At 35.3% G+C, this 288358-nt stretch overlaps 2 protein-coding genes and 1 non-coding gene across 3 annotated transcripts; all 3 read left to right on the top strand.

Annotated features, from left to right (window-relative positions):
* The first annotated feature begins 24139 nt into the window (after positions 1-24139).
* Positions 24140-24221, top strand: trnas-uga (transfer RNA serine (anticodon UGA)). Its single transcript has one exon. It is a non-coding gene; the product is annotated as a tRNA-Ser (tRNA).
* Positions 24222-32568: 8347 nt separating this feature from the next.
* sorcs3a (sortilin related VPS10 domain containing receptor 3a) lies at positions 32569-172903 on the top strand. Its single transcript, XM_088915789.1, has 25 exons — positions 32569-32580; positions 32687-32754; positions 69521-69620; positions 83008-83166; positions 112841-112914; positions 123532-123596; positions 127770-127888; positions 130228-130317; positions 132127-132306; positions 135291-135437; positions 137953-138025; positions 139648-139724; positions 141212-141303; positions 143171-143278; positions 144171-144288; positions 145142-145275; positions 151068-151181; positions 152860-153031; positions 157619-157805; positions 159440-159573; positions 159825-159948; positions 161594-161706; positions 170959-171090; positions 171353-171452; positions 172866-172903. The coding sequence occupies exons 1-25, from the start codon at positions 32569-32571 to the stop codon at positions 172901-172903; spliced, it is 2730 nt and encodes a 909-aa protein (XP_088771915.1).
* Positions 172904-178268: 5365 nt separating this feature from the next.
* On the top strand, positions 178269-190864 carry LOC148835023 (VPS10 domain-containing receptor SorCS3-like). The gene is made up of 3 exons (XM_088916106.1): positions 178269-178368; positions 183057-183217; positions 185303-190864. Exons 1-3 carry the CDS (start codon positions 178304-178306, stop codon positions 185365-185367), a joined length of 291 nt encoding a protein of 96 aa, XP_088772232.1. The 5' UTR covers positions 178269-178303; the 3' UTR covers positions 185368-190864.
* Positions 190865-288358: the final 97494 nt, after the last annotated feature.

Below are 288358 nucleotides of genomic sequence, written 5' to 3' on the forward strand. Positions count from 1 at the left end.
CACTCTCTGTGGTCATTAAAAATTCCAGGGTGTTTCTCAAAAAGAGTAGTGTTGTAACCCCGGCATCCTTCTCACCTCTAATAGCTGATATGGGAGTATTCTGGGAGTATTTCAGGTGGATGCTGCACATTGGTGGTGGTAGAGGGGAGTGAGTCTCCATTATCTGTAAAGGTCTTTGAGTGGAGTGTCCAGAAAAACAACTCTAGTAAAGGCAAATTTATTTTGTTTGGTTTCAATAAAGAAGAAAATTAAAAGTGACTCCCTCTTTAAGACGCACCAAAAGCTTTTGTTTTTGTTGTGTTTTAAAAGGGACAATGTTGTAAAAAAACAGACAATTTGAAAAGAGAAATCAAAGAGCCTGGGATAAAGAAAAGTCTTTATAGCAAAGACCATTTGATTTTTCAGTAAAGCTATCCTGATTACAGCATTTCAAAGACCACTTAAAGTAACAAGGTGCTTATGAGTTATGACTTGTTCATCTCATCCCAAGAATCGCTGCCAAGGATGTACAGTAATAGCTTGTTTTAGAGCTAACATACCTTCTAATTAATATGCATTCTCTAATGGTTTTAATTTGTCAACTATGCACATTTGTTTTTGCTTTACAGTCAGCAGGAACAACAAGCGCTAGGTATTTGTCATGGGCTATTCCAAGCTGTGTGTACTAATTAATATATGATGCTAAAACTAACAGTTACAGTACATAACACCTTTCATGTAATCATTTTAAAATATTCTCTAGAAGGTGCTTAAGGATAAAACAAATCGCTGAAAATGTTTCTTTGAAAAAACATTTTTCCTTATTTTTTCGCTGATATTTACTGTAACTTATCTTACCCTTAAAATTCCGCGGTTTAAGCATTCCAGTTTTGTTTAAAATACCTACGTTTCAGAACATGTAACATTGTTACATGTTTTGAAACATGTAACATGCATCATTTTGTAATTTCACAAAGCAGGACACCATAGGATAAGTCTGCATAATTTTGTAGTAGATGCACAACCATTTTATTGAGCAGAAGGTAAATTCATTATGCTGATACCACTTGCCATCAACAGGGTTTATTATCTACAGGGATTCTACTGTGGAAGTATGTAGCATCTGAACAGCATTTCAAGAAGTACAAACTACACATGTACAATGCATGCCTTGCACCAAGTTGCAGAGGCTGCTTTGTGAGATTTTCCCTTTCATCTCATAGAACCTGGGCCAGCACATCTCTGAGCCCTAGATGCCACATGTCACCCCAGCTCATCCCACAGTTGCTTAAATCTAGGAAGTAGGTAATTATGATTACAAGAGTAGCATGAGGATGTGCACTGTCCTCTTGAATGTTGCTTCATTATGAAGAGCCCACAGGAAGGGCAGCAAGTGAAGGACTTGATCAGTATAGTGCCATGCTGTCAGATTGCCATCATGCATCTATTTAGGCATTTTAATATCTAAGTGCAGGACACTGCATGGTTTTATATTCTGAGGAATCAAAATGTGACATTAACAAGTAACAGCAAAATGATTGGTCATATGAACAGTTACGCAGACTGCGGGATGTGATGGATTGTCATGCTTAATGTGGGATTATTTCTTAGAATTTTTTAACTTAATGGTTTCCAAACATTTCTCTGGGTTTTAGAGGAGAAAAATTAAGGAAAATGTGTGGGAAAAAAAATGAAAATCTGTTTTTTTAAAATGAATTTCATGGAGTGTCACCTAGTGCTGAAGTTTTTATTGTCGCTTATTGTTTCCCTTAAAAAGGCAGATGTTTACATAGTTTTATTTCATCATAGCAAATTTCACAAGCTTCTACAATAGTGGTAAACAGTGACTGTGTTCTATTGTCTTGTTCACAATACATAGCTCTGTAAGGTAAATCTGCATCTTCATATATTGTACTTTGCCTCTCTGGCTATGACTAAACAAAGCTGACTGTCTAAACCCTTGAGGTTTAAAAAAAGGCTCAGTACAAACATTTGTAACAGTGATGCATGACATATTAATAATGCATATAGGTGCTCAGGTAATTCCAAAGAACCGCCTGCCTGTGTATATGGAGCTACCTTCAATCTTTTACCAATAGAAGGATTTATCTGCTTCATGCAGAAATTTGCACCTTCAAGCTTAGGAACTAGCAGGAGAGCAAGCCCTCTAGGTGGATTCCAGTGTCACCACAATTAATATGAAAAAAGGCAGTTTCCAAACTAAAGATTAATGCAGAAAAGAAAATCCCATGCTTTAAGTACCCATAGGGCTTCTGTTATAGGGTCTATCGGTAGGACCAATGAATGCAGCAAGATGAGTATTGCTTTGAGCTGAGTTTCGAGCAGGGAGTAAAGGAACGAAAGACTAAAACTGCAGGATTGAGCTCATTTTCTAAAAACCTATCATGCTTGTAATATTATCATGATTCGAGCTCTCGTAAAACCCTGTGCTTTGCTTACAGCATTTTTTTTCCATTTAAATTTTTTTTACTTTCCATTCTGTTCTTCAAATTCTGCCTGTTAACGTTCACCCAGTAAACTCGCTAGGTCAAGGTTAGCGCCCCGATTTTGTTTCCATAACCTGGCTAAGAGGCATGAGGCTTTGCAGGCTCTATGCCAGCTTGATATACTGTACTCTGAATCCTGTGTTCAGCTTGCATCAGGATGATTTCACAATGAAATAAATGACCAGAACACTGCTGTTGCCATGGAGCCTGCTCATCTAAGCATAATGACATCTCAGTAGAATAAAAATTGCCACAGAATCATAGGACTGCAGGATTTCTGAGATTAATATGTGTTTTAAAGGGAGAGAGGGGCTAAAGAACAATATAATTCATTGGAAGAAGTGGGGTAGTGGTTCTTCTATTACTTATGTATTTTTTTCTTTACAGACATCTTATCTAGGCATTATCCAGATGTATAACTTTTCAATGCTTTCATGTTTTTTCTTTGTAGAAATTTCAAATTGTGAGCATTTATTCGCACCTGAATAGGTGTTAGTCTGTGGGAGTAATAAACTGAAGAGGCTGGGAGGCAGAGGTGGTTTATTATGATGCTGTGCAATGAAATGGAAGGTGAGCTGAACAGTATGTTTTTTAGTTATGAAGTGTCTGATCAGTAAAGAATGCTTTGACAGATTGTACAGTTACTGGTGATCATTTCCTATCCAATTTAAAGACTGAATAGGAGCGAAAATGCAACATTCCCAAGCACAAGAACATTTTCTGTGCCAATACCATTTTTTCTTTTCTTCTTCGCATTACAAAAACAGTATTGGTGGCGGTTCTGCTTCATTTAGAGTCTTTATGAAACTTGTACATGTTTTATTCTTTTCAAAAGCCCCTCTCACCAGGCTCCTTTGATAGACAAGGATAAAATCCTACAAGGTGTGAGTAACAATAGCTCAATTTTCCTTAATTATAAAAAGGGAGAAGAGTTGATTTCAGAAACACTGCATAATAAGATTAAGTGGTGAACAGATTAGTAGAGTGGACATAATTAGAAGACATAATGATTAAGATATTAATATACTTTGTGGGTATCCTCTTAGCTTATTACAGCTCTGGAATTGGGCCCACTTGCTGTGCAGTACCAGCACTGAGAAACAATTTCTTTCAGTGTTAATACAACACCATTAGCTTGTGAGAAAGATTGATACCCTACAGAGGAAGGACAAAGCTAAAATGATTTCTACAGATTCCCTTGAGGCAAAACTCTGCATTAATAAAACATTAGCATGAATAAATACACTGCTTTCAGAACCCTGTAATTTATTTTTATAGAATGCATTCCATGTTATTTGAATGCTGCATCTTTAGGATTTTATTTATGCTGAAGATGGGTGATATATGAATAATACCTTAAACTTTTAATGCTAGTCTAAAATAAAGTATTTGTAAAGCTGATTAATGTTTTATAGTCTGGTGGATGGCATACAGCAATCACAGCTTAGACTCATTAAATGTGGCTGCACTCATCAATGTAGCACAATGTGCTTACACAGAGAAACCAAACTTTACTCTCCAAGGAATGAAAGTTCTCTTTTCTTGCAACCTATTACTATTTTGTGAATCAGCTGCAATGTAAAAAGAGTCCTGTTGTGCTTTTATAACATTTTTCTTACGGGTAAAACCAAAACCTTTAATTTTAGGGAAGATTACATCTCATTCTGAGGATTCTGTGCAATTGAACACTGATGCTGTGATAACACTCTTTTTGTCTTTATAAAAGAAGAAGCAAGAAGATTGTTTTTTTTCCTAGGCTTTGTTTTTTTTTTCTTTGCAATGCCTAGTTTTTACCCCACTTATTGCAGTGAGAGTTTTACAGAAAGGGAATTAGTTTAACCCTTTTCTTAGGTTACCTCTCCAAACTTAGACAGGAAAAACATTTTTTTTATAATTTAAGTTGCTTCTGTTTAAATTCCATCTCTTAGTTACAGCACTTTAATGCTCCATGTGAAACAAACAAATCAAAGCTTTCTACCATTTTTTAAATGGGGAAAAATGTTTGAAATGGCTTCCTTCAATTAACCTTCAAGCTTTTGAAACCCTTAATCAATTACATAAGAACACTTAGAAATCAGAGTAGGCTGTTTGGCCCATTAATTAGTAACTAATTGATCTGAAGATCTCATCCTGCCATTTCTAGAAGACAGGCTTCAATAACATTAGCTGTATAACTTGATCCATACTTCCAGATACTTTGAGATAATTCCTGTTTCGGGAAAGGTGCAAATTATGTTACTTTTTTGTATTACTTAAGTGACATGCTTGAAAATTGTGTCTTGCTTCACTGAAAAAGAAATGATCATAGTTCTGAACAATGTAAAAAAAAAGATTTGATTCTGTGTCCACAGGTTAAATTCCTTAGAAATAAAAACAAAAAAAGACAAATGCACTTTATGTTCGCTGCTCTCGTTGTATATTTCAGTCACTCATTTAGAGAGGGTATCCCATGCTTTCTTATTAATGCCCTGACACAAGATCTGAGTTTCCTGTCAAAGGAGCTGTCTCCCAGCAGTGCACAGCCTGTGTTGAGAATGTAATGCTAAAGTTTACAGTTCGAAACTGAAACCTGTTTGACTTGTATTAGATCTTCATAGGGGTTGATATTGGTTATCGGTATGTGTAGGCATATTACACAAATTGGTTTGTGTACCAATGCGTATTTATATGTGCATTTGGTTTTATATCTGTATTGGTCCTTATTACATGCACACTGTCTGGTTTTAGATATTGGATGATATGCAAAATAAGGGAAAAAATATGGGCCAAGTTTGAAAAACCCCCAACAAATGCCAGTTTTGTAATTACGGTGAAAACTAACACAAAAGTCAGGAATGTCTTATTATTCAAACCTAATTTGCATTAGAAGCGTTATTTTATGTTGTGGAGATCCTGCGGTCATTCTGTGCTATCACATGAACTACTATTATTAATGGACAGGAGTCAAGTCACAACCTTTAACTGACAGGCCCTATCCTTCTTTTGAAGGCATTTTAGAAGAAAGAGGGAAAACATGTCTTTTATCAGGGCACCATGGGATATATGCAACACACAAATGCTCTCAACAGAAATATGAACCAGCCACAAACCTGTCAGGAATAGTTAAAATGTACTAAATGGGGGGATTTAAAATATTACAAACTAAATCATTTAGTATGATGACTGTAAGCAATAAAACTAAATCTCTATTTTTACAGTAGATTGGGGAATTAAAAGAGAACATTGTGCTATAACAAGTATAATGTACAAACCTTACAATATATAGTATGAAAAGGGTTAAAAAAATTTGGAGAAAAAACAGGTAAATTAAGAGAAACTCGAGTTAACCAGTACCAATCTGTAAATGTTTAAACAGATTTTTTCATATTAATACACACATCTTTGAAAAGCTTTAAGGTGTCATTTGTCATCTTGGTAACTGTCTGCTCTGAAAGTTTCCCCCAGCAATGTTTGTCTAATTGCATAGTTGGTGGGCTGGAGCAATTAGGATAAAATACCTTGCTCAAGGGTATAACAGCAGGATGCCCAAAGGGACTCAAACCTGCATCCTTCATCCTAGAAGTCTCGAGTCCTAAACATCACAATATACTGTAATATTGCAAGATACAAAAGGCTGTAAACTGTCCAGTGTTGATAAATCAGGATTTGTCATTTCCTATTTAAATGGAGGCTCTTCCTTTTCAAACTATTGATTTATATTTCTAAACTGCACCACATACAGAGAATAAGGTGAAAATCAGGTGAATCCAATTTACTCTCTTGGGTGAATGCAAGTATTACGGTGGATTATAAAATTTCAATATTAAATTGTGTTGTGGAAGTTCATTAAGCAAGTGGGAGGCATAAGTTTCCACTAAGCAAATCAACAGCTTGTAGGGAAATATATGACCAGCTGGAACATTTACACAATGGAGCAGATATTCCCAGTGGAAGCTTCTTCAACAATTATTTGGTAGGAATAGCATGTAAGTATGGAGACTTGTCACTCACTCAGGGATTTATTACTACTTGTAGTGATTACACCAAAGTATCAAAAGTACCTAACTGGAGATAAATTGCATTGGTGGAAGTGGTTTTCAAGAAATATCTGCCACTGATCCCACCTAAAGATTTTTTTAATAAACCATAGAAAAACGAGTGAACTTAACTCAAAATAAATCTCTTCGGCTTTTAAAAATGGTGCATCTCATTTTAACAAGCATTGAATTCTTGCTTGGTGTTTATTATGATAATGAATGAAAGTTTTCCATTCAATAGGAAAAATAAAGAAAGCATATGCAACTAAAAAAACTTCCTAAATTTAACATTTAGTATTCATGTGTGGAGTATATTCCTAAAAATACTAAATACGCAACAAAACTACTTAAACTAAAGTATGATTAACAAAACTTTTTATTCTCTGTCCCAGCATCAGGTATTTAGTAATTTGTTTGAGTGACTTGTTTGCCCTTTTATACAATAGAGCTTTTTAGCTGAGCAATCTAAGTGAAATAGTTTCCTCAAGGTTATAATGGCAGTGGGTCCATTCAAGATTTTTCACTTTAAGAGTTTAAAGCCCTAACTACTCACTTCTGCCTTGTCTGTTGAACCCGTCACTGGGAAAATCTAAAAACTATGGCTTGTTCCAAGCGATTCTCCAGTGACAAATGGTACTCTGTCTTTACAAAGACCTATTACTGCCCTTTTTCCTCATTATTTCTAAAAATATTATTCAAGAATGATATTCCATCCATCGTCTAAATCACATTTTCCCAATATGGAATCATGGGGGAGTTGGAGTCTATCCTGGCAAGCAACAGGCACAAAGCAGGATACACCCTGGAGAAGATGCCAGTCCTTCATAGAGAATTCACAGACACAGTCACACTAAGGCCTGTTTTTTACAGAAGCCAATTAACCTGCCAGCATGTCTTTGGATTGCGAACTGGAGCACCTGAAGGAAACCCACACAAATGCAGAAAACATACAAACTCCACACAGATAGCCACCTAGAAAATGAACCCAGGACCCTGGTGCTGAGAGACACCAATGCTACTGTAACTACTAGGGCACAACTAGAATGAAATTGTTAATGTGTATTATGGATTTAGCTAACATTTAAAATAAATGCCAGTGTTGTAAAAGTGGAAAAAAATGTCATTATGACATGCTGTATAGTGCAATGTAGAGGACATTAAATAATAAGCAACAAGGCATCAATTATGGTAAATGAGTTGAAGGGTTACAAAACAATATATTTCAATAGCAAAGCCCTCAGAATTAAAACAAATATTGAATGTATTATATTTTTAAATGCAAATTATTATTTTGCACTTGATGTCATTACATTAGTAAGCTAACTAGAAAAAAGAAAGGAAAAGCAAAAACATACCATTAGTAAGGACTGACCTCTAGGTTATTGTAACAGATGGTTTCTTTGGCACCAGACCGAAGCAGGAAAAAATGATAAAACCAATCGGATCTCAGCTCTTTTCACAGAGACCAATTCCAACAGTACACCCCCATTCAAATGACAAGTCGGTTAAATGTGTAAATATTGTGTATAGACCCAGACTTTTCGATAAACACCACACAACGTTATAACTGCATGCTTAATCCTTTACAATAATTTCTGAAAAAAATACTGATTATGAAAATGTTTTTAGCCTCATGCAAATAAAATGTTTATGTTTTGAGTTTAGCTTGAACCTAGCGCTGTGACAGTGACATGACTGGTTCAGAGTGAAAGGTGCAGTACTGAGTAAAACAATGATGTACCGTAAAAGTCTTCCGCTGCCACCTTTGGTTTATGCTGTCAAATGTCAGTCTTGATTTAACAGACATTCAGCAATAACAGACTCCCATTCACCTGTATTAGTTCATTAAACCTAGAGTTTACTGTACCATAATTTTGAACAAGTCTCATGTCCTAAGTTCAACATTTTTGTTTGGAAGAAATTGTCTGGCCTCCAAGGTTTGTGATTCTTTTGTAATTCACAAACCTACAGTAGCAAGCCTTCTTCTCTCGTACAACCAGTATCTTTCTGAAAACTAACCTCAGAATGTGATGGCCTTTTGCTGGTACTGAAGTGAACATTCTCTAGCTGCAGAAATACATCTTGCCTAGTCTTTTTTTCCCATTCCAGGAAAATTGCCCACATGAGCTTCCCAACATCAGTTATGAAATGGGCAATTTGCCCATATGTTGCCTAAAGCATAACATGGAAAGTCACTGCTAAAGACAATGCTTAAAATAAATTTACTTTAGAAAAATGTTCTACTTTTATTGAATGTGTTAGTTGTGCACAACTGAGGCTTTATTGCTTCATACTGCATGTAAGCACATAAATCGCTAAGAAAAAATGTAACTGCCTTTTCTTTGTGGTCTTTAAAAGAAAGAAACCATGGTTAAAAGAATTTTGGAGTGACAATTCAGATCATTATACATGACAGATTGGTGGATCAGCCAGAAAACACTCGTACAGTCACCCAAGGTATTTCAGCTCCTGACTCAGCAGAACTCAGAAAGCTGAAGAATTGATCTACTAAGCCTGAGAGACCCAAAGTTCCTGAGTATTTGCTGGGGTAATGGTAGAAAGGTCACTAATAAGAACTTGTTTTCAATAGATGTATTGTTTTTATTAAGACACAAGAGAAGAAGAATTTAAACCTCCATGCTCATTTAAAGATACCTTTATTTAAAGATTATTAACACCGAACTTTTATATTTACTGTATTTTAGGAAATTCTATTGAATTAATAGTTCAGTGCTTCTGATCTCTGGAACAATTCAATACCACATGAACTCTCATGCTCCCCTGTGACAATGCATGAGCCCAGCAGTTTTGTTCACAAGAGAAGAATGTGCCTCATCTTTATGTGGGTGGCAAAAGACAGGTGAAGGATGATAACTGCCATTTATTTGCAGATTTAAACATTTACCTATATTTTAAAAGCTGTAATGTCCATCCCATTAATTCTAAAAACTAAGTGCGCTTAAGGGTGCCACCAAGTGCAATTAAAATATATTTTTTTAATCGTTAGAGCTGGGTTTGAATATCTCATACTGCAATGTTTTTTTTACTAGTAAGTGCGTGGGTAAACGGAAGGGAATAATTGTAACTAGTGAGCATCTGAAAACTGAACTGAGTGGGAGGGTATGTGAACTAACCTGAACCCTGAAACCTCACAGGGAAATAAAGTGATAAGATTATTTGTAAAGATTTATATTCAGGATGCATATAAATCTCCATGGATGTATAACCTCCAAAACCTTTTATGGCAATGTCTTTGCTGCAAGCTAGTCTGAAGAAACGCATGGAAAAATCTCAAAGAATAGGCGCAGCGTCTTAATTTGAAGTGAATTCTGTACAGAACCATACTCATACAATTTTTTTTTCTGGATTGAAAATCACTTAAGTGAACTTAAAAATCACTTACAGACAACCTGTGTTGTCTTCTGAACTTATATTGTTATACTTGACAAAGGGAAATAAATTGTATTTACTGCTCACCAGAGCCCCTAGGAGACAAAATCCATATACAGCAGTCAAATGGGTACAACCATAAAGAAATAATATGAAACATTTTTTAAAGCCCACTAAGTGAGGAAAGATTAATGAAAATATCCGAGTCATGTGATAAATCAGCCATATTGCAAATACAAGCAATTTTTATCTTGGGGTCCATTAGATGCAATACAACCGTAGCATAAAGCAGAGTTACATGTCTAATTGAAATGTACTGCAATTGCACAGAGTTAATGCTTTGCGACATTTCCCATTCTGTGATGCTTCTAATAATGATATATACATTACTTAGAAATAAGAGGTGAGTGGATATCTAAAGAAACTAGTACTTGCTGTGGAAAATTACCAAATCCAATTTAGAATTTGCTTTTGTAACCTTTTTGGTTTATTTAGGCGCAGATATGTCTACTTACAATGTAAACTCTAAAAATGATTTTTCCAGTTTCTCCTGATAAAATCGTTATCACCCAATTCAGACCACAATTAATCGAGAATCATTGTGAGCACGGGTAGCACTGCAAAATACAAATCAAACACTTTTCGCCGACCACTTTCTAGCTAGTTCCTGAGAGTGCACACTCAGGGTTTCGCTGGTGACTGCTGTTATTAGTCAGCTGTTAACTGGAGGCACAGATGCATAAATGGTAATTGTCTGTTCGTCTGTGTTACTATTGTGTGAATGGAGAGCGCTCTCAGTTTGAATGATACTGCACTTACCGTTTGTCTGTTGTTCGAGACTTCCGGGTTCTGCCAGCCTATGGTGGCTTCGAAGGGCCAAACCTATCCCCTACTTTTTTTTAAATTTTTATTTATGCTTAACAAAAGAACAAACATTACAATACAAACAAGAGTACATATAACAATTCCAAACAAAAATATCGTCAGGGGTACATACTACTACATCAACTCAAGTTATGAAAAAAGATTAAACAAATTAAATAAAAATAATGTCCGCACCGCTTTCATATTTTTGCATTTCGAAATAGTCTGCAAATACCCCTTTACTTCCATTTTAAAATGCTCAAACACAGGGTACCTCCCAGACCACTTCATTTTATGTATGTGATAACGTGCCAATATAATAATTAAATTTATTACAAAATAAATTTTTATATTTTTTTTCACTGGGGCTGAAACTTAACATAATATCTTTTTCAACAAAACAAAACTTCTAGAGGTGTATTTATAGTGTAAATGGGAAATTCCATTTTTGTTTTCTGTTTGAAAAGGGTAAAAAAGAAGTGGTAAAATGTTGTTTTGGATATATCTGTTTTTTCTCTTTCCTTTGTGAATAAAATGAACAAATTGCGGAATTGTGAACTATTTTGTATGTAAAAAGATAATGTAACAAGATAATGGTTCATTCCAGGGGGGAGGGGCTTACACAATATAAATTGAACCTCAGAGTAGACAGGGGCTGGATGGATGGATGGAGATAGGGGAATGGTCTGGAGTGTAAGAGTACAGTATATATACAGAGTTCTAACTGGTTTTGTGGTGATTTGTTTTTTGGTAAACTATTTTTTCCCCATTTTTCATTTTTTTTTGTTGGGAAGAGGAGCACTGTAAATAAATTGCACGTAAGATAACTGAGTGCTTTGTGGTGGTGCCATAATTTCAGAAGATGGACATACTTTGACCATTGCTCAGGCCATTTTGTGACAATCATTTATAATGCATTGTAAAGGATCTACTGTATAAAATTTAATGAGTTCAGTCAATTTTTGTATAAACTTCTTTTCTAACATTTTGAAGGATCTGGGTGCAGAACCTTGTGGAATGCTGATAATTAAAGCTGGCATCTTGTTTACAGTATGATGTGAATTTTTAACTTGCCTTTGCTCATTGTTCATGTCCAGGACTTCACTGACTTCCATACAGCCACCTTCCATTCCCTCCTACTCATTATTCCAAATCTGTTAAACATTATTAAGTCTCACAGCCTATGCAGAAATAAAGGAGAATTGGCTGTGAAAAGCAAATGCATCCATTTGGCCTTGCTAAGCAATTTCATTCTTTGACTCCACCCAATGTGAACTGTTTTGAAAAAATAAAATAGAAACAATACAACACCTGTCAAATGGAATGTATTTACTGGATCCCCTCTAAACTTTTGAGTGCTCTAAACTTTTGTAATATTGCTGCATACTAATTATTTTATGATGTTGCTACAAAGTAGCCCCAGCCTATCACCAGAGGTATTTTTTTACCCTTCTGTAGAAATAAACATCTGAGAAATGCTTCTGAATATGGCATAACTGATCCTCTACCCTCCTAGGTAAATTGTATTTAAAATTTACCTAGGAGGGTAGAGGAATTAAAGAATTAAAATCTGATCTAAATCAGACTGAAGTCATGTCTCCAATTAAAAAGAAGGATCAGATTTTCTGATTGAGACTAACTAGATTGAGAGATTTTTGACTGACTGTATATCTGCAATGGGATTCCCACAACCCTTTATTAAGTACTACATACTGTATATCTGTTACTCACATTGCAGGGGTGTGTGTTTTCAATGTTAATAATGTACATTCTTCTTTCAAAAGTTCAAGATGGATCATTTTAAGATGGATCGAGTTTAAGATGGATCATTTTGTCTTGGATCATAAGTAAGAGTCATTTGCCATTTAGTGTAACATTATTCCAATATCAATAACACTTACCAGTACACTATACAGTAGAAATAAAACTTCATCACCCTCTTTCTTAAATGGAGGCTGAAAATCTATAACATGATACTGACCTGATACTTGTATTTTTTGTAATAAAAAGTGAATCTGTTTTCACTTAATTTTCAGTTACATTTATGTTTTCTTTTAGCTCAATTTGAAATATGTGATAGAGCTTCTGGACTATGAAAAATCTGACCTCTTCTACAGAAGGTTACTTCTACAGAAGGTTACATACTGTATAATTAACCTTGCTGAACATTACATTTGCTTCTGATTTTCTCTTTTTCGACATACAGAACAGCAACACTTTTTAAAAGGTTTATTTATTTTTGTGCAATTAAATTTGTGACTCAATTTGGGCTACAAGATAATTTTAATCACCAGTGCTTTGGAATAGCACATGATTCTTGTTTGTCAACTGTCCCTGTGAACACAAGCAGTATGACAATCATAACGATTGTGTGGTGTGCCATGTTTAATTGAGTGGAGCCATCAGTGGTTTCTTGCCTTTGTTTTAGAAGACAAGCATTGAATTCTCAGGGAACGGTTTTCTCCTAATTGGGCAGACACTGCACTCTCGCAAGCTCGCTTTACACCTGACCTAAAGGTATTTCCAGCATGAGTGCAGGCAATGTAATCTCCCCATGATAATGAGCCCTCAACTGGAATGATGAATTATTTAAATGGATACACACATTATTATAACTGTCATTCTTCATTGTAAAGTCTGACAGCTTTATTAACCCCTGTCTGGTCCCTATTTATAGAAAGGTGATGTTTGACTTTAGGGAAAAGAGCAACAGCAGCTACTTAAGAGAAGTGTGGGCTTTGCATTTCCTTTAGTGTAACTGGTGAATACAGGTCCTGCCCCTTAATTAGACAGGTAATACTGTTGCCTAAAAAAAGTTAGAGTTATATTAAACATCATTGATTCCCTTTTGCATTTATTTCAAAGATACGGTAATCTCAAATGCTGTAGCATTTATGAATCTGATGGAATGAAGGTTTAGACAAGTACTGTATACCAGGAATGTTCTCCAGCATACAAAGTTCAGAATTCAGTTGACATGGTGGGGCTTTGGATATTTTATAATCTATGCCTTTAACTACATCTGTAGTATAACTATGGCTATATTTTTACACTAGTGTGAGGGAGTATCTATTGATAGATTTTAATAGATAATAGATGTAGTTTATTAAAAGAAAAAAAATGTCATTTACAATGTCTAAAAAGAATATAAGGGAACATATGGAATTTCCAATTTAAGATTACCTTATTCTCTTTAATACTTTTATTGAGTTGTTACAAACCTACAAGGGATTACATGGAATATTGCAATATGAGGGCTATAAATCTGAAATACCTGCGTTGTATTGATTGCGTCTAGGTAGTTTAGCAGATAAATACACTCTACTCTGTAATGTACTGCCATGCTTCATCTCTTAATGCTGTCTGTCCATCCATCCATTATCAGAAAGCTGCTTATTCCTGATAGGAATTAAAGTAATCTGGAATCTGTCCCAGAAGTGCTAGGTGGGGACAAGAGGGCACAACCGTTCATTATGTGCACGACTACAGAAAAACATCCACACTCCACACAGAATGTACCCTAATCCAGAACTGAGCCTAGGATTCAAGAACTCTCATGTAATAGCACTCTAACCATTATGTCATGCCACAATACCATACTTTGGTACTTTCTTTTATTCTGCATCTTTACCTGTAATCTTATGTTATGGAGCATGAGGAAAACATTTAAAACGCAGTTAACAAAACCAAAGGAGAACCAAACCAAAGGAGAAATGTTCTAATGAAATGCTGGTGTATCTTTAGCTGGCATTTTTTTCATTTAATTACTGTTACTGAGAGTACATTGTCTGTTGTCCGTGATTATATTACTGGTATTACATAGTAGCAGTTTGTGTTCTTCCAATTAAATAAATAATCAGTTGATTCATACTGAAAATTATCACCTCAGTTAAAAAAGCCATCTGTGACTACAATGGATTCCGATTAGAAATTAAATGAAGCAATGAGACCGACTATGGTGTCTGGTAACACATCCACAATTATGATTATATATTAGAAATCAAGCACTAGGTATTGGCTTTTTGTTTCTCAGAGGTTTGACTGGTTTGTAATTTTCAGTTGCCTTGTGGATCTTTTTTATAATTATGAAGAGCACGTTGTCTTCTCTTATTAATGATACCAATACATTTATTAATGCTCTAAAATAATGCAATTAATGTGTGTTTTATACTCACAATATACAAAGTATAAAAGGTTGACACAGACCTAATTACTTGAATTCCCCTCACCATCAACAAAGTTATTAATTAGGTTTAACAACTGTATACAAATACATTTTAATACATCAGTTTGTTAAACTGTACTTATCTGATTTTGTTGTCTTTTCTGCATTTAAATATTCTCATTAATTCTAGCAAATGGTAGTTAAAGATTCCTGGTGAATTCATTGGTGTGGATATTTATTTTTATAGAGACGGATATCAATTGCCTAATTAATACACTTTACATATTTTACAGCTAATACATTTGTGAATAGAGATGGTGATGGAGAATGATACATGTAGGTCTGTGTGCAACTCAAATTCCAATTTGAAAGAAAAATATCTGGTTAATAATCAGGATGCTTTCGTTTGAATTGTGAATGAATTTTCTTGATCTACTCTATTCCCTCCATATTACTGTGCAGTAAACCTTCTTGCCTGAGATTGCTACTATATGTATCATACACTATAAAAGCAACACACTAGATACCCTTTCAATTTGCTTATAATGAACATAGGGGAACTATAGATGGAGCTTTAACTTTAGTAAATTTAGCAGCTATTCATCTGCACCAGGGAAAGTCATATGCGCATATTTTATTTATTGATTTTAGTTTAAACATTTAATACAGTCCGGATCAACATATTGTTGGGACGGCTGCTGGATTTGGATGTTGATGGGAGGCTTATAAAATGGATTAAGGATTTTCTAAGAGATTGACCACAGTGGGTTGTTATTAACAATACATTTTCAAATGAAAATGTTTTAAATACTGGTGTTCCACAGGGCTGGGGAATGTGGCTCTAGTAGGATTGTTTACTGGAGATGACAGAAAAGGAGTTGAGAATTACTTTGAACATTTCAAAGTAAATTGGAATGGTGGTGTCAGTCAAGCATGTTTCATATTAATGTTGATAAAACCAAAGAACAGTGATAGTACTACGTTAGATTTTCAACCTCCCTCCCTTATTAATCAGCCCGTGGAGGTTGTTCTGGGTTTCAAGTACCTAAGAAGAATATTAGAAAAACATTTAAACTTTGCAGAGAATACCAATAACATTCTTAAGAAAGCTAGCTAACATATATTTGTTTATCAGGGTGTTAAAAGGGTGTGAGGGGAGTTAAAACTAATTTGGGGTGAGTTTGCTAGTAAAATAATTGGTCAAGCACACAGAAACAGCTTAAAGAGCTGTATTATATAGCAGTTCAAAGGAAAGTTCAGCTTATCATTGATGACCCCTTCCACCCTCTTCATTCCCATTTTCAACTGCTATTGTACCTTCAGGGAGACGTTTTAGAATGCTTTGTGCAAGAAAAATGTATATGACAGTGTAATATACGCAGAGCGAGATGTGTGTATTGTACAGTATGTGTGTCGTTGTACAGCTAGGACAATTGTTTGTTTTTAATGTGTATTTATTTTATGTTGAGTGTTCTATAATAAATACTGTATATACTGTAGGAGGTTTCAGCTAAACACTGATACTAATTTTGTGAAAAAAAGTTTTTAAAAACTTTCCCTTTAATTTCACTAATGTGTGGAATAAAAAATGCAGGTCATATACGCTGAAGGATTAGGGCTTTAAATCCTTGAGCAAACAGCCCAAATATAAACTGTCCCTTTTGTATGCTTTTCTCTGCAATGATAAGGATTTTTTTAACAGTGCTGATAAGGATTTTTTAACAGTGCGTATAAAGACAATATGTCCTTATTAAGATCTTCATTTGAAATGAACTCTGATAGCTTTATGTAGAAGAGAACCATGGAACAGTCTACTTTGATCGTTTCCCTGAAAAAAAAACTCATTTTCTTATAATTGGTTTATAGCAAATAACAAATTGCAAAATGGCTAATTATGAATCAAAGTTTGATCAATATCCATTAATTTAACTTTTTAAATTGGATTGTGTTATTGTTTTTTTGGCAGTGATCTTTTTATTTTTCTTTCATACTGTATACATCTTAATTAATATGCAGGACAACCTATTTGATCAAACGAAATTGATAAAAGGTTACCCAGTTACTGTATGTAAGCCCCCCAGTCCCTAAAAAACTATTTTATTTCCTATTTCACTGATACTAACATCCTGAACAAAAGGTGAGCTGTCATTTTTAAAGAGACATTATATTTGACTGAACTACACCTTGGCTGCAGTTTCTGCTCTAGCAGTGCATAGATGTGCACAGCCGGAAAATAACTTACCATACAGTAAAATACTGTACCATACAGTAATAGCTCAAGATGTCCTTTATACTGTACCTACCGAATCGCTGTTTTGGAGAACTAGGTTTGATATTTTTATTTGATATTTGGTGAAACACTGTAAACAGCAACAAAATTAATTGGAAATTAGCATTTGGAGTTATTAATGGTTTACTTTTGTATAGGTACTCTCATTGATAATAAAAGAAGAACATATTGTAGCATACTCAGATTATTTGTTTCTGCAAAACCAAAAATAAAATGTCACAAGAGACAAGATACTTTCTGTTGCACACTCATGTTCATTTCTCTTTTAGAGATGATTGTTATTACTAGCTTTCAGACCTTACGTTCACAACAGCACCCAGCATTTAGAGATGAGATTTAAAATCTTCGTTAGTCATTGCTTTATTGAAAATTTGAAAATGTCTCCAGTCTTTAGGACTTCAGGAGGATTTTGTAGCTAATTTAAAAATGCAAGTTTTGGCTGTTACTGTTTAAAAGTCACATGTGGTATGGATAATTTGGAATGTTCAAGTATCCTCGTTAGCTGAATAATGGGCATACAATTGTGTTGGTGAACAGATTGCACATAAACCACAGATCTTTACCATGTAATCTGCATAATAATTACCAGATCAGTAACAACAGTTTGGGGTTTGAGGTTTGCCTTGATGAGCACATCTACTCATCTGCCCAACTACAGGTAAGTAGAATCAGACAAAACTGAAAAGTGACCCCATATGGGGACAATCAGCATTGTGTTGAAAGGCTAATTTATTACTTCAGCATTTGTTTTGCCTTCTGAGCGAGTGGAGCAAAAGGCCTCAAAAGGTCAACACAGTACTGTTCATTAAGACTGCTGTCAAAAAGCTGACTCCTGTCGCTCCATTATACTAATGCAACCAAAACATTTTTGGTCCCATTTGCAGACTCCAGATATCCTTTTGTGGTTTCTTTTGTATAGCTGTGAAACACAGAATTGGGATTCTTCAGAAAATACCACCTTTCTCTAACCTCCTTGGGACTGTTCTCCATTTTGACTAGAGTGATACATCCTCCCACCAGTTAACTATAACATTACCATTGTAGGCCAAACTAAATTAATTCTTGGCAGCACTGAAATGATTTCTGATGATTCTAATAATTTTTGAGTCTTTTATATAATGCCCGGGTTTGTTATAAATGTATTTGTTGTTGTGCAGAAGCAGTTCCTTGGGAAACATGGGCTGTTCAACACAGTTGAAAGGGACCAGTCGATCATAGGTACTTCCTTGTGATCAGTAGCAATAGCTGGTGTCTGGCAATGATAAATAGAAGGACTCTAAATTCCCTAATATTTCACTGCTATCAGGTTTCTCAGAGTGTGATCCATCTTTCACTGAGTTGTAGAATCACTTTAGTTTGTTTGATATCAGTGAACCTGTGTGCTTTTTATGCAAGCAGACCTACAAACATACATTTCTCACCACAAATGTGCCACTTTACCTCTAACATTTTCTGCGTGTGCATGATAGACTCTCATAATGTCATACTCATGTAAATTATGTACTGTTGCATATTTAATAAACAGGGGTGAAAATATAGTTTGCATTTGACATTATTTACCTTCCTTGGTTATCTTTAGAGCAGAAGAAGCATTCCTTTATTGTTTTTGCTGAAGGATATTAATTGCCAAATTAAGAAAACAAAGCATGTATTGTAAATTCCTCAGGAGTTTTTTTTAAATGCCTGCAATTAATCAGGTAGCTATAAAATAAAAATACACATGGGACCAAAACTGCTCTGATGACACTATCTTCTCAAGTGTTAATGGGAATCACCTAAGAGTCATACATAACTGCTGGGCTGCATCGTTTAGAACACATGGATCATCTCTCTGATGCTTGACTGCACATTCTCCCTTGGTGTTTTCTGCTGTGGGAGAGCTAGATCTCTTCACAAAAAAAGACAATGTATTTTTAATTATATCTAGTTGAGGAATAAACTGTGTGGCACACTCTCTACAACCCAGAAGTGAGTTTCAAAGGTTGTTTTCGTAGATATTCTCGATAGATTTCAACCCTTGACGGGAGGCAGCTCAAACTTAATTAAGAGTTTCAGACTCTTGCTCCATGTTAATCAGCTGCCCTTCTGTTTCTGTGTCACATTACACCAGAAGGTATGGTCAGTGACATGTGGGTCTGTGAATAGTAAATGTTACTTCAGCCTCAGGGAAATGTACAAATAACACTTGTAATCAACCCCTGTGCCAAAGATGAAGGAGAATGAAAAAAGACATGATACAAACAGAACATAGTATGTGGAAAGTGGGGATGGATATAGAAAACTTTATAGCTTATCTTCTCTGGCTTAGCAATGACCCATGTGGAGTTTAGGAAAGGCTGGATGCTGTAAATATTGGGTAGACATGCCAGTTTCTAATATGGTTGTATATTTACTTATTTCCTTTTAGAAATACCATTTATTCCTTACTGGTGGTACACATAAATATGTTTGAGGCGTGCAGCTGCAAAAGGATTTTTGGAGTTTACCTCTTCTGTGCACTTTGGACTGGCTTGATGAGCATTTGGTTCTTTCTTCTTCCAGGCCAGAGCCCCATTAGTGCTCCTGGTAATCCACTTTTGTCACTGGATTCACCAGAGGTCTGTGACCTAGTGCACAGATTGAGTTGGCTTGGTTCATCTCTACAGTATATCTAGGCTCATAAGAATCAAAAACTGGTCAACGTTTTTGTTGACTTCATAAAAGTTTATTTCAAATAAATCTATAGCATTTCTAACTCCATTCGGAGTGGTTTATGATAAACCAGAACACTTTTGGCACCTGTACTTTGTGCCAAAAATGTATTTAAAGGATAAATAAGACCTTTTTTTCTGCTGCAGAACACAGTGGATATATTTATTTCTATATGGTTGAGAAATAAGACCTTTTATGTTATAACGAAAGTGAATTCATATACTCAAGTTCTCTAATCTTCTTCCTAAAATTCTGTTTAGACCCTGTGTGTTTAATTCTGCCCAACTAACAAAAACTGGCCTGAGGGCATCATGAAAAAAATGATCAAACTTTCTCTTCTACTATTCCAACACATGTTCAGCATGCACAATGACAGATGTCAGAAATGGTATTGTAAATGAAGAGCAGTCTTTAATTCAGATTTTTAAACTACATCCTTGTATTAGTTTTGTGAAGCTTCTGGGAGATCCCTGAGAATACAGGGTGTGTTCTTTCTTATATACTGTCAGAATGAAAAACAATGTGATTCCAAAGCAAGCACTGATGTTGCTATAGTAACATGTCAGTGTTACTATAGTCCATTTTCTGGGCTGGACTTGAGAGTATCCCTTCCAGAATAGCAAGATGCTGTTGACAGGAGAGACATTCTCTGATTTACATGCCATTGTCTTTGGGTATATAAGAGGATTAGTCCCACAAGGAAGCCAAAGACAAACAGCTGTAGAGTTTCAAAGGCAGTGTCACACAAAACAATTACGTTCCAACAATTAGAAATTATTTTAATCAAAATATTAACATGTGTGTCAGACTTCTTTCACATCAGTTAAACATTTTAGTCATTATGCAGTTTTGTTGTTTGTGAGATATGTGTTGTAGAAATTTTCCCCCTTCTTTAATGGAGTGCATCCCGGCAAGCAACGAGAGATGGGCATTGCTTTTTTAGTCCCTGAATAGGACTCCAGTCTGTCACAGGGTTTGTTTTTCCCAGAAGACAATTAACCTATCAGTGTGTCTTTTGATTGTGGGAGGGAACCGGAGCATCAGGAGGAACCCCACACGAACACGAGGAGACATGCAAACTCCACACAGATAGCTCCCCAGGTCTGGGGTTGAACCCAAGGCCCCAGCAATGTGAGAGCAATGCTAACCACCGTGCCACCCTCAGCTACTGTATACCATTGTTTAACCTTAGAAACATCAAAGCAAAACATTTAAGAGTTACAAGATGAGGCATGTCCATAATGCAATTTGTAAGAGCAATTCCACTATGTTAAGAACTCATAAAAGAAATGATCTAAGCCAAGTACATCACATAATATTTCAAATATTTACATCATTTAGAAAACAATATGTGCCAGATATGAAGTCATGAGAACTTAATGCATCATAAAATTCAAATCTATTAAGTTTAAAACTCTTATCGTAAATCCTGATATCAGCAACCTGAAGGTCTCAAAATAGCTTTGAGTTACAGAATATACCTACTGCTTTGTTTTAAAACAGCAGCAAGAACGTTCCTTATATAACCTGTGAAGGACATGGTTCATTTCTGTAGTTCTGAGGAAACAGCATCCTTTTTCATTTTGTGTGTCAGATTAACTTTAAAGCTGTTTATGGAACATCATTACAGGGAAATCTGTAGGTGTGAATGATAAATACCATTGTTGCCAATTGTTTCAGTTTAGCACACTCTGCAGTTTGTTGATAGGCTGTTAATGACAAAAGGCGACTATGTGTAATTTTTCTCCTGTGAGATTTATTAATCTGCCACAAACACAAAATAAATTAAAAGAAACCACGACAGAAAACCACTCTCAGTATAGTGCTTATTTATAACAATAAAGTGTTTGCTGTTCTTTCTCTCAGCTTAAATCACAGTACTTGTGCTAAGTTGTTCTGAAACAATTATTCATCAGAAACCAACTTCAAAGTCACACAATCAATGGCTCATGACTATCAAACATTATTTAATTTCAGCTTGATAAATATTAAACAAGAAGATGCTTCACATGTCTGATTTCTGAAGGTGAAGCACATCTGAAGGTAATGAAGTCAATTGGTATCTTTTACAGTAATAAAGAAATCAAGATTTTCCTTCATGGACATTACAAGGATATATTTCACTGACATCTGAACTGTAATGAATAATCACTGTTTGCATTGATTTAAATTAGGGGCCACTGCAGGCACACTGTATCATTTTTATACTCATCTGTTAAAATATGGCTTTTGGAGGTTAGAAAAGAGCATAAGCAACACGATGTCTGTGAAGAAAGTCTTGAACCTTCCTCCTCTGTTGACTCAGATTTGAAAGGGAAGTAATGAAGAATACAGTAATCTGTCTGCCAACTTGCCATTTTGTGTGGTTCTAAGGTGGCCTCAGTGGCATATTGTTACATATTTTTTTGAGGCTGGTCTTGATTAACACCAGTTATTTCTCATGGTTCAGCAAGGAGAGAAAATGACACCTGACATTATATAGCTGGAGATTGCTTTTACTGATTACACCTTTCCCTATTGGTGATTGAACCTTTTGTTGCAGTTAATAGTTACATTTAGCATATGTCTTTTGCAATTTAAAAAAGATAAGCTAGACATTTACAGTAGATACATAGCTAAGAGTATGAAATTCATGTCTGGAGATGTCATCAAGAAATTGTACAGTGTTGTGGTTAATCCACATATAGTATACTGTACTCTGCACGCGTCAGGATCACAAAAGGACACAGATAGAAGGACAGCCAAACTTTCAATAAGGCGGATGCATAAGGGTTAGTGCCAAAATGGCTGAACTGTCTGAGATTTGAAAAAAATTGAAGATGAGCTTTGTATTTATTTAAATCTTTTATGTCCTGAAGAACGTTAGGACAATTACAATGGATCTAAAAGTACATATACTGTATCATACTAATAATGACAATGTGATTTTTATTTTTACCAGATATGACAGAAACCATCCATAATTCAACAGTTATACTGTATGCCATTACTAAGGAGTTGTTGTCATAGATTTCTTATTCTGTTTTTACACTAGTAAACCACAGTAAAGGTCTATAAGAAATAATGCATATTCCAAGTCCAGAGACTCATCAATGTGTAATGTCTGCCTAGATCATGGCTGAGTCCTCTTTAGGTTTCTAGGAAGCTGGTCAATGATCAGGTGTAACATGAGTCAACTTGTCTGTCGTTAGAAGAAACATGCTTTCTCAAATTATAACACCTTGGTTTGAAGTTCTTCTTGCCAAATGTATAAAATACATGTTACACACCAGCCTACGAAAAGACTATAAATGCAGCCTATCTGACAGAAATTAGGATCTCAAAGTCTTGTAATATAGTATACTTGGGTGTGATCACAGTTATACAATTGTGCAATTATATTACACATTCTCACATGGAGTTTGATTAGTTTTGAGTTTGTATCAGAATCTGAGTATGTCAATCTTTAATTTTTTGTAATAAGTTGATTGTTATTATTGTGAAAACTTCGTTTTATTTCTGTTTTATTTTCAAATTAAGAGCTAGGAAGCCTATTGAGCAGTTTTTTTTTATGTGTGAAGGTCCCCTAAGTTGCACTACCAGACAAACAAGTCCTACATAGGCAAGCTACACCAGATTATATGTTCTCCCCCTGCATGCAGAACGTTAATGTATGAAGTCACCAGAAACTGTTGTATAACAGGAACGGGAATTCTTTATGCCCAAATGCAGAAATACATGTTCTACATGTCGCAAGATTTCCATTGATTTTCCTATAGTCTTGTTGAAGAATCAATGATAACCAACATTCTGATAGCCCAATGGATACAAGTTTAATTGTTTTAGGTATGAAATACGCGGGCTTTTTTTGTTCAATAGAATTCAATAAACACAACAGAAGAATTATCTGTATCACAATGTAATTGCCTTTTTTTCTCCAGTTCTGTTAATAAATGTCAGTCTACAATTTAATTTTATTATCTTGCACCTATACAGTTCTCAGGTTCTTATTCCTATCTCTCCTCCCTCTCTATATACAGTATGTATCTTCATTATATCTTGCTACTGTACATCAGTTTCTAATGTTGGTTTTAAGTTTGCTTTTGTCTCATACTGGGAAAGGCCTGAATTTATAATAAAGGCTTTAGAAGTACTCCAAAAACTTTTTTAGGATGTAAATAAATACATTCGATTTATTCATCGTCATCCTGTTTTTAGAAATGCATCAGGATTTAGAATATATTATATATACGTGTGTGTAGTCGTGGCCGAGTGGTTAAGGCGATGGACTTGAAATCCACTGGGGTCTTCCCGCGCAGATTTGAATCCTGCTGACTATGACTGTCTGGTTGTATTCACTGGAAATCCAAATAACATATTATATATACATATTTTATTAAATACATATAGTACTTTATATAGAATATGTATAAGGAACAGCTTTTAGGTTTTAAGCACTTTGCAAGGAAAACCTTTCAGGTTTATGGTGTGTGGTGTCGCCGGGGGAAAATAGGCGTAAAAGAGTTTTAACTCACACCACACTGTTCTTCTGTGCTCTTCGTCCGTGTGTCTCCCCAAATCCGTTCTGCAATCCGTTGTCAGTATCCTTAAACAATCCAAGTTCCCAAATCCGTATGTCCACACTCCTCTGCGTTGCATCCAAGCCGTAATCCATAATCCTAGTCAAAATCCGTATCCAATAGTCCGTTATTCTAAATTCTCTTCTAGCACACTCCTAATATCTCTCCTTCCTCCGAAACGCTTTCACCTTATTGGCTTCCGCGCCGGCTCATCGCTTCTGGGGCATTTATATCCTGTTTCCTGATGTAGTTCAGCTGTGTCTCCTTGTTTCGCTGCAGAGGCTTTTTCCCATAGCGGGTCAGCTGGTTATCCTGGGTGGCCATCTTGCCCAGGTCTATATCGAGTATTTTCAGTGTTTCGTTCCAGAAATACCAGTTATAAATGACCCTTCCCCGGGTCCTCTTACATTCCCTCCCCCTGAGATCAGCCCCGACCTCGGGCGATCTAGAAAAAAATAAACAGTGCATTCGGGAGAGGGCGTCTACATTTCCTTGTTTCCTTCCGGGTCTATATACCGTTTGGAATTGAAATCTTTGCAGACTAAGACCCCATCGTGTAATTCTATCATTTTTATCCATATTTTGTAACATCCATGTTAATGGCGCATGATCTGTGTATAATATAAATCGTCTTCCCAATAAATAATACCTCAAATAGTCTGGGGCCCATTTGATTGCTAGACATTCTTTCTCTATCGTAGAATAGTGCTTTTCGGCCGGATTCAACTTACGGCTGATATACAGAATAGGATGCTCCAGTCCTTCAATTTCTTGCGAGAGTATGGCTCCAATTCCAGTGTCCGAAGCATCAGTTTGTACCATGAAAGGCTTATTGAAGTCTGGTACCTGTAAGACGGGTTGAGAAGAGAGAGTTGCTTTTAAGTCTCGGAAGGCCCTCTCTTCCAAGTCGGTCCATTTTATTTTCTCCGGACAGCTCATCTTCGTCAGGTCGTGTAGAGGGGCGGCCATGGAGGCAAACCCTGGAATGAAACGTCGATAGTAACTTGCCAGTCCCAAAAACGTTCGAATTTCCTTCTTGGTAGCTGGTTTGGGCCAGTTCTTAATTAACTGTACCTTCTGATCTTGGGGCATGATCAATCCTCTCCCGATTGTATAACCCAGATAATTGGCTTCCCTAGCCCCCAGACAACATTTATTTGGGTTGGCCGTTAATCCTGCTGCTCGCAATGCTCCAGACACTGCTTCCAGGTGTTGTAGATGTTGTTCCCAGGTTGTGCTGTGGATTACGTCATCCAAGTAGGTGACTGCAAAATCCCGATACGGTCTCAGAATTCGGTCCATCAATCTTTGAAATGTTGCGGGAGCGCCATGCAAACCGAAGGGTAGGACCCTATACTGATATAGTCCCTCCGGTGTGGCAAAAGCGGTTTTGGCTTTATCTTCTTCGGCCAGCGGCACTTGCCAATATCCCTTCGTAAGATCAAGGGTGCTGATGTATCGAGCGTTACCTAATCGCTCGATTAGTTCATCTATACGGGGCATGGGGTATGCATCAAACAGTGAGATCTCATTTAACCTTTTGAAATTGTTGCAAAATCGAATAGTTCAATCCGGCTTGGGGATCAGAACTATCGGGCTAGCCCACTCACTATGGGATTCCTCGATTATTCCCATCTCCAGCATTTTTCCCACCTCTTCTTTAATCAATTTCCTTTTGGCTTCTGGTACTCGATACGGGGGTAGCCTTACCTTTTTCCCTGATTCCGTGATAATCTTATGTCGTATAAGATGGGTTCGACCAGGTGTCTGGGAAAAAACATCTTTGTTTTGGGTTAGGAATTCTTGTAGTTCCTGTTTCTGTGCCGGAGCCAGGTCTCCCACGGCTACTGCACCCGTTTCTTCTTCCAGAGGGTCTGGGGAAAAGTGGGTGAGCAGAACTTCGGAACCATGCCATTTCTTCAGCAAATTGACATGGTAGATTTGATGCTGCCATCTTCTGTCATGTTGCTTGACCTTATAGTTGACTGGCCCCACCTTTTCCACCACTTCATAAGGCCCCTGCCAGGATGCCAAGAATTTACACTCTGGGGTTGGAACTAGAACCAGTACTCTGTCCCCAGTCTGAAATTCCCTCGCAACTGCTCCCCTATTATAAATTTGTTGTTGTTGAGCCTTGGCTTTCTCCAGGTTTTCTTTCACTATGGGAACAATAACATTTATTCTTTCTCTCATCTGTTCCACATGCTCAATGATAGTTTGTAAAGGGGAAGGTTGATGTTCCCACGATTCTTTGACCACGTCCAATAGGCCCCGTGGTTTCAGAGAGTATAATAATTCAAATGGGGAAAATCCGGTCGAGGCCTGCGGTACTTCTCGAACCGCGAACATGAGATACGGGAGCAGCTGATCCCAATTTTTCCCATCCTTTTGCATAGTCTTCCTAAGCATGCTTTTCAGGGTCTTATTAAAATGTTCTACTAGACCATCGGTTTGAAGGTGATAGACTGAGGTTCGGATCTGCTGTATACCCAGTAGCTTACATAAGTCTCGCATGACTTTAGACATAAAAGGTGTTCCTTGATCAGTTAGGATCTCTTTAGGAATTCCAACTTGAGTGAACAGTTGTACTAGCTCTCTAGCTATGTTTTTGGCGGTGGCAGCTCTCAACGGAATGGCTTCGGGGTACCTGGTAGCATAGTCCACTATTACTAAAATATACTGGTGACCTTTGGTGGTTCTGATCAGGGGCCCCACCAAATCCATCCCAATCCGTTCAAAGGGGGTTTCAATAATTGGGAGGGGAATCAAAGGGTTTCTATAGTAGGGTTGTGGCGTACTTTTCTGACACTCGGGGCATTCCTGACAGTACTTCTCGATGGCCTTATAGATCCCTGGCCAAAAGAACCTAGAGAGGAGTCTCTCGGACGTCTTCTTTACCCCCAGGTGTCCGCCCAGGAGGTGGCTATGGGCCAAGTTGAGGAGTTTCATCTGGTAGGCCGGGGGAATAAGGAGTTGTTCCACTTCTTCCTGTCCCTTCTGCTGCACCTGATAGAGGAGATTATTCTTTGTCATAAAATATGGGTAACTCACTATATTAGGATCAGTACACCACTTCCCATCAATTTTCCTGACATGCCCCCACGCATGTCTCAAGTTTCCATCTTCTAATTGGGCCGACCCAAACTTACCACGACGTTCTGGGGGTTCCCAGTCCGGTAAATCCATATTTTCAAACTCAACTCCAAGTTCAGCTCCGCCTTCTTGTGGGTCCGTCTCATCAGGGTCGTCGGTAGGGGCGCCACCACGGTCTTCCGGGCAGGGGATTGGCCTTAGCCTAGCTGTTTGGACCGTGTTCCAAATCTGGAGGAAATGGGGACAGTCTCGTCCCAGTATGACAGGGTATGGCAACTGCTCAACCACTCCTACCATTGAACGGTAGGTCCCCTGTTCTGTAGAGATGCTCAATTCTACCGTCGGATAGACCTTGGTGTCCCCGTGAATGCAAGTAATAGGTATTCCCTCTGTTCTCGGAATCTCCAGTACTCCCGGAAGTATTGTAGGGGTCACCAGGGTCACAGTACTGCCAGAGTCCAACAAGGCCTCGATGGGTTCTCCCCCTATCTCAACTTTCATAAGATGGGGATCCTCGCAGGTCGGGACCCGTGCTGTAAGGTAGTTACATTTGGCTTCACCTCTGGGGTCTACTTGCATGGGTTCGGACAGGCCGGGGCAATAGCTTGCTAAATGCCCTTCTTCCTGACAATTAAAACATCGCCGGGTTTCTTTCCATGGTCGGGGCCTTGAGTCAGACCTCTCCCGAAGGGGTTTTTTAAATTGTATAGGTTCCCGATAATCACTATACTTTATTGGCCGATACTTTATTTCGGTTTCCAGACTCTTGGGGCTTCTTCTCTCCTCCTTCCGAAAGTCCCCCTTTTCCTCCTTAATCAGGGCCTCTGTGGCATGGTGTCTGTCCACCAAGTCCACGGCCTGATCTAGTGTCTGGGGATCCCCTTCACTTACTTTCCTTTTCAGGTGATCAGGCAGACTCCTCACAAAGTGATCCAACACCACCCTTTCTACCACCTGTCCTGGGTTTAATTCTTCTGGCTGGAGCCATTTCTTTGCCAGATGTACCAGGTCAAACATCTGAGACCTCGTAGGCTTGTTCATCTGGTATCTCCAATTGTGAAACCGGACTGCTCGTATCGCCATAGTTACCCCTAGTCTTGCCAATATTTCCTTTTTCAGAGTCTCATAATTCTCTGCATCTTCCTCTTTTAAATCATAATATGCTTTTTGGGCTTCTCCAATTAAATAAGGGGCTACTCTCCCGGCCCATTGCTCTTTGGGCCATGCATTTCGAGATGCAGTTCTTTCAAAGGTGGTTAAATACGCTTCCACATCATCAAGCTCTGTCATCTTTTGTAGCGCAAGTTGTTCCGCCTGAGCGGTGTCTCTCCCCGCTACCGGGGCCTGCCGGATTTCTTCCCCTAATCTGTGCAATTCTGTGCGTACTAATTTTTGCTCCTCTATAATTCGTTCGTTAGTTTCGCTTTGGATTTGGTTCGCCTCCCGTTGCGCTTCGATAGCTTCTTGCTGTCCTTTTAATGCCTGAAATTGGGCGAGGGTGGCCTGGGACAACTGCTGTATTAATTGTTCCATGGTTTTTCTTCACACACGCAAAGCGAAACCCGCACACACACATAAAAAAAACTTGCTTTCTTTGATTCTCAAACCCGAGCGGGAGCTGCCCGCATCCTCCACCAATTGTGGTGTCGCCGGGGGAAAATAGGCGTAAAAGAGTTTTAACTCACACCACACTGTTCTTCTGTGCTGTTCGTCCGTGTGTCTCCCCAAATCCGTTCCGCAATCCGTTGTCAGTATCCTTAAACAATCCAAGTTCCCAAATCCGTATGTCCACACTCCTCTGCATCGTATCCAAGCCGTAATCCGTAATCCTAGTCAAAATCCGTATCCATTAGTCCGTTATTCTTAATTCTCTTCTAGCACACTCCTAATATCTCTCCTTCCTCCGAAACGCTTTCACCTTATCGGCTTCCGCGCCGGCTCATCGCTTCTGGGGCATTTATATCCTGTTTCCTGATGTAGTTCAGCTGTGTCTCCTTGTTTCGCTGCATAGGCTTTTTCCCATAGCGGGTCAGCTGGTTATCCTGGGTGGCCATCTTGCCAAGGTCTATATCGAGTATTTTCAGTGTTTCGTTCCAGAAATACCGGTTATAAATGACCCTTCCCCGGGTCCTCTTACAGGTGTTTCAAGAGTGTATGGTATACTGAAGCCTGGATCTTAAAGTGAAAATGCTCAACAGAAATGCTCACAGTAAGGCACAGCTGTCTTTTTTTTTCTACGTTTAAAGGTGACATAGACCTACACACAAAAAAAAACTTCAATTTGAAATAAAAATGTGAAGCATTCTCATATGGATGGTGCAGACTAATTAAATCTCATAAGGCAGTTCCTACACTACATATTTGGGTGTACAAGGAATCTTGATATACTGTAATCATACTTGAACTATTCATGTCATATGGCTAATTGCAAGCCTTCTGTCTGTCCTGAGTGCCATCTTTAGAAATAGAGGCTACAATAAGTTTATGATTCTATCAAAAACAAGTACACAAAATAGCCAAGAATGTAGGAGAATATACAATGAAAAACTTCAAAACTGGAATGAATGAATGAACCCAGATGTCATAATAGTACATAAAATACAGAGTGATTATTTAGGAATAAAGCCACTTGCAGTAATCACTACATACTTTTCAAATGTGCAGTCATCCTCATATTATATGAGACATTAAATTTGAAGCTGAGGTAGCAGAAATGCTGAGAAATGAAAAGAAATTACAGTAGATTTGGGTCTTCAGTCTAGAGAAAGTGATAAAACATTTCTCTGTCTAATTAAAATGTCACCCTGATGTGGTATAGTAATTACTTTGCAGTTGACACTTGTATTGGGCCGAAGGCTTTATCACACTTGGATAATGATCAACACCAACCCCCCATCTGGGCTACATGATTTCATTATTTTTAGAGCTCATTATTAAATTAAAACCTGGACAAATCCCCATGAATGAAGTATCATATTGAAATGCAAATTGTTGTTTTGTGATTATTTGCAGCTCTGCAATAGATTTAATTTGGGCAACTTTTCCATCTTATCCTGTGGAGATAGAAGTATTCATAAGTTTGTGTAATGTATTATGTTAAGAATGGACAGACTAATTGCAGTAGTCTGGCATTTTGCATTGCAGGGACTGATGAGTTACTTTTAGAGAAGCATGTAGACTGAGTTCACAGTTCATGTGCAATTTTAATTTACTGTGCTTATTGCCAGGTTAACATTTGGCAATGGATGCCATTGGCCTTTTGTGATAGACATCAGCAATCTGAAGCTAATAAAATTAAATTGCTGACAGCTTGAAGGTGGAACGGAGGTTTGTGGAGATTTTTCAAAAAGTCATTAATGTTAACTTCGGTGTTGATAAACTAAAACAGTATTTGAAATTGATTTTGTCCTTTTCAATTTGTCTTTATGGATATAATGCATTTAGATATGCTAATGGGGTTTTTATTCCAGAGAAAGTTAATTGCCCAGTAACAATGATAACCAAACTAGAGACATAAATACAATTACCTTATATTCATTATCTATATAAAATATCTATAGCACTATGTATAGTATATTCCTAATAAATCATATGTAAATTTAAACCTTAGAATTAAAACCTGCACGCCTTCATCAGCAGCTGTGCTTTATTTTGAAAATATTTCAAAGAAAAAAAAAGTAATAAAATTACAATGTGTTACAGATTTAATATTTTTTCAGAATTTGTTTTTAAATTAATGTGGATTTTCCTAAATAAACTTTATTGCAGTTAATGATCTTTGATATGAATATTGTTAACTGAATATATTAATCTTTTTTGCAATGGCATTAACTTGAATCCTTAATACTCTGTAGTTATGGAAATATAAACAGTATTGAAAGGTAAAATGACTTCCACATCATCCTCGGCTTTTCATTTGCATTCATTTAAAAATAAAATAAGCACACCATGAATTCTAATGATTCTCATTTCCCATATCTTTGAAGTTAAACTGAAATATCACTTTTCACAACTCATACTGGAATGATAGACAGAGGCTGTTGTAACAGCATGTCTGGTTGGAAATAAATAAAGTAAATTATCTAATCAATTTCGGTAATGCCCCAGAAAGTTGTTGACCTTCAATTGCAACATGGATCATTTGATTGTATCAACTTCTGTTAAAATTAACATAGTCGTAATGTGTGAAGTTGAAGATGGAATTTTGTCTGTGTAAGTTTTCTTTTTCATAAAGCTTTTCTTTTGTTTCTCAGTTGCATACTGGATCCTTCAAAGAAGACTTCAAGAAAGTGACGCCAGTGTAGTACTGTTAAGCTAGCCTTCCAGAAGTACTTTGTATATTAACAAATACATGCTTTCACTAGATTTATCTGATGTCTTAAAAACTGCAAAGCTTTTAAAATTTGCATTATTGATGACACATTTTAATTTCAAATCCTGTTTCAGAAGCAATTATTACTGTACCACATTTTACAGAGACTGTGTTGAAGATTGTCCTCAAGTATCAGAAATATGCTGTAGCACTTAAATTCAACTGCTGCAGTACAGCCAACATAACCTATTTAAAAAGATGTGGGTAAAATTCAAGTTTAAATGCTATGCTCCTTCAGCCTGTAAATGCTTCAGAAAATTTCAAAGGGGGCTTGTATCTGTTGACAGTTTGGCCTGAGAATTTCTGTAACTGTTTCTGATTGGTTCTAATAAAGAATAGTTCTTGCTTATAATGGAGGATGTGAAAATTCTTAGCTTAAACTGGTAAACTGAGGAGGTAGCTAGTGTCTTGACCTTGCTCAACCTTTGTAGGCACTTCTGTTGTTGATTACTGGGCAATTGCTCTAGTATTTCCATCAGATTCTGACTGTGCTCTGTCTGAAAGGACTAGTTATTGTCTGTTATATGTTCATGGTTCTGTCAAGAAAGTCTTGCTTTTGCCACAAGACAGGAATGTGCGGCAAACACTTTAAAACTTATTAAGACATGGTTATTTTGTTAAAGCCAAGTAAACAGAGAAAACATGGAGGCTGCAGTGAGTCTGAGTGCAGTGTTCCTGGGAAATCTTTTATATCATGTTTGGGAGTACTGGATAAAAAAAAAATTGGTTTATTAATTAGTATTCCTTATCTGTTTTTCAGGTGATCCTCATCTTGACAAAGCTCTATGACTTTAACCTGGGAAGTGTCACAGAAAGCTCATTATGGAGGTAAGATGAAAGACTAGAAAGTAAACTAGAATGCTTCTTCCACTTCATTATGGAAGCTTAGTGTTCACTGGAGTCAGAACTAGACTGAAACTCAAAGATGTTTTCACAAGCTGTGGAAATGGTAATATAACCAATTGCATGTCTGGTTTTCAGCCCTGATACTGTATTAAAGGAGTGGAGATTATAGAGGTTGTCATTATTTGTTTAATTGAAAGGGAATAAAAATGATAAAATAGCTGAACAACACTTTCTTTTAGAATCTGCTAATTATTTCGTATCTTCAGGCAATATACGTTTGAAAATGTTATAAAAACAATTTTATAACCTGGTACAGGTTTGATTAACAGTTTAACAGCTGTAAATGTAGTATGTTATGATATGCTATACCACATGATTTCATAAGCTGTAGCAGACAAAATGTATATATGTAGAAAATAAAAAACAAGAGAAATGTTCAAAATGTTTGAAAAACATCTTGCTTGCCCTAAGGGTTTCCTTCAGCTGTTGAAATCAATTTCCATGCTTTAAGTACCACATGGAGAACAATTCACAAGAGTAATATTTGCAAGTCTTTGTTTAACTCAGCTGAGATACAGGAAAATGTAATGCAAATTCAATCCAAAATCCTATCATAAGCATTGAAGCTCTCTCTCTACTCACAGACTAGATTCCCTGGCACATGAGTTAACTCACTCACTAACAGTGAGTTTGTGATATTCAATGCCAGTGATCATTGTCTGATGCCAAAATAAAGTCCCCAACAATCTTTTGTTGCAATATGTAAAAAAATCAGGATTCTTGTCTGAATGAATGTGAGTCATGACCAAAAAGCTAACTGTGCTATTCCTCTGTCAGAACATTTTTAAATGACTTCTAAACTTGACATGTTAGACACTTCTAGAACATTTCTCAGGTTGTAAAGTATAAAGCTGCCTTTGAAGAGGCTGTGAATGTTTAAAAGTTTAATGACTTTTCTCAAAATTGAGCTCTCTTACACCCTGTACGGCACTTGTGTCCATTGCAATAAATTATGTGCGAGACTTTGAACCAAAGACAGCCTCGTGCTGTCTTGGTTTGTATTTCACACGATCAGAAGCAGAGATTAATAAAAAAGAATGCAATGAGCCCCACAGTGATGCAAGTTATGCTTCAGGGGGTGGGAGGAGAGCTACAGTATGTAAAACATCAACAGTGGCTACAGGAAGTCTTTTTCTATCACATTTTACAAGTGTACCCTTGAGTAAGATAACATTGCAGTAAATTTATAAAGTAAAAACAAGGTGAATAAGTTAAGCACATAGCTCACCCAATGTTAAATATTCATTGATAAACCCTTTGAGAATGTCAGAGAAATTTTCAAATGTGGCTCTAGTTGTCTTTAATGTGCCTACTCTCTAATGCAAAGCTGAGAACATTGAGAGTTTCATTGCCAAAGAGAACACTGCGGTTAGATTTTAATATACATAGGGCAGCTTCTCATCCACATTACTTAAGGAGTACATTGTAAAAATGCTTACATAATTTATAAAGGGCCAACAGAATAAATGCAAAGGGATTTCAAATTGTAATTTGTATTCTGCATATGTTTTACACAAATGTATCCATCCGTCTGTCTAAATTATACACTTGGCATTATACTAAACAAAAACTTGAAATATAAATAGTATACTGTAATTAATGGAATGATTTAAAATAGAACATTCCATTGTTATACTGTATATAATAAGATTTCTATTTTCCTAAACGTCCACATATTGCTTGAATGGCAACAAGGCCCTCATTTAACTTGCAGTTCTGTCTTTGGAGAACACGCCCCTGTCCTTGTTGTCACGCCTGACATCCCTCCCTAGAGGGCGCTCCACTACTCCTGTTATTGTTCTTGTGATTAAGCTCCCCAGGTGTACCTTTTTAGGTGTATTATTTAAAGACTAGCTCCTCCAGTCCTCGGGGCTCATCATTAGGGTAAGGATGTCGTGAGGCCTGCCTGGCACCAGGAAACCCTACGTCCGTCTCCTGAGGGCATAGGCCTCATCCCCGACACCTCCCGCTTCCTGAGCCTGGGGTCTGGAGGATCTCGCCCCGTCACCCTTGGGGCTCCATGCTTTGTCTGTCCGTGTGTTCCCCCCTCCCGGGCATTTTAATCTTGTCGCGTCCCAGGATGGATTACTCGCTGATGGGCTCTTGGACTGTGCCCTGACCTGCCTTTGGACCTGTTTGGATTTGGATGCCGTTCTTTGTCTCCCCCGTTCACTGTCTCATGGACTGTCACTATTATTTAGTGCACTATTTAACCCCTGTGTGTTTCCTTTTACCACGCCTCCTGTTTTCTCCAGCTCTTACCGCATCGCATAGGATTTACTACAAGACCTGACATGGATCTTAGTCCGAGTTCGTGACACTTGTATTTTTGATAGATGGGGATTAGTATTAGGAGCACGTAATCTGTTTTGCTAAGCGACATACAGTACATTATGGATATTAATAAACTAAGGACAAGATACTTTTTGAGAACATTTGAGCTTGTACTTGTTACTAGTACCCAAAGGTTAATAAACTGGCTGCTGAAGAGTGAGACCATACTGGCAGCCTGCCCAGGGCTCTGTTTTTCTTTGAGTGCTAGTTGGGGTAATAGCAAGACTGAATGAGCACAATCAATGTGCAAAAGTTCTCTCAGAAGGAATCGGTGTTTCAGCATAAAGCTTGTCACAAAGTGATTATTACTCTTTGACACAGCAATTTCATTTCATGCAGAAACAGGACCTGTAAACCTGTAGTGTAGGCAATAGAAACCACAACTTCCTTTTGCTTTTGGGAATCACATCCTGTGGACAACCAATCATTCTCTGTTTACATCTTTAGAATTCAACCTTTAAGTCCAAATACAATACCAAATTTTGCTATATTAAATTTTAGCTAGTTGTATATATCCAGTGTTTACGGAATATTCTTCTTATGTAACTTGGATTGTGGGGTCATTAATCCTTATTCTTTTGATTACTCAGTCTATCCACTTCTGTTTTCTTAACTCAAATGGCAGGCAGATGCTGACTTTTTACAACATACCAGGAGACTGTTGAGATTAATTTTGATTATGAAAACTGGGCTCCTGGTGACCTTTAAAACGTTAAATAAAAAAGAAAACAAGACATCTGCCTTTTCTGAAGTAATATACATATGAATTGTAGGATCCAAGAAATTTCATGTGTCTTTGTGAAACGAACAGTAACTGTTGAAACATTTACATTGAATCTCATTACAATTTACATTGAATAAGTCACCTGCAAAAGAATGTAGACAAAATTAACACAATAGTGTTGAAAATGTCAATGTATGCCAATAAATCAGAAGGCTTCAAAATAACTATTTTGGGGCATTTTTGCACATCTTTAAGCTGAGATCAGAAATCACTCATTTGATATTGATATGTACGATGTGCTATTATATATTTATTTTGCTTTTTCATGGAGTTGTGTTCATTACGGAAATGTGAAAATAATATGAATACAATGTGTTATCATTGTGATACCATGGTTGTTGTAAGATGAGAGGAGTGGAACCCTAAGATTCTTGCATACCTGCTCAGAGCCATTTCTTCACAATGACTTCCAAATTGCTTGGCAAACCTCAGGTTTAATGCAATGTTGTTTAAGGGTATCAGTGTGAAAGAGACTTTTGTGGTGGTTGTCTTGCTTTACAGCCATGTCTTGCTCCCAGACATGGAGCTGAGTGTGGAACTCCTCCAGGATAGATCTGAGTTCTCATGAGATCAATAAAGTGATACAGCATGATCAGTGATGGAAAATCTGGATACACTTCAGTGGAAACATTGGATACACTCTGGCCCAGACACCTGACACTGATTTTTTTGCCTCATTGTCTGGACTAATGTACTAAAACAGTAAGGTCTACATTTAAATTGAAGTGTAAATGAAATACTTGGGTGGCACAGTGGCACAGTGGTTAGTAGTGCTGGGGCCTTGGGTTCAATTTCAGTCTTGGGGAGCTATATGTGTGAAATTTGCATGATCTCTTCATGTTTGCTTGGGTTTGCTCCAGATGCTCTAGTTTCCTCCAATAGTCCAAAGACATAATGGTAAATAATTTGGCTTCTGGGAAAATTGGCCCTGGTGTGCATGTTTTGTGTGTGCCCTTCTATTGACTGGTGTCCCATCCAGTGTACATCCTGCCTTGCTCTTTGGATAGGCTTAGGCTCCCTGGTGACCCTGTACTGGATAAAGTAATTCGAAAATGGATGGATGCAATACTTCTGAATTCTCAAGTCGTACTGCAATTAAAGAATGATAGATCACTGTTGAAAAATAAAACATCAGACTGCATCAACATTAGATGAATGATGTTTGTTGCTCGAGAGAAAGAAAATAAGCAAGAGCAGATTGTGGCTTGTGCAGATAGGGATCCTTAATTGCAGTCTAGATTGCATGTAATTTGTCTAATTTGTTTCTCATTAACAAATCTTTTTTTTTTCACTTCAACCTTTTTTGAGTGTGTATTACTTGGCAAATTAACACCCATCAAAAAATTTGCAAGATGTCACATGAACTTTTATGTTTGTAAACCAAATGTGTTTCTATTTTACAGCCTTGGTAGAACCTTCTCATATTAATTTAAATGTTTTTCAAGATTTAAATGTTAGTTTTTATTAAGGTTGTCAGAAAAATTAATTCAAGAAAGTACTAAGAATGCAAGTAGGTAATTTTACTAGGGTGCCACATTGTCTGCTTTCTTTGGAGTGTTTTTTTGAAAGGCTTCCTTTGATAAGTCAGTCTACAGTATGTATTAGTTTTGCCAGTACAAGATGCCTAAGTCCAAATTTCAGTCTACATGAAGGCAACATAGAATGGGAGCTCTAGAGAATGAGCTACATTAAATACTGTAAATTTTAGTTTTCACATACTGTATACAGTAGAGTTATATGGACCCTGGGATGCCCTTTGCTTGATAGGCACACCAGGACAATAAGGACTAAATAAATAAAATTTTGCATCCTCTTTGCTATACAATTAATATACTTCAAGAGTGACTGCAGGAAAAAATACCATCCAAGTCTTGCTAGTTAGAAAGAATGCAAAAGTAGCCAAGTTTCCACTGTGTATGAATACAATAACTACTGTATTTATCTGCACTCTATGTTTTGTTTCATGTCAGGATTTAATTAATTATACTTTACTTCAAATTGCTGGCATTTTGAATCTATAAAAAGACAAAAGAGCAGAAGTCATTTGAAGGTAATTTTATGTTTCCCAAGTCTCTACAGGAGCACAATTTAATTCTCCTTTTCATTTATTCGCTGGGACATTTTTGCTGCAAGTTTGTGGGGTGGAACACATACAATGGTAACCTTCTGCACACTCTAGATAGTTAATAATATACATTTACAGCGACCTTCTGATTAAAATGGTAAAATGACAAGGTTTTATTTGATCCTAGGAGAGATGTGACCTCTGTGACAGATGATTAGCTTAATAATAGTTCGACATTTTTCTATGTTTCCATCTTTCTTCTGTTTTTTTGTTTTATTACATAGCATAAAGACCAGTTTTCAGTTATTTAATACTCTCATACTCAGTTTTGTCTTATTGAATAAGAAAGACCTTTTCTTTTTCTTTAAAGAATAAAAATGTCTAAAATTGTACATTGTATAAGTGCAAATTTAACACCATAAAATTGGCTGCCTAGTGTTTATTGATTCCCTTTTGCCTTTTAAGATATGGAAGCTATTATTTTACAAAGCTGTTTTTATCTTTTTGGCAAGTGAGGGCATACTTTGATCAGAATATACTGTAAGCCTTTTTGAGAAAAATAAACACAACAATAAACATACTGACTCCTACCCATGGATTCACTGTGTGACAATAGATTTAGAAGTCCTAAAATAACCATTTCAGTATTTAAATGGATGTGAATACCTTAATTGAGCCACCATGTGTATCATGAAGAAGATATAAACATACAGGATTTTATCTGTAAAATTCTGCCCTTTCAGAAACTGTTAAAAAATGGCAATATAGAGTTGAAAACAAAAGAAAGGTTACAAATAAGAATGGGCAATTCCGTCAATTTACCCAAGTTAATTGTACTGAATTGAGCAATGTAGTGTACAGCATCTTATCCAGCCATTTCTTGAAAGGTACCAGGGTATCAACTTCAACATCATGCCTGGGTAACTTCTTCTTATAACTATTACCCTTGTCATGGAGGAGTGTCTCCTGTTCTTAGTTTTAAATGCACTTCAATGAAGAAAGTTTTTAGATGTGTTGAAGGCAAACACAGCATTAAGAATCACATTGTGCCAGTAATAAATAAAGAAGAGAATCTTTTTAAAACAGTATATTGATCCAACGAGGAACTGAAATGACAAATTTAATGGCAATCTAAATAATCTTTAATAGGCTGTTAATTGTTATCTTTTGTCTAATAACAGGCATAGATAAGGGCTATAGAATTATTAAAACCATAGAATAAGAGTTAGAATTGTTAACTTCTATCAAAATCTCTAAATAATTTTAAAAAATTACTAAGAGAACAAAACATTGGAGACTAAATGATGACATTTTGATACGTTGCTAATGGGTGGTGAATGTGTGAGCTAATACTGTCTAAACTTAATGACTTCAGTTTCAAGGAAATTTCTGAGATATTTTTCAGATACTGTTCTTGTTCTCTTGGGTTGAGTAAATTCAGCACCACTTAACCAGGTGCTTTGATTTTGTGAAGTGCCTTGAGGAAAGTTTTGTCCCAAGGGCGCTTTACAAATCTATATTGTATTTTATTGTACTGGGTGAAAAAAAAAGATGCAAAAATGTTTTTTGTAGCCTCTCAAGGGTAAGTAGTACATGGAGCACTTTGATTGAAAACACCTTGTTTGTGACTGAAGTTTGCAAGAGAAGCACAAACACTAAGCTTATACTTCTAAATCAAATCATTCACCGTTCAAGGACAGATGATGGTCATATGGATAAACAGGATCAACAGTTGCAGCCTGAAGTGAAGTGGTGAATCCAAAAACAAATCTCTTTATCAAAGAACCTCTGGGAGATTGCAACTGCCTGCCTTGCTTGAGACATGGAGTGATATTAGAATTGATATATGTACAGTAGGCTTTCCAATTTGAATGGAAAACAAGCACAGACACAGACACTTATGCATACACATGAGTGAACGCAGAGAGAACAGAAACAAAAAGTAATATAATGCATTCTAAAAGTAAATAAACTACTTTGTAGTAATGAGGTGTATTTTATCCAGGGCAGCTGGCTTGTCTATTGAAGATGCTGGCTTTTTTGAATTACTTAGAACTTTTTTAGAAAAATGCAAGCATGTCTAATGAACAAGCTGTTTGACAAGTACATGTAGATAGAGAATTGTTTTGTGACAAGAAGTAAATTTATTGTCCATATAAATGAATCTTCCCACCAACTAAATACAGTACTTTTTACCAGAAACTTTGAGATGCAGACTGACAACAAAAGGCCAATGCATATTATTGCGGATTATCTGTGAACCAACATTTTTACACTTGAGTTCAAGTACGTCTTCCGCAATGTGAAATACTGTTCAAGCCTTTAGAACACATGCAGTACCTCAGGAGAACATGATTAATCTAAATCATGAGAAAGCAGTCTTAGTCCCGTGGAGTTATACAGCTGTTAAAAGTAGCTTGCGAAGCTCTGGAAAACATCTTTAAGAGTTCAGTGGGATTAAGGACCAGATTTGTAAATCATGAGTACAGGAATTTATAGAGCCAAAAATATGCGGTTTGTTAATTGAGTTTGTAATGAAAGTTCAGTAGGAATGATAGCAACTAAATTATCCTTCATATCTGCTGCCCTTACTGTATAATCCTTCATGATATCACTTTCAAGTATACAAAAATCACAGTAAGTCCCTCTTCTCCTCTTATTTGTTTTCTTTTGCCTTCTTCCTCCCTCCGCCTCCATTTGCAACTTTACAGCTATTCCTTTGGTTAATGTCTTTGTGCATGAGGGTCCTAAATTCCTTTTCCTACGGACAGGTACAAGTAGTCGCCGTCAGATAAGTGGGTTGTGCCAAAATTCTTAATGCCTGAAGTTTTTAATAAACATAACACATTTTCTGATTAGGTGTCAATATTCCTCATAAAAATAATGCTCTCTATTTGTTGAGATTAATAATCTAAAGTTTCTTGTCATAAAGGAGTCTCGAAATGAGATAAACAATTTTGGAAATGAAAACTTCACACGTGAGAATTCTATTGAAGGAACTAATATGTTGTTAAACTTTGTCGAATTTTGCATTCTCCACTTTGCAGGTTTGCAAATCTGAGGTCAGTTTTGGATGAAGGGCTTGTGACAGTAATATATTTCCTCAAGGGCCTTTTGTGATCTGTTCATTGTGCTCTATTGCAGAGTAAGGGAGTTTCATTAAATAGCTCCTGCACATGAAAACAAAATAAAAATTTAATAGCCTGTTCTGAATTCAACCTATGAGCACCGTTGTGAAACCTCATTGTCAGTGGGCTTTCTGCAATCTAATCTTTGTCATAAGTGTTCAAGTAATCTTCTCTAACTGCTGTAAACATTGCAGCAGAGGAGCAAAAGTTTCAATGGGATGTTAGAATAAAATTGGTACTCAGAAAGAATTATAACATGTACATTTGATATCATGAGTCTCAATTATATGCAGTCCACTTAATCAATCTCTGTATCATTAAGTCAAGGTGTTTTTGTTTTATTTCAAAGGCTTGTCAAACAAATAACCATTATCATGCTGTATACATTCCTGTTTTGCGTAAATTAAATAATGAACAGCGCAAATAATGAGCCTGTGTGTTATTATAAAATTTTAACGTACAGTACTTTTTAGTTAGGTACAATAGTTTGCTCTATTTAAAACTTTTATGTAGCTTTAATCATTTATGATTCCTAGTCAGGGTATTAGCACAATACCATTCTTGAATTGGTAATGTGATTCCAATGTATATAAAATAATTGTCAAGAACATTTGAATTTACCTTTACCGGTGATTATTTATTTGTACAGATTTTGATTTTGGATTTTGACTTTTGCATACATTTTGGTTTCTGTCATGTTATTGTTGGGGTCCAGTCCAGTATTTCCTGGCCGACTGTAATTTTATCACTATCATTCTTACAGTCACACTCTTCTTACATTTATATTGTTAATTGATTTGCTTCTTTTTGACTCTTCTAGTTATTGTATCTTAACATGCTTCTTTGGACTTTCTGTATTATTTTTGTATTTATAGACTTGGTTTCACAGCCATTTGTCAATAAAATAACACACAGTGGCCAATGACTCTTTTTGAAGTGTGAAAGTAGTTTTCCTGAGGCACACTTAATCTTCAAAAAACACCCAACTGTAATTTCAGATATTCTAGCTTCACTATATTAATAAAAGTCAAACTTGTTTTATTGCCTTACGCCCAGTGCTTCCCAGGATAGGCTCTGGGCCACCGTGACCCTGTATTGTTTAAGCAGTTATTGACAGTGATGATAATGACTTGTTTTATTCTACAAAACAAAAGTGGAGTATTAGAAATAATTGTTGATGCTAAAATAAATATTATAACTGTTGATTGTTTCAACAGTTGATGTCTAAAATGTTTACACAGCATTGTGTATAAACAGAACAAATATGAAATACATACAAGTAATCCATGTATTAAATAACCTTTTTGGTCATTTAAAATATTTATACCTTAAGACAGTGGTCCTGAAAGATTTGAAACACTAATGAATATAATGGTTTGTTTGAATGTGCCGCAGTGCACTATTTTGTATATCAGATAAGATTACCTGAACATATTCATCTTACAATGTTTTAGTTAAATTGCATCTCTGGGCTACAAACTCAATGGCTATTTGCAAGATTATCATGGCTGGAAAACATTATTTCAAGGGACAGGACCTCGTGCCAGAAAAAAGAAAGGTGGTAACAGTTCGTCAGAAAGCATCATTGTTAATGTGAACAGTACCTTTTCTGAATGTGGATGGTTCATTGAGAGTAATGTTTTTTGAGGCATGGTAGAGGGGTATATCCTGAGGGGTAGAATGAGGCAGTCAGAGTAGCATGAAGTAGCTGCCCCCTGCTATTCTTCTCTTACGTGAAACTCACCACAGAGACTCATCATGGAGGTGGGGAGTGACATGCTTTCAGATTGCATCATTTACTGAGCACGCTTACAGCCACTGTGAAATTTTACAGGTCAGTGGGAAGTGTGAGGCTGGTGTGTTGCCTGCTGAAGGAACAGGCTGATGTGAGTGACCTTTATGCAAATGAAGAATCCCCTGCCAGCCAGCTACTCACGCTTACTGAATCGTGGCTGGCTGATTTGTTGTCAAACTTTGGACTTTGGATTTATAAACAAGCAGCAAATGTAGGACACAGGGAGGCCTGGCATTATTGGGGAAGAAATAAGTATACAGTACACTTCATGGGAGTGCAGTTTTGACTTTTTACTAATTAAACAACCTTGTGGGTATAGGCCTTTAAAATACATTTCATAATAAGTAAGTTAATAGACTACAGTGAGGTTTTTGCCTCACTAGAAAAATCCAGTTTATTAGAATGGACATTGTACTGAAATGATGAAATGCCTTTATTGCTTGCTTTATTTCTGTTCTCCATGCAAAGTTTTTTACTGCATATAAATCATTTGTACTGTAACCTTACTTCTAAACATGGCATGAGAAAGCCTCTTTAAAGATCATGTACTGAAAGAGAGCCGTAGGGCCAAATTAAAGAAAGACCAGTCACATTGAGAGCCTACTGCAATTTGCAGTTATAATTTTGCAATGTGCAAAGTAAACATTGAGTCCTATGTACAGTATGAAGGAAAAAAATTGATAATAAGAACCACAATATACTAATTCAAATATCTTTTGCAAAACTTTAGCAAGCAAAGCATGTTGCTTTGCAGTAGAATTCCAAATCAATATGTTAAAGATTCGGCCAATGAAACTGAAACCAAGTAATGAACCCACTTGCGGAAGCTGAACAAATAACCCTGAAGGAGATCTATACTGAGAAACAAAACCAAGTCCAAAGAGGAAGCAAGTAATCCAAAACCAGGGAGAGAGTTACCGAAGCCAAGCCGTAATCCAAAAGCCGTAGATGAAGGAGAAAACCAAGAGTCCAGGGGAAGCCAGTAATACTAAACCAGGGAGAAAGTTACCGAAGCCAAGCCGTAATCCAAAAGCTGTAGTCGGAGGAGAAAACCAAGAGTCCGTAACCAAAAGGCAGCAACGAGGAATAAGGCGAAGCGCAACAAAGTAGCTCAAACTGAAAACCAATACTGAGCGAGGAGGTACTGTAGGGAAAAACTGTGCTTAAGTACAAGATGAGACGGAGGTATGGTGGTGAATACGTGCTCTTATAGGTTGTCTAATTGAACTTGGGCTACGCCTTCTTCTGCCTCTTCCATTGCCAGGAAGCAGGGATCGTAACACAATATTTATAAGTGACTAGTGACTATCTGGACATGCACATCTTACAACAGTACCTTACCAGGCTTTGGTGCCATATACTGATCTGTCTCACCAGTAATATAGCCTACCAAACCCTGTGGCAAAGGCAGGAAAAGGATTTAAAAATTTTCACATCTCTTCCCTCAGCTGGTTTAAATGTACAGTATCTTTTCTAAAGAATAATAGTTTTGAATTGAACTGGATTACTTGACTAAGATTTTTGTCATGTCATATCAGCTGCACATGTATACATTAAGTATGTTTTGTATTTCTATATAACTAAGGGGGTGAATAGGATTCAACAGAGTTTCAAAGAAATTTCATTTCAATGTTTCTATGTCAACCATTCTGCTTTTAGGGTTAAAAGAAATTTGCATGTTCGTCCCAATAAAGCACCAACACAAAAAATTGAAGATGGGCAGATGCCAGCATCTGCTGTCATAGTACCCTGAAAAGAGCCAGAGAAAAAAGCACAAGGTAGATAATAGTATCAACACCTCAGGGGTGGTATGGTTTTTCTGGGCAAAAGGCTCCAGGTCATCTTATAGATCATTTAGAACCCATCCCAAAATTTAGTATTAACATACTTAGAAGAGAGTAGTGAGGATATGAAAAATCCTTTCTATTCTAATCTTATGAGGGTTGCTACTGCTGAAGATTATGTATTTCCAATACTGTTTTGTAAGATATTGTTGAATGCTGATGTGTAAAATTTGCTCTCCAAAGTTCTTAACAAATTGGCTCAATTTTAAGTGTCACTAATGTCGGCAGCCTTCACTACACAACACTCCATATTAATATACTGTATGAGAAAACTCACTTAATCAAACTCCACCCTTTAGTTTTGCACTTTCTGACAGGATCATCCAGCATTAAATATTCATCAAGTACTTGCCGCAAAGATGAATTGCTTCCACACAATATTTCATTATAAATAAATATTAAAACCTTGCAAATATCATTGCAGTGTTTTTTTTTTTGTCTCCTGGCACTACTGACTCATTTGTGAGTTTATGACTTGTAAAGCAGGTACATCTGTTACGGGAAGGAAATATAATCCAAAGGAGAGAAAGTCTTAAGTGAATCTACATTAGTGATTTTAAAAATGATTGTTTGGATTATGTTTTCTCAGAGGGTTTAGAGAGAAGTGATTAATAATTAAAACTGAAGATTATCTGCAAGACTTTTGGCAAGAGCTAAAAGAAATAAAATCACCTTGGAAAAGAGGAAAGGGATTTTTAATTACCTGTGTTTTGATGTTCACTTTGCTAATATTAATCGCAAAAGCTGATTTTACTTTATGTGGAGGTTTAATTGATTGTGTAGTTACAATAACCTGACTACCAAAAAGGGATATAACTGCATTAAAGTGTATTCAGTCTTATCATTTTTAACTCTTTTTAGTAACACATCCATCCATTTTCTAGACACTATTCAATACAGGGTTGCAGGGTTGCCGGAGCCTATCACGGTAAGCAGGAGGTGCAAGGCGGGATACAACCTGGATGGGACACCAGTCCATCGGTGGGTGCACACACAGACGTGCACTCAAGACTTGGCCAATTTTTCACAGAAGCCAGTTAACCTACCTGTCTTTGTACTGTGGGAGGGAACTGGAGCACCCGAAGGAAACCAACATGAGGAGAACATACAACCTGGGAATTGAACCCAAGGCAGCAATGCTAACCACTGTGCCATTGTGCCTCTCTTAGTAACCAAATTTAAATAACAATTATAATTGTTTTGCCTAACTCTAAATGCCTTAGTTAATAAAACTCGCATCATTTATTAATATATACGCTATATATTATTTCTAAAAAAATATAGCTCAAGGTACGAAAGCTGTGTAAGCAGCAGTGATGTAAACCCTTAAACTTATGTTTGAGTGGAGTGTTTTCTGGACACTCCACTCAAAGCACTTTACAAGTAATGGGGACTCCCCCCACCACCACCACCAACTTGAAGCAGCCACTCGGATAATGTAACAGCAGCCAAAGTGTGCCTGTATGCTCACCATACACTACCTATTGTCACGGATGTCGGAAGGGACGAACCGTGGAATGGCAGGAGAGCGGAAAAAGACCCTATGCGTAGCGGCGGAACGGGGGTTAGCCCGGTGCTCAGCTGTTCAGGAAATGCGTTATAGAAACCTATGCTCTCAGGCCATAGACAGGAGGAGCGACCTGGTGCTAGGCGGGTCTCAGGACATCCGAACCTCAATGCTGAGCGAATAGGAAAGAGTGACCCGGAAATATATACATAGCCCTAAGTACAGAGACACTGGAAGGACAACAAAGCACAGGAAACTAGGGACAGGACAGAGTAGGAGTGCCCTCTAGCTGTAGAGAGCATGACAGTACCCCCCCTTCATGGGCAGCTCCTGACAGCCAACAAATAAATGAGCTGGTGGGAGGAAAAACCTCATTTAACTGAAAGAAAACCTCTGGAAGTCCACGGCTGAGAGCTGCCCCCTACTCCAGGGTTGAAACCTTTATTGGTTAGAGGAAGGGGGGGCCGGGTAGAGCTCCGGAGACTAAAACAAAAAAAAAAACACGTACAAAAGCACAAACCACAAAAATAACCCTGGGAGACCAGGGTAACAAACCACACAAAACAGGTAGGAACCAAGAGTTCCACAACACAGGGGATGGGGGGACCAGAGAGAAGGGGAAACCAGGAAGTGAAAAACCAATAAAACAAGAAAAAACTAAGTAACAAAGCAAAACCCGGGAATTAAAAAAATAGAAAAACACCGCAAACTGGGCAAAAAACACCTTCAACATTCTATCACTGAAATCGGAGTAGACAACCTGAGGAAAGCCAGGCACTAGACCCACTCACAGGCACGGATGTCGGGAGTAGCATCCCACGATTAGAATAGAAGAACTGAAAAAAAAGCCTAGAAAAAACTGAGGAAAGACAAAAAGGGGTCAGGAGATGGCTCAGCATTTAGTCATGGATGTCGGAAGGGACGAACCATGGAATGGCAGGAGAGCGAAAAGACCCTATTCGTAGCGGCGGAACGGGGGTTAGCCTGGGCTCAGCTGTTCAGGAAATGCCGTATAGAAACCTATGCCCTCAGACAGCGAACATGGGGCAACCTGGTGCTAGGCGGGTCTCAGGACATCCGAACCTCAATGCTAAGCGAATAGGAAAGAGTGACCCGGAAATATATACGTAGCCCCAAGCACAGAGACACCGGAAGGACAGCAAAGCACAGGAAACTAGGGACAGGACAGAGTAGGAGTGCCCTCTAGCTGTAGAGAGCATGACAGTACCCCCCCTTCATGGGCAGCTCCTGGCAGCCACCAAATAAATGAGCTGCACAGCACTGAGGGGAAGAAAAACAATAAAGTGTCCCCTTCACTATACTAGGGCATTACGGACCAACAGAGTCCGCAGCATGAGTGACCTCTACTGATCCCACAAATATCTCTTCCAGCAGCAAACTTAGCTTTCTCAGGAGGTATCTGATCCAGGTATGGCCAGGCTCACACCTACTGTACTTGGTATCAGTGGGTTGCCAGTTGTGATTTGCAGAATGATATATCTGCTGGCTAAAGTTATGAGACCAGAGACTTACCCACTGCCTATGCTATATACATAATTTTCCATTGCATTACATATGTCATATCCATTAATCCTTCAATAAATTGAAAAGTTTAAGTTAATCCAGCACTTTCATTGACAGTAATTACCACGATCCCTTACTACATGCTGTTAATTTAGATAAGCAAGTCTAAGAATATTGCTTACCGGGGTCTGTAAAACTGTCTCTAGATGTACGATAATAAAATGATTTACCATTAGTGGTTGAAAGTAATTTATTTCTAAAGGGAAACATACCATTACAGAGAATGGTGCCACAGTTACTTCATTAAAACTTGCTATAATTATTTCTTTGTTAGAGCATATTCTACAGGAATTAGGTACTCTTATTCTTGCCAGTTTTAGAGGTACAATAAATTAGAGGTTCAATAATACTTAAAAGAACATTGAAATAATTTATTTGTGATTTTCAATGTTTTCCTACTTGAATAATTATTTTGTTCTAATTTTATTTGTGTGACATAATTGATTAAGGGTCAATATAAAAATATGTATGGTCAATTTGCCTTAACATAATTAGGAGATAAAATAATTCTTATCATCATAATATTTGTGAATTGTTTTATTATAGAGCAGAGATAATTAAGTATGATTGAAACCAGTCATTAGATGCAGATTACCATTTTGCATGTTGTGTAATTAATCTGTAAATTGATCTTGGTTGTAATGTTTATTAGAACAATGGTAAACCAATAAGTGTTTCTTTAATCATGTGTGGGTGGCCATCAGTTTGATAAAAATCCTGAAACCACTTAATAGTAAACCTGCAAGGATTGTATTGAATTTACAATTACTTGAATAGAATTTAGCTTTATCTGAGTCATAAAACCTGTGCTTAAATGGAACTCGGGTTTTTCAAAGAAAATAGAACTGAAATGGACTGTCATTTTTATGTGTGGGACTGTATCCAAGAAAGCATTAGTTCTCCAATGTAGACAAACTATTGATGGCATTTAGACTTACTTTTCAGCCAAATAAAATACCCTTTGGACCTGCTTGTCTGTTTATTAAGTAAAGGCCATTAAGTTACTGAATAAATTCTACATTTTCTATTTCCTTTCTGCTTTTCTTACACAACTACAGCTGGAAGCCTTGAGGTAAAAGCACAGATAGTAGGATTTGAGAATCAGATGCATGATGCAGTATCTAAATGAGGTCATGCTTTGGCCAGATTGTCAGTGGACATTATGAATGCTCTAAGAAGTCTTGTGGTGAGAATATATTTGCACATGACTTAAATATTATGTTTAAGTCTTCCCAGTAGATGTTTTTGCTGGTTATGGTATACTGTAGAATGTCTTCTCAGTTATTTTATCATTTTAAGGAACAAACTGACTGATTGGTTGACAAATATGGACACATTCTCTCTTTCAGTATCAAAATCTCTCTTTCAGTATCAAAATGCAAGTAATGCAGATAGTTTTTGATGTTACTTTAAGTAATGTTGTTTAAAGCACCGCCACTGAATAAGTAAGGACCCACCGAATAAGTAAGGTTTATATTAAAATAGTTTATGTCTTATTTATTACATGCAGTAGCAATTGAGCCGCACAGGTATAGTATGCATATTTATTCATATTCACAAAAAAGATATACTCTGTACAAAAATAATTTGTATTTGTTTTAGATTGTACCTTGTGGTTTAAATAATACATTTCCACACATCAGAATTTAGTGTGCATTAGGGGCATAGTGAATTATTAAAATCACTATAATATTGAATTCATCTGTCCATTACACTGATACCATGTTATGGGTAGAAGAAAGAGGAACATAAAACTTTTGCCATGGCATAGTAATTAGGTGAAGTACTCAGTTTCCTTCCTCATATGACCAGAGATCTGGAGGGAGAATGAGGGAGCGACAATTTAAAGTAAGCAATCAAACCCCTTACTGATGTTGGTTGGAACTGGGCGGACACCCGAGTAAGGAGAACACGCACACGGTGGTGCTGAAGGCTAGAATCAAACTCAGGATCCTGGAACTGTGAATTGGTAATGCTAACCATTATACAGTATCTGTGTGCCACCCACTGAGCCAATGCACCATGCCATGTCACTCTGCTACTACTATTCAGCTACTAAACAAAGGCATTTGCGGCAGGTTCCACCACTGAATTATGGTCACTGTTGGCTTCACAGAGGGATACCTTGAGTATGGGTTGTCTCCTGTAGTGACAAATTAGTGACAGTCACAATATATTTCTTTATTGTCTGCATTGTCTGTGTCATCGAGTGTGATATAGTGCATTCATGCAAGGTAAAAGCCAAATAAGTATGTATTTTGTGTATGGTAAGGTGTTTCTTAATATTCCTCAGCTGCTTAGATAATTTATGAATTAGTCTGACATCTATCACACATAGTGCAGATGCTGTTGAGCAGAGCTGAAAGCGCAGAGTATGTTGTGCAGTAAGACACAAGTGGTTCTTTTTCTTATTATGATGTCTTGGTTTTTCTGAAGCGTACTTTTACCCAGCTCTGTCATGTAATATAAGCATTTAGTCTGCCACCACAACCATATATTGCTATGAACTGAATCTTGACACAAAAAGTAACACAATGAGTAACACCTGGCTAGTGTCAGCATTTGCAGCTTCAAAGCAAGTTTGCTGAGATGTATTTGACTCAGATTCAGCGATCAAAGCAATCGTAAAGTTGATCTTGGTTAATTAAGTTATGGATAAATAACAATCAACAATCCAGAAAGACACACACACAAAAAAAAGGAAGGTGCAGGAGAAGACAGAGGAGAGATACAACAGTGGGTCCAACATGGAAAAGAGGAAGACAAAATACGAGAGCTCCTTGTTCCAGATCACCCAGAAAGACCCGATCAGAGCTAAGTACTGTATTTGAACCTTGTTAAAAGAACTTGCTATTATTAGGGAACTCTGATTTCCTGTGTAAAGAATCCATCAGTTAAAAACAGCCTCTCCTTGTTGTGAGTGTACTTTTAGAATGGTCAGATAGTTACCATTCATTTGGTGGTTTACAGAGAGAGAGATTTAACCACAGGTTGTATTCTATTTAGTTTAAAAGTAATCTTATCTCTTTGCCTTTGTAGGTGTTATTTAAGAGTTAAATACTTGGTATCAATCTGGGGTTTTTCTGGGTGGTTAGGATGTTAGGCCTCTGAGATGCCTTATTTGCAAATTTGTAAGTAGTATAACTTGTATTTTGTATGTTTGTGTGTAGTTTATATTTGTGTGCCTGAATTATTACTCTTTTCACCAAAGCTGTGCCAGAGAACAAATAATTAATATGCCTCTTACTGTACCAACTGCTCTAGTATATTCTTGGAGATATCCTTTACAAGTTGGGGGTTATGATTATTTAATTTACATATTGATTAATCCACTCGGTCATTTCCTGATATTTGCCATTTTCATAACTCCCCATTTGTAACAATATTTTATTCTTAATCCTTTACATTTTAACTTGCTGAGTATAGAATATTATTACCAGCATACTGTAGGCCAGCACTATAAATCATTTTATTCCATTATTAAATGTATTTCTTTTCTGTGATTCATTTTATAGCATTTCAGTCTTCACCTGTTTAATATGCTACTTTTGTGTTTCCCTGTCTCCTGATACTCCTCCTAATTTAGTCTCTGCTGCAGCATTAAATGGCAAATTGTATCCTGACTTTCATATCACTTCAAATTAATTCAAATTCAAAAGCTGTTTTTGAGCTCTTTCATGAAAAGTAAAGTTAATGCACTTGCCAGATAAAGTGTCCTCTAAAAGAATTTACACCCCTCAAGAAATAGGAAACAATAAACATCAAATAAAACAAAGAGTTACAGCTAATATTTATTGTTTAAATAAAATAGTATAGTAATCTTAATAGCATTGCACATAGCAAAGTTATATTTGTCATAAATATTTAATTTAAATGATACACATTATCATGTCTGCAACTCATTCTGCTCTAAGCATGTTTTGTGTTTCCATTTCATCAGAGGTATGAATAAAACTGGAGGGCGCTGTGTAACCCAATATGAAATTCTCTATATCAGTATGCTTTTATCCAGTGTGGTCCAAATGAATTGAGCCGACATTGTCCTTCTTTGCACTTTACAGTCAAATCGTAAAATGTCATATGCATGTTGAAGGAAAATATCAAGTGGAAGGATATTTGTTTCAGAATTGTAGAACAGAATGTGAAAATATTCTGATCCACTGCCTCATCATGACATGTCATATCCCAAATTACTAAGAAACTAGCACTAAAGATCACTGCTTTAAGGCAAACAATGAAACCATTTTCAACTTTGCAAGTGGTAAGGTTACAATCACTGACCAGCTCATGAAACAGTCCTTGAAGCAGAATTTTGTTCATGTGGAATGTGATATATTGCTGAATCATAAATGCTACAATTGGAATCCATTACAGCTTTGTAAACCTAATTATATTACTTTTTTAAAGTTATTTAATTTCAATTGCTATTGTGTTCTCAATCTTATATCAGTGAAAAATAGTTTTTACTTTAAAATATAGTGAAACAGGTGGACTGTAGTATGATCCAAATTCACATTTGAACTACAGTTTATTTTATTCAATGTTTGAGAGTTCACCTTAAACATTACCTCGGATACTGCATACTTGCAACAAGTTTTGAAATTCTCAGTTCTATGGAAAAAATACAAGTCACTTTCAAAATCAAGTCTGTTTCGGAACTTATTTGGAATAATCAAAATTACACAAACATTTTTCGAAGAATTTGCTGGTTGGTAGCAAGTACAAGTCTGAGACTTAAACACAGAATATTGGGAGAAGCTCATTCAGACGGCAAGTCTTATTTTTCTACTGATAAATTGCTATAAAAATGTTGCCTTATAGTTACGAAAATTTGGTACATATTTCAAATTAGCTGTATTTTTGAATGAACAGAGGACGCCTAAATGTGATATCTTCGCAATGGTGGTATACTGAATCTTCCAATTCCAGAAACAGTGGAAATAAGAGGCTTTGTTATATTTTGAACATGTAAAGACTGAAAATAACTTCTGTTTAGATCATACATTTCTAAAGAAGAAAAATCTTAGTTTGTGTAGTGATGAATAATTCTAGAAAATATTAATGGTGAGATAATGCCATGAGTGCACACATGTTGCTTGTGTGACTCACGGCTTATTTTGAAAAGTGACATAAGGCGTGATTCAAGTAGCATTGTTTTCAGGTTGTTTTCAAGTCACCTTCAAATGAAATGTTGAAGTAAATGTCAGTAAAGGAAAACTTTGGGATTCTAATCAATACTTTGAGACCCCATAATAATTTTATGTAGAGGTGGACATTTTCAATTAATCATACTTACAAAAGTGTTTATGTAACAGATTCTTAGCTGCATTACAACCTTTTATGATGGTAGTATTATTCATGTTATACAAACTAAAAGGAACATTTGAAAATATTTTTTGTTTAATTCAGAATTAAGTTCTGCTCTATAATACATAAGAAAGATTATTAAAATTAAGACCTCAAACAAATGTAAAAGAATACCTGACATATAAACAATAATTTAACAGTAATTTAATTACCCGTACAGGACTTTTAACTTTATCAGAAAAACACAATAAAAAAATTAACAAATAGCATCAAATATCATGGGAAAAATAATAAAAAGCAGCAGTAAAAGCAACTGAACTATTTTGTTATCAGTGAGAAACATGGTTAACACACTTAAGATAATAGAACTAAATTAGATGAAGAATAAGGTATACTCTTATAAAACCGGTCTATTCAATATTCAAGTCTGTTCTTAATATCCCTGAGGTGTTGCTATAAATCAACAGGCTCTGTAGACGTATGAATTTCTTCATTCAGTGTTGGCTGGCCTTATGTTTTCTTGAATCATTCAAAATGCCAAGGGCTAATATCTATTGACTCCAAGGGTACAATGTCTTATGTTCTGAGATAGCACATGGGAAGAAAAATGAGTGACAGTGAGATGTCAAGTGTGTTAATAGGACTTGTGGCTCTGCCAGAGGGTATTTCCTCATTGTTGGGCTTTGCTCCTGTTGAAAACTTACTTTGCCATAAAAAAGAGTGGCCCAAAAAAGAGGGTGTTTCAGCAGGACAGCAATGTCATATTTGAGTTTTTGTGACTTGCAAATTTTTTTTTAACTCAGTTCCTCCTTACACTTTAATTAGGGGTAAAGATGATCATCTTTGATGCTGTTTCTTATTGGAAGGAAATCCAAGAATAATGTTGAAATGCAGAGTAATGTAGCAAAACAGGCCCCTCTGGTAAGAGACATTGTAAAGCTTTATGAAGGCAGAACAGTGTAATTATAGCTTAGATGGGGTCCAGATGAGTGGCTACAAGTTGGACCACAGAACCACCAAGCCCCATCTTACCAGTAGGAAGTTTAACTCATCAAAGATGTAAAGCTAACATATTTTTGAGTATAAAACTTCTTTATTCAAATTATACTTCTCAAGAGTTGAACTATTATTCCAAACAGATTTGATATTTAGTTCATTGTCTTACATTAAATGTATATATACTATTTACTTGTACATGAGAATATGAGTGCAATTTAATTATATGAGACTGATAAACCTACAAAGCATACCATAATATGTTATTGTCAATGTGAATTTTAACTCTGAAGTAATTAACTTTGATTATTGTCATCTCTGAGTGAACAATCAGCCATTTGTATCGTATCCCAGCAGATCATCACCAATAACGTCCCATTACATTTGATGCTTGTTATGCATGTATTGATTTTATATGCTTAAAATCTGTGTATAAGACCATCAATTATTCTTAAAATTTGTCAAGTACTCACACAATTTGCTGTCGCAATTTTTTGATTGTTAAGAATATTACATCCCCACATCATCTACAAGAGTATCTGACTTAATATGTTTCCTTCTCTGAAACATGTAGATGCTTCCTGAATTCTTGTCAAATGTGGACTCTCTTTAAAAGATAAATTGAAGTAAAAACCACTGTAACAATGCAATTCTGGGAACATCAGCGAACGCTGGTTTGAGTCTATGTCTTTGTGAGTTAGAGGTACTGGCGTGAGAAGAGCTTAGGAGGCAAAGGAGTGTCTCTTAGATGCTGTTAAGACAGTGAGAGTAAAGAAATGTGCTCTAAGAGCAAAGGAAGAGAAGGAAAAAAATAAAATGTGCTGCGTAAGCATAGGGAAAAACAGTGCTGTTTGCAGCGAAGCTCCTGGGCTGTAAAGGTTTTGACAAGGTTCTGGCTGTGCACCTGTGTAGCTGTGTGAGGAATTCTTATAGCTGAGCCGAAAATTGGACTGCAGCGGTTAATGCATTCTCACGTGGTGGTAGACGGGTAGAAAAAAAACAGTGAGCTAACAGTGGAGCTTTCTATAGAAATGAAATATTTTTGCTCCACTGTGCCACACCACCTGCCACTCATTAATGGACATTCATGATCTTACTTAAATTAACATTGATACGTGTTAATTTTGAAATATTTATTTTGATGTTTGTCTTGTTAATTGTAGTTTCTGTTTTTAACTTTATGATATCCGACTCCGCACTGCCAAACTGCTAAAAAAAGTGCATTCTCTTATCATGACTCTGAAGTGCTACAAGCAGCTGTTAACCACAGCTGTATAACAGTGATTTTACTTTGAATAGAGCCTATTGTGTACTTTGTACATCAATCAAGGGCTGAAAAATGAGGGAAAGCAAATCTTAAATGAGATTTTTAATTTAAGATAAAAAAAATATTGACAATAAGAAATCAGACGAAGCAGTATTTGATTTTCAAGATATCTTTCAGATTTTTAGCAAGATTGTGTGCATAATGGGCAGAAAAACAGAAGTTAAAATGTATGCACATTTTAGGTTCACCATCTTACTCTTATGATTTCAGATTCTTCATTCAGGCATGTTTACAGAGATGTTAGGTGTGGTTTACCTGCAGTGATAGCTGCAAATCACGTTTCTCTCTAAAACTGTGGATAGTGCTACAGTGGCTCTCCCCTCCCCTGGAAAAATCTGTGAACCCCAGAATTTGTTGTACAAATCAAAGTAGAATACAAGTCAAATGATAGAAAGGTAAATTAGCATTATATTTATCTACATATTTATTTTGATTTTTCAGTGAGCTAATTGTGCAAGCAATTAAACCATCGAGGTTAATAAGCTGTGCCAAGCATGCTACAGTCATGCTACATTTGAAGTCGGCAGTTATGCAATTAATATGATTCCATAAGAAATTCAAGAAATACACTGTCACTGGTTTATGTGTTTAATACAGACCTTTATCCTCATGTAAAAAACAGTGACACTTTAAATTACAGGAAAGTTAGTACTTTTGAATAATGGTGAAAGAATTTTAAATGATCTCCAATTTTAGAGTACCAAGATATAAACTTGGTATTCCCGAGATACCAAGTTTATATCTCAAAGCATGCATATTGTGGTAAAATGTTTATTTTACCACAATATGCATGCTTTGAGATATAAACTTGGTATCTCGGGAATCACCTTGTAGGAACTTGTTTTTAGACACTTATTAATGCATTTGCTGTACATAAGGTCTTTCATATTTTATACAGAGGTAGAGGAAATATCATAAAACTGGTACAGAATGGAGTATATACAGTAGGTGTTGCTGATAATTATTATTTAAGCATTTTGGGCGGTTAGGCTAGGGCAACTCAACTTGCGGACTTTTCAATCTTCTCCATTCCAGAATTTTTCTGTAGTCAGTATCTTAATTATTTAATTGATCATTAGCAGGATCAATATAGTAATTAGGGAGCTGTTTCTATCAAAATTCTGGAATGCAACAGATAAGATCTTTAAAGACAGCCTTAAAATGACAAAATAAAAGCATTTATTTGCCTTTTACTTTCAGACAATTTTATTTGCTTTAATTGAACTGTCAGGTGAATGTTAAACAATAATTAACATTGCTTCTTTCAAATTAATTTTGGAAGAATCCCACAAATTTAAATACATGAGGATATCTACTTGTTCCAGATTTGGGACAGTTGCTTGATTGTAAAATGTACAGTACATCTGTAAACACTTCAAAGAAAATAAAAAAGGATAAGAAAAAAATGGGATTCACTGGACAATGATGGTTCCTTGAAAAGATGGAATATCAGTAAAAAAATATTTCTATTTTAATGCTTAAGGTCCAGTTAAAACAACATTTTCTTAATCTTAATTTATATCTTCTTCAATTATATGGAATTCGTTTGCAATTTAACTACAATACTTTGAACTGCAGGTTAGTGCAAGGGAATGTTAGAAATAAATGCCATTCATGTATGTTTATCTTTTCATTACACTTGTGTCTTGTTAATGCATTGGTTCTGTTTAATAGAGATGTTGTTATCTAATATGGCATTCCCTCATGGGCTGCACATGAAAGAACCTATTTGAGCTCACAGTGCATGCCCATAATGATTACAGAAAAAGGAAAAACTGCTTTTGATTTTTACACAGATTTAGAAGTATCATTGATATTCATTGGGGAATGAGTGACAAATAAAGTATTTCCTATGTGAATAAATGCAATGGAATACATTTTGTTTTATGGAATTATAATAATATACTGTACTTTTGGTGCACAAATAACATGGGAATGTCTTGATACATGACCTTACCGTTGTCCAGAAATGGCTATAATGTTTATTTTATTGCTTTTGATTGTAATTTAGAAATTGAGATAGAAGCAGAAGTACTAGTAATAATTATGGAAATAGGTGCTTTTCAACAAAAGTGAAAACTATTGAATATACAACATATACAATAGACAACCTACCTACAGTATGACTGTATGGGAAACTCAACCAGAATGATTCTTGCTTGAAGCTTTTTCTCAGTTAATAACTTTGACCATCAAGTATGTCAGCACTCCTTGTTACTGCTTCTATTAAGCTTAGGCAGCTTAACACTGTTAGGCATTGTATACATTGCCCTCTTCTACCATACACTAATACTTATGTTGTCTGTGATGTGGCCTGCTGCTCTCAATTTGTTATCCCCTTGAGTCCAATGCAATAACTTAAGGAGCCTCAGTTCCTACAAATAAATAAGATGTTTCTCATAATCCAAACAAATCCAGTCTAAAGTGGACTAAAGTATCAAGGGTGATGCAAACAACTGTCAAGTAAAATTTTTGTGACTATAGGGCAGAGATTCATCAATCTACCAGGACAATTCCAAGGAAGTGTTCCCTTGTTACAACTGCTGACTGGAGAGAAGGAGATATGAGAGTCTGGAACTACATCATTAATTTATGCAAAGATATTGCATTTACTTTTGCTTTCTATCCCCATAGACCTTGAGCATCACACATTCAGATGACAGCCCTTTTCAGCTTTACATATTTTGTGTTATTTGGGGGAGTTTCAAAGAAGATATGAATGAAAACCTACATATTCCTTGGCCAAAGTCTTAAGGATGTTGTTTTATGAGTGTACATTAGTGTGGTGCATATTGAACTGTTATAATGGTTTCAGAATAGGGGAAATTAGGGAACTAAACATTGGAAGGCATTTTATGATGATGTGAATTCAAACATTAATAACAGTTTGATACACCATTTTTTAAAATTGGCTTTGATAATGGTCATAACCCTCAAAGATATTAACAGATGAGTACAACACATTGCACAAAATGTACAGTACTGCACAGCAACGATCATAGGAACCTCTACATTTGGGTGCATCACTGTGTATGGTTTTGTATATTTCTTCTGAATTTTTTGCAAATACTCTTTACCAAAAACATCCTTTCATTCTTTATGCTTTAAGAAATTAACTTCAGAGTACATTGAAACCCTCGTATTTGCTGATATTACATAAATAGGAAAACCCCTGCTCAAATTATTTTGTTTTCCTCTTTGTTGTACAATGTAATATCACTGTGTAGGTTGAGTCCAATAGCTCTTGGTCTAGCCTTGTCTCAACTAGCTGCTGCTAATGACTGGGACAAGCTGCAGCAAATGTTAAAATTAGACCAATTCATTTCCGGACTGCATTTAGACATAGGATTGCTTTGATTTGCTGTTTTATTTGCTAAAGCACATTTTCTGCTTATTTTATTTATACATTCTTTAATTTGTTTTTTTTTTTCAGTTGCATCATAATGGATCTCTGGGCCAGGTAGCCATTGTGAATGAGAAACTTCTCAATTCTGGTTCTCTGTTTAGTTAGAAACTTAGGATAGGAATCTGACTGCTCAAGCACAGTGTTCTAATGGGATATTGGTTTGGCTGCAGAGAAGTAATCAGACTCGCTTGTAGTGCCTGAAAGTTTATGTGTATCTTGAAAAGAGGCTTGTTTAGCAGAAGAATGCACTGCTCTGACAGGTGACGGAGGGGATCCAAAAACAAGCATATAGAGCAAAACAACCCCGAATACATAAGGATTTACAGGCGTAATATTCCAGTGGTTCTGAAAAGTGTGCATTTACTAGACAAGTCCTGGCACACAAATTTGAAAGTGCCTTTACAATCTATACATTATTTGTAGGAGCACTTAGTCAACACAGCAAATAAGTAGGACAGAACAGCAACCATGGAACACAGAGTAAGCGTCTGCAACAAGTAAGAGATATGATAAAAATGATGATTTTCAAAAATGATTGAAAACTATTTTCAGTGACAATAATTCAAAGGCTTTTGAATGTAGCTGAGGTAAAATGTATTTCTTCAAACAAAGTCATTAGGTATGACCTATTCTGATGCTGTTGAGTATTGAATTTCTGACAGTTTCATTCAACTTAACTCCACAATGCAAAGGTCTATATTGAAAAAATCCCTGCTGCATAATTCATCCATATCTAGGGGGGTAGTGTCTTCCAAAAATATTTACCCCCTTCCAATGATGTTCCATTTTGCTGAAGTATATATATATAGAAAAGTAATTAAATATTTTTAAACAAAACATCAATTCTCAGTTTAGTTTAAGTATCCAATTCTGATTAAAAATAATCACTTTATAAAAAATGTACATTTTCTATTTTAATCAAAATGGGACATTTTTGGAAGGGGGTGAATACCTTTTCAAGGGACTGTATACTGGATATGATCGGCATGCTTTTAATTTCTCTATTCTTTCATATTCCTTAATGCATTGCTACTGTTCTTATTATCTTAATCATGTCTTGTAGGTTTGTTTAGAAAAAAAGCTCAATACTCAATGTATATATCTTTTTTTTTTAAATAAAAAAGTTTTTCTTTCATGTGCCTGTATTTCTCATCACTTGGCATCCAGGTATCTGTTAAATAAAGCTTTGGTATCTGTTCTTTGCATTAGGCAAACCTACAGTACAAGAAACATTTGACACATATCTCAACACAGCTGAGTAACAGCAGGCCTTTCCCATTAAAATAATAATGCTGTGCAGGATATTATTTGTATTCATATCAATAGAAGCATCTGGAATATCTAGTATACTGTACTTAGGCATTTGTCATTCCACTTTATATTTTACTGAGAAGTTGTCTTTTTTATTAGATTTACTCAGGCCAAACATCCCAGCATATGAAGTCTGCAAAGTGCAATTGCCACTAGCTTTTATCTATCAAAGAACACACATTAGTCATTTCTATTAAATGTAAAAGTACAGAATCTAACAAGAGAGTTTTTTAGACATAATTTTCCTTTCTTTCTCATTTTTCTGCTGTGATTATGATGTTTTCTTCCAGTTTTGTTTCAGAATAGGCAACATTCCCTTTTTTAGTTGCATTTAGTTGGAGACCTTTAATTAATTGAACAACAGGCACATTGAGCAGTTAGAAACAGGGGTACACAGAACAAGTGATTTGATCAATGTCTGACTGTGAACCAATGTAGGGGGCTTATTTTGATTCAGCAGCAGTCAGCAATGCATTTTGCGTCCATAGCAAATGTCGTTTCCCCTATTTGGCTGTAACACAGCAGTCAAATAATCAAAGGTATGGAAATAGCATGATACTCACCCCTCACAGCTCTGCTTTCTGAATGTTCCTGTTCTCCTGTTTTTTTTATGTTAAATCCTTATGATACAGTAAGTGCAGTCATTTGATGGATGTATCCAATTTATTCTATAAAATTATGTGTTAAAAATAAAAAGCCTGTATTACATTGCAAGGTTATACTATATTTTATATAATATACAACATGGAGTAGTTCAATAACCAAGTGTCTGCACAGGCAGTGTACTGTGAGGGGGATTCAAGTTTTAAGCTTTTTTTTTCCCGATTTGTCTGCTCTGGTATATATGGAAGCCCGTTTCCGCCAGGGAGTAAAAAAAAACGCGATATGGTATCTCAGAATCGTGACTTAGTATCTCAGAATTGCGACTTAGTAACTCAGAATTGCGACTTAGTAACTCAGAATTCCGACTTGATATCTCGCAATTGCGACTTTTTATCTCACATTTGTGACTTCGAAATAATCTGTATTTCATTGTCTGTTCTTTTGTTATTGTAGTGGATTCGGGTTCTAGGGCTTGTGCCCCTCGCCGCTCTCACCATAGTTCATGTCTCACTGCATTGGCTCGAAGCCAGGTTTTGCCAGCTGAGCTAAAGAAGACCTTCTTTTTTTAAATAAAAAAGGACATACAATGGAAATATGTAAAAAGTATAAGTTTCAGCTTTTATAATTGTGAATTCCACTGGATGTGAAGTGTCTATTTCTGTATCTTATGTCATATTCTGTCTCCATTTTTGTATTTCTGGTGTTTAAATAAAAACTTTTTTAAAAAGCCCACCATCCACTATTCCATCCGGGTACTATGGAAGCCTCAATGGCAGAAATGGGATTCCATAAAAATTAGTGTAATTAATTTGATTTGTATCAGGGCACTGTACAAGACAAGTCTTCAGGCCTATAGATCCTATGATCCTGTACGATTCATGAATATAGTATAACGGAATGGCCGACATACAGGTTGTACGATCTGGTTGCAGTGTGATGATGGCACCACCCTCCCCTGCGCATAACAGGGATGCTGGCTGCCGAGGCTAAAGAAAGTGTTCTTTAGCTCAGCTGGCAAGACCTGGGTTTGAGTCAATGCAGAGAGGCACGAAGTAGGGTGGGAGCGGCGAGGGCACAAGCCTTAGAACCCGAATCCGTTACATCGGTCTTGCCAGCTGAGCTAAAGAACACTTTCTTTAGCCCCGGCGGGCAGTATCCCTGTTATGCGCGGGGGAGGGCGGTGCCGTCACCACACTACAACCAGATTGTACAACCTGTATGTCGGCCATTCCGTTACACTATATTCAGGAATCGTACAGGATCATAGGATCTATAGGCCTGAAGATTTGTCTTGTACAGTGCCCTGATAAAAATCAAATTAATTACACTAATTTATATGGAATCCCATTTCCGCCATTGAGGCTTCCATAGTACCCGGATGGAATAGTGGACGGTGGGCTTTTTAAAAAAAGTTTTTATTTAAACACCAGAAATACAAAAACGGAGACAGAATATGAAATAAGATACAGAAATAGACACTTCACATCCAGAGGAATTCACAATTATAAAAGCTGAAACTTATACTTTTTACATATTTCCATTGTATGTCCTTTTTTACTTAAAAAAGAAGGTCTTCTTTAGCTCATCTGGCAAGACCTGAGTTCGAGCCAATGCAGTGAGACATGAACAAGGCTGAGAGCGGCGAGGAGCACAAGCCCTAGAACCCGAATCCGTTACAATAACAAAAGGACAGACAATGAAATATGGACTATTTGGAAGTCGCAAATGTGAGATAAAAAGTCGCAATTGCGAGATATCAAGTCGGAATTTTGAGTCACTAAGTCCAAATTCTGAGTTAGTAAGTCACAATGCTGAGATACCATAGCGCCTTTTTTTTTACTCCCTGGCGGAAACGGGTTTCCATAGGTATATGACACAGGTAGCTGCAAGAAAATGTTTTTTTTTGTTTTGTTTTTTTGTATATCTATTTCTTTTCATCTGTAATTAGTTACATTATAAAAGGAAATAAAAATAAATCAGAACTACAAAATAAATAATAAAATGTTCTATATTCTTTATATTTGCTTCCAACCACCTTTATAGAAACTGTCCCCACACTTACGAACTCTGAACATCAGATTGCATAATAGTACAATAGTGCAATTTTCCCCAGATATTTTCAATTATGGTTCAGTGAATTATTTTAGAACAGGGGTTTGTGTGCCCTGGGTGAATGTGTTTGTGTTCCCTTTGTTAAGTAGATAACACACAATTTCTTGTGAAATGCTATTCTAAAGCCCCACTGCAGAGATAAGAAATGCTGATGGCAGGGAAGATTATTAAAAATGGTGTTTGTTGCTCTAGACACCCTCTGCCTCATCACAAATACTTTTTTCATAAACTTTGGAATGGAGTTCTGTGGTAATCATAAAAGTTTTAATAAGCTCCTATTTTATGCTTAAGTCTTTGGGCATTGAATTCTTACAGTATCTCTATATTTGTAAGAAATATTTTTTTAATTTTCTATATATCGCATTTAGTGATGCGCACTGGCATACCGGATTTGCTATAAAAATATTAAAAACCTTTCACCTTTCCAGAAAAATGTATTTCTTATTTTCTGAACATATATTGTGCACAATTTAAATGTGCAAATTTCAAACAAACTTGCGCATATGTGTAACAGGGTCAGAAATTCCCCATTCTGACATTGTGACGTTTCATTTGTTTTAATATTTATAATTTTGTGGTACACAGATTTGCTTATTAAAACTTCTTCACTAAATGTTGCCTGGCAGATGGGCTTTAATGCAGACAATTTCAGCATATTACATGGAGGTAGCATATTCTGTTTATATATACAGTATATTATACTGAAGTTGAAGCAGCCTCTTAGGAAAAGGAGCTGTCTATGTGTCTAACCACATTCTTTGTAATTTCAGAAAGCAAACAGGCAAAGGTAATTTCAGAAAGCAAACAGGCAAAGAGAATACTAGAAGGTATAGTTAACAGTGCATAAAGTAAATAAAGGGATACCATCTTTAAATTGTTCAATGTATCTGTAAGGCTTCATTTAGAATTTTATGTTCTGCTTTGGTCACCACTTTACAGAATTGTACAGTATGTATTTCTGTTCTGGAATCTGTTCAGAGGAGAATGTCCTGGTACATTCTCAGGCTTACACAGATATCTCAAAAGCTAAAAGACCTTAATCATTTCTGTGTTTAACAGAGAAGATGACAAGTTCACATAAAATATTCTAAATTCTCAAATAAATTGACAAAGTCAACATTATATACTTCTATGAAATCAACAGTGATAAATACACTGCTTTCTTTCAAGAGGAGCGTACTTGTATTTCTCAGTCAATACATTTGTACATGTCTCTTTCTCTTGTCCATAGTGGATAACATAACAAATTACATGGAAAACACAAAAGGAGAATGTAAAGAAAACTGTTTTTTTTTTCTTGAGTGTACTGTACACAATTGTACCAGAAAGAAATTTACCAGCACACACCAGTTTCTGGAGGACCAAGTGAGATCTTCAAGCTATGGCCCTGGAACAGGGAATCAAATTGTTTAGAATCTCTAAGGACTCGATAGCCACGGTATTAGGTAACTCGTTCTTTTGTTACTCTCATCTCAACAGCGCAGCAGCAAACTAACAGAAAATCCAGTGGGGAGTTTTTCTTCATTTAGTGCCCCTGTTATCTACCCCGACACGTTTTCACATTGCTTGCCCAGTAGCCAGACAAGTAAACAGCAGGAGCTACCAAGTTTGTGCTCTGCAGACCTTTTTTTGTTTTATCAAACCTGAACAGCACTAGATTGTAGACACATTTCTAAACCTTCTTGCTTCAGATGTATCCTCTGTGACTGTACATGAGAGACCAAGGTGATTTGGTGGGGGATTTTTTTTCTATGTCCTTTGAAGTTCTGCTTTGTCCCCCTTAGGGTGTACTCTACACACATTTTTAATATACCAACTCTAAATTGTGAGCTTTGCTGGCAAGCATCTGCCATTGCCTTCTGGCAGTCCCAAATGAGGCTTCTGGCAGCAGGGTTCCTATTGTTCCTCTGAAGAATAAAGGCTCCATGTAAACACCTGGAGCATGTAAAGGCTTTTTGCTGCTTAAATGGAATAAGGAAAATAGAAGGCAATCTTCTTGTTACATGTGGACAATGTCTGGTTTACATTTTAGTGTCTTGGCTTTAAAATGCAATGGGCCCATAAACACTTTTAGGTATTAGAGTTCTGTTTCCTCCAGTGAAAGAATATAAAAGCATCATGAAAGAAATATAACTCATGCTTAACAGAGGAAACGTGGAAGTAATAATGGCTGCCTGTTTTAGTCCCTCCTAAAACCAAAGGCATAAAGACTGAGATAACATTGATAAAGCAATTTTGAATGTTTGTAGAAGCAACATCAAGCATTTAAACATTGTTACTGACATTAAATATTTGGAGGGTTGTGTGAGCATTCTGTTTTTAGTCTGCATTGTGCCAGGTGAGATAAAAAATAAATTGCCTTATGTACCTGTACAATTGCAGAAAAAATATTTTTGTGATTTTGTTCAGTTTTACTGCTTTGATTACTACGTTCATTTATTCCATTCGCTTCAAAATGTTCATTTGAAATTTTTTGTTAGTGACAGATGTATTTTTGTGATAAAGAATCAAAATTATAGTCAATGTTCTACAAAACAGAAATACCAAGATGTGGAATATACAGTGATGGTCCAGCAGGAAGTGATGGTCCACCTGCTGAACTAAGCTTAATTTTTTTTCTCCATGAGACTGGGAGAATATTGTTTGTAAGGGATAGCAACAGTTATAGAGCTTGTCTATTAACAGTATTGTGCTGTAATTGCGTAATAATCATGGTAATTGATCAGCTTCCTGCTGACTTTGATGAGTTTTTAATGAACCCTTTTAACCAAAAAGGCTCAAGGCACCACATTCTAATGAGTACTGACTTAAAAAAAATCACACCAGCTACTGTATGCACAACCTTATTACTTCAAGTTCATTTTCTTCACTACTCTGAAGTTCTACATGTGCTGCTGCACAGCACAGAAAGAAATAATCTCTGTGGAAATTTCAATAGAAGGTTCCAGAATGCTGTTTGCAGACATGCATAGCTCATTGTCTGCATGCAGTTCAGCGTAGCTATTTTTGTGGTCCCTTTTTTGATGAGAGACCATTCAGTAGCAGAATATGGTCATAGTGTCAATGCTGTTGCCATTAAGGAATTGGAGCAATATAGTCCATTCCCCGGGAGGCTATATTTCTCAGGTTCATATATAACCAGGATTGGTTTGTGCTTCTGCTGTAGCTGTCTTTTTAATATCAGTGGGAAATTATACTCTCATGCAAGTCTCTTGCTTTTGGTTATTATACTTTGTAATCACGCGGCCTTTGTGACCGTTACCGGAAGCAATCAAGACTAAGCTGAGATGAAAAGGTTCTTATTGTAATTTCAGGGAAACCATTACAATACTGCTAGGCATAATGCAAAAGCTATAAAACAGGAATCCTTTCCCGTTGTTCCCATTTTAAATGAGATTGTACTTCAAAATAAGCTGCTGTGGGTGTGCATCTTGACTGTGCAGGAACTTACAGTATATAGAATTCTCTTTTGGAAGGAACTGACTTAAAGTTAACTAGCTTATTGACAGGTACAGTGACTTGGAAACATATTGAGACCCTTGAGCAGTTTTATTTTTTTTCCTTTAAGGCTTCCAATCAATTGGTAGAGACGTATCCAAAAGCATTTGCAACTGTAATTACTGCCAAAGGTGCTTCCACTAAATATGGAGTACTCATATCTAAATATTTATGCAAACAATGTATTTCATTTTCTTTTATTTAGTGTTTATTGATATGTCCTGTAACTTATTTTACCCTTAACAGTCTTCCGTTTTAGCATTCAGGTTGTCAATTAAATAATAAGTTGAAAAAATGTGTATGCATCATTCTGTAATTTCTCAAAATTGGACACTTAGTAATCTGAATGCTTTTATAAGGCACTGTACAGTATATTTGAGAATTGCACCTCTTTCTGACCTTGCTTTACGCAACAGGAGCAGGCTTATGAAACACAGGTCATTTGAAAATGGCTCATGTCCTGTCGAACATTAATTATTTTTTGAAAATGTATTGTGCCTATTTTCTCTTTATATTAGTTTCAGCCTTAAAGTTCACATTTAGCAGGTGTCATAAGATAACTAATTTCTGTGTATTAGATTTGACACTACAAAATTCTTGAAGCAATAAATTGCTTTAGTATTGCCTGTTTCATTGTACAGTATGTGCATGGCAAATAATGATGTTGATTGCTTTTATACAACAAATCTCAAGAGATTCTTTTATGTGACCGAATGTACATAATTGGCCGACCTTTGCCACAATGTAAACACAAAATGTATTTTATCACAACCTTGGGATTGTACTAGTGAGATATGTGTTGATGTTATCAAAGCATAAAATGCAACACTTCAATAACAGATATATTTTTCAGTCCTATGGGAAAAATAAAGGCCAGAGTTCTCAATCCATATTACCCCGCTGTGAATGTAATGGACACTTCATATTCTTTAAATCCATTCAGATTCAGTATGCAGAAGTCTGTTAAGAAGTGCTAGAGAAGCTATACAAATAAGTTATTTTAAAGCTGGGTTATAATGGCACATTTTATGCAAACACAAGTGGCACTGCTTTCAAATAGATAAACAAACCAAACCCAAAACAAAACTGTGATTCACTATCTTCTGAAACCTTTTAGTCATCAAATCATGTCACTTCCAGATGGGAAGATATCAGCGAGTTTCTGAATATAGCATATATAATTATGGAGTTTAACATTCCTTGAATGTGCTGCACAGTCCTCAGCTGTAGGGGTTTTCTTCTTGGAAAAGATGAGCTGCTTAATTCGAAGTGTTGTTTAATTCACTCCTGCTGACCAGAAAATACAGCCAGACATTAAAAGCGATTGGCAGACAGATTTGATCATGCAAACTTGTCATTGCATTTTCTTCCTATGTTTTCTCATTTACAGTATTTTAATTATAATGAGAATGACATTCAATTAAGGAAAAGGATATGCTCACTGACTTGTCCAGGTATACAGCTGTTATTTTTTTGTGCTGCTGTGCTGATCAGTAATTTGCCTTTTAAAGCTCTGTATAAGGCTTGCTTGGTCCATTAGTTCACAATATTATTTCTCCCATTCGGTATTACAGATTTGGTTTTAAGTGTTAATCTTCTAACTCAATAACAGCTAAATAAATTGTTCAAGGAAAATTCTAAGTACATTTTCAGAAACTAAAGTCTATTTCCTGAAAGTGCAAAAGAAAAAAAAATACTGTGAACTTTTAATTGGTACTACTTCTTTTTTTAAAATAATTATTTGAACTGTAAATTAAATGTCAACCCTTGAGATGAAACACAAAACTTAGTTAGAATACCTTCAAATGACTGTCCAAAGAAAGTGAAATAGATGCATAAATACTGTAAGTATATTTTATTTATAACTTCAGTCAGAAATTATAATCTGTGCTGTGTATTTGCATATTTTTTGTCTGGGCTAATAAAGCATTTCTTTAAGCTCTTATCAGATATGCTATGATTCTTCTGTTGGTACCTTACATGTCCATAGCAGTATGGAAATTAAAATTAAATGTTGAATTATTTCACCAGCTAAAAATACAAAAACATTTTGTTCTTTCCTTGTTTTGCATTCCAATTTTCACATCAAATACTTGTATAAATTATGGAAATGATTTTTCTGCTTAGTGTATGGTATCTTTGGTTCTGTAATGTCTTTTGAATTTCCACTACTAAATCTTCCAGACATATACTGTACTGTAGGACCTCCAATTTGTAAAGGGAATGAGAATGCATTCTGTTTGGCAACATTTTCACTACTCCAGCATGCCATTATAGGTGCTTGAGTTTACTTTTCCTAAAAAAATTTTAAACCTTTCTGTGCTGGTGTAAAAACCGTTGTAACAAGCCATTCTGGATGGACAGCCGGAACTCTATACTTTATTCTCTATTCTCTGTGATAAGTCTTAATTTGCTGTTGAGAAAATTGATAGTATGACATTGTTTTTGGTCTAGAGCAGCCCTTCAGTTTGTTCTATTTGTGTTATACCTAAAATGTAAGTTATCCAACTTGCTTCATAATCTGATTGATGTTTGAGGATGGGAATGCATGATATATGGCACCTATATTGGTGTTGAACTGTATTCTAATGTTTAAGAATTGGAACCATGTAATGCATATCAGCACTGTGTTTAAAATGTGGTAAAGATAGTGAGATAAAGGGAATTCCTTTGCTTTAACTTGTTTACAATATATTGCATGAGTCAAATGACTCCTATTGGTACAGTAGAGACTGTGGGAGCTTCAAGAGGCTGGCCAGCTAAACCTTTTGGTTGATTCTCAGCCATAATCTATTGGCACACAGGCCTCAAAATCCACACCCACTGCTATATGCCCAGTGGGTTCAATTTGTAACTGTATCGGCTTTGCATCAGTTTTTACATAATTATATGAATAGAAATATGATGCTCTTTTGAATGCTTATTACACATGATCCTGAGCTTACTGAATATTCGGAGGAGGGAGGTAAAATGAAGACATTCGTAAACAGGATGGGCTTTGACTTAATTCCCTCTAATAATATCCCAGAGTCACAATAAATATCTCTAGGTTAAAAAAATAACCTGGTGTTCCATTTCTATTTTCAGATCAACTGACTATGGAACAACATATGAGAAAATGAATGACAAAGTTGGACTGAAAACGGTGTTGAGTTATCTCTATGTGTGCCCAACAAACAAGAGGAAGGTGAGGTTTTTCACTGCATTAAAGACATTTAATGACTACAAGAGAAGCTCCAGAGATTTTAATCAAATGTACATTGAAACCTCATCCCTTCCCTGTTCCTTACTAAGGAAGGCTGATCTAATTCTGGAGATTTTGATAAGATACAGTATGTTCACTTTTTCCCCATTAAGAAAGAACCAACTTCAATCAAATCCTTAGGTGTATTTTTTTCTTTTCAACCAAGTTCTGCTCAACAGTCAGAAAAAAGTATGCAATTTTAGAAATATGGACCTTTCACAAGTAAACCGGTAAATGGAGACCCTAAATATTATACAGTACAGTAGATTACAATAGAGATTACATCTCTCATCTGCTACCATACAGTATATACTGTAGACCAGGAGGTGTGATATTTATATTTATGATTTATAATTGCTGTTATTGGTTTCTTAAATTACTATTTGCCAGTTTTGAGATTGGTCAATCTCAAAAGTCCAAATGTTCACATATAGTAACAGCATCTTCACCTTCTCACTGAGCCCAGAAAAGCACTATGATATTATGATAAGTGTATGATGCTCTCCCCTCCAAAAAGGAACTAACTCATTTGAGTTAGAAACAAATGTAATCGTGTTTGTAGAGTTTATAGGGAAATAAACAGCCAATTACCAACTGTATTTTTTATCTACTTCTTAGGCGCTGTACTATAATGTATTATAAATTTAATTCAGTTTATCATGTTTCCATGAAAGGTATTTTTTGCACATCTGGAAAGACTATTTTATGAAAGGAGTGCTTTCTTTGTATACCTTTTCTGTCAATTTATTTGGAAGGTGACAAACATATTTTTCTGTAAAAAGATATATGGGTTTTAAAAGTTTTATATTCCCAGTAAGGCTGGTACAGTATTTATTTTTTGTTTATGTTTATTAAGGTAATGTTAAAGGGCAATGGAAACCTAAAAAGAAAAATTGTTCACACTAAAATCTTTTACAAAATTATATTTGCATTGGGCCTTTTGGCTTTGATGTTATTGGCAATTTATAAAAGAAATGGCAAATATCAAGATTCTAACTCTAAAGGAAGCAAAGAAAGGAAGCTGTAGCAAAGTGCATAATAGCAATGAATGAATGTTTCCAGGGTTTTTACTAAATATGAAAGCTTACGGGTTTCTTTTAAAAGCTGTTAATATTTCATTAGAGTAGCAGTCAGAATGCCATTATCTTGCAAATTACCAGCTTCACAAAACACAATTTTTGAACACATCTCAAGTACAAAATGGCCCCCAGCATGCATTAGATCAAGCTGGGATCAGATTTTCCTGGAATCTCACAGTTTAGATACTGTAAGTGTCTCCTTCTCTACCATTCTGTTTCACTTCTGCAAACCACTTTTCCTAAAAGGCACATTGTCTAGGGGTTTGAACAGCATGGGTGAATTGGATCTTGCCTGCTTTCATCCATGCCTTTGAAGTGCCTTTTTAAAGCTGTGTTTATGCATTTCACTAAAATTAAATCAATGCTAACCAAATATTCTAAGAACAGATTTTCTAGATATTATACAGTATATGTAATATTTGTATCTATGAAAATGCTAGTGTTGCATTATGTACTTTATGCTTCAGGTTTAGACTGATCCTGCACTCCCAAGAGCCATCATAGTAAACCTTCTGTGGAAGGCTTAGTTTTACTGTGAATGGCTGTATTACAAGAAACTTTTGATCCAATGTGCTTTTAACATTATCAAGGAGATAAAAATGGTAAGGCACCACATTTCCGTGATGGAAACTGTGCCCGTTTTGTAATAGAGCTACAAAAAAGTTTGTGAGGGGCAAGGGCAAACATGAAAGCTAAAGTTAATCTTGTAGCAAAAAAAAAGAGTAGGAAAGAAATGTGCTTCTAGATTAAGGGAGCGTTCCAGTTACTTCTCAGCCAGCTAGAGTGTTCATGACCCATTAACTGTAGTAATAATGTTTACACCAAAAGATAGAATATTATGTAAAAATCCTGTATTTACATTTATGCTGCATTTAGTTTACATGCAATAAAATAAAATTTAAAAAAAGTTAATGCCCTCCAATATATACATTTTTAACTCACAAGTAAAGTAAAATTCTGCATTAATCTTTTATGAAAAGGGAGAAATAAAAGTGAAAGTTATTTTTCAGGCTTCACAGTAGATCCATCATAAATTCACTCCTCATTTGTCTAACAGAGAAGTTTGTGATAGACATTGTTTTTGTTTCTTAGTAATTATCATCCCTTTTCATTAAACATTTGTCTTTTTGTAATGGCATTATGTGTCAAAATGCTCTGCTGTTAGAAAAATTGCTTTGTACCTGTTTTAGTGACCAACAGAACTGCACTAACTGTTTCCATCTAAAATAAAAAAAAAACTTAAAAAATCCTCTTTTATTTGTGAGATGCTCATTTCATGGCAAGATTTGCAGGACATAGAAGTAATATAGTTTGAATTCAATTATCTGAAAGTCTTCCATTCAAAGCTACAATAGAAGTGATCTCCAAGCTACTTCACCAGAGCTCAGTGAGTGCCTTGCCATCTGTTTGATTTATAGCATTAAATGTGATTTTCTTTCCCATTTTAAGTTTTATTGCAGTCATTTAGGTCATTAAATAATATATTGCTGACTTGACAACTAAAATGTTATATTGAATTTTGGATTTAATTTAATATGCAATTATATTAAAGTGTGAAAAACACACTTCACCCCTGTGTTTTTCCTAGTACCACCAATCATGGTCTCCTCTATATATCGTAATTGTGTTTTTTCTTGTGTATTCTTTTTATTCATTGTTGTTGCGATTTGAGAAGCCACCTTTAAAGGCGCTATATAAAATAAATATTATTATTATAAAGAACAATATTAAAAATACAAAATGAATTCATTTGACTTTTTAAATGTTTTTCTTATTTTAGTACATGGATTGCATCACGTACAGTATATAGCAAATTCAGTTTATAGAAACACACACAGGTAAACACATAAGGTCATATAACAGTCTCTGCACCAGTTTTAATCTGACTCATTAATTGCATGATTTCATTTGAGCTTCATGTTTTAAAATCCAGGATGTAACATCAATAAAGGTAAATATTTTACGTGTCTGTGCTGGAAATGTAAACATTTCATTCCACTGGGAGCCCCTAAGGGTCTTTGCTTTTTTCTTGATGGTAGTTTTGCTGTTGAGAACTCTTATTGAAGTGCCTTTTCCTGTCAAGTACATGACATAGGAAGTGCCCTCATTGCTCTAAATGTTAGAAAGCAATTCCGTAGTGAAATACTACACACCTATTGCACTGCCTTGAGGGAGTGCAGAAGTGTGGTGAATTGGACACAGTTTTTTTGCATGTTAATGGGAAATAAAAAGCTAATTTATTGCTTACCCTTTTAACATGGCTAGAAGAAAACATGCTGGGACCACTGAGGTCAATTGCTGAAGATTTTTGGTTGTGCACTTGTGTGCATATACAGTACATATGTGTATTTGTACTATCTATATATGTTACAAAAAACATTATTCTCGATTTCTTGTGTCTGCCTTTTCTCTGCAAGAGGCCCTGTTAATTTATATTCTGCCTACTTTATGCAAAGCTTCACTGGAGGAGTGGGCTGTATGATTGTTCCATCTGCATCAGCAGTTCTCCTTGTAGGATAAACGGGAAAAGCTTAAAGATGAAGCCCTGCACAACTGTAGTGTGAGCTGCCTCTCTGCTAACAAGGGATAGGCTGACTCGCCTGGTCTCATTAGTGTTGACAGTTTGTGTAAACTCCAAACAGAGAGAACTTCCTGGCATTGCTTTGAATGATGTCAAATTATACTTTAAAGGAAAAGCAAAACTGATCAATGCCTTGTAGTCAGGGCAAAAGAAAAAAGGCGGTTCTTGCTAGAGAATCTAATTGCCCCCACAAGTAAGGTCTTTAGTTCTGGGCTTCAATCTCTCTGCTTTAGAATTTTCTACTTATCAGGGGAAATAAATTGTGATTAGCATGTTAATTGTGTCTTCAGTACAATTATGGGTACTGTTGAGGATACAGTAGCTTGCTTTTCTGTCATTTTCATATGTCCATCCTAATATTTCTTAGAATTAAAAGTAAAGAAATTACATCGATCAAATGTAGTGAAGAGGTTTTTTTTTTGCCTGTGTTTACCAATTTGTTGGTGTACATGGAATTTCTGCTGTTACAGTTTTTCCAAGTTCTTACTGATTCTGCCATTAATTATCCTTTGTACTATGGGCAACAGAGAACTCTTGAGTTACAAAAGGAGAACTGATCATTACCAACTCAATGTTACCGTTTTGTATCCTTAATGAATACATTTTGCATTAAGGAGAACTGTATATCATCTTCATTTTCCTGCTCTTTTGTTTTGCTCATTGAATCACCCATGTTGTGCTTTTCATGTTTCTCTTTTAATTTATTTCTGCTTACACTGTGTGGCTTATTTTTCAAACCAGATAAAAATAGCTGGTCGATGCTGTAGGAGAGCAAATGTTATGGAGAGGTATATTAATAAGATTCTACATAAATCTTTACTATGCTTCATTAGTGGAGTCTTGGAATTGTTTCCCAGTCAGATATAAAAATATTTGTGAAAGCTTTTTTGTAAACAAGATGGCTAGAAAAACATTTGACTGTACAAGTGTAACAGGAGTCATACTGTAAAATGAGATTGTTAATGTTACCCTTCCAGGTTTCTCACGAGACTTCAAAGCTCCTTGCAGCTAGAGGCTGTTCTAGGATGACAGTCATGCTGAATAAAACAACACAACATGTAACAAACAAAAAAACCCAAAGAAATGTGTATTTACATTATATTCATACATTTGAGACTGCTTTTCTTTATAATGCCTCCTTTGTACATGTGTGTCTCCATCGTAAAAAAGCATACTATATACTGTATTATTGTCCTTCAGATGTTTATTGTCAGAGTTCTTTATTGCCATAAAACACTATAAAGTCCAACAAAGTTTTATCTCCCTACTCAAAACCATTCATTGTCACAGCTTTATTTTTGTATTAGAAAGACATGTCAGAGTGAGGCTGTAATCCTGACCTTTTAGGTTTTAGCATATACAGTAACTTTCTCAGATTACAGTTTATTGTCTATGGTTTTGGTCATATACAGTATATACTGTAAGGATAGTCATAAATAATTTGTTTTATCAATAAGCCCTTAGGTATGAATTTTGCTTCATATATTACTTTCAGACTATGAGTTTAAATCTACCTCTTAAAATAACAGAAGATGAAGCAATGATGAAATATTATTAGTTAGAAGGTAAAAGGTTAGTTTATTTTTGAGAAGTTTGTTAAACATTTTTTTGAGTCTCCACCTTCTTAGAAATTCACATCTAGTGTTCCAGATCATTATCTTGAAAAATGTCTTCTTATGTATAATTGTGGAATGAAAATTATTTCAGATTCAGCTAGAACACCTGTATTAATGGGTAAACCAATGTGTGATTGTAAGCATCTCATTGTCAGCCAACATTTTTGTCAAAACATAATAGTTGAGTTTATTGCTATTCATAGGACAGGCCTTTTAGTTCTTTTTTTTACCATACAACCTACACATAATACATTATAGATGTATAATTTACATTCAATCCACTGCACTGGGTATTATTCTTAAGTGCTGAGAATACTATGCTTGGCATACTGCAGAGCTCCAGCTTTGGAAGACTGGAATCCATCTTCTGCATTTTGTGTACCTGTTCAACCATCAGCAGTTTAGGGCTTGGAAAGAAGCATTAAATTGGTTTAATATGAGCAAATAACTGGTGCAATTAAGTAATATTGTACTTGTGTGGAAGGAAGCCAGAAAACCCAGTGGCCTTTGATGATTTGACTTGTTCACCCTTGGTTGACAGTCACCAATTTTTCTTTAAAGGTTCATTTTGCATCTACTGTACAGTAGTAAAATGAAAAGGGATTTAGTGTTTTCTTTTACTGCATTACATCAACAATATATGCATTTGATTTTGTGTAAAGAATAGTGAAGTAGAATTACCCTATCCTCACTAATTTTATGTTAAATCCATTTGAAGACAACTACTGTATGTCTCCTGTTATTATATTAGAATCTGGATGTCAAGGGCTGGGCTTGGATATTAGTTTTTTAACATGTTAAAGATGGGATTACTTGAATTTGTTTGTTTAAAGCTAAATCTGAAATAGTCCCTCTTTGCAGTTGGTTTCCACTATAAAGAAGAAAACAGACACTAGCATCATTTTATGTACATTAGATACAGTAAATGCAAATTCTTCTTTTGTCCGAAATTAGTTCGTTTTTCTGTCCTCTGATTTTGAAATTTAATACATAGTTACTACAGTATTTGTACATACTGTACAGTATAATTTGCCTTGTCTGTAGTTGCCCTCAAATATTAATGCACTGTCTTTAGGAGAGCATGAGTCCAAACTGGCAACTTGCATACAGCTCATAACAAACATTGTGAATGACTGTAGTCAACATGTGATATATTCACACACTATAATTCACACAAGATTTTAGTAAAAATGTCCTTTTGTCTTAATTATGCGCTCTTTTCATTAATCAATTAAGAAAGAAATTGAGTGAAGAAAATCATGTATCATGTATCTAATTAAGCATTATGCACAGCATGGCTATTAACTAAGGCAATTTCTTTACTATTATGCACTTTAGGCTGTGTTTCTTACTCACTGATCATATCAAGACTCATGTTGTGTCAGAGCTATAAGGAATTTTCTGTAAAAAGTTTAGTGATACTTTAGCTTTGCAGATTGCAGTATGTTAACAACAAAAACCAATATGGTACCCAATTTAAAAAGAGAAGAGAGATGGTGACACAAAAGGTGTTGCTTTAAAGCTGGAGACAACAGAATGACCTATTCAACAAAAAGGCCATCAAGAAGCCCTTTGATCTTCATCTTCATATGGACAGTTTTATATGCATTATCTAAAATAACAGATCGATTACTATTTGCATATCACATCTCTTCTCTGTGGAATGGTCTTTTATATCAAAGCTTCCATCAGAGCAACCTCTTAATTCTAAGACAGCAGAACAACCCTTTTCCATTAATGAACCTATTCTATGGCTAAATTCTAATCAGAAAAGAGAAAACAATTTAATGCATTTATATTGTGTTTTTCATCTCAGAGAATCTCAAAGCACTTTTTTATATATGGAAATTCAGATTTGGATCCAGAGGGAAAAATTACACCTAATCATTTTTTTCCTTTCAGATGTTCCATCTCAGTACTGGCCAGTACCAACTTTATGTTCTTATATACATAAGCTTATTTTCTGTGACTAACAATGTCATGCAACAAGGTGTTAGTGTGGCTGCCTACCCAAATATCCTATGTGTTTAAATTAGGGTTATACTGTGTTAAAGACTGTGTACCAGACAGTTTACTCATGTGAAGAAGTCTGAGTTTAAATCAATACCTTAATAACATTTTTTTTGCAGAAATCAGAAATGCTGTGCTCAGTTAAGTTTACTGTAATAAAACAGAAAATATAGAAATGTTTCATTTACTAAAAAGTAGACTATTGTTTTTTTTACTTCTTTCTGTTGAAACCAATTTATAATGTTCTGGTACATGAGCCAAGGTGAAAAATGGTGAAAAAAACATTATAAAGTGACATTTAACAGTTTTTTTCTTTTTTAAAAAGCAACACATTTTAAATTTAGTTATTTTTCATGTTATTGGTATAAGCTTTGTATTTCTTGTGCCTCTTATAGGAGAGTGGAAGTGATCAACTGTGGTGTGATTAGTTTTCAATTAGACTTCCAATACCTTTGTTTATTTCTTGAAACTGCTGTTGCAGTCTATCCAAGTCTACTATCAGTCTTTGATGCTTTGTTTTCAATAGAGATTAGTTCTTTTTAAGCCCTCCACCCTGATCCCAGGAGGTGCTACTGCAGATAACCTCCAAAGGTTATCCCTCAAACCTGTATTGATTTCAGACTGTCACTTACCTCCCTCCCGTATTCCTTAAGGACAAATTTGCTTTGAGCTGTCAGGGATATACAGCAGGAAAACTTAATTAACTGTTGATGCATTGGGTAATGCCTTTTTATATCCTCATGAATGAATTGTGGGTTGATGCAAACATGCCCTCTATTCCAGAGTTCAAACAGTTTGCATATGCATTTGCGTTCTGATTTACATCCGTTTTTAACTTTTATTCACTGTATAGAATTTGCAAACCATTCATAAGCATCACATCAGACTGTGTTTTTTTTATTTTAATAAAGTAGACCTTGTTCTTCTTCTGTCTCCTTCCCAATGTCTTAAGATGATGAATGTATGGTGAAACAAGAGATGCTAACTTAAGCTTATTATAAAGCTTTATTTTAAACATAGCATGAGTAGTAGTAGTAATTGCAGTCATAGTTTGAGTACTCATAGCAACATTAAACCATATTTCTTATTGTTTCTAATACTATATCTATCTCACCCCTGTTTTATTTGTGAAAGGGATAAAATGGCTGTGTTTACAATATTTCCTGGATAAATCTCTGTATACAAATACAAATTCAATTCAAAGAATTATCTTCATAAAATGTGTGGAAAAGAATGATATCAAATGTACCATGGAAAAAAGGATAACTTGTCACTAAGGTATTGAGAACTGAAAAAGTTCTGCCTGTAAACTGGGCAGAAACAGGATTTAACATCTGGGTATAAATTTATATTATTCAACTTCAGAGACGGAGAACAGTTTCCCATAAGCAATATTTTGGGTACTAAATACTACAGTAACAAATAAAAATCATAATAGTTTCTAATGAACCACTTTGGTTTCATTTCCCTTAATCAGTGATGTAAAGCCTAGGAAGCAGGCAGATCCATTGTAATGGCTTGTTAAATTACCCTAACTCTTGAAATGGATTAGTACTGTACTTTAGGTATAGGGTAATACAGTATGAGTTTTAGCAAGCCCCACACAGAATCTTTCTTCTATTCTAAGCAATGAATACAGAGAGTCCCTTTAGTGACTGTAGGCACTCAGAATCTCCAGCTAGGAGTCTTAAGGTTGTATTAATGGTGTTACAGCAATTTCATTTTCCACTGTATAAATACGTCCGCTGATTGACTATATTGCTTGCTTGAAAGCACTGACACCATGGTAATCAAATCACAGTGGCTGGTTGTATTTTCATGGAGCAAATGTGTGAACAAGTTTACAGGTCCCACAAGCATGTCAGAGTGCAGGGTTTATCACATTTTCTGGCCACTGTTGGTGGCATTGTTACTGACATTTGTAGTCTCAGTTACGGGACCCATATTAAACAGTGTATTGAATCATCACTTTAATGTCCAGGAATCAACTTAGAGATCAAATATATGAAGAGGTATCAATTTATATATGTTTTAAATAAGATAGATATTTGGGTATGGCATTATTATTTTTTCTGTATATTCATTGGCACCCTGTATCCATGACTGTTATTCACTAATTTATCAAGTGTAGATATCTTTTAATTTACTAGAATGGGGAAAAGTAACAGTGTGCAAGCTCAAAAGAACAAAAAGAGGTTGATTTCACCATGAAAAGTAAAAAGATAATAGAAAAGGCACAATGTTTCAGCGACAGAGCCTTCACCTGATGGACCACTCTTCAGTATAATATATTATTTATGATGCTTTTAGGATTTCTGTAAAGAGAGACAAGATGAGATGGAAAATCTGGAAAATCAATTTCCAGCAATTAACTAATTAACTTTTGACTCAAAAGAAATGCTAAGGTAAAAAATATAATCCTTATTGATAACGTGGTACAGATAATTTCACATTTTCACTGTTAATTTGGTAAACTCATAATATTCCTCCAGCAATAAATGTAATTGAATTGATCCTTAGCTTGTAAGTCTTGTTGAACATAAAAACAGCCTTGGAGGGAGGATATCTAAATTGTTTTGTGGCAGCTTGTTCAGTACCCTGCCAAAAAAACAGTAAAAACTTGAAGTGTCCTCGAACAAATGGCAATCTAATGTTCTTGCAGCGACTTTTGGAGTGGTGAATTCCAGCATTTAACCCCTTAACATACTGTACAACTGACACAAAGAAAGGAATCTATAATCTTTTTATTTTAAGTGGTTATGTAGTTAAGTGGAGTATGCTGTTGCTCCTGACCATAATACCATCCTGCTTGCTTCTGCTTACAAGCCAGTAGTCAAGTTCATAGAGGCAGTGGCCAAAACAGTTAAAGTATCATCAGAGTTGAGTATTGACAACTTTAAAATCTGCCTTGACAGCACTAATGGGAATGCTTTTATAGATCTTACAAATTGATGAGTTTGAGAAGTCGTCCAACAGGATGGAATCAGCTGATGAGCTGATAAGTTGAATACATTTTTTACCCTTTTTTAAGAAGAATTTCAAAACAATTTCACAATCTGTCCTCCTAACCTACTGATCACCAACAGCCACTTATTCCAGGAAAAACACTGCAAATCTGAACTAGTACAGTTAAACTATTTTACAAAATTCTAGACGAGATTCTACTCTGAAAAAAATTGTATTATTATTATCATTATTATTATCATTAAGCATATTCACTTGGAATACTAAAAGTGGCAGAACACTAAAGTGTTGTTGAAGTGAGTGCAACTGAGTGGAGTCTTTTAACACCTATTCCAGCTCTCTTTAGACAGTTTTATGTTGTGAACCTCAGTTCTAAAATCATACTTTGGTGAACTTTTACATCTTCGTGTCCATCTGATCCTTAGAAAGGCCTATGCCATCATTGAAGATGCAAGTTATATGCTTCAGTGGCCTTTTGAACTTTTGATATCAGGATTATATCAGTCTTCACTGTCTGCTATGCAAGACAAATAGAAGAAAATTTAGCTTTGTTGTAAAGCTCAGAAATAATGAGTGTAAAGAAAGTTTAATCAATATGATCCCTTCTGGAGAGAGTCCCCTCTGCTAATGTACTGTACATGTACTTTAATACGTACTTAAATATGTAATGGATTGATTATTATTTTATTTTGTAGTATAGGGCAGATGACTTACAATGCACAAACACATTGTTACTCTAATAATTATTTTATGGATCTTTTGTTGTTTTTGTTTATTTATTTATTTTTAAATGTGATACTATGTTTTTATTATTTTATGTTGTATGTTGCAGTGTTTGCTGCTTACATGTAAACTGGTGATGAATAAAGTATTTTAAATTGAATTGCATATAAACACATATTCGATAAAATAATCCCTTAGAACAAAATGGGGAAAAATAACTCTTGAAAGCTTTTCCTTAAATTTAATTTTTGTTTCACTTTGAGTCATATTCACTCCTCTGTTTTCAAGGAGGAGCATTATATACTTGTTTAATGTTTAATATTTGAGATAATGCAGAGAGTATGGTTTCCTTATTTCAAAAGAATTAAAATGTTGTGTCATGGAGTTACAGGATTGTTCTTTCTTGCGCCCCCCCCCCCCCCCCTTATTCTCCAGAGATTTTGCAGTGGTCTGAGTGTAATTTTGTATATGTATTGATTTAATATCAGACACAGTTCTTTAACCACTTTCCTTTGAAATAGAGTAAAAAAAAAAAACAAGTGTAAATAAGAAATCCCAAAGGGCCGGTCTTAATTTCTACAGTATATACGCTATACTGTATAAGAAAAAGAAAGGCAGCATATGATATTTTTCTGCTCACATACAGTACAACACAAAAATATTTTTAAAGTAAAATAAATGTGACCTGGTACTAGATGTGATTACTGATCTTAAGATGTTCCACGGATTGTTTTCCACAAGTTCAGTTTTTATATCCAGTGTGCAGGTTGTCCACTTGTAGACAGACCACTTTAAATACAAGTACATTGAAAACTGTGTGTTCCTTGTGGTGCATAACATTACTTTAATTGCCATTCTGACATTTGATTTGCTCAGCAGACTTTCTTTATATTGAAACTCTTGCTCACACATGTGGTTGGTATTGTGCATATTATAATATCAAGACAGTTTTTGTTTTTCTGATAATTGGTCTCTGTTTTTTAGAAAACCTATGGTTTATGTTTGCATTTACAGTATGCTTTTATTTATACTATACCACTTTCTAACTTATGGTAGAATTTGCAAAACAATTAAGTTGAGACCCATTTGGCCATGCTTAGAACCTTAATGTAAATCATTTAATGGAGATGAGCTATTGTATTGCAAAAGGAATATTTATAATTAAGTTTAACTGTTAGATGCTTCAGTTTATTCAATTACATTTTTTGCATTCATAAACTGCATTCATATACTGTATATATTGTAAATTCTAAATTCAATGAGTGATGTGATGATGTGAGCATATAATACAATAAATCTCCACTACAGAAAGTTAAGTGGTCCATTTCCTCTTGAACATCACTTAAGTCCTGTGCAAATCGCTGTCGGTTTGTCATTGGAGGATAATGCTAATTATAACTCTTTTACTTTCACATTTTATTTTTTAGCTTGCTTCACACTCTATCTTAAATCATGGCTCTGTCAAAACAAGAACACACTATGAGACAAGAATTAGATTTCAGATGCAGTCTATTGAAATGTATAACAACAAATGCCAGGAGGGCTAGGCTGACAGGCCAATTTGGTTTTCAAGCTGAGAGAGTGGGAATTCCTTTAGTCCAACCTGCCAAATGATTTTCAAGGACTCAGAGTCACGTTTGTACAAACCTAAGTGGCACATAGGCTGAGGAAGTCAAGAAGGGAAGGTGAAAAGTAATTTCTTTCCTTAATAAATGCTGTCACTTAATCCAATATTATGGAAAATGATTAGGCCTTAAAAAACTATAAATTATACTTGACAAGTCCCAGGACACAGGGAGAAATAGGGGCTATCCTGCCATCACCGTGATGATAATGAGTGATAAAAAAGGAAGGATCTGGCCAAGGAAAACTGGCTCTGAAACTGCAGTCTGTTTATTGGTTCTTAATGAAAAACGATTTATCTGAATCACAGTCTGGGAGGATCCGTTGTAGGAATTGAGGAAAGAGAGGTGACATTTTCGCCTATGACAAATGTGGTGATATTTTTCCCAATTCAAATCTGGTTGCAAAAAGAAAATGTAGCCTTTTGTGTTAGTAACTACAGAAACCCTTCCCATTTTTCTCCAGAGCAAGGGTTTTTGTAATTTAATTATTATTACAGTCAGGAGGTCAATTTGTGCTAGGTTACACCAGATCACTATTCTGATATCATTTTAATGGACTTGATGATGTGAATAATCCTTTTCATGGATGAACTCATGGAAAAATATATTTTTTAAAAAAAGATGGAAGTGGAATAACAAAGTAATTCTATTGACTATACTATTGATTGACACTTAGGCCTTTTAAAATAAAACAATCTGGTGAGCATTGAATTTTATCTTTCTTTCATTCAGATAATGCTTCTAAGTGATCCAGAGATTGAAAGCAGCGTACTGATCAGTTCAGATGAAGGAGCAAGCTATCAGAAATTCCGTCTGAACTTCTATATATTAAGCCTGCTGTTTCATCCTACACATGAAGACTGGATTCTGGCCTACAGCCATGACCAAAAGGTGAGAAATGTCAAGTTGCTTTTGGCTGCTAAATGTAGGAACATAATTTGTTCAAAGAAAATGTTTTGTGACTATGCCCCTGTGAAAAGCATAGATTCTTTGTAGAAAATTCAGAACATTTTGACAACTACTTTAATTACTTCTTTACCTATTTAATTAATTTCATTTACTGGCTTCAATTAATAAAATGGTTCCTTAAAATTTACACCTTGAATGATACATTGTATCTCAACTTCAGAGTATTGCAGTCAGATTCCATTTAGTGAACATCTACTGTATATAGTGGCTTAAACAAATTCCCATCCTCATTACAATTGAAAATGATGATGAGAAAATAGAATAAAACTTTTTAAACTGAACACTTGAATGTATTGTTTTCCAGAACACAAACATACAGTATATTTATTGCAGGAAAACTATCAGTTTCTCAAACACAGTTAAAATAAGCATCATTTGCTCGTTCACTTAATTTTCTTTCACAGATGTTCTGCCTTAGTGCAGTACACTGCAATACAAGGTTATAAACAGCAGTTTTTAGCTAAAAAATAAAATGGTTCCAATATACAGTACATGATGTTTACATGTTTTACATTATGAAATATACACTTTTCCATTTGTCATGATGTCTGACTCCATGAGGCACCATCTTTTTGCAGTATATTCTAGATCAAATACCTACTGAATACAATGCCTCAATTAATACTAAGATTGTCCTATTAAAGTACTTAAAAACAATAACTGTACCTGAAAAGGAAAAAAAATGTTACACTACTCTCTTTATTTTCTTCTAAGAATCCCACACAATGTGCTGTTTAACTTATTTAAGTAAGCCCATATTCTTCTAAAGCAGGCATCTGAAACAGTTTAAATATTTGTGGACCTGGAAAGAAGAGTTACAATCATCCAAAGTGATCAAATAATTAAATCAAGTAATTAAATAACTGAGACTTCAGGTGGAACAAAAGTCAGAAGACACTGCAGCCCAGCAGGAAAAAAAAATGAGACCAAATGAAATAATGACCCTAAAGACAGAGGATAGTTAACAAGAAAATGTTTTTTTGTACATTGCAACACAGTTACAGAAACTGATGAAGTGATCAAGGGTGCAACTGCACAGGAACCAGAGATCCCTACACTTTATGCTGACTGTCCCCCACCAAGTCAACTGAGCTTTAAGGCCATTTTTCACCATTGCACCTCCTAAGCAGATAAATGATGTAATAAGCTGTGGACTTCATTCTTTAATTAGTCATTAATATATAATTTATTCATCAATTTTAGGTTTGTAAGCCTTGCAATTTCAGAAATTCTTTATCATCTCAGTTACACTAGCTTGCTGATATAACTCTGATGGCAGAACATGCAGCTCACAGTGGCATCCACTGCAGGTTCCTGTACATAAGAGTTCTAATTGGTTGGAAAAGTAATGTGCGTCTCACTGCCAACACTGCAGGCTCGCAGATGCTTGGCTGTAGGTTGATTTGCTGTTGCATGGAAAGCTAAGGATACCTTGCTTTACTCAATCCCAGTGTGTGTTTGAACTGTGGTCACTGCTGGCTAATGACATAGTCCCTATTCAAACTGGTTATATTGAGACCATGGAGCTCAGCCAGCTCTCATTCATCTGCAGTGAATGTCTTGCATGGGTGTGACAGCCTGAAATGACACTTATATCCTTATTTTAATAGGAAACGTTGCATAGAAATAATCCTTAGTTAGAACCCTTTAAACATCAATATGAACAGAAATTAGTAAAACTGCTGGTGCTAAGGCAAAGGAACTAACTGTTAAATGAAGGAAACTAAAAATGAAACTGGAATGTCAAAATAAGGATGTTTGGTTAAGCTGTCACCCTGACAAGATGGCAATGCGATTTCAGCTCCAGATGTCTCAATGAAAAAAGCGTGATCTTTTTAGACCATTTGTAAGTCTAGCAAGCTCTTAGGTTTACAGAGTCATAAAGAGAAGCAGCTGGAAATTTTGAGAAACTGGAAAATGTTGGTCCAGAGTTTTGGTCCTCTTCCGTTTTTAACAGAAGAATAACTGTGTCCTGATGAGGAGAAAACACATTATTTTATTACACTGAATTTAGCTAAATATCACAATCTTTTGCTGATATCTCATGTCTTATATCTAGGGGAAAGCTAAGAAAAAGCTTTAAAAGTACTTTAACTAGAATACATTAATACTTTAGAAGGATAAAATATGGCAAGCAAAATGATAATTTAGATATATATTTAAATGCATTTGCAGAAATATTTAAATCACTTTAGTTGAAATGTACATGTCTTTAAATCAATTTGTGATATCTCTTTTACTTGATTTGAAAATATTTAAATTCAGTTTTTCTGAAAAGGAAATAAAGATATCACTAAATTATGCGATGATACCTCAGTATCTTTTTAAGATATCTCAAATTTATTTTAAGTTGCCTTTCCTGTCTGCTTTGAAATAAAGCGTTTAAGATCTTACATGGCAGTGCTAATAAGGGTAGGGTGTTTAAAATTTTGGCCAGGCTTAATTCCACTTGGGTTTGATTGCGCTGGCACAATCTAGCCTACTTACAGTAAATGTACCTCTTAATTGTACTGGTAAAGTAAATTCCGATTTCTCCACCTCCTTAATTGCATGGTGGGTCTGCTGGCGCAGGAGGTGAGGGCTGCACTTCATGCAGGCAGAAAGCTGTCAAATTGTAAAGAGGTGTCTTTATTATGTAAATCGACTCTTTGTTGGTTTTTGTCAATTGACAACTGGTGAGTGAGATGCAGCTACTGTCTCCTGCCTCTCCTGATACTCTTGATCACAGTCACCAACTATGCAAAAGAAATTAAGTGGGGGAATCGCTGCAATATAGTGAGCAATGTATTGATTTTACAGTAAGTTTTGTTACCGTTTTTAAGTAAAACGTACAGACCTGCAAAACAGAAATGTATAAAATACACCTGTTTAAGAACATATTCTCTTAAGGAGCAGAAACCACACAGTCACCACAACACCACAGCATTTACAACAAAATGTTTTTGATTTATAATTTGCTGTTTTTTTGTGCGTTTCTAAGTAATTTATAAAGATTTAAAGACTTAAAATACTTAAAAACTACATGCTGTGAAGGAGACACATCCTATTACATTTTAATAAGACCCTTTTAAAATTAAAAAGACCCTACGATTATTTTAGAACTGTAAAATGAATACCACTCACAAAATCCAGAAATATGGTATTTGTCTTTGTATCCTCATGACAGAGCAAGTAGTGAAAATATATAATCAAAACCTGTATGTGGTGTGGGGGGCTGTAGGACAGAGGAATTGATTTATTTTGTGCATTAGTGAATTTAGTAGAAACAGTGTTTTTGATTTTAAGGTTTAAACAAGAAATGTATAATTGTTCAATAAATGATCTTTCCTGTATTTTAGTATTCCTAGCCTCTCATTCCATATAAAAGAACCATTAATTCTTATAATTTTATTGTCATTTAATTTATTTTCTAGATTGGGGAGTTTACTATTTATTAGAAACAATATTTTTGGTTTTATATTTTGAGTCAAGGATTATAATCTTTTATCAGTTTTTCTTTCTTCTCCATTATAGTCTATGGGCATTCCTTGTTCATCGTATTTCATCGTAGTCTCTGGGCATTCTATTTTGTAGTTTTGCTCATTTTAGTCTGTCCCTCCAAAAAAAGAATGAGCCAAGGCATTAGGGCATTCACGTTCCTATACTGTATGTATGAATATCATCCAAAGTGGTACTGTACAATACCATGTAGTGTATACAGTCATGTTTGGTCCTGTGGTGGCTTTAATGAGGAGTCTGTGCATCATGATGAGTTTGTGTAGTCCAGAGCACCTTTTATATTAGGAACTGCTGTAAGAGATGTTTGGATCATGGCAGGTACAGTAGCTACAGGAAACAGAAGCTACATTTACAGAGGATAAAATTATATAAGAGAACATTACCAGATATATTTGATGGTATTAACTATACATCCGGGAAATGTTATGTCATGCAAAATCTGTTTTAGTGCAAACACCAATTTCCTTATTGCATGGTGCAACATCGCTTCACTGAAACACTTCAAACTGCAAACAGTAAAAAAAAAACAGCACTGGTCACAAAGAATCTCAGCCTTGTGAGTTTTAGTTTCTTTTAACTCTGAGCTATTATGGGCAGTATTAATGCATGGGCTTAACAGATTGCTAAGGTAAAGCATACCCTGCCGGCTGAAGTGGTATCTTCCAAATAAATAATATCAAAGAACTGTAAAGGGTTTTGGCATTCTCTTAAGTTTCATTCTATCCACAAAACTCTAATGTCAACTTGAGCCATGAAGAAAAATAACAACATTTTTTGGCAGAGGGCTGATTAGTCTGTGGTTTGTGGTTTCTTAATCACAAAGTCAGGGTAAGTGTGACTTAACCTGCCCTGGAGCAAGTTAAGAATAGAGGATATGTTGCTTTGTGTTGTTGATCTAAACAGATACAGGATTTATCCCTTCACAGCACATAGTTTTTAATTCAGAAACATAAGCCAAATACATGGAAAAAACATTTTTTTCCAGATGTGCTGCACATTTTAATATCCACACATATCCATACATCAACTACAGTATATAGTAGTATTAGAGTCATTCTTACAGACTGCCTTCATCTACGGTAGATGCCATTAGATCACCAGTGATCTAAATACATTTCAGACCTGTAACCCCTACAGTTCAACTTACAGTATGTGACTGACAAAGTAATTCAAATAACTGCTTAAAACCTATTTTAATCTTTTTTGTTTCTATTTGTAAATTTGCTTTTAAATACAATATATATTTTAAAGCCAGTATATGTAATACAGTATATACTGTAACAGTAAAAAAAGTATGTTTTCCAATTATTATTTATGCACAATTACTAATAATTCTGTGCACTATACTGTATGTAATTAAAAAAATATATATTTTACAGAGGAGTGTGACATTATTAGTGTTATATAGCATTGAGACATACAGTACTGTTTTTCATTTGGAGTTTTGGCAGCAACACTGTAACAACATTCTGTCTCAGCAATGTAATCTTTGGATTTAATGAAAGTGTTGCTACTATAATATATTTACAGTATGATTAGTGCAGGAATGCACTAATGGTTTAATAAGCATTTAATACGGTATTGATTTGTCTGACAACCACTTGCATCTGTTGTGCTTTAAGGATTCACTGTGCCACCTGGCAGTTGGACAGAGTAGTAAGGATTGTTAGAAAAAAAAACACCATGATGCTTTGAAAAATAAGGATTTTTATTTGTGTGAAAGGAACCTCAGTATTCCAAAGGAGGTATACTGAATGACACCTCACACATTCCAGATGGCTGCCGCTGTATAGTTTTCTCTTACTGCCTTACAACAGCAGTAGTCTCAGCTGTTCTGTCAGTATGTGAATGCACCTGTTTTGTATGTTTGAAAGTACATATCTGAGTTTTAAACAGCTTCAAAATCATTTTGACCATGTGGAACAGGAGTGCTAAAACGTAGAAAATACCATCACTGCAAAAAAGCATAAGATTGTGGGAAACCAAGCTATTATTTAAGCAGTGTTTCTGAGCCTTGGTCCTTGGGATTACTCTGTATACGAATATTTCACTCCAACACAGTTCTAAATCATCTGTTTAAATTAATGCTGTTAATTTATTTACTTGTTCAAACTTTTGTTTTGCTTGTTGCTGCAGTCAGTCCTGAGTTTCATCAATGCCCTACATAAAGCATATTGCTTTCAACTTCAGAAGACAGAACTTTGAGTTGGCTTTGAGTTCTTTCCCTTATTTCTGAATTAGCAGCAACGAAGAAGTAATCAATTTTTGATGAGCAGACAAAGATGAGACAAACACTTTAAGTCATATAAAATAAGCCATACATAATTTCTGGTCACACATTAATAGGGTGTCCTTTTCACAAACTAAAGTCATTTTAATCAGTCCATTTATAAGGATTTTTTAAAACTCAGATTAGTTTAGATTTCCATTGTCTCTTGTGTGTTGTTAAAACCAATGGATTTTTAAAATCCTTTGAAATTCTAATCAGTTTTAAAGTACAGGTGCATTACAAACATGCAGTTAAGTTAGACAAAAAATCATATTCTTATAGAAAACTATATTTTTCTCAGAGAAAGAGAAATACTGTATGTCTTTCTTTGTTTTATATTTTTCTAGGACTTCCTTGAACCTTAAAAAAATAACCATGGCTATGTGAATGCTGTAATAAAATAATTTCTTAAATTGAAGATTTGTCTCAATATGAATACTAGTACAATTTAAGCTTCTTAAACTAAAGATGTCATACCTAAAAAAAGTTATTGCACAGATTGTTCTAAAATGTTAATTTCCTTTTAAAATTTAATTAAGCTTTCTTGACTTAGAACTCATGTTCTTCTTTATATGGCAAAAAATGTCAACACAAAGAAAACCTTTTAGTTCTCTGTTGTTCACAGATCAGGTCATATATATTGTACCAAACAGTATTTTCAGTTTTATCATTATGTTGCAATCTGTGGCCTCAGGGCAATGTGATATTCTCCCAGCTGTTTGCTTTGGCCTTTTGTAGCCTCTGCAACAATTGAAGACTGTTTGATGCCTTCTTTCTTTTAACTACATCTGCGTATCAGCAAAAGGGACATCATTTTCTTTTAGTAAAGTGTCTTATAGTTTCACATCTTTTTATGCTTCACTTGGCAGCATCTGGTATGAATTCAGCTCCACACTGAGATAGATCTAGATACTAATGTTATGGCTGATACTGATTCTGTTTTTTAATGCTTCCTGGATTCCTGGATCAGTTTATAATGAGTTAGTATCCCTACAAAACTGTCATTGGATTTACATTTAAAGGCTACAGACACCAACACCATAAGAATGATTTTAAAGGATTTAGTTATCACAAAACTCGATCTTTTGATTTGAATCAGTATTCATACTTTTTAATACTAGCTTTCATTTATTTTTTCAAACAATATATTGTTATGTACAAAACAAACAGCAAGGTCTAAACTCCAGCATCCCCTATCTTTAAGCATTTATGGTGTTATTGCATAGAAGCTCGGGTGGAAGTCAAATGAAAAGCTCCCTGGCTGAACAAAGAGATGCACACATCTTTTCTAGCACTCTTCCCTCCAGCCCAGCTTCACCATTGCAGCATTTTCTCCCTGGCTCATCCTTCATAAGTGAGGGGGGTGTGGAGTGTCTAACAGCACTGATCTCCAACCAATGCCCATTTCCTCAGTCAAGAAAAGTTAAAGCCAGAGTACTAAGCACACTATCTCTTTATATTTGTTGACTTGCTTTCCTCATTATTATAATTTGACCAAGCAACTGAAATGACACTTGGTAATTAATAGTACTCTTTTGACCAGTAGAAAAAATACTTCAGATAATTAAAACTGTTACGTCCCAGTGTGTGTTCTGTGTGTGTTTTTCTGTTATGTCCACACTGCTGACCCTTGATTGTTCTCCCTTCCACATTGGCCAACCATCACACCACTGTTTCAATATGTCATCATCAATCAGCCCTCAGCCAATCAGAACTCATTTTATTCACTATATAACATGGAGGTTTCAGCAAGGAGAGGCCTTTCGTTTGACTTCGGTCCCATTTGGTTTTGGTTATCGCTTCGCTTCTGGTTATTGCTTCGGCTTCGTTTGTTGGTTTGTTTTGCTTTGTGTGTGTGTATTTTCGTATTGCTTCGGCTTTGTTGTTTTGTTGGGTTTTTTTGTTAGTTTCTTTGTACTTTCGTTTGTTTGTGTGTTCATATTTGTTTTGCCATTACCTTGCCCCAGTGTTACATGTTCAACTTTTGTGTTCTTTTGTACCCTGCTCCTGTTGATTACTCTTGTTTTCCCTTATTTGTATTCCTGGTTCACTTGTGTTTTTGTGTGAACTTTTGTATATAATGTTAGTTTAGGTTGTTGGGTACACTTACACACTTAGTTGATTTTGTATTAGTACACTAGTTTAGTACAGGTGAGTGCCGTTTGTCTTGTATGGTTTTGGGTAGTCAGTGCAGGTTAGCTAGGGTGTTGAAGATGCCGAAGACCGTGTGTTTCAGGTTTTCTTTTGTAGTCAGATTAGCTTTCCCTCACTGTCCTAGCCAGCTCCATTTTTGTTTGTTATTTTCTTTCCTTTGGCACCACTCTAGTTCCTTACCCTTGTTATCACGCTTCCTAGTCCTTCACCAAAACCCCCCCTGCTTCCAAAAGAATTATCCTAAATGTTACACCCCTTTACCCCTAGACACTTGGGGTCGTAACAAAAACATATTTTGATTTGCCTCGCATGTTATATAGTTCAATTAATTTTTTATTCTACTATGGATTATACATTAAAATATTAACCACACTGTATATATTGTATATACAATGCCCAATACTTGACTGATCCATATACAGTAAACTAAATCAGTCAACAATACATTTAATGTAAAATTGAATGTACAATTGACAAAGTTCATATTTTGTTGAGACTGATGCTATTATTTTCTAAATAGACACTGTCTGTAGCAATAAATGTTAGTTTTAACCAGAGAAATTGCTTTAATTATTAAAATGGATTGGAACCAGACTTATTCAGTTAGAAAATATATATTTCCATACTGACTTAAAAACATCCAGTGATTAATTGGATAATCTTATTAAAGTTTATATTTTAATGTTTTCATTATTTACCTTTCCAGTATTCTTACTAGTATGAAAAGTCTAAAGTCTAGTGTGTATACATATTTGACTGAGATTTTACTTCATAAAATTGAGGTCAGTCTCCTTCAGGTCAAATGATTAAGACAGAGTTTTAGTAAATTACTGTATATTTCTAAAATCGATATTTCCTGATTGAATTAATTACTTTTTTATATGTGGAGTTTCTCTTTTATGTAGTGTAGGTACAGTAAGCAAGACTTGTTATAGTTGCAACTGAAAATACCCTATTGTCACATTAAATAATATCTTCAGGGTACACAGAAGGTAACCCATATTTTTGTTTACAGACCCAACATAATTGCAAATTATTGAATTAATCAGTATGTGGATATACAGTTCTGTACAGTGGTTAAGCCATTCTAAGTTTGCTTTGTTCTTTTATTTTGCTGACAAGGTCAAATCTTTCACAAGACACTGTGGCATTGTCCATTTTTTAATCAATAAATGAAGCACTCCTGATAAGAGTATAGAAAGCATTCTGTTAACAGGGCATTTTAATCATATCTGGGTATTTTCTGTTGTGGATTTGATGCATGGATCATAGATCTACACCATTACAAAGGAGCTGGAAAGCAAACCTGGTGCTACTTTGTAGTTTAGAGAGAAAAACTTGGCACCACCAGAGCAGAATGCAGCATAAAAGAATGGAACTGAAATCAAAGAGGAATTATGGATGCTGGGAAGTGACTCTGGGCAGGGAGAGAGCAGACAGAAAACAGATGGATTGGATCTGTAATATAATTGTAGGTTTGGTTGCAACATTGAAGTCCAAATGGTAGATGGAGGAATGAATAGATTGACACAGCAATGTGTTTTTTTAACAAAAAAATGAAAATATTGTATAGGAACTGAGCAAAACAGCTCAGTGAAATAACTAAAAATACATTTTCTTTGCATACCCTTTGTATGTAATTTCATTCAGTACATTTGGGTGGTCATCGTCATTATTGTGCATGTTTACTTTGCTATAATGAAATTTGTATTATATCGGGTTATAATTATAGCACTAGCCACTCCATTTAATATCATTTGTATCTTGTGAACATGTATACTGCATTTCTTTTTATTTTCAACATTTAGCACATGTAGCTTGAAATACAATGTTAATATTCACGGTTTGTACTTGACAGCAGTTATAGCTACAGTAGAAGATAGCAAGTATAGATATGGATAGATATAGATTTAAACTCAAATGTTAGTATGGGAGATTTTTCCCCTTTTCTGCTACTGTATGGATCAGCAACTTCCAAACTGGCCTTTAAAAGTAAGTTAAAATTCCTTACTTCTATTTATTTAGATTTGATTGGCATTTGCCCCATTTGCTTTAATACCATCTGTCTGCTGAAACTGTTGAATACTTCAGGATGACCAACAAAGAAATACATCCCAAGGCTTTGGCATTTCGTCTCCAGCATAACCTTTTTGCTTATGTTGGAAAGCAGAAGCCATAAAAAGGTGAGAGATGTCAGTTAGCCTTTGTCCTTCTAGTTGCTGACTGGCATTTCTGTGTGTGGACCAGTCAGTTGCATATTTGTTTTTTTATATTTCACATGAAAGCAGACCTTATTATTTTGGCACCTAACGTATGTGTCCAGTATGTTAAATTGTGAATCTTTTCTTTATTGTGCTGCACAATGTCTGTCAGGGTTATTATTGCCGCATTAAAAAAAGTTAAAAAAATTAAAAAAGGTACATTCTACTCTTATTTCAGACTAAACAGAGAAAATGACATTGGGTATCTAATTTTAAACATCTGGGTTGAAAAACACTCCTTATGAGTTGTATAGTATAGTGTATCCAGGGGTGGTTAATTGGCTTCTAATACTATATAAATACCTTGGTCTGAGAAAATAATACTTCCATTGTTATCAGCCATTAGAGACTTACACATGCCTAGACTTACACTTACACAGTGTCCACACTTGAGCTAGAGGTTCAAATGACCAGAGTTAATTCCAGTTTTCATTGTCAGACAGAGAGTACATGGCTACCATCTGGTTAAGAAGTCAGGCCATCTCAGGGATGTTCCAAACTATTGCTGGTACTCCATTGTATAGTTGGGTGAGTTAAAATGATGGTGGGAAAGTCCTGTTCCCAAGGGTACACCAGGGGATGCCATAGTGGAGACTGGAACCCACAACTTCACAATTAGAAACCCAAACCTAGAGCATTAACCATTATGCCAAACTATTGATACGTAAGCTGCAGCACAATAGCCAATAGGCCTTTTTATTTCTCCACGCACAAATAAATAAACCACAGTCTTTTTTCCTTCAGGTGTATAGTCATAGTATTAAATCATCTCATTGTTTATATCAATTTCATCAGTTTCATTGACCCTAGGGTCTTTGAGACAGGAGCATTTATAACTTGTCAGATTGCCAGTCCCACATATAGCAGTTCAAATTTGTATCTGTATATCATGACTCTTTCGAAATTGTTTCTTTCTCTTGTTTGTTTTTTTTAAGATAATGGATGTGAAAAAAATGGCAAGCCTACTCAATGCTGTTTTCCTGATCTTCATTTTCTTCTGCAAGTGCAAGTGTCTGCAAGTGTCAACTGTGATAAAATATTAAAGAGTTACTTTTGATTGTTACATAAAACTTGTCCATTGTATGAGTTTAAGGTCTTAACGTTCTATCATGTGCTAATTTAGTTAAAAATTCAGATAGCCTATTGTAATGCTAACAACTCCCTTTTTTAATGGGATCCCTTAGGCATGGAAGTCAGCAGGGAAAGGCATTTAAATGAATATAGATTATACTATCAGAAGTAAAAGGAGATTAAAATCTGAAAGGCTATTATTATTTCTGTGTCAATTTGCAGTAATGGGTTATAAATACTTTGCCACGTGAACCTTGGAAAAATCACATAGCATTAATGGGTTTATGAATGACCTTCTCCAAGAAACATTAAAGAGGCTTTTGTCTTATGTTAAAACAGGAAAAACCTAACTGCCTTTCAAACAAAATCCACTTTGTTTATGTGGCATACAAGCTCTTCATAATTACAAGTTAACTTATTTATGTGCAACAAGTGGAATTAAGACTGTTTTCAGCTTTACACCGTCATAACTCTGGACACAAAGATTTAAAAAAGTCCTGGCAAAATGTCACGGTAAGATTTTGGTCTTTGGTCAAGTTAGAATTTTAAAACAATTCAATTTACATTGAGTTTTACAGTAATTTACAGTAAGTGATATGCAAATTATTGGTGCGCTTCAACATTAACATTATTTCTGATACTTAAATTCAGTGGTAGCATTTTGATAGACTGTGAAAACATTTTCAACAAATTCATTTTTATTAGAAAAAAGTAAGTTAATGTATGTGTATTTTTTAACTTAGATCATTAGTTTTGCTGCAAATAAGAATAAAACATGCATAATCTAGAATATAATCATAGTCAGAAAATATAGATTCTTGTGTTTCAGTATTATTCCACAACAGCCACTTTGGTTAGTACTGCTACCACAGTACATACAATAACAGTAGGGGCCACATTGACTTTGTCAAGCCCGTTGCTCGTTGATACATCCATCCATTTTCTAACTGCTTTATCTAGTACAGGGAGCCAGTGCCCATTCTAGCAAGCAACAGACACAAGGCAGGATATAACATGGACACACACACATGCGCAAACATGTACACACTCACACCAGAGCTAGACGCCACCTTTCATGGACTCCAGTTAAGATACTGTATCACTATATCCTTGGACTACGAACCCATGCAAACATGGGGAGAGCATACAAATTCCACACAGACAGCACCTCAGGAATTAAACCCAATGCCCAGTGTTGAGAGGCAGAAAAACTAACCACTGTGCCACCATATCACCAGTTTTAAACCATTAGCCCCTAAAACATTTTGTCCATTTTTTTCTGTGACTTAGATTTATTTGTTTTAGGGATAAATATGTTTTGAACCTTTACGATTGTGTTTTTTGTCATTGGCCATATTGACTCTGTTCCCAGTCCAGAAGCTCAACCTAATTCTTTCATGGGATAGACCATTTGGTAAGTTGCCTTAGTAATCAAAAAACTTGAAAACTGAAGCATTACTTCACGAGAATATTTAACATTATAGAATAAGAGATCAGGAAGACTAATTTGATTCAAAGAATGGATTGGAAAGGTCATACTCCATTGATATGTATCTATTTGAAAGAGTTTCAATAATTTGAAGAATTAAATATGACAGAGGGAAGCTACCTGAATGTAGGATGGAAGTCAGGCAGAAAGGTATAATTCTGATATGCATGCATTAAATCTGATTCACATGTCACTGATGCTATAATAAGATAGTATTTCACAATACATTTTATATGAATTGTTATAAAAATACATTTAAGATAATGAAACTGACTTTTGTATAGAGAAGGAAACATCTGGCCCTATAACCATTTAAAAAAGTAGTAATCAGAGATGGATTACAGTTTGTAATAAACTTCAATGAAGTTTGCATGTAATTTCAGTTAATAGGGTATTATTGTGAACAGGTGTCTATGATACTATAGTTATATTAGTGATCAAAGTGGTAGAAATTTTACATGCTTTGCAAAGTATAAATCATAAAAAGAGCAAAGATTTATTTTACAAACAACTGAGTTATTACCAGACCCTACCTACACCCCCCCTAGTACTTATTTTTTCTCCCCGCACACCACATTCCACGTAAAAACTGAGACCTGTCTGAAGCTACATAAATTTTGCTGGTGAAAGTAAGACCGTAATCATTAAGCAGTCCAATCTATGTACTGGCAGTACAGTACTATTCTATATACCCAGGGGGTGATGGCTTTTATTTTCATTAAGATCTTTATTAACTTTCCTCAGTCATATAATATTAACACCTTGTAAGTTTACTTCTGAACTGTGATCGTCTGTGTGCGCATACTTCCACTGTTTATCTAATCTGGTCCCTCATAGAAGAACTTACGTGAGCGAGCAGTAACATTGGGAACATCATTTAATTTAATAAAAATCTTTTGCCTTTTGTTGCAGTCTTATTTAACAGGGCTCATGCTGTATAGGACGCCTGATGTGGCAACTTTTCTAGTTCGTAGAGAAGCATTCAGATTTCCTGAATTACGTTTCCCATCTTTTAGTTTATTGGGTCTGACATTAATTTGGGACATGCCGATCAGGAGCTCTGAGATGTGCCTTCGACAGAGGCTCAAATGCAGTCAATTTGTGTAAGCATTTTAAAACCTGGAAGTACAGAGCTAAACTTTTTAGTCATTTTCCTCTAACCTGAAGTTTGTAAGCACAATAATAGGCACTATTGTAACTTAGGTTTACACTGACCGATTGCCATCTTTCTGTAATGATGGCATTTCTGGCTCTCATTGGAAGAACTCATCTATCTAATGTCTATTGGTCTTATCTTACCAAGCGGTCTTCATGTTTGTGTTTTACAGAGATTCCATGATAAAATACTTAACATTACATTTCAGTACTTGTGTGTAATTCAAGAGCCCATAACTGCAATGTTTTGAACATACACAGCTTTAGTTATTGTATCCATAGAAGTGAAATTCATTTTACTTGTATTAACATTTTGAATTCCAGTTGTTCTACTCTAGCATTTCAGAGAAATATTATAGATTAAAGGTGGTATTTAATCATGAATACCTGAAATATATTAACAGTGTATCAATAGTGTCATCAATAGTAATTGAGCTCCACTAATCATTCATTTGTTATTTTAATGGGTACATTTATGTAATTAACGAACACTTGCTAATGTTCGATGGTGGTCTGAAGCTGCCTCAACTGACCAAACTGCAGGCTGCCAAGAGCCTGGTCTGTCAAAGAGGTTGCAGTTGTGCCACAAGCTGGGAAAATCCCACCCCGTCTCAGGGCTGTCTGACTAGATTTGTACTAGTAATGACTTTAATCTGAATTTCAAATAAAACGCAAGGATGTTGAAAACAGAAAGACAACAAACATTGAAATGAACAAAGTACTTCATAAGCAACAGACTCTTTTATTACAAAAAATAATATATATATAAATAACTAAGTAAGAGCATTAGAACATTTTAGTCTCAGTCCAGACATTAAGCACCATTGATTCATTTTATGGGGAGAATAATTAATGCCAAATATGTAATTAGAAGCTCATATAATGTGCTGTCCTAACATTTTTTCTGAGCAGTAGAGCAAATACAGTACTGGTGGCAGCAGCACTATTTTAACAAACTCTGAAGTTCTGGTCTTTTTTAAAGAAGGTAATGCGCACTGTTCAGTATAGTTCAGCAATTAAAAATAGCAACATTGCAAAACAGACTTGAAACTATAGAGAAATGGACTTCTACTGAGAACAAGAGGCATGTGTTACATGTTTTACAAAGTGTTGGGAGGCTGTCTAGAATAAGTTATCCAACCATTTTCAAGAAATATCTGGATTAAATTGTCGAGTCACTTAAGCTCTTGTAACCAACAAAGATATTTGGGCTGAGTGGCCTCCTCTTGTCTGGAACCTTTCTTACAGTATGTTCCAATTTGAAATCAAAGTTGAAATCAGAAGGTTGGAAATGTCCTTAACGTCAGCTCCTGTCAACCTAGAGAGGTACTGTACATGTACTAATTTTTAAAAGGAGTGTGGTATGTTTGTCATTTGGTGGTTATTTGTTTACTTCAGTTTGCTCTGAATTTGAACAATGCTTGAAATGTCTCCTGTACCTAAAAATAGAACACTGTGGACAACTTGAATTGTGATACCAGCCTTTAATATCTAATGCACATTTATTAAATCTCTAGATAAATTTAACACCCAACAGCAAAGACTACAGTACTCCAACTGAGAATAATAATTAAAGAGAAAGAATTAAAATGTAAAATGGCACATGGTGTTTGAAAAACAAACAGCCTGTGGTGCTAATGGATTTTCTTTTAAAAGAAAAAAGATTGGGTTCAGTTGATATTTACATATAAATTAAACATGTCTCAGATTTCAGTATTTAAAGAAAGATAGTTTTGCAGCAATTAAAATAATCTGATGGCTCTGTGTGTTGGTATGAGCTATGGATTTCAGTCAACCTGAGAATATTGCCATTACCTATGGATTTCTGTCTACCTGAGAATGGTTAAACTCCCTGTTTAGAGAGAAATAGCTGGGGGGCTTTCTTCTCAAAGTATTGCAAGAAGAAAATCCCAAAGGCAAACTACAGGGTTGAGTTTTCATTGCATCAATTCTCAGACTCCTGATTACAAATTTGTGACATTGCTTTAAGAGGTGAGGGGTTAACATTCATTTAATTCTCCATATCGATAATTTAATCCTCTAACCGATGTGCTCAGAACGCCTAATCTTTGCATTTTATTATTGATCCTTTTAAGAGTTTTGATGAGCTTGTGTGTACTGTGCACTAAGTCTGTAGCCATTCAGCAGAATGCAGTTTTGAGCTGCACTTAGCACAGTTCAGCAATGAATTCCGATGCTCTAGGATCTTCTCCAGGTATTCAGCTTCTGATATTTAGATACAGGTTCCGATCTGGTACATAGGTCCCTGGGTTCTGAGTTGGACGCCAATTAACATGTATTTTGTTAACAGTTCAGGTTATCTTCCCTGCTCGAAAATCAAATACAAGCAGTTTGGAAAATTGTTGTGTGTCCTCATTGACCCTGTTATGGTGGAGAGTGATTATTTTATAATGTAAAAATGTGTATAAGCTAACTGGTACCTAAACCTTTTCTAAACCTACCTGGTACTTTTTGCAGTTAGATGTACCATTCGTTTATATCTGCACTATTCAAAAAGGACATCTCATGTTGGTATGCCAGCTTTCGAACCTTGCACAGCCTTCTAAGTCCACTCATATAGCAATAGAAAAAAAATCTATAATCCTGTTTTTTCTTTTTCATTTTCAACATGGAATTAACCTTAATTTGCTCCTACACAGTTATAACTCCTGTCTCAAACCTCTTCCAATCAATAATTTAATGAGTAGCACATACAGTATGCATAGAAAAGAGAGAATTAATTGTATTCTAAAAATTATAAATTACATAAAGATAGAATACTGTATATAATAAACTAGATTTGTTCCACACTGAAATTCACAAGATATAATTGCAGGAACATTAACTAATTATAACTTAAAATAATCTGTAAGCAATTATATCATTACATAAAATACAATAAATTAACACAGAAATTACAACTGCAACAATCTTAACATTGAATATTGAAGATATAGTATTGTTTCATTATTTTGCTAATTTTTATTAAACAGAATTGTGTTTTATAACTGTTGCCATACAGCTATCGAGAATCCCTAACTACTGTAGATGCATCACGATTGATTAGAAGCTGCCCAACTCATGGTAGCATTTCACATTATTGTGCATGAACATTTGTATTGGGGATACTATATATCCGATATTAAACTGAGAAAAGCGTATTTATTAAAATTCATCACATTTCTACAGGCCACTGAGTTGAAAAAACTGGGGTTAAAAACCCTTCAGTATTTCCCGATTTGTGGAACAGCACACATGCACTCATACCAAGGAGCCAGATGGTTGAGAACTGCTCCAAAGCCATATACAGCAGCTGGCTTTACAGAAGAAAGAGCTTGTGGTTTGTGCTTCTTCTCACATCAAGGATTATGGGGGGTATAAAAAAGTCACCACCCCCAAAAAGAAGACACATAAAATCAGACCTTTCCCATTTTTATTTACAAATTGTACCTTACAACATCCAAGTTGAAAAAGAAAGCAAAATTTCTGAAAAATAATTAAAATAAAAAAGTAGAATAGCTGGGCTGGATAAGAGAACACCTCTCCGAGTTAATACTTGGTGGAAGCAACTTTTGATCAAATTACAGCCTTGAGTTTGTTTGGATACATCTCTACCAACTTTACACACCTAGAGGGAGGAATATTTGCCCATTCCTCTTTACAGAATTGTTCAAGCTCAGTCAAACTGCGTGGTGATCGTTGATGAACTACCCTCTTCAAGTCATTCCATCAATGGGATTTAGGATTTAGGTGACTAGGCCACTCAAGGACATTCACCTTCCTGTCCTGCAGCCACTGTACAGCTGATTTGGGTCATTGCCATGTTGAAAGGTGAACCATCTTCCCATTTTCAACTTCCTGGATGAGGACTGCAGGTTTTCTTCAAGATTTTGCCTGTATTTTACACCATCAATCTTCCCTTCTGTCCTGACAAGTGCCCCAGTCCCAGCTGAAGAGAAACACCCCCACAACAGTATGCTGCCACCACCGTGCTTTGATGTACTGTAGGAATGGTGTTCTTTGAATGGTTAGATGTATTGGGTTTTCACCAGACGTACCATTTTGCATTCTGGCCAAAAAGTTTGATTGTGGTCTCTTCTGACCATAGCACCTTTTACCACTTAGCCACAGAATCTTTAATGTGCTTTTTAGCAAAATATAAATGAGACTTCATGTGGCTTTTTTTAAGGAGTGGCTTTTTTCTTGCCACCCTCCTATACAGGCCAGATTTGTGGAGCGCTTGTGATATTGTTGTCACATGCACACAATGACCAGTCTTTGCTATAAAGGCCTGTAGCTCGTTCAAAGTTGCCATTGGCTCTTGGTAGCCTCTCTGATCAGTCTCCTTCTTGCTCGGTCAACCAGTTAGGAGGGATGGCCTGATCTAGGCAAGGTTTGGGTGGTGCTATACGCCTTCCACTGCTTAATGATGGTCTTGACTGTACGCCATGGGATACTTAAAGCCTTTGAAATCTTTTTATACCCATCTCCTGACTTGTGGCTTTCCACAACTTTATCTCAAAGTTCTTTTGAAAGCACCTTTCCATCCATAGTGGATTTTTCCAAGCAGTGGAATCCTCTAGAAACAGCTGCTTTTATTCTGAACTTATCAAAATCACCACAATTGATCACAGGTGGGAGCCAATTAGTTTGTTGTGTGATATGTAAGGTGATTGGTTATACCTGAGCAAGTTTACAAATGCAATTGTAAGGAGGGTGTTCACTTATCCAAATAAGATATTTTACTGTTGTAATATTAATTTTCAGAATGTTTTAGAATTTTATTTTCAATGTATGCTAATGTGGGTTACCGTGTGTAAATAAAAATGGAACAAAACAAATTTAATTTGTTCCTATTTTCAAAGTGTCATACAACAAAAGGTACAGATTTTGAAAGGGGGTGGTGACTTTCCATACCCACTGTTAAAGGGGTGCGGCCCAACCCCTGTACACCCCACTGAAGACAATGCAACCATCACCTTCTTGCATTTTTTTTAGGGTGGTTTGTGCTTTTTTTCACAGCCTTCACTTTTTCATTTATGTACCTATTTATTTTTTACACGAAATAGTTCAAATATCAATAACTTTGTGAGGAAAATATGCAAAACCCTCAAACCACTGATGGTTAAAAGACCTCTATTTCCCATTTTTTCACAAATTTTATTGAAATAATATCTTTTACCTACAGTAACTGCAATTTTAGATAACTTAGAATCTTGTTTAAGTGCAATTACACGCAGGCTAGAATATAACGGAATTACAATATACATGAGTTCATACTATGAGAATTACTTTTCAACAGGTATTTATGTGAAATACCTCCATATGATCACATAATGTAGAATACTGCAAATTCAAATAGGTTATGCGTCTTGTGGAAGTATTGGATTCAATCATTCATTGATTAAGTCATTTTATGTTTGTGACAGAATAAAAATTGGTTCAGGCACCCTTTCACAAGTTCTCTGTAAGTATTGTATGTGAAAAGTACAAAAGTGTTGAAGAAGAGAATTTTAAGCTACAGTACAGTATATGCATAAGGTTAGATTATTAGCTTAATTGATCACATGGTTTATGATGGTCCTTAACAGTGGAATATTTTCTTGCAGAACAGCAGCTACAGATTGTCTTGTGCCAATAATCAAAATAAAATGTGATCTTTTGGTTCCATACTCATAGCCAGTTGAGAGTCCTATTTTGTTTACATGTCACAGTTGACTAAGGGAACTTTTTGAGCATTGGTGGGAACTTTGTATTGAAAACAGGATATCAAATGTGTATGTATGGATTTTTTCTTGAGCCCTTGTGAACTGACTATGTACAGTGCCTATGTACAACCGTATAAGCTGTATTATGTGGTTTTAAAGTACAAATTGTAGTAACAAACCAGAATATAGTTGCAGATACTCATGGGTGAGACTGTATATCTAGGTACTCTTATTAAAATCATATAAATTTTGTACATATTTTGGCTTTGGTGTTGTACAAGCTAATACACATATGTCACAGATGAGATATGAAAGCTGTTTCTCACATATGGCATTGAGTGCTACCTTTCTGGATCTTTCTTGCCTCTGTGCAGGTTTCACAGTAAGAATATCTTAGAAGTGTGTACTTACAACAGTAAAAATTGTTTAAGGAAGGGAAACCACATTGAGAGGATACAAGTAAAATTCCACTGAACACATGTAGACTCATGTATTATACTTTGCTAGGCTTGATAAAATGAATAGTTCCACTTTTAAAAAATAAATTATACAGCTGTGTAAGCATATACTGTAGAGTAGATTTGTATCTGAAACAGATTTAATGAAAAAAGCAGTTAAAAGATTGAAATGTCATTAACTATCATCCTGTTCACATGAGCCTACAACTATAGGCAGAACATTAAACAGGAAAAAAAAAGTGATATGAAGAGTATTAGATTTGATAAATATTCAGTAGGAATTTTACAAGCCCCTGCTAGTGTTGCATTACACTACCTCTATTACAAGAATATAATATTTACAAGACAATTACAATTACGATTTATTACAAGACAATATTTTCCTGTTCAGTTTTTTTAGGTAAAATAATCTGTTGTTGGACTGCCAAAACACTCCTTTATTTCTTTTATCAAAGGGGTTAAGTAGATGCTATCATTATTTGATTTGAGGTTTTTTGTTCTATGCAAGGTACTGTAGTAGAAGTCACTTTAACTGTGGCATAGGAAAAGCAGTCTTTGAGGAGATAGAATTCTGTGTCTGTATTGAGAGAACTCTTGATTGATTGAAAAGACAACCTTTACACAGGACCCAGTTCAGTTCAGGCAAGTGGTAACAACATGCAAAACATAAGAAATAAATAGATCTTATACAGTAGCTCTATTTCAGGCCAATATGTATGAAATTATTTATATGCAGTTTTTTTTTCTTTGAATTTCTCCCCTGCCTTAACCTGAATGCATCAAAATTCAGGCGTTGTGAGATACAGTATGCACCCTCTGTTTCAGGGCCATGGGTGCACGTACTGTAGCAACCAGTTAATACTTGACCAGGCAGCCAGATTCTTTGGACGAAGAAGCTTGCCTGCAGGGCTGCCAGTCTAGGCCCTTCACCATATATCCATATATATATAAAATGTTGATGACTACTTTAGAAGATAATTCTGCTGGAGCTCAGCCTGGTCTCAATAGAGTAGCATTGCCAATCAACTTCCTTACTGTAATAGTTTGTAATGACCTTTCCTTATTTATTTAGAATGCTAAGGATGATGATACATACACAGAGTCAACCGTGATGCCTGCTTACCCCTTGGATTTATCTCCAGGACTACTCTGAAAAAATAATGCTCACTGGATCTGAGCTTATTTGCTGATAAAGAGCTCCTGTGAGAGACAGCATTGAGCTAATGGCAGAATCTGCATAAATTACTTAAGTATGAGCTAAGGCATTTATTGCATTAATCCTGTGTAATTCCTGTGATGTTCCTGTGCTTGTTTGTCAGCTTTTGTATGTGTTTATGAAAGTACTGTATCTATAAGGTCATTTGATCCAGGAGCATATAAACTTCAGGTCACTTGGAAATAATTCATAGCCATGAGGTTTTTGTTCCCAGTCTTGGACCATGACTGTCTTTATCGTTTGCTTCAGTTGGATTCTTTGCCACAATTTAGGACTGTAATAGGACTAGTTTTAAAGTCTAGTGGTTTCTCTAGGTCCCCTGGTCACCATCTTTTGCTGTTGACCATCCTCATCTCCCAGAGTCTTATTATTGGTTAGGTCCCACTGGATTTTGAATACTTGATACAGGTTCACTTGTCTGTTTAAGGCTAATTTTTTATCAGTACATGGATTTCCTTTAAGCATGGGAATGCATATGATATTCGCTAATATCCCAGAATAGTGATATCTTGTAATGTAATGTGGTGACCACTGAATATACCCATTTCCCTAAAGTCATGGCTTTGCTGCTTATTACCCAGTGACCTTCAAGTAGCACCCCTCTAGTTTTCTGCTAATAGCCCCAGAACACACCTGCACCTCCCTCTCACCTTCAGCTACAGGCTAAAAATAGATCCTGAATTACCATGTTCTATACCAAGGTCTGTATTTGAAGGATTGTGCCATATGTCTTTTTAGATGTATTTTTTCCATACTTGATGCATGGCCTAACTTCAACTCGTGGGCCTTGACTCACCCTTTAAGCACTTTTAGTTTACAAGTGCTAGATACACATAAACTGTTAGACGGTAAGAGTTGTAAAACTATTGTTAAGCAGTCCTGTTTGCCTGTTGCACTGAAAAAAAAATTCTATTGAGTACAATGTGATTTTGAGTGAATAGAAAGACAGCTCTACTCCATATGGGAGGAGGCTGATAAGGCCTACCAGATGGAATTCCTAGCCTTGGCATTTTGTTCGGTTATCACTTACATAATTATAAATTACATGTGCTCCAAATATTCTCTTTAGGATATCTGCTTCAACACTACAGGGGCTGGATATAGTAAGTTAGCATTGAGAAAGATCAAGGTTACAGCAGTTTAATTAAGTAGCAGGGGATAACAAGGTGGCTACTCCAAATAAGTCAATGATGCTGTTTGAATACATTAACCATAATTTGTTTGAAGTCCTTCATATTATAATGAAATTCATTCAAATATAATTCATTAAGGATCAAATAAAATATGGACATAGAAAAGACAAATTATTTTAATATGAACTAGAAATATCTAACAGCTGATAATAGGGAAAACTTCCACTTTATGGACCCTTTCTACCTATATATTGAATGGGTTGTTCAAGCTGTCCAGATGGTGCATTTGCTTAGACATTAGTGTAATGTTTTTCTCTATAGGATTGCTTTTGCCAAAAGTGTGCTCTTTTTATTGCTTCAAACAAATAAATCTCAGAATACACTTTGATGCCATTTGCTTCAGTTAACGCCATCTCAGCAGAATCCATTTGTTATGACTGCATAAACATATCAGCAATTTATTGGTAAATTCATTAGTGGCAATAAAAGGTAAATTACAGTAATGGTTTGGGACACCTAGAAAATCATGCTTAGTTACAAGCGCTGTAGATTTAATGTAATTATAATTTCTTAGTTGTTGTGCAACATGTCCAACTTCATTCATCAGTATTTCAGCATTGGGGATGACAAAAAAGAGGGTTACAGGAAAGGAACACGTCAAATAATGAAATCATGTCAAAGTTGTTTGATGCATTGAAAGTCTCTCAGCTGGTTATATGCAAGTATAATGTGTCATTACCACATTACAATAGCTGATGACTATAAAATGTGTCGTTGGGGAATTTCACTGGAATGTGAGGCACTGAATGTTTGAGTCAATTATGAATTTCCAAAAACACAATTTGAAAGTGAATGGTTTTTTTCCTTTGTCATATCTGTTTGTAAGAATGGCAGATTTCTGTCAGCTTTTGTGTGCAGTGGAGGGTCAGTGACCAGAAATTAAGAGACGAATATTAGTTTCTTTTGAGTACATAAAACAGCTTGACAGATACATCTAGCAATCCAGTATCACAACACCAACAAAATCTGCTTCTGTGTACATCCTCCCTGTACTACTTTATGGTTCAGAGACATGGCCAATGAACCTGTCTGTGTAGGAAACTGGACGTTTTTAATTTTGGGACAAATAATTGATGGCTTCTAAAAAGATGTTGAACTTTAAAACACACTTTTTCACTTCTGATTTCAGAACATCTTGCATCAGCTCTGAAAACAGGAAAAAAAGAGTGGAATCTAACCCAGTAAAATACTGAATGCCTAATTAAAAGCAATCAAAAATAATCAACACCTGTTGGAAAGTGTGCTGCTGAGAAAAATTCTTCGTATTCATGGCTCCAGATGCTAGTGGGATCATGTGTGAGGAAATGTCAAAACTAATAGATTTATCTTATTAGTGAACCATACATTCATCCACTTCAATAAAGCAAGCTTTGGTAGAGATACAGTACATACTGTATTGTAGTTGAGGCTTCAGGCATACTGCATAAATCTCTCAAAATGGTGTAATTTTTTTTAAAATGACTGTAATTCTTGGATATTTGTAAACTCACCAGTTCAGGAGTTTCTTGACCTTTGAAGGTGACAGTTTTAAATTGCATAAGAAGATCATAGATACAGTAGGTGAGCTTAAACTGAATGGATGATGATTGGTTGTGATTGGTATGGCCTTAATGAATGTGGTTGAATGCAATGTTAACCCTATCGTGTTTGCAAATGCATTTCAACCAATGTCTGACTGTCAAGTAATGAAAACAATATTATTTTTGCTTTGGATTTTATGTACTGTCCTTGGATAAACCAGCATTTGAAGAGGTGCTTTTCCATTAAGCACAATCATTACATTATTTGGCACTTTGATTTGGCAAAAGTTATTTTGCAAATTTGTGTTAATATTCTCTCAGATGTATGCATTCAACCTGTAAATCAAAGGAATCAGCAAAAGAGGAATGGAGAGACTGGATTTGAAGAATCCATTGTGTATTCCTTTTTTATTTGGATCTCAGATAACCACTACCTTTTTTAGAAACAGCAGAACTTAATGACAACAGTGTTCTCATACACTTACTGATTTACCCTTTTCTTATTTTTCTGACTGTGTGCTGTCTAATAAAACTTGAAAAAAAAAAAACTCGATACCTAAAACTTTAATATCTAATGTTCTGTGACCAGATTTTGTTAGAAAGGGACTGGGGATATGAAACCAAATCTAAAAAATAATTTGATAGAACTTTTCATTCAGGAAAAAAAAAACATTTATTAAACCAAATTGTTTCTGAGATACAATGTAAGACTGATTTGATAACCTTTAAATCAAACTGTTTTTAAATTGATTCTAAACAAATTGTGCTGTATGAATGGGTTCATGTTTCTGCATCAATTCAGTTATGAGAGTGTCCAGATAAAAAATTCAGAAAAAAAAATACTTTCCCACTGTGCAAAGAAATATAACTAAAGTAGATGGAATCTAAATTGTTGTAAGCAAACTTTATCAACCATCTGCAAAGTAGTCATACACATAATTTGCTGATTTGGAGCCAATTAAATACTGGTATGTTTATTTGAGGAAAATGATTCTTAACTACTTCTGCTTCTCTATATTGTCTCAGCAGGGATTGCCTACATTATTGGAATGCATACCGTGGAATAATTTTCCTATTTTTTTTCTTTCAAAGGATAATAGAAGTGAGCAGGATGTCAGCTTTTCTTCTAACAGAGGCTAAATTAATGTAATTTTCATAATGGACATATTGATTTTCTAAAAGCTTATTAATATTGAATATGACATGCTTTATGCCTAGAAGATTGAAAGCAAATGTTGAGAAGCTTGCACTGTTAGTGACACATAATTAGGATGGCATGAATAAGTCAGTTAATGTGAACCCAAAATTGCTAATACTTCAAAGCTGGTTGGGAACTTCATACAGTATGTCATTCCTCAGAATGCTTTTGTTCTATTTGTCCAAGATTGGCTTGCTTTTACTATATAGCTTGCTTGAGAGGCAGGACCTGTGAATGACCATAAGCATAAGAAGGTTAAGTGCTGGGGTGGCAGTGTGGAATAGTGCTTAGGACATTAGAGTTGTGTGTTCAAATCACAAGGTGCCACACAGCTCCTTACCATTAAGCAAGGCAATTTACCCATATTGCTCTAGTAAACCCAGCTGTATGAATGGATATCAATATTTGAATTTGAAAAAAGATCATTGGAATCGCTAATCACTTTGAGTACAAGCTTGGCCAAAAGAAAGATAATTGTCTTTTAATAGGATCAAACAACTATGTTATGATAGACATATAACGTGAGTTTTGTCTTCAATGAACTTTAGACCTATTCTGTCTATCAATCTGGCTGACTCTAAACACAATTTTAGACGCTGTACATTAAATTATATCCAGCCTTAACTAGACATTATCATTTAAAAATTAACATTTTTGCAGTGACATTTAAAAAAAAAAGTTTATAAATGTGTTACACTGCAATTAGCATGATGTAGTTAATCTTTTTTTAATATAAATTGTTCCATCTTAAAATGAAACTGCTATGTAGCATTAATGTCTACATAAGGCAGCATTTAGGAGCAAAGTGAATGATGAATTTAGCTACATACAGTATTATGCCACTGTACTACAGTTTGTCAGCAGTTTGTAATGGCTCCTGAAAACCTTTTGTAGATTCTCTGCTTTTGCCTTACATTCTGAGTGTCTCATGAGTTCTTCCCTGGATTGTGATTTATTGGTGTCAGGCTGCAAGTAACTATGCTGCTCTCTTTTGTGACAGCAAAGAACTTTAGATTTAAGATGTCACAGTGGTGACAAATAGCTGCAAGTTTAAGGCTCACCCAGTGACACTATCTGTCATGGTTCCCTCTGATGGAGTACATAGATGGTAGTGTAGATAAAGTTATACCAAATTATTTTTACATCACTATTCTTAATGGAGCAGATCCATGTGTAGTTTTTTTTTTAGGATGAGAAAAACAAAGCTCTGTTACACAGATGTACCACCAACTTTTTTCACAACTCAATATCAGGAAATATCAGGAAATCCACACAATTTAGGATTGAACATAACATTTCTCTTTTTGTTCAACTATTAATAGCAAACTAATAAGTAATTGAAAGTAGAGTGTTATGAATGACCAAAAACTAGACCTGAAAAATACCCACTTGTCGATCAATACAATTCTTATAGTGTTAAGGCGCTCAAAGATATTTGAAGTACTGATGCTTTGACCCTGCTTGCAAGACTTTCGTGACAGACATGAGAGACAAGGAAAATTTTAGCTTGTTGCTAAGCAACCTTCAACATCAAGCAAGGGCACAGGCGTTGCAACAATTTTTCTGTCTAACATGTTTTTAAGGAAACAAGACATTCATTTTAAACAGGATTCCCTTGATGGTAAACTGACATTTTATGACTTCACCTGTGAAAATCAATGTATTATATATTTAGATATAATTTGACTAAGCCTGCGTACACTGAGAGTTGGTTATAATGTTTTGAACACACTCTACTGCTGTCTTGTGCTGGGCTGGTGAGCACAAATGAATTTTATTCCCACATCTGATGTTACATGTCTTCAGAGTCCCTCAAAGGGAAATTGTTTTGCAGAATGTATTCCAATTTTTAAAGCATACATAAGCAGATCACTTTCTCTCCTGAGCATAGTGTTGTTGTTTTTTTTACTAATGAAATAGCTGATGTAGCATGAACCATAACCCTAATGAGAAGTGATAATTTAGGTCAAGCTGTGAGCTGGATCAGCTTAAGATCAATTATATACCTACAGTATAACGTCATACAAATTATTTCTTAATACACTGTATAGTACCTCTGATATTTGCAGCCACAGATTTAAACTATATAATACTAAAAAACAAATCTAAAAACATTTAATGCATGTTTATACTATTTCTGACTCATAAAGAACTTCATGTTAAAGGGTTAGTAAGAGTGAGAATAAACAAATTAGAGTTCAAATTTTATTATGAATATTAAATGCAATGTCATGAATTATTTTAAATTAAATTAACCAATCTTGCTTACAATTACAAAAATTGTATGGTGGTATTCACACCACCATACTTGATAGTTGGGATGGGTTCTTTTGTTGAAAGGCTGTGCTTGGCTTTTGCCAAATGTTTAGATACTAAACTGTGCTGAGGAAAAGTCTCCACTGTCGAATATTTTTATTTAAAAAAAAAATGAAAATAAATTATAATTAAAAAAATATTTCATTTCATCTTAAGCCTAAAATGTACAAGAATACAGACCAAACTTGTAGGTTCTCAGTCTTTTTCTCAGAATTATATTAAGCCAGACTAGCTAATGGCTGTGGGGCTTTTATGAACATTGTTGTTAGACCTTTATGTCAGACTTTGCTCCTGAGCTGTTGAAAACACCACTGTAGCAGCCACTTACAACTAGTCTAACAACAATATGTCTTCCAACAAAACTGTCCCATTCATGGCTAATTATCTGGAAATTTAAATTCCAAACAATCTGGAACCTATTTGTGTTGTTAATGCTTTTGTCTCCATTCATTTCCTGTAAGGTGTTTTCCTGACCAAGAAATTAATTTATATATACCTATATAAAATATAAAAAATCTAAAATAAATAATTATATATATTTATATATACCTTCATTTGTATACCAAACTGTTTTTCATTCATCCATGTCCTGTGAAACAACTTTTACTTACATTTTTAGACTTATGCATATGATCTGCCTAATTTTCAGGTTAAACATGCATATAATGTTCATCATACTTCTCTCTTACTGAGGATGAATTGTCCTTTGTGATGTTTGGTAAAATTGGCCAATGGATGAAGCTGAGAGAAAATTAAATTGAGGTTACCACACTGTTTAATCTTACTCCAAAGATTGAAATTCTAATTAATCAACGTTAAAGAGAGGAAACAAGAGTTCGTACAGTGAGTCGCTATTTAGTAGTGTTTCATTGGTTATTAGATTTTATTATGCTCTTAATTGTTATATTTTTAAACTTCTGTTTTGAAACTATCATTATGTATTTCTGCTATTTTGTTTATCTTTGAGATATCGTAAGTATAATCTTATAACTGTATTACACAGATAATCTTATGAAAACTTTAAAATGTAGACCTGTAACATTTGTATTTTGTACCGTATAAGATGCTTAATACTGGTTAACATCCAAAAAACATGAACCAGAGCCAAGAACACAATTTGAAACTGTAGGGGTGTTCATTTATAACTGAGAGCAAGAAACACTTTTTTACACAAATTGTTGTCCGAGTTTGAAACAAGCTTATTGTTGCTGAAGCTGATTCCCTGGCTTCTTTCAAGAAACAGCTGAATGAGATCCTAGCTGTTAGCCACTAGCAACCAAACAAGCTTGATGGGCTGAGTGATCCCCTTCTTATTTGTAATCTCACTGAACTTCTTATGGTTAACAACAGAGACACTGACAGTACCTCATAATGGAGACCTCTTCTTTCCATTCCACATTAAAATGAGTTGGACTGTAGCATTAAGCATTAAGTTCCTTTAAATTAATTTCTTGCTCTTTGTTTTGATTGTGATGTTTAAAAACAGACATAAAATAAGTACAGTAAATTTTAAACAAACTTTAAGGATTAGGTACAAATTTCAAAACCTGTCAGTAGCAAATTTCAACCTGGGTCATTTTCAGGCACTGAGATCGTTAACTTTAGGAAAGAGAAGTTATACATTTGTATGGAAAAAGAGTGACCGGTTTATTTAAAATGCAATGATAATTCATGAGTAAAGACTATTAATATATAGTTTACCCTAGTTTAGCATTAGGTTGTGTGAAAGTATACTTTCAAGTACCTTTCCTCTGTTACTTACAGTATGCTTTTATTCTGACTGCTCAATGAAGCAAAAGTATAGCATATGAGAAAAAGAAGATTTAGAGTAGGGAAACCAAGGCATAACTAGGACCAGCTGGGATCCTTTGTCACAAGATGCACATTATTAATCCAGCACACAGAATACTCAGATAAATAAATCCCAGACCAATTCTGTATATTCTGTAAATCCCAATACATTCTGTATTTTTATGTATTGAAATAAGATATATTTTCCAGTAGACAAAAAATGCATTGTTTGGAAAGGTCAGTATTTAAACTTGAGTTTATCAATAAAAACAATTTTGGCCTATTTTTTTTTTCAACAGTTGTACAGCTCTTTGGACTTTGGACGAAAATGGCAACTGGTTCATGAGCATGTGACTCCAAACAGATTTTACTGGTGAGTCTGAAGCATTGCATTATTGTTGTATTGTATAGAGTTGGTGGTCACATTTTCATTCTTTCCTTATTTTAACAGATCTTTTGAACTGTTTACTTGCTTTTTCAAATTTAAATGTTCTCTGAGTGTTTATACAGGAAATCTAAATACCAACCATTTTCAGTACATTATACCTGTCATGGGGAGTGTCATAGCACGTGGAAACCAAGTATATGATTTGCATAATGTTTTTTTTCTTCACTCACAGGGTTACAAAAGTATTAGTGTCAAGGAAAAAATGTCACTGTAAAAACATCAGAGTTCCAACTTTTACAGTTACACTCTGCAGCATTGCTTAGTACATTACAGAGAATATTTCTGAGAAATACTGCATGCTGGCTTTTTGTTTGCCTTTTAAATTGCTCCCCACATTTTCTAGAAGATGTAAGTGTTGTGTCACCTATTTTTTTTCATGAGTCGCATTTTTAGCTCAGTGTTTTCCGTTTTGTATTTATAGTTAAGGTGTTTATTACAGTACCTGCATGCAAAACCGAGCACTTGTTCACATTAAACACATAGCCAGGTGTTTGCCAAGTCTTGAGATTAATTAAATCCTTCTGAATTGCATTTCTTCCATTCAGTTTGCTAATACTCCTAATTTGGTATCATGTGAAAACATGATGAGTTTATTACCAATTCTACATAATGCTTAGAAATTAAGAAGAGCAATGGTACTACTACAAATTTCTGGTATTCCACTAATTACTGTACATCACTCCAATTTGAGCATTCACCCTTTATTTTGTATTTCATAACCAAATTCTCAATCCACTCGTTTGGAAAAACATTTATAAAAGAACTTTAGCAAAAGCCTTTTGAAAATCTACTGTAACATATGCCCTGTGTATACAGTATACATCCTGTGTGTATGGAAACATACTGAACTTTTAACCCATGGATTTCCACCCAACTCTGCTGTGTAACTGTAGTAAGCATTTGTCAACAGAATGTCTAAACAGAGATTGGTAAATAATCACAATGAACTTTGAAAAGCTTCCGTGATGGAAACCACATTCCTGACTGGACGCTACAGCTGAATGTCCCTGGGAGGCTTCCGCAGGAAGAAGCCATTTTGACTCTTGTGTGAATCAAGAATAGTGAGTCAAATGGAGATTGAGAGCCCAATACCTAGAACAGGTGTAGACTGGGATGATTAGATTCAGTTGGTAAATAAACGAGGTGGAACATAGCAGAATTTCTCATTGGGGAAAAGAGTGGTGGAATTAAAGACAAAGAAAAGGTATGCGACTGAAAGAGTTCTATTTAAACAGTTATTATTGATTAAATATTTTGTGGTTTGGAAATAGTCCATCCTCATTTCTACTTCGGAAAATATTTAGTAAAAGTGTAGCTAGAACTTACTGTAGTTAGAACAATATGGATTTCGATTTTTTTTTTCTGTTTGGGAAGGAAAGGGATTTGTCAGTCTGTTGAAAGGAAACAGATTGACTCCGGGACTAACTAACGAACACTTTATCAATTAGCCATCTGACACTTTATTGTAGTGTAGATGCATTGATGATTTCCTGAGGTGCTTCTGAAATTTTTTGTGTGAGGCTTGAGTGTATGATTTGTATGTGCAGATAATTTAACCAGTCGTTTGAGCATGGCTATCATTAAATAACTAGTTTTTCCAGTATGCCTAGGAAAGAAAGAAATAATCTTCCTCAGTTATTTTAGGTATGACTGTCTTCCATATTCATTAATTACCTCCAGTCTTGTTTAGTTTCTGAAACACTGCACTTCAACAGCATTCTGTAGACATAGCTCTGGTTAGTGTTCTACATTATTCATACAAGAAAGTTATTGAGAAAAAAATTAAAGATTTATGATATGCATTTGTGGTCCAAATGAAAAGAGAGTAGCAGTGTACAAGACAAATCAATAAAAATGGATTAAGCTGTTCGGTGTAACTCAGCTCTGCATAGCAAGTGTGTTTCTAATTGACAATACAATAAATGTGTTTGCCAGTGTACTCTGGTCATATGCTTTTCATATGCTAAAGGAATTCATGGTGCTTTTCCAGGGTCCCCAGGGCCATCGACCCCTCAAGCTTCTATTACAGTTGTTGACAGCTTTCCTGGTGAGAGGTTAAGTCTTTATCAGGCTGTAATGTCAAGCTGTTGTATATGATGTGGCAATATGATTCAGTGCTCCATGTCTGAGTGTATCAATCCCTAGTTTACTTTTGAGTCCCCAGAGCTAGAAAAGCAGAAACTGGATCTGAAACTTCCAACAAATCCAAAGTTATCTTGTTTGTCAGAATCGGATTGAATTTTTAATTGTCCCACCTGTTTCATGGTTTCATGGTTTACATAAAACTATTTTTACTGAGGAAGTCTCTTGATATGATATAGAATATTTCTTACATGAAGGGGATACATATGAGGCATTGGTTATTTTATTTTTAAATTCAAGGAAAGTCTTGTAGTGAACTCTTAAATCACTTTAATCACATAAAAAATCTCAAACTTTACAATGCAAAAGTAAGACATTTAGAATATTGTGTTTAGTTCTGGTAACCATATCACTAAAACACATTATAGTGTGAGAGTTCAAAGATGAGCAATAACATGGTCCATGGTGTAGCTGCAATGCTTATTAATAAGACACAGAATTAAGTGTTGTGGTCCCAGCCTCAGAAGAATGTGCTGGAATGTAGGGGAGATGAGGTTGTCTTTTTAAGCAGCATCTTCCAGGACAATGACACCAACCAGTATTAGCACTTCCCACTATGGATGTTCATCCCAGGCGCTAGGATGTCTGGCAGAGAGCCATAGGCATACTGTATCTATGCATGCTGGTCTTCAGGTCATAGGTTGTGGCCAAGCATCCAAAAGATGACCAACCAACCAGGCAATTTTAGGGCATATAGACCCACTCCATTTGGTGACTTCTTAACAATCACCCACTGTCTTTTCTCCACTTAAAAAGCGGTGCACATGTCTTCTAACTTTGCTTCTCTCTGTTGACTGGCTGGCTGATAACATAACCAAATTACTGCCACAAGTGCTGTCCAAGCTTTGGGGCTTAAACTGTCTTCTGAATTCTGAACTGAAAAGGTCTAGTCTGCAGCCGGGACCTCATGACCAGCTAGCTACCATCACGTATATACTGTACACGATTAGCAGAGCAATATGGTTGGACTTTCATCAACACACCTGACTCAGTGCTAACTAGTGCTTTAATGTACACATTTTATGTATCGATACATTTATTCCATGTATTGTGAATCTGTGTGAAGACTGCTTGTTATCTCTCTCTCATCCTAGCATTAATCCCGCAACAGCAGGGTCCGCTTGTCGGCACGCCTGTCTCCATTTGGTGGTTTGAACCAAATCTTTGAGCTGACGTTGCCATTAAATGTGACCGAGAATACTCCAACCGGAGCGTCACTCCGCCTGCCTGAGAACAAAGTAATGTAGCCAATTCATAGAGGGGGATTATTAGGAGGCATAGGAAATTTGGCCAGGACACCGGGGTTACACCCCTACTCTTTTTGAGAAACACCCTGGGATTTTTAATGACCACAGAGAGTCAGGACCTCAGTTTTACGTCTCATCCGAAAGACCGTGCTTGTTTACAGTATAGTGTCCCCATCACTATACTGGGGCATTAAGACCCACATGGACTGCAGCGTGAGTGCCCCCTGCTGGCCTCACTAACACCTCTTCCAGCAGGAACCTTAGTTTTTCCCAGGAGCTCTCCCATCCAGGTACTGACCAGGCTCACACCTGCTTAGCTTCAGTGGGCTGCCAATTGTAAGTTGCAGGGTGACATGGCTGCTGGCTTGAAGACTGCTTGTTATATGTTGACTAATTCCTTAGAGCTAAGGTAAACTCACACATTATAGAGTAATAATTAAAATCGTGCCAGTAAATTTACACAACTACACTGAGGATTATCATATACAAATGAAGAATTAAATCCTTTCAGTCTAGAACTGTTTGAGAGGAGATTTGGTCCAACAGTTATAGATAGAGGCAATAGGGACTATTTTAGAGTTAGGAGTGAAACAACAACAAGGGGACATAATGGAAAATGTCATGTGACTGGGGCCTTAAGCTTGGGCTCCTTCAAGAAGTGACTGATGAAATTAAATTTTAGATTCATTTAACTACAAACTATGTGGCCTCCTCATTTGCATCCTTAGATTAGATTAAATAAAAGAAAACGACATGAAATTAAATTTTGTTCCATTTAGTATTGCATTTTGAAAAAAAGCAAAGAAAATTTTGTTGTATTTTCTTCACCATTCAAGTGGTTAAGAAACTGTCCAACACAGATTTTGCTAGCCATCTGTTGATTGAACAGTATGAGAAAGCTATAAGCAGTGCTCCGATCTGTGGTCATACAGTATGTAGGACAAGAGTATTTTCCACTTCCAAAATGATGAATAGATGTATGATACAAAATGATTTGCCATGCTGTGGTTTAAACCCATAAATATCTAGTGTACGTATTACATTCAATAAGGATGGATTTACATTGTTTGCTGTATCTGTTGGATCAATCATCAATACAGTTCTAAACTGAAGCAGACCAAACTACATTAAACGGTAATTTTTCTGTGACTTGTACATCTCTCACCTGTATGTTTCCCCTGTGATTGGATGCTTTAGGACAATTTTCAAGCCATTACTTTAAATAGGGACTCTCAATATTCAGTAACTTACCCTCAAAAAATTATAATTTATCTATAATTATAGTAATCTAAAGGTTAATATTAATAATTATGAAAACTGAACAGAAGTGAAATTAATAATTGTTTTAATGATATTTATCAAAAATGAGTTTGCTTGATTTGTTTTTTTTCCAGTAGCTAATTGATCTGAGGATCTCACCAAGCTATTTCTTGTAGAAAGCCAGGGTATCAGCTTCAAAAACATTGTAATTGAGTGTAAAGTGGATTCATATTCTTGGTGTAAATACTCAGAAACCTTTGTGTAAAGAAGTGCCTCTTATTCTCAGTTTTAAATGCACTTCTACTTATTTCCACTTTTGTACTCATCTTTATGTTTCACTGTTTTGAAGCAGTCTATGCTAAAGACAAAACAGTCTTCAAAGAGAGAGTGCAGAACACTCCACTCTTTCAACACTTACTCTGAAAATCCAATTTAGTCTAGAATGAAAGGACATACAGTATTTGCTGTGTATAATGGGTGTATTAAAAACTGCTACAAGCAGACCCTTACACAATACCTACTACTACTGATTCCCAACTAATGATCTTTGTTTATTAGCTTTAGAATGATTAATTCCCTGCAATGATATATATTCCATTTTAGCAAAAACATACTGTTTAGATGTCTTATGGTAGCCCACAAGTTTAATGATTAAGGTAACAGTTTAAACATCTTATCAGAGTATATTTACCATCAACTCATATATCATTCTCTCTCTCCAAATATTACTTATTTACAGACACAAAAAGGCAGAATAAGAAATCTTTAAGTCAGTTCTCTATCTTGAAGAGTTGCAACTAGATGAAACCTGGTTAATATGCATATTGTAATGTACAATATATGCATGCACATTAGAATACATATATATTCAAATTTAAATATCCATTCACTATGAAAATGAATACTGTACAAAAAGTCATTTAAATTAAAATAATTTTACATTACCTAGATATTTGGTAGGTTATTGACGGTTATGTAAGCAGCAGGGAGATTAATATTCCCTTTTACTTTATGAATATGTGTGAATAAGGGTTCAATTAGACTTTGACTTAGAAAAAAATGTCTCTTTCTTTGCAGTACTACAAGTGATATACTCCTATTTAGTTTATTTTTTAATAATGTTGTCCATTTAACTTTTGGTGTCTTTAATAATTACCTAAACATGCTGGTTACATGCTGATTCGATGGGTTTCCTTTATATTATTTGCTTTATTGTAGAGTTCTTCGGGGACAACTGTACAATATCACTATCTTTCAGCACAGATCTTTGCAGGCTCCCCACAGTCCAGCATGGATTTGAAAGTCTGTTGCAAGAGAGACCTTACAGTTTCTTCATTCAATTTATGATGATTATTTTTGTTTTATACTGTTATGATACTGCTATCTACAAGCTCTTGAATCACCATAGGAAAAGAAATCTAATTTGTTTCTCAGCTGTACAGTACTGATAAAAAAAATGTTTCACTGAACTTGCAAATGACAGACAGCCAGTGCAGCAATCCCTTTGACATAACAATAAAATCAGGCTTGTCCTAATAGAATATCATTATTAATAACTATATTGTATTTAATTATTCCTAATAAAAAAGGAAAAAGAAAAACGCCTATTCTACTTTCAATCACTGGGATAGAATGAATCAATTGTTTGGCTGAATCTTATTTCTGCTGGAACAGAGTTTGTTGCTGCACATATAGGAGTACCATCATGGAGCCTGCTTCCACTAGTAAACAGGAGTTAGTGGTGTATCAATTATTAGAGCAGGGTATTAGAGCTCTGTTTTTCATTCCATCGCAAACCTGAATGACTTAGAGTAATTTAACTAATCAAGTTCATTATTACCTCTGAACTTTGCAAGAGCCCAGCACTCAAGAATTAGGGTTGCCTAACTCTCTATTAGAAGTGTACACAGTTGAATGTGAATGAACAATAGGGAGTCTTGAATGTTTGGTGCCCAGGTTCAGAGCACTTGCTGAAGTGGACAGGTCCATGCAATCATACAGTATGTAATGATTTTACTTGCACTTTTAGTGGAAAAATCATTCAAAATTGAAAAATATCAGAAGCAGTCTTCTCAAGAATCCTACTGCGGCAAGATGCAATGGTTTCAAGGAACCATTTAACCAAAAGATAGTTTTATTTCTACATGTTTGGGTACATGCAGTAGCAAATGTAGAATTCAAAGTAATGCTCAAATTTATAGTGTACTAGTAACCCCTCGTTTACTGTGTTCAGTTTATCACTGATATCATAAAAATGATACAGCTTTAGAAAGTTTAAAAATAGGAAGAACAAGGGAGAGGAAAAAATAGTCTCAGAGGATAGTCATATACAGACAGAATAAAGAAGCAATATCTCAGTTTACAACTGATATCTGATCCAAGCATATACATATACAAGTGGGCATCTAAGGTAAACAATCCATGTAGGACAAAAGAGGGAATTTTTCTTACACAAATACACATAAATGTAGCTATCATGAACATGCTTCTTGCCAGCTGATAGAGGCCTAGACTCCTAAAATTGTATCCTGTGTTAATCCTTGAAGATTAAATTAACTACCATACCACTAAATACAATTATTGTATATCTGTCTAATTAACCTAGTATGATACTAATTAACCTGATCTTAGAACAAAACCATTCTGTTCCTGGAAAGATTAATAAAGATCATGGCAACTCCAAGGTTAGTTAGAATGTTAAGACATAGCAAAACATAATAGAAAATGATTTCTGAAATTGTTTCCTTGAAATCTGAGGCCACAATAGTTAAAGATGAGATGACATTTCACTACAGAATTACATTACATAATTACAATTTAATTACATCCAATTACATAATCGGATATGGCACGAAACATTCACCTGCTATGGCCTATTTGGTCTACACCTAAGGTCCAGAGTTCATCCAGTGTAATACTTGGATGCAAAACAAAACCAAGAATCACATGAGAACAATTACAGTACAAATGAGAGGCTATGCACCCCATACTGCCAAATGGGTAGTTAGCAGCTACCACATACTCCCACTTCTTCACATAAAGAGTGTGTCTTGTTCTTAGTTTTACATGTACTTTCAATCAGAAATATGATTCATCGTGTAAATTTTAAAACTCACGATTGAAAGAACTGCAAGTGATTAAAGTTAAAGATGGTGACCACAAAATATGAATCTTTTCCAGCATCTTCCCTGCAATTAACTATATGTTGGAGTGTAAATTAGTACTGTATGTTCTACTGTATGTCATGATAAACAGAACAAAACACCATTGATTGGTTACACGTGATGGATAAAGCCAATTGTGACACTCAGGACTGGGGTGTAATAACGAACAAACCTAAGCGGGTCTCAGGAAGACAAAGCTATACAAAACCAGTGCTTTTGTTTATATTGTACAAGAAAAATAAAGCAACCCACCACAGACAACAAAGGTCTAAGCTACTTTTTAAGCTTCTAACTAAAGTCTTCTGCACATTCCCTACAACACACCAGGTGGGCGGCTATGTTGCTTACTGGCTTCCACTATGAGGTCTGATGTCTCAAAAATATCTTAAAACTAAGTTTGACTCCAAGACTCACATTAAACTCTTCCAAAATGTTTTTCAAAAACTCACAATTTCACCGGCACTTTTCCCACCTGTGATATCATACCAAATAGTTTCAGCTATAGATCTCCATATGGCAGATCAAACAAACCACATACTGTAAACCTCGTGTTCCTGCTTTTTAAATAATCACCTGAGCAATTGTTTTCTCTGATGGTCTGGTGACTAATGGTGACAGTATACTGGGGAATATGGCTCAGACAGAGAGTTGACATCCTGACTAAATCTGTCGTCTCCTCATACAGTACAATAATTTAGAGAGTAATGAATAATACACAAATTATGCACTTCATTGTTAAAAACACCATCCCTTTTTATAAACGTGACATTTTCACAAAAAATAATTTGAACAATTTTACTTTTTGGAAAGTTACTGTTATACACTTCTTTCTCTTTAGAATTTTGTACAAGCTTTCAAAACATTGATCTTTTGGTGTTATTGACTTTTTAAAAAATGTAATGCAATTATTTCTTAAGCTTCTTAAAGGGGTGGAGATTCCCTGTGGAATTCTTCACAGAACTTGTCTTTCACAGAATTGAGCATGTACTTCACAAAATTATTTCTCCCCATTCCATAACTTTAAAAATAACTTAAAGATCTGAACTATGATAAATAATATCTTATTTTCTTTTCCCTATGTTGCCTCTGTTTACTGTTTCAACTAGCAGTTTTTAAAAATTTATCCAGCCATTCATTTTCATATCCGGTTCATATTCCAATACAGGGTGGCAGGGGAACCAGAGCCTGTACCCAAAGGCAATGGGATGCCAGTTTATCACAGGGCACACACAGACCACATACAGTACATGTACATGCACACACACACCAGGGCCAAATTTCCCAGAAGCCCAGAATAATTAATTTACCGTTATGTATTTGGACAGTGGGAGGAAACTGGGGCACCCAGAGGAAATCCACACAAACACGGGCAAAATGTACAGACTCTGTACAGACAGTACACAAGTTCGAGATTTGAACCCAGGGCTCCAGGTCTGTCCACTGTCCCACAGTACCACCCTTAAGGGATTTAAAAATACATATTTAGGATTGTAATCTGGTAAGCCATTACTATAAATCTATGAAGATATAACATCTACATACTCCACGATACCAGTAGGGTTACAAGAATTCTAAATAAATTAGAATGTATGCAGCTGTTTGCATCATAACTATGGTCTACTGTAAATATATGAATGGCCTATATAATTTCTAGTTTGCCACTCTTCTGTCTTGCATGAGTGCTGTAAAATACATAATGTTCTGGCTGTAAATCACGTCTATTTTAAAATGTATATGTTTTCAGTATGAAATGAATCTGTATTTGTTTCTTTTCAACTTATACACTGATATTTTATGTATTTTTACAAATTTCATACATATTTGCAACATATTTGAAGATTAATTAGGTGTCAGTTTTCACATTGCTAAAAAACAGAACTATCTAAACAGATTCCTGCTGTATTAACAGTATGCCTCTTCTTTACAGAATCAAACAGCAGTTTTATGACTACTTGCTCTTGAAACACACCATAACCCTCAAAATTGTGATCATTTGACCCCTGTGATACCCATTTACACAATCTACTGTATATAAGAACATGAAACACAGTGAACTGAATGTGAACTAAATCACAAAATTTTAAATTAAGTTCTATCCATCCCCATCCAACCATATGGGGTGAGGACAAGAAATTGATGTTAACATCCTCTCTCTTTAAAAAAAATGCTTTTAAAATATTATAAAAATATCTTCTGAACGTTGGGCTTCTGAATGAAAGAGCTGCTGTCGTTTTAATACAGGATTTCTTTTGCTGTGTGCTTTGTTGCAGGAATGTCAGATTAATTCTAAATCCACTTCTTTTAAGCAAATAAATCTGCTCAGGAGGCCTGTGGCTAAAAGAGGTGCCTCTGTCGTACTTGCATACATCAGACTTCTATATGATTTAAAAGTGAATAAATAGCAAAAGTTTTGAGAGCTTTGTGTTTTGTTAGAATTTAAGCATGAGTGGAATAGGATCATGTGATGCAAAACTTCTCCGCAGCATCCGAAACTTTTACTTGCTTGTGGTGTGTGTTTACTCCTACCACCCACTTTGTTTTATACAATGAGAAACCATGATAAATTGCTGCCAGATGGGGGATGAAGATTGGATTGAGTTGAGAGCAATGGGAATGTGAAGTGTCTGTGGCGATGATCAAGGGGACACAAATAAAGTTGTCAATTACTGGGGCTGAATTCCCTAAAGGCGCTTTTCCTCATTGTTTGTCCACCTTCTCTTCCACCACAGGTCTGTAATTGGGTTAGACAAGGAGTCAGATCTGGTACACATGGAGGCCCGCACTGATGATGGACGTGAGTAATTCTAATTCATAGACAGTGAAGAAAAGCTCTTCCTCCTCCTACTACAAGGCACAGAGAGCAAAGGAAGCAAACAAAGAATAAATTCCACTTCTAGTTTGAAAATGTGTCCCAAGGGTACAGGAGCTTGGATAAAGTGACTGATAAATGCCTGCTTGATAGTTGATTAATGTGGCCTTTCTCTTCATCTGCCTCATACATTAAATGTCAGCATAATAATTTTGAATGTCAGTACAATCAAAGTCTTCCACAGGCATTATTTTATATACTATACTGTCTATGGATGTTCAGGAAATGAGGAGTAGACAAGTGCTTTCAAACAAGTATTGTTTTTATAAATGAAGGTGTATCTGATCAGAATTTATAATTCTGAAATGATATACAACTACTGTAGAATTTTTATACACTTACAAGAAAATGAAGCCTCAAAGGTGAACCTTGGGTTTTGAACTGAAAATGTAAGTTTATTCATTGGAACATTTCTAACACTTTCAAATTAGAAATGAACTTATTCGCTCTGGGTGTAATGTATGAAATGTGATTGAAATTATGCAAAGGAGAAAAAGTCCTAAATCAATATACTGAACAAATGAAGATTTTATTGTTGTTTTATTGTAGGTAACTGGGTTTGGTGTAGGGCTCCGGGTAATAATAAAAAGGGAAAATGTTGCCCTTTTTTGAAAGTAAGGTCAGTGGTGCAGCAACTATTAGCTTCGGGTGAGAAGAAAGAATTGTCAAAGAGGCTGAATGCCAGTATGTTGAATACAAGACCTTTGAAGGAACATTTGTCATTGTTTCACTTCAGAAATGCTCACTCACAAGTTACAAGTATGTCCTAGCATTCTACTGTACTGTATATGTCTGGAGAAGAGGCTTAGAAGGTTTAAGAAGGAAGAAAAATACATTTTTACCCAGTCTATTTTATTCATAGCAAAATATTGTATATTGTGTGTTTAATGGAAGGGAAAGGAAACTGTGACAGAGGATGACTGCCAATATGTAAAGTAGTGGATTTTCCATTTGGATGTGAAGATTCAACCCTTAGTTTTAATTACATTTGTTTTAATTTGCATTAGTTTCTTTTAAAGGAAAAGAGAATGCATGTTTTCATTTGTTAAATAACAATGTTAAAATGTTACAATTTGATAAGAATTGATGCTAGGTGTTGTGATACAGTATGCATCTTTGACCATCCTATGTGTAAGCCATGAAATTTCCTAACCTAACGCTTCGTGCTTAAGGAATAAGTAACTCTATATAAGATGCCTGTTAGTGTGTTGTGTTTTGTTTCTTTGCAGTCACCATTGGCAGAAATATCTTCATAGATCAAGGCTATTAAACAAAGCTGGAAATGTGAATTTATGGAATTTATCCTTGATCAATCACCATGCCTCAGACACATTAAAAACAAACAGCAGAATGTACTGATGTGTGGATTGATCTACTATTTATCAGGCTGTATCAAAATAGAGAAAATATTCAGTTACAATTGCTGGAGAACTTTAATTATTATGTTAGCAAAAATCTGGCTTTTCATTTTCACAAAGCAAGACTGAATTTTTTCCAGTTAAGTGACTATTGCACCACATCCTCTATTCCAACCTTCTCAGGGTAGGTTAATTCAAACTTAGCCTGACTTTGTGGTTCAGAGTTCAGAGTCAGAGTTTGTCTCACCTACCAGTCAGTCCCTGATTCACTGGAAAGAATTACATCACATTTCCTTAGGGACTGAGTTGACACTAAAGCTTTGCAAAGAGAAAGTTTAGAGATTGCCAAACCCTTTACAGTTTGATGGATAATTTTTATGTGAAAAATACTATTTTAGCAGACAGGGTATACTTCACATTGATGATCTCTTAAACCTATACATTGTTAATACTGCTTTTTGTAGCTCAGAGAACGTCAAACTTTGATCATAGGGCTGAGATACCTTGTCACTGGTGTTGGCAACTCAGAGTGCTTCAGTAAAGTGACAGTGTGTCACAAGAATGAACATGGTGTATGAACATTTTTTGCATACATTGACAATATTTCCTGGCCATAAATTAGTGGCCATTAAACAGGGGTTTCATGAAATAGCAGGTTATATTCTTATATACTGTATAGTTATATTCACTGTACATGTAACTTCTGTTCCACTTACTGTACAGTAGCTATGTACTGTTTTTCAAACATTTTCTTGCAGCATTTCCTAATGTAATATGTGTTCTGGACTGCAAAGAGATCCCCATTAAAGCCCTCTCAGGGTAAAACAAAGCTGATTTTGTTAAAAGAAATTCAATTTACAGCATCAATGTACAGGTTAAAAAATAAAATTCTAGACTTACAAATATGAACATCAATTACTCAAAAAAACAATAAATACCATCAATCATTATCTTAAAAAGGAGTTTTTAAATATGTCCTATAAATTTGAGCAATATATTGAACAAAAACAACCATCTTATCATTAATCTTAAGTACAATGTGTTGTGAAAATTAGGGTATTTATATTGAATATATAATGTACTGTAATTATAATATATAGAGATATAATATTTAATTAATTCTAATTCTAATTTCTATTTTTTCCAATTTTATTTTTTAGGATTAATTTTAATTAATTCTAATTTTGATTCTAATTTTTATTTAGGTTATTTTTTTACAATTAGAATTAGGTCACATTTTTACCTGGCTTAAGATTTTCTGCAACTTTCGGGGAAAAGGATCTGAAACAATTGTTAATGATGATGATTCCTCCTGCAGTCTTTTGCTGCTCACACTTTTTCTTGTTGGCTAAAATTAGGTACAGTACATTTCATTCTAAAGGGGAACTACTGTACATACCACTTGATGATATTCAAATGATATTCTTATATTTTGTCTTGAGTTCCTCCCATTGTGCCAAAACTACATACATAAATGATTGCAATTATTGTTGCATGGAAACAATATTATACAACACAAAATGGCTTAAGAGTAACTCCACTTCAATGCCAATATAAGTAATACCAATACATACTGTACGTACTTACACAATTGTTTGATTGTGATAGTTTTGTCATATCTTAAGATATTTCAGAGCATTCCATAATTAACATTTGGATTCAATTTATCAATGATTCTCTGCCAGACATCTTCTCTGTATTTATAACAGCTATGGTATTGCACCCCATCATTAGATCAGATTTTATCTCCTCATAGTTTTACATAAGAAGCTATAATTCGTGGTCAATGTTTTAAGATGCATGCACTTTCACCGAGAGTTTGATGGCTCACATAAAGGATTCAATGCTCAATCCTTCTGCCTTCTGAAGTGTGGCGCTAACATACTGTTAGTCCAATTGTTTAAGCCTGACTTGCTTTAACTGTACAACTGAAACAATAGCCGTCGTGAAGAGCAAGCCTGAAGTCACTTATCAAGTTAATTCAATCTGGCTTACTTGAGAAATTCTGAACTCATTAAACCTGCTTCGTGAAACTGCCCCCTGGTCTCAAAATGTGATCAACATAATGCTGTCCTTATATCATTATGCTGCCACCAGCAAAAATGTTTTTTTCCTGAAACCCTATCTCAGCAGAATGTGTTTTCTCTTGTCTTCATATCCTCTGCACACTTAAATGAGAAATAGAACTGGAATTCACACAACTACATACTTGGCCAATATCAAGGGTGCTGCCATGTTGATGCTGAGATTTCAGGCAGGGATCTCAGTAATATAGACTCAACATTTAGTTTTCAGAATGGCTTAATAGGCACTTAATGACTGCAATTGACTACAAAGGGGTTGTACTTTGGTTCTAGACTCTGTATTTAAAAAAATGTCAATACATTTTCCCATACTGTATGTCCACTACTCCATGTTTCACAGCAGATTCTGATTAAAAAATTGAGGGTAACTCTTGCATTGTGTGGAATAAACATGCAAAAAATTGAACTTATCAGTAAATGTATCCAAAATGTTTTTTTTAATATTGTTAATTAGCAATTAAAGTTGTACTTTTTGAAATACTTTAAATCTATTGGCAATGGGATTGGTGAAACAAAAAGACATAAAGGTTCTATGAAGCAGAACATATATTTCCTTATATATACTGTACATTTCCTTCTATGTGAATATGGGTTCTAGCTTTAATAGTTACAGAATATGTAATTATTTTTAAATTCTTTTATTTTTGTCTTATTAGGTGCTCAATATGTAACATGCAGGGTTCAGGAATGTTCTGAACCAAACAGACACCGTCCTTTCCCAAGCTACATTGACACAAATTCCCTTGTCGTTCAGGATGACTATGTCTTCATTCAGGTACTGAACTTCATTTAGCTGGTGCTTAATAAACACGTACTGCACAGCACTTTACATATACCGCATCTAGGTTTTCCAGACTTCCAGACTGAATTATTGGCAAGAATGTTTGATATCAAATATCTCTGAATTATCGATTTTCACCACTTGCTCTATAGCATAAATATTTGATAGTTTTCCTGCAAATAATTTATTTAATTTTATTTTATTTCAAGATAAACTGGAACATATACAAATACAAAGACAAGAAAGCTGTCTCTTTGAAGTGATACTGTACAGAAAAAGCCGAAAAAGCAAACTGCCAAAGCACCAAAGCAGCCATAATGAAGCTCTAATTTATATCCTTAATTTACTATTAGCAACTTACTGTCTAGGCACTTTCTTTTCAGAGCTTATGGTGCATGTCCATACTGCAGAAATCCCTTCCTAATATTGAACCAAGAAATTGATTTGTAAATGTGAGTAAAACACAATGGGATTAAGCTTAGTAGCTTTCACATTTTCTGTAATTAATGACTCAACTACAGGTTATCAATTTGAGTGTTGTCTTTAGTTCTGTCGCTATAAAGGAAATAACTATAAGGAATAAAAGAAGTGATTTTTTTCAGGTCTTTGTTTTAGAAACACTGGTTTTGTGTGTTCATCTTTTCTATTTCCACCTCCAACTTATAGAGAAAAGTTCATTCTTCAGTTAAATGAACATTCTGAAAACAAAAAAACAATATCAAATGAACACCCAGGCTAGTACAGGTACAGTATACCAGGATCTTTGTCTAGTTTCATATCAATAGATGAAACATTTGAAACAATTCCTGGAAGGACAAGCTTTTTAATTCAGATGATTCTGAAATTGTATCACATCACTTTTCTTTCTCCTTCAGCAAGAATACTTCTTTCCTAAAATACTGTGAACATTTAAGATCCTATTTTGACCCAAAACTATTATACCAATGTATTTCTCACAAAGTAATTTTAATGCAAATTGAACATCTACAGTAGCCCAGCAGTAAAAAAGAGTCCTCTTTAGGACCGACAGGTGGTTTACCGTGTGCCTGTCTAATGTGCTGACTCATTGAGGACCCAAAGGCTTACAGTTCTGAGCTCCAATAAGCCTTTCCTAGAAAACAGACCACAACCTCATTTTGATTTGCAGCAATTCAAGACCTCCTGGTTTTATCACATTGGGTCACACATGATAGATTATAGAAAGAAAAATCGATCATCCCAATTTACTTTTTTAAGCTCAGCCATCTCTGGTTGGTATTGATTTTTATCTTCTGCACTTGATCGCACACAGGACTACTGTGGAGGACATTCTGCCATTAGCAAACTCTTCTCCACCCTTCTCTGTTAGGGACCAGTGCGTTAACAGTACACTGAGAAAAAAGACTAATTGTCTCAGACGTTTAATAATGAACCTATTTTATTTGCATGTTTTTAAGCCAGCAGCTCATTTTGTTCAGATTTAAATAAGGGAGGAAATGAAGGAAAATAAATTAAATGTGTCCCCGCTGTTAATTAGAAGTCACTGCCTTTTGTGTGAGTAGATGATAGTTTTATTGCGCTGACTTGGGAGGAAGTGACAGGTTAGAATTCTGTGCAGGGCTATCTCCAGCATTTACAAACAGGCCCACATGTTTGTGAGGCACCACGTCAATAAGGATGACTTTCTTCAGGGGAGAGTGGGCAAGTTTGGTGGAGTTAAAAGATTTCACTTGACAAAGTATAATGAGGGTATTGATTCTACAGTGTACAAGAAATTTCCCACAGTCTTACTCTTAATGCAAAGGGGATGTACTGTATCACTGAAAACAAATGCTGAGTTTAACAGCATACCTATAGAACTGTAAATGTTTAATAATAAATCTTTCAATAACTAGTAGATACATTCCTAATATAACCTAATGCTGAATACTTTAAATTGAAATTTAGCATGTGATCTACAGATAATTAAGTTGATGATCAAGCTTTGAAGTTAAGATAGAGGTATTTTGGCAGATTGGGAAGTCTTGCTGTTTGTTTAATTTTTATTTTAACAGTTTAATTTTTTAAACTGTTAGCCTAGTGATGTTACATTGTTGGTCACTTTATTGTCTGATTAAACTTTATTTTCCCTAGCTCACAACCTGGTTAATCTGAACCATTGAGTATAGATTATGTTTTTTTTTTTAATCTGTCACAGGCTTTATCTTTATTGCTTTGTTACTGATTCAAGTACAGTATGAACAAAGTGACAGCTTTTCAGTTATAGAGTCAAATCACACAGACAGGTCTTGGAATTTCGTTTTCAAACACAGCAGGAAACAGACAAGAAAGTGAATTGTTTTTTTTATTTTCAGGTTACAACAGCAGGTCGGGCCAGTTACTATGTATCCTATCGACGAGAGCCATTTGCGCGCATCAAGCTACCAAAATACTCACTACCAAAAGTAAGAGAAAAAAAACGTGCATTCCACTGGATATTGTTAAAATTGTTGCTTTAATCTGTGTGTACACATTTACTGTTTACAAATTATTTGATTTGTCAGAAATAACGTGCAGGCAAAGGTCAATTGCTTTTCTATTTTAATTTCAGAGGCTTTATCTTTCAAGTTCATATACTGTACATCTATATACAGTATACATATATACGTATAATGTCTGTGTCAGATATCATCCCAGATGATCCTAGATTAGAAAAAAAATACTACCAATCAAAGGACTAAAAAATATGTTTGTAGAAAAAATAGTTTTTCTATTGTCAATTATTATTGTCTCTATAGTAACAGGTTCTTATTGTGATTAGAAAATAATTGTTTCTGTACCATCACAGAGTTAAATATTATGAGAATGAACATGAAACAGCATCTCTATACTTTAAGGAGATGTCAACTGAATATTTTCCTAAAATCCCTAATGATAGTTAGCTTTTTTTGCCAGGTTCACATACATGGATAGTAAGAAGTTACATCGCATTCAAACAATTAGTATTTTAATCTCTTTTCGTTAATCTTTACTTCGAGATTAACTCTCTTTGAGCTATGAAAATGACTCATGGTGAATAATATTAGTATTAATATAAGAACATTCTGAAATAATTATTTACTATGGGTAAAATTATCAGTCTGCTTTACTTTGTGATTGCTTGAGGCAAAACAACAGAATCAAGATGATGGAAAAACAAGCCCCATCCGAAATTAATGTTGTGAGACCCTTCACATGAAGAAGAAATTAATGCAATGCAATGCAATGTGCAATGCTGCACATTGACTCTCTTTTCAAAATAATTTTAATTAATTACACTGACATCTTAAATTGATATCTGCCACTAAAGTATTAGAATATTAATTAACACTTGTATTGCCATTTGAACCGGTGACACTGAATAGCCTGTTGTCTTTATTGTTTTTCCATTGGGAGATTAATTAAAAGTGAGAATAGATACTGTATGCAGTATGCTCATTTTCCATGTTCAAGGAGAAAACCAAATCCTTTTACTGTCGAGAGAGTTAATTACTGGTTGATAGAAAGCAGCGACACTACCAAGGCAACTAATCCGAGACATTTTTTAACATGAATGATAGCAAAAGATGTGCATTTGCTATCGTTCACATTTTTGTGCATTATCTTATACAACTGAAGACAAAACTTGGTGGAAAAAAATCCATTAGTAAAACTAAGTAGATGGTCATTGGATTAAGTTGATTAAGTCAACAAGTATTATTACTGAAATAAATAAAACATTGAAAGCTTTTGGCAACACCTAAATAATTGAAGACTATAATGTAGTAACAAATTGAAAATTTAAAACATATTGGTAATAAAGTTTCTTCAAACACTGGTAGTCACATTAACTGATAAGAAGTAATGATGATGATGATGATGATGAACATCATAACTTACTATTATGAAAAGTTCCTTTTCCTTGTCACATTTAATTATAGAATAAGTAACAACATAAATTCCTTTTCTGAATCTGAAGTGCTTTACCTCGTATTTGGTTTTCCTACAATGTGTGATTATCAGTGAAGATAATGTGGTAGAAACTGTTGAAAGGATTGCTGTTCATGCAGGAATGTTATCGGAAAAAATCAATACCAGAATGCAGTATAAAGTTATGTTTGCTCTGTGATAGTGTGCTGTTGCCCAGGACATGGTGTATTAAGACTCAATTAGGAGTCTGGACTGCAGTTTTACCTAGCAGTGCAGACAGGATTTTTCTTCAAACTGGTTCAGAGATAACAAGTTCCCTTTGACAGGACATGCACATCATCAGTACAGATGAGAATCAGGTGTTTGCAGCCGTGCAAGAGTGGAATCAAAATGACACATACAACCTTTACATATCGGAGACTCGGGGGATCTATTTCACACTCGCCCTGGAGAATGTGAAAACCAGCAGGGGGATAGAAGGAAACATCATGATCGACCTCTATGAGGTATGTGTCCATGGTCATGCAGTCTTATGTGATACTAAGGGTCAGATGGAATGTAAACCCCCACTGTTTATAAATGTATACACATTTATGTCAGTTTTCACATAATAACTCTGTTATATTTAGCTTGGTGGCAGGAGAGGCAAATGCAGTTTTATTTGTATCAGCCAAGTTTATTGGATATTCTTAACTCATGAGCTTCTAAATGCTTGAAACAATTTAATTTTGATCACTGAAACAAGAGGCTTGCATAAAATCAAATACCATGTTTAATTACAGGAGTGATCTGGCCATTTCTTACTTAAATGAAACTATTGACTTAATGTATTTATCAAAATCCTCATGTTCATGGTCCAGTTCATTATAAAACGTATCATTTAACTGACCATTAAAAGCTGCTGGATTTTGGGTTTTAAGAACCAGGGATGGCCAACCCTCGTCTACGTACTGTATATCAATCCAACAAAATTCTGGGCGATACAGATACAGTACTTTAAAGATTTTTTTCAAGATATAACTTATATCTTGTAAAATACAACTAAGATTGAGGTACAGTTATATTAAAAATTCTGCATTAATGTAAACCATATATATTTATATATATATATGTTTTATATCAAGAGGTACCTCAATTTATGACTCTTTGTGGCTACAAATATAATACTTTTTTCTAGGATTTTCTACATGTCAGTAGTTTTATTTGTTTTATAACTCATGTAAAGGAAAGTGCATGGTAATTAATCAAACTTCCACAGCTTTTAAACTATTTATTAAAAAGCAAATTTGATATCATGGAAAAATCAATGAACTACAACCCTGTATGTGCTCCTGTGACAGCAAATGAGATACAAACCTAGAGAAGCAATCCATAAAAACTTCAGATTCAACATGAAAAACAACAAAAATATTATTCCAATGATTCAACTCAAAATGCCAATGCAACAATACAAATTTGTGCTAAGAAAAATAAATGGCAGTGAGTAAATTCTGTCAGATTGTAAAATCTTTCCATATTGATTGAGATTTAATTAAAAAGTCCACTGTATTTTCAGAACTTTACAGTCCATTAAACTTTCTTGAATTCATTCAGATAGCAATTCGGTGACTGAAACATTTTCCTTGTTCCTGAATTTACTCTTTGCTCTACAGACTTTTTACATGTGCTTGTTACAATTTATGAGCATTTTCTTCAGTGCAGCTGTTCGATTTTCTTTTGTACCCCAAATCAAAGACACCAAGTTGTTTTTTTATATCAGTACATTGATCATTAAAATGGCCACATAGGGACTACACTGAAATTAAAATATACAGTATCCTACTTTGCTCTCCAGTCAGTTGTTTATTCATTGTATAATAATTGTTTTAAAAAAAACAAATGTCTAAAATCTTAATTAATTAATTAATTAATTAATTAATAATTGCTAAGGTGATAAATATTATCAGTGCAAGCTGCTTCTTTCAAACATGCCTTTTAGTGGTCCTTATATTGTAATGATATGGACTGTGTGTACAAATTCAAAATCTATCTTTTTTAGGATTTAATATTTATGGGAATATTAATTAGCTTATGTCATAGCCCTATGAGGTGGAACTTTCTAAACAGACTTGACAGTGTATGTTGACAACATTTTGATGATGTAACACTGTTCCTTGTAATACACTGCATACATATATTTAATTAAACATACTGTACATATAAATATAATATACTGTATGTACTTGAACTTGTATATAGTTGTATGCATCTGTGATTTAATGTCTCATTAATTTCAATATTGAATTCTAATTTAAAAATAATTTGATCTCCATGATTCAGTTGTAGTTTTGTTCATCCCCCAGTAGCAAAAGAAAATAAGAATCTGAGCAGTGCAACTTCTTGCTTTTGTTATTTCAGCAGTATGGATACTGTCGGTAATTCACATTCTATTACACTTTTTAAAGTATTACATATTCTCCTTTTTTAATTGGAATTATTAATCATTGAATAGCATGTTCTATAATATTAAACAGCTGTGACAGGGTAGTATATCAAGTGATAATTCATTATCTTTTTGAGAATTATTTAAGTGACCATTTCATTTGATATTATGTTTGTACTGTAAATTTCTAAATTACTAAATCATTTAGTAGTTTTCTTGAGTTGCAGAGCATTGGAGAGGAGTATTGAGTTGTGGCTCTCTAGAGGAATTTAAGATCATTTTGTAATGGACACTACAAACTGTTTTTTGACTTGCTCATATCAACAACAGATTGACATATATTACTGATAGGTATCTCTATACCGAGAGCAGATGATAATACAAAAAATACTAACTTATTTAGAAAAATATACTGTAGTATAACTAGAACCAAATTTTAGTTTATTCAAGAATAACTAGCAATTTGCCCTTGAAGACTTAACATACCAAATACAGAGTGTCAGATGTGTTTATTGAAACTGCAGTGATTTGGGATTTCTTGGATAACTGCATATTGTACCTGCGGTTTCTGGATGTCATTGTTTCCAATTTCAACATTATCCCCGTGTTAAGCTGCTACAAAAAACAATGTCCTTCTATAATAAATATTTATATTCCTGAATGACGGCTCTGGTCAGCCGAATGGATGTTTCATTAACTGTGTCTGTCCAATGCATAGCTTTCCCACAACACTGTCAGATGTGATGCCCATTAGTGCCACTTACTTTGGAGCTTTTGGAAAGGAGTGTGCCTGGCCACTCCTAAAACAATAGGATCTGATTTCATACAGGTCTTGAGGTCTCCCAATTACCATCAGATGCAAATTCGATTTGACTTGAGGTATGCAGCCTGCATGGATAAGACACTTTTTAAATTAGTTTTGTTTTGGTTGTCATTCTAGTTGTTCTGCTGATACAAAAACCAGTAGTGGAGTTAAAAAGGTCATAAGCATTTTTAAGGTGACACAAAATGTCTTGCGTAATTTCTTTCCAACCACCTTTTTTGTATAGCTTTTTCCATTTTTCCTAGGTAGCAGGGATAAAAGGAATGTTCATAGCCAACAGGAAGCTTGAGAACCAAGTGAAGACCTACATCACGTACAACAAAGGCAGAGACTGGCGTTTACTGCAGGCACCTGCCACAGACATGGGAGGCAATGACATCCATTGTGTTCTAGTAGGTGACTTTTCCAAACTTGTTTTTGTAACATCATTAAAAAATGGAGTCTCAGACATGGCAAATTTGGTACATTTTGTACTATATCCCTGTTCATTGTGCTGGCAAATTCAAAGAAATATGAGTGGAAAGCAATGCCTAAAAAAGGATTGTTTTTGTATCTCATCAATAGACGCAATCTCTTCTCAGAAATGCAGCTTATTTTCCAGTTGATACCATCAAGTCTTCGAGTTTTCAAAGTCATTTTGATTTGGCTTATATGTATTACACAGGAAAGCCTTTCAGACAACTGTGATATCAGGTAGCTTTGTTTTAGGTGTTTTGTGATGAAAGCGTTATAACATTTATATATTTATAAAAGTTACCATGACCAGTTACAACTAAGCCCTAATTTCTTTTTAGTGTGTGTTACAAAAATCAAACCTTGTGTTTTTATTGTGCCTTAAAGTCCACAAATAAAGATAAATGTATCAATTGCCAAGAATTAATATAAAACAAACAAGCATGGTACAATACATTATTTTACATTAAGTAAGAGTAATAATAGAGTATTGCAAAAACAGAATGACATATTTCAAGTGCATATAATATACTGTAAAGCAAAGATACCAAATGTCTTCTAAAATATAATAAAAGGCACTCAAGATGTTCCATGGTACACAGTGTGGAGTATTATTGTACTGCTAATGAGAAATTGCAAGTTGCAAGCAGGGCTTGATCTAAAGATGCATTCTGAAAAGACATATAGAGAATCTCAGACGTGATCAGAAATAGTGCAGTCTTGATGTCCTAATATCTGGTACAACCACAGAGGACTTTATCATGAAGAAGATATTGAAGGATGAATGGATGGAAGCAGTGTAGTTGAGGTCTTTGAAATCATGACTAGAAAATGTAAGCACACTGTACATTTTTAGAGGAATATGTTAGTTATCAATTTGTTTTCTTGCTTTGATTAATAAGAAGTTTATCAGTGCCATGTATCTTTTACATTCTCTTTGGCTTTTGCACCACTAAATCGTAACTTGATTCATTTCTGTAAACCAATGATTTTGATGATCTTATATTTTTTTATTATTATAGTCTAATGTATTAGTTCTTGTGTTTTATATATTTGGCTGGCATTAGTGGATCATGGAAACAAAGGTTTGAGGAAAATGCAGAGCTTGAGAAAACCTTTCTGCCTGTTTTGCTGTAGATTCCATAAATAAATATAAAATACAATGCTAAGGAGAGTAAATCTTTAAAAAAGAAAGTTCCTAATTAACGGCTCAGCTCTTGATCCAGCCTATTCACTAAGATTGCTTTTGAGTGCTTTCCACCCTTTCTCTTGTTCACTGTGCCCTTTTAAAAGCTTTTCATTGATATTGTATGGGACGGATGACAATTAGAGAAATAATTTAGAATGGTTAGTCATTGTATCAATGCAGGTAAGGACACAACTGAAGCTTGGGAAAAAGGGTTAAAGGCTGAATTTAATAGTACATTTACATGACATTTTAATTGCACACATATTTTTTCTTCTATTTAATTGAAAAGTTCAGGACTGTTGTCCTTGATGTCCTTACCAGAAAACTCATGCAGTCATTTGAAAAGATGAAGGGAAACATCCCCTATTTCTCATCTCAGGAGAGACATGATTGTTTTTTGAAGGTGTTCTCTGGCCTGGGAGAGCCAGTTTGGTGCTTTTATGTTAAATTCAATAACTCCTCTGTTTTAATGACAGTTAAAAGGCAATTGATTACACTGCTGATACCACGATAGCCTTATCACATGATAGAAGGAGATAAATACACAGTATCCTTCATGCATGTACTGTATTTGTCTACAGTAGGGCTCTTTTGAAATACATTGTATGCAAATTTAAGAGTAATGTCGGCTGCTCAACTGTGTATGTCACAGAGAGCATCATTTGCTTTTTTGTAATGTTATTTAGGAATTGGAATCTAGAACAGAATACTGACCTGTCTCCTGTCGTTGATTCTCCTACATTGGATTCTTGTACTCTTTTTAGTAAATCAGTTTTTATCCCTAGAGCAGATCTACTTCCAAGGCAGGTTTGACTTTGACATCGTTCTCTTTCAAAAGTTACAGATACTTTAAATATGAGGAACAAGTGAAGGTTAAGTCCATGCTAAAAAGTAGAAAAAGAACACATTTCAGCTGTCAAGCCTTTTTCAGGTGTGATGCTGGCACAGCTTCCAGTTGGACCAGTTGAAATATTATAAAAACCAGAAGGGGAAATGTGTCCAGTGCCTGTAATGCTGTGCTTTATTTCTAGTCATCCCTGGAAAAGTAAACTGCTACTGAATGACAAAATGCCACCCTGCCTTGAATGCAATCCTGTTGTTATATACAGTATGATAACTAATGATTTGCATTAGGTTTGACCTTTGTATTAAATTAATATGTGAATAACGTTTTCTTATATACTGTATGTGCTCCTTATATCAATTTATTTTTTTACTTCTGTTTGTTTCCTTAGCCATTTTGTTCCCTACATCTGCATTTGCAGATTTCTGAAAATCCCTATACTTCTGGAAGTATCTCAAGCAAAAGCTCAGCTCCAGGAATCATAGTGGCTACAGGTAAGGTACATGTGCAGTGGTCTCTGCTTGCAACGTCTGCATAAATATACACACTTTTATTTATACACTTATGTCTTAACCTGTACAAAAATACATAATAATCTGAGTGAATCCCACATCATTCTATTCTCACATGAATAAAACGTGAATAAATGATTACAAAGCTATCTACTAAAAATGCATAGGTAATTTTGTAAGGTACAGGTTGGGGTTTTAAAGATAACTTACAGTAGGTTATGTCAGGTTTAGTCTATGTGCTTATACTGAAAATGGAAAAACAGTTTTTCAGTTATCTAATGTCTGTCCAAATTGTATGAATTTATGCAGTGGTACTGTAGGAGATGTACTGTACAGTAGCTTTTGTTTTGTTATTCAAATAGGGGAAAGACAGCAATTTTATTATTCCAAAATGTGCAAGACATATAAGCATATAAGTAATGTGAAAAGCATATAAGAGCTCTCACAACTACAGTATGTTGTTTTTGGAATATGTTTACCACTCTTAAACCATAATTTCAATAGACTTTATTATGTAATGTGGCACTGCTGTCACCAAAATACTAGTCAAAGTATAATTGGAAAACAGAACAAAAATGTATTTATCTCTACAATGTTTCTTATACTGTATGAAGCATCCTTTAGATGCTATTTATGATCAATGATTTACACATATTTAAACAACTCTCAGGTCAGGAAATAAAAATTAGATTTGTAAAATCTTTGTTATCTGGGATTTATTATCACGGACTATTAAAGAGTGATTAAACCTGTAGTAACTGACTGCTGCTAGACTGCATATTCATTGCATTTTGATTGTTCTTATCTACATAAGATCAGTTAAAGCATAACTTGTATATATTTATAAAATGTCACTTCCTGCCCCTTAACCCACAAACATTAAGATTTATGTTAACAATGTACAGCTACTGTATATGGTCTGTAGTTAAAATATATACGTTTTAAAGTATTGAAAAATAACATTCCAAATTAAATTTTGCTCCGAAATTGTACATTACATTGACATTTTGTGCTCCTTGTACAGTATATTCATGGGCTACAGCAGTAGCTGCTACAGGCACTGAAAAGACCTGGCCTTTGTGATGTTGACGTGATTTGAAGATGCTTTTGTGAAAGGGGGGCTGATTTATTGAATAGGCCCAGTGTTGTTTAAGGCCAGATGACAAAGTGAATTATGCAAGTATGTGGGTATCAACACACATACATACACAGGACATACAGTAGTTGACATGTCTAAGAGCCTTTACAAGGTCAGACAGTTTGGATTTGTCTCTTCAATGTTTCTTAGTGGTTGACAAACAATGTCTGGATTGAAGGGATGATATAAAATGGAGACACAGGGAAATAAATAAAAGTTTTAATGAAAAAGACCTGACATGGGCTTTGGTTTGTTGACATTTTAGGTTTATTCAATAATCTACTGAGATCAGCTTCACTTCTACAAATTCACACTATTTTATTGTCATTTTTGGGTTTTTTTCTCAATAAATCCATTAATATTACTCTACAATGTCGCACATAGTAGAAGGGATAAGCTCCAGAACCTGAGATAATTATATATTAGTATCTTTGCACATCAAAACATTGATTTATTTTCTATGCAGGTAATATTGGTGCTGAGCTTTCACACAAGAACATTGGAATGTTCATATCATCAGATGCTGGAAATAACTGGAGTCAGGTGAGATCTAAATGCTCATGAGATCACTATTTCACCTCATAAAAATATTATTATATAACCCCATAATAATGCTTTATTATATTTGCAATTATATAATTAAATATAATCATATAATGTAGAGAATTCTAACTACTTTTTTTCCCCAAGGTCAGCTTTATAGTTACACTTATCTCAAGGTTACATTTCCCTTGATAAATGCACAGACTGTCAGTGAACAATGCCTACTGTATCTATTTGGTGTATTATTTGCTAGTACTTAAGTATGTAGTAGTATTTCATATGCTAATTGAAAAATGAAGCGTCATTTTTTTGGAGTGGATTGCTCTTTTGCAGAGCAACTGTCTTGCCTTTACTTAAAAATTTCATTGAAACAAATATGGATAAAGCACGGCTCTCCTTTTTTATTCTTCTCTCATGATAGGTTTTAATAAGACACCATTAGTGATATTCTAGCAATAGTATATGAGGAGCAAAGGGGGATTTTCCTACCAAACAAAAGAGTGCAGAAAAAATATTACCCATTTTAAGCTAAATCTGTCAAGTGTTCCAATTTACTTGAAGTCATTATACTGTAGAATAACGAACACATCCCCAGGGACCGCTTTAAAATGAACGCTGGACAGTTTCTATTAACACACTGTACATACAGTAAAAAATAATAATATGACATTTTCCTGAAGCAATTACAAATTCTTTGAGTCAGCTGAAGCAGGAATCTTTTCAAATTCCTGTAAACTTTTAAAGACATCAGATTGCATTTTTTAAGTAATGTGATTATTATTTTCTTAAATAAATCCCTTTAGTGTTTATTGTACAAAAAAATGTGTATTTTGCTTCTTGGATGTGCATTTTAAACTGCTATAACTCTAATACTATTGTTTTTTTGTTGTTGTTTAAATTTTTTTCATGTTGTAAGCTGAAATAGTTTACCTGCACAAACTTTACATGTGTTTTACCCTTGATTGCTTCTTATGGAAATAAATTCTCCTGTCACTGCAACATTAATAGACTACTTTGTCCTACCCCCTCTGGTATAAAATAATAAAATCCATGCTGAAATCTTATGAACTGTAAATAAAACAGTACTCCCAATATTTGTAAAATTACTTTTTAAAAATAGTTAACAATTGTATTCATGTAGATGACTTGTAGCTATTATATAAAAGTACATAGTAAAAAAAAAACAATTAATTTGCCATCCTTAGCTTGTTTTGCACTATCCTTATTGTGTACCAACATACAGTTAGTAAGATTGTGGTGCCTCAGTGATTAATGTATTTGGCATTTTTTAAAAATGTTTCATAAAACATCTTGTTCTATATCAGGATTTTCTAATGATAGTGTATGTTTTGTTTTAAAGGGATTAAAAGAAATGTATACAGAGCAAAACATTCCTCGTCTTATCAGAACTGTGCACCATGTGGTTCCACTACACATTCTATTGTGTTATGTGGGTGATTTGCACCTGTGCCTCTGTTTTCTCTCAGATTTTTGAGGAGGAGTACAGTATCTGGTTTCTGGACAAGGGCGGTGCTCTGGTGGCTATCAAACAAGCAACAGCACCTATCAGGCATTTGTGGTAAGATCAAAGCACTCTAGCATGCTCATATAAATGTAATGAACAATTATTAAAATGTAAATACTATTATCTAAAACAGAGGCAAAATAATTACATTTTAATTGAGATTTTTAAAAGTGTTCAACACTAGAATTGAATATAGTGATGTTGATTTCCCCTATAAACCATGCCAATTTAAAATGTTCTTAAACTTAATTGAACTATGGAAATGTGCCATTTAGATGTATTTGACAAAAATCCTTTTATATTTATTTCAGTTAGCAACATACATTAGCCTAATAGGCTCATGATTTTACTGCTTATTAAAGCATCTGGAAATGGGTAACAAGATGGGTACAATACACATCACCCTATCTGATGCATGTTTGAGAATAATGAATTGAACTAAGTCTGTTTTATTTTCAAATGGTGCCTTGTGTTTTGATGTACACGTGGAATTTAGAATGAATGGTGTGTCTATGTTGACTGTTATGAACAGACTAATAATGTAAATGATTTTAAAATATGTCTGAACAAATGCGGGGACATTTTCTTAGTATTGCGTCAGTAGTGCCCAGAGGAGAAAGTGTAGAGTTCATTGAACACTTGTTCTTGTTTCCTGATTTTTTTGTGGCAGAATTTACAACTTCAACTTGGGAGTGAATCCACAATAGTGAGCTAGCAGCATTTTTTACACTTCAAATTTTTAGTTCACTGTTAATCTAATGCCGAAGTTTCAGCTAGAGTACTGTATCTGAAGAAAAACGACCAAGTCTTTTTGTAGAATATATTGCATCAAAAATTTCCAGTCCAGCATACTGTTAAAGGATGCATGTCAAAGTTTTGAGTGTTGTCAGTTTTCACAATGCTTTTAGGTTGATGAAGGAGAACGCAGGTTTGAAGTAACAAGGGGGTTTTTCTGTCCTAGTAAGGATTTTATGTTGCTTCACTGATGTTACACAGGCACTTCAAGGTATGTACTTTTGAAGTACCCCTGATGAGCTGTCACAATCAATCAAGGCAAGGGTTTAGGATGAAAGTTAAAAGGCTTATATTTTGTTTGATTTTTTTTAGGTATCCAATCATGAAACATTATTTCTCTTTGTTGAATAAACTGCATGCACATCATATTTACAGTATAATTTATTCAATTTGGTCAACATTTTCTCCTGTTTAATCTTCATGCTGTTGCATATATAATTTATATACACATTTTATTTTATTGCTTCTACTTAAGTTATGTGTATTTCTAATAAAATGTTTCAATATTACGTAGTTCCATTCTGTATAGGCTTCACAAAAGAAGTGATCCGAGGAAGTGTATATCATTTACACCGTAAGATGAAATGATGAGCAATAGGACACAGAACAACATGACCCTATGACTTTTACAGTGTATGTACAGCTTTTTCAGGTGGTATTTAAGTACACAGAAAGATGGGCTTTAATATACACAGAGCATGAGGAATCAAGAAAATTAAAAAAGCTATAAATTATAAAATTATTAAGACACTAGCAGAGGGTTAAACAACTGAAATGTTGTTTTTACCTCTTTCTAAATTCCAGCATGTAATTACCTTTATTTTTTTTTCTTTTCTTACAGTCGAGAACATGTTTACATAAAGCAAACTTACAATGTGTTTACTCTTAGATTGGTAATGGTTGATAGTTATTTTGTCTGTGAACCTGAGAATTCCTGACATCTTACAATTATACTACACCGGGCTGTTTTCTTGAATCAAGCAGATGCATGCAACTGAAGAATTCATCTGTACATATTATTCCTTATTTCAGAAATGTATATCTCTGACACCTGTAATTATAATGAACCCACTATGTTTATTTTTTGCTTCTTGTTAGCAAAGTTTTTTTTTAATGTGTCAAACAGGATAAGTTTTGATGAAGGGAAACAGTGGAGCAGATACAGTTTCACCCTGGCGCCTTTGTTTGTGGATGGAGTGTTGGTAGAGCCTGGGACAGAAAGTCAGATAATGACGTAGGTGGAAATGGTTCTGCTGCTTCTTTGCCTTCTGAACTACTGTAGGTCTTCTTGGTGTTAAATTATTTGAAATTGCTTTTACTTAACCTCCTCTATTTCACTAGGCTGTGATGTACACAATGAAGGCCATTCTTTATTAAGACACAAATCTGCAATCACAAATTGATTCGTAAGGACTTTCAGTTTTTACGCCAATTGAATACGCTATGAGACAGAATAATAACAACTAGACAATCATTATTTATACTGGTAAATAAGTTAGTGGAACCTTGAGAAAAATGCTAAGCACTACAGAATTGCTCTAATAGTTCCCCTTGATATATTACTTCACTTACTGTTGCTCTAATTATTTCAACTGTCAGTATGTTAAACTAGAATAAAAACAATTTAATCTGCTGGTCACAAACCATTACCAGTACAGTGAATATCAATAAATCCCAGACAAAGACAATACATTCTAAAATATATAAGATGATATAATTTTGGTCACTGTGACAGAAGGTGAAGTGGAACTGCTGTTTTGTTTCAAAGGAAGCTGTCACTTGAAAAACTACAAACAGTACAGCTGACTGTAAGCATTGCACAAAATTAGAAAAAGTGATATTTTATTAAAATGCATAAACTTGATTTTAAAAGACTTTTAATAGTTTCTGGATAACATGTAGACTAAAACAGTTTAAAAGATTATTTGTAATGATTGATAAATGTTACAAACCTACTGAAGTAAACAAAAGGTAATATTTTCTATTTATTGATAGTGTTTTGAGATTGTATTACACCATAACCTGCCACTGCAAAACCTTAAATGGTAAACATTCACAATCAAAATAGTTAGATTCTTGAAATATTATCTGGAAGAATTTATGACTATTGTTTTTATTTTTTCAAGGTTTTTTGGACACTTCAGCCATCGTTCTGAGTGGCAGCTTGTTAAGATAGATTACAAGTCCATCTTTACTAGGAAATGCACCGAAGGAGATTATCAGACATGGCACCTACACAATCAGGTAAAACCGAATAAGTAATTACATAAAAACATATGTGAAATGTTGCCATATTAATCCAACCTTTGGAATATTAGTGCACTTTAACAATTGTTTGTTCAAGTGCTAGAGTAGAAGAAAGCTACAAGGTGGTAGGGATTAGAAACTGTTACAAAAAGAAATGAAAATAACATTTCTGATGCTCTAGTACAGACCATTATCAATGAAGATGCTCTAACAAGACCTAATCAAAATAAACAGCACACAATGTTTTTTGTAAATCAGTCTCCAAGGCAAAATTGCCTTTGAAGCCGTTTTGCCTGTAAGAGGTTTGGAATATTTTTAAACTCCATGGCTTGTCATCTTAAGCCTCTAGGTAGACCCTAGATAAAGTCAATCTAGTCTTTGAATTGCTTGTTTTAAGTTGGGAAGGCTTAGAGAGCCTTAGCCCATCCTAACAACCTTAATCAGAGTTAGATTCTTATGTGGTTCTGTTATGGGAACTATGTCAAAAGCAAAACGTCCTCAGAGACTAAATTGATTGAGAAAAAAACAGTATGTGCTGAAAAGCAGGAGGCTTTTAAATCCATTTTTCTCTTTTAGTTATTAAATGTTTGTTGTTCCAAGTAGGGCATCAAACCATTCAGAATCCATTGCTTGGTCGTTTCCGTCTGGCCCTATCTCTTTGTGTAAAGATGTGTATCCAACTTCAATCCTGAAATTTCTGGATTTTTCTCTTGATTTCAATATATGGCTTTAGGGCTTAGTCTTTTGTCAAGATTGATTATAAAGTTATCAAAAATAAAGAAACATAACTTTTGTGAACTTTTAACTTTTAACTTGTAAGCCCTTAATGTGGACCAATTTACTTTTGCAGGGTGAACCTTGTGTTATGGGAGAAAAACAGATCTACATGAAGCGCAGACCAGGGAACCGCTGCATGCTGGGAAAGGACTACTCCAGAATCCTGTCTGCTGAGCCTTGTATCTGTAGTGCCTCAGACTTTGAATGGTAAGAAAGTGTATTGTACAGATGCAGCCAAAATGCACGGAGTACGCTGCGGTAAAACACAGTAGGTGTGACGCATCATACCGCATTATACCGCATGCAAATTAGATTATGATAATAGTATCCGGAAGCACCGTGTAAGACCTTGTAAAACCACCAGTAGGAGCTAATAAAGCTTAATGTCTCATGTACAACATTTGAGCTGTCGCCAGAAAACGCCCAGTTTCAAATCCCGGTCACTGCTGAGGGACAATCTTTTTCCAATTAAGAATTTAAGTTTTACAGTATATCTAGAAAAGGAAGGTTATTTTACCATCATTATCATCCAATACCAATATTACCATCATTAGGAAGATTTTCTTCTTCCTACAGCATAAGCACTTACAGTTTTAAAGTAGTGTTTCTTGATTTCCGGTTTCAAATATTTGTGCTTCATAAAAGATGTACCTGTATATACTAGGATTCTTACAATCAAAAACATTGTATTAAGGAAGACCAAGAGCTTTCAGATGATACTTTAAGTGTGAGAAATGTTTGTGAATTGCACATGTACAGTTGGCCTCAGAACAGAAATTCTGAACAGAAAATTCAGGGAAAGAAAAGAAATCTGTAAACTTCCCAAGTATCTCCTCTGTGGTGTTATACCAACAATTTTCTTATACAGTCTAGACTCAAACTACCAAAGTCTGTAGGGCGTATCCTGTGCTGTATACCTTTACTGGTTGAGTCGCATGGGAATACCACCCTGGTCTTTTTAAAATTTTCTATTATTACTGTCTAAAGCTTACAAGATTTTATTTTATGTCAAAATAAACATTTTCATTAATTTTAGAAGCCATATGGCATTGATGTTTAATCTTGACTTCAGAAAGCAGGGAATAACGAGTTTTTGATCCAAATGTTTTTGAATTGGTCTATTACACTTAAAGAACTTTCTGATTTAATGACCTATTTGTTTTGTCAGTGTCTTGTTTGAATTCAACTAAACAGCACCTCAAAAGGTACTTTCTATGCAGCAAATTTGGATACAACTGAAAGCACTCTTCAATGCAGCCATTCACTGAAAAATGTGCAAACCATTGTGTGTTCGATATTGTCTAATGGAAAGAGTTAAAAGCCATTAAGATCTATAATGTTTTTATTTTTGCTCCTGAAGATTATGATGGACTTAAAAGCCAGGAAACTTTGAAACTACATTATCCAAAATTATTATTTGTAATATTTCTAAACGGGGTTCTTTTTCTGGTACATCATCCATATCTACTGTTGGATACTGTTAAACGGAAGACCATTGTAATCTCAGATTAAGATGGGAAAAATCTCTCATTTGTAAAATATTGTAGGGCGTGCTGGCCAACATGTTCCATTCAAAATTGTTTATAAGTTTTATATATTACAGTTTATGGCAATTCATATTTTCTTCCTGGGGTCATATCTGCAATGACTGAATTCTAATAAGGAGTTGATGGAAAAAAGAAAGTCTTAAAAAATGTGAATATATTGGACCATTATGGCCTGCTTTATTCTGGAAGCAAAACTGCTGGTATTGATTTTCTTCAGGCATGAATTGCAGAAGTATTTTTTCTTGCTTATTTTTAAGGCTTATTTAAAATAAAATTGATTGAGAGGAACCTTTGTCTCAGACATCATTGATGATCCAATAAGAAGAGAATTGTTCACGCTGAGAGCTTTGGAAATGTTGTACTGTGCACCTTTTACAGGTGAATAATCCCATTGGAGGATAACTGCTTGTTATTGCAGATACCCTTACATCAATGGGCTCTTCTTCCAAAATATTTATCAGTGATTAAAACAGAATACTCTGTTCCCTCTTTTGTTTTTCACAGTTTAACAGACTGCAACAGAATTTGAAAAAAAATCTAATTATGAAGTTACTGTACCATTAAAAAAAAGACATCATTAATTGAACTGTATTGTTATTCTTCTTATTATTTTCTGGTAACTTGTTGTTTAGTTAGATTGTGACAAGAATTTACATTCTGTCTGGATGCCTAGTGCTGAGCTTAATGGTGCAACTATTAAAATGTGAACAACTACATGGACTCTGAAATGAAATAAGGTGATAGCAATGTTCACATAGTCATCAAGGATAAAGAAGAAGTGACTATTGAGTAGTATCTTCTTTTTATTTTTTTATATAGAAGTTTGGGGGAAATGGCAACAGCCAAGCCATTGGTTCACAACTTATAATTGCCTATTTATTTCACATTTTACCTCATGCATCCCTCCTTCACCTCATTTCGACTATTGCAGCTACCCCTTGATTAATTCCTCATTCTGTATGGGAGGGGTCTGGCCCTCAGTAAAGCAGGTTAAACCAACTGTCACTATACATTAAATACATTAAACATCCTCAAAAACAACTAATACTTAGGTATCATCATTCCTCATGAGAACATGACAAGGAATTCCTTTTTCTGTTAAATGAGTGTTACGCATACCCTGTATGTTAAATTCCCATTTCTTCAATTTGTTTGTGATTGTGTAGAGTATTTTGAACTATTAATTTGCTAAACTGAGAAATGTAATCAAACTAAATTTAGTTGAATAAATGAATGAAAAATACATCTCTTTCTACACTCTGAAACTCACATAATTAGTTAAATGTTGTGTTGAGGAAAGTTCTGCATGTGGAAAAAACATAACCAGAAGAAAGGAGGAGACAGCAGTCCCTAGATATTTTGTAATTGCTCCATGCCAGGTTTAATCATGCTGAGAGCATTAACTTCCCACAGAATTTCTATTTTGTATGCAAATATTCTGTTTTATGCTTCTCTTGGTTTAATGAACTTTCTGCCTCCCTCTGTGGACCCCAAGACATGACGACATTTAATCAGATCCACTGTGCAAAAACTGATGACCAAGTGGTCTCCTTTCCAGCCCCCCTTCTTAAGACATGACAAGAAAAAGGTGAAGAGGAAGGTTGTAAGCTCTGTTGGGTGTAGTGCCATTACAACTGGAAACAAAGTATCTGCCGGGAGTCAGAGGGTTCCTCCTAGAGAAAGCCTCTTCATTCACAATCTGGTGTACAATTTCAGTAATGGGTAGGAATGACCTCTGCCTCAGAAAAAAAATGTGAAGCCTTTTACTTTTTTCCCCTCAATAAAAACTTGAAGAGCTCTGAATTCAAGGTCTCACCCCACATAATAATTAAAGCATTTGCCCAAAGGTTATCTTAATGCACAACTGTCCTTTGGGTATCTTAATGTTGTTTAGCTCTCAGTGCAAAATAGCTTAAATGTATTATCCCTGTAGGGATTATTTTCTTCAGTTAATAATTACATTGGCAATTGTTTTTTTTATTATTTTGCATGATGTTATCTTACAACAAATCATAGCATTACTAAAAAAGGATTCCTTTATATTTGGAAGGTATTGGTTCAAATATGCCACTCTGGTTTACATGCAAAATGCTGGTTGTATTATTGGTGACATTACATTGTAGGTGCTGCAAATGATACTTTAAAATTACATGATGAAAAAACTACTAAGAATGAATTAAGTACAGTATTTACAGTATACTGTATGTGAGAACATACTACCTCATATTATGAACATGTAAGTAATTACAAGGGGTCACTTACTAGCAGGGTTAACAACCTTCTATTAATATCTTGTCAATGTACCAACATTATAAAGATATACTAATGTAAATTATGTCTCCTATTCCAAAGAATTACTGGCATAGTTTGCCTTTCGAAGGGCTATTGAACTAGAGACTATCTTCCTTACCTCAAAAGTGTGCTAGATCTGTTAGCCAACTGTCAGCTGTGCTCCAATACTTCTGTGGCAGAGGCAATGTAACAGCTGTTACTTCTGAATGATGATATCAAAATATGGAGGTATGGAACAGCATGCCCCTTAATGGCCCAGTGAAAAGCAGTTGTTTGTTCATTAGTCTCAGTTGCTTATGTGGTTCTGAAGGTAGGGACTAAGTGGGTGACCTCATGTATGTTTTCACAATTTTGAAGTGCCTTCACACACCATTTGAGATGTGTGGGCTGGCCAGTATTGTCCATAATTCACTTGGGAGGTATGTCTGGATAGCAGAAAAGAAATTGTATTTGATACACAGTATAATAGGTCTCTCCGAGGTAGAATACAAATTCCTTAAAAGCACTTTTTAAATATATAGTTACATTTCATAGAGATTATTAGCATTCATGTGTCATATAATACGAGGTGTGGTATTTATGCAGTGAAATCTTATGAGTTACACCTGACTTAAGCCCTAAAGGGGTTAGATAACTTCAAATAAACAACACAGACACAACAGCTGATATGCTTTTATCTTTTGTTGTTGAATATTTCTCTGTTAGCTTGTGTTCCAAGTTGCTTCATAACCTGAATGTCATATTGTTTTAAATAACTATGATACTTTCTTATTGAACTACTAATAACTGATAAGTCCCAGAGAGAAATGATTTAATACTTGACATACTACCTCAAAATGTCCTATATTTTTACTATGAACCTTATTTTAGTTCAGTCTTGCAGCCTAGTTTAATTCAGATATGACCTCTGTCTTCCACTGTGCCATTTGGGAAATGTATAAGTACGATAACCTGAAAGTTAGATAAAAAATATATAAAATTATTCAGATCTCCATATATGATTTAGGTGTCCTTGTAAAGTTTACTTTAAATTCTTTCCTTTAGGTTGACTTAAAGAATTAACAGTACTTTACAATATTGAGAACTAAAAAAAAGTTGCTAATGAAAGGTGGCCATCCAACCCACCTAGCACATTTGGAGGTTAGTAGTTAATGGATACATGGATCTCGTCCAGCTTTTTTCCTGAAATACTGGCTTCAACAACATGCCTGGGTTTGCTTTAGGCAAAATGATAGCATTTTATTGCACACAAGTGTAACTGGTAAATCAGATTAATTTTACAGAAAAACTAATATGAATAGATAAGTGTGAGTAAAAAAAATCTGCTTACAAAATTAGTGAAATTTATAAATACTTTTAAAACAATGAAATGTTTATTTATGAGGTGTAAAATATTATGCACTTTTGATCATAAAACTAGATAGTGAATTAGCTGTACTAGTTTTAATGGCACCTTTATATGCATGGAAGGATTCAAATTTGACTTCAAACTCGTATCACATACTGTAGGTATTACTTTAGTTATAAAGTTTCTAGATTGTTTTTACACGAATCAAGTATGTACTGTATACAGTAAAAATCTGAGACTAGTTATTTTTTCTGTGTGGCTGCACTCTATCCTGTCACTTTGATTTATCCAAACTGGCATGGGACATTTTCTAGCTAGCAGGGTACAAGCATGTCTGCAAGAATTTTAATTATAGTTCAGCTTGTAGGCATAATATGTTATGATAATGTTGAATAATTTATTAATACTGATTAAATGTCACTTTCATCTACATGGGAATCACATCCACAAAGTTGAATAACTGTTTGTTCCCTCTATATGTCAATCATTTGTCAGAAACATCACTAACTTATCAATTGCTGAACTATTGGGCACTTTAATAAGAAAAGCAGCTTTGGTGTGTGGGGGGCTTTCCTTTCTTTTCCAGATGCAGGCCTGGATACAAATTAAAAGTAAAATGAAATGTTAAATAAAATCAAATAAGGTTTTACATTAACATTACACCCATCCTCCATTTCAGAGTTTAGCCCATATTAACATCAAGTCAATTTTTCAACCCCTTACCAGCTACTGTCTGTTCAAAAGCTGATGTGCAACACCAGTTTCACCTGTTTTCCAGACTGACATTTCTCAATGTTGTTTTTGTATCTTAGTGATTACGGGTTTGAGCGTCGTGGAGATGGAAAGTGCTCTCCTGCCTTTTGGTTTAACCCTACTGCAGTATCAAGAAGCTGTAGCCACGGGCAGAGCTATCTTAACAGCACTGGGTAAATACTGAACAATCGGCATTGAAAACTGGAAATGTGTTCCTTTTTCTCCAGAGTCAGATATCTTACTGCTATTACAAAGGCTTACTGTACATTGCCCCCCATGAAAGTGTGGTGATTGGCCTTTTTAAAGTTACTGGATATGTAGCCTATAGTCAACATCATAGATGGGTTTCTTTGAAAGCACATAATATAAGGCACTGTAATCATGTTTGATTTCTTTGATTCAATAATGATACTAAAGGGTTTCCGCAAATCATTTCCTGTTCTGAACTTGTATCAGGTTGGCCTCGTTATCACCGCAATAGTCTGATTTACTGGGATTCACTACTGTTTATTTTTAATTTACATCATTTAAAAATGGGAGGAGTGGTGGCCAACTTAAACAGTAAAACATTCAAGACAGTATGAATTTGGAACTAGATTCCCACCTTCTTAAGAGTCCACCCAATTCTTTGTTTTGCTGTGTCCTAAATGAAGGTCTGTATTGTTTAATTGAACTTGAGTTTTCCTGCAAAAGTAATAATAACACACATAAGAATACAAAGTGTACAGTATGTTTCAATGGGTACTTTCTAAGCAGGTTTAGTCCCTTTTGCTGTTCGTTATTAATAAATGAGGAAAGTGCTGTAACAAATCATGTATATTTTTCTTTTAAATGATTTTTTAATTACATTATCTGTTTAGCTGGAGGACTTAAATAGGGATCTCATCTACTTAGCAGGGAACAATTTAATACGATGATTTTGAATTCATTTTATTATTTTTTTCATTTCTTTATTAAAAGATTTTAATTTTAAACCTTCAACAGCGATATGTATATAACGATATATATATAAAAAAATGGGGGAGAGATGCATGTCGCTTTGTTGATCTTCTGAGTCACTCATCCAACATTATTGCAAAAGGGAGAAGAAGAATAAGTCTGATGCTCACATTTTTTGAATGTATTTCTTAGCAGGTGCCTTAATCCATCACAGGCAAACTCTTAGCTTTTATCCAGAACAAAACTAATTGAAAATTAGGTGCTCACCTGTCCTGTATAGTTAGCAGGTTTAGACGGACACTTGAAATAAAATGCTTCAGTTTATAAGGCCATTGTTAAAGTATAAAGGTATGGCCTATGCATCTGAAATACAGATTCTTCACTAGTGGATTAAAATTAAATTCAGCTTTCCGGTTAGTCAAATTGAAGAACGATAATATTTGTAAGAGTTCCCTGGCTGTATATCCCAAGTACTTTCAAGCCCACCCCCTCCCTTTCATGCTTATAATATTTAAAGCAATACTGGGCAACATAAATTAAGTCAACCTGCTTCTCATAACAACCCCAAAACAAACAACATTTCAGAAAACATAAATAACTTGGATGCCTGAAAGGCTCTCTTGCATAAAGAAATTAGATATTCATTATTTTTTTGCCACTAAGGCTTTTCTGACAGGGCTTCATGTGGACTGCCGCTTTTATAGAGTACGTATGTGCCGCATGTACAGTATGTGTACAAGAAGACCAGAGAAGACATGTATTTAATGTTTGCACTGACGATTAACAGTTTTTCTGGACATTTTAAAAATGTATACCATGAGGAACTACTCATAGATGTAAACACTATATCCCTTTGCAGATTTCATTTAGAGATTTTCCTGTGTTTTTGTGGTATTTTTGACTGTTTGACAGCTACCGGAAGGTGGTGTCCAATAACTGCACTGCTGGGGTAAAGGAGCTGTACACAGCCAGGAGGCAGCAGTGTCCTAATCGGCCTCCTAGGGGCCTCCACCTCGTCACCAGTGAAGGAAAGCTGACAGCCACCCTGGGTACCAACGTCACTTTCCTCGTCTTTCTGGAAGATGTGAGTCAATCATTAAATCATACTGATATACTGTACTTGTCATTAATTTAAAGAACAGCTTCTTTCAGTAACTGAACATCTCACTGGCACAACATGGTGCATTGTGGGCTCGCTTCAATACTATGAAATCCATCAGTGTACTTACATATCATGTGGATGAGGTCAGCTGCTCTGTTTGAAAGCCTGTGTTCTGTTTTGGATACAGTCCTGAGAAAACAGATAGGGATATGAAGGTAAATTGCAAGGCCCTGTACACTTCACATGCAGGCTATGTGACTTCAGCTTCTGTGAAAATTAGACAGTAATTTATTTTCTTATGCCATTGATGAAAATCTGTTATTTTTAGTTCTCTAGTAAGACTAGGTTCTATTTACAAACTGATTTTCTACCCTTCAAAAAAAAGCACAGTAATTAGGACATTAAATAACAGGAAGGGACAAATTATATATACATATTCATTAATGACTCACTCTCTGAAAATCAGCTACCAACAATTACTATCAACTAGAGGCAAAGCCTTATATATAAAGCCTTATGTACCCCAACCTCCCTAAAATGTCAGAGGGAAATAGATGTGTCAGCATGAAGGCAGTCCAGACACCCAAATGGAGCTGTTTAAATTGCCCTGCCTTGCAGAATGATTAGAGTGAGACCTTGTCTCAGCCCTGTTGTTAAATAAAGATGCTGAATATTGCTAGGGCATGCTGCTCCCAGATGGTGTTATACTAGTCTACATTAAAGTCAGAGGAATCTATTTCATTGATATTACAATACCACCCAGACAGCAGTCTTTCAGCAAGTGAGACGTAAGTGTTCTCTCTTGGGGTTCTTTCTTGTGACACAGTTGTCATATCACAGCATGATAAGTTGAAGAATTGAAACCCATTTCTGTTTTAAAAAGAAGAATTCCATGATATGAAAAGGTATGGGGGCTGGAGCTAGCATCCTCATACAGTACCAAGAGTCTTCTTCATTTATAAATTCTCTAGCTGAATTCAGCTTTAATTTATATTCATGAAGCCCGCAAGAGTGGAATTTCTTGGTCTGAGCTAATGGTCCTAAATATTTAATGCGCAGTACATACTGGCATGGCAATTTTAGAGAATTTCCCTTCATTTGATTAGAAAGTTAAGACCAAGGTTATGCTATCTAATAATTTTTAATACTCCGCAAAGGAGATAAATGAAGCAAGATGGATTGATTATGTAACTGTTATAATACCTGAAAAAAATGTTTAACTATAGGACTTTTACAGACGATTATGTAGAGTGTTTATTCATTGAACACTTGATTGTCACGCATGAAGATTCTGAATGTTCAGGGATTCGGTCAAAAAAAATTACTGAATCAAAAATTCTGCACTTACATAATTTATACTAAACGTCAAGGATGATTCAACACAAAAAAGGCAGCCTATTTGCCTGAAGCTGGAGAGGAAATGTGTTTTAAATTGTCAAATGGCAGTTAAATTTCTGACTATGCAGTGCTCAAGAGGAAGGAAGTTGCATGTGACAGAGCTGCAGATTATTTTCAATTTGACATTAGAAAGAATAATTCCATGAAGGCAGATTAAAAGGCAGATTTTTGACCATACAGAACAAAAAAGACTTGAACATGTGTATATTAAATGCAGCTTGGGCTGATGTTTTTTCTGCACGTCACAAAATGTACAAATTGACTACGTTATGATAGAAGTATGCTTGATACTTTGTGAAAACTGAAGTTACAATGTGTGAGATAAGTGTAAAAAAACATTAGCAATACAAAATACTAGCTGCATAAGTAGGGTCTATTCAACAGTATTAAAGGATGTGTGGGCATTTTTCGGGAATCCAAGTCCAGAACATCACTGAAAACTCTAGTGTTGTGAGATACTCAATACATGAGCCAGATTCGGAGGTAGAAGAGCTCCGCCTAGCTGTACACTGTTGTATTCTGCTGGAGACACCATGCTCGGGTAGGGTAACCCTGGGGTCATCTCTGTTATATGGAGATTAACAATCCCTTGATGCCTCTTGAAACTGAATAGAAAAGCCACAGCATAATCCCAATAACTTTACACCCTGGGGCAGGAATTGTGTATTTCTTATTTTTCCTAATTGATTCTTTCTTTACCTCCCTTTTTTAGAACCAAGTTTTAATTTCCTGAGCAGAATGGCATGAAAATGTCTCAAAGTCACCCACAGCATTCATGCATATTTTTATGGTCTATGGTGCTTGAAAAGAGGGCTCAAAATAAATAATATTTGCATTTGATATGATGCATTACAGCCTTTGCTTGTGTTACAAATTAATATCCCAATTGCATTGTGTTACAGTGTGCTGGAGGGAGAGTAAGGATTTGTGAGATGGTTCAGATAAGCAGGGATTCAGGGATTTGGATGTAGCCACCAACACTTCTGCTAACTTTAAGCTTGCTGAGTGGCAGATGTAGCCTCGAGGGAGCCTGCAAATAGCACGGATCCATTGATTCATTAACAGAGACAGATTTAGTATCATAAAAGTGCAACCTGTAAGGTTTCTACTATATATCTTTATATATGTATATTCAAATGTGTGAATTTGTACATCTTTTCTACAAAAGAAGCTTTTATGCCTAACTGGACTGTAGCGCATCTGCAGGGAGTTCTATCTCAAAAATAAGATGATAATCCCTGCAGATTTTATAGTATACAATGTGCGACAAGCCCTTTTTATATGCACGTGTATACATGTAATAAATATAGGGTAATATTTACATGTACAATATGTTTGAAAATCACAAATGTTATGCTCTTGACATCTTTCATACAATTTACTAGAAAAACAATACCCATGATATTTTAAGGAAATGGAAATATATTTCATGGGGCCTCAGATAAGTCAAAAGGCAATCATGCAACTTGAAGGTTTCATGATCTCAAACAAAAACAGAACTTGAGAACTTTGCAGAACAAATCAAATGGAGAGTAAAAGTTGATGTAAATGCCACTGTAAAGAGGGCCTGTGTTTGTGAATTAATTGTTTTCAGAAATTGATGAATATTAAACGTGTCCTCCCCTTTTGAATCAAAATCACAGTGGACTTGGAATAAGATCCAATATTGATCAAGAACTGCTTTTGTTTAAAATGGGTCATTATTAAGTGCTGGAATCAGAGCCAAGTGGTGTCATTGCAACCTTCAGTCCCTTGAGTGGTTTCATTGTTACTGACCTGAAGCCAGATTTCTAGATTGTTGTGGAGGAAGCTATCAGGGAGACCCAAGGCTTTGGAAGTAGCTCTTAGTGTTATACACTATGTGATGTTGAATGCACTGGGTTTTCTGGTCACTTCAAAACTAGAAAGCTGCAGCTTCACCATCTTCATTGGATACTCTGTTCCTTTGAGTTCTTTTTTCATGCAAGAGGAAGCAAGGGTCAAAAACTTCAGTGTCTGTTGCAGTTTGGACATGCATGTCCAAATAAAATGTATGGACCTACTGTACATAGTTAATCTGGCCTGTGACACTAAGGTTCCACTGTTCCAGCTTTTCCATCTCATGCAGTGCAGTACTTGTGCAGTACTGAGCTTTGGATGTTTGGAGTTGGATGTAGCATGGCTGATGCTGGATGATTTTTGACTCAATGTCTGTTGTGTATTTTTGTTATGAGACTGTACACAATGGCACAGTGGTTACTATTGCTGCCTCACAGACCTTGGGCACAGGGTTCCCAAGGACATACTGGTGGGTTAATTGGCTTCAGGACAAATTAACCCTCATGTGAGTATGTACATGTTTGTGTCTTTGTATGCCCTGCAATGGGCTGGTATTCCATCCAGAGTACAGTACTGTATGTCCTGTCTTGGACCTGTTGCTCGCCAGGATAGGTTCCTGCTCCTCGGCAATCCTTGGATAAAAAATTGGATACAGTAATGCCACGGAAAACTGCACTCACTCAACAGGGAAGTCTTCAAGGTGGATAAGGAACCTCTATATATACACAAACTAATTTTTGATTAATTTGTGAAAATAAAATGATAGGGGAGGTTAAAATGTCACTGTTACTGCCACTGTATGAACCACAACTGTGTTGAGCATCTCATCAGAAAAAAAATAGACACACTATTAAGAAATATACCACCAAGTAAAATAATACAAAATAGCTATGTCTTTCTCCACAAACTAACAAAAAATCAAAAAGATGTCAACATTAACTGCATTTCAATAAAAAATGTGTTTTTCTTTCTTAGTCTGGATGATGGATTTTAGAATTCTTTGACATTTACAATGCACATAAAATGCATGTACAATCCTGAATTGCTTTCTTTGTGCTTCTGACAATAACATAATTTTGAGTTTGTTTCATATGGAAACCCTGGTGGTAAAATTGCAGTTTAAAAATTGCTCTATTTTACAAGCAGAGAACTTCGAATCAGATCTGTCTCAAGTTTTGAAAAACTCTAATACAAGATACATTATAAAACCTCTCTCCAGTTGTCAGCAGGGCCAGATTCAGAATAACAAGGTGCCATTTGAAATTCAATCAGTGTGTATTTGTATCTAGAAGACATGACCCCTCAATGCATTGCTAAGACTTTACCTTAAATGAATGTCTTACTGGTCCACAGGGTGACTCCATGAGAATAAACATCCAGCTGGATTTTGGAGATGGCATTGCTGTGTCCTACTCTAATCTCAGCTTGACTGAGGATGGCATCAAACACATCTACAAAACTGCTGGGATATATCGAGTGACTGCTCTTGCCGAAAACAGCCTGGGGTTTGATAGCACAACCCTCTACTTACACGTAACCTGTATGTAAATACAGATTGTTGCCTGTCTTTAAAACCTTTTCCACTAAGAGGGCTCATGCACTATACATATTTTTCCTCTAAATATTGATATTTTTAAAAACATTGTAAAAATGTTTCTCTATGTGCATATTACTACAGTTTAGAGCATATACCCATTAACTATTTCAGTGTGCAGCCACTAGATCTATATTTCAATGATAAACTACAGCATAAATATTCACAAGATGTTAATTAGCTAAATTTTAATAATACTATCTGCTTGGAACATTCATATATATATATGAATAACGTTTTAATATCCCACTGTGACTTAATTATTACTAACCAATCCTGGAACAAAATTTATAGTCACTGAAATCCAAACAGCAACACTCTATTTGATTTTCTTATAATTTTATATCCATTAATTAATTAACATCATTGTTACATTAAATGATAGGTACTGGTTGGATCAAAAAGCTGTTACATGTAACAAGCAGTTGGGAAATACTTAATAAACTTCAAAGTCTAACACTTTTCCTGTATAAAATGTTTTGAACTCCAACCAATAATAAAGTGCTTCTTTTCTTTTTGTGTAAGCAAATGACCTCTCTGCTGTGGCCCTTCCTAGCAAATAAAGAGTGTCTGCACTTGGGAAATACTGTTGATTTTCTATAACATTACACTGTGAAAATGAACTGTGTAGTTTATTATTGTGTGTGGAGTCTGTGTAATTCAAGCGACTGTACAAGTTAAATATTAGAACACAATGACAATGCAGAGTGCACATACAGTACTATATGAAGAACAATTAAAGATGTTTTAATTTTTATGGACTTAAATATAGAAATTTGGATAAGTGGCAGTTACATTTGAATGTGGGAAAGATTGTGCACCTTGACTTGATATGATGTTTTTCAGAAAGTAGATGTTTCCAGTCAGAAAGCAAATGATTTAAAAATTATTTTGTAAGTAAACTAAACCAGTTGTTGCCAGGCTCTGTACAGGAAGCACTATGTCACACACATCGATGATTCCCTCACTGTACATTTAAAGCGCAGAATAGATGAGCTTAGTGGAATCTCAGACATCCTTTTTTTGCCGAAAGCCTGGATAAAGCTTAGTTCCAGCAAAATAGGATGAACAATTGAAAGAAACATAGCGCTCGGATGCCAGGCTTGTATTTTTCATTCCATGCAGTGTGAGGTTTTTTTACTGACATGTTCTATTTGAGTTGTGTTCTTTGTACCTTAGTCATGTATCCAAAACTTTGAAAAGCCCCTAAAGTGTGAAGAAAATGTAGAATTTAATTGAAGCTGAGTATCCGCAAAGTTCACCTAAGTGTAGCTTAATTGCAAGTGAAGCCAAACACCCAATAAGAGGACTTTGTGTTAAATCTTTATTCTGGTATCATGTTCTCTTGAATGTTAAAAGCTAAAAGGCTGCCTATATTATGCTCTCAGGAAATTTAAGACCAAGCAGACAAATAATATGACAAATAATATTCAACACTTCTTTCCAACATATGTACCCCCAAAACGGTTATAGTGATAATTTCGTTTGTAAGCAAAATTGATATTATAATACTGCATAATTTTAATGTGCATTGGAGTGCCATTTATATCTAAATAATTTTTATTTTCATGGATATCTAGGTCCAATTGAGCATGTGCATCTCTCTGCTCCATTTGTGGCTATAAAGAACAAGGAAGTTAACCTCACTGCTGTTGTGTGGCCAAGTCATTCAAGAACAATCACTTACTTCTGGTGGTTTGGGAACAGCACGGAGGTAAGTTGGTTTACGTCTTAACTTTCTATTCTGCCTCAATTTGAATAGTAAAATGCTGAATTACCACCCATATATCATATTTTTATATCTTTCCAACATATCCAATGACAAAAATTTGTAGGGAAAATGTTGTCAGTATCTTGGTTTAGTTTCTTAGTTTATTTTGTGATTATCTGTTAGATAACAGCTTTTGATAAATCATCAGTCCATAGTTGCAAAATATATGTATATATTAATTTTCTCTATACTAGCCTTTGATAACCTTGGAGGGAAGCATCTCATATACTTTTTCCAAAGAAGGAATGAACACTGTTACAGTGCAGGTCTCTTCTGGCAATACCATACTACAGGACACAAAGACAATAGCAGTCCATGGTGAGTACTTCTTATTTTCTTAGTATTTTAAGTGTATAAGCACTATTTAAATGCATATTTTATTTCATCACCATTATAATTTTCATTTGCAGTTTATGTGGTTATTTCAAAATCTTATACAAGGGTTTTGGCTTTTAACTTATGAATGCGTATCTTTCCATATAAGACGTGTCAAAAATGTGTATCTCAGTGGCTATGAAGAAGTTTATAAACTACTGTCTAAAAGCAGTAGTTTTCTTTGTCACATTTTTCAAATAGTACATTACCTCAGAATCAAATACAGTTTATCAGGCTAGCTATTGCAGCTAAATAGGTACCAGGATATATACCAATTTATTTAGACCATAAAATTATTATTAATTTCTGAATGAGTATAAGGTGATTAATATTTAGCTACACATCTAACTTTACACTGTCATAGATATTATCTGAACTGAATAGTATTTTTGTATTGTTCAATACATTCTTAAGAAACACACAGCAGCCACATACTGTAGCTTAGCCTAGCAAACACATCACCAAACATGTAGACAAAGGAAAACTGAATAATAAAAATTTAACTATGAACTGGTTAATGTGCTCTAACATTCTCAAAATATAATAAGACATCTGTTATTTATTTAAGCAGGTAGCAAGCCCACAGTCTACAAAACTTTCATGTACACCACATGCATTTTTAACCAAAAAATGTAATTTAAATTGTATGAAATTTAGCTCTCCTTTGTTTTTTACTTCTAATTTAATGTTGCAATGTTATCACAATAAAATATGAAATAAGCCTACTGTTGCCAAACTGGTTTTAGCCTTACGAAATGTATATAATACTCAGTCAGAACCACATGTCCAATGTATGTCTCCAAATAGTTTTAACATACAGCTCAATGTTACACCTTTAAAATTCATTTTGCTGATCTGTATCAGCTGATTAGTCAGTTACATTTTGTCCACCCATGTAGTCTTTGGTTGAATCATCAGTGATTGTAGCTGCCTATTACATCACTGTGCATTATCATGAAGAAATTCTGTTATATATGGATTTTTTTCTGTAATCTTTTTTCGTATAATTTTTTACGTTTCCATTATTAAAGGTCCAAGAGAGATTTGTATGCATTAGGGAAGATATATGTGTTTAACCTTTACAGAGAAAGCTGAATTGATTCACTATTCTGTACTATGAAAAAATTCCGCATATGACCACAATAGAAATATTAACAAGGTACCACTCAGTTATTGGTATTAAATATATACTGTTATAAATGCAAAAAAGTGAAAATCATATAAAAAGATATGAAAAAAGTGAATACAATTTCTAACAACCAGTAATTCCTGTTTTTTATATTGTTTATATTGTCAACATTAATCTTAAAGATTATTTCAATAAAGGCATAGGAAAAGGAAAGATAAGGGAAAAAAGACTTCTAACAACTCATAACATTGTAGGTAATCTATATCTATTAATAGAATATACAGCTAGTGACATCTAGATATATGGTAATTGATAAATTAGGTAAATAATTTGTGCTCATTGAGATTGATTACTGTAGTTTAAGATTGAATGTGAATATTGTAGTAAAATCAGTAACAGTTAATGAAAAAATGTTAATGTGTGAATTTAAATGTGCCTTTTTCCAATTTGTATTCGCAGAATTTTTCAAATCGCTCCTTTTATCTTTCTCCCCCAATCTGGATGAGTACAACCCTGATATCCCTGAGTGGAGACAGGATGCTGGCAGAGTAATTAAGAAAGCTCTGGTACAAGTAAGTGTTACATTCTACAGGCTTTCAAGCTGTCACAGCTTTACCTCTGAAAGAGCTTTCTCTCTGCAGGTTCTAGGGATGAAGGACTGAAGTTGCATTTTCCTCATTAATGTTAAAACAAGGCGCTATACTTAAGAGTGTCATTTCCCAGCAGTCGTGTTGTTAATGCTTTACAGAATTTCCTGATTGAAATCGTGCTGGTTTTTTTTTGTTGAACTGTGCAGTGAATAATTTTCAGCTGCTTTCAGAGGAGTGTTATTTTTAGTGCTTAACCATTATGCCTGTGTCTGATTGCCAGTGAAGGTTTATGTTTTATTGTAGATTAAATAGCAGGTGTTTTGTTTTGGGATTTACGTTTCCTCTTTTATTTTGGGACCTGCACAGTTTACCTCAGGCTCTGCCACCAGGAGCTGCAGATATTACATGACAGCTGACAAAAAACACAAACTGGCTTCAAATTAAGGAGTAGCAATATGGCCTGTTGCAAAAAATTGACAAGGGGAAAGACAAGGCTTTATGATGAATTACTAATGCTGAGTCACCTGAACATCTTTAGAAAAAAAAAAACAACCAAAATATTCTCCTGACAAAAAGTCTCTCTCATTGACAGCCAGGTCTTCTGATTTCAAATCCATCTGAGCCATTAATGCAAAAACTACTTAGATCAAATTTTGCTTACTTGGCCCAGTTTGCCTTTTTTTGGCCTTATGTTTTAAGCCGCCAAAACACAGTTACTATACAACTGCTTCATCACCTTATTCTCCGATATCATCATTTCTCAGAAGCTAAGCTAGATTGAGCCTGGTCAGTGGTGGCAGAGCAGAATTCTAAGGAAAACCAGGCTGCTGTTGTAAGTGGTGCTGGTGGGAAAAATAAGTGATTCTTTTACCTCTGGACCAGAATTTCCAAACCAGTTTCCCAGAAAAAGGTTCTGTCTCTCACTCTCACCTAGGCCATGACAATGTGGTCAGTAAAGGTCATATGGCATTGTTCAGAAAAGTATAATATCCTGGCACTTAGAGCTTTATAATTAATGAAATCCCCCCTTAATTCAATTAAGAAAGTAATTTCGTACTTCTCCACTGTGAGGTGGGCTGCTGCTTTATAATGGCTTCTACATGTCACTTAGGTGGGCACAATACTTCAGTGGTGAAGTGGGTCTCCATCTGGACTGAAAAACTTTTGAAAAACCTCTCTTATGTTCTTCTATCTGTGAAGCACACTGGGATCCCCTGAAATGAATTGCTATATACTGTAGATATATGCCATTATTATTCTTTTTGTTCAAGTTTGTGGCTCTTCCTAAGTTGAGACCTAGAGAATACACATATTGAACACTTGTCCAATTAAAAACAAGTCAATTTAAGCATTGCATGCTTACAGTAGGTGGAACAAAAACTAAAAGACCCCGGAGAATTTGAAAGCTCTATTAAAACACCAATAACAGAGAACTGGTTCAACAGGTAACGAAGCTCTATGGCAGGTTCTCATCCTCCTTTTTCATACTTTATTTACAGTATGAATGATGCCATAAACAGCTTTAATTTGGTCTTTGTGCATATCCTGATGGTTTGAAATTGACTTTCCCCTGACCAAAACAAATTTCATTCTTGTATTATACAAAACTATCAATTTCAGAAAGAATAAGGAGATCACTATTTTATTAATAACAGTCAAGGTCCATGTTACAATTGTGCTGACAGTCACAGGTACAGTATAGTCAGCTGCTACACTCAGGTCTCTGGGTAATTTCTGTACACTCTCTGAAATGGTGTAAATGCAAGTTCACTAATAGGGGTTAGTTTCCGAGCTGAGACTTTTCAGAAATCACACCTGATACACTCTTCTCTTGAAGCCATGCCAGTGACTTTTTGTAAATTCATATAATTTGCAATCTTCTGGCTCCCTACAAAATCATTTCTTTGCTAATGCAGAAGCTGCACAGGGAGCAGGGGCTAAGATAAACCTTCCATTAATGGCTTCAAAATCCCATTTAAAAAGTCCTCCCTCCACATTGCCTTATAAATTATAACTGTACTGGAGTTTAACTTTACACTGAAAAGCAGATGGAGCTAAAATTCCAACAGTTGTGATTATGCTTTTTTTCAAATCACAGAAATTAATTTCCAGTTCCAGTTCTCTAATGTTGTTTTGCATTTTTTCACTATTTCAGTTAGGACGTGTTTGCAAATTTCTGTTGATTCTATTAATTCATCCTGATCCATAGTCCATCTACTAATAAGGGTTCTGAGAAGTGTCTTCAAAGTTTTGTTTTCCAATATTTTTTCTTACAGTGTTTCATTTATCGTTTAATTTATACACCTTAGACTAATATACTTCCTCAAGCTATTGCCACATGCTTGACAGCAATTTCAGAACAGAATTTTCACAAGAACTTACAAGAACTTTCACAAGAAAACAGTATCAGGATAATAGCTAAGAGAGTGGGTGTAGTTATAAACCAGTACCTTCTTATGCCAATGCTTATGCCTTTAAGTTGTAAACCTTCCTATCAAAACTGGTTACAGTATAAGACTGATTGTATGGTTTCAAGTTAATTGATCTGAACTTTTTTTTCTAGCAAAAAAACTTGAACTGTACTATCTCATTATGGAAGGAAATTATTCCATAAGCTATACATTTTATTTTATAATGGATAGAATGCACTGTATCTATTTTCTGATCACTTTTATCACTTTTTCCAATTTTCTTTTTAAAGTAGATGTACAGAAACATTAAAAACTCCTACTATTTTTTTCTGTTTGTCCAGTGTACTGTGTTTCCAATGAAAATGAAAATTTCAGCAGTGAGCAGAGGACATTATGACAAATATTTGATCTACTTCTTTGGTGTTGGTTTGTTACAAATAAAAGTTACCTTTTGCCAATGAAGTACCTTATGTTGTCTGATCTTTCACCTCAGTAGCTTGACTTGTTCACAGCTGGGATCTGAAATCCTGTGCCTAACTACTTATGTAAGTGACCGTTTAATGTCAGCTTAATGGCCTCCGATGCCAGGACATACAGTACTATAGAGGAGAAATAAGTAATCTTTGAAACATCAAGCCATCAAGTGGGTGTTGACAAGAATGTACTTAGCCCACCGGATAAATTCATAAAGACTTTTGCCTTAGTTGAATTTGAGTCAGCCTGTTCGATACCTTTAACAGTAGGTTCATTATGTTTATATTTGTTGAAGGTTCAGTCACCCTATGTCTATTTTAGAAAACTGGTTTTACATTGTAAGAGATGGATGTTAGCCTGACCCAAAGTACATCATTAGTACACTCTCATATACATTACACTGCTTTAAATATATCCTTCCTCCCACCTTTGCTATTTTACAGCATGACTGTATATGAAGAAATATTCACTCTTTGCAATTATAATCTGTGACTGTCCATTAAATGTCAATGTAAAAATTTTTGAAAGATTAGCCTGATTTCTGAGAAACGTTGTTCGTTTAGCTGAATACCATTCTTCAGTAAAATTAATTTAAAATGCAAGAAAAGGTTTGATTTTTTTATATTTGTGCCTGAAAAGTGATTTATTTCCTTATTGGCATACACATATAAAGAAAGCTTATTTTTAAAAGTGACAAAATCCTCACTGCTTTTCTGTAGTGATTTCATTTGCTGTGACTTTGCTTCTTTTTCCAATGTCACATTGAAAATGTTTTTATTATCGGAAGTGAAAGATTTCAAAGGTTGAATGAAGTATACACAATATTTTTATTTAGATTTTATTGCTTGTTAAATAAAATGCATTAATTACAAGAAATTTAAAAATGTATGCAGACATTTTTGAATTTCTTGCCAAAGCTTGTATAGTATGTTGAAAACAAATGGAGACTTGTGATGTGGTCATTTGCAACACACAATGTCCAATTGATGAAATATTTTGAAATTCTGATCAAGTAAAGTTTTGTCAGTTTGAACATAGGCTATATAGAACAAGGCTGCAGTTTTACAAAGGACCACAGAATTGTTTAAGGTTGAGGTTTGGTATTTAGTTAAAAAATATTACATCTGAAAAAGTAAGAACGGTTAGAGGGAAAAAGCTAATATGTCAAAAGGAGTCAGTCCTCTACAAATAAGGTGATAACATGAAAAGAACTTTGCAGACTATCTGAAAGGCATACATGACCACTGTTCCACAGATTACAGTCTCTGTTTCCTTCAGGGAGTTTGAAAAGGAATTCTGATGGAAGCTTACTCACTCCAGAAAGGCCACTGAGGCTGAATGGAGGCTGAACATTATTCAAATGTAGTTACTGGGCAGAAAAGTTTAAGTTGGCTTTTTTTCTCCTTTGAAAGTGTCAGAAATAATATGTTCAATTGGTTTTGGAGCACTTACGCTCTGCTGCCAACCATTTCCAGAAACAGAGGAGACAGGTTTCAGTGTCAACGCTGTTACATCCCAAGCAATTTTTTCTGACACCCATTCACATTTCTCATTTTACTCTTCAAGAATGTATAGCAAAATGACATAGTGGTCACAATCTTAAGTGTTAACAGTGAGGACACTGTATCATAGGTTCAAAGAGGAATAATGTAAGACTGCTCAGAGTAAATCTTGATATTTCGACTCTTAAGGGAATGCAACAGAAGGAAACATGAAAATGTCTAGCATACAAATTTAGGTCATCATGAATGAAGTTCACATATTTAAAACATTTCAGGCAAATTACAATGTGAACAGAGTGACTGAAATATAATTATTATTATTAAACAGCTTTTCATAATATCACCCCACATAATACAAATACAAATCTCAAAGTCCTTATTGTTGTTTTATGTTTCTCATATTTAATATTGATGTATGATGCAGCCTTATAGAACGGGGTTTCACATAGTTTGATTTTTTTTACATACAATGCTGGATTTGTCATGCCACAAATAACTTATTCTATTCATATGCAGCAAGTTAGTTGAAACTCACTTTTTTTTCCTGTTGAAGATTATTAGAACATTCATGTCCAGACCGAACAGGTTTGATATTATCAAGGAAGTTTAATCCTTTAAACCTGACTTTTCTAACCAATCATGCTTTCAGCAATAAAACAGATTTCTTAAAAAAATTAAAACCACCTGCTGCCTATAGAAGTCAAAAATTGAGTCAGGCTTGTGTCAAAATACTTAGAATTCACAGACTTCACGCTTAATGGGCTTGGCAAATAGCAAAATCTAGCAACTTGAAATACATGAACGTTTTTCAGAAGAAAGCTCTTGATGCAAATAACTCTTAACTTTCTGTGTTAATGGTTTGTTTTACAATGCAAAATACTACAAACTTCAAAACAAATGATTTCCAGATCTTCTTGAGCATTAACATGGACTTTTACACTAACTTGCATTAATACCTAACACTAATATAATAATTTCTATAATATCCTGTTGATTTCTAGATGTAATAATTTTAATTCATGACACTTATTACCATCTATATTTTATGCTGTGAATATGCATACAATATATTTTAAATATAATATATACGGTATATTAGATAGATGTATTTAAAATATGTTTAAGTGTATTTCTATGTGCAATAGTTCCTTTGTACACATACCATTTAGTAGTGTGCATATTTCAAAACTTTTAGTAAAACAAGAACTGCCTATCAGAATACAACAATTTGTATTCACCTGTTGATGATACATAATTTGATACAGTACTTGGTTTTTAGTTGCTTTCCAGTCCAAATCTAAAACAATCTTTATCAATGCATTAAATACAATTGATTACAATTTGAGAATGTATTTTTGATTAAAAATACAAAAACATAAGAAGAATGTCTTCTTTCATTTTTAGAAACATCACAAATAAACCTTGGGTAACTCTACAACTGTTAGGAAATTCTTTCATGTACACGGATCCTTCACAGTTAAAGCCACTTATAGCAGGTCATATAATTTTGTTCTTGTATTTTCAGTTTCATTGTATCAGAGACCTGCAACACAAAGTATTTGTTTAGTCAAATTAAATAGTTATGAAAGGATAAGTTTATTACGTTAAGTATTAATTTAATTAGACCAGATGCTATCTTACAGTAGGTCTCTGTTGTGTAAAAAAAATATAACTCGTCTGTATTGTATTGTATGTATTTTCATCACGTTCGGTTTATGTCATTTCAGGGCACTATTCTGATTGGTGCTGTTATCGTAGTATGTGCATTCTGTTGTCATGCTGAATGAGCTCAGCATGGCAAATCAACACTTTCAAATAAGAGCTGTTATTAAACTGTGACATCACACTACACCTGTAGCTCTACAGAAGGAAAATTACATGACAGTAAATACATAAAACAACTTAATGCTGATGAACACTAACTACCTTCTGGCAAATGGTTCATTCTTTTAGTAGTACTGTTTTGACAACATGTGAGAAACAAAGTACATTATTGAAGATCTACTGCAGGGAAGGATCCATTCTCGAAGAGAAGCTTTTAAGAGTAAAATGAAATTCAGTAGTTGAATCACTACCTCCCAGTCTTCCTGCCCTAAACAGAGAAAGTAAATATTTTGTCTGACCTTTTTAACAGTTTGTGTTTGAAAAACAGTGAGGCTGATAGGATAACAACAGGAGTGAGTTAAATTACTTACCCAAGTAATTTGAACATGATATCTCTATTCACTGATTTAGAAAGAACAAGCACATAATATTATTACAATTGAATGATTCCCCCCCCCAACTTTAAGCCTTCCCAGCTACATACAGTATGTGTAAGTATATGTATTAGAGAACTAAAGAAGTGGTATATATTATGCATGAATTCTACAAAAGAATTCTACAAAAGATTCACCTAAACTGTATAGAAACAATTTTAAAACTGTCAGCAAACCTTTTCTTATGTCTCGATACTCAAAATCAATCCATAATGAAACATTTCAAGTGGAGCTACTCCACCACAAAAATAAAGTACACAACCACACACAAATATAATATTGTCATCATTGGGCATACATATTTGGCCTTGTTTCATTCTTGAACCTTACCGTAATACAAAATTAAAATCATAAAGCTGTAAGCCTCAAGAATGACCCCAATGCTAACTGTATGAGTCCATTTGCAATCTCCATAATTGATCACTCTTCTCATTCCTTGTTTAGGAAATTTTAACTGAGGAACTGACTATCACTTTCAGTGGAAACATGTTTCTGTTTTAATTGCTAAAGCATCACAGTCTCCTGTGGCTTTGACGCATTTATTTTTTGTTTCCTATGTGACAGCTGAGACTTAGTGCCTTGTTCACAAAAGGTTTTTATGTGATTAAAAACATCTTAGCTACAGATAAGCAATGCATTATGGAATAGCATATTAAGTGACCCGGATAAGCAACTTAAAATGTAAAATACATGTGAATACACAGTCTTAAAAATTACACGATAGGCTCATTAACATCTGCTGAATATGCTAAATGAATACCAATGTATTACAATTATGTGGAAAAATATCACTAATGAGGGTAATGATATGTACATAGTATTCACTAAACCTTCTTAACCATAAGATGCACCTTAACTTGCATGCAAATTAGCACTGATGGAATGTTATGAGCCAAGATCCAGCTGCTGTGCACCACAAGTATTTAGTTTCATCATGGAGCTGCACCTTGCTAATGGAGAAAAGCACTATTATCAAAGGATAGAGAAAGAAATGTCGAGCCTGAAGGACAGTGAACCATCAAATTATAAAGCAAGGCAAACCTACAGTATACAAAGAAATTCTTCCGAAAAACAGAGTGAGCACAAACAATGTTGGCTTGACCAACTCCTAATTTTTCATTTTCAGGCTTCTCTTGCTTTAAACTGAAGATTCACTAGATCCTGACATTTCTGGGAATTATAAAACAACATTTTTAAGGAATTTTAATTAATAACTTATAGGCCGAAAAGCACATTAACAAAAAACAAACATTCATATTATTTTTTAATGTGTTTTTTAATATTTCATATGTTTTGAAGTTTTATTATAAAAACTCAAATAGCAAAAATTGTACAAATGTATAAAAAATAATAATAAAAGTTTGTTTTAAAGAATTTTTGCTTACTCCGTTTGAAACGTTAACTTGAATAATTACCATGCATTATCCAGATTGGTGCTTTCCTTCAGTGATTAATGAACTGGGTCCACTCCTAATATGTATTGCACTTTGTGTTCCTTTGTTATAAAATATGCTATACAAAGTCATTTTTTTATTACTTACTCAAATTTCCTCAATTTGTGCTCCTTCTTCTATAGTTAGATATCTATTTGTATAGCATCATTTCCCTAACTTGTACCTTATCTTCAGACACACGTTGTGTTCATGCATCCCTTACGACAAAAAGCCGTGATACCTCTTGATGTGCAGTTGTCAGATAAGGTTCCTCTTACCATGCTAATGATTTTCATTGCACACATCTTAATATGGGTGCATTCACCTTTGTGAATTCCAGCTTACTTATGGTAATATGATTTATGTTATAGGGTAGCGTTAACACATGTATTGTGCTGACTTTTAAATACCTTGTGTGAATGACAGCCTTAATGTGCAAACCGAAATTTAGCCCTTGATGCATTCCCTGCTGCTTTGTTCCTTGACTATCCATAGTGCTGTAATTACTTTCTATTTGCATTCCTAAGTTTTGCTAGGAGGGCATGAAGACAAATTCAGAAGTCAGGGTGTATTTATTGAATAATTTATTAGTAAGGACAGAAAGGAGTGAAAAAAATCCTAATTGCAAAAGTAATAAAAGTAATAGAACTATGGTTCATAGCAAATATGTGTTTACTGTTCAAATAGTTTAGACTTTGTCCTTTCAAGGGCTGCTAAGGACAATGCTGGAGGGATGTACTCCATTGGTGTTGGAAAAGAACTGTGTGCTAATGGGCAGCAACAAACAGAGAACACAGGAGGCTTTAGCCTACAATCCGTAGTTGCAATCTTATTTGGAGGGAGACAAGGACTCTTGCCAAAAACAAAGTTCCTCCAAGAAAGGAGTAAAATAACTCCTTTAATAAGCCATTTTTCATGGGAAAGCCATTAGAAACCAAAAAAGGAGTTCTGCCAGATGAGGCGTTGTCCTGGTGAGCTCTCATTCATCTTAACTTGGTTATAATACATGATAAATTTGCACCTCTGAGACAAAAAATGTGAAAAATGAAATGGAAGCCAAGGTTTCTCCTTGAAATTATTTGATTTCAGCTTGTAACCCTCATTAGATAATATGGTGAACATGGGACGTCATTGTTATGAACTTGTGTTTCTGTAGGTGTCCGACTTCCCAGAGGAGCAGCTTTTAGTTGCAGTGTTTCCTGGTATACCAACAGCTGCTGAACTTTTTCTGTTGCCATACAAAAACATATCAGAGGGGAGAAAAAAGAGTGAATCTGATCTGGAGCAGGTAAGGGGCAGTATTTCTCTAATGCTTGTTAACATTCACAAGACTAATTAACTTTGTATAAATAATACTGTTACACTAAAATATCAATAAGAGATTACATTACAATCAGCAACCACTTATCATGACAGACTTACTGTATAATATTTATTTTTGTTTTGAAGTGTTACTGTTCTCAAATGCAACAAACTATTGTCAACAGGATCCTACTTTATAGCACATATTTGTGTTTTCATCATAAAATCTGTTGCTTCTTCACTAACAGACTTCGGAGATACTCGTCAGTGCCCTGAATCAAAATTTGGTTGAGTTTGAGTTGAAGCCAGGAGTTCGAGTCATCGTTTACATCACTCAGTTGACACTCGGTAAGTTTAAATATCAAAACATAATATTTAATTTACAAAAGCAAATGCCGAGTTACAGTATGTGTAGATCTGCTTTTGTAAATAATAGTAGACGTGAAAGGGAAAGTTTGCTAATATGTAAACCAGAATTATGATCTATACTGCATATAATTTGAAGTATTTAATTTTGTTCTGTTTAATATTAGTTCCTCAGTGTAGATCTGATAACAGAATCAGAAATACTACTGCTTGATTCTCTTTATCACTTCATGTTATTTTGGTTCAGGCTTTGTGTGTTAAATTCATCTTGTAAATATTTTGGATGTATCTATTAGTACATTCACATAGAACAAAATACAAAACAACTATAAGTTGCTGTTATTTAAGTGACATTCTGAATTACAGAAATTATTCATTTTGTGATTTTTGCTAGCTAATGTCAAGTGAGGGTGCACAATTATAAGCAATTGGATACCCAAGCTTCAGTGTCTGAAGGCTGCACTGTAAATGTAAGAATATGTGTTAAACTGGTCCAAGAACAGATAAATTAGTCTTTTAAGACCAGGATTATGGAATTGCGAAGTAAGGTAATGAAATGCTTGACATTGTCTCTGTTAGTCAAACTGATTAACATGCACCAAATCTAAAATACTTTGTAGAATTATAAAACGTGTCATGAAAAGTATAAACAATTAATTCCTTAACTCTGTTTTTTGTTTAGATTGTTTATAAACTGAGTCTACTCTTTTGAAAATACTGCATTTGTACTGTTAGTTCTGTAAAGTAAGCCACTGAAGTTGCAGAGAAAGGTATTACAGAAATTATGAGATCAATGTTTGGATAGACATAATTATTTTAATAAGAAGAAAAGTAATAGAAGAATGTGAACTTTTTAAGTTGATCATTCCCAGTAGAGGTGGCTCAATTTTTTACACAGTAGAGGAAGCCTGAAATAAAGCAATTGTTATAGACTGGTTTGTGGAGAAAACTGCATATGCTACTGTATATTATCAAGATTATCTGCATGTCTGTCTGATGCTTCTTATTGTACCACAAGCGTCATTACATTGAGAAAATTATGTGGATTGTTTACTTCTGAAAACAGAAAAGGTTGTTGAATACTCCCCTAAGCATATCTGAGGCAGTAGGAAATTACAGCTTTGCTGACATCCTGCCCTGGTGCAGGGAAACACTTAAAGAACTGGTGCTGTTTGAGTTAATTGGATAATAATTAGCTTCTGGTGCATATCTCTAATTGGGTGCCATAGCATTTTGCCACTTATGTTTCCAAATAATATATCTGGAAACAAATACAGCTGCAGAATTAGGGAGATAACAGACATCTATGGTCATTTTTTTCAACAGGGAAGCAAACATCATGCTATCTACTGTTAGATCTTTTTTATTATAAGTCGGTGCAACTGGTTTCTACAGCACAGCTTGGGCCTGAAGACAGTGGCCAGACTGCATGAAATATAGATGAATCTGCCAAGGGTTATTGTAAAAGTAAATTCACCAATTCAAACTGGGGAGGTGATTCTTGCCAAGTTACTGAACCATTACTGCATGTATTTGATTTCTATTAGAAAATATTTATCTTTGTCTACAAAATTGATGCTTCCAAGCATTTTATGCAACAGATTATATCTGAAACAGTTGTAATATATTTATTTTACTGGAATGCAGATAAAAAATATAACATTTTGAAAAGTTACAAGCAAGATGTCTTATTTATGCATGATTTGTCAATGAGAAATTACCATCTAAATGAAGGACAAATAGTAACTTACCTCATGACACTTACACACAACTGCAAATATTCAGAAAATATGCATTTGACAGACCTTAGATGAGTAAAATCTTTCCTTACTATTAATATTCATATTATAGTTGTATATCCAGATGTATAACACCAGATGCTTGGTAATATCTTAATGCAAAGTAATACCCAAAAATGACATTTTATATTCTATACTCTATATATTCTTTTGCCAAATACTAATCTTTTGATCTGAGATACAGATTTCATTATTACACAGCAAAAATGACTAAATTCACTGTCCCAATAATTATGCTTTTCACTTTAGTAGCAGTCACTATGATGACCCATCAGCCTTGCGTGCAAAACTGAGGATACATCTTGCCCTTGCTATTTTTATCAGTACAAACAATTCAGATACATAGATAAGATTAAAATTAATTTTGACTATTTTATCGGACATCTCCATGCTATGCAACTTTGCTTTCTTTTGTAATCAGTGTGTAACTGTATATTGCCTCAAGTCAGCAATGAACATCTGAAGTGGGCAGGTAGTTCTACAAACAGCATGCATTAACTTCTGTAACATGTGCCACTGTGGCTTAATGCTTTTTTCATTTTTCACCATGTAAAGGTCTAAAAAGCCTCTAAGCTGCTCTCAAAAGGTCATTGGCTTTGCAGGTTGTCTTCCAGAAACACCAAAGTGTAAAGAAAACAGACTCCTCTTCAGTAATAAACCTTGACACCCATTTTCTGACATACCAGGATGGATCTTCAAGAACAAAAAACTAAGAAAATGCATATATATCATATGCTTTGGTTTAGCCCATTTCAGGAACAAACTTTAATACTTTTATTAGAACACAAATTAGTTTTATCATTATTCTCAAAGTTCCTCTGTTGTATAAGACTGCTTTTTAGCCGTCAAATGCGGTGTGTAAAAACAGAAGCTAAGAAACATTGCAGGGAATGTAGAAACATACCACAGAAAAAAAAATATTTTCAGTAGTTAACAAATTTGTATAATTAAATAACATTTGGTAGAAGCTTTTTCATAAATATCACATCTGTATCCAGTACGAATTATTACTATGCATAAAGAACACATTGCGCATATGTTTTGAGTACATGACAAGAGAAAGTCTGGCAAATTTTCTTACCTCCTGGCTTTCAGTAATTTCGTAGTTTTTATAATTATTGTAATTAGTCAGGGTCCCCCTAGACATAGACAGTATGTTCTTGCAGTTTACATTGGCTTTAAGTATTGCTATTTTGTGTGTCTGGGTTATCAGTTTTCAGAACTCATTATTTTCCACAAGTGTTGGCAGTAAGAGAGACAGCCAGAAAGCATGTGAAGCCCGGAGATTTGGCAATGCAATGGAATATTCTTTGCATGAATACATTTTTCATAACTAAGTTTATCAGTATGAAGAAGATGCAGCTGCCTATGCAAAGCTTAAAACAGCACATTTCTTAAACTGCAGCTTTTATTAAAGGCTTCAATTTGTGTTTCCAATTATCTGGCCTGTATTTTTTTGCCTTACTTTATTTTTTACCAGTGTCACTGTAAGAATGGTTTTGACTTGGGCAAATGCCACTTCAATAAACTGCACCATGTGTTTAAAATGCATCTTGCCAACAAAACTGCAGCAGACTGTCCATCCCAGATTAGCCTCATCTGCCAACGCCAAGCCCACAGATAAGAGGATCATTGAAGACAGTCTTCTTCGGATGTGTAGGATGCCAAAAAAGGCCAACAGGGAAAATATCTGAAGTATCTCCCCCTTCCCCAGATCTTTTCAACATATAACTGCTGTTTTATTTTAAGTTTATTTTGAATGCCATGTTGGTATACCGTAATTATTATTGAGCAATGTCAGATTTGTTTCCTCATTTTAAACTTTACACCTTGTTCACAAACATCATTAAAACAATAATTAGAACAGTATGATAAAATAATAATCAAATGTTTGGCTTCCTTATATTTATTTTTTGTATTTTTGACATTTACAATAACCTTCTTTTAAGCTTGACTTTAGCTGATTGTCTCACTGACTGCTTAGCCTTAAAATCACTTAAACAAGTTATGTTGATTATTACAGTAATTCCAGAGTTTAACTTATTTTAACTTATTTTCAGATTTTGCCTATTGATGAACAAGACATTTTCAAAAGAACTAAGATGTATGTAGCCCACAGCAAACAACTTTTATATCATAATAATTACAGTTAATAATGATAAACATCCAAAGTCAATAGAACAATAAAGGGTTTAAAATTGGATTCTAATGAAGACACAATGAGTGCTAATCGATTTTAAAGGGAGGTATGTCATGTCAACTGAATATATAGAACACTGTTTATATTAAACCTCAGTATTATTTAAACAAATACATGACACTGAAATATTGATCATCATGAGCTGAGTCTGCAAATCTATTATGTACAAAATATATAATGTATATCGCATTTGGTAATGAGTTTTCTAACAAAAACTACACAATGTCTTGATAATTTACTGGTATGCATTTCAAAATAAAGGATGAGAGCCTTTTTTTTCTATATTGTGATCTGGTACAGGTTTTCTGTGCTGATTCCAGATTTTACAACCAAACTATTTTACAATTACTCAAATTGTGTTCTTATGAAATATAAACTGTTTTCAAAGAATTTTTTTTTCAAAGTAAATTCAGCTTTAATACTTGATCAGTACAAAATTGATCAATCATTTTTGATTAGGACAGAAATATTGTTTGGCAGTTGTTTGTGTTGCAGTCCTCCTGAGCTTTCCCATTTCAAAGACCAGCAACATCATGCTGATATTCCACCTGGCTTAGCATATTTTTTTTCCTGGAGTCTTCTGGAAAATAGTACGAATCTAGCAAAATGATTGTGGAATTTTTAGACTAATGTTGCAGGCTAGCTTTTAAAATCGACCATAATATTACACTTATATTACACTCTTACAATGCAAAACCCCTAGTCCAGCTTTATATGGAGTGGTGGTAACAAAAGCTTATTAGGCTCAATCAACGTTTCAATAATGATGTTCTGGTGTAAATGTTTTGGTACAGTTGTCACTTTATGAGCATGTTTGAGGATAATGTAATTTGTCTGGTTTGTCACAATCGGTATCACTATCAATACTGAACTTCAAACTATGACATGATCTGCTTAAGCTGTTGTGGCAGGATAATAGATACAGTATACACTGTACAGGGTAGGTTATATGGGTCTCATCAGAGACTGAAGGTTGGGAAAGGAAATTTCTTTGTGAGTCATAACCTTCAATGAGAACAGGGCAGAAGAAAGTCATCCACATGGTTTTTAGGTTCACACCATAACATAGGTATTCCAAAGTTCAATAAAATCTTCAAAACTTTACTCCAGTTTTTCAAAGCCTTAGGAATTTTAAAAATGGATGTAGAACCAATGAGTTATCTTGATCTCCAAGCTTCATTCCAAAATATGCATGATAATGACAAAATCCATTTGACAAGATCTCATTTGTTTCTACACTACAAATCTTTTTCAAATAGAATGTGTCAGAGTGATTTATACAATCTCTTGTTGCCATGTTGAATATGTGTGAAAAAGAACAGACAAGAATTAAAATTATAATTTATATCTAAATGTCTAATAAAGCCCTGCCAGACCCAGATTTAATTCAGTCCTAGACTTGAGGAGTCAAAAATGTGTGAATGAATTCACATGAAAACCTTTGCCCAGATCAGTTTAGTTTAAAAGATATAAAATGCAGTTTGCCATTAACTTAGACTATATTCAACAGGAATGGTGTTAACAGCACTGAGTCTAGAGAAATTGTGTGTGACAGCAGTTTACAGTATGTGCATCCATCTAGGGTAATCAAAACAGAGCTGCTGTGTTACAATTCCAGAAATATATGATATCTGAATAGAAAAATAACGAATAAACCATTCTTTGTAAATATTGTACGTGTATTTATATTATACAGCTATCATTTTGTGAATGTTTTTACTGACAATAGTTATCCAGAAAACTCTATGTGCTAAAAGCGAATGCCATTTCTGAATTCAGGACACCTTAATTAATTAAAAAAACAACAACATTGGACCATCAGATAAGTTGCATACCAATGAATTAGTTCTATTTCATTCAGCTTCTGTCATTTGCCATATTGTTTACCCAATCAGAGCAATCCAGACGCAGGCTTTTAACACCTTTGACACTTATTTTTACATAGACGTTTCGTTCTCTATGGCTGCCAGATTCTGAATCTGAAAAAATGCCTACCTAATGGCTGTACATTTCAAGACAATTAAATAAACAAGGTTAATGTTATTAACCAAGGATATTAATATGTATTCCCATTCAGTTCTAGATATCTTATATCTCATAAGAATTTGGCATTTTATTATAATAAATATCTGTTCCTCCACAAATTTTGAAAGAAAGACTACTTCAATGGAATAAGACATCTCTAATTTCATCCTATCATTCATTCCTCTAATTTTGAGTTTTGGGTTTTTTTTTAAGTTGTAAGTGTTCTCAGGGACATGTCAAGTTGATTTGAGTTTTATTTTCATAAAGTTACGCAGTACAATAGGAATTCTATTTTTGTAAATGTACAGAACATTGAACAAAAGAAGAAACAATTGTCTGAAGTAGTATTGGTGGTATAAGTATTAAAGGAGTATTGCAAACAGTTTAACATTGCTCTAGATGTTCTGTCTAGATTTTGACAAGTTTTGTTGTAACATGGTTATTATATAAGAACATTATATTATGCTAGAGAATAAGTTAAATTACTGTAATAAATTGTGCAAACATATTGGAAGTTGCCTTGGTTAATGGTACATGCTACTGTATAAATTAATATACAGTATAATGAGCCCAACAGCAGAATGAGACGTTGTTTTTTTATTTGATTGAAATATGCTAGACAGAGAATTGACTTTTGAAGTTCAAATATAATATATTTCAAAATCAAAACTGACAAATTTTTGGTTTCCATATTAAAATCATAAAAAGAGAACAGTTAGCAACAATGGTGTAAACTAATTTCTTTTCTCTCCTCCATTTCCTTTCTAGCACCTCTTGTTGACTCCAGTCCAAGACACAGCAGTTCGGCCATGTTGATGCTCCTGTCAGTTGTTTTTGTGGGTTTAGCTGTTTTTTTAATCTACAAGTTTAAAAGGTACGTGTCACTCAAAACTGCTGAAGAGCTGTGACAATGCCTACAAATAAATTAGGAATTGTAGCCTTAGGCAGCGGGACATCTTCATTTTCCACATCTTAGTGGCCAGTTATTTAGTGTTGCAAACAGAACCCCTCCAGGCTCTTAGAGGGTCTGGTGATCCCCTTTCTAAATCCTAATTTCCACCAACTCTTCAATTTAGAAGTGATTGATAACTAAAAAGCACAAGAGAATTCCTTCCTACTCCCTTTACAGAATTCACTTAATTGTCACTTTCATTCAAAAAGACAGGTATTCAACTTGGCTCAACCTTTTAACAATCACTAATCAAACTGCTTTAAAAAACACTCGTCTCTTTTCACAAGGAGACACTGGTGTATTCTACCCAATAGACTCAGCACAACCAATGCACTCAATACCTTCAGCTCAAAAATCATCCTTATCTGTACCTGGCCTGTTTGGCCAAGAATGCAGTTCAAGGCCTTTACTTAAAATAATTTGCACCCCTGACACAGCAGCAACCAGTTTGATAATCTCACACATCTCTCACTCTGAGACTGCACACCTGTGTGCTGACATTACAGCAGAGAAACACATTGGACTTCACCTGTGCTCTATAGTTAGGTCAGCACACTCACTCCCCTTCTTTTTGTGAAAGAACCTACATACAGACTAACTGCTCCAGCTACCTCTCTTGGCTGCTCTTACATATTAAGTCAAGGGTGTGACCACTTCCACTCAGAGCCTATCATAATTGTTCTTCTCCCTCCTGTGGAATCTCACTACCTCAGGGTGCCAATTATTCAATTAGATCAGCTGTGCCCCATTTTTACTCTGGCTGTCTCACAGAGCCATGTCTCACTACATCACAATGGCATATATTGGAATAATTGTGTATTGTTAACCATACAACTGATAAATAGATTGCAACACTAATTTGGTTTTTCAAAACTGATGCTTCAAAACACTAGTACTGTAGTTTTGAAAATATGTAAATGCATTTTATGATTTAACATCTTAAACCCCAGTTAAATAAGCAGTTTACAGTGGAAGGTTCAGAATAAAGCCCACAGACTTCATTGCAGGCTTATTACAAAAACATGTACAATATGAATTGAAGTGATGTATTGTATTTGCTATATGTGTTTTCTGATATGGAACATGCAAACTAGTTTGTTTGTTTTAAAAGAGAGGAAATATCTGCAAAATGTACAGTTTGGACATTTTGAAACAGTAGTGATCCTGAAGAAAGCAAGATATGAATGGACTTTTAATTGATCACAATTTTTTTAACCATGGCTTATGTCATCAGTAATATACTGTAAAACTACATTCAGAGTCAGGACAAATAAATGGTAGTAATTGCAGTAATTGGAAAGCTGGATTGTGTGCCCCCGCCCCCTTAACCCTATCTATTTTCTTTCATGCTGGTGAATAAACTAATTACCAAATATTCTGATGGGGAACTGTATATTGGGAAGTGCATCCTACTGAAAAAGAAACAAAGCATGACATACTGTAATCTTAACTGTGAAGAGGCAAGTCATATTTGTTATAATTCGTAGATCCAGAGAACATGAGGAGTCAGGATTTACACCACTGTAGTTACTATTTTGTAAATCCTCTTCTGGCATGGATCTCACCGACAATATGCACCCTACAGTATGTGTTAAGTTTCTTGTACCTCTGATGTTTTTTTTTACAATTCCTAAGGGAAGAATTGCTCTGAGACTTCCAAATTCTTTAGTTTTCTTTTGTGAACTGCCTTCTCAAGTTCAAACCAAAAATGTTTGATTGGATTAAGGTCTAGAGATTGAGATGCCCAGTAGAGAGCATGCATTTAGATTTATATTACTATGCACTGAGCCATTTAGTTCTAAATTTGTTTAGACATAATATAAAACAATATAAAATATAAATACATATTTATTCCTAAATATATACAGTAGGTTTTGAATAATTTTGATGCTGGAATGTTCACTTTTGGTGAAACTTGACATATTTCACCGCGGACATTAGTGTTAACTCAACATGACCTTTAACATTTATACACCATAATGTTGATAAGCATGTCCAAAGATGAGACAGATAATTGATTGCAATTTTCAATCAGATGTAGTCATAAAAAATCAAGTAAATTCAGGTCACTTAAGTTTGTGGTTTACCATCAGAAGGTGCTTCTTCCTTCCAAACTGGCACAAATGCCACATTGTTCAGGCAAGATTGAAAGGTCTGGCAGTCAGTATCCTGAAAATGCCAGTTTGAGTTGTGCTACTGCCTTTAGACTTACAGTAACAGTACATGTCTCAAAGCCAAAGGTGGCACAGAAGTGTCCATTTCCCAATGTATTGTGAAATTTAATTAATTATTTATTACCTTTGTTCTGTACAGTGCTATTAAGATTATAGTATGCCATTTTCAGAATGAATTAAACAAGACACAATCTTTATTTTATGTGGTGTTATTTGTTACTATTTTTAGGGGTATGATTAAATTTGGAAGGTAGTTCACTATATGTATACTTTGTCCTTGGACTGAGTAAAATTCCAGCCCTAGCCCTCCCTCTCAAAGAGATTCGATAAATATACCTATATAATAAGTCGATATATAATATATACCTATATAATAAGCACAGTTTTGAAATTATTTTTTATGCATTTAAAGGTGATCTATGGTCAATACTGCACATTATGAATGGCCATCACACCAATAAAAACCCCACAAAAAATGTAGCTTTGGTATTGTTAGGACTCATAGGGTCAACAGGTGCTTTTTATGGTTTAGTAGTATGAGTAAAGCCTGATGTACAAAACAGTCTACTCAGAAACCTATTCTACATAGGAACTTGTTGTGGTTATACACTGTTTACAAGAAGTCTTCAGAGGCAGAATTGTTGCATTACATACAGTAGCATCACTTCACATCATGGCTATATTTATTCATTCGTTAACTACTTATGTTTTTTTTAAAGTTAATAAAATTCAGCTAACAGCTTCAAACATATTTACGGCAATGTTAAATGATTAAATTGGCAATGTAGATTCAGAACAGACAATAAAAATAAAAGTAGCTTTTAAAATTACTATATTCTAAAACTAAAACAAATCGCAAGAAATGTTAAAGTACACAACAACATTGCAGTTCCCGCTAAGAATGTAGGAAACCTAGAAAAGCAACAAAAAAGTTTTAGTAAAGTGTGTAGTCTTTAAAACTCTTGTGTGGATTAGAGCTCCTAATTAACCTCAGTAGCAGTTAAATCGATAATTACACAATCACTCATTTTACAGCCGAAGGAAAGAGCCAGTCTAGAGCATGGGTGTAATAGTCTGTACAGATAAATGCTAATTTGAAATTAACTTGTAACACCTCAATAAATATGCATCATCAATTCAAATAGAAGTACATCTTAAATTATACATTACTTTAGAGGTTATGTTACATTTGCTTCAGGAAATATTAATTAATAACAATAATAATATCCTATTTATCAATCTGAGCAACTATATACTGTAAGTTGACATTCCTCTCCCATTAATTCCACACAAAATACTTTCTTTTGTTAATAGCTATGTTTAAACCCACATAAAATACAAATGTTTACAGTATATACTATACATTATTGTGGCAGCTGTTTTATTGTTAGAGGCCAGGAACAGTCCCTATTGTTTGCATCTTATTTGCTGCCTTTCCATTGCAAACTAGTGAGAACCTAGATAGGTTAGAGGGTTCTTCTTGAGATGTTTGTAACTGTGAATTTGTTTTCTGTACCGCATGTAAGTCACTCTAATTTCAGTTCTGTTTAGTAGAGGGGAACGAACCTTTACTCTCCACTGTGTTGAATGATCCTGAAAGCTGTCTGAACCTACAGTATAGTTGTCTGCTTTTTTAAGCTAAGACACACTACCTGCATGAGCATGTGTCTATAACAGCAAAATTGTGTTCTTGTGCAGTGTTTTATCTATCACGAGACAGTGCTTCTGCCACAATGATAAGTAGAAATAGGTGCAGATACATTTGTAATCGCCATTCAAATTGTTCTGAGGTTGTGTTTACCCCTTTTCATGAAGCTGAGACCCATTAATCATGCCTCTATCAATTGTCTTCCATTTAAATTACCTTGTACATGTTCTTCTCAACCACTTCAAAAACTGTCACCTTCAAATGTCTAGAAGATCATGACAATGTAAGTTTGACTGAGTTGAATAAATGGTATAATTGATAAAGGTGAAATTACAGGTCTTGCCTTGACGAATAGGGGAGAATTAATTTTAAGATTATTTTGAACAGTCTGAAAATAGGCATCTTTTTGGTAATGACAAAGCATACAGTACGGTACTGTATGTTCTAGAAATCACAGTTGACTTACTGCAGTCAGAACAATATAAGTTAATATTAGTTGATGTATTATAGTACAGTAATATTGAAGATGAAGTACTGTATAGTATCTTTAGTAACTGTGGTAGCAGGATTAATGATCCCAATGAGAGGTAGGCAACTGGTTTGAAGTTATAGCACAGTAGCTGAAGGCTTTAAGCCAAACCTAACCGAACAGTCAGGGATGTATATTGATTACTCTTTTAGTCCAAAGTTTATTAGTTCACACATACAATATAAACCTAACATCAATAACTATCCATTTTCTGACACTTTCTGTAATTCAGTTGGTATCTTTTTCATCCCATTTATAGAAAAATTCCATGGATCAATATTTATGCTGAGGTTAACCATGAGAAGGAACAGGAGATGATTGGCTCAGTCAGCCAAAGTGAGAGTGCACCCAAAATTACTCTGAGTGAGTTTCCTAGTCCTGAGGAACGGCTGGAAAAGGAGTTGGAAACCAGGGTCATAGGTGAGTGTTCACATCAGTACACATCTGGTTTGTTTATATGCAAAGTTATTGTACTATGTATATTCTGATGCCTATATAAATGTCAAATATAAAGTCCAAATTCGATTTATCAGATTGAGGACTTTATTTTACTATAATCTGCTAACCAAGTAAACACTGAACAAGTATTTTAGGTTTGAGTCTCTACTTTTACATAATTGTAATTCAACTGCATACAACCATCATAGTGTTGCAGGGGTTAGCATTACTGCCTCGCAAGTGCTGTGGCCCTGGGTTCATTTCTGGACTTTTCATGTCCTCCCCATGTATGCATGGGTTTCCTCCAGTTTCCTCCCACAGTCTAAAGACATACTGGTAGGTTAATTGGCCCTGGTGTGAGTGTGTGTGTGTGTCAGTGTACTGTATGCCCTTTAAGGGAAGTGGTGTGCCATCCAGGAGTATATCCTGCCTTGTGCCTGTTGCTTGGTAGGATAGGCTCCGTGCTTCCCTGTGATCCCGTATAGAATTAAGAGGTTAGAAAATGGATGGATGAACTGCATACTGTATATGTTCTGACAGAAATAAAGAATTTGAGAATTATTTAACAATGTGCATCATTTAAAAAAAAAACATCATAAAAGTCTGAAAGTAAACAGAAAAATACTCAGTTTTTCAATGTGTTGCTAAACATATACTGTTTAGAAAACTATACACATTTAATAAATGAAAGCAGCCAAATGGACTGAGCAATAATAAGTAATTATCACATATTTAACAAACTATTAAAGAATCATTCTACATTAGAACAAGATACCTACATATCCTCTGTATGTGAAGTGTTTTAACCTAAAAATATATTGGAGCTTAAACAACACTAAAAACTTTTTTTGTATTTATATTACCATTAGAATCCTTGCTTGACCTTTTGCCTACTTAAGAAGTCATTTTTTGCAAGTTCAGCCTTATTCATTCCTGAATTGGGCTTCCTGAATTCCCTTTTCAACAAAAAGTATTTTCTTGCCATTAATACCCTGCCCTTTCCTTCTTTTGTGTTTTTCATTCCTTCATAACCTGTTATGAATAGAGGCCTGAGACACTTTGTCTGGACACAGTTGTTCTTCACAAAAAAACGGCGACAAAAAAAAAAACTTTACTCTGCAGGACTGAAAGTATAAGGAAGCAATGTCAAATACTGAATAAAAATGTGTATTTCGGGGTAACTTTATTAAGAATTCACAGATCCCAGAATAACAGTTAGCTTTATTGTTATTTTACACAATGTGACCGACCGGTTTGAAAAGGGGAAAATAAGAGATCCGTTTAGTATCTTGTTGTAATCAATTATAAAGCTGTATGATTATCAGATTGTGATGTCTGCACAGAGCAATCAATAAATTCTATATTTCTCTGCGGCCTTCACCACTGTAGTTGGTTGAGAGCACCAGAAATTATGATTAGTTTTCATGACCTTTATAAGGCTTCAACACAAATTGATTCTATTTCAGTTTGGATTCTGTTGCCAAAGTACAAAGGCACCATAAGAGATACAGGAAATCTAGTAATAGGTGAGACTGAAAACAGTGGACTGCAAACTTGCCATCATATGAGAATATTCTCCTCCCCTGATGTATTTACTAATACTTAATCTCTTCAGAATGCAGTAAGGAAACAGCATAAAAGCAATTCTTCCTCTCGCATTTTTCCTGTTACTAATATTATTGTGGGAGGTCATTATTTTGATCTTAGCTTTTGCTTAAATAATTATACCAAGTAATTTCCGAGAAGGTTCTGAAGGACAGGGCTGGGAAAGGTTACTGTTGGTCTTCTGGGTATCATTCACTTAGCTTTACAACACTTCTTCAGCCTTCTGATAATCTGGGCATAGTGATGCATATCCATTAAATATACTGTCAAACCTTCTTGGCCTGTTTATGGTGCTTGCCACACCTCCTATCGTCATTAAAGGGCATGTTACAAATTCTACATTTCTAATCTTTAAACCATTCCAATCTAGTTGAAAAAAGGGAAAATAATTATTTTCATATAACAATTTGAAGATTTGTACTCATCTGTTGAACTAATCTTTTTTTTTTACTGTTTTACCAGGAGGAATCCCTAAAGTCAGTGAGAGTGAAAGCACAAGGGAAATTCCAAACTGCACTAGCGTTTAAAAACCCGTGATGCAACGAAGTGTACAAACGTTTTGAGATTTGGAGGTTCTTTTTTGTAATTCTAAAACACAGTCAATGTTAATAGTTTTTTAAGGACCTCATTTATACAGATTTGCATGGGTGTGTCTTGTTTTACAAGATGTATGGGTTCGATCGGAATCTACTTATCAAGGCATTTTTTTTATCCTAAAGAAATCTTTCTTAATTTTGAGAAAGCAGGAATTATAAACAAAGTTAGAGAGCACCTGTGGAGTGTGTTGCTGTTGTTACACCACTGTGTTGTTCATTTTTTTGTCACATACATTAATAAAAGTGCTGTTGGGCAAAAATTAAACAGCTCTTATGACAAAAGAGGACATGTATTTTTGTACATAGCTTGGGCATTTAGCATTTTAGGAAAATAACCATTGTCTTATCATCCTTTTCCTGATACTGTAAAAGTTAAATTTAATGCAGCCGTATTAAATCTCTATTTTTGTTTTGCATAGATTAAAAATCTTGCTTGGCCATCTGACATATCACATGAGCAGGTAGTTCTTAGAAATAAACTGGATTGTTGATTCCTTAAATTATATTAATAGGTTTTTACAATATTGTTTTTATCTTTGTAAGTGCACCTACTTTTCCTTCTATGTGTTGACCAGCCCTTTATAAGCGCCGAGGTCTGAGCCACTTTGACGGGACATCGTTGTTCCTTTTTGGGACTAACTATAAAAATCAAACATTGATTGCAGAGTAGTATGTTTTTAAAGGTATCTCATTTTGAGATAAAGGTGTAAAAAAAGATACCTCCATTTTTATCTTTTGTCTTTTCACTTTCAAGCAAGCACAATCAAAGAAAAGAGTGAAGAAATATCCTCTACATAATCAGAATGTATGTCAGGAAAGGGAATTTTTTCATTCCAAATATTTCCAGCTCATGCAGTGCAAAGGTCATGATTTAGAGGTCTATTTAAAGAATGCAAACTTTTAAGCAATGCACATCATACAGAGAAAAAAATTCAAATAAGGCAGTTCTCCCTTGCTGTAAAAAAAGAATGGTCTGATAAAGAATTTATTCTGATTAAAATACAATGAAACCTTCTATAATGAATGAGTTGTGTTACTGTTCACTTTAGCATTTCAGTCAGCATTTTCCAGCAGTGAATTAAATAAAATGGAATGATACTGTTGACCCTGTTGTTTTTAACACATTCTGAGAAGTGAAAGAAATGGATATGCTTCTAAAATATGGAAATTATTAGTAGCCACCATGTAGATTGGCTTTCAGAGACAGGTTTAAGATCATCAGGTAATGCATTATTATTGTTATTAATGAATGTGGAGGCACACATGGAAAGCTGTACATGTAATAGGAAAAGGAAGAAGTCATTGCCACTGTCCATTTTGATATGTAGGCTCAGACCACAGACTTAGACAGCCACAGACTACAGTCTTCTGAATGGTCTCGTGATGAAGACAGCACATTGGCTATAGGTCAGAGGTAAACAAAACTAAGGTGTTGATGAGTATCTTTTCACTTATTTGCACCTCATCTTTGAATACATACACTTCCTAACTTGGCTTAAACAACATATCTTAGCAACACATTTGCCAAGTTTCTCTGTGGGACAGCAGTCTTTTCAGGGGGGATCTAAACCTTATTTTTAGTGTTAGTTTCTTTAACATCAAGATACGAATGGTCTAGTGTCAGAGAGCTATCCTCATTGATTTCCTTGTTGCAATGGTATTCAGGTTTTTTGGTCTCCAGGGGAAAATGGGTTAATTTTACTGTATAGTACTAGTTCTATTAAAACAGAATTTACTCTTGCATTTGTAACTGTTTTTTTCTGTGTGTTTTCTCTTTGTAAATAGGCATTCTTAACCTTTCACTTGATTCTGGAACTGTACAACACCAGTAGACCTGACCACAGTATGTTTTAAATACTTATGTTGGGTGAGAAACAAGACATTACCTTCCAAACAGCTTTCTTTTAGTTTTTCTTTTAATGAGGTCCTGGACTTGTGCATGTTAATACTGAGGACACAGATGGTATACTGTAGATAAAGCCTGTTGTATATAGTTCTTTTTTAATTTCCCAAATAAGACATACAGTTCAATACATTCAACTGGATTAAAACCTGGATTCACCCTTTTTAATTTATTTTTCAAGTCTTTAATCATGGAACCCTTAAAAGTGTTTCAATTGTTTGCCCTGCTCTCTCAGCCAACAATTCTATTTGAATTCTAGTAAGATGTGGGTTGAGACTTATTTTTCCTTACTATTGATGTTGTAATGCAATTGGTCAGTTGCAGCTACAGTATAATTACCTGACATAAAATTAATATGAATTAATATTATATTTAACACACTTCCTTCTTGATGCTCACAATTACAGTCCAATCAACTGCTACATTTAAAATAATTGATTTACACAAACAACCAGAAAAAAATGGACAATTGGTTGAATGTTTTGTGTACAAATTTGCATTTTCACACGAAAATATCTGCTAAGGCAGTCTTTAGATAAACTCATATGTACAGAGCCTAATTATTTCCACTATTTATATAGTATGAAATATTGGTATGAATACAGCCAGCCTTTACTGCCATTAATATCACTGTAAAGAAAAACAAACTTTTTTGTATGTAAATGTTATTTTCCATATATGAAGTATATATTCCTAGAGAAAAAAAATACAAAAAAAACTTAATGTACGTAAAGTTGACAAACTAAGAACATAATCTTCTGTACGATACTTATATAAAGAGCTCAAAATATATTATACTACTGTCTTGTGTGTTTTAGGTTCCCAGAAGATAAAATGCATACTTACAATATACAATAGACAAAAGCAAACCACTGCATCTCTCCCAGGTGAAAAGAGTCAGGAAACAAAGTCCTATATTTTTAATAAAAATAGAAAACAGGCGTGCTGGTTGCTGACAATTAATATTAACAGTAAAGGAAGACTTAAATTACAGGTAGTTCAATTAAGTGAAGTATTTTCAGCTGTAAAAGACTGTCTATATAAGTGCAAGGTTTTATGTAAACTAAGGAAATGTGAATGTCTACTAAATGTGAGTCTCATCTGAACCGAGAAAACAAAAGGTGTTATCTTGTAAACTGCAAAGTTTACAAAGGATTTATCTACCAACAGTTACTGAAAAGTGACATTTAGTACAGTACTAAGATTCAGCTATTTGATACATCTGGCAATTCATCTTTTTCCCGAAATTACCGTATGTTTTTTCTAGATCAAAATACACATTTGGAGTTATCCTAAAAAGTATAAACATTAAAGATACATAGCAAAATACATACTGTATTTTTAAAAGACAACACAGAGGAAGAGCTTGCCAATGCATCAGACATTTTTAAAAACTAGTCTATTTGCCAGCCAGCAGGAAACCAAACATTATCAATGTGTTTGCTTCAAGCCATTACAATTATTCATGAAAGCACTCAGAGAACAATTAATGAGTACCAGCTAAGATACATTATAAATAATTTATTTTGATTTAAGTTGAAATCATGGTTACTTTTTACCTCAAATGACTTTAATTGCCATCTGCTATCTCAAAACTTTTTCAAAAAATGAACTTTGCCAACATAAATTGGAATCTTACTCTTTTATCCCATCATCTTCCAAGAAAAAAAATAACCACAAATGGGCAAAGAAGGATAAACTCAGTTTATATTATTAAAGCCGTAGAACAACCCCTTATTAGAGAATGTACATTAAGTAATTACAACAGGCTATCAGAATTAGCATTTTATCTTTTAAAGCCAATAGATTATTCTTTAAACCTTCACCGATCTTGATACCATGTATTCCACATCTTATGTATTGTACTTACTGTATTTGTTATTTTCTTTTAATGTGTATCAAAGATAAAACATTTATCTTATCATGCCTCATCTTAAAACCAGTCAGAAGTGAATAACTCAATATGTGCACCTCCTTTGTAGCTGGTATTGTACCATTTGCAGTAATGAGCACCCATACTGTAGGTTGATGCGTTGGCACTCTTTCCACTGATTTACATCTCTGCTTTTTGCATGCAGGAATGAATGACATGCTGATGTCAGCATATAATTACATGAAGAGTAGCTCAAGGAGAAAAGTGCAGGTATTCAGAAATTATTGATTTCTTGACTGCTGAAGAATTGTATGGTTTCTTCAAATTTAAAATGCTTCTAAGAATGGCTTCTAAGACATTGTGCACAAGAGTAATGAACAATGAAACATTCTCTTTCTTGTCTGTCTTGTTCTCATTTCATTCTGCTGTGTTTAGAGTTTTTTTTTAATTATCACCTAATTTCACAAGAGATGTGCAAGGTTGTAAAATGTAAAATGAATAAGAACCTAAAAACAGAAACTTCATTTAAATAAACTGATATCTATTCTATCATATCTTGTAACAGTCCTTGTAGATTTATTTACTGAATGTGGAAATTTTTGTGACAGTGGTACATAAGATAGAAAGGCTTAGAAACAGGGATAGAAAAGCTTAGGTTACAGGGCATTTCATTGCTACAAATCCTGAGCACCATATTACAACTGAACAGTGAGGTCAGAGCAGTAATAGATTGTTTTTTTTTATTTTGTCAGAATGGAATAGATGTTTGGGAGAAGGTCCTAACCCACTTCCAGACTCTTATGTACAGTATATTTATATACAGTACACTTCCTGAATTTCTCTTTTTACATCTCTCTCTCACCCCTCCTGCCACCCCATCTTCATCCTTACAGCACCCCCCTAGGTCATTCCTTGCAAAAGTGAGGTGTCTTGCAGCCTCATCCTTAGTGTTAGGTTACCGTTCCCTCAAACAGGCCAAACAAGTTAAGCTAAACAAACCTTTAATAAATTATCATCTGTGTCTCATTTATTAGGATCTCATTGACCTACTGAAATGATTATAACATAACATAATATACTGTATATATATATATTTGTCTGATTGATTCTTAACTTTCTCTAACATTACTGTTGTACAAGCCAAGTAGAAAATGCACTCAATTTTGGTTGACTTAAGTCTGTTTCTAAAGCCAACATTCTCCATTGGCTGGTATTTTCTGTCATCATGGTAATATTTTAAGCATTGTAATACAGATGCTACATTCTATCAGCTTGAAACATCTAGAAACAAGATGTCTTAGAGATGTGTCATATCAGCATTCCAGAGAAAAACAAATTATCAGTATATAATATTAGTGCAATTTTGCACACTTTTACAGCAAAATTAAAGAACTTTCCTAAGAATGTAATTGACAGATTCTGGGAATAGGATATACAGTATCATGATTCTTCAGTAAGTCCACATACAGTAATTAATCATTTGTAAATCCTTCAGTGGGCAAACAGTTGCAACATTTTGTCTGCACAGAAACTATGAATGCATGCACCTTCATATATGTTGTTCTTGAGTTTCTTGTTTATTTCAATATTTCTACTGTAAAGAGACTGTCATTTTGAAATCGTTGAAAATAAATGTATTTTTGTACATCACATAGAACCTTGTTGCTTCTTTTGTGAATGTGCTACTTTTTCAAAGACTCCAGTAGCATGTTGTGTCTTAAATATAGAAAAACAGCTTTTATCCAACAATGCAGGAATCACTTATGTCTGTACTAAGACGAACTGAAAGTAATAAGTATAATAGTCAGTAGAATAATACTGTAGATTAAACTGATTTAATTATAAAAATCAATTACTTTTTAAGTACTACTGCACTATTCCAACTTTATAAATATGATTACATCTGTAAAACAAGTGTTCCCATCAAGAAAGATAAAAGCAAAACCCTGATGAAGTTGTTTTCTAAAACTGGTAATAAAAAATCAATAGGATAACGGGATATCTTATGTTTCTGCTTTTTAACACACTTTTGTTCACTTTTTCTACACTATATAATCTCTAGGGTGGCACTGTGGCACAGTGGTTAACATTTCTGCTTCACAATGTTGGTACCCTGGGTTTAATTCCAGATCTGTGTGGTGCATGCATGGGGTTCCTCTGTGTTTCTGTCCTCAGTCCAAAATCATACTGGAAGGTTAATTGGCTTCTGGGAACATTGGTGTTTCTTGTGCCTAAAAACGAGTGACACAATACAGACACCCAGATACCACAATGCAGACATCTTTTTAACACCCTGAGATGCCTCAACATTCACCTAAGACATGTGAATCTCAAAATGAGTTATTCAACACATGTGGAAAGAAAGATGGAACTTCAAAGTTACACCAGGTATTGAAATATATACATTAAATAACTAAATCTATGAATGTGTATATAGCATACGTTGTTTCATTGCAGTTCACCTACTGTATCTATACTAAAGTATATTTTTATGTAGGACATTATCTGATTCCATGTATGGTTCATAGAAGACATAGATACCTTATTCAGGTTATTTGATTCCAGAGATGGTGAAAACTGTGAAAACAAGGGGTCTGAACTGCACAAACACAATCTTCTAGCTGCATGTTTCAAGAGAGAGGGAGAACTCCCTAGACTACCAGATTAATTTGCACTGAGGGAAAGGAAGGCTTCAGTGCATTATTCATCATGAAAGGTATCCTCTTCTGATCTGCTTCTCTGTTATCTCATGGTGGCTGACATGAAAATTAAATTTAATTTGATGGGTGCTGCTCGAGAGGCTTGCAGAAACACAGCATCAAGGATGAGCATGCCGGCAAATTTTCAGAAATGAGAGTGAACACAGCTAACTGGGATTGTCTCTTTGGTTAGCAACGAGGTGATTGGAAACAGGATTCTGCTGCATTTGATAAAAGACCCCTGTCAGAAAAGATGGCAGCATTGTCATTTCAGAACTCTACCCATGGGATTGCATTCACCAGCTTTGGAAGTACTCTGTCACTAAATAGGCTTCCTTCAATTGTACTTCATTTCACTTTTGCAGAATGTGCTGTTGGCAGACGTGAGTCTAACACTCCAGCATGAAATGGATATCCTGGATGGCAGCCTGGCACAAACAAGCCTATTTTTCTTTATTCACCAGGGAAAGCTGGAAACATGGTTATTATGCTGGTGGTCAGATTAATCTTAGGCCCTGTCTTTCTTTCACCTTTGGTATGTAATACAATGCATTTCAGATACCTGCATACTTGTAACAATGGGTTACCGATAGACCTATAATCCACTTAAAAATTCATGCCATTGTGGGCTGGGTTGCTGTATTATCATCCAACAACCCCAATGAGCACTGTTTTCTCTCCTGTATGATTCAATAAAAAATAGTCATAATATCATTCAGTGTCAAACAACAGTTGGATTTGTTTCAAAATAATTTTGTTTGGGGCTGTTACCAAGTATTTCAGGAGTAGAGCTTTGAAAACTTAGAACAGGAATAAACAAACTTTGTCTCATGGGAATGAGTTTAGTAGTACTGTAGTGTGTATGTCTGTAATCAAGGTATCAAGTTTTATTCCAGTTTCACAAAATAACCTACTTTAGTATGTTAAAAAAAACTTTGAAATAAATGAACTGCCACTTATAAAAAATCCTATACCACCACAATAAAAAAACTTAAAAAATCAAATAATGATTTTTATACAGACACTTCATTCTTTTGATTAAAATAAGAGAGTTTAGACCACCTAGCACCTTTGGTTGCTTTGCTCAGATCAAATGTTTTATGAAAGATGTCAAGGTATCCACTTCAAGAAAGTACTATAGTTTGTTCTAGACTCTCACAAACCATATTTCCTGTTCTAATTTTTAAGTGCACTATCTCATAGTTTGAGATACTGTATATACTGATGGAAAAAACATCTTCCTCCTCCACATGCTGGCCCTCTGGTCTGTGTGGAACAGGCTGAAGAGTGACTAATCTGTGAAGAGGACCTGATGCCACTGCCAACAAGTCCATCGCAGCCTCTCTAGTCCAAGCCAATCTGGACCAGCCTGTCTGGTCCAAGCCAATCTGGTGTGACGTCTAGGAGGTGTGAGTAGAGGGCCTCTGAAAGGTCACCTTGCTCTAAGACCAGCAGCATGGAGCCTCACTGTCCTGTCACTGATGTGGGCATTGAGTCTGCCAGCAGTTTCAGCAGCAATACAGGTGTCAGATCTGAAACGATTTCTCAGATGGATTGAATCTTGGACAGTCATCCTACTCTGCAGTAAACCTTCTCTGCAGAGTAGGATGACCTTCTCTGCAGTCGGGACACAGTGTCTGGCAATGCTGGCACATGACATGCCTGCCTGCAGCATGCCAATGGCCCTCTCCCTTGCTTCTGGTGACATGTGAGGCATTATGGAACGCACAGAAAACTGAGGCCTTTTTTCTTGCAGTGACCTAAGCTTTGAATTATGGACTTTTTAAAGGTGACCTGATCAGGCATTGTTCCACCCAGACCTCGTTGAGTAAAAGTGCACCTAACGAGCTTTCATGTGATTGGCAAGTTGCAATGCCTCACTGCAAAAGCTGTATTGCTAGTCAGAGGGCTTAAAACAAATTGACAACTTTTTGTGAAAGTACATACTGTACTGTAAGCTGTAACTATGGTATTCTCATTCAAAAAAATAATGTTTCTTTTTTCCATTAGTATATATATATATTTACAACATTAATTTATAACATAACGAATTATGCAGAAAACCCACAGAAAAAAAATTAAAGATAAGCACGTAATTAATTAAATTTTAAGAAAAGGTTCAGGAGGAAGACAAACCCTAATGTCACCTAATTGATCCCACCTATGTAAAAGTAAAATGATTCTATCTTACCAGCTTTCATATTTTAGTTTTCATAATATAATTGTTATATTATACCTCTTGCAAGAATCAAACCTTACGAATTACCTTAGCATACGGCTACTTTTTCTACCACCTGAATGAAGGAAACCAAACTCAATTGCTTTTGTATCACAAAAAGACACATAACTCCATCATAATTTGAGTTCAACACACCCCAGAACTCCAATCAACCTTATTCCTGGATTCAAATTCTTGTCATCCATTTTTTTCAGCTCTATAACCTGCACTCTTCATCTGTTCTGCACAGCAGCAGGTACCATCTTTAGCCTTCTGTCCATCAACCCTATCACAAATAGTTCAGCAGATGGTCTCATCTCTCCAAACTCTGTCTCTTCTGATCTCAGCAGCACCAATCTATAATTCCTTACACTTACACTTATATGGTGCTTTTCTGGGCACTTTACAGGTAATGGGGACTCCCCTCCACCACCAATACCGTGTAAGAAGGGTTACATTCTTTCTCTGTACACCATGTTCAGCAAAACACCAGATGCAACTTTAAATGTATCTGCTGCTGATAATTCTAGGGGTCTGCAGACACAAAGAATCTCAAAGAATTGTTTTTGTATGGAATGCCAATCACAACTACGTGCTTTTAGAAAACACTGATATATCTCAGTTATGTACACATCTTCTGATTGAGGTAGACATTTGCTTAACCAATAGAAATTAAATATAACTGAAGTTTTTCCTTTTGAGGCTTAAGCTCTTTGTCTTCCTTATCAAGTAAGTGTATAAAAGGTTATCTGTAACTTTTCTTGCCAGAACCATCCTCGTAATTGCAGGAAGGGTGATTCTCTTAGGCCAAATATACAATAAACTCCTCTTCTGCTCGACAAAAGGGTCTCCAGTGGATTTTTACTCTACATGCAGCACCCACCTGGATGATGCAATGGCAGCCAAAGTGCATCAATATGCTCAACACACTTTAGCTATCAGTGGGAAGTAGAACAGAGTAATGAAGACAATTCATAGGCCATTATTGGTAAAGGCTAGTGGGGAATGGGGCCAGGTCAGTGGAGTAACACCTTACTCTTTTCAAGAAATGCCCAGGGATTTCTAATGACCACAGAGAGTCGGAACCTCAGTTTTATGTCAAATCCAAAGGATGGCGCCTTTTTTGAGACAATAGGGCCCACATGGTCTGTAAGGTGAGTGTTCCCTACTGGTCCCAACTACACTTTCTTCTAGCAGCACATTTACTGTACCTTTCCAGGAGGTCTCCCAACCAGGTTCTGGCAAAGCTCACACCTGAGTGGGGTACCAATTTGGAATTGAAGGGTGATATACTGTAGCTGCTGGCTAAAACGTGCTCAACTCTTCCAGTGGCCAAAACTGTCTTTGCTCCTGCTTGTTTTTTTTTTCAAATCAGCCACCCCAGTCTGATATTTCCACACTTTGTAAACAGCAGCCTGCTCACTGTGATCACCATGCCATCCTCCTTTATATCTCAGCTCATACAGACGATATCACTCCTCTGCGGAGTTCCAGTGCAACCATGTTCCTGGAGCAACCATCCATTAAATTCTTTATGCACATCATCTCTCTCCCTCCTTCACTCTCTCTCCCCCCTTCCATGGTCCCTGTCTGTCCTGTTCTTTTGTTTCTTCTATTTTTGTCTTCAGTTTTATCAATGGGCATCATACCTATTATAACTTTAGCTACAGCAATGTTTTCTATGGTTTTAACTCTTCCTCTATCCACCTCTTTCCACTGCCCAGGAGTACACATGACAGGAGCTCAACTCTCTAGCAGCTCAGGACTAGTTTTTTACAGGCAGGGGGACATCCCTGCCACCTGCAACATATGCTGTGGTCCCTGTTTCACTGAGTGTCCTGGTCACTGCTCAGGCTGCAGGCTCCTCATCAGCATTTAGTAAACTGTTTGTCATTTTTAGGGGAGGATCTACATAGAGATAAAGTGATGCAGCTCAGATGTTGACTTAAAGTGTCTTCATGTTGGTTTTCTTCTCTTATTAAGATTAATTAAGCTAATAAAGCAAACTAAAGCAAACTAATCATGCCCTTAGTCTACCTTAGAGAGTTAAACCGAACTACTGAAATTAAACTTTGAGTGAAAGTTTAGGAGATCAAACTCTAAACCCCCTCAGTTTTGCCCTTCTACATGCATAACTACATGCATTTGCACATTTTGCTTAGAATTTCTTCCTGCACCCCCTCTTCACCTTTCACCAGCTCCTTGGCATTAAGAGAGGGGTGGGGCGTTCCGACAAACTTGGCCTACCAGTGTGGTTGGGTTCTCTCAATCTCTACTGCACCTTAATTGCTGAACAGCTGAAACTGTGTTTTTATTGTACTTAACTGTTGACTACACCAACAAAACTGTAGCATAGATATCATTTTATCAGATTTTCTTATAAGAAGAATAAACACAATTTGAGACTATGTACACTAAACAACATGTAGTTTATCTCAGTTACATCAACTCCAGGTATCAATGATCCAGATTACATTGACAAAGCAGATCCTCCATAAGGATAAAGTTGCAGTTCAATAGCTCTATCTCCATGTAGAGTACATTTTAATTATATCTATATATATAATATATATATTATACTGTATATTAAACACAACGTTTTGGCCATGGAGCCTTCTTCAGGTGTAAAGAACATCTGAAGAAGGCTCCATGGCCGAAATGTTGTTTTCTTTCTTCTTTTTTTCAGCATGGAATAAACCTATTACTTGTTCCTTTGCAGCCTACGCATGCTGACGGAGCTACCCACCTGAACTACTGATGATATAGTTTGATGGGTTGTCCTCTTGATAACAGGGGCATATTGGTTCCTTTCTTTGATTTTCTTTCTTTATTTTCAACATGTTTAACAGTGATAATGAGAAATTACCTCATCACCTCTGCCCTATCAGCAATCTCACTAATGATTTAGTGCTTACGCAGCAATCAAAGTCACTCAAGTGTGTCGCAGTCAGTCATGAATGATCAATTAATCCAAATGACAGAAGCTTATAATCGATATTCAAAATCTGTAATCATTATATATATTTGTACTTTCTAAAAAACAAAGACATAAATATAATGATTATAATTGTTACATATTTGATATGTTGGCAGTCATACTGTTATGCAGTCAATTTTTATTTTTAATTATTTATATATATGATATAGTTATACAACAGGAATATTTACTGTAATTATGCACTGAAGAACTTTTTTTCCCTAAAGTCTAGTTAAGTATTTCCAAAGTATGATGAGTTTAAATACTTGTTTTTCTACCATATTTATTGCTTCTTAAATAATTGTTTTCCTACCATATTTATCATCTTGAAAAATATATTCCAAGGTATTTTATATCAAACCAATTAAAATATGGTAATGTAACCATCTTATGAAATTTAATAAGGAGAACGCAATATAACTCATCAGTTTCTAATGGGGCACAACTAACTTATAAATACAGTAACTTGCAGTGAACATAACTAATCAAGAAAAAATATTGTCTCAAATGACACAGCAAACATCAGATATTATACATTTACACATGACTTACTGTATGATAATCGTGTTTTCTAACTTCACTTCTTCTATCATAAATCAATCATATAATTGGTAATGGTAGGTGTTGTTTTGTAAGTAGTGGATTTTCTATACCTACTGTGTTGTACATTTAGCTTTCTCCTTTTCCCACTCTTATAAAGGTTTCACACCCCTCTTATGTTCAACAGAATCTTTAATTTCAATATATTGTTCTAGAGAACTGCCTGTGGATGAATGCATCTGATGAATGATTAGATTAGTCTGACTGAAGAGGTAATTTTCTATTCCAAACTCAGTTTTAAATCTTGATTTTTAAAAGCAAAATCTGAGAGATCAAATGTTCTCAAAATGTGTTACACAGCTGAAAGGTGGAATTAAGTGGTTTATACTATATATAGCTCACAATTGTTACCTTGTTAAAGTAATTGTACACAGAAGGCACATTCAATGTATCTTCCTCAGGTTACAAAACAAAAAAAGTAATTATAAAAGCTGTTTGTTGCATTAATAATAACAATATATTTTGTATTAATTAAAAAGTTATATTTTTGTCATTTATTATTATCTCAAAAATGATAGCTACAGTACAATCCAAACTCTTGTGAACTGGTGTCTTATAATAAACACTTCCCATTATTTGTTTTTTTTTCTTTTCTGTAGTTTGATAGGCAGAGATTTGGGATAGGCAATAAAAAAAGTTTTAAAAGCTAAAAGACTCTTGGCAGCAGTTTTCCATATCTTCATTTTAATTAAATAATTTAGTTAATGAATGTGCAGTTATATAAACACCAAGATGCCTGTGAGCACACTCATGTTTAAAGGCAATTTCCCCTTTAATTTTTTAGCATTACTTAAACACAGAAAGGCCTCAACACATGTAACAGTTTACAGTATAACTTAATGGACATTCTTTAAACCAGAAATGGTGAAGCATCCCTTGAACTTGTGTGACAATTTCTTCTTGGCCTCTTTCATAATTCAAGAAGGCTTCCTTGAGAGTTGAACAGTTTTCTTAATTGAAATACTGTATAAGGTCTACAAGGACCAAACATACTGTAATCTATCAGACTCACATTTGGTGGTTTGTTAGCCACCATCTTACTGTCATAGCTCAGAGATCTTTAAAACTTTATGCTGAATGTCTGCAGTAAAACATAACCTGATTTTAAATTTAAGAAAGAATCTTCTCATTAGCAAATATTGTATTTCAATATGTAAAGACTCTATAGCCATACAGATCCACTGGATGAAAAAAAGTAATTCACCATCTGCATGAAAACTAAATTTAGTAAATCATCATCTTTTCTGAACATACATCTCTATATTCTCCAAGACAGGAAGCTGTTCATACTGGATTTGTTTTATCTGTGAGACTGTGATTAACACAGTTTTCTATATCTCAAATCTAGATCTCCAGATGACAGCAGTTCTTCAGCACATTGATAAGACACTTCAAGTCCAAACTCTGTTCTTGGCTTCAGAATATAGTAACAGATGCATTTTGACACTTATCTTCCTCATGTAACAAACAGCATAACCACATTTTACTTTTTCAATTGCTGCTTCAGTTTATTTTTAAATGCTTTTTCAATTTTAGGGGATTCATTCATGTGTAAATTGTGCAATTTGTCATTTAGTGCATGTAAGAAAGACCCTCCCACTCTAAGAGCCTTATGATATTCATTCTATATAGCAGAGAGTGGGGATATTGGGATGTTGCAGAAGACTCTTCCACAATCCAGATTCTTTATTAATTTGGAGTGATTAGCACATGTTAGAATCCTGTCATTCTGGGCTCATTGATAAATTAGGTGTTTTGGTTTTGAGAATGGCTCATAAGCAGAAGCACAGCATGTGAACTGACAGTTAACAGCAGGGAGAGCAATGGCTGACTATCACTGCAACAGATTTAATTCTACCACTTCGTAGCCCCGGGGAGAAAGCTTGCTGGACACTAACCCTGTCTTTTCATAGTCTGTTACTGTTTGTGTTCACTTAGTCACCTGCCACTGAGCAGCTTTATTGTATTTAATAATTTACTTGTTTCGTTATGTAGAGTCTGACTCCAGATAAGAAATAAGTTAGAATGCAAAAGCCATGGTTGTAGACTGCCTGGTCTGTGCTTCAGTTAACATCTGTCTCTTTTCTTGTTGAAATTCACTGCCATCTCTTCTACTTTAAAATTATTTAAAAAGTATAAAAACAGTTATGTGTAGCAAGATACAGATCAAGCAAGACCTTAAGACACCATACTACACCACACTATATTTTATATACAGATGCAGCCATTCAAAACAAACAGGGTACGCTGCGGTATAACGCGGTGGGCGTCTCGCATCAAAACACAGCATAACGCGTCATTCTACGTCATACTGCAAATTACCATATGCAAATTGTTTGATTTTAACATAAATTGATTATGTTAATAGTATCCGGAATCACCTTGTAAAACTGCCAGGAGGAGCTAATGAAGCTTAACCTCTCCTGTACAGCGTTAAGCTGTCACCAGAAAAGGCTGGTTTCAAATCCCGATCACTGCTGAGGGACAATCTTTATTCAATTAAGAATTTAAGTTGTATACTCTTTAGACATTTAAATTTAAACTGTGTACTACAGCATGTTAATCATCATACATAAAAAAGTTGGTATATTTTATGAAAGCTAGATTGCTCAGTTGGCCAAAAGTACACAACCTACCTTTATCATAAATATTTTAATTATTAAATATTTTATGCATCAAAGTCTTTACCAAAGATATTACTAATAGTATTAATAATGAATGACCTTGGACAAGCTGTAAACTCAAAGTATTACCTTGGTCCACATTCTTTGTAACCATCTTTGTAAACTAAAATACTTTATTTTTTCATTGACAAAAAGAAACCACAGCATTTCGTTGATCCGATCACGCATTCGTTTCCAATCATACAAAGTAAGTCTTGAGAATCTCCGATTCACCATGCCTTTCACATGCTCCTAAAATGTATTATTAAGGAACATAAACATATTACTGTATGTAAACTGTACTGTATATGGCTGGTCTTGGTAGTTTAAAGAATAAATACACACCAATATTCCATTTCTCCCTAAACATTTTAAGCATCGTGGTTTTCGAAACGTTTTTACGTGCTCCTTCTGACCATATTACTGTATGTTTATATACTTTGTGAAAATTGATTGTTTTAACCTTTTCTGTGAATATGCTCAGTATTGGATTAAACAAAAGCATACTTTTAGAATTTAGATTAATAATAGGAAATATAATATGGATTCACGTATCTAAATAAATTAATAACGGTATAACTATATTCATATACTGTTGCACAAACAGTAGTATAAGACTTTCCATTGATACAGTATGTGTATGGCTGTTTCAGTGGTTGTCATATGACTTGCCTTGGTGGCGTGATAGCATAAGTGACTGATTTATAACCTGATTTATGAGGTCAGGTGTTCAAACCCGGCTATCGCCATGAGTTTTCTTTTAACAAATAAACATTTCTTTGAAAAACTAAAATAGCAAATATTATTGGCATTATATTGACCTTTTTATATTTCTACATATACGCCTGTTCGTACTGTATGTACACTGTGGTACCGCAGGGTGTGGGTCGCAAATCCACATGAGCCCGAAAGCCCTACATTAATGTTGTGCATTCACCTGGCACTGCGTGGTTTTCATCTCTCTCTCTCTCTCTCTGCGGGAGTACTGGCTGTGCTGAATTAAACCGGTTTTACAGGTATTTTCAAAGTAGAATAGGACGAGTCTTATAATGACACTCCACCTTCCCCCACGGACAGATGTTTTCTTAGAAAAACAGATTCACAACGTGAAGCTGTCAGTGTTCTGTGTAAAAAAAATTGGTTTGAACCAATTTCTGTTTTTCTGTTTTTAAGATGCTGCTGAATAAAGTATAGGAATTTTCCTGCTGTCAGCAGTATTGTGTATATAGTTTTATGTACAGTCTGTGAAAAGTTTCACAAGTAGAGGTCTTTAAAATTAGGCTGGACAAATTATTTTTTTAATTCTTAAAAAATAAATAAAAAACGAGATATAATGATGTGTTTCTGCTTAGACATTGCACAACTTTAAAAGCTATAAAAACAGGTTTCGATAGTTAATAACCACTTTTTATGCATGAAAAACGGGTGATTTTTCTTCCTCGTGATCAGCTTAGAATCTCTGTCTAGGCTGTAAGGTTTTTACTTCTTAATTAAATGTTTAAAATAAATGGATTTCATAAAAACAACACACGTTTCATCATATTCTGTTGTCTTCCTGGTATGTAGAACAGATCAGCAGGTCTTTTTTACTCAATCAGAGGCTCTGAAAACAGCGTGCCACCCACTGCGCTGCGTCAGAGGGGGAGGGAGCACCAGGAAGGAGGAAGCATGGAGCTCAGTATTGCACAATTGCTGTAAAGCACCAATTGCATCTGTGTTTATAACTTAGTGTTTAAAATTAAACAACGTAAATCATTTTCTTTGACTTCTAAGTCTCTTAATTATCATTAAGCACAGGTTTCTTTTTTGATACCATCGTTAGACAAAGCAGAAACTTATTGTACTTTCTAATGACATTACACGTGGAAAGATTACAGATTACAGATTTTAATCGTCTTTAATTTTGTTATACATTTTAGAAAAGTTTCATCTATGCATACACCACAAAACTATTCTCGATTGTATTTCTGAATGCTATGTATAAAAAAACTTGCAGCTTTCTCAACGATTCTAAGATGATCACCAGCAATATACAGTTTACATAATATGTTTATGTTCCTAAATTAATATCGTTTATGACCTTCAGATGCGTTATGCTCCTATTCTTTTTATGCTCAGCTACTAAAATTTCACTTTAGTGGTAAAATTCCATATAAATATTCAATACTAAGCAGATTAAAATGTGCACAGTAAAGAGATTAAATGATTAAATCTTTTCACTACCGAGCAATGCACCACGGGTGCCCCTGTCGGTCATTTTGACCAGCCAATAACATGCCGCGGTACGGCGCGGTGGTGCACACGTAGTTGCCCGCGGTACGGATTTGTACTGTGCATTTTGAATGGCTGCGTCTGTATTATGGTCTATATTTTTCATGTTCCTTTATAATATATATATATTTACTATGTTTATTAATTATTTTTCTTATACAGCAATTGTATATGATTTATCTGTGCTTCTAAATTTAAGAGAAACAAATGAAATATGTTGACTGCATAAATATTCAGACCAGTAAACTCAATGTTTGGTTAAAGCACTTATAGCAACAATTACAGGTGCAGGTCTTTGTGGATACTCTACCTCTAACTTTGCACACTAGTTTGGTATACCTCTTACCCTTCTCTTGGCACATTTACTCAAGCTCTCTTCAGTGGCTTGGGAATCACTTTTGAAAAGTGGTTTTCAAGTCTTGTCATCAATTCTCAATAGGATTCAAGTCAGGACTTTGATTGTGCCACTCGAGGACATTCACTTTCTTATTTTTCAGCCACTCCAGCATAAATTTAGCTTTGTACTTTGAATTGTTCTCCTGCTTAAAGGCGATTTTTTGTTCCAGTTTCAGATCTGAAAACATGTGAGCACTCTGCTCCATCTATGTTTCATTCAGTCCTGACAAGCTTCCCAGTCCTGTTGACTAAGCAGAATTGTAACATAATGCTGCTGCCACCATGCCTGATAGTAGGGCTGCTGTTGACTGAGTGATGCATTACGTTAAGTTTTAATCAGATGTAACCCTTTACGTTCAGACAAAAAAGTTCAATTTTTTTTTCTTGTCTGACCACAAGCATGTTTGCAGTATCACTGAAGTACTTTGCTGTAAATCCCATTCAGGTTTTGAGATGTTAATTTCCAGTTCCATACAATCCATCTTTGAGGTATGTCATTACAAGAGGGTGCGCCTAACAGTGACAAATAACCAACCAAAGACGTCCATACATTTTCCATTTACCGAGGGGGCTGCTGTGCCCTATTTACTTCATAATGTGCTTTAGCATAACATTTATCTTTTGCCAGGAAGTTTCTTATATATACTGTACATGTACAGTACTTTTCATGTCTGAACTCTGATTCAGACAGGTGATAAGGAGGTGCTATGGGTTGTTTGCTAGGATTTGCTGCCCTCTGCTTGCGCACATACAAGCACATAACCCTATGATCATGCATGACCTAAAAGACCACAATTAGAACAATTTTTTCTCTCTTTGCCTATAGTGCATGTTTCTCATAGTGTCCCTGCTTTCTACACGCTCGGCACACATCACTTAAAAGCAATGTACCCATTTAATTTTGTCACCTTATCTCTATTTTGCTGGTTTTCATCTCTTTAACCCAACATGCTCATTCAATAACATGAGTACAGGGTTAGTCAAAATGCTGTTGACAACTTTGACAGTTTATTACAAATTAATTACATGGGTTACTGTGACAAAAAAGGTTTCAAATGAAAGCATAAATATCAAAGTTTCTAACAGTTACCTTACAATCCTTTGCCATCTGTGCAGGTGGAAAAACAAAACTAACAATAATAGTAAAATAATTGGCATTTATATTTGTTGACAACATTTTGACTACCTCTGCATAAGTATTGCATACAACCAATTCCCATAACAATAACTTTAATCAGATGTGCTTCATCTTTTAACCTCTGCAGAAATTATCATTCTTATTGGGTCTCTCCTGACTTCCACGTATGCCTGATATATTTTCTTAAATTCAATCACTTATTGTCCCTTCATCTGCATTGTTTTAATGATTGCCCCATAATTTACATTAATGGGATTTTCATTCATTATAGCTCCACTGTTTGCTCTGACAACTCTATTCACACATCTCTGGGAGTCAGGTTAGAACATGCCTTCCATGCATCTGTCATTGCTCATTTTGTCATCAATAGTTGCCCAGGTTTTACCTACTGCTGCCTGATACTTATTTTTTTCTAAAACTCTTAAATGCTATATCTGGTTAAATTCTAAAACTGTTAAACATATTGAGGTGCTGTCACCTTTCCCTGATGATCATTTCCTCTGAGTTAATTTTTATCAATCTCATCATTATTTCTACTGTCACGGATCACCTCTGATCCTCCTTCATCAAATGTATCCTATTCACTAGCTACCATATGCCAGTCTATGCCATCAGTTCTTCTACTATACCTTTCATTCCCATTTTCACACTCATGACCTTCCATGTACTGTACAAAGTTTACTTGTTTTTAAACAGCATACATTTCTGCTTTTATTTTATTTCATTTTGCAGTTCTTCAACTAATGCCTCCGCCTCTATGTGTTCTTCTTTTTAAACATTTGTTGATGCACCCGTTGTCCTTCTAATATTTCCTGACTTTAAAATTAAGAAAGACCATTACAGGAACCTTCTTGGCTTTTTCCTTTCTTCTGCTGTAACCACCACTAACCTCATCTGTAGATGGATATGACTTCTTCCACCCTTCCTTCTGAATTTCTACCAAGACAGATTTTGATTTTGTTAATATACATATTGTAAATTCATCCATTCTGCTGATGGTACTTTACTCAAGCTCTCTCATAGGGATAATAGAACCTAATCAAGGTGTGCACCGTGATCCCTGCAGATGCCAAGAATATTGCAATGGCAATGTTAATCTTAAAATAAAATGTATCTGAGTAGTATAATTTGTTGTGATTAATAGAATGTGAAATGTGAGGTCCTTAGTATATGACACTGGAGAGATGTTTCAGAAAGACTGAAAGCTACCGTTTCCATTTTGAGCAGGAAAGCAAAGAAGTTGAACAGCTCATTTCTCATTGATGTATGCCACAGTGTGTGTCACAATTGACTGACGCCACATTCAGCTTTTCACAACATCTAGTAATTTAATTGCAAAGCCATGAATGCTGAGGTATAAGTTGTTCTAATGTACACAATATTATCTGAGAAGACAGTGTTAATTAGGTGTATCTTTAGCAATGACTGTGTGTAGGTGTATTACAAAGATAGCACAGTTTATGTCATTGACATTGAGAACAGGAAGAAACATTTTGGGGACTTGGTGAAGTACTGTATATTTATATCTTTGATTAGCTTTCTTACAATTAGGCAGTGATTTTTTTAAGTAGAAAAATACATATAACACTATGCTGCAGGATATGAATTATATTTTCCAAGTAGATAGTAGAAAACAAGTGTTAAATGTATCAACAGTTTTTTTAAGAATGAGAATTTATCTGAGCAAACATTTACAGTCTGAATAAAATGTAACAGCATTTTTATTATTCCATGAGTTTCCAGAAAAATTCTAGTATAGAGATATATGGAATGCAAAAGAGTAAAGTGTTTGTTTTGGGACTGTTATGAATGATTTGGCCTTATTTATTATGAGTTTTGTACAGGGAATGCCTTTATAGACTTATACAGAGAATAAAATCTTTGAAGTATCTTGTGTTGTGACTATCTATATGCAATATATCTATGTATAGAGAGAGATGCAGCCATCTAGAATGAGTGAGGTGTCATTCAGTATGCCATGGTAGGCACCACGGTATCATAGAAAGCAGTGTGTCATGGCTTTTTTATTTTTCTAATAATCTGATGCGGTATTGTGCTACTCTGTAAAACTGTCAGGTTTCACAGGGAATTAACTGTGTGTGGTTATCAGACAAATCGGTACAGTATTACTGTACATTATTATTAACATATTAGTGTTTTCCAGTGCTAATCATACTGTATGCATACAAGTGACAAACATTAAATGCAATGGCTACATTGTTGAGACAGGATGTTGTTACCATATTGCTACCACAACTCCAAATGAGACGCGTCTAAATACTGTGTAACACAGATTTTTTAATAACATACAGTATATCAAATTATTAGTAATTGTGTACAAATAGTAATTAGAAATCATTTTAATAATTAAAATACCAAAATAAAAGTATATAATACATAGTGTTTTTGAAATATCATATCATAAAAGAAAAACTAATAGCAAACACACATAAAAAAGAGGCAAGAATAAAATAAAAGTTTTAAGTAGAATTTTGAATGACTTTGTCACATACTGTAAAGTTGCATTATAATAATGGCAGCTAGTTGAATGCAGACTGCAAGGACGATGCTAATACTATAGTTGATGTACAGAATGGATATCTGTGGATATTACTTCACAGAATTCTGTGGAAGTTTGTGGCACATCAGGAAACGTTGTTTTTTTGTTCATGTTTCCAGCTCATGCACCAAATTAAAATCTAGGTGCTGTGAAGGAGACACTTCCTTTATCGTTTAAAATAGATCCTTTGAAAATAAAAGTGGTTGCACCAGCTTTAACCATTCAAAATGCCTGAACCATGGCTAAATATAGAGAGACAGACAAAGAGAAAGAAAAAAATAACCCCTGCAAGAAAATGTTTGCTATAGTGGTAAGAAGAAGCAAGAAAACATACCTGTTTTTTTGTGCATTGTAATATTGCGATTTATGTTTCACATTATCACATACGAATTCTTTAAAATTTTGCATAAAATCTGTCCAGTTAAATTATAAAATAATGAATTCTAGCATAGTTTTGGTACTAGCTGGTAGTTGGAGACCAGATATAAATTAAGGCAGTGCTAATCTGGGTGTTATTTAGATAAACTATTCGTTTGCTGGACAGCATTTGGCATGTGAAGCTATTTTGGGTGTCCCTGTGATTTTTTTTTAATTCTGTTGTCTCAGAAGCTGACTATAGCTGAAATTGGGATCTTTTTCCCCAATTAAAATACAACTTTTTTGAAAAAAGCTATTGTTAATGTTTTTTCTTTTCTCCTGAACTGCACTGTGACATCAACCCTAATATTCGGGTCATTTTACCAAATTTGTTCATGAAAGTGTTTTTCATAGTATTTCAAGACTTGGGGATATATCAGATATTAAAATGAGAAAAAAACATTTTTTATTAAAATTCATCACAATTGCATAGAATGAACTGGATTTAAAAAGCTAGAAAATGTGCTGATTCACAGCAGACATGCATGAGGAGCTAAGAAAGTGGAGGGAGAACAGGTGCAACACATGAAATCCACACAGTCAGTCATCCAGGTAAAAGTCCTATGTTTGAAAAGAGCTTTTCATTTCTTTTTCTCTAGCTGGCCTAGGGGTCATTATAATGACAATTAGTTTCATTTTCCGTTGTACCTCAAAGAGGCATTATAAAGAAAATTAACATGGTTGTAAACTGCTCCAGTCATACAGCTGGCTTTACAGCAGAACGAGCTACTGGTTTATGCATCTTCACACATCACACATCATTCTATCTGTCTGTTGTGGCGAGCGCCATTTTCTACGCGGTGGTATGCTGGGGCTCTGGGATTAGAGCAGTGGATTCTAACAGGCTGAACAAGCTCATCAGAAGAGCAGGCTCTGTCATTGAGTCTGACCTGGGCCCCCTGGAGGTAGTGGCTGAGAGGAGAATGGTGTCCAAACTAGAGGCCATCATGGACAATGTCTCCCATCCCCTCTATGACAGGCTTGTAGAAATGAAGAGCACGTTCAGCAATAGGCTGATCCAACCACGGTGCGACAGGGAGCGCTACAGGAGGTCATTCTTGCCTTCTGCCGTAAGACTGTACAATGCATCCACTTTGCGTCTGGGCAGAGGCAACATTGACAGTGACTTGTTTCTGGACTGAACAGTAAACTGCTACATCTGTTCTTTTTCTTTTTTCCTTTTACAACCATTTTTGTGCAATATATGCCAGGGACTTGTGCAATACATTTATATTTATATTTATATTGTGCAATACAAATTTTGTGTACTGTTCTGGTTTGTTCTTTTTGTGTTCTGGACTGTGAGGTACTCTTCTTAGTGCACTTCTCACTGTACTGATTGTATTGTATGTATTGTATTATTATTATTGTATCACTCGTTACACTGTGTTGTCTGTGTTAAGCAGTTGTTGCACTGCAATTTCCCTCACGGGATTAATAAAGCGTCTATCTATCTTTCAGGGATTATAAAAGAGATGTTACCCACCCCCTGCATGCCCCACTGCAGGGAGACAATGCAACCATCAAGGTAAAAGACACTCCTGTGTTACTGGTACAGTACATCAGAAAAGTTATGCTGAAATAGGCACTGCAAGAGAAACTACTTCAACACCTCTAGTGATCCAACAAGACAAATGACTATAAAAACAATAATTATACAATATAATGATTACATAGTACAATTATAGTACAACTATAATTATGCAATATAATAATTACATAGTATAATTATACTATAATTGTCACTTGTCTAGTGACAAGGATAATTTTTTTTAGAAATTATTACACAGTGTTTCACAAAGACGCACTATACTAATCTCCCTTTCAATCTTTCAATCATGCCCTGCAGCCTCCCCAGGCTTTATTATATTAAATATATTATTTATATATACTAATATATAATATATGTATTATTATATTATATTTTGACTACATGCTTTGACAAAAGCATGAGGAAGACAGAGGACAAATATTTTCAATACTTTTAGATTTTGTGAGTGTCATTTATTTACTTTACAATTACAAAATAATTTTATGTTTTTGAAGAGTCTATTTAAAACAGAAGTATTGTTTCATTAATGTGTTGTGATGAGCAGAACACACGAAACTGTTTTTCTGATGTGCCACACACTTTAAAGAATACCATGAAGTAATATCAATATATATATATATCCATTCTATACATCAGCTATAGTATTAGAGTCATTATTACAGCCTGCCTTCATCTACAGTAGCTACCTTTATTTACACCACAGTTTTGCATGTGATCATTAAAATGGTATTTAAACATTTTGTGTGCTGAGGTGGTGTGCCTCAACAATATAATGGCAAATTGGATTATTAGCAATATCAATTGTTTTGATTAGTTTTAAGTCACTCCATGAATTTCCTTGTTTTCTGAGAATTTCCACAAAACCAGGCACAATATACAGGCACAGATTGGAAATAAAAAACAGAGCTATTATGTCCCCAATATGGCTCAGTCTAGGGGTGAATGGGGACTAACACATAAGCCGGGGTTTGAAGTCTGGAAATACAAAAGCAAACAAAAAACACTAATTACACTATTCTACAACCCAATACTCTCTAAACCTGTCTCCTGAGAAAGGGGTGGCAAACCCAAAGTCTTCCACAAGATATCTGTCTACTCTATCTAAACTGAGCTATAATGGAAACCTTAAAAAAAACACAGATGCCACAACAATCCCAACCATACACCACAGCCAAGAAAACAAATCCGAACGTCTTGTGTTTTCACCGTTTCTTCCACACAACTTCTACACTTGCACACAACTCTCCGGACATCCCTTACCAGCATTTAATAACGGACTGCTCTCTTCAACCAATCCAGAGAGAGACCCAATTTAAGGGCACACCCTCCTCCAAAAATGGACCCCCGGACAGGAGGGGAGTCAAAGACAACCCAGAACGTAACAAGAGCAAGTCAAGTAGTTCTGGCTGTCTATGATTCTGGTATTTGAAATTAATTAGAAATAATAGTTTTCAAGTTACCTTGTTAACATGTTATCAGCAGCAGTGAAAATGCATTTACAGTGCATTACATTGATGTGAAGCATTCTAGTACCTTTGCATCTTGTCCATCTGCTCCCTTCCATTCACATCAAGCTTTTGCACTTTGTGATATACAGATTAAGCACTGGTTATGGTTATCTGGAACAGGCTTTGCAGCCAGGTGGCAAACACTTTAATAAAATAATTTGACTAAGTTTTACTTTTACATAGCTAATTGTACATTGTAGCTACTAAACTAACAAACAAGCAATATATGGACAAGGGAATTGTCAGGCAGCGTCTTGCTCCTTCTTGTTTTCAATACTAGGAAGCCTGTCATATGAATATCTAAGTGACTGGTTGTGGTACTTCTGCCAGCAATTATCTAAGCCACTGATGCTCATCTGTCCTTCCAAATTGAAACTTCCAAACTGGTTCGTCCCCCCATCAGAGTGATACCTTTTTTCATTCTGGCTACCTTTTTATGCATTATTGTAATGTCAAAGTTAGATATGTGTTTTTATGTGGTTGAGTCTACACCTAGATTGCCTTTTTTCACTTTCTTAATGTTGTCCCTGGCTTTACAGATGAGAGCTTGAATAGAATTCTATCAGCCAGGAATCCTCACATGGAATTCACTGAGAGCTGTTTGCAACTCAGAAGCCTTTTAGGCTACATACAGTAGATGCACTCTTGTGGCATTCAGAATATTCTTGCTGTGTATTTAATAGAGCTGACAAAGCCATGTGGGACATATCACTATGTCGATTGTATATTGACTAGAGGTTGTTCCCTGGAATATGAATTCTCTCTACAATAATGGATTATTGCCATGAGGTTACTAGAACATTGACATTAGGCTGTGAAGGATGTAACACACGGCAATCCTGGCAGGATGTGGTGCAAGGGTTAAAACATGTCAGTAGATTTTTTTCACATAACAGCTTTAAGATGTTCTTGTGACATGTCATTTAACTCAAAGTGCTAGAATCAAGATCCATGTTTTGCATTACTGTGTAAAACGCATTCCGATGTTTAAATTATGGTATTTGCAATTGTATTTTACTGCACTAATATATTATTAACAGCTGATGCAATGTCAAGAAAGTTGATTGATTGATTTAATCTTTGTTCATTATTTCCCCAGACATCCAACAGTAGTGACAGATTGATGAGACTGTTTCATGAGTTCTGTTAAACATCACCTTATATCATTACATTCTATTGTTACTGAGTACTAGTTATTGGAAATGCCTTTGAAAATGTATTGTACTATGAATGTCCCATGACCAACTATTGTTTACTTCAAAGTGTGTTCAGTAATAGCTTGAGCAAGGTATCAGTCTAGAGAAGACGGGAAGTTTCTATAAGAAAACCTAGAAAATGTTAGAGTTCTGTTGTTGTTAGTAGTGCAAACCCAAAACAGCTGGGTGCATAAGTGGATTGTAAACCAGAAGATAGAGCCTTTAGAAATTAATTCTAAACTATGCAAGAAATATCAATACCTCATTCCACGTTTTAACGTAAAAGGTTGAGTTATAAGGTACAGGGTTCATATATAACAGAGCTACCAATCAAACCAGATCCAAATCTCTTTAGCTTCCTACTTAAAAAGGAACTTCTTACATCGCATTATGAATAAAATCAACAGATGTTGTACATACAGAGATTAGATTTGATTTAATCATAAATAATTCCTTACTCTACATAGCAATTTTCTGGTCACTCCATTTAAAACTCTTCACACGTAATGGGGACTCCCCTCCACCACCAATGTGTAGCACCCACTTGGATAATGCAATGGCAGCAAACATGCACACAGTATGCTCATCACGCTTCAGCTATCAGTAGGTAGGAGAACAGAGTAATGAAGCCAATTCAAAGATGGAGATTATTAGGAGGCCATTTGGGAAGGGAAATTAGAAGAAACTTTGGTCAGTACACTGGTTTTAACACCCTTACTCTTTTCAAGAAAACTGGAATTTGAAATGACCACGGAGATTCAGCAATTTAGTTTTTAAGTCTCATTCAAAGAACGGCACCTTTTTTTACAGTATACTGTCCCCATCACTATACTAAGGGTAGTAGGACCCACACAGGACTGCAGCACTCCTTACTGGTCCCACTAACACCTATTCCAGCAGTATCCTTAGCTTTCCCAGGAGCTCACTCATCCTGTGGATTGCCAGTTGTGAGTTGCTGCATGATTTGTTTTTTTTCAAGTTTTTACAAGTGTTTTTCAAGTTGTGGTCAAGAGATTTACAACACACATGCACAATAATGTTGTTGATTTTATACAGAATAGATTTTATTTCCTGTTTGTTAAGAGGCTTCATCTGTTTACTGGCAAACATAAGTTACCGTTTTCCTAACTAAATTGTTTGCTACTCTTGTGTTTTTCTCTATCCCCTTGCTTATTTGTTCTTAAAGAGGCAGTGTAAATCCAGCCGCTGAAACAAGTCACAAATTAAGATGAAAATATTTCATTACTGTCAAAAGTGTTAACAAGAAGAAGATATCATGATACATGTCATAGGACAGAAAGAAATGCAATATAATATGTAGAAAGAAAGGTGTCCTAAGTAAAGGTTTATAATTTAGCTTAAACCAGTGAAACGTACAGTACTAATAATACTAAACACAAATAATTGCAATGATAGAATTCCCTACTGTGTAACTTAATCACATACTGTATACAGTATATCCAAACAAGCGGTTTTGTTAGCTGACTGGTTGTGCTTTTAAAATTTTTCAGGCTTCATTATACGTTCTAGAACATGGATTGCTCTGTCTGCTCTGTTCTCAGAAGTGGAAATAGTGTTTGTTTACATATGTTTTTAGACAATCGCAGCTAGCTACACCATGCAAGGACAGTGCAAGACTTTTAACTGAAAAACCAGATCATTAATTTAAATATACCTACTAAAACGCAAAAGTGAAGGATTCTCCAATAAACGATTGCAAGAGTTAGCATTGCTGCCTTGCATTGCTGGGGCCTTGGGTTCAGTTCCTGCAGTGCCATCTGCATGAAGTTTGGATGTTCTGCCTGTGTTCACATTGGTTTCCTTCAGGTGCTCCTGTTTCCTCCCCTTCCAAAGACATACTAGTAGGTTAATTGGCTTCTGGGAAAATTGTCTCTGATGTGAATGCATGCATGTCTGTGTAACCCGTGAGCACACCATCCACGGTATACCCTACCTTATGCTTGTTGCTTGCTCAGCTCCCCCATGACACATGTACTGAAGAAAGCAGTAAGAAAGTGGATGGATGTGTTTTTAGAGTGACCAAATGGTATTTAGTGCCTCTAGTTGTGCTATGGCTTTTTAAAAGCAAAAATGAAGTCCTAAGATTATTAAGAACTTATCTGTGCAAATTAATTGTTTCTTATTTCCAACATTTATTTTTCATCTGATTGAGAATCCTTTTGTTTTATTACTCTGTTTTCTCAATGAAAAGTCATATAAATATATCAATAAAGCAGACAGAGAACACACAGAAAATATGTGTAAGAAATAAATAAAGACAATCTATTCTGATACCGCTGACGTTACAGATGCAGCCATTCAAAATGCGCGGGCGATACCGCATTATTTTGCGGTACGCTGTACGCAGTCTACCGCAAGCTACCGGTAAATACCGCGAGTTACCGTAAATTCTCCTATAATACGACAAGCAAAATAATAGTATCCGGAATTTCCGCAAGGTGGAGCTAATAAAGCTCAACCTCTCATGTTTGAGCTGTGGCCATCAAAGTCTTTAACGAAGATATTACTAATAGTATTAATAATGAATGACCTTGGACAAGCTGTAAGTGTAAACTCAAAGTATTGCCCTGGTCAACATTCTTTTTTTCATTGACCGTCTTTGTAAAAGTAACACCACAGCATTTCGCAATCACGCATTTGTTTCCAATCATGCAAAGTACAGTGATTCACCATGCCTTTCACATGCTCATAAAAGAGATTGATTTAGGAACATAAACATATTACCGTATGCAAACTGTACTGTATACAGTATGTATATGTATATTTAATGTCTTAACTGTGCCCGTTTAAGTATTGAATATTCATATCTAATTTTACCACTGAAGGGAAATCTTAGTAGCTGAGCATAAAAAGAATAGGAGCATACTGCAATTCTTTAATTTTGGAACATAAACATACAGTATATGGCTGGTCTCGGTACTTTAAAGAAAACATACACGAAACATGGTTTCATTATGACCAGAATCGGTCTTGAGATATTTTTAACTTGATTTACAGTATTTGAGAGGTATGTCTTAACACCGATACTACAGTGCTTAAGTACTGCTCACGTATATGTTTCTAGGTTTATATTATGCATTTCATACGGTCAAATTACTTTTGAGCAACTAATAAGAAGCGCGAAACGGTATGCGTTTTACTTTCGTTTTGTGCTGGGACCCGTGGATTGATTAGAGATATCAAGTACATACAAGTCATTTTTTAAATGTTGTAGTTCGTCTTGAAAAAATGTTACGAGTACATCATCTATCAACAATTACACAGGTTCTGTTTCCATATTGCGGATTTTGGTTACGTAATATTATTTTCTAGATTTCACGTTGTGAATATATGATTTGGGCAAACAGAGCCGCAAAGAAGTACATTATGGGTTGTTGTTTTTTTTTTTGCAGTTTTATCTAGAACAAGCGATGCTTAAACCTTTGTCTGATTCTTGTGAAACTATCCACACGACAGTTACAGTACCTAGGAGTTGACTTCAGTGATGTCACTGATGGGATGTTTCTAAAAATCCATCCTCTGTAAAACGTCTTCTCTAGTTGTCCTGCATATGTATTCGCTAATGAAGCTGTGTGTTCTGAGCCTGGATCTCTACATTTCTGTATGAACCAGCTTAGAGGGCTAAAGACAGCTTGTGTTTAAATTGAGTGTAAGGCAATTTATGCTTCTAAAGTCATGGTCAGCATTTATTATTGTACTGTGCTGTAAACTTGTTCTGTGCCAAGTCACATTATTTTATAGCGTTTTTATAGCGTTATCAAATCTGGTGGCGCTGTGTTAGTTTCCTGACTCCCATGTCACATGGTCTGTGATTGAAACCTGTAATACCGGTTTAATTCGTCACAGCCAGCACTCCGGTTGTAAAGTTGAAGCAGGCGAGATTTCCAGCGAAAAACACCTCCCCCTTCTTCAGGTGTGAGGGTCTTCTGCTCAGAATGAAACGCTAAAATGTAATGTAGGCTCTGAATGGGTTCAATTATGATTTGGGCTTGATTAAGGTCGCTGCCTTTCATCTAAAACCCTACTTGAATCCTTCTAAACTAAAAATCAGTGTTAGTGAGTTCTAAATAAAGAGGTATCCAGGTAACAGTGAAAAGGGCGGACAGTCTGGGGAGATCGCCCGTTTTCCATGTAAATAGTTCCCTGGTTCCGCACCCCTTGGTGTTTCTCTCGCTCTCTCTCTGGTCACCTGATCATTAGCTCGAAAGATTTGAGTGCTTTGTGTATATTCTAATGGTAGTGGGGGCAGGGTGTGTGGGAACAGGTTTGGTTGAAATTGCATTGGAGATCTATGTTCTTCACACCTGAAACATTTTCTCTGAAAGCATTTTCTTCGCAGTTTAACCGATCTTGTTACAGCATGTTACAGTTTACTATTATTAACCATATTAATTTTAAGTGCTTAATGTAAAATCTTGTAAAAATATATTTTCATTGTTCAAATATACATTAAGTCTGACTATCATATAATAAGTTAAATACAAAACTAAAGAAAAAATAGGGTTAAATATAATTCAAAATATTTTGCTAACAATGTTAACTGTTTATGAATAATAAAATGTATTAACTAAGGAGTAGGATGGCACAGTTGTTAGTATGTTTTTTGTTTTGTTTCTTTTTCATAAATACAACAGTAGTACCTGATGTCTCAGTGGCTTTCAAAATTAAATTATGCATGCAAACCTGTGAACTAGAAAGATAACTAAGATATCCATCCATTATATTCCATAATATCCATGAAATATATGGCGCTAAAATATGTGTGACGCAGTGGTGGCCTGACACGGTGAGGTGCCCTGGCAGCTGTATGATGCAGTGGTGGCCTGGCACGGTGAGGTGCGCTTGCAGCTATGTGACGCAGTGGTGGCCTGGCACGGTGAGGTGCGCTGGCAGCTGTGTGCATCACCCACCTGCCAGCGCACCTCACCGTGCCCGGCCACCACTGCATCACACAGCTGCCAGCGCACCTCACCGTGCCAGGCCACCACTGCGTCACAACACACAGCTGCCAGTGCACCTCTACATACCCGACCACCACTGCATCACATAGCTGCAAGCGCACCTCACCGTGCCAGGCCACCACTGCATCATACAGCTGCCAGGGCACCTCACCGTGTCAGGCCACCACTGCGTAACACCACATAGCTGCCAGTGCACCTCACCATGCCAGGCCATCACTGAGTCAGAGATTAAATAAAACCTCACTCGCACCAAACAAATTTATATTTCTAAATATCACAACATGATCGAATTTAAGTCATTTTAATAACAATGAATAGTCACCTAGGCGTTACAATATAAACATTTATATTGATTTAAATAACGTTTTGATTTAAATCGCAAATGCGGGTTTAAATATATGTGTTTTTTGATTCACAGACAAATGCAACATAAATTGATATCTTTGTCTTCTAAGTATCTTAATAAACTTTCAGCATAGCTTTCTCCCCGTTTAGATTTATTTTGGGATCAAACGTGGAAAGATTAGATTGTAATCGTTTTTATTTTTTAAATACATTTTAGAAAAGTGTAATCTATACTAAAAAGCTGTACACCACCTGCTATAAAGATACATATTGTAATACTTTCGGGTTCGGATAGGACAGACACAAGAACTCAGACTTGCGGAGTTAAAGCAAGTTAAAGCCTTGATTTTATATATCACCTTTAAAAGTGGCATCTCAAAGCAAAGTAAATACCCAACACTGATTGTACCCATCTGTCATGCTAATAAAGCAGCTTGAATTGAATTAAGAGGGGGGGGGGGGTATATTTGCTTTGTGTATAAAGTACATTGTGAATGTTTTCACAGCCTTCACTTTGTCGTTTTTATGCCATTTTTTGACCACGCACGAATATTCCTATGTCCGTATCTTCGCAAGGGAATCAGTGCGAATTTTAATACTGTAACGCAACGGGGGCTCAGGCGGGCGCCCTTGCCGCATCTGGTCGGCCCAAAGTATAGGTGGCTCGAACCCGGGACTTCCGCGTCTCTCTGCAGCGACCCAACCCCGTGAGCTAAAGAGAGATCTCTTTCCAGCCCAGTAGCTGTAGTCCTGCTATCATAGGGAAGGGCGGTGACGTCACCTGCTCTGGTACGCCGGCTCTTACACAGTACCTGACGGCCGTAAGCGTTACACTCTCCCCCGCTTAAATCGCCGTCCCCGGCGAAGGGCTATCCCACCCCGCTTCTGACACCAATGTAACGCAACGGGGGCTCCGGCGGGCGCCCTTGCCGCATCTGGTCGGCCCCATCCCGACTGAGGCTCGAACCCGGGACTTCCGCGTCTCTCTGCAGCGACCTAGCCCCGTGAGCTAAAGAGAGATCTCTCTACAGCCCAGTAGCTGTAGTCCTGCTATCACAGGGAAGGGCGGTGACGTCACCTGCTCTGGTAAGCCGGCTCTTACACAGTACCTGTCGGCCGTAAGCGTTACACTCTCCCCCGCTTAAATCGCCGTCCCCGGCGAAGGGCTATCCCACCCCGCTTCTGACACCAATGTAACGCAACGGGGGCTCCGGCGGGCGCCCTTGCCGCATCTGGTCGGCCCCATCCCGACTGAGGCTCGAACCCGGGACTTCCGCGTCTCTCTGCAGCGACCCAACCCCGTGAGCTAAAGAGAGATCTCTTTCCAGCCCAGTAGCTGTAGTCCTGCTATCATAGGGAAGGGCGGTGACGTCACCTGCTCTGGTACGCCGGCTCTTACACAGTACCTGACGGCCGTAAGCGTTACAATACTAATTAAATGACCGCGGGCACTTTCCACCCCCTCTACATTCTCAGAGTAGAACAGACTAACCTTCTAATGAAAGACGGTCCACCCCCCACTGACAGGAAAAGTGCCCACAGGCACTTAAACTTAATATGGTCAGTAACAGTAAACAGTAACATGGTCAGAAGGAGCACGTACAAACGTTTCCGAAATAACCACATGTAAGACTCTGATGCTTAAAATGTTTAGGGAGAAAGTGGAATACTGGTGTGTATTTTTTCTTTAAACTACCAATACCAGCCATATACAGTCTGTAACGTAGGGATTTCTATATGTCTTTATTTAGTGGTTACATTAGTGACAAAGGCTAAACTTTTAGCTTCAGTAACGTGTACATATCTCCCCTTTTTATAAAACGACATGGTTAAAAACTGTTCCAGAGCCACTGTTGTTTCATCAGTGAAAAGTACATCATGAAATGCCTCTCCCTGTTCAATCCACTGGAAAAAAGAAAAGGAGCATAAAGCTTCTGATGGTCATAAACGATATTCATTTAGGAGCAGCATCAGAGGTATGTTTTTAACTGCACTGCATTGGAGAGAATACCATAGTGTGTTTTTTTTTTTTACTCCCTGGCGGAAACTGGCTTCCAGAAGAATCAGTATGGCTCAGAGATTAAATAAAACTTCACTCGCACCAAACAAATGTATATTTCTAAATATCACAACATGATCGAATTTAAGTCATTTTAATAACAATTAATAGTCACCTATGCGTTACAATATAAACATTTATATTGATTTAAATCGCGTTTAAATCACCTTTATTTAAAACCCATAAATAAAGCTGATACTGTTTAGACTTTTAATTATTTAAAACTGTATTAAAGCAGCACGATACACAATGCAACGTAAATTGCTATCTTTGTCTTCTGTGTAATAATGTTCACCTCTCTGTCCAGCAAATTTACAATAGTAATAATAATGAACTTTATTGTATATGGCGCCTTTAAAGGTGGCTCCTCAAAGCGCTTTACAGGTTAAAAACAATACTGTTAGGCTGGGAAAACGATTTTTTTTTAAGAAATACAAAATGAGATATAATGATATGTTCCGGCTTAGACATTAACGAAGAGCATAACGCGTGTACTGTATACACTCCAAGTACAACCCCCCTCTCTGCAGGAGTGCTGGCTGTGACGAATTGAACCGGTTTCACGGGTATTTTCAAAGTAGGAGGCGAGATTTCCAGCGAAAGACACCTCCCCCCCCTCAAAAACCCAGTAAGTACAGTACTTACTAGTTAAAGGCTAGGCTCCTCAATGAAATCGCTTTAACATGCTAATGCGTTGGTGTAACAGTCCGGGCGTGGCAAGCTTCTAATTTCAACCCGACTACGGCGAAAGGAACCCTTCTTTCATTAGAAGACAATGAACATATTTTAGCCCTGAATGAATTAATAGCAAACATGGTTTACATAAAAGACATTTTTCCAAGAAAGTTTAGCCTTTGTCACTAATGAAACCACTAAATGAAGACATAAATATAAAAATCTTAAGATTTTTAAAATACATGACTTTGCTAAAATTTATTTGAAAATAAAAACAATTACAACCGCCAGGGGAGAGAGAGAACAGGGGAGGGATGTTGGTTTTGCATAAGGGGCGGGGCTATGGAAATTAGGTCTGTTTGGGAATGTGTAGTTACATGTTCTGGCTGTTTGTGAATTATCGTTGTTGAGTATGGTATGTTGAGGTATTGATTTTGTGTAATGCTTTATGTTGAAAATTGAGGTGGATTTTGTTTATGATAAATAGGATAAACTGGGATGTGAGGAAGGTTTGGTTTTGCATAAGGGGCGGGATTATGATAATTGAAGGACTTTGCGAGAGTAAAATGGTTTGATATATTTGATTTTGTATTGTGGTTGTTATCTATGTTTTTGGTTGGTATTATGTTTATATGGTTGTTTTTGTTGGTTGGTTGTTATTATGGTTATTAATAATACGATCTATAGTTGAAATCTGAGCCTGAATAAAAAGAAAAAGCAAGTGATTAGGTTTATGAGCAATCTAATTACTTATTCGTTTAAAACGCTATATAAAATAAAGTTTATTATTAATTTGCTGGACAGAGCGGTGAACATTATTATGCATAAGACAAAGATAACGATCCTGATCAGTTTAGAAATCTGTGTACGCTGTAAGGTTTTTACTTCTTAAACTTTTAAAATACACGTTTTGAATGGAAAGAAATCCTCTTCCTGGTACAGTATGTATAGCAAACCAGCACGTCTTTTTTCTCCAATCAGAGGGGTGTCAGATGGTGTCAGCCAATCACCATTCTGAAGCTCTACCATAATCTCTGGTATGGGGAGACCCCAGAATTCTGTCCCATAGTTTAGACAGATGATAGATACTTTTATTGATCCCGTGAGGGAAATAAAGTAAATCATTTTCATTTTAGGAAATTATTAAACGCTCGGTTAAAAGCAAAGGAGATTGTCTGTTATAGTGGACATAAAAACAAGAGTTCGCTGGCATTATATCCTGGAAAACACAGACCGGCGCCAGACCGGTAAAATGCCTGATGAACTAGGGATTGGACAGTTTCCAAGTGCTTGTACAATCGATGGAAATGTTCAAATAAATGTGCAAAAGAAATAAACAAAATAATCATTTATTTCTTTATCATATTGGGTAGCTAATGTCCTCTCTTTGCTAGTTAGTGGCTGTGTTTCTGCATTGGGTAGCAACGGGTGACTGTTCTCAGGCGGAAGATGTAAACAGCTTAATGTTCGTGTTAAATAATTTTTTTAAATTAAAATTCATTCTATACAGCAATCGCATATTTGGGTACCGTTTCATAAAACTTTCATGCTTAAAATGTTTAGGGAGAAATGGAAGACTGGTGTGTATTTTTTCTTTAAACTACCAAGACCAGCCATACACAGTACAGTTTACATACATACAGTAATGTTTATGTTCCTAAATTAATATCGTTTATGACCTTCAGATGCGTTATGCTCCTCTTCTTTTTATGCTCAGCTACTAAAATTTCCCTTTAGTGGTAAAATCCATATAAATATTCAAAACTAAGCGGATTAAAATGTGCACAGTAAAGACATTAAATGATTAAATCTTTGCACTACCAACCAATGCACCACGAGTGCCCCTGTCGGTCATTTTGGCCAGCCAATCACTTACCGCGGTGCCCTGCGGTGGCTTGTGGGTAGGTTACTGTACCGCGGGTTTTTACCGCGCATTTTGAATGGCTGCATCTGTAATTGATGACGAGATTGATGATTCTACAACTGTTTCAAGCCATGGCAGGCTGCCTATTAACAAATGGAAAAATAAAACTGCTCTGATAGTGCCTCATCGTTTAAAAGAGAAAGAAATGATGGATTATCATTCCTTAGCTCACACAAACAAAACTACAACAAATAATGCATCTATTGGTATCACACCTGATAGAAATGTGGTGGTATTATTGTTTCTGATTTCAGTACTTGTCACAGAAAAACATGCAAAGAACTACTCTGTACTTTAAAAGTTTATTATTATGTAACGCTTACGGCCGTCAGGTACTGTGTAAGAGCCGGCGTACCAGAGCAGGTGACGTCACCGCCCTTCCCTATGATAGCAGGACTACAGCTACTGGGCTGGAAAGAGATCTCTCTTTAGCTCACGGGGCTAGGTCGCTGCAGAGAGACGCGGAAGTCCCGGGTTCGAGTCTCAGTCGGGATGGGGCCGACCAGATGCGGCAAGGGCGCCCGCCTGAGCCCCCGTTGCGTTACATTGGTGTCAGAAGTGGGATGAGATAGCCCTTCGCCGGGGACGGCGATTTAAGCGGGGGAGAGTGTAACGCTTACGGCCGTCAGGTACTGTGTAAGAGCCGGCGTACCAGAGCAGGTGACGTCACCGCCCTTCCCTATGATAGCAGGACTACAGCTACTGGGCTGGAAAGAGATCTCTCTTTAGCTCACGGGGCTAGGTCGCTGCAGAGAGACGCGGAAGTCCCGGGTTCGAGTCTCAGTCGGGATGGGGCCGACCAGATGCGGCAAGGGCGCCCGCCTGAGCCCCCGTTGCGTTACATTGGTGTCAGAAGTGGGATGGGATAGCCCTTCGCCGGGGACGGCGATTTAAGCGGGGGAGAGTGTAACGCTTACGGCCGACAGGTACTGTGTAAGAGCCGGCGTACCAGAGCAGGTGACGTCACCGCCCTTCCCTATGATAGCAGGACTACAGCTACTGGGCTGAAGAGAGATCTCTCTTTAGCTCACGGGGTTGGGTCGCTGCAGAGAGACGCGGAAGTCCCGGGTTCGAGCCTCAGTCGGGATGGGGCCGACCAGATGCGGCAAGGGCGCCCGCCTGAGCCCCCGTTGCGTTACATTGGTGTCAGAAGCGGGGTGGGATAGCCCTTCGCCGGGGACGGCGATTTAAGCGGGGGAGAGTGTAACGCTTACGGCCGTCAGGTACTGTGTAAGAGCCGGCGTACCAGAGCAGGTGACGTCACCGCCCTTCCCTATGATAGCAGGACTACAGCTACTGGGCTGGAAAGAGATCTCTCTTTAGCTCACGGGGCTAGGTCGCTGCAGAGAGACGCGGAAGTCCCGGGTTCGAGTCTCAGTCGGGATGGGGCCGACCAGATGCGGCAAGGGCGCCCGCCTGAGCCCCCGTTGCGTTACAATTATTAGGTGGGGCTATTATATATAATAAGTTATATACTAATCACCAAAAGAAACTTCTCACTTATAAATGTAACAAATTCACAAAGTTATTTTGGCAAAATTACAATCTTCTTTGTAGTGGGTGAACTGACATTCACTTGAACAGATACAAGTACTGTACATTAATCTTGCTAATTAACATTTGTCATCAACACCACAACTTAGCGGATTAACAGGCCTTCTACTGTGAAAATCACAGGGCTAGTAGCAGGCAGGCAACCTCTGAAAGAAATATAAGATCTACATCTGTGACACTTCCTTTTCACCAAATTACTGATACTATCTGGTGGGATACTGTAACATTACTCTTGTAGAACCTGGACACTAGTTTGTAAGCCGTCATACAGTATATTTGTATTATATTCCCATCTCACAAGAAAGTTATTTGAACGCATGAGGATGACATCTACGTATATTGATCAAGAAGATGGGACATGATGAAGTTTCCATCTAGTCATGGTGTCCTGACTTGTGGTCTCAAGATCATGGCCTATCAATGACTAACTGTATTTGGTTATATCACCTTGTCAGATATTGCTGACTCAGATAAACAGTGATTGCATGCTGACTTATTACAGCCTCCAACATACCAATGACAAGAACCCACTGTTCTTGTCATGACAATAAACATGACAATGAAAGGAATGATTAATTCCTTTTTCTGTTTTTTTTTTGTTTTCACCAGGCTTAATGAATACTAGCCAGTGCCCAATGAATGCTAACTTTAATGAGGTGATTTAGTACTTATTGCACAGTATGCAACAGTCAATTTTACTCAGGTTTTTCATGGTCAGTCACAAATGATCAATTCATCAAAATTACATCAAAACATTTAAATTATATCCAAAATCAGGAGGTAGTTGTGGGTCTCTTCTGTTGCACTCTCAGTCAATATTTTTTAATTGAAAACATCTACATGCTCCTTGATCCTATCACTACACCTCTGTTCAAAGGTTCCTTACCTGTTCTGATTCAGTTTATGACAGACCTGATTAATAAATTCCTTGGAGCAGTGCCATCTCTGCTTAAAACAGCTGCTGCTACATCCCTCTTAAAGAAATCTAACCTAAACCCCAAGCTACACTTATCTCCAACCTCCCCTCAACTCAAAAGTTCTTGAGAAGGCAGTAACTACTGAGCTACAGTTTGATATGAGTTCCTACCAACTCTTTGAAAAAGTCCAGTCAGGTTTCTGACCCTTACACAGCACAGTGACTGCGCTTCTGAGAGTTGTCAATGATCTACGGTACAAATGACTGCTGACTGTTAGTCTCTGTCCGTTCTTGTCCTCTCTTGTGCTCTCTCAGCAGCCTTTCAACACCATTGACCACAACATTCCTTTACAGAGATTGAAGGACTATATTGGACTGCAAAGTACCACTCTGAACTGTTTTTTTTCCTATTTCTCAAACAGGCAGCAGCTTGCCTTTGTTAGAGAAACAAGATTAGAGTTGTTGCCAGAGACTTGCAGTTTTTTAAAACAGTTTTCAAAAAAGGGGGGCGGTGTGGTTGCTCTGTGACCTGGAAGCTTGCCAGTTCATATCCCATGGTCAGCAGAGGAATCCTACTCTGTTGGGCCCCTGAGCAAGGCCTTTAACCCCAACTGCTCCAGGGGCACCGTATAAATGGCTGACCCTGAACTCTGACCCCGAGCTCTGACCCCAAGCTTTTTTCCCTGTTTGTGTGTCTCATGGAGAGCAAGTTGGGGTATGCAAAAAAGACAAATTCCTAATACAAGAAATTGTATATGGCCAATAAAGCGATCTTATCTCTCAGTGTCTCCCATGGGTCAGTATTGGGGTCCATCTTGTTCCTCGCTTACAGAACATGCTTTCTCTGGGTCAGGTCATGTAGCACTGGGTATTAAATTTCACAGCTATGCAGATGACCCATAGCTGTATACAGTATTAACACCAAACCTACATGTCTACCACACTGGAATATTTAAACAGCTGTCTCAGGGAATCAGGATATGGATGAGCCACAATTTTCTCATGCTGAATGTACCAAAACAGAAGCTTTGTTTATAGGAAAACCTAATCAGGCTGCTTACAATAAAAACTGCCATCACATCATTGGTGGAAATTTTATCCCCTGTCTTCAGTGGTAAAAAATGTGGGAGTGATGTTTGATGCTTCTTTAAATTTCTTCGGAACATTTAAAAAATATTTTCTATTTGAAAATTGTCTCCTGGCTAAGATCTCTCAATTTTGCAAATGCTGAAAACTTAATTCATGCCTTCATTTCATCTTGCCTGGATTATTGTAATGCTCTCCCTTGTGGTCTACCCTCAAGCTCATTAATCAAATTATAACTTTTCCAGAACAGCACTGCCTGGGTACCCACCAGAGCAAAGAAGTCAGTCCAAATCATTCCTATTCTTGCAAAGCTCCACTGGCTTCCTGTCCACCAGACAATGGATTTTTAACTACCGCTCCTGGATTTAAGGCAAAGGTTCCTCATACCTTACTAACCTTCTTTTTTTTAGCTATTTATTTTATGTGAAGCACGTTGAGATTCACTGTAATGAAATGTTTTATACAAATTAAATGTATTATTATAAGTAGTATCCAGTTAACTATGTTCAGTTTTAAAAGCTACTGAACTATCATTTCAATACGGCATTCCATAATAAATACTGTATTTAAAAAAAAATTCAATCTGATGTTTTACACAAACCAGTGTGAATTAGAAATATTTATCATACTGATGATTTGAGATCGCATTCCTAAATAAGATAACAGATTTCAATAAAATGAACAATGTAAATGGTTAATGTTTTCCCACCATGTTCTTCAGTTTTTTTTAAATACAATTATATTTTCAACCAACTTAACATCTACAATTAATGCACTGAAATAATGCACACAATCTAATCTGAGAAAGTAAACTGAACTCTTCAGCCACAAATCATCACCATAATGAATGGATATACTGTAGCTGCATTTGACTGTTAACGGTGTAAATCATTTAGCTGAATAATGACATAAAACAGTATTTCTGTGAAAATAATGAGCTTAGCCATCCTATTGTGAGAAATTGTCTTTTTAGAGGCATTGTAATAATTTTCATTACAGTGATATCAAAAGTACTTAATTAGTGCATAATGATGAAAACTATCAGAAGACACTATGCACATTAGTACAGAAATAACAACTTAATAAAAATGTCCTGTAAGATTAGGAAAATGTTGAACTTTTAAAAAAAATACAAAAGATCTCCCATACATCAACAAAAGACAAGCAAAACCAAGCAAATATGTTCTTGTATTCCATTTGTATAACAATCTGTCGCCAATGATCTGAACTTTTAAAAAGGGATCTTTTCAGTGCAACAGGGACTTAGTGAGAAAAGCTTTCCTTAAGCTGCTTGGTTAATGGGTAGCCTCCTGGCCTTAGGACGAAGAGGCTCGAACCCCAAAAGGTAAAGCATTTTGACCTCCAAAACACCAGTGCAGGAACAAAGTTGGAAGGAAGAGATGTGGCGAGTGGACAATTACAACGATAGCTGAAGAAAAGCTTGCTTCAGCACATTGGATTGAGTTTAAATGTATTTGCGATGTCCTTCAGAAGACCAGTGACCAAGTTTCATAATTAAATATTCAGGAATACCTTGGCAAGCTGCTGAGGAGAGGAGACAGCACTGATACAAAATGAGTGATCACAAAATAGTTCTGGAAACCAAATCTGGTTAAACATTTTACAGAGGTGAAAGAGAAAGCAACAACAAGATACTATTAAGCCTTTCTTGTTGACAAAGAGATGACTGGTAGAGAAGACACCTTTGGGAAAAGCAAAAGTGGAGATAGAGGTTTGTAAGGACCAAGGTATGACCTTATTTTAAACTAATAAATATAGGTGCCCAAGTTGAACTGGTTTGTTTTATTTCTCTAAAGGCAAAATGTTAATGTTTCACAAGACAAACCATTGATATCCAAAATGCAGGGATGAAGGGTTTGAAAGATATAGAAGAAGCTATAAATTCAGAGCACCTTAAAAAGCCAAAGTAAGCCAATGAGAAAAGAGATACCAATGTCTTATTAACGGTGAATGGTAGTCTGTTCTAATTGTGCAAACGCAAGTAGTTAAAATATATGTTGTGACAGGTGACTTTTAATTGAGGATGGGATACTGATTCACACATAGATCCATGGAGCAACTTATGGAAGACATGAATTCCACTGAGGTGAACCTTGATCGTAGATGAATGGACCTTACAGTCGCATATAAAGGAGGAGATGTACAAATTAACAAAAGATGGGAAATCACTGCAATGGGAGAAATGGAATGGTTGAAAACATTTCCATGTGATCCATGTGATCCAATAAGAGCTGAGTGAGCAAGATAAAATTCCTGAAGTATTTGATCTTGGATCATCTGAAATTAATGTAGAAAAGGATGGGTCACAGGAAGATGTGGTCTGAATAGAGAGGAATTAGGCTCCAGATTGGCATCTGGACACAAGTTATTGAACTTCTGACATTTAAAACAAGACAGCATGTCAGCAATAGTGTTCAGATGGTCTCGGACATGAGCAATGACAATTAAGAATTGATGAGTGATAGAGAGCCATTGGCGACAAAAGATAAATTATATAATGTATTAAGAAGAAGAAGATCATCCTTTATTGATAACGTGAACAATAGGTTATCAGAATTAATGAGGATGGACCTTTGTTTCCACTTGTGGCCCCAAAGAAATTCAGCAATGTCTACTGGGTATAATTCAAAAGCAAATGAGGAGTTGTTAGAAGGGGAGATAGAAGAGAACTCAGGAAGTCTAGTTGTTTCAAACCATCGACCATGATAATAGCTTCCAAATCCAACAGAAGGGGCAGCATAGTGAAAAGCTGGAGGTCCTCTAAGCACAAAATTTCACCATAGAAGAAACACAGGCCATTCCAATTCTCCAGTAAGAGATGTCACAAATGAAGCTCTACTGATATGTATGAATGATATATATGGCATAATTAAGGTGACCCAAAAGGAACAAAAGATCCTACTTTGTACTTGATTTAGACATTGAAGTCGGTGGACAGAGACAGCTGAATGCAATCTAATTTATCGCAAGGAGATAAAAAGGAGACAGAAAAGGTCTCAGATTTAAGAATGATCCTTAGAAATGTGATAATTGTTGAAGGCCTCAGTGTTTCATCAGCAACTAGGGGGATCGATAGGTTTTTGAAAACCAAAATTAAAATGGATTAATTTCTTTTAGGGGGAGTGCTAGGAAAAATTGATTGAAAGGAAATTGTCTAGAAGGCACAGAAGGAACATAATTTTATTATTATTCAACAGGATACAGCAGAAAGCTTTGGTGAGACAATTGAATACCCTAGGGTTACTTCTGCAGCCAAATGTTAAACGTACTACGAAGTAGAATTTATTCTGCCAAGAAACGATGACAGAGATCCAGATCAAGATGCAGGACTTTGAAGGCATTAACAATGTCAGTCTCGAAAGCCTGCAACTAGGCTTGCCTGCATAATCAAAGAATTGGCATGATCAATGGCAGCATAGAATAGAGAAAAATCTTCACTAGGAATCAAGTCATTAATGCTAGGAATGGATGCTTAAGGAAAAGCAGAGAGATTTTTAAAAACTATTTCCCGGAATATTGCTGGATAGCAATGCCAAGGGGCTTGAAGCAATAAACTGGAAATGGAGGGGAAGGGAAGGGATGGATCATAAAGCCAGTTTGGACTTTGGTTGCGAGCAGCGTGTCCACGGATTCAGGGACGGAGAGTGCAGAAACAAGATTTTTACGGAAGAAGGTGTGACGGAGTCCAGAGACAAGCTTTTACAGAAGGAGAATATGTGGTGGGAAGAAGGAAGTGTATAGAGGCTTTCTTTCTTTCATTCATTCGTTCATGCATTGTTTGCATTAGTGGGCATGGTTTGAGTGTTATGATGCTTGAATCAAATGGGAAAGGAGGCGTCTGCATTCAGTTTATGTAGCTACTCTAGTGGTGATTGTGATTAGGGTGCAGCTGTGTGAGTTTGACTTGTCAATGTTATCCCTCCCAAGCTTCAGTTAATAACTTCTATTTATTAAGGCAAAGCAGTGAAATCATATTCATAAGTAAACACCAAAGGTATGCTTATATGTTAGTCCTGAATATAATTCTGAGATGGATGGGCAGGTGGATCACATTTGGGAAAAATTTGAATGCTTCTCCTAAATTGGATATTTAATGACATTTCAAATTTAAAAGATGTGCAAACAGGTACTGTACTAACCTTAACAAATCCTACAAGATCTATTTTAACTTTGTAATTAAAACACATGGTGTTCCAAGAACCTTGGAAACATCACATCACTTATATGTATCTTGATGATAAAGATAAAAAGAAAACACTGGTAAAGATAAAGCTCTGTGTAAATGCAGGGTAAGGCTATACTTTTTCAGAAAGTCAAGAAGTAAAATATGTAACACCCAGAGTCACCTGTAGAAACATTAATGACGCCCTTTAACAAAGGATTCACTTTATCTGGCTTGACACAGAATATTCTTTTGAAATACCCAAGTAACCTTGTGGCAACAGCTTTAAGGGTATTTCTGTGCATAGAATGACTCATTAGTAACATTGCAGACATGGAAGCAGGAAGTAAAAAAAAAGAATATTCTTGAAAAAAATCTGAAAATAAATGTGTGCAGTTCAATTAATTCACTAGAAACCATTGCAATTTCCACATTACCTATATATACATTTAGTTTAAACTACAATATGCCAGTATATTTCAAATGAAAACACTTTGCACATGTTTCTTTTAATTCTCAATTCTCTCTTTGAAGTAAAAACAATCAAACCTGTTTGTTTTTTTCCCACTTTGCTTCTTTAGTACTTACGTTGTTCTGCTGAGATATGGATGGAAGGTAGGCATGGTTATTTTGACCATTACATCCTTCAATCCAGTTTGGCAAAGTAGTATACCCAAGGACATAAATGGGAACTAAGGAGGACAAAATCAGGAAGCACACAAAAAGGGTGTGGGTGTCTGATACAAACTGCTAAACTAATTTGTTGGGATCCTCTAGAAACAGCTGAACAATATCCTATCTAAATATACTGTGATGTCCCGGGGCACAGTTCTCACTTTGAGCATAGAACAGGTGTGTCCACAGCAACTGACACACCCTCATAGTCTGTTAGGGAAAGTTTTTGCTATCACGTTAATACAGTTTCCCCTCTAGGACCCAAGACTTAACTTTGTTTCATGCTTACTGTTACAACCTTAAAAATACATCTAGGGTCCCACCAAAAGTTGCAACACAAAAGAACACACGAGAGATTGGACTTCCCCGAGAAAACAAATCAGCTTTATTATACCAAAAAAACCCAGGGAGGCAGAGGTGCACATTTGTATTCCAACTGGGAGGGGAAAGACCAGAAGAAAAACAAAGCCCTGACAAACTGACTAAAAAAAAAAATAACTAGATAAACTAGAACCGAAAAAAAAGGTGGTCGTGCCTAACAAAGCGGCCGTACAAAAAAAAAGTCTTCCGCGTCCTACCCATATCTATACTAACTACCCCCCTTTCCCCCATCCCTAAAAACCACCACTCAACTAACCTCACTCACCATCTCAGATCTCTCAGTGTTCTCCCCTTTTGCAGTCTCATTTTCCCCTTTTAAATGTTTCTGTCTCATTTGCTTAATGTATTAATTGGCAGCACCCGGAGAAAAAAGGAGAAAACAATTAGGGGAAAAAATTACTCTCCAACTGAGGACCGTACTGTAACACTTACTCCATTTGAGCTATCTGCACTCTCAACAGTCTCCAAGTGTTCGACTCACAGACTCCCGGGCTCAGATTCTAGTGGTTCTGACATGTCTCCCTCAGTCTCTTATCTCTTTCACAGATTCTCATCTGGTGCTCAGACATTTTCTCTTGCTCACTCTTATGCTTCAATCCTTTCTATGACCTTCTCCAATGTCATCTCACTCCAGTTCAACTTGTATCTCCGCGTCCTTGGGTCATGGACTCAGTAACTCCACACATTTAGGGAGTAACAGTGGAAGACCCTTTACTTGGTTGCTCCAGTTTGCTTGAAACTGCTATACTGCCTTCTTTACCTTACCAGTGGCTTGACATGACAGAGGCCTCTGCTCATCGTAAGTCTTTCCTGCACCTCGATGACCTCCTTACTCTGTCTAGCACCCTCCTGCTCTCGTGTCTCTCTAATGGCACATAAAAATGGCACTTCTCCTGCCCTCTACACTATGCCCTGTACACTGATCTTACACAATGACTCACATAAATAACTTATACAAGACATTTTCCTACTCAGACAGCCCTGTTTTTTTTTCACACTAGAACAGGCGGTCTGCTTTAACTATAAAAGTCCCCTCTGGAACTTGCGTTCCTCTTCCAGGGGAATATCTTTCACCTTCACACATACAGCCCTGTTCCCTCTCCACCTTTGAACAGGTTGTCTCTTTAAATGGATTTCTTCAAGTTCTCAGTCCCCTTCAGGATAGCTACTCTCACAAGTCCCCTAATGGAGTTATTGACACAATGGCACAAACATTTAATACGCTTTCTATTCCCTCTGGGATTGTTGCTCTTTTGGTTCCCTTACATAGGTTAAAACTTCAACCTGTCTTGTTTTCTGTTTTACCATATCCAGCTCACACACGCAGTGACTAGCCTTCTGTTGTTTAACTTCTTATTGTAAGTGGTTGTTACTCACTCCAACTTATCTTGCTCATAGCACAGAGTTGCCTGCTCTCAGCAGAGATCAGCTCACTCCTAACATACAGCCTCTAACCTGCTGACGTAAAAGCAACTGTTGATTTCACAAACAGTCTCTCTTGGCTCATTCGCATCACAGAGCCATGTCTCTCCCCACAGACAACAGCAGTGTTTCAAACCCACTGTTATCATGCAGACAGACAGCTATTTGTTTTTCTTTCCCTCTCAGCTTCGTCATGGTCACCTGTACCTCAACATGAGGTGGTCAAACATCTGCATTTATATGCTCTTGCTCTGTTAGCTCTTCTACCCCGCCTTGCTATGCCAGCTCTACTGTTCACTAATGTACATATTAAATGGGAGACTCTCGATTTAACTAGCTCTCCATATTGAGGTAGTATCAGGATTGACAATCTGGCTTGGTCACTTTGCAAGGAAAGTATTCATCCTGCTCTTATAGAACCTCCCATAACTGTGTCTTATTAGAACAAAGAATGCCTTCAATTCTGTTTCTTTAGCAACACGGGCTTCTCTGCTACGAAGCCCTGCCCCTCAGTATTCCCAGGCCTTGAATGAAATTACAGTACCAAATTGAAAATTTTAAGTTCTGTACTCTTCACATTATTTTAATTACAATATATTTTTAGCACTATAGGTCACTATAAAGTGTCTCTAAGAATCTAATAAAGTTGGTAACACCTGATAAAGTGTCAATCAACAGTCTAGAAAGACACCTCACAGGAAGATGAAGGCTGAGAGAAAAAAGAGAAAGAAAATATAAGGGAATATAGACAACAAAAGAAAGAAAGAGACAAGAGGACAGAACTTAAAGTGTGTGCCAGGCAAGAGGTACTTTTTCCTCTTGTTCCTCTCCATGAGATCATGGAGCTAATTATTTTAACCTTGATAAGAGAAATTGTGATTCTGTAGTTTTTAGCAAACTTGGATTGAGTGAAGAATCCCTCAGTTAAAACAGCCCCTTATGCTGAGTGGGTGCATTTTAGAATAAGTTCACATTTATTTTGTGGCATTCATGTTTGCAGAGAGAGAGATTTCACTGTACAGATGCAGCCATTCAAAGTGCGCGTTACAGACACGTACCGCAGGTGGCGTCGCGCAGCGTGACGCAAGATGACGCGTGGCACCGCAGTACATGATTGGTTGACCAACAGGGGCACTCGTGGTCCGTTGGTCTGTCGTAGAAAGACTTACAGTAAATGTCTTTGCTGTGCCCGTTGTAGATATTGAATTTTACCACTGAAGGGAAATCTTAGTAGCTGAGCATAAAAAGAATAGGAGCATACTGTAACGCGTGTGAAGGCCATAAACGATATTAATTTTGGAACATAAACATACAGTATATAGCTGGTCTTAGTACTTTAAAGAAAAAAATACACACCAGTATTCCATTTCTCCCTAAACATTTTAAGCTTCGAAGTCTTTAACTAACGTGATACCGGAGTCAACAAGCATACTTTTAGAATTTGATTAATAGGGAATAGAATATGGAATCGCGTATCTAAAGAATTTAATAACGGTATGATTATATTCGTGTACTGCAACAGGGCTGTGTAGGGCTGTTTCGCCTCCCTGTTCATACAAGTTGTCCTGTAGCCTACTGGTCTACGTGCCTGACTAACAACTTGCAGGTTGTGTGTTCAAATCCAGCTGGTGCTGGACTTTTCTTTTAACAAACATTTCTTCGAAAAAATAGAATAGCTACATTATGGACAATCAATTGACTTTTATATTTCAAAATATCCCAACATGATCGATTCTAAGTCATTTTTGATAACAATGAATAGTCACCTTCTTCCCTTCTGACAACGGTCCCTGCTTCTGCTTCCTGCTTCTATTGTGTGTGTGTGTGCAACAGAGTAAATTTTTATAGAGAAATGGAGGCTGGACAGTATGCGTTACAATATAAACATTTATATTGATTTAAATCGTGTTCTGATATAAATCGCAAACGCGTGTTTAATTATATGTGTTTTTTAATCATAATCAGGCTAATGCAACATAAATTGATACAGTATCTTTGTCTTCTAAGTATCTTAATAAACTTTCAGCATAGCTTTCTACCCGTTAAGATTTATATTTCTTGGGATTTTGGGATCAAACGTGGAAGGATTAGATTGTAATCATTTTTATTTGTCAAATACGTGATTGTATTTCTGAATGTTATGTGACACCTACAGTAGTTCACTGCTTTAAATACATCGAATTAAGAAAGTTATGTGTAGCACTTTAGATCTTTTTTCTGAACCAGGGAAAATCTGATCATGTTTCTCTATAACAATAATAAAAAACTTTATTTTACATATCACCTTTAAAAGTGGTAGTACCTTTTTTAGTACTATATTTTTGTATTATATTCCCTATTAATCAAACTCTAAGAGTATGTATCGGCTTGTCAGTCAGGTCTTTTTTCTCTATTTGAATTGTCGTTTACACCTGCACGACTTTAAAAGCTAGCAAGACAGGTTTCGATTCACATTAGCTGGCGAGCCCTGTTAACAAAAAAACTAATAATAAAGTAACATGCTACTGTTTGTTCATGAACAAAGTTATACTGAGATTTCCTTAGATACGTGATTAAAAAATAAACGTTTCATATGTTGCTGTTGTGAATGCCTGTGGAGTCTATCTTATTAAGCTCTAAATTGCATTTTGAGCGGTTTTTGACTTTTTTTAAATTGCATTTTGGGCGCGGACAGCACATACAAGGGTTAATGAACTGCGCCAAGAAATTTAAAATAGTATTCTTTAGGTGCAAGGGTAGGAGTGGACGGCAGCAGGCATAATCAGCAAACCAGGATAGTTTTGTGGTGTTTGTTTAGATGAAACGTTCCTAAAACGTATAACATAACAAAATTAAAGACGATTAAAATCTGTAATCTTTCCACTTGTACTGTGAGTCATCGGAAAGTTTCGGCTTTGTGTAAGGATGGTATCAAAAAGCAATCTTAAGTGGTGAGAAAGCTGTGCTCAATGTATTTAAGGGACTTAAAAGTAAAAGGAGATGCTTCATATTGCTTGACTAATTTTAAAAACTAAGTTATAAATGCAGACGCTCCCTCGGTGCCGCGCCGGGTGTAACTATCAAAATATACATTCCCAACACTAATTGTACCCATTTGTCATGCAAATAAAACACCTTAAATTGAATTGAATTGAGGGAGAGATGGGGGGAGGGGGAGAGAGACAGCCAGGACTCAAGGCAAATAAGATGCACACCACAGGCATTCACAACAGCAACATATGAAATGTTTGCACGTATAGTTAAGTTATTACTTGGTTTTCAAAGTGCAATGAAATACAATATTGTTGTTGTTGCTGTTCTTGTTGTCTTTATCCTGTAAAGCGTTTTGAGAAGCCACCTTTAAAGGCGATATATACTGTAAAAGCGCTGATTCTTATGGAATGTGTTCCGCCGGGGATTCAAATTTTTATTTATTTATTTTTTAATCGCGTATCTAAGGAAATCTCAGTATAACTTTGTTCATGAACAAACAGTGGCATGTTACATTATTATTAGTTTTTTTGTTAACAAGGCTCGCCAGCTAATGTGAATCGAAACCTGTCTTGCTAGCTTTTAAAGTCGTGCGAGGTGTAAGCGACAATTCAAATAGAGAAAAAAGACCCGATTGACAAGATTAAATTAATGCAGATCAGTAAATCAAGGGACAAAACAACTATTGTTGGTGTGTGTGTCTCTCTCTGCTGGATGTCCCTCTCAGTCTCTGCTGAATGAATAAAAGAATTTTATTGAAAACGTGTTTGCGATTGTCTGGTATTTACTTTGGTCCCATTTAACTGTTTTTCGATCTACTGTATTGCTTTGAGACGCCACTTTTAAAGGCGATATGTAAAATAAAGTTTTTTATTATTGTTATAGAGAAACATGATCAGATTTTCCCTGGTTCAGAAAAAAGATCTAAGGTGCTACACATAACTTTCTTAATTCGATGTATTTAAAGCAGTGAACTACTGTAGGTGTCACATAACATTCAGAAATACAATCACGTATTTGACAAATAAAAACGATTACAATCTAATCCTTCCACGTTTGATCCCAAAATCCCAAGAAATATAAATCTTAACGGGTAGAAAGCTATGCTGAAAGTTTATTAAGATACTTAGAAGACAAAGATACTGTATCAATTTATGTTGCATTAGCCTGATTATGATTAAAAAACACATATAATTAAACACATGTTTGCGATTTAAATCAGAACACGATTTAAATCAATATAAATGTTTATATTGTAACGCATACTGTCCAGCCTCCATTTCTCCTATAAAAATTTACTCTGTTGCACACACACACACAATAGAAGCAGGAAGCAGAAGCAGGGACCGTTGTCAGAAGGGAAGAAGGTGACTATTCATTGTTATCAAAAATGACTTAGAATCGATCATGTTGCGATATTTTGAAATATAAAAGTCAATTGATTGTCCATAATATCGCTATTCTATTTTTTCGAAGAAATGTTTGCTAAAAGAAAAGTCCAGCACCAGCTGGATTTGAACACACAACCTGCGAGTTGTTAGCTAGGCACGTAGACCAGTAGGCTACAGGACAACTCGCATGAACAGGGAGGCGAAACAGCCCTACACAGCCCTGTCGCAGTACACGAATATAATCATATCGTTATTAAATTCTTTAGATACGCGATTCCATATTATATTAGCAGAAAAGCTTAAAACTACCACTTTTTCACACGCTATTTCACATGCTAGTTAAATACTTCGATGCTTAAAATCGTTAGGGAGAAATGGAATACTGGTGTGTATTTTTCCTTTAAAGTACCGATTCCTGGAATCTGACTGGCTGACACCCTTCTGAAGTGGTTCCATAAAATCTGGTATACGGAAAAGAAAGCGTTGATAAATACAAATGTCTTTTAAAACACTCTTTGCTGTGCTCTTGAGGATCCTTGTGATATTTTGAGCTCTAGTTGAATGATAAGTGTCGCATTTTAAATCATTTTCGTAGTTAGAAATTATGAAACGCCCTGTTAAAAGCAAGGAAGTTTTTATGCCCTTTGAAGTAAAACAAAATGCCTGACAAAGTATGGCTTGGACAGATTCCAAGTGCTTGTACAAATTTGCTAAAGAAATTATACTTTGAGTATACAGCTTGTCCAAAGTCATTCATTATTAATACTATTAGTAATATCTTCGGTAAAGGCTTTGATGCATAAATATTTCTGATAAAGGTAGGTTGTGTACTTTTGTCCAACTGAGCAATCTTGCTTTCATAAAATATACCAACATTTTAATGACTGATGATTAACATGCTGTAATACACAGTTCAAAATTAAAGGCTCAAATGCTGTACATGAGAGGTTAAGCTCCCCCTGGCGGTTTTACAAGGTGACGCCGGATAGTTTCCGGCAGAGCGTCAAATGACGCGCGATTAACCACATGACACCGCGTGATACCGCGACACGCCCACCGGGGTATGCCGCGAAATACCTCACCCATTTTGAATGGCTGCATCTGTAGGTTGTATTCTATTTAGTTTAGAAGGCAGCTTATCTCTTATTCTGAATTTTTCAGGCATTAAGAGTTAATTACTTGGTAAGAATCTGGTGGCTCTGTAGCTAAGGATCTGTGCCTGTGGCTGGAAGGTTGCAGGCTCATATCCCGCAACTGGCAGATAAATTCTACTCAGTTGGACCCCTGAGCAAGGCCCTTAACCCCAACTGCTCTAGTGGCGCCATATAAATGGCTGACCCTGTGCTCTGACCCCAAGCTTCTCTTCCTGTCTGTGTGGAGAGCAAGTTGGGGTAGGCGAAAAGACAAATTCCTAATACAAGAAATTGTATATGGCCAATAAAGTGATCTTATTTTTCTGTGTGGTTAGGACATTAGGATTCTGGGAAGCCTAGTCTATACATACTGTACATAGGAAAACTTGTGTGTTGTCATAGGAAAGGCTGGTTGAGTGGACAAACATTGCATCCCTGCTCTTCTAGGACCATTACGCCACAGCTGTTCTTTTCCTTTGCTGACCGGCAGGAGCAATCCTTGCTTCACCAGCCAGTTCTTTATTATTTTAATTTATTTTCTTTCTCTTTTCCATTACTGACTGGCATGGGCTGATTCAGATAAAGAATCTACTCTATTCTATCATTCTATTATCACCTCTATTCACTCCTCTTTCCCTCTGTCCCGGAGCGCTGCGGATTTTGCCACTCTCTAGTCTCTTGTTCTTGGGCAATGAAAAAGCACCGGATACCTACTGTATGTTGTCTGTAGTATATTGTTTGTATTGTTACTGTCAGTAATTATTTGTTCAACCAAGTGTGCCTGAATTATTTTTTTCCAGGAACAAGTTACTTTCGCTAAACAGTCTTCAGGTGAGTAGTGTTAAGAACAGTGGTGTCTTTTTACAGTTTGGGCTGTATAGGATAAGTGTGGTTTCTGTGTTAGTTTTAAACATTATTTCATATTTGTAAGCATGTTTTGTCTTCTCTGCATGTAAGGTTTCTTTCTTTAGTTAACTTGTTTTTGTACCTTTTTTACTGTTGAAAATAATTTCAATACCATTTTAATACCTTCTTCCCTTTCCATCATTGACAACCCGATTTTTTACCCAATTGAAACATCTTGTTCTTTTGGAGACCCAGAGACTATAAAATTAAGAAATCCTATTGTATAATAGTAGGTATTCTAGTCAATTTTGCCCTTTTTATTTAATGCCTATAAGATACCCTCTACAGCTTGCTAAACTTTAGATTCAAATTGAAGTTGGATGGATATCAGCCTTCATGCTTCAGAGAACTGGTTTACCTTGACGAAGTACTGTGACATGCAGAAAACAGAGAAAAGCACAGGGTGCACTGCCAGCATTAGATAGGAGTTAGAGGTCACTGGGCTGTAGAGAGATATCATCAAATCAAATTGCATGAATTAGTTGACACCTATTAAAAAGACACTTTCAGAATCTGTAACCTTAATTAAACTGTTTCTGTTTTTTTTTGGCATCAGATATGATTCTATTGTAGGTTTGCTTAAATGTTGACCACATTAAGACTGCTGTTAATTAAATCCCCTACAGTACATTACAGAAATCTTAAGAAATATGAAATGATAATGCCTAAAATTTAAATGTAATTTTATGAATGGAATTGTATGCAATTCTTGGAAAGTAATTAAAGAAGAGTAGCAGTTGTAATTTGCACTGCCATCCAGCATGAGAAATAAATCTGCACACTTTGTAAAACGTGGCTTTACAAAGACACAAAATTAAAAACAAAACAGGTATTTTTGTGCATTACTATGTACATAAAGCTATGCACATGATACCAAGCAAAATAATTTTTAAAGGGGGTAAAAAAATAGCATTATTTTTTAGAATACAACAATTTATGTTAAAAACGTTTTTCAGACTTGTATATCAGGTTGAGACCTTATTCTTTTGTAGAGGTTTTAAGAGAGACATCTAGTCTGCTTCGAACAGATCCAACAAGGTGTACATAACATATGTTCCTACATTTTCCTTTTCACAATCACAATCATATTAACAATATCATTGAACAATAATGACCTCAGCTGTTTTTAATGGTGACTTGTTTTCACCTTTTTATTTTGCTTTTCTTGATATGCTATCTTGGAGCACTGTAAGCACCAGTATGTTCTTTACTACTGTGACACCTGCTCCACAACATGCACCTGTTATCATGTCTTTTACACATGCTGTTAGATCTTTGCTTCTTCCCATTTCCTGTCAAAATGCTGCAGGGACCATGTGCCACATTATATCTCATCAAATCACATCACAGCCTAATTTCAAGCTTCAGTTCTGGACAGCATATTAATCCAGGGAGATAGCCAAATAAAGTGACATGGGTGGGAGGGGATTTTGGGGGCACATTTTTTCCAAAATAAAAAATTGTTTAACATACAAAGCAGCCATTGCAGGCTTAATGGTATTATTAAAAGAGAGATGATATCTAATTACATTTATGTAGTTTAATTATGTTTATATTTTACTGCAGATATGATTCCAGTACCATGAAAACAAGTTTAAAAACTCATTAAAGATTTAAAATCAGACTACGCGAGGACTGTATTGTGTCTATTTTTGTATTTATTTTTAAGCAAATTTGAAAATCATTAATGTATGTTTTTATTTTACTGTTGTTTGTTTTGGGAGAACATAGAGCATATTAATACACACTACATGAAACTGGACTCATTGAATGTGCAGGAATTTGAATCAGTTAGCTGAGTACCCCTCAGGATATTTGTCTTGCTTCAAAGAGTGCACATTAAAATGATGTACTATGAAATTGTGGGAGAATTATTAATAACAGATGTTTTCCCTGTTTTGGGCAATAGTCCAGTGTTTATAGCTTACTATAGTTAAACCATAGATTATAGCTGATCTTTACAGCTTTTTTGTACAGTATAGTTGTCTTGACAACTCATAACTCATAACTCATAACTCTCTTTTTGGGTAGATAAAAAAGCTTTAAAACCTGTTAAATAAAACCATGGCTTTTGGAATTTGCAAAGAAAAACAAATAAGGTTGTTGTTATTGAAATAACTCAACCAGAAGAGGCAAGTGCACTTCAGTTACACTATTCCCTGAAAAAAACAAAATAATTCATAAGAAAAATTATACATCTTACCTTGAACTCTCATTCTTCTGATAATACAAAGCCTAATACACTGCTACTGTATGGTTACAATAGAACATAACTGTACATATTTGCAGTAATATACAGTGTCTTTCAAATCCCCTGTGGCTGAAAATAAAGTGCATGATTAGAAGTTTAATAACACCATGAACTGAATCGTTTTACACTATATGCACTATATATACTATATTACACTATTAACTTTTTCAATGTAAAAAAAATGTTTTACTATTTCATTTTCAGATGATCATGCATGTTCTATCAATTAAAGCATAGAATTCAAAGTTAAGAACTATAACCTATAAATGGTTATAAATCAAAAGAAGCTGTCTAGCAGTCTTTTTCCATCTTAATTTAGAACTGAATATCATGTGGATATTGCTTTTCATTTTCCAGATTCAACAGAGATGTACTGTTGCTTCTAAATATATTTAAAATCTTGCTGGATCCAGGTATACAGTAAATAAAAATCAAAATGATTGATGATGAAATGTGTTAAAATCTATGAAAATAAGTACAGAATATAAAACAAAATTACACATTTTTTAAATAACACAATGTTCAGATATACTAACTTGTAAATATGCTGAAAATAGATTATGAACCTTATCTAGACATTTTTTAGTTATCTGGTATTTTCACAAACCCTCAACAAGTTTAAAGAAGCTTCTCAAAATCATCCTCATTGCCACTGAGTACAGTATGTGCCCAAACAGACAAGTATAATGCTCAACACCACATAACTATGTCAAACATCCGATAACTATCCAAATAAATAAAAAACCTTCAACCACAGCTACTCAGATGAAAGCTATAAAAATAAACAGAAGACCTGTTTTGATTCTGGTGTCTATAATCAAGAAGTTCATTTCCTGAAGGCATGGTTCCTGCCTCACCAAGAAGAAAATGCATGAAATGTTTGGTCAGAAATACTGTATGTTACCAAAACGTTAACTAGTAGAAGTGTTACCAGTTGATCTTTAAAAGTACTCTGCCATTATCAGGGTAAAATATCTCCAAAACTGCAATTCAACCCTGTGAATCTGTTGTGTGTTGAACTCAATAATACCATAAAAAGAAACAGCATGGATGTTATCCCTTCCACAAATAAAAATGTACCTGTTTTGTTTCAGGGTTGGTTTGTATTTCCTTGGTTCTGGTATATAATTAAAACTGAGGGAACAATGAAGTTTAACATTTAATGGATTGTTTAGGCAAACTGTTGTGCCTTCTATCAAGTTCTAATTTGGAACCAGAATGATAATGCAAACTCACTGTCATGTTCAATGACAAAATATATAAAAAACAAACAATGAAAGCTGAAGTATCTTAGAACCTCAAAGTAGAAGTCTCTAGAAGAACATTGATAGAATGAGTTGAAGAAAGCTCAACACAGGTAGCACACTTGGAAGATCAAGGGAGGTGCAAACCTGTTGGAGTATTGGAACATCATGTATTTAGATTCATTTACATATACTGTTTATATAATTATTCTTGACAGATGTTTTATTTACACATACAGCATTGAAAGTATTACAAACCTTTAATTTATTATTTAATTGTATCACTAATTCTAAACGTATACTTGTATTGCTATGCTAAATAAGTTTTTAATTATAATTCATCAAGGGATTAATACATTTAGAAGCTACTGTATTGCATTTCTCTGTGAACTCTGCTTCTGAAAGATATAGACACATTTTACAATTGCATTTTTTTCATTCTGAAAAGTTCTGTTACCTTATCTAGATGGATATAATATAAAACTACAATACATGGGAACATACACTTTTTGCAAACATTCTTCATAAATGTACAAAATACATCCTTAATCCTTTAATCTTTAAAAGCATTTACAAAAAGGTTGTGAAAAAAGCTATGCAAGACTTTATCTATAGTACTTGTGATATCTATTTAAAAATAAAAAACAAAAATGGGTCTTTAACAATTGAGAGAAAAAGCCTCAACTAACCATCACAGATACTTTTTGGGCCTCTGAAGAGGTACATTAAATTGCACATGTAAAAAACAGTATAAAATAGATAATTTCAAGAGCAGTTTCAAATCATAATTCTGATTAAAAAAATCTAATATAGAACAAGCAGACTTGAGAGGAGTATATACAGTGCCTTGCAAAAGTATTCCGACCTTGCACAATTTTCACATTTTGTTGTTTTAAATCTTGCAGTCATAACACTTTGAAGTAAAAAATAATGTTACATACACAACCTGTTCCACTCATTTAAAGTAAAAGACAAAAGGAAAGAGATCTAGAATTAATTCAAAAATAAAAATAGAAAAGTCCTGATTGCATAAGTGTTCCAACCTTTTACTGTGCGTGCAACAATTAGTTGTTTGGCCTCTGTGTCAGTTAGGTAGTGAAGCAAGAAAAGATTCAACCATTAAGACCAAGGAAGTTTCAAACCAATTCTATGATAAAGTTGTATAAAACCACAGGTCAGGAGAAGGGTGTAAAAATATTTCAAAGTCTCTTAACATCTCACTGAGCATGGTGAATTTCATCTTTAAAATGTGGAAGGTACCCAGACACTGCCTAGATCAGACTGTCACTCCAAACTGAGCAGTCAGAAAAGGAGTAAACTGGTTAAGGATGGCACTGTGAGTCTGATAGGGACTTTGAAAAATGTACGGTGACCATGATGGCAGATCAACAATATTCTTGTCACTCCAGAGGTGGCTTGAATGGAACCGAAAAACGTTGCAAATCCTGCATGGGTTTTATAACAATGCACCTAAATGTACTGCATCGACATTTGTGATTTGACAAGACACAATTAGAACTTTTTAGTCTTAAAGAAATTTGTTACATCTGAAGGAAACCCAACATAGTTCATCATTCACTGAACATCATCCCTACTGTCAAGTATGGGGGTGGCAGCATTTTGTTATAGTTCTGTGTCTCATCAGCAGGGACTGGGAAGCTTGTACTGTACATTATTGGAGCAAACTACTGGCAAATCTGAGAGGAAAACCTGCTTCAGACCTAAATCTGGGAAAAATGTTAATCTTTCACAGGATAATGATCTAACACACAAAGCCAAATTTACACTAGATGGCTGAAGAATAATGAATTTCTGTTTTTGTAGACCTGCTAAAATCCTGAATTGAGTCCTATTGAGAATCTGTGGAAAGACTGCCTGTCCATAAGTGATCTCTAAGAAACTTGAGAGAGCTTGAGAAAATCTGACAAGATATTGCAAATTGCATCAAGCCAGTGAGCAAAGTTGGTAGAGATGTTCCCAAAAAGATTCATAATGGTAATTGCCATCAAAGCTGATTGAATATTATAACTTCAACATATTTAAGTTTTTTCCCTTTAGCTTTTTTATGATATTTACTGGAACCTTTTTTTGCCCTTCAGTCTACAGTCTGGGCATTCAGGTTTTAAATAAAATATTACGTTTAAAAATATACCCTTGCAACATTTTGTAATTTCACCAAATGGAACACCAAAAGAAAGGCCTTAAAACTTCTGTAAGGTTCTATACTCGCCGGAAGTGTATATATACCGTACGTTCATTCTAGAGTTGCTTATTCCTGTTAAAGGCTACGGCAACTTGGGGAAAATCCCAGAAGTTGAGAGCACAAGGTGGGACTAAGACAGGCCATTGCATTTATAAAAAGCTCAAAAAAGTTACATACTAAAATTACAAATAAATTTGATAATGCACTTTTTGTACAGATGGACTGAGATAAATAATGGCATAGGCAGACCAGGTGATGTGTTTGGGGAATGAATGAATGAAAAGCCTGAGAGGCTATGAATTTATATGGCAAGATCCTATTCCGTGATCTTACAGAGAATGGAAAGTGCAATATGTAATCATTGTTGGTGCTGAAAAGAAGCATACTGAATTGCTGCACTTAGAATATGTTGTATTCAACCATCTAGATTCAGACTTCATGACACGTAATACCTTATTTTAAAATGCCACATTTTGATTAATTCCCTTTGGAACATGGTACAAGTCTACACAAGGTTGTTTATTCATAGGATATACTCTCTTCAGTGTGGTTATGTTTGTACCTGCATTTGTATTTAAATTAAGTGTTATACAATACTTTCCATAAAAAAACACAAAAGTATATTCAAATAAATCCTTGTAAGTAGCATTTTTAATGAAATGTGTTAGTATAGAACAGAAATGAAGTAAAAGAAAATGAGAAGGTTAACATTCAGGTATTCGGTTGCAAACTATACAATTATGAGTTCTATAGCCTTAGGTCATAGAGCTGAGAGATCTGATGAAAATGTTACTGTTAAATATGATTTTATGATTGGAATTTACATGCCATATTCTTCTGAGGAAACGTGCTGGCCCTATTATTTTTTATCATTGTTATCATTTGAAATAAAAGCTAGGTAAGGTATTTCATGCAACCTTAATCTTTTTTTTGTAAAACACAAAATGTATTATTATCAGTTTACCTTCCCAGTCTTATCCATGTTAGAATACTGGAGCTCTACTAAGGTGATTATATACGAAAGGAGGAATTAAGGGTAAAAATAAAAGTGTTTAAGGTGCTTGGCAGTACAAACCATATAGAAATGTGTTCTGACAAATCGTGTACGAATGTTATACATGCTCTAGGCATCTGCCACGATTTGCAGGGAGAAGCACATAAACTGACGTGTGGAATACTAATAATCTTGGCAGATTTGAGTCATTTTTCGTTAATGTCTGCCTTCGGGAAAACTACAAATTGCTGCACATTCTTTGAAAACCACCATGCTGACCTTTTTCTTGATGTCAGAGCCTGCCATTCCCAGCAGCTCTTGTTGAGGTGTGGAAAGTAATGAGGGAGGCACAAATTGAAAGGGGAGCATACAAATGAAAACAACAGCAAACCGATATTGTCAAAGAGGGTGAATCTGAGATAGAAAGAGAGCTGAAAAGGTCAATCAGGAGTGCAGGCCTGTTGCAAATGTCTCTGGGGGAAGGTTTGTATTGATTTACAGAGGAGGATGGTACTGAAAATCTTGCAGTATTGTATCATTCCCAGTACCCATACCAAATAAAATAACATCATATAATGCATAGAATGAACGTAAAAAAGTTATTCCTGGGAAAGGGGAACCATTAAACCATTTTCACTTCATTCAGAATTGTTCAGAATTGTAATGCATACAAAATAGTCATCTTTTGTTATTGCTGGTAATCTTATGTGATAACTTTTATAGGATAGCAGTTGTCTTATGCATTTTTGTTTTCTGCTAAAACATAATTCAGTACCATCATTTCTCTAATATAGTTAACAAACATGTTCAAACCATGAAATGTAAAAAGCTTATGTTTTTTTGGATTGTTAGTTTTATCAGTCTACAAGAAACAAATGGACTGGCAAGGGTGATTTTCAGGATTAATTTATGGGAATTACTCTCACATATGGTGGGTATGGAGGCCTCTTGACATTAATCATAAAAACATTAAGCTAATGTTTTTAATGATGTTGAAACATTTGCAATTGTCAATGCAAAAGTAATGATGTGAGCCATCTTGCAATGTAATCAGGAATATTCAGGTTCTGTTTTATAATCTCTAGCTTGTCTGATTCTGTCATGATTAATGTCTTCTTCCACAGTAATGATTTGTACTAAGTAGGTTGAGGGCTACATCGTTCAAACACGTGCTTCCTTTTTAAATACACTCCTCGGGAGTTACTCAGCAGAGCCCTTACAACTGCCTCACATGTTCTTAATGTGTCTGTTTACACCGGTGTCCTTGCTTAGTTGCCTACTCAAGGGAAACAATCAGTGGCTCAACTGATGTGGGTTTTCACACTTTATGGTATTTGACATCAAGAAAGATTTGCTGGATTTATCTTGAGGGTAAATTTTCTAAAACAAAAGGAAATGAAAAAGTAGCTAGACATTGAAAGGACTGGGGTTTCACTTTTCAATAATTGGCTGAAAAATTATAAGTTAATGGCATTAATTAATGACAGCAACATCAAATATGGCAATGGTTTATACAAAATGTAATATTAATCTCAGATAATGCTTGTATATCATGCCAGAGGAACTGTTTAATGTTCCTAACCCAACACCAGAGGTGACTTGTCCCTTTTTATTTACGAACTTGACGGAGATAAAATTCTGACTGTTACAACTGGAGAAGAGAGGGTACAATTGTTAGCATTTATAAAAGGAACTCTTTCCTAGTAGTTAGTTTCAATTATTACCTGGTCCGCATTTTACATAAGTGAGAAATTGACAACAAAAACATTATCCTTTTGACATTCGGAATTATCTTGAATCACATACTGCAAAATACAATAGGCAAAAGATGGACTGAATTGTGCAGGATACCAATAAAAATGGCACTGAACAAACAAGTGATTTGGACACTGTGGGGCACATCACTTACAGTATCAACACAAGGCCTTCACACTGCTTTTCTATATGGTATATTTTTTAAATGTAAAAATAGTTCTTTTGGTATAAAAGAAAAATCAAACTGCTGCCTTCAAAAAGGATTTGTGGTATTGTTTTATTTACTGCTATAGTTTGAAGTAAAATACAAAATGTAAAGATGGGGGTTAAATTAAGTCCTTTCTGCTTTAAGATTAGACTTCTAAGCAACAGGAGTTTATGGCAGGAAAGGGAGAACTGATAAGGATTCCAGATGCAAGCTAGGAAACTCCCTGGGGACTTAATCCCTGACCATTTGGCCAAAAAGCTGTAAACTGGCCAAACACATGACCTCCCCCTTTTATTATAATAACCAGTGACATCAGAAGCGTCAGGAAAACCCTATTTAAACTGTAAGTTTGTACCAGCACTTCGAACAATACTTCGGTTTTGTTGTTTTTTGCGGGAAACAAGACTTCTATTGTTCCTTGCATGCAATAAACTCATCTGTTTAACTTCATCTATTTTTCTATTACAACAAGTTCCTACACTTATTGCATTATTGTAAAACTGTAAATCCTGTGTTAATAAGGTAAGAACTGTGTTTCTCATCTCTTATTAATATTAAAGTATATTAAATCAAGATATGGAACAGGATTAAAGTGATATATTTATGTTTTTATGTGGATCAGTTTAATGGTTTCCTTTAAATATCAGATTGTTAGTGATTTAAACATCCAAGGAAAAGCGTACATTTCCTTTAAAATAACAATCCAATGACTTACACCTTCTAATTTGTTAAGATATCTTACAAAACACCTGGAGATACTGTATTTGCTGGGAGGCACATACTTATGCACTTTGTTTTTCACTTAACATACTAACTGGACTTTTCCTATTTATCTCACAATAAGTAATTTTTTGGCTTTAGGCTACTGCATCACATTTGCATCTGGGTACTGACCTAGCGGTCCATATAGTACAAAAGAAACATTTCAAATTGAACAAATCTAAGGCTAAAGAAACTGACCAGGCACTTATTTCTGGTGGCTTATTGTGATTAGAATCACAGCAACCCAGAGCCTATTCTGGAACCTTAGGGTCCAAGATAAGACTACCCCTGAATGGAACACCTGTGCATTGAAGGACCACACAAAGATTTAAAGACACCGGTTAAACAATCCAGCATATTTTAAAAAGGTGGGAAGAAACTACCAACAGCAATTAAGTACATTTTTTTTTAAAAATCCATACAAAGATTGCAAAAGACACAGGACACACAAGGTTATTATTTGTGTCTTTACATTTAAAATATCTATTCTAGATATTGTAGGACACAATGTTGTGATGTCTAAGCTGTTTAGCTTCCATTTAATAGGGAAATAGCTTCTTATAGTTAGTTTAAGAAATTCTGTTCATTAATATTACTACTTCTACTACTACTAATAATAATAAGACATCCATTGCACAAGTGATTCTAGAGCAACATACTGAAATGTTTTACAACACATACAAAACTTATTTCATAAAATAAAACAAAAATATATACAGTATCGAGACATGGAAACAAAGGAGAGACAGTATAAAACAATGGAATTTTTTGGATTTGCATTTCGGAGCTTTAGGGCATAGAAAGAAAAGGCCCTATCACCTGTACAGTGCATATGAATAATGGAAACATGTAAGAAACTTAAATCATCTGAGCAAAGGCTAGAAAACAGTAAACACATTTTCTACATACTGAGGAGCCATATCATATAGAGTCCTGAATGAAAGCAGAAAGTAGCAGTAGTTAAAAATAACCTAGAAACCTGTCAAGATGTCACTCAAAGACTTTAAGACAGTAGTAATGTGAAAAACTGATCAGGGTATTCTGAACATATTATACATTTCTAAATATTGTTTCTAAGTCTTGTTTCCTGCAATCCTTTAAAAGACAAATGCATTAACCTGTTTCTCTGCTACAGACACAGACATAGGTTAACCCCAAATTCATTATTTTAGATCAAACATCAAGCACAATGCTGTCTAATGACAAAGTTACAGAACTGGTTTTATATTAATGGGTGACACCTAATATCATAACTTAAGTCTTATCACAATGAAGAGGCAAAAGAAGTTTCAGTAAAGTAAGAATGTCATAAAATATGGACACTTTGCAAGGTAAGATTTAAACCATTTAAGGGTAGTACCAGAGACACCAAACAAATTTTCTAACTGCGTGAATAGAATGTCATGATTTACAGTAGCAAATGCAGCCCTAAGATCTGAAAGAAGTAAGACAGTTCTCAAGAGTCAGTTGCAATGATACCATTTTGAAAGACAAATGCAGCATTTTAAATGCTGCTTACATCAAGCCAGAATGGCTAGAAGATGCCAAAACATCACTATATTCATAAAAAAATTCCTTAATTAGCAGAAGATGTTTAGTCAAACCAGAAACTTAACACTCAACACTGCCATGCATTAGTATAGGAAAGATATAAAGTTTTAACTGGGGACAAGGTATCAAGCGTATGTTAGAGAGCTATTGAACAGCTGTGCCTTATGTACCAAATGATAACAGACAACAAGAATGTGAGGAGCAGGATCAGCAAAAATAATGTGGTCGACTGACCACCAATTGTGAAATCTTATAGACCGGAAAGGCATAAAGTGAGAGACAGGACATTCCAGATGGAAAGTAACAGCTATGTGATCAGAAAGACCCACATCAAGACTAGTCAGTTAAGAGACAAAAGTACTATGGGAAATAACTATTTCCAGTATGTGACTTTTAATATTGCCTTTATTAGTGGACAAGCTGTATAAGATCAAAGCTATCCAAATGTGCTAGAAGGTCCATATCCAGATTGGAATGTTGAAAGTAAAAGTGAATATAAAAATCACCCATTTACATTTATCAATCAGTAAATGTAAAACACATGCTGTGTAGGATATTAGATTTTCGAAATATAATATATAGTATAATATATATAATATTTATAATATTAGGATATTAGAAAACTGAACTAAGAGGGTAAATGGTTATGCGGTCTCGACTCCATAATAACAATAGACTGAAGAAGAGAGAATTCTAAAAACAAACACTCAAAGAAAAAATACTGGGGTAAAACAATGGGTCTCCTACAGAAAATGAGGAGGTAGAACACCTTCATTGATACATTAAATAATAGAATGTTGTTCCTCAAGCAATCCATAACCAGGTGGTACTGTACAATCAGACTGACCAGAACGCCATCATTTTGTTTGCGCCGAGTCTCCCATTGTGTTCAATGATCCTGCCTGCGGTTCTGTTGAGTCTGTTATTGGCAATGGGACACGCGTCTCATTTCATCATGTTAAATTAACAAAACAACAAAACCTTTACAGAAAACCTCATATCAATCAAAAATAGATAACTGGAGCTTCACATAACAGTTTTCAGAACTGTTCTACACCACGGCAATCGATTATAACAACACTTTTCAAGCTATTTCTTTATAATTCCAGGCGGAAATTGTTTCTGGATGTAGGAATTACTAAGGGGAGCCCCAAAACCTGTAATTTGTATATTCTCCCTGTGTTCATGTGGGTTTCCTTCTACAGTTCAAAGACCATAATGGTAGGTTAATTGGCTTCTGGGAAAATTGGCCCTGGTGTGTGTGTTTGTGTCGGTGTGTGCCTTGAGATGGATGGCATCCTGTCTTTAGGGTGTATCCTGCTTTGTACACATTGCTTGTCGAGATAGGCTTGTCCAGCTCCCCAACAGCCCTGTACTAGATAAAACGTTTAGCAAATCTATGGAAGGATAATACATTCAGTGGTTCTCAAACTGTGGTACCCCCAGGTGGTATGCTAGATGACCCTGGTAATTTGTTGTGTGTACTGAAAAATTGAGAATTAAAAATTGAATAATTAAAAAGTATGGCAATTTTTCATTTGTAATTTACTTAATCAGTTTCAGAAAGCTTGAGATGGGTTTTCATATGTTCTATTTTAATAAAATTAGTTTATTTGTCAAATACGCAGCCTACGTACTTAGCTATGTTGATACAGCGTGTGCTGATACTTGAGTGTTCAAACTCCTCTCCAGCTTTCAGAGACACACCTTAGCGCCACATTCGCCAACAGAACAAGTGATCGAAAATGAATACCTCTCAAAAATCAAGTATTATTTCATGGCTGAAAGGAATAGATGCCAAGAGTACTGACACCAGCTCCGATAGATCACACACACCCGTTGAGAACAAGGAGGATTATACATCGGCCGCTAGGGTTACCATATTTGAGCATAAAAAAAAAAGACACCCTGAGGAACTTTCCTATTGCCTTATCTGGGAAGAGGGGTCAGGATGGAAAGGGTTTTCAAAATATCCCATGTTTTATGTTCATTGGTAAAGTAACTGTGATGATGTTTAACTGTGTGAAATGCAGAAGTCCCCTCTGCTGCAATAACAGTATCCTCTGATTTGTTGCCAGATTTTACAAAAGAATCTGTTAATTTGGTTGATGAACTCTCTCCTTGAATTATTTTTTTGTGTTTTCTGAGTCAACATGAGCTTGCAAGTCAAGTACACCTTTATTTGCCACGGAGACAAAAGTACCAGGCCTACACACCAAACATTCAGCTTCCCAGTCTGCTCTGCCACTTCGAAAACATGGAAAAATTTACACTGATATTGACGCCCGATTTCACTCTCTCATGACATAATCATACAGTACATGTACAGGACGAAAACTGAATGACAATGTAGGTCGCAAAGCAAACTAGCGAAAATAAGAAATTATCTCTTTCTAACTATCTTTATAACTTTTGTGAATTATTCTTCATGGTGAAAATAATGGGGTCAAAATCCCAGTCATATTTCGATATTTGAAAACTTCCCCCTTTTATTCGATAACAGAGATATAAGGATCAAAATAAAGGAAAATTCGGATGTTTGGTAACCCTATCGGCCACCGACAGTAGCTCTTCTGCTGAACCTGACAGCACGGCTAGTGTTAGCAAGCATCGGAAAATGGCTACAAGGTGGTACAATCCAAATTAACTATGTGCTCGGTGCTATTTTTATTATATGTGTGTGTGTGAGCATGTGCACGCACACACTTATGTTGGTCATTAAGATTTTCTGTGGTTCCTATTAGAAGATGATAGGTGGTACTTGGATGATAGGTGGTTTGTAGGTGGTTCTTGGATGCTTTGGTTTGATCAGGGGTGGTACTTGGTCCAAAAAGTTTGAGAACCACTGCATTAAATTAATATTTCACTCTGTTGTTCACAAATGAAGTAGTTGAAAACATAGCTCAGGAAAAACAAACTAAAATCTATATTAAACTATTAGCAAAAAAGTCAGATGTTACTTTAGAAGTCCTTGAGATAGGTATATTTCCAGAGCCTCATGGTATTCTATTTATTGTACTTAAAGAAACAAAAGACGATATTCATCTTCAGAAACAATACACTTTCACCAGTCACTCAAGATAGGGTAATACCCATCAACTGGTTAATTGCTAATGTAGTGTAGATCCTTAAAAAGAGTGACAAATCTGAATCAAGTAATTATAAACTTGGTTTATATTGGTACACATAATTACATAACCAACCTTTACTTCTACCTCTGCCTGTAAGAGTATGGAGACAATGATTAGAGCTAAAGTAGATGATCCACTGTGTGACAATAACATTCTAGTAGATAGACTAGATAGCCACAGTCTTGCTTAAATAACATCTTAGATTTCTTTGAACAAACAACAGCAATAATGGATGCAAATGGAGCATATGCTTTTGTTATTCATTGTAATCAATTTTATCATTAAATATTAATTTTTAAATTCTAGACAGTAGGTAATTCATGTATTAGGATAGAAGACGGGGAATACAGATATGGGATGACTATCTGCGGAAATGTATCACAATACAGGGATCTGTCTCAGGGCCACTTCCTCCTCATTCAAATCAATGATCTAGCTAAAGGTATAGCTAGTAAGCCAGTAAACTTCACAGTGCCAAAATGGGAGGATTAGTAAAAATTCTCTAAGTTTCAGATAACAAATGTGCTAATATTTTAAAAAAGGGAAGGCAGGAAAATACAGTTCATTGAGATTGAAGAAGTAATCTCAAAAGTGTACACAAAAGGTCCTTAAAATAGATGCACTCCCTAGACTTAACTATATTTCTGAATTTACTACTAAATTCCATTTATCATGTTGATCTCATATTATCAGAGAGCACGTATCAGAAATGCTTTCTCATTCAGGTCTTTGCAATAGTAGCAGTAGCATTTATTGTACCATAAAACCTGTTTCCTTTCTCCATCTGTAGCGGCAAGGCTTATTAAAATACAGGAATTAAGTTTTCTGCTCCCTTGCCAGTTCCTCTCTCCTTCATCTCAGTGGTGCCTGATACAGTTCACAATTAAGGTGTTTTCCTAGCTGATAGAGTGTCCTGATAAGGTACAGCTCCCCAATTCCTGAGATTCTCCAGCAACCTTAATAATCTCAATTCTGGCGCCTAAAAGTCTGAGATTCCAAGGGAAGGTATTATTCAAAGTTGGTTTACGACCCTAAGGTCAGAGGGCATGGTTACTCATCATCAGCCAATCAGGAACTGGTAGGGCAGGTTAACCCCACGTGGGTCTCTGATGCCCATGAAACTTTCAGCCAATGAGCGACCTGCAGTTCCTCCAGGTAAGAACAGGCAACACAGAGCCTGTGTCGGACGGTTCCGAGGGCTAGAACAGTTCCCAAGGGAACACAGTTCCCAAGCGCAGGACATTCTCACAGCGCCTCCTGGACATTCAGACTCAGCCCGGACCACCACGTAACGGCCAGTGTATCCGAGTGCCAGAACTTTCCTTTGTTCTAAGAGTCGAGAGCGGAGGTTGCCAGCGCATAACCAAAGGATCCACCCGAGGTTAGCACCAGCAGCAAGCCTCGTGAACAGGTCAGAACTGTGGACAGCTGAATCAGTATTCAGAACTAGCGTTTCATCAGGAACGAACTGGTCTTCTTCCTGACCTGCTGGGACCAGCAGTCATATTTCTCCTGTGCACAAACTCTGCTAGTTCAGCCAACAATAACTAGCTGGTTTTCAGAGAGCGTCAGCAGCGCCACAGAAATCTCCACCACGTCGCAAGCCGCACCAAGCACAGCCTGGTACCAAGCCAGAGAGCGCGGATTGGACAGCAACAAGCCTGCCTTTGCTTCTTTGTGTCTGCAGGAGATCTGAATCCCCAGATGGATGAGTATTCAACATTCTGCATTACCGCTCAAGAATTCAATTGTTACCTCAACCTGAGTTGATATCAATTTAATTCCTATGAGTGATGTACTTGTTTTGAATATCTAGTGTGGAAGTTGTAACCAAGTTCATTTACGAAACGGTCTAAATGAATGATATACTTAACATATGTCCCTCTTGGTATATGTAACTCTTCGTGACTGAATGAATATGCTTTTTGTATTCTGCTAACCCTCACGATAAGATCTGTTATGTTTATATGCACATTTTATGTATTAATAAATGTATCCTCGTGTATTAGTACCTGTGTGTGTCCGTTGTTTGAGTTATACCGCAAGGCTGGATTCTAATGCCATAAAAAGAATCATTTTGTGACTTACTGCCACAATTAATAATTGTCCTAGTAAATGCCCAAACCCCTACATTACTGGTGCCTCGTGAGAGGATACTACACATCAATCATCTAAATAATACAAGATCTTTCCTCACTATCTGTCAAATACTGCCCCACTTACATATGAACTAGAAAACAGTCTTTTAGAATATTCTTTCTTGTGACATTTTAAGCTAAAAGCTTCCTGAGATCACTCAACTCAGCATTTTGAAACAATAAACATCAATGCAACTAAGTCACATTCATTTTGCCCTGAGGGCTTTTTATTTTATTATGGTGTAAAATCTTGTACACTAACCTAATGCACAAACAAATGGCTAACCTCACTAAATCTCATTACATAGAGATTGGACCATTTAATTTGATGCATATTCCAAATTTGTGAATGTCACCTCCGCTATTAATGTATTTCTTTTTAAAGACAAAAATCCTTCCTAAAAATCCTAAGGGCAAAAGTTGATGGGAAACAAGTTAAGTATAAAACTCATTACGAATAAAGGTTCACTGTTTTCACTCTGTAATAATTACACTACAATGTACAATTCATAATAATTAATGGACCAGGTTTTATGCCAGAAATGTTCACAGTTAAAACACAATGAATATAAATATTGCTCAAGTACTTCAATCTCTTTACTGTTTAGCACATCCAGGTACCCAATTTCATATGGACAACTGCAAAACCTTGTGATTATTTGACTAACTTACTATCATAGAGCAAAGCTAGGATTTGCAGCACAAGAATTACAAATTTTACAAAGAAGGCTAGAAAAATGTCAAATAACTTTCTCAGATAACTAATGTGCTCCTCCAACACTGATATTCCAGGAACATACACATGATCAATTGACTAATCACTGGTTATCCCTCATGATCAGGTATGATTAATCATCCATGAAGCCGAAGGTGACTGTTTATAGTAATACAAAATCAATACACCCTTCTTCGACACTAAATTCTCTCTTGACCTGGTTTGGTGAAGGGCCACAATCTCTTAAGCATTGATATTGATGTTTCTTCATGTTTGTTTTTGCGATACCTCTAAAAAGATTCTTCTATCTTTCTCTCGTGCAATTGCCTTGGCTATACTGATCAAAGAGAACCTTCTTCCTGTAGTCAAACATCTGGACTACAGTATATGTCCAGGTGATGGTACTGTAGATGATCATAGCTTCAATGCTTGTGGTCCTTGTTTAGGAGAGAACACTGAAGGTGGTGGATCTGTCCTATCACTTCATATTTAAAATGTCCAGCGAAATCTATGAATGCACATTATCCGGCATACTGAAGGTTCATGACTAAAGACAGGGAGGTTGTACTTTTGGAGTAGTTGAAAATTAAATAATTTACAGTACTATCCATTATGTCAGCTACACCTCCAGCAAAGAGAGTGTCAGTATTTAAATGAAACACTGTGTTCAGAAATAGAAACAGAAAATAGATTTGAGGCATTATTGTGTTTAGAAAAATAATTTTAAAAAAGTCCTCAAGAGTCATCACAAAAAACAGAATTGGGATAAATACACTTCAATTACGACTTCAAAGGACTCTGCAATACATCCAGTACTGACAATTACTGCTTGCAAATCATAATCATCTACAATTAGTTCTTGTCCATAGTACATTTTATTTAAAAAAAACATCACTACCTGCAGCTATGTTGTTCTTTATATGAACAAAGACTTTCACCACATTAGGTTTTGGCAGAGTTCCAAGCTTTGCTAACTGGGTATCCTGGAATAAAATTTAATATACTGTACTGTTAAGAGTGGATTCTTGACTGAATACATTTTTAGAATACTCCTTTCAATATACCTGATAATGTCTCCATTTTTCATCTCAAAGGTGCTGATCCTTCAACGTAGGATGCAAACAGTCCTACTGATGAACCGGAAAACTATGGTTATTCTTTATGTCTAAGATGTTTTCTTTTCCTCGTCTGTCCACCACCTGTTCTTCATGGCACACATTCTCTTTTTTTTTTACTTTCACCTTTGCTTGTTAGTGGATAGCAACATCAGTTTTATTTCCTTCAGATTTGGCTTGCTCGGCCATGTACAAAAAGCCCTGCAGTAGTAATCAATATCCTTATTGATCTGGTCAATTTCTTCAAAACAGATGATTTACCAAATTTCTGAGTAAAACAAATTCCAAGTTTCTCGTTGCAGACATATTTGTATCTGCAAAGTGATGGGGACACTTTTCTTCTGTTCCTGGATGACTCTTGAGAACTTAACTCTTTATCCTCTGTAATATCACCATTGTTTTCTTCTGTTTTGGTTATATTTTACAGTGTTTGAATATTGATTTTTTTATCGATAAAACATTTTCTGCAAGAGCTATTTAACCATGATGATTGAGAGCTAGTTTTGATAGACCATCTTCAAATCTATTGATATCTGAATACATGTATAGAAAAAATGATCAGTACAGCAGTATCATTGCTCTTGTAATTTGATACAAGACTCTTTGTGACTCTTTGTGTTTCTGGGTGTGAGCAATGACAGTCAATTAAGTGCCAGTGTTCAACCATATTTGGATTGAATGCCACAGACATTGGTACGGTATCTCTAACTCCTTCCATTTTACAGATCTGCATCTCTTCCATCTTTGCTGTTAAAGTCTCCAAATAGGATAAGTCCTCTGTCAGGATTCTACCGAGAAGATTCTGACAAGCTTGGCACATAAATCTTATTTCATTTTCATTTAAACATCCAATGGCATGACCACAGATGTGTTTTCAGTATTGTGTAATTTGTGTAATTTGACTTCGTGCAACACAAAGCTGTTCATCTTGTCATTCTCAATTACTTATACATACATAACTTTTTGAAGCATAATTAAAAATTAAGCATCAAATTTGATAACAGATCACACTACTATTGCATAGTAAATTCAGAAACATTTGGAATGGATGTCATGACCTGTAGTACTTTCACATGGCTCTTTATTTCTATGAAGAAATGTGTCTAATTTTTTGGAAAAGAACACTGTAAAAAATACCCTGAAAAACATCTGTGATTTATGACATTACACTGAATACAGATGCAGCCATTCAAAATGCGCGGGCGATACCGCATTATTTTCCCGGATGCTGTACGCAGTCTACCGCAAGTTACCGGTAAATACCGCAAGTTACCGGTAAATACCGCTAGCAAAATAATAGTATCCGGAATTTCCGCAAGGTGGAGCTAATAAAGCTCAACCTCTCATGTTTGAGCTGTAGCCATCAAAGTCTTTAACGAAGATATTACTAATAGTATTAATAATAAATGACCTTGGACAAGCTGTAAACTCAAAGTATTGCCCTGGTCCACATTCTTTTTTTCATTGACCGTCTTTGTAAAAGTAACACCACAGCATTTCGCAATCACGCATTTTTTTCCAATCATGCAAAGTACAGTAATTTTTGAGAATCGATTCACCATGCCTTACACATGCTCATAAAAGAGATTGATTTAGGAACATAAACATATTACCGTATGCAAACTGTACTGTATACCGTATGTATATGTATATTAAATGTCTTAACTGTGCCCGTTTAAGTATTGAATATTTATATGGAATTTTACCACTGAAGGGAAATCTTAGTGCCTGAGCATAAAAAGAATAGGAGCATACTGCAACGCGTGTGAAGGCCATAAACGATATTAATTTTGGAACATAAACATACAGTATATGGCTGGTCTCGGTACTTTAAAGAAAAAATACACACCAGTATTCCATTTCTCCCTAAACATTTTATATATATAATATATAATATTGAATATAATATTGAATCGCATATATATTTTATGAAAGTAAGATTGCTCAGCTGGACAAAAGTACACAACCTACTTTTATCAGAAATATTTATGCATCAAAGCCTTTACCGAAGATATTACTAATAGTATTAATAATGAATGACTTTGGACAAGCTGTATACTCAAAGTATAATTTCTTTAGCACATTTGTACAAGCACTTGGAATCTGTCCAAGCCATACTTTGTCAGGCATTTTGTTTTACTTCAAAGGGCATAAAAACTCCCTTGCTTTTAACAGGGCGTTTCATAATTTCTAACTACGAAAATGATTTAAAATGCGACACTTATCATTCAACTAGAGCTCAAAATATCACAAGGATCCTCAAGAGCACAGCAAAGACTGTATTAAAATATACTTGTATGAGATACATGAGAATCCAGGCTTTTTTTATCAATGCTTTCTTTTCCGTATACCAGATTTTATGGAACCACTTCAGAAGGGTGTCAGCCAGTCAGATTCCAGGAATCGGTACTTTAAAGGAAAAATACACACCGGTATTCCATTTCTCCCTAAACATTTCAAGCATCGAAGTATTTAACTAGCATGTGAAATAGCGTGTGAAAAAGTGGTAGTTTTAAGCTTTTCTGCTAATATAATATGGAATCGCGTATCTAAAGAATTTAATAACGATATGATTATATTCGTGTACTGCGACAGGGCTATGTAGGGCTGTTTCGCCTCCCTGTCATGCGAGTTGTCTTGTAGCCTACTGGTCTACGTGCCTGATTAACAACTTGCAGGTTGTGTGTTCAAATCCAGCTGGTGCTGGACTTTTCTTTTAACAAACATTTCTTCGAAAAAATAGAATAGCGATATTATGGACAATCAATTGACTTTTATATTTCAAAATATCGCAACATGATCGATTCTAAGTCATTTTTGATAACAATGAATAGTCACCTTCTTCCCTTCTGACAACGGTCCCTGCTTCTGCTTCCTGCTTCTATTGTGTGTGTGTGTAATAGAGTAAATTTTTATAGAGAAATGGAGGCTGGACAGTATGCGATACAATATAAACATTTATATTGATTTAAATCGTGTTTTGATTTAAATCGCAAACGCGTGTTTAATTATATGTGTTTTTTTAATCATAATCAGGCTAATGCAACATAAATTGATACAGTATCTCTGTCTTATTTTTAGTAAATAAAGTGCATTTTTGCACACTATATGTGCAAACGTTTTATGATATGTCGTTGTTGTGAATGTCTGTGGACATGTGCTGGCTGGACAGGAGGCTCCACTGTACACAGAGAGCTTAGAAGACAAAGATCAGACCTGGGCGCCGACAGTCAATCTGGACAAGACCAGTTATGGTTTTCCAGAAAAAAAGCCAGACCCCAGGGAAACAGCTACAAATTCACACTTAACAACACATTAACACCTAACAACGGGAGCAGGGACGAATTAGGCCAGTACCCACTATTGTTAAACATACAGAAAAGGATATTAAAGTATTGAATATTAGTATTGGCTTTAGTATTAGCCATACAGAACATTAAAGTGCCCCTTTTCCATTCAGCGGGTGCCTGAGCCGCTGTGTCCTATCTTCTGACAGTCGCCGTTGTGAACAAACATTTCTTTGAAAAAATGAGACGTTTCCCTTGGTCAGAGATATAAATATATAATATATAAATAAATTAAATTTAACTAACGTGAAATAGCGTGTGAAAAAGTGGTAGTTTAAGCTTTTCTGCTAATATAATATGGAATCACGTATCTAAAGAATTTAATAACGATATGATTATATTCGTGTACTGCGACAGGGCTGTGTAGGGCTGTTTCGCCTCTCACTTCATGCAACTGTACCAGGAAGAGGATTTCTTTCTATTCGAAACGTGTATTTTAAAAGTTTAAGAAGTAAAAACCTTACAGCGTACACAGATTTCTAAACTGATCAGGATCGTTATCTTTGTCTTATGCATAATAATGTTCACCGCTCTGTCCAGCAAATTAATAATAAACTTTATTTTATATAGCGTTTTAAACGAATAAGTAATTAGATTGCTTACAAACCTAATCACTTGCTTTTTCTTTTTATTTAGGCTCAGATTTCAACTATAGATCGTATTATTAATAACCATAATAACAACCAACCAACAAAAACAACCATATAAACATAATACCAACCAAAAACATAGATAACGACCACAATACAAAATCAAATATATCAAACCATTATACTCTCGCAAATTCCTCCAATTATCATAATCCCGCCCCTTATGCAAAACCAAACCCTCCTCCCATCCCAGTTTCTCCTCTTTATCATAAACAAAATCCACTTCAATTTTCAACATAAAGCCTTACTGCTTGCTGGGTTTTTGAGGGGGGGTGTCTTTCGCTGGAAATCTCGCCTGCTTCTACTTTACAAGTACAACCCCCTCTCTGCAGGAGTGCTGGCTGTGACGAATTAAACCGGTTTCACAAGTATTGTAGGAAGTACAGTGTTAACTGGTAGATGGGCACCTCAATTAAGTCGCTTTAACATGCTAATGCGTTGGTGTAACAGTCCGGGAGTGGCAAGCTTCTAATGTCAACTCGACTCGACTGGAAGACAATGAACGTATTTTAGCCCTAAATGAATTAATAGCAAACATGGTTTACATAAAATACATTTTTCCAAGAAAGTTTATAATAATGCGATCTATAGTTGAAATCTGAGCCTAAATATAAAGGAAAAGCATTTTCAGAGAGCAATCACGCTGTGTTTATGTAGAAAAAGCGATTAGGTTTATGAGCAATCTAATTACCTATTCGCCTAAAACGCTATATAAAATAAAGTTTATTTAGAGATGAATGATCAGTGTCGCAGTTTAAATAATTTTCGTAGGAGGGCTTGGACAGATTCCAAGTGCATTTTTGCAATTTACATTGTAATACAGTTTAGAATACAGTTAGTCTAAGCTTTATCAGCTTTATTTATGGGTTGCAATTTAGAAAAAGTCAAAAACCGCACTCAAAATGCAATTTAGAGCTTTCTGGCAAGAGGAAACACCGAAATTATAATGTAACATGCCACTGTTTGTGCATGAACAAAGTTATACTGCAATTTTCCTTAGATACGCGATTAAAAAAAATAAATTTTTTGAATCCCCGGCGGAACACACTCCATAAGAATCAGCGCTTTTATACAGTATATCGCCTTTAAACACATATTTAAACACGCGTTTACGATTTAAATCAAAACGCGATTCAAATCAATATAAATGTTTATTTTGTAACGCATAGGTGACTATTCATTGTTATTAAAAAGACTTAAATTCGATCATGTTGTGATATTTAGAAATATAAATTTGTTTGGTGCGAGTGAGGTTTTATTTAATCTCTGACCAAGGGAAACGTTTCATTTTTTCAAAGAAATGTTTGTTAAAAAATTAAGTGATACACCAATGCATTAGCATGTTAAAGCGACTTAATTGAGGTGCCCAGCTACCAGTTAACACTGTACTTCCTACAATACTTGTGAAACCGGTTTAATTCGTCACAGCCAGCACTCCTGCAGAGAGGGGGTTGTACTCGTAAAGTAGAAGCAGGCGAGATTTCCAGCGAAAGACACCCCCCCTCAAAAACCCAGCAAGCAGTAAGGCTTTATGTTGAAAATTGAAGTGGATTTTGTTTATGATAAAGAGGAGAAACTGGGATGGGAGGAGGGTTTGGTTTTGCATAAGGGGCGGGATTATGATAATTGTAGGAATTGCGAGAGTATATTGGTTTGATATATTTGATTTTGTATTGTGGTCGTTATCTATGTTTTTGGTTGGTATTATGTTTATATGGTTGTTTTTGTTGGTTGGTTGTTATTATGGTTATTAATAATACAATCTATAGTTGAAATCTGAGCCTAAATAAAAAGAAAAAGCAAGTGATTAGGTTTATGAGCAATCTAATTACTTATTCGTTTAAAACGCTATATAAAATAAAGTTTATTATTAATTTGCTGGACAGAGCGGTGAACATTATTATGCATAAGACAAAGATAACGATCCTGATCAATTTAGAAATCTGTGTACGCTGTAAGGTTTTTACTTCTTAAACTTTTAAAATACACGTTTCAAATAGAAAGAAATCCTCTTCCTGGTACAGTTGCATGAAGTGAGAGGCGAAACAGCCCTACACAGCCCTGTCGCAGTACACGGATATAATCATACCGTTATTAAATTCTTTAGATACGCGATTCCATATTATATTCCCTTTTAATCAAATTCTAAAAGTATGCTTGTTGACTCCGGTATCACGTTAGTTAAAGACTTCGAAGCTTAAAATGTTTAGGGAGAAATGGAATACTGGTGTGTATTTTTTTCTTTAAAGTACCAAGACCAGCTACTGTATATACTGTATGTTTATGTTCCAAAATTAATATAGTTTATGGCCTTCACACGCGTTACAGTATGCTCCTATTCTTTTTATGCTCAGCTACTAAGATTTCCCTTCAGTGGTAAAATTCAATATCTACAACGGGCACAGCAAAGACGTTTACTGTACAGTAAGTCTTTCTACGACAGACCAACGGACCACGAGTGCCCCTGTTGGTCAACCAATCACGTACTGCGGTGCCACGCGTCATCTTGCGTCACGCTGCGCGACGCCACCTGCGGTACGTGTCTGTAACGCACACTTTGAATGGCTGCATCTGTATGTCACAAAATGCAATAAAATATAACACATTAACTCAACAATACTTTTTTTTTCCTGAAAAATCTGCAATGTGTGACCTACTAACCAAGATGTCAGTTAAGATCCAATGACATACAGCAGGAATATGTTTGCCTCAAACCAGTGAGGGCATTTGTCCAGGGTCTGCTGAATTCTGATCTTCAATCTTAAATAATTCACTATTGTTAAATGTTCTCTGTGTCTGGGGGATTTTAAACTTTGCAACATTTTCAGTGTTCTTATCCATTAAGCTTGAGCTGACATCATTTCTACTTTACCACTGCTGCCCTCTCAACCCCAAGTCTGAAATTATCAACTTCCAACTTTGCAAGTAGTTTATGCAGACATTTTTTGTACTTACCAGAGGCATAGCACCCTTTTTTCACACTTCTTTCTGACATGAGCTGTTAAATCTTTAATAAATGTTTAGTCAGAGACAGGTTCTACAAGATACCCTGGTCTAAACTGCTTGATAGACAAGCAAGTCTGCTTGTCGTCAAAACCTCACTGGAGGCATGTTGATTTGACTTGTGCTAAATACCTTTCAAACAATTCATTTTGTTGTGATTACCTGTACTATTTACAGGCGTCTGGTACATACTGAAGTAGTATTAGCTGTTCTTGCGATATGGGGCAAGATGCATCAGCCCTCAGAGCTGGTGTCTTTTCTAAGTAAAAAAAAAATCTTGTTTTTTTTCTAAATAGAACAGACTACAGGGGAGGGGGGAGTAGGGGTATTCAAGGGAGATGTGAACCCATATTTGGTTTGGTTTCATACCATCACTAGTCTTAAATCTTTGTTGGTTATTATCTTTTTAATGCTATTTTCAGGTAAAATGGAAAATGACATTAATTGTCTTTAAAATGACCACTAAGCCAGCTTGAGAGAAACGTATTGAAATCTATTTTCAAACACTGATATTTCCTCTAGTGACTGCAAAGTTTATATGTTGGCTTTCTTCTCCCTCCCAAGTACTGTACATGCTCCTTGGCATGAGGGTGTGTGCTGTTACCCAAATCTGCACATTCTCCTGGCCTGTTTAAACCTAGTTCATTCCATACAATGCATTGTAGATATCTGGTTAATTTTAATAAAAAAGTTCTCAGTGAAATATGTTCACACTGTAATATCTGATACTGTACATGTCCAGTACAAATAATTATGCAAAATAGTTTCACACTATAGTGTGAAATGCTTCCATAGTTTCATTAAGTGGAAAGCCATTAAGTTAAGTCTTATTAGGCACCCCCTGCAGAGTGAGAAGGAGGATGGGTGCTGTAGATATGCTGCAGATAAGACTGAGATTCGAACAATTCCACTAAGACAGATCATGCTGTAGTATGACTTATAATTTACCTGACCATTATCATGTTTTTAAACATGAAAATACATTTACAGATTTAATACTGGGGTTAAACTTGAAGTACAGGATTAGCTGCAAATGGTTACACAAATAAAACAGCGGGATCTGGCGGTACAGTATATTAATTATTAATCAAATTATCAAAGCTGTTTGTTGTCATCGGCATTGGTGAAATTTTGCCCTTTTTATTGACAATGTGTTATTAATTGCAAAGAAAAAAGGACAGCTGAAGAAAATAAAAATATATACAAATATTTCAGATTATAATTATAAAAATATATTATACATAGTGGCGTAACAATTCAATATAATTAGTAAAAGGAAATATACATATAACAACCTAAATTGTGATTTATGTTTCAGGTTTCTTTAAATTCCTTACTCTCAAATGACCAGTACCTGTAGTTCAATTCCTGTACTGCTATTTGCATGTTTTGCCCTGGTTTGCTTTTGTTTTGTCCAGGAAATTGGCTTCTGGGAAAGTTGGCCCTGGTGTGAGTATCTGTATGCCTGAAGGGCTATCCAAGAGCATCCCATCCAGGGTGTAACCTGCCTTGCTCCAGTTGCTTGCCAGGATAGGCTTCAACTCCCCCACAACCCATTTCTGGATGAATTGGGTAGAAAATGTATGGGTTGATGCATAATTGTAAAAAATGTTCCAATTCAAATACAATACTGAAAATATTCAAAATTTGTTTTAGTTAACAAATAAAAAACTTCAAATATTACTGAAGTCTGTAAGTGTGATATGATAGTATTTTCAATTTTCAAGTATTTTCAATTTCAATTTGCAGATTTGATATTAATTACTTAGACCAACTTAGTACACAGTGCCGATAACAAAACATAACATATAATCCAATTTCTATGTACTTTTCAATGTTTATGTGTTGGATTTGCATAAAATAATACAACAGTTCTTTTAATACATTGCTTTATAAATACATTGCTCGAAAGACAAGTCAAATCTTTACACATTCTTTGAATTATTTAAAAAGGAGACAATGACCAAAGTCCTTTGATTACATCTTCAGTTTAAAAAATAATGACACAGCTAAGAAATAAAAGCTGTTTTTAAGAAAATGCAATTGCTCACTTATGTTCCCTTTTAAGGCTAAAGAGGCAACTCTTGTGGTTACATTAAAATATTGCAAAGATTTAATTTTACTTTTCACACAAATGCAGAAAACATACTGGTACTCAAATTCAAAATCTTGAATCCAGACAGATTGAGATAACAAATTGTAGGCATTTATATCCTCACAAATAATTAATAGTACATGATCTTTTAGAGTGTTACTAACTGTAAACTTTCTTATATCAAGTCATGTCATTACCAAAAGCTCTGTAACTTGGGAATGAAAGCAGCTAGAAAGCTATTTTCAACACTAATGCAGCACTTCCTAATTATTTGTTACTTAAATTAGCATTAAGACAAAATATAGGGTTTCTTAAAGCGTATGTAAACTTGAAAAAAAAGACCGCTTCCACAACATACTATAACAATAAACTTTTTTTTATATTTGGCTAATAGTAATTTTGCTTTGTGAAACAGCTCTACTTTAATGTTCTAGTAAGTGACCTTAAGTCATTATTTGAATCCTTCAAAGCTACTGACCTCTTTTTTATGTTTATTTGCTTTAAAATAGAATGTTTTAAAGCTACTATGTATATTTTACCATCAAAGCCTAAAATAAAATGTTTTATCATTACTGTTTATATTTATTAATTATTCTGTATATTCTGCATGTAATTAAAAAACTAAATATTCTGTTAGTCTTACTTTTTAGTTTGATCAGCACAGAAAAGCAAGAAGTTAATAAACATTTCATTGTTATTATTAATATAAGATTTGTGTGACAGTCACACGCAGCTGTGGAACATTAAGGATTTACTGTGTCTCCTGGCAGTTTTACACAGTAGTCCAGTCCTTCATCGGATTATTTGAAAAAATAAAATGGCATTATGCAGTGAAGTTCGCTATACCGTGACACTTGTTGCAGTATACAACCTGACACTTCATTTATACAGTATACACATTATATCCATCAGTAAACCTCAGGACCACAGGAAACAAGTCAGTATTATATACTTCCTTTAAAGCTGCTACTAATTGTAATAATGAAATTGCAGAGTATACAAAGCATGCAAGTCATTTGAATTTCATAAGCCATTTTGCTAAGCCATTCATTTTCATGATAATGTTAATTACCATTAACATATAGCATATAATAACATCACATTCTTCACCCCAGTTTCAATCAAACATTATACCACAGCCCTGCATGCAAGGAATAGAAATAGCTTTGATTAATTGTGCACACAAAGTTTAATTAAAACCTGAAAATCAAATAAAATTGTTAAACACTGAATACCATGTTATTCAAAATGACATTTCACTATCACAGTAAAGTCTTAACCAGTTTTGGTAATTTAAATTAATTCCATTATAAATAAGATATGCAGAGCAAGATCCATTTATTTTAGAAAATCCTCATCATTTCATGGTTAAATTGTATGGATGATGTACTTAGAAAAGCAGTCATGTAAAAAAATAATAACTCAATGTAAGGTAATAAGATAAAATACATTTGGGATTTTGTCCTGTTGTACTGTACATAATAAAACATTTCTTCTTTTGCTTTTGCTAATCTTAAATACAAACAGTATAATAATATTGTATATTTTTTAATCCAGATAGATTAGTTTTTAGTAATGAAGTAATGTCTTCTAAAACACACATTCAATGCACTTCTGTTTTTCCTCTGTTTAAGAATAATACTTATGTTAAGGAATCATTATTACCAATATTATGACGATAAGATAAATAATATTTTTAGTACTAGTCATCTCTGACCTCTGAGACTTGTCAGAAAACCCCAGACCTAAAAGTATATGAAGTAACCTTGTCAGCAACTGCAGAGCTCTAAGCCTAAATTGCAAATGGTACATATTTATTTCATGATGCTCATACAGATTAAAGACATTTTGATGAGTTATGAATTCCCAGAGGAATTAAGACAACACCTGTCTTTGTTTCTAATTCACTGAGGACCGTATGGACCCTATCCAAAGATATTACACCTGACTGAATTTACTGTATTGAACTCATCGGGGATAGTGAAAATAAGGTGCCTCTTTTTTCTAAATATTTTATTTGTTTGTGAATATAAAGAAAAGGAGCTTATGCAAAAGGCACCAGTTAAGATTTAAGAATGGAAGAACAGCATAGTTTTGCTAGCACTACTTCTTCACAACTCTTGGATTCAATTCTGAATTTTGACTTGATCATACATGTGTTTTATGCTCAGTGAGATACTCTGCAAACATAAAAAAAACAGTCTTTAGGCCACCTAAATTCTTTGGCCACCTTTTTAAGTAATGAAAAGAACAAGTTAATTTCTTGTTCATTAAATTTAGAAACCAGGTACATTTCTAACTTAAATGTATTAGCCTTAGTGTTCCTTTGTACAGTATCTCATAATTTAACGTGGGTCACTAACTACTTTAAGTGAAACTTGTATTGTAGCCAACATTGATCATTAAAATGATTTGCACTTCTTGCTTGGATTTCTACTTGCAGTTTTAGTTGCTCAAAAAGTTTGATTCCAGATTGGGGCTCATGTCCTTGTGAAGAGAAAATGTCTTTTTGAGAGTTACTCCATTTTTCCCCACATCGCAAAGTCAAGCTGGGTAGGTGTGATAGTCCGCTTGGTAGAAGGTGGTGGAGCTTTTCCCAGTAAAATCAGTTAGGATTTGTTGCCAGTATAACAATTACTATTTCTGGAACTAAAAAAGAAGCAGATTATCATAAATAAGCATGATGGGCCACTCTCACCTGTAGGAGGTTATGATTTTCTGAGTGTTACAAAATATAAAAGGATTGAACAAAGTTAATAAAGATCTACATTCAGTACAGTGCATATAATACATTCAAAATGCATTCAGGAAATAGAACTGGATATTTACAATGAAGAAAGTACTTTCTTCCTTAGGAGTGTACAAAACATGTACTTTTATTTCTGATAAAGGATGTTTTAACAAAATAAAGTTTGGGATTTGCAGGAAGTGTTGTGCTATTATCCTTTTGGCTTCATCTCTACAGTGTAATTGAGCACCTTCATGCTTTTTTCCCCCAATGGAATCTTTCTAGAAAGGGTTATAAATACTGTAGATATAACATACTGCCAAGCATTATGAAAGCTAAATCACTGTTTTGTATTGAAGAGGCATGATGAGGTTCTTGGATTATTAAGTTAATAACTAAATGCACAAGATAGGTCAAACATATTTAATACATTTAGACTCAAGTTTTTTGTTTTTGAGGTGCACTGCAAATAGATAAATTACACAGTTTCTACGGCACTCTTCATTTTTTTCTGGTTACCAGGGATACAGATCTCATTCATCCCATTCTTAAAGCTCTTTTCAGCTATTTGAGAAAAGGTTATTCCAGTGCCAGTTGTAGTTAAATTATACTACTTTTGTCGCACTCTGAATTTTAAGAAAATATCAGCAGACTCTTCCAATATGAGCAAACATCATGTGTTTACTTAGAAGGACCCTTTGTTATGAATATGGTTCAACAAAAGAAAAACTGAAATAAAAAAGCATATTTGGCAATTCTGATTCTGAAATAAGTATCAGTGGATTTGGTCGTACTGCTTATACTGTATGTGTACTGTATATACTGTATACACACATATACACAATCTGTATACAAATACAGCCATCTAGAATGTAAATCAAAACTCATGTTAGCGGTAAGCAAACTGTGGTATGCTGTGGTGGATTTCAACTTCGGAATTTAGAGTTTCACTGCTCAGAGAAGATTTGTCATGTATGGTGCATTACATGTTAGTGAAACAGCAGCTTCATTTATTCTGTTTTACCACTTCTTTAAATCCTCATAAATTGGAATGTTAATATGGAATCATGTACTGTAACTAAAGGGACATTTTTATAGCTGGAAATTTAAATAACTAAAGTATAATGTTTCAGAATGTTAAGGATATTAATGTATGAATATAAATATATGTGCAACATATGTGCAATAGCTGGTAGTGGTAGATGAAAATAACTTACACAGCAGTATTCCACCTTCTACATAAACATTTTCTGCATCATATTCTTTAACTCTGTCACTTGCTGTGGTTATTTTATTTGGGGAATGATTTGTTATTTTAATTAGTTTCTACTCAGTTCTATCCTGAGCTATTTTAGAATTGATCAGTCCCTTCTCAGATTGAAAACCTTATGCCGCCCCAGATACTGCCTGCAGGTCCAAGGGACATGAAGCTCATCATGTACATTTCATCGTTTTTCACCAACAAAACCCAAAAACCTTTACACTAACCTTATATCAATCGAAAATAGGCAACCAGAGTATCACAAAAACATGTTCAGAATCAAAATACATTAAGGTAATCGATTACAATAGATGCACAGAAAAAAGGCTATAATCTTGGATCACTCTACACCATTGTTCTTTAGCATCTGAATTACCATACGGCCATAAGTCCACATCATATGTTTTTTGTGCAGTTTTGAAATGTTGTTCTATATTTCCCTTGTTTGCGTAGATGCTAGCATTGCAGATCTGAATGCGAAAGTACAAAAAAATAATCATGCTCCTATTCCTTGTGGTAACGGCAAGTTTTCGGTCTCCTTGCTTCATTTTTTTTACTCAAACACTACAACTATCAAATATTCAATCAAACTGTTGGCCGTGAATTTATCACGACCAGACTGTTTCACTACAGTGCATAGTGGATGCAATGTGGGGTCCGTGAGCAATAACCAAGAAAAGGTTCTTGGGTAGCACACACAACACTCTTTATCTACGGAGCTCCTGTAGCTTTTTTTTCCCCAGTGTCAGCCAGCACTCAGAGAAGAGACTTTTACAACCCTTTGACAAGGTTTAAACTCACTAAAGGGCTATAAAATGTATGACATTATATGCACGGATCTGAATGAATTTTTAGGCAATTGAAAAAAGTAAATAGTCAAAAAGCCCATTTATTTTTTGCCAAACATTCTTGTGATTGATCGACTGGTTGGGCATCCCTGCCTCAGGGGATGGGACTTCCTCTGGGAGCATCTGGTTGCCTTCTGCCTGCATTCCAGCTGCCAATCATTGACAAAGAAGGTATTAATCAATCACTTCCTTATCAGTGGTCATTTTTTCACACCTGAAGGCCACTCAATTTTTTTCAATGCCTAATGGCAGAAAAGACTCTCTAGCGGTGCCTAAAGGCTTTTTATAGCAATTACAATAGCTTTTTTACCTATTTTTATTGGCTTTCCAATAACTTTTATAATTTTGGGGGGGGATGCGAGAAATTTCATTCCAGGTCCAGTCTTCACAAAACATTATGTAGAATTTTTTTTTTAATTAATCAATTTGTCCCACATTTTTATCCAAGCTAGTAGACACCTAGAATAAGGCCTACAAGCATTCTGAGGCCCCTGACAGGTGTAAAAAAAATTTGACCTCTGAAGACTGAAAACATTTTCGCTGTTGTTTTTTTTTTATTTAATTTGTTTATCTGCTGAGTGGACACATTGACCATTTGACTGTTCAAAGCCATACAAAGCCAAGGGGGTTGGCTTCAATTTAAGACCTGAACCAGGCTTCTGCGCTTTGTTCAGCTGCAGAGAGGTCTGTGACAGTTACATATCCTTCAATTATGAAAATTTATTTTTCCTCAAAGCTATTGTGAGAAAGTTAGCAAATGTGAGAATCTTGCTATAGGGTGAGCTGTTTTACCATGTTTTTAAAAACTTATGTATATATCTATTCAATTATATTATTAGTGAAGGACATTTTTCACCTGTTTAAAATTCCCAAAGAACAGTATTAGTGTAAAAGTGTTTCAGTTCAAATATAATATGGAATATTTTTCAAAAAGTTTAGTTAGCAAATAAAAATATTTTTTAAATATTACTGAAATCTGTATTTGTGATACAATAGCACTTCCTACTTTGTTTTGCAGATTTGATATTAACATCTTAAGTCAAGTTAGTACTTAGTACAACCTAGCACAGTTTTAAAAATATTATATTATGGTTGTTTTATTAACATACTGTAATATTATTTTTAAAAATATTGACAACTACAAATTATGAGATGCTATTTAAATGTTTTTTCCAAGAAAATGAAAGTTTCTTAATTTTCCCTTTTTATAAACAGGAACTCTTGTGGTTATGTTAAAATACTGGATCCTGATTTATTTTACTATTCACACTAACACACAAAAATACCGTTATTCAATGCAAAATATTTACCCCACCACACCCTCCCCGATTGATTAAGAAATCAAATTGCAAGCACTGATATCCTGACAGTAATTAGCTACATTAACTTTCCAACATGCGTTAAGTTCTTTGTAGACAGTCAAACGATTATATTAAAAGTAAGGCCCTATATTCTGTGAACAAAAATGGCAGACAACTTTCAATAGCACAAACCAGCATAAACGTCGCATTAGCGAATGCAGTGGGTTTCATTGTTTGTGCTCTTTTTTAGGGGGGCAACTGCACGGACCTCTACCTAGCTGCCCACAATCGATTCGTATCTGCCCAGCTCACAGAAGCATTTCATCCTATTGCATCACCATTTGTATCTCAGATGTATTATACTGTATATGAAACAGAAAATTAATCTTTCTAGCTGGGCAAGTGGTTATTTTATTGACAGTTTCATTTTCCCTTTCACCTCAAGTATAAGACAAACATGGTTGTAAACTGCTCCAAAGCCGTAAAGCTGACTTTACAGCTTTATTCAATTATTCAAACCAATTGCAATTCAGATTCAAATGGTGATTCTGTTTAATTATAATTTAGTTAACACTACATTAATATTAATTTAATATTTAACATGCTGTGATATCTAAAACCTACATATTCTATATATTTTATTATCAGAGAGAGTCTTTATTATACCTAAGGGTAATTTTATAAAGAAAGTAAAGCTTATGCATTGGCTGAGAATCTTCCGCATGGCAGGTGAGAATTCTACCACAGAATTACTATTTACATCACTATGTTTGGGCAACTGAATGTGTAGGATACTGGGAAATGTTGTTTCTTACTTCATGTATTTAGCGTCACTAGTTAAATTAAAAGCTACACGCATATCTTAGTGATAGATTAATTTGATAAGTTTTATTTTCTATTAGACTGCAAAGAACAATCATATATAAACAGCCAAATGTTATAATTTCTTGCAGAAGAAGTGAAACCAAACAAACCACAATTATTTTAAAAATAAAATTAAATGAATAAAAATGCTGAAACACAGTATTACTGAGAAACACACTAAAAAACAGAATATTGTTACAGCTTTAGCTGACTGAGAAGTGTCTCTTAGATTTCAGATAAAGTTTGACACTTGGAAGGGTAAACACTTCAAACTTCAAAAAAGAGGGGATGTTTGCCGATGTCTGGGGGATAAACAAGCAGAAACAATTGTCAAGTTTACCTTAGTATAACTATGGAAGTTGTGGATTAATGATTGGCAAGGAGCAGTATAGACACAGATATAAGATCATATGATGAGCACAAAGGAGAAGGAGAAGAAACAAGAAGCAGGCAAAAGGGAGAAGAGAGAGGAGTCCACAGGAGTGGGGACTTGAAGCTTGCACCAGGTGAGATCCCCTACTTCATGATCATCCAAACCAAACCTGACTGGAGTATTTGAACCTTGTTAGAGAGAGCATACCATTCTGTGTTTTTAGGGAACTTGGGTTTCCTGGGTAAAAGATACCTCAGTTAGAAATGTCTTTTTTTATGGATAGGGATATAGGCTCCCATTTATTTTGTGGAATCTGGGGTGCAGAGAGAGAGATTTAACTGCAGGTTCCTTTGTATTTAGTTAGAGGACAGCTTCTGTCTGGTGACTTCTGTAGGCATTACGAGTTCAATAAATTATGTTCAATTTATTGGGGAGCATGCTCTCAGCAGCCAACACTTTAAGGCAGACAACACACTGAGGACATTCTATAGTGTCCACAATTGTGCACGCAAAACCGAAATACAAGAAACTGTCATCATTCTTTCCATTTATCTTTAGAACTAGGCTCCATGTCCTTCATGTTTTTTAATATGGTTATAAATGGGGGGGTTATGAGACTGGTGAAAATCAGGAATTGACCGAGCAGTTTAGTCAATAAATAAAATAATTATTCATAACTCTCAACTTGTAAGTGAATTTCTAGCAATATACCAGAGTGGATGGTATAATTAGAGGCACGTGAATTTTTTGTTCTCTGGCACAGCTTTGTTGAGAGGAGTAATAATTCAGGCACACTTGGTTAAACAAATATTTTTTACAATGACACAAGACACAAACTGTACTACACACAACAAAACATACAACACACAAGCCTACAAACAAGGCATTTCAGAGGCCTACAGTAACATTCTGGTCATCCAGAAAACCTCAGACTGGTGCTAAGCATTAAACAAGCCCACCTACCCATAAAGAGGCACACACAAAAAGACATTGTATTTCTCCCCTTTTTTTATAAAAAAAACATTGATGTTAAATTTTTACTTTTTCTAAGTCATTTTATTTGCATTTTACAAAGATGTTGACTAGTTTTTAAGTTTTTTCAAATTCTTTTCACATTCGAATAATTTAAATAAAATGTATTGTCAAGTATTTTTACTATTTTGATCAAGCTTTTTGGTTTTGAAAATGATTAAAAATAATAAAAATAACTGTTTTTGTTTTGACCCATCATTTCCTTTTCAAATTTATAATCTTTTGTAAAATATCACACTGTCAAAGGCACAGGGGAGGCATGTGGAAAATCGGACAGGTCAAGGGAGGCACAGAACCAAAAAGTTTGGGAACCCCTACATTACCAATTTGATTCAGAGTGGATCCATCTTACCTGAGGGAACCTGCACCAAAATGAGCGGATTGAAGAAGCAGAAAGTTAATAGTGAATGCAGAGTGTTCAACAAAGAATGGACTGCAAAATACTTTTTCACAGAGGTTGGAACAAAGGCTATATGTTTAATCTTTAAGGAAAGTGTCGCAGTGTTCAAAGAATACAATCTCAGTTGGCATTTTTCTACCAAACATGCTAACTGTGCTAGCAATCTGTCACGCGAGGAGCGGGCTAATAGAGCTTCCAAACTAGCCTCTAGTTTACAGGCTCAGCAAAATGTATTTTTTCACCCTTCTACTATAAAAGAGGCCAGCACAAAGGCAAGCTACCTGCCTGCATATAAAATTGCTAAACAAAGCAAGCCAGTCTCTGAAGGGGAGGTTTTGAAGGAGTTTATGATAGAAACCACAGATATTCTTTGTCCAGATAGCAAATTTGAGAAAATCAGTTTATCACGCAGAACAGTTACCCATCGGGTCGAGGTAATCAATGAAGACTTGGCTTGTGAGTTTATTTTATTTTTATTTTTTATATAGGCACTGCCTACAGTGCCTAATGGGAAATCCGGCACTGGGTGTTTCACCTGTACTTGTGTCCTGAATCATCAAATTAGAACATCGAGAAAATAGAATATCTGTGTTACCTCATATCACATGTTTTTTTTCCAGTTTAGTAAAATAAACCATTAAAGTTAGAGGTTCTGTGTGGACTGGACATCTGGCTGATGTTCCTCCTCTTTTGTTTTCTTTAAACAGCTGCTGTTTAAAAACAGCTTTTTGGGGATTTTGTTGCAAATTTTATGTAAATAATATTTATTTCCTGATTACATTTTTGTTCACCTGAGCTTTTTATTTATATACAATTAGGCACAGGATAGAATTTGGCATAATTGCAAAACTTTAAAGAGTGCAGACTACAATACAACTTACAGTATGCCTTTTCATCATTTATTTTGTACATTTATTTGGTTTTAAATATGATAGGTTGTTAAAGCCACTATGTATAATACATTTTAATAATCAAAATCTAAATTAAAATGACCTGTTTTCTAATTACTATTTATACATAATTACAAAAAAATATGTATATTGTACATAAAAATGGTAATTCTGTTAGTGTTATACAGTATGTTGACATACAATCTTACTTGGAGTCATTGTAGCAACATGGTAAAAACATCCTGTCTCAACATCCTGTTTCAATTATGGTTTTTGGTTAAATTCTTTCTAGTACAATATGCATACAGTACGATTAGCATAGAAAAAACACTAAGATCTCCAGATGTATTGGCACTCCTGGAAAAGATGAGCACACCAATGGTGTTTCTCAGTGTAGAAGTACAATGAATTTCAAAACGAGTGCTAGTAAGCCACCTGCTCCCATCATTCCAGCATGGTGGGATTATACCACCTGGATGAAATACTGTATGCTGATAAATGGGACATATTCAAACAGATATACATCACTCCACGTTTCATATTGGAGTAAACACCATAAAATTATTCTTAACATGCTGATAAATAAATCTGACTTTAAAAAATTCAAGGTGTTTTAAAATTTGAGCATAAATACACTTTCAGGTTTTTCTAAATCAGTGGTTCTTAAACTATGGTACGCGTACCACTCATGGTACGTGGAGCGCCGCCAGGTGGTACACCATATGATCCTGGAACTCTGTTGTGTGCATTGAAAAGTTGGGATGGGCTTTCATATTTTCTATTTTAACACGTGTTGAATACGCAGCCTACATACTACGATACAGCACGCGCTAATACTTGAGTGGACACAAGAGCTACTATGTAATTCTAGGACACCTAGAGAACAAAACCTCTCGTGCTATATCAGGTTCTCTAGACACCTTTAAAGGCGCTATATCAAATAAAGTTTATTATTATAATATTTATTATATGTGTATGTGAGTGTGCGCGCATGCCCACTCATGTTGGTCATTGAGAATTTCTGAGATTCCTATGAGAAGATGACTTATAGGTGGTACTTGTTTGCTTTGGTTTGATCAGGGGTGGTACTTGGTCCAAAACGTTTGAGAACCACTGTTCTAAATAAATGATTCACATTATAAGGTAATCACCTAAAGCCAGCAATATTGGTGTTAAGCAAAATGGTGGCTGGCTGTTCAAAAGCATAGCTGGCATCTCAAGATGTAATGCTGCTCAAGCATTAGTTGCATTACATAATTTTCATATTTTGAATTTGTTTAAAAATTTTGAATACATATTTCAATACTTTTTAAAGCTGTATAATTTTAACTATTTTAGACATTTTTCAAATGCATGTAAGATGGGATGAATTACAAATATAATGTGTTTTTGCATGGATGATAATATGTAATAAACTGTATTCATGAATGCAACTTTCAGGTAGATTATACTGTAACACCTGTACATAAATATTTAGCAACTTGTTTTACCAAAAAATATAATGGTCCTAGTTAGCAAAAAATCAACTAGGTCTGTGAGTAAACTGTTGGAATACTATAGGAAAATCATCTCTGAAATGCCTTTGTATATGCACCATCCTAACTGTTCAATTTAGAGCACATAAATTGTGTTATGTTTTGTTTGAGTTACTGTATGAGAAAATCTTCTAATTGACAGGTATATGGCTAAGAATGTGTATAGTTACTAGAAATGTATCAAGAAATAAGTAACAAAAAATTGTTCAATGTCTTTAGGGTTTTGTGGCTACAGTCATCCATCCATTTTCTAGTTGCTTGATCCAATAAATACATTTTAAATACACCTAGATACATTTTCTAGCTACTTGATCCAATACTGGGTCACAGGGGAGTCTAAGGTCTTAACATATCCTAGCAAGCAACATGCACAGTATGCCAGTCTATTGCTGGACATTTGTAGACACTCACACCAGGGCCAGTTTTCCCATAAGCCAATTAACTTACCACTATGTTTTTGAACTGTGGGATGAAACCAGATCAACCAGAGGAAACCCTTACAAACACCGGGAGAACATATAAACTCCAAGGAGATAACACCTGTAGCAGCAATGCTTATTAATAAGACAGAATGGAGTGTTGCTGTGCTTTCCCAGTGAAGCCTCTCTCTCATCTCTGTGGTCCAGCCACAGAGAAGCCATTCATGAGCTCAATGACTTAGGAATGCTGTGCTTCTGATAAGAACAGCTCCCAGGATCTGGAGGAAACCAGGGAGGCAACCAGCTATCATGGTCATGGTCAGTGATTCCTCAAGTTGACCAACCAATCAGGAACCTGTAGAGCACGTGGGTCTCCAATGCCTGCCAAACATTTGCCAACCAATCACCACCCGTATGTGTTCTAGTTAAAAGACAGTGCAGGACTCACAACTTTGCTCCTCCATCCACTCTCACGCTGTATCCGAACCTAATCACGTGACTGCTAGTACTGAAATTCCTAGGGCTTACGAATTAAATTGTCCCAGTAAATTCACAAAATTCCTATACATCCCAGATCTGGAATTAAACCCAGGACTCCAGCACTCTGAGGCAGCAATGCTAACCACTGTACTGTACCACCATCCTGCCTGGCTAGTGTCATGATATTTTAATTTGATGCATTTGTATAGTAAAAAGATAACGATTTAAAGGTAAGTTCAGTTATCTGATCTAAACCAATGGTACACATTTGGTAGCAGTGAAACAAAAGTATAAACTGTAGGGCAAAACCTTGAAAGTAGGAAAGGTTGGATAAAACTATTCTGCCTGATTATGGAAAAACATACAGTACATTAATACAGAATCGGCAGAAATACAATTTCAAATAAGTTCCAACATTTACTCTGGCCAGTAAAATACAATCAAAAAGAGGCTAGATGCAATTTTTAAGCCTGCTTTTATTAATATTGCAGCATTTTTAAATTACATTTAATTTTAACATTATTTTTTCTAATTTCAATTGGATAAATCCAAGCAATATGACTTTCTGAAAAATCAAGTATTAAATTAATGTTTCCATGCTTTTTTTGCTACAAACTCTAAATATTTCACAACAATGCCCAAGGAGAGTTCACATGAGTCATAGTCTCTAAATATTTTAGATTCATAGAAAAAATAAATATTATTAAAGTTCTGATGAATTCATGTCTGTTGGGTAAATTATTACTATACCAAAGAATCTGAAAATCATCTTGAACAATTTGCCAAGCAGAATTTTGAAAGAAGGGAATCTTAAGTGTTTAATGAAAGCATATAAGCGGCAATATAATCTTCTCCACCTGTGCCACTGAAGATAAACTATTAAAAGGAAATATCTGCTTTTGAGGATTTTTAAATGTTTATTTTTCATTTTTACCTAAAATGTCCTTAAATCCTCAAATCACTCCATCCCCAGTACTGCAGATCTAGTGACAAAACTTCCAAGTCAGCTTTGATGTACATGACAGGTCCTCAACTTGATTAGGATGCAGAGTGAACTATTCTCTGATATAATATATATATATATGTATATCTCAGGTGGAAAAGGTAAGAGGCTGGTTTAGTTTGATTGTTTTTTGGAGTTGGTCACCAGCATGTAGACAAACAGTAGCTGACAGCTTATAGTCTATTCTTACTATTTAAAAATGAAACGCATATACAGTACATGGTGCACAATGTGACCTACTGTACCTGTACGGTAACTGAGTAAGTGCTGGTTTAGAACAGGACCCTCTTTGCTCTCATCCATACAACATCATTAAAAAAATGTTTGTTTGGGTAATTGTATCTTTACAAAACTGCTTGCTTAACAAAATATTTATATAAATTCCATCCATCCATCTTCTGACTGCCTTATATAGAGTGTGGTGGGGGGGGCAGAGCCTATCCCAGCAAGCAATGAGTGTAAGGCAAGATACACCCTGGACAGGAAGTCAGTACACCGCAGGACATACTGTAAAGACAGACACATGCACACACTCACACCAACTGAATTTTTTTCAGAAGCCAATTAACCTACCAGTATGTTTTGTACTGTGGAAGGAAGCCAGAGGCACACAACAGAAACCCTCACAAACACAGGGAGAACATGCAAACTCCACAGAGATAGAACCCCAGGATTTGAACCCAGGGCCCCAGTGCAGACAGGCAGTGATGCTAACCTTTGCACCATCATGCTGCCCACAATAATAAATGGAATATTTAATATTCAGAGAATTAAAGTTGCTGCTTCATGTAAATGCTGCTTATAAAAACGAGTCTCTTAATTTTCCTATTTTTTCATTTCCGGTCTTTTTAAGACTTTATTATATCAATGTCTCTTATTCTTTTTTCATCTCAGAAAAAGAAAGTGAAAGAGGAAGTTCATATTGAAATAGTACACAAGAGTACCATGTGCACTTACCATTAATCAGTACTGAACAATCTCATAAGCCATACATTTATTACAACAGCAGCTAATCCCTCTGCATATATAAGGGTGAACTACTTCAGAAAAACAGGGAAAAAAGTGTAACTTTATTTTACATAACCCTCATTTTACTAGGTGGTCACAGTGTGATTAAAACCCCTTTTAAAAAGTGAAACTGCAAGAAAGGGCACATTAACATATACAAAATACAGAATCGATTAAGAGACAAATTGTCTTGTAAAAACATCACTGAAGATAAGATTAAATTCATTTTCTCTGCAATGTTGTGGTTTTTTTCCCCTTAAACATGATGCAGAAGAGCATCCCCTTTTACGCAAGACAGAGTTTGGAAGCTAACTGAGTATTCCACATATTTTCTTTTTGTTGTCATCCCCACACTGACATATGCAGCCAATTGCCTGAGGACTCCATTAAAACTCCCATCACAGTCAGCTGGCCTGTTTAAATGATTTAAATTATTATTTTTTTAAAATCTTGTGACACATGGAAGAGCTCCCCTTTATTCCTAAAACTTTAATCTGTAGAGTAAGAATGCATTTTTATTTAAAAAATATTTTTAATGTCCTAAAGTGTTAGGATTTAAGAGGTTATTGATGTCCTTATTTTGTTATGTTCAAACAAATTATATCATTTTATTTTTGATGGACCAAAAAAACACCCTAATTTTTTAAATTATGTTTGGTTCTTGTCCTATTTTTTATTATTTGTATTCATATTTAAAAGATGTCACAGTTGTCTGTCACCCTCAAAAATGCAATAAATCTTTGATGTCGTATCCTTGAATCCACATGAAAGGAGAAGTGACATTTAAAGGGACTTTCCATGTTAAAAGAAAGAAAAAATCTCTTAAATGTGTAACATAGCTCCACACACGTTCTCATTCACCATATATTACAACACTCTATCTGTCTTCATTCTTTGTTCCTCAAGGTAGCAGTCAACGTTTGAGTATGCAAAGATCAAATCAAGGCTGCTTCATATTTTATCAAAGCAACTCTAGCAGTCTGTTGCTTTGTGGCAGTTTTTGTTTCATATAAAGCCAAGGAATTTTGCTCTCCGAATATTAAAAGCTAGCAATTCTGAACCATGTCTGTTTTGGCTTTTGTGTGAGTCAATCAGGAAGATGTCAATCCAGTGAGCATCTTTGAGGAAGTGGAGGGGTAACCTCTTTTAAAAAAGATGGCCCATTTTTATCAACTCATAGTATCAAGGAATTCAATTCAAGTCTAAGAAAACATATGGTGCTATGTAACTTTTTAAAATAATGCTTGAAGATAAGAGTGCCATTTTATAGCATAGAGATTACCTGTTCCATTTTTTCTAAAATACAGTATTTTCCTCAGACTCTGAACCTACAGTATATCTTGATAGTTAATTTTCAAATATTACTTTTAGTGTATGCCACTCGCTACCAGGGATGGCAAATCACTCTGTTTTCAGTCTGTTAAGAGGGTTTGAGGACTAAACACTAGTGGAATGATTTTAAGCAGCGTGTTTAACTTAACCTGTACATTTTGGGAGGAAATAATAAACCCAGATAAAAAATAGGGTGAAAATGTGGAATATGAATACTTCCCAAACTCAGAATCAAACCCAGTACCCTAGAGCTGTAGGTTAGCGGCATAAAACACTATACCACCATGATGCCCAGAGCAATTTAAGATGGTATCAAGCAAGAAATGTCATGTTGCATACTAAAAAAAGTGTAAACCTCTTGTTGTAACATTTTAATTGACCAATTATACTGTATGTCTATACTGAAAAAATAAGAATGCTGCTACAGACGTCTATATAACATACAGTAACAAAAGCATAAATCAGAAAAGTATGACTTTACTACCTATGGAAAACTTCAGAGTGGTTGATATGATCTGTTATTTAAAAAAAAGTCAGTAAACACCTCTTAGACTGCCCTAAGCTCCTCTTAGCTTCATACAGTATGTGCAGTAACAAAAATACTCTCTACATGTGAAAATCATTGTAAATGGCACATACATTTTTGTGGATGTATGGGCTGTAGTCATGTAGATTATGCTTATTTATGTTGATGACGAGGCTAGTGGATACTGTTTTTTTTAATTACCATAAAGCAGAATTGAAAAAAAAATACCCTTGCAGAGAATGTTTTAGTGTAGTTATATTAGTAAAGTTCACATGCACAGTATCATTTTATTTCTGCAGTTATAATAAGTTCTTCATTACTTAATATACAATTCCTCCCTGTTGCTTTAACAGCAGGAAGCATATCCCAGACTCAAAGGGTGATAAAAAATAATGAGATTACATACAGATGGTCGTATTTGAAAGAGCAGTAAGTGCCATTTGATTCACACAAGATTCAAAATACCAGAAATCTACCTGCAAAGCTTGAATATTTATTCAGGAAATAGAAGGAAGCCGGTTATGCAGGCAGTAGGTAGTGAAATACTGTGGGTGAATACAACTACAGTATTCTGCTTTTTTTATAATCCCCTATTTTTCTTGACTAAATTTTACATGTAATGACTATGATTGTTTCATTGTATGGATAATACAAGATGATTAGGGTTTCTGTGTAACAATAAATATGTTTGTTTGGGGTTGCAAATTTGCAGGTTGAACTCTCTGGTACAGATGTCACTAATTCAAGCTTGGATCATGCTACGAGCTAACTGTGACTAAAACTCTCCAAGCAGTAGGACGCAACTGACAGAGTGCTATTGGAGTTAGGTTGATATTTTCAAAATAGATTAACATTAAATAAATTGGAACACTGTCTTCTGAACATTGAAAATTAGTTTAACATTGAAAATTACATTAACTGAGGTATAGTTCGGTCGTTCTAAAGAATGAGAAACTGTGTTCTGTACAATTTTCCTTCATTAAATAAAACAATCCTATGCAAACAGTGTAAACTTCACATTTGCTATTTTACGGTCACAAATTCCAATTTTTCACGATTAGAGGCTGTTATAAAGAGGTACAACTCTGACACATTCCACACTAAGTAGCATTAAAACCTTAATCAATTAGAGTTAATTACAGACTGGAACTTGTGATTAAACATTTCAATGAAGATCGAAACTAAGCTTAGATAGAAACCAGCCCTACAGGTATGAGAAAAACTTAACAATTCTGCCCTCAATTAGCCTGTTTCTTTCAGTTTAAGGAATGTGCACTGTGTGAAAATTCAAGACATCACAAAAGCTTAGTGTGTGAAATTGGTTTCCTTGAAATGCTTGTAAACATCAATTTGAACAACAGTCATGGTTAATGTACAGTTTCTCTTTTCCTATATCTTCTGTATTATTTTAAAACCACCTAGCTATGGCAGACTGCAGGCAGCAGAAATATAGGAAAAGCAGTTTTACTAAAAAGTCCAGATTCTGTTTCAAATTTATGACACAGTTACAGTATAACACTTATAAATAGTGTAGTATGATGACTCAAAATCATTATGTGGTTTTAGAAGTCTTTCATTATGTACATTTGTGCATATACATAAAGCTAATTGTTAAATGGTTAGTGAATACCAAATAAGAACCTAAGCCAAATTCAGTGCCAATTTCATGACAAAGTCCTAAAGTTTAAGTCAGAAGTAGTTAATGGTTTGTTTCCTAGAAGGATAAACTACTAACCATGTTTAGAGATAATTAGTCAAATGGTTTTTTAAACAGTGTGAGTTAGTGTTAAGGGGAGTGCATCAACAGCAAAGAAAGAGAAATAATGGTGTAGTGGCATTATTGGTTTATATACAGTAGGTATAAAATTTTTTTGGCAATACAAAGATATTTTCATCCTTTAGGTATGCCTGTTATCTACAGAATTCAGAAAAATGAGCCTAACAGTTTAAGTAAAAGCAGTTTGCATCATTGGAAATGTTTCTCAAAATGGTATATAAAAAAATATTGTAATACCTGCAAACAACACCTAACAGATACTATAAACTGGCAAATGTACATGTAATTGTACATTTAGTCCATAAATGTTGCTGTTCAACATGGCCAAAGAAATAGAAATGAAAATATAGATAGGAAACTGAAAGAGAAAAAACAAAAGACACTTAGGAATGTTTATACATTCCTTAAGAGAAACCACAACTTTGACTGTCAGTATGTGAAAGCAAAAAAATAAAATATTTTGAATAGAAATTGACTTACAGGTTACCTTAGTGCAGGCAGGTATTATCTACCAAGCACTCAACCAGGTTTAAATGAGACTAATAAAACACTGTGTTTGTGCATGCATCAGTTTTATCTTCCTTTGCAAACCAGTGTTTAATTTGTGAAAATAATTTTCCCTTTCATTGGTTTCTGATGTTCACCTGCTCAATTTTTGATTATGTTCTCAATGGAAAAGAATAAAGACTGGCATTGTACAGTATGTATCTCAATCCATAATATAAATCGATGCAGGTGTTTTCCTGAAAGAACTTTTTAGCTCTTTGAACAAAAGGAACATAAAATAAGCCATCTGGGCCTTTTACAGAAAAAGTAAAATAAAAGTAAAAAAAAAATAAAAAATAAAATAAAATTGATTTTAATTTAACCCTCTACTACCTACTTATGAATATTACGGATATAGATCATATGCAATATAACAGTAGAGTACAGACAAACCAAAACACTATGATATATGTGACAGAGGAGCCTGTCACAAGGTACAGGTAGCACCAGAAATGCACTATTCATACACCTTCCATTGAGCGGTTGCTAGATAAGATCGTGAGGGAGCACACTCAGGGCTTGACTAGTAACTGCTATTACTTCATTTCATATACATTCACATACATAAAACACAGGTATGAGTGAGTACTGTGGTGTGAATGGAGAGCGCTCTCAAAATGGATGACACTTGCTGTTTGTTTGTTGGTACTTCTGGGGTGGTTCAGCCTATGGTGGCCTCAGAAGGCCAAACATAACCCCACTTCTCAAGGTTTATTTATGGAGATGGGAAAAAAACACATGCATGTGAAGAGAGGGAAATGCTATTGTTTGTATTGTTTATTTTCTCTATTATTTATTTGAACCAGGATCAAAAGATCTGTGTTATTAAGATATGTGATGTTCTTTGGTTAGAAAGAAATTAATTATGAATGTATTATTTGAGAAATTATTATAAATTGGAGAAATGGTTTGTTCCAGAGGGGGAGGGGCTTACATACTATTTAAGCTGGCTCCTCAGCCTAAGAGGGAGTGGTTGTTGGTTGTTGGTTGTTGGTTGTTGGTTGTCGGGTTGTGGGGTTGTCGGGTTGTTTGGGAGTCAGGTAGTGTGACTTAAATCAGAGAGAAAGTAATAAGAAAAGGAGGATTTGTCTTTATTTGAAAAAATATTTTTGTTCCTTTTTGGGGTTTTGTTTTTCTGGTGTGGGGGACTGGGAGCACTGTAAATAAACTGCCCTTATTTTACTTGTGTGCTTTGTGATGGAGCCATTTTTTATAAAACTGACCTACTTTGGCCTTATTCAGGCCATTGTGTGACAATATACAGTAATTATTTAAATAAGAAAATGAGGTCAAATCTTGTGTTGCAAACTAATCTATATTTTTCTTTATGACTTGCTTTGACAGCAAACTGCACAGTGCAATACTGTGATTCATTTTTCCAGACTTCATTCAAAGTTTTTAATGCACCACATTCTGTGAAGCAACTACTTGATATTACAAATGCCAGTGCAAGCATATGAACACATACTGAATGTTAATGTCAATTAAATCCATCTGTTTCTTTTGAGCCTTTAATTAAGTGCTTAAACATCATATTATAGTGTATTAATGTATTATTAGTTTTTCTTTAATTGTGTACTTATCATTTTTCTACTATTTCAACCACAGAATATACAAGAAAAGCAGAGTATATAAACATTCCACAAGTACACATCATAAGAAAATGCAATAGTGATGAAACTAATTTCAGTGTTCATTTATATGGGGCATTGAAATCCTTAGTGCAATGATTTTTTTGATTATTAAAATGATGCAGCAGAAGGATAAGGTGACACTTTATTAAACAGTAAAATGAATAATGAGAATATATGCATGAGAAAATGTATCAAGTTAAACAGATAAGGTGTATCAGTCTCTACACAGTCTGTAAAGCTCAATTAGCTTTAGACTTTGCTTATCACATTCAAAATACATTTAATATTTCAGAGCAAATGCTCCAATGTGAATTTCATCAGAGAAACCTGCTTCTACAGAGATTTCAGGGCTGCAAATAGTAAAAAAGATCAATTTGTGTTAAATTCACAGTATAATTCACTAACATTCCTTGCTTAGGTATATTAAAGTTATTCCTGTCTAACATATTATTCTTGCTTCCAAATTGTTCTAGTCTTGAGTAGCATTTCTGTGTTCAGCTTGAAGTTTATAACTATGATCAGAAAAAAAGGATATCCTGTAAAGTAAACCATGACAAGAGAAAGGGAAAGAGGAGGCATGTGTGAGACAGAGCTCCACTAAAATAAGATTGATTATGATTTGTCTCTCTTGTAAAAGTAGTCCTTGCAGTACCACAATCCCCATTATTTGAATAGTCATGCTGCAATCACCAGACATAATCAGAGGAAAACCATTTTCTGAATGTTCTAAACTAAAATATATTATTATTTAATCAAAACAAAAATGGCTCTTAAAAAGTTTTACAAGTTTGTCAGGAAAATAAAATCTGAAAAGGCTTCAATATCCTTTATCTACATATTTACCTTTGTAAGCATTAGAAAAGATGTACAGAAAGCTTCCCCATGAAAATCCATAACAAAAAGAGTTGTTTCAGAACATCATCAGCATCACTAAAAGGAGCATGAAATTTTCAACACCTCACCTTCCCAATTGCTATTACTTCAAAAAGATCCAGTGTTAATATTAACTACAACACAACTTGTTTTGAAAGTTTTGAAACTTGTTTATGCAAATACTTTAATAATTTGATTATTATTCATCTTTCTGCTCTGCTTTAGTTCCATTCATTATAGGAAATTAAGCAGTAATGGAAACATCAAAATACAGTATATGAAAATAATAGAGAATAGAAAATCCTCTATTATGACTGTGTCCTATTTTGTTCACATGCCTCATATTTTTGTTCATGTTGCATTCAACTAGTTATGCTTAGATCTAGGTTCTTTTGATTTATATTATTTTTAGTGATTGTATGTCTTTCTAGTTTGACACTTACACTATATGGACCAGGAGTTTCATGTTTCCTGCATCATACAAGGGAGCAGGCAAGAAACAGTTACTTTTTTTATAATTATAGAACAAGCCTATTTTGAGATGGTGGCCAGTATGGGGAATTGTCAGTCTAATTTTAGCAAAAGATGCTGTTGTTGTTCTTAACATTATTATATTTGAAGTAGCAACAGAGGCAGACATGATACAGTATGTGGGGGCAGTAGGATGCATTATTTCCAGCACCCTGTTTAGTGAAAAAATGTCTACTTATTATCTCAGAACACTGCTTATCCAGGTGTGGGTGATTGCAAGCCAGCAGCTCTTCAAATTGCTAAAAATGAATCTGATGAGACATTACTGATCTCCCCCCTAAACACCAGCAATGCAGGTACATGAAAGAATGAACAATTCAGAATCGCCAGCATCTTTTAGAAGGTGGGAAGAGACCATCCAGTGTAACCCCAGAGCAATACAGGAACGTACAGGAACTTCACAAAAAGATTCCCGAGGCAAGGAACTGAACCCAGGACCCTGGAATCCTGGGCAGCAGCACTGTCTACGATGACTTTTGATAATGTATCAAAATGCAAAATAGCACACACAGCAGGAGCTAAGAAACCAGCCAATAAGGACTGTGCCTTTTAGAACTATATTTGTCAAGAGTACAATCCAGAGTGTGAACAACACTTTAAAATTAAAATAATTCAAGGAACAAAAACACAAATATAAACAAAATTAATATACTGCATATATGAGGATGAACATGACAACATTTCATTTACTGCTCAATAAAATTTCTTAAAAATAAAATGTAATTCCCCTTCATCCTAAATTGTTGAACACACCATAACATGAAAATATAACTCTACTTCTTATTTCTTAATGAAAAAGAATGGCTGCATTATAAACTAGTGCAATTTGACATTACTGTTTTGTCAGGAGACAGTGAATCACAGCATGGAACTTGGATAAGAAACATATTGCCAGGACAACCCGTTACTACATTTCTTCACATTTTAAAAGGCGTCAGAAAAGAATGCTCAACCCAGTAAAATACTGTACTGATGTTTGATTTTTGGTTCTTATTTGCTGAATGCAGGCCTGCATATTAATTCTATATTAACTCTTACAGTTACGTTGATTGCAGGAGATATATTTGTGGCAGAAATATAAAGTTTTTATTTCCATTGTTATATTTAAAATAAACAGGTTATTGCAGAATTTTTTTCAAGTATAGTTAACAGTGCTGTTGAACTTTTAATGCTTCTAATGTTTGAAATATTAAAATGACACATAGAAAAATCCAGACCCAGTGATGAGGTGCTGGAGTACATTTGTCATGGTTTCAGTGTTTTTCATACTAACTGATGTTTTAATTTATGTAATAGAACTGCCTACTGCAAAGAGTGTTCAACTTCATACTGCTAAAGATTAGCAGTTCAAAATGCCAGAGCCAGTAAACTTAAACTGTCTTGTTAAAAATTGAGACTATTTGAGAATATTGTAGGTTAAAAAAAGCATCCATAGAGTAAACGTTCTATGTTCTATGTTCTAGCATTCATTTTTGTGTACTTGTAGGGTTGACTGCCATTCTGATTTTCAAGCTGTTATCAATGCAAAAAAAATACAACACAAAGCATTAATGCCTTACAAGATGATAAAACACGTGGCTGAATGAGAGGAATATGAGAATGTTAAAAACATGAGAATGTATCAATGGTTTGTTTAGGAAAGGGGTGTCCTATCCATTTCTTTAAATATGTGGAAGACATGCCATGTTTTTAATATACAAAGAGAGAAACCATCTTGTAAATTATTTATATTTTTTATTTATATTACTGTATGTATATTTATAAACAAAGTAATTCAGGTGGGTAGCTACATCAGGTTTATAAACAAATACCTATGCCAATCTATG

Source organism: Atractosteus spatula, chromosome 5, assembly GCF_055471065.1.
Source record: "Atractosteus spatula isolate fAtrSpa1 chromosome 5, fAtrSpa1.hap1, whole genome shotgun sequence".
Lineage (NCBI taxonomy): Eukaryota > Metazoa > Chordata > Actinopteri > Semionotiformes > Lepisosteidae > Atractosteus > Atractosteus spatula.

Bases quoted from the DNA above. Each gene is read 5' to 3' on its own strand.
- sorcs3a (XM_088915789.1), top strand. The intron at 144,289-145,141 runs GTAAAACCGAAT...TTACTTTTGCAG, and splicing joins CATGGCACCTACACAATCAG to GGTGAACCTTGTGTTATGGG. The intron at 157,806-159,439 runs GTATGTAAATAC...ATGGATATCTAG, and splicing joins CCTCTACTTACACGTAACCT to GTCCAATTGAGCATGTGCAT.
- LOC148835023 (XM_088916106.1), top strand. From the start codon at position 178,304: ATGTTGATGCTCCTGTCAGTTGTTTTTGTGGGTTTAGCTGTTTTTTTA. The intron at 178,369-183,056 runs GTACGTGTCACT...TCCCATTTATAG, and splicing joins TTAATCTACAAGTTTAAAAG to AAAAATTCCATGGATCAATA. The intron at 183,218-185,302 runs GTGAGTGTTCAC...CTGTTTTACCAG, and splicing joins GTTGGAAACCAGGGTCATAG to GAGGAATCCCTAAAGTCAGT.